This window comes from Aotus nancymaae, unplaced genomic scaffold (assembly GCF_030222135.1).
Source record: "Aotus nancymaae isolate 86718 unplaced genomic scaffold, 86718_ANA_hifiasm-v0.15.2.pri h1tg000059l, whole genome shotgun sequence".
NCBI classification, from domain to species: Eukaryota; Metazoa; Chordata; class Mammalia; order Primates; family Aotidae; genus Aotus; species Aotus nancymaae.
Window position 1 is genome coordinate 51,675,753 of NW_026988473.1, and position 288,358 is coordinate 51,964,110.

Here is a 288,358-nt window from a genome sequence, read left to right on the forward strand (position 1 = left end):
GAGCTACAGCCAAAGCATGAACGTCTTCCTCACTCACAGAGACACCCTTTGTAGTGGACATTTAGGGGACTTTGAAGCTCCATTCCACAGATGATTAGTCTAAAACAGAGGGTGTACCTGGAACCTCTGAATGGTCTAAGGTGTGTAGGTATCCAAATTGTTCTGACCAGGCTAAGGACTAATATCCCATAACAGGATGAGAGGTTTCCTGTCTTTCTATATGTGAATGAGGAGACAGCTGATTCTGTTTGTCACTGCTAGCCATTTATGATCACGAAGGAAACTTTGTCCCAATGATCGGTCTTAGGATGAAGATGGCATCAAGGAAGGCAGAATAGAGGAATGGAAAAATCCATGTCCTCAATTGCCTCATTAAGCTGCTAGTGGTTTACACATGGGGCCCACCCTACCTCCAGAAGACTCTGTTGTTTAAGTCCCTTTGAATCAGGGGTTTCTGTTACTTGCAGCTCAGATCATTACGAATACACCCTACGAAGGACTCCAAAGGTAAAGTCGTGTATGCCTCGTTGCAGTTCGAGGGAACTCTGGCTGTATAAACTCACACCCAGGTCTTTCCAACTTTCTGTGTTGATTTTACGGGTGCCAGTTGAAGCCTTCATTAGAACTTCTCATGCCTTCACCCACTGGAGTTGAGTGTATATTAGACCTGGGGAAAATAGGTTTGGTGACACTCAGAGAAAGGGGCAGGACCTTTTCCTTCAGCTTCTTATGGGGCCCCTGTCCTGCCTTTGAGAGTTTAATAGCCAATGTTCTGATTTTCCTCTCAAGAGAATATTAGCAGATCACGCATTCATCTCACCTGAGGGCCACAAGGGAGGGCCTTGCATTGCAGATTAGTAGTGCTGTCCTCTCCATACCCAGCACTGTGTTCCTCCCCATCCACCCTTGTATTCTCACCCTATTGCTTGAGGAGAGGGGCTGTGAATGTGGAAGTGGTAAATGGAACCAGAATCCAGCTGAGACCCCAGGGGAGTGCTCTAACTGGCAGGCAGGCAGGCAGGCAGGCAGGCATGCAGGCAAAAACTAAAAGCCCTCTTTCTCTAGGGCGGAGGCACCAACTAGGAGAGGCTCTCAGAAGCAGGCCCTGAAGGTAGCATGTGCAGGGCAGCCTGCTCTGGCTCCAAGGTGTGGCCTACTTGGGACTGCAAGAACCATCAAAGCTGTCCTCCCTTCCCTCCCCTGCCTTGGATGACACATGAAAGGGACTCTGATGCCCTATGCTGGTGGCTTTGATGTCCAGCCTTGCCCATTGCAAAGCCTTTTCCCTGGCAATATTCTCTGTCTCTCCTATGTGACTCTTTCCCTGTGTCCTCTCTCTTTCTTTCTCTCTCTCTTTCCCCCTCCTTTTTTGCCCCATCTCCCTCTGACAATCCACATCTCTATCCATCTTTCCCTGCTCCTTGGGCTCTGTGTAGCTAAGTCATTTTTCCTGAAGTAAAATGAGTCATCCTACATAAGACAGCTGTGTTAATTGGAGAGCCTGTCACAGGGCCTTTGCTAGACCGAGCCTGAAGCTACTCACCCGACTCTCTTTTCTTAGAAAAGACATGAGTCCCCCGGTACTTGGATGCTGGTCCTACCTCAGAAGAAATGGAAGCCTTTCTGTGATCTGGCAGGGCTCCCCTAGACCCCAGAATATCCCCTAACCCATCTGCCTGGAGCCCAAAATTCTACTAATATTAATTCAACTATTATTAGTTATGCCATTGAGAGTCCCCTGCCATTGCGCACCAGCTATTTCATATGTGAGTCTCCAATTTTTCTCTGAAGGGTCCCAGTGATCAGAGGTATCAGGGAGGCTTGGAATGTGGTCTTCCATATAACAAGATTATTTTTAAGATTCAGGTTTTGTCTAAAAAGTTCACTTGCATCTGTTCTCACTCCTAAGTGGGAGTTGAACAATGAGAACACATGGCCACAGAGATGGGGACAACACACACCAGGGCCTGCTGGGGATGGGGGTGAGGGGAGGGAACTTAGAGGATGGAGCAATAGGTCCAGCAAACCATCATGGCACATGTGCATCTAGGTAACAAACCTGCACGTTTCGCACATGTAGCCTGTTTTTCTTTCTAGAAGAAATAAAAAAAAAAGTTCATATGCATTAATGTATTCCAATTTATAATATATCCCTCAAGTCCCCAGTGCCCCCTCTCAGGTTAGCAAACGTAGCCTCTATCCTGCCGGTTCATAATATATCTTTTCAGGCTAGGTGTGGTGGCCCATACCTGGAATCCCAACACTTTGGGAGGCTGAAGCAGGAGGATTGGTTGAGCTCAGGAGTTCGAGATCAGCCTGGGCAACATAGCGAGAATTTGTCTCTACTAAAAATCAAAAAAAGTAACCAGGTGTGTTGTGGTGTCTCCTGTAGTCCCAGCTACTCTGGAGGCTGAGGCAGAAGGATCGCTTGAGCCTGGGAGTTTGAAGCTGCAGTGAGTTATGACTGTGCCACTGCCCTCCAGCCTGGGCAACAGAGCCTCATATATATATGCCATATAACAAGATTCCTTTTAAGATTCAGGTTTTGATCTCTCTCTATATAGAGATCTATACAGAGAGGTATCTTGACAGATAGATAGATAGATAGATGGATAGATAGATAATGTATACACACACACACACACACACACACATATATATACTTAATGGAAGGAGGACTAGCATTATTATTACCACTTTACAGTTAAGGGATTGATGGTCAGAAAGATGTGAATTGTCCAAGGTTGCTGAGCCTGTGAGTGGAGTGGTGGCCCATGGATTGCAGACTCCTACCCTGGTCCCATAAGCCCTGTCAGTGGTGGCATTCCCAGAGGGACAGAAATTTGCTTGCTGGAGCCTGGGTTGTCTTGTCTGATGAAAAGATTCCTGTTGAGAGCCTTGAGAATATTGAGTTAGGAAGATCCAAGAGGCAGGGGGATGGGGTTTAAGCAATACTGACTCCCAGAACTTGGCCATGGAATGACTGCAGGACTTCAGGCAGCCTGACTGGGGTGGCCAGTGGGCCAGCAGGTGTCCCCTCCAGAGAATCAGGCTCTGAGAGGGATGACATTAGATTCTCTGAGCCAAGTATGACTGTTGGCTTCCTGGATCCCTGATCAGACACTCACCTGGCCCTTTCCTGGGGACAAAGGAGAACAGAGCATGATCTGGCCCCCCTTAGTGTGACTGGGTGAACTTGGGCAGTTCTCTTCCTGTCTCTGAGCCCCAGTCCTCTTTGCAAAATAAGAAACGGGAAGGACATCCCCCAAATACCCAAGGGGTGGCTTGCAGCCCCCACGGTAGCCAGCAGGAGGCACTGGTGTCCTGATGGGTCATGTTCATCGAAGGGAAGAGCCAGGTCTGTGCAGCCTCAAGGTGGTGGGGTTGGAGAGGGCGTTGCTCTCACTTGAGGCCTCCCTCTCTTACTAACCCCAGAGGAGGGCTCCAGCTGTCAGCTCACTGGGATCAGAGAAGGAGTCCTTGGTAGATTCTGGAGGTGTAGAAAACCCTGTTTTGGGGAGGATCTAGCCAAATTCCTCCAAAAGTCTGAGGACTGGAAAAAATGATTTGGGGGGCTCCTTTTCAAAACAATAAGTTTGAACCTCGGCAGGTTAGGGGGGCTGTGGAGGGGTGCAACCCCTCACTAAGAACTTTATCACCAACCCAGGCTGCATTAACAGAGTATGGTGTCTAGAACATGGAAAGGGACGGGCTCCCTCCGCTCTCTCCCAGCCAGACTGCCTCTGGACTTTGGGCTTCTGGAGGAAGGGCCAAGGCAGCAAAGAGAAGGGAGACCTTGTCAGATGAGGAGCACCTACAGCACCTGAGCTTGTCTTCCCTGCAGCAGAGTAGTCTTGGAGCCATGGCTTTCCAGACTGCGGAGCAGAGGGTCAAACGTAGAGACACTGGTATCCGGCAATGTCGAGTTGGTGTCTGGCGCTCTTACTTTCATCAGTGACCTTGCATAGGTTACTTCACATCTCTCTGCCTCAGAATCCCACCTACCTCCCAGGGACATGAGGAAGACTAAATGAGATAATGCATGAAAGTACCTAGAACAGCCAGGCGTGGTGGTTCACGCTTGTAATCCCAGCACTTTGGGAGGCTGAGGTGGGCAGATCACAAGGTCAGGAGTTCAAGACCAGCTTGGCCAACACAGTGAAACCCCGTCCCTACTAAAAATACAAAAATTAGCTGGGCATGGTGATGGGTGCCTGTAATCCCAGCTACCCGGGAGGCTGAGGCAGAAGAATCCTTTGAACCTGAGAGACAGAGTTTGCAGTGACCCGAGATCGTGCCACTGCCCTCCAGCCTGGGCGACAGAGCTAGATGCTGTCTCAGAAAAAAAAGTACTTAAAGCAGTGTCTGGCACATAGTAGCTCCTCACTTCATGTTAGACATTGTTATGGTTGTTACTCTTATGAGCTGAATAGGTGTCACGAGCAGAGGGAGACTATACGGGTGGGGCATAGGGAGGAGCATAAGGACTCTGTGTAAGGACTTCTCCATATTAAAGCTGCTTTGATGGTAGTGAGCTCCCCACCCCTGGAGGCGTTCAGAGACTGAGTGACTCCTCTCCCCAACTCTAAAATATACCTTCAGTTCTTAGACTTTTGGGGTCCCTTCTACAACCTTTCTTTAGTTGACAGAAAATAAAAGTATGTATATACCGTGGACAGCATGATGTTTTGAAGTAATATACGCTGCAGAGTGACTAAATCTGGCTAGTTAACATACACATTATCTCATATAGTTCCTTCCACAACTTTTGTACCTGGAGGAGATTCCCGGGACAGTCTGTCTGTCTGCTGGACTCTATTCCAGAGGAAAGGAAATGGGTGGTCTCAGCCAGTGCCTGCAAAGGAAAATTCAAGAACCCCTTCCTAACTCATCTCCCTGCTCACAAACACCTTTAGAATTTCTCTTTTTGAGCACAAACAGCAGGATAAGAACAGGGATGAGGGCAGGAAAAGGCAGCTTAATAAAAAAATCCCAATAAAGTTCTGCAGCCCCTGGCGGCCAGGGGCAGGTCCTGGGCACAAGCCTTCCTTAGACGCGCCCACAGCGGGGCCCTGACTAATATTCCTGGAGCCTCTGCCTGCCCCTGGCTTCATTAATGATGCCGAAGGGGCTCCGAGGTCCGCTGGGGATCCCCGATGCTGCCTGACAATATTGTTGTGCCGCCCACACCAGCCCCATCCCAGTACACATACCCTCCCTCTTCTAGACACTCTGCAGAGGAATGGGTTTGATTCAGCCATTTGCCTGTGGGACCGTCTGGTTCAACTTATCATGGCAGATGCCAGCTCCAGGGAGTCAGGCAACCCTGGCATGGAATTTGGAGCAAAGACTTACTAAAGAGCAGCAGAGAGGCTCTGGGATGGGGGTTCTGTTACCCAAGAGAAGCCAGACCCAGGGTAGGCTCCAGTAAGCAGAGGCCAGGGTGGGATGTGTAGGGGCAGGAACCGAGGCAGAGCCCACCAGGAGTGCTCCCCAGCGGGCCAGAACTCCTCCCCTGGCAGTTCAGGGCTGGCCTCCCTCCACTGGGAGCTCAGGTTGGGACAAGCTTGGGCCTTGTTCCCTCTGTGTACTCCCTAATAGAAAGCACAATGCTTTAAGAAGTTTGGACTGAGAAATGCTAAGTCTGAGTACTTTGAAGACAGCCAGACAAAGGGCTGGTGAGGACAGCACGGAGAGCCTCAGCCCTCAGCTGCCCACAAAAGGAAGGAAAAAGGAGTGCAGACATTGCAGTTCGGCTTAAAAAACAAACCTGTGAAACAGAGACAGCCCCCCTACTTCCCCCTCACTCTAGCATTAGCAGGAGGGGCTGAAAACATTTGTTCAGAGGGAGGGTGGGGGGAAAAAGCCCTAAGTGCTTCTGCTTCCTTTTTTTTGCCAAATCATGCAGAAGATGCTGGCAGCTGCAAAGATTCAATTATGCACAATGCGAAAAATCATTTACAAAAATAATGGCACTCGAAAAAAATGGCCTCTCCAGAAATGGCGTGGAACAATAAATCCGTTAATTAGCTAATTAATATTCAATTGGGGTCAGTGGGCTTAATAGAACCTTTCTTGGAGACCCAAGAAATTCTAAACTGCCGCGAGGCGCCTGCCCACTGCCATTATCTCGGGCGAGCAGGCCCTTATCGGGCTGCCAGCTGTCCCTGAACAATGCGGGCCCTTATCAGCTGGGGCACCAGCCCTGGCCGCTAGCTCAGGCTCCCTCTGGCTCCCTCCACCCAGAGGAGCACACAGCCTCTTGGTAATTGATATATGGCGCAGCTTTGTCTGAGGCTGTTTGCTCTGCTGGTATTTAAGGCAGCGCGGGCCCCCTGATTGATTGCCATTGGCCAAGTTTCTGCTGTCAGTGACAGCCTGTCAGTGAGGGACCAGCCAATGGCAGCGGCTGACACTCTTGATGGCCCAGCCATCTGGGCCAGGCCAGAGGCCCAACATGCAGCAACCAGGCCCGCTTGGGTTTGGCCTGAGTTTTGTTGTCCTCCTAAAGTGGGAACCTGAACCCTCAAAGGCTTGGGCGTTTGGGTGGGCGGCTGGCATCCCCTGCCCTGCTTCGCTCTCAGTTTGGTCTTTCTCTCAGGAAAATGAGAGGTTGGATCAGACCCTTGTTACTCTAAGTGTGGTCCATGGACTTGCAGTGTCCAGCACCTGGGAGCTTGTTAGAAACATAAATGCTCAGGCCCACTTCAGACCTCCTGAATCTGAATCTCTGGAGGTGGGGTTTAGGAGTCTATGTCTTATTAAGTACCCTAGATGACTCTGACAAGGGCACACTGGAGTTTGAGGTGCAGGTATGAAGATCAGGGTTCCCACCCTTGGCTGTCTTAGAATCACCTGGGTGAGGGAGAATTAAATATACAAATTCCTGGGTCCTGCCGTGTAGGGTCACTTTTACCTCAGCTGCTAGTATCTGCCCTGAGCACAACGTACTCTGGGAACACTAGAGCTGGCCAGAAAAGAGACAGGGATATTGGCGGCCATGGTCACGCCCATGGGGCTCCTGCCCAGCGTGGAGCATGGTTGGACATGTCCAACAGTGTAGACAGGCTCTGGCTATACAGGGCTTGGGCTCCAGAAATCCACAGGGCGGTAGAGTGCATTTTCTATTTTTTTTGAATCAGTGTCTTGCTTTGTCACCTAGGCTGGAGTGCAGTGGTGTGATCGTAGCTCCCTGCAGCCCTGAACTCCTGGGCTCAAGTGATCCTCCTGCCTTGGCCTCCCAAGTAGCTGAGACTACAGGTACATGCCACCATGTCTGGCCAATGTTTTTAAATTTTTTTTTTGTAGAGATGGGGTCTCACTATGTTACCCAGGCTTGTCCCAAACCCTAGTCTCAAGTGATCCTCCTGCCTTGGCTTCCCAAAGTGTTGGGATTCCAGTCATGAGCGTTCCAGATGCGTATCTGCTAGACACCATGTTCCGTCTGGGAGGTGGACTCCCAGGCCAGCCCCTGGATACCGTGCGACATAGCAAAGCTGAGTGTCAGCACATCCCCTTAGCAAGAGGAAACGTGGATGTGGAAGGGAGAAGAGGAAAGGAGAGAGAGTTAGGGAAAAAGAAGGTGGTGGGGACTTTATCGTCTTACTAGGGCTCAAAGCACAGGGTCAGGTTTTCTGAGTGGACAGTTTCTTCGGTCTCCTATAGTCTCGTCCTGGCCTGTCTTCTCTTCACTTCACTCCACAGGCCCACTCTCTACCACTGCACCCTCCCAGGGCTGCCCTCTCAGGTAGAGCTGAGAATCCCATGGCTCTGCCTTCTCCCAACCAAGCCCCACATGTTCCAGCTGCAAGCCCTTGGGGACCAGCTGATCGTGTCTCCGCATATGAATGAGCAGGACTAATTCACTGAGGCAGGAGAGCTTTGGTGGGATCTGGACTTGGAGTTAGATTAGATGAGGTGGGTAGGGAGAGTCCCCCACCCTGACTGCACCCCACCTTCTCTCAGGTGTTGCATAAAAGCCAGCCAAGCAATAGGAACAAGCAGGCCGTAAGGTAAGGGGCAAACAACAGGCATAACGCTCCCGGCCTCAACGCCCCTCATCCAACACAGTGGAGCTTGGTAAGAGGAATTCAAGGGCCATGCTCTTCCTGAAACAGGGCCAGGTGCAAGGAACTCTGGGTATCGGCAGGTGACAGGACCTCAGCCACAGGGGCCATGGGGGTTAGTGGGGCAAAATTGGTCTAAACAAAGGATGGCTCTAAGCTTAGGATGATGTTGTCCTGGCCAGGTGACTGGGCAGGGCCTTGAACCCCAAAGCAAGTTAGAATGAAGTTATCAGCCCTGGGGTTCCAGGCAAGGACCAGATGTGATTCTGAGAGAGACCAGAGTGAGGGGCTAGAGGAGCTGAAGCTCTTCCTATCTCCTGGGCCACAAAGGAACTAATCTGATCAGTTCCTTTGTCTCCACTATGAGTAAGCAGCAAGGGCTCCATGTGATGCTCCTTCTGGGTCATTTACTTCTTTAGCAACAAGAGGTCTTCAGTACACCCACATCTGCATGGGAGGATTACCAGGCACTTCTAGAACTGCCCGGGCCTCAGAGGAAACTCAGCCAAGTGGATTGATTGGTGTAGATTGTCGAAGTCACCAGCAATCAGCATGGGAAGGAGCAGAGCTGATGCTGTGGTCCCAACCAAATGACCCTTTCATCTGTGCCCCCGCCGGGGCTCTCGGTATATTAAAAGGCGAAGAATATTAAAGGCAAGCAACCATTATCCATCACTCTTCTAGGTTAAATGACTTCCATATTGATGTGTTCACAGGACTCTAATGAGGAAAACAGACTTCTGTTAAGTAAGCAAACCACTGACCTAAGAACCCATGGGTGAGCCCAGGCCTTCGCCTACCACACAAGCAGTTAGCTTCTAAAGCTGCCCAGACACCAAAAATACGCCCTTCCTCCCCCACCACTTCTGTTCACACATGTGATTTTGGCTCTCATGGGACTCCTTGATCCCTCCCTGAGCAAGTCTCTTCCTTTGGACAAGTTGGGTTTAGCCCATCTCACGGAATCCTGGAATTGGAGGCCAAAGGTGCTCCCATCCAGGCTGAAGTCCTGACCCCAGCTCTCTGAGGAGTGCATGTGTGATCCCAGATCATGGCTATTGCCCCACATAAGCTGGTACAAGAGCAAGATACCCTAGTCTTCCTTTCGTAGATCAAATCTGCTCTGGTCATCTTTCAGGAGGCCACTGGGTGCTGGCCCCCGTTGGAGTGGCTTCCACGGCCAGCTCTTGGTGGGAGGGAGTGAGAGGCAACAACAGGACATGGACATGGAGAGAGAGACTTTGAGAGACTCAGAGACACACTTAAGAGAGAGGCAGAAAGAGAGTTTAGGAGAGCCAGCTGGTTTGTGGGAGAGTGAGGGAGAGCTCAAATCATTGGCTCCATTATCTGAGACTCTCCTTTGACTACCCTAGAAGCTTCCTGTGCCTATGACAACAGTTGCCAGGATGGGAATGGTGGCAGGCTGGGACTGACTCCAAATTCCTATTCTGACCTTGAGTCTCTGGTTTCCTATCAGCTCAAAGTGGGTTCTTCCTTGAGCTCCTTCCTTGAGAGGACTAAGCTTGCTCCCAACTCCCTTTGTCACCTGCTCTCCAAACACCAGACCACTGGGACTCTCAGACCAGTGTCCACACCAGTTTTAAAGATGAGCAAACTGGCCGGGCACGGTGGCTCACGCCTGTAATCCCACCACTTTGGGAGGCTGAGGCGGGTGGATCACGAGGTCAAGAGATCGAGACCATCCTGGTCAACATGGTGAAACCCCGTCTCTACTAAAAATATAAAAAAATTAGCTGGGCATGGTGGCACATGCCTGTAATCCCAACTACTCAGGAGGCTGAGGCAGGAGAATTGCCTGAACCCAGGAGGCAGAGGTTGTGGTAAGCCGAGATCGCGCCATTGCACTCCAGCCTGGGTAATAAGAGCGAAACTCCGTCTCCAAAAAAAAAAAAAAAAAAACATGAGCAAACTGCAGCTCAGGGCGTAACAGTTGCCAAGCGCACATTATACACATGAGTTAGGTGCTGGGCCACAGTGGTCCAGGAATGGCCTCCTGGCTTTACCTTTAGTTATCTACCTGCTGCCCACTCCCTCACTCCCCTTACCCACCTGTCTCTGTGCCAGGGCAACTGGGCCCTACCACCAGAGGAAAGAAAGTTTCCGCTAACCTGAAAACAAGCCATAGGAGCAGGAGGCCCTGAGTGTGCCTGCGGAGTTTGGAGCTCCTTCAACTTCACGACTAATTGCAGAGAGGCAGTGGGCGGGCTCTTGGCAAGCGATTAGCTGTCCCACTGCATGAATAATTTGCATAGAAAATGCTTTATTTTGGCAATCTATTAAAGGGCCCACAGTGCTGTGGCTTATCTCAGTCTCACAGCAAGGAGAAGGCTTGGCTATCTCGTTAAGTTCTGTTGATGCATAACAATTTGAAATGGGCACAAGCTAGTATGACATTTAAAGATGCCTTCACTTAATTATATTACACAAACATAGGGTTGTTTATCCTTGGGAATAAAGTCTTTTTGAAGTCAAAGTTGGCATGTGCATAAAGGAGGGCATTTTAACTGATTTTTCAAGAGGAAGCCTCCTCACTTCAAACTCAGGGGGTTGCATTTCCCTAGGGCCTCGTAACACAGAGGGTTCTGTGGCTGAGATGCAGACTTTGAGATTGGCTCTCTAGTTCTTCTTCTTTGGGGGTGGTCTACAGTTTGGCACTTAATACAATATTGTGGAAAGAAAAGCTTATTCGAGCAAGGAAAAGAGACTTGCTGTGTGACCTTGGGCGAGCCCCTCCTCCTCTCTGAGCTTTCATGGCCTCCTGTGCAACACGTGGGGTGGGACTTGCCTGCTCTAAAGCAATGACTGGCAAACCACACGTTCTCCTTTCACCTTGCCACTCCTCACATTGACTCTGTAAATTAAAATACAGCCGCTTTGTTAAAAGCCAAAGGGAATTCAGGGCCCCCATCGCACGCTTTCTGAGGACTAGAAATACTCTGGAGGAGGAGGGAGATGAGGAAAAATAGGAAGGGGCCTGCAGCTGCAGCAGGTGTTGGTACGGTTTGCTCTGCCAAGTCAGAAGGCCCCAGGAGACTGCAGAGCTTGCAGCCTTGCTTCATTTCCTTGAAAACTAGGAATTGGGTCCTGATTGGAGGAAATGCAGGAAGAGCCCTAGGGGCTTTGAGAAAACCCATGAAGCCTGGAGAGGCCTGCCTTGCTCACAAGTTGCCCATGGAAAGCTGAAAGATGCCAGATAGCTCTTCACCTCTAGGTACTGGAGCAGAGACCAGTGCTGCCCTGGGAGGAGCTCTGGACACAGGGTTGGGTGGGCTGGTTTCTGGTAGGGCAGAGCCTTTGATGATTCCAGTGAAAGTGCTGCCTGAGTGGGTCATTTAACTGAAGATATAGTGAAAGGAGGGCTTTGTTTAGGGCCCTGGCTTCCAGACACTGTGTTCCTCCTGGACTCAAGCTTCCTGGAAAACAGACTCTTATCCTACTTCCCACTCCCTTCCTGCACCTCTAGGACTGAGAAATGCACTCAGAGATGACAGGTTCATGCTTCTTCCTGTTTTGGGTTTTTAAAAAAATATATGTATATGTAATATATTATATATATTTTTTTTTAAATATATATTTATATATATTATATATGTGTGATTAATGGACACGTTATCCCTTATTAAGAACAGAGACAATTCCCATTTCATGATGATTTCCTATAAATAAAACTCTGTTAAAACAATGGAGAAAACATGAGATAGCATTAACAGTCAGCTCTATATTTAAATAATGTGGATAACACTGCTTTGGACAAGACCTAAAGAAGTGCCAACTCCTAAACACAATTAGGTAGTTCCTTGGCTCATGTTTAACTCTTGTCAATCACTGCCTGCTCTGACATGATTGTCCCCATGGGTAGTGTTGAGTAAAACCTGTCCAGTGAGTATGTTAACCTTGAGTCAAAATGTTCCTGGTGGTGCTAGAAAGAGCTTCCTATCCAAATGTTAGCATTACACAGTCAAGTTGAAAGAACTGTTAGGCTTGTAGCATCTAAATAAAACAAAGCGAAGGTATCACTGACTGAGCTATTTGTTCTGTACCAAGCACAGTGCTAAGTACTTTGGCAAGTTAAACCATATGACATTAATGCTTCTGTGGTTGAAAAATAGCCAAATGATGGCAATTTCATATGGTTCAACCCAGTATTACCTCATTAATCCTTACCATACCCTTACTATTGTTTTTATGCTTTCCATATAACAAAATAGGAAAATGAGGCACAGAGAAATGAAATAACTTAACCACATACAGAGCAAGGGAGTGGAGCCAGGTGCCATCTTTTGAAGACCAAGAACTCTGACTTCAGAGGCATCCAGCCCTGATAGTTTATCTTTTACAGAAAGTTCCCATAAGCACGTTACATGTTTCAGTGAGCATGGTTAACTGAACCTGGTACATTTTGTGTGCTTGATTAGTGTTTATTAAATAAATAGATGAGGCCAGGTGCAGTGACTCGCATCTGTAATCCCAGTACTTTGGGAGGCCGAGGTGGGCAGATCACAAGGTCAAGAGATCAAGACCATCCTGGCCAACAAGGTGAAACGCTGTCTCTACTAAAAAATATAAAAATTAGCTGGCTGTGGTGGTGTGCTCCTGTAGTCCCAGCTACTCAGGAGGCTGAAGCAAGAGAATCACTTGACCCTGGGAGTCAGAGGTTGCAGTGAGCCGAGATCGCACTACTGAACTCCAGCCTGGTGACAGAGAGAGACTCTGTCTCAAAAAAAACCAAATAAAAATAAATAAATAGATGAATAAAGGATAGAGGCTCCAATATCAGAATGGTGTACAGGAACAGGCTGACTAGACACTGCTGAGTACAGACATTCCTGGCCTGTGCTCCTCACATTCTCTTTTATTCTGGACCCCTCATACCAGGCTCATTCTCTGAGACAAATATTGGAGGCGAGGGGTGGGCATGGCCAGAGGAGTGTAGGGGGAAAGGGGAGATTGATCCAGGATGGGAGGTCATTTGGAGGAGCAGAACAAGGGAGAAGATGGAGAGCAGAACCATCACCCCATGAGCCACTGTTGTCAGGTGGGGGAGGTAGAACCCTCCTGAGTCTGAATTCCCACTCCCACCCAGTCCAGCTGCAAACAGGCTGTAAAATGCCCACTAGCATCAGGGTCTCTGTGACACATCCATCACTTCCTGAGCACTTGGAGTCCTTTCTCTTTGAGCCCAGGTCTACTCTTGGGCTCAGGTCTAACCTGCCTTCTCATAGCTACCTAAATCCAGCTTCTTCTCTTTCTTTAATGTCACCCTGTAATAGTGCCCAGGGGACTGAGGTTAAGCAACCTTAATGGCCAGCGGTGGAGGGAGGAAAATGTATGTGGACACTGGTGGGCACTCCAGAGGGCACCCCGTGATCCCACTCATGGTGTGAATCGGTGGGCTGGATGGAATATAATTTAATGTATTCATGAAACTTTGGTCAAAAGCAATTAAGAAATTGAAACCTATAAAATGAAACTTAGATGCACAATAATTATAGCTGCCCTCATGAATAACTCCCAATAACAAGAAATCGATGTGGTTAGCCTAATGGTTGCTTTCAGTTTTGCATCAAGTAGAGTTTCCAAAAGGGAGTGATTAATTAACAGATGCTGACGCTGTGCATCTGCCTCCCTTTAGGTAGTCACACTGCACACGGTAATGATAATAGCAGTCCATGGTGATAGGAATATGGAGGAGACATTGGTGAGGTTGGAGACTGCACATTCCAGGCTTTCTCCTTGAGGATCAGAGACATAGGTGAATAGGTGCAAAAGGAGGAACAGCTGGTTCCTGGAGAATGGCAAGTGATGGAGAGCTTTACCTTCATTGGACCTAAAACCTCCAGGTCTGGGTCACTACTAAGGACCTCCAAAGAAGGAAATTTAGTTTTGTTCAATGACTTACTCAGTATCCATGCCTTACTAAGCCCTGTGACGCTACGGAGAAGAATTGCCCACATGTTCTGCCCTCAAAGAGCCTCGATAAGACTTTATCTTACCTTGGATGCTACATTTGGTATCATTATCATCACAGTCCTACTTCTATGCACCATGTTTTATGATTTGCAAAGTTCTTCCAATTTATTAGCTCGTTTAATCTTTCCATAACTCTATAGAGGCAGAGATTGTCATCTCTGGGGGACACTGAAGTCTCAACAGTAGATCCTTTCCAAATTTATTCAACAAGTCCATGATGATGAAGGAACCAGAACATCAGTCCTCATTAATTCATAGTCCTGAATTCCTTCCATAACAGCATACCACGCTCTGGGATGGGGTGGAGAACTCTGGATCTGCCATCATTGATCTGGTGTTGTATTAACAAGGTGGAACTCATCTGGCCATTGTGTTCTGCTCAGACAGCGTTGTCTTCATACAGTCTGGGTGCCAACAGCCTCATCTGGATGGAAGAAAGCAACAAATGGAAAAATTATCTTCCAGACATGCCCAGAGTCATTTATCATTCATTCAACAAATATTAACTGAGATCCTACTGTGTGCCAAGAACAGTGCTGCAGGACACCCTGGATGGGGAAGCATCACATCAGTCTCTGGCTCTTTTCCCTCTCACCCTCAGTCTGGCTGTCACACCAAAAAGGGAAGGCAGAACTTCCACAACAAGGAGAGCTCAGTGCAGGTGCCAAGGAGAGAGACAGGCCAGGAAGGAACGTACAGGGTCTTAGCTACCTCCTCTCTTCTCAGGAACATCCTCATTTCCTCTGGGAAAACCTGGACTCACCCTACCTATGAAGGGAGCTGGTGGCCTCCATTTCCCACGCACTAAGTCAGTATTTCCCCTTATTCCTTTGGCAAATGACACTCAAAAGCCAAGAAAGACTATCTGAATGTTCCAAGACTGCTCAGAGAGAAATCTCCTAGAGCCATTCTTCTTTGTTCTTTCTTCATCTGCTTTTTCCTGTTATACCATCTCACGTGGCTCAACTTTTGCCCCGCAACTCAAACTCTGATTCTACCGCTATCCTTTGGACTTTGTTCTGGGTGTTTCAAATGCATGAACTTCAAATTTTTTCCTAAAATGGGGTAGGAGTTAGCCTGCCCCATCTTATCTTGGATGGGAGCCCCTACATAGCACCCAGTCCCCTATATCAGCCATGTGGCTGTGTCCTCTTCTAAACTAAACCTAGACAGACAATTGGTATGGGCATAACTTTGAAGTGGCTCACTTAGGAGAAGAAGGGGAAGCTGCAGTTTGAGGACTATTTAGAGTCAGAGCCAGCAGTCAGGAAGAGGTTGCAAGTTGTTATTGATAGAGAAGGGCATCAAAGGAGTTTCCATATGAAGGTCTCTATTCCTTAGGGTTTTTTGATCATGACTGAAGTGGCAGGTGGTACAGCAGGAGGTTAGGGGAGAGGAAATAAATTCTGAAATAGCTTCTGTGGAAAGCAGGAGACAGAGACGCTGGGTATTGACAGAGGGATAGGTGGGAACTGTGGAGGGCCAGGCAGAAAGGAGAGCATAATTTGTAGGATTCTGGTTCTTGTGTTTGGGTAATTGCTCCCGGACCACTCAGCTCCCTGTGTGCAGGGACAGGAAAGATGGTAATTAGATTGATCCAGGATTAGGAAATCACTGACAATGGCAGTGGAGAAACAGACGTCAATGGAACTGAGTGTGTTGACAAGACGAAGGTGAACGTAATGGAACAGTGGAAGGACAGAAAGGAACTAAAGCCAGGAGAAGTCTGAGAGAGTTCTACAAACAGGAGGACTTGAGGAGCTGCCACAACAAGAACAGTACATGCAGGGGTCAGGAGGTGTGAGTATCTCAAAAATAGGAGACTTTGGTCATATGAAATACTAGAGAATAAGGCTTCACAGGCAAAGCAGTCTAGGTAAGAACAAGGTCAAGTTTGTGCCTATAGGCAAGGCCAGCTGAGAGATCTATTGGGATATCTCTGGCCCACCCAATGCCTGGATTTCTCAACGCCGGTTTCTCAACCTCATTCTTCCATCTGCATATCCCTCCTACCCCTATCCCTATACCCATGATGCCTAAGAAAGTTTCAGGAAAGCATTGGCAACTATGACGATTTCAAGGTATATAGATTGTGAGAGCAAAGATAGGAGCTCTTAGTGAAAAAGAAGCTCCAGGTTTTCTTTCCCCCAACCCACAACCAGCTGAATCCACATCTAGGACAACTGAATATGAATACAAGGCTTAGGAGCAGCCCCATGCACTTCTGTTCTCATGAGCTCCCTTGGGCTATGCTTAGGTCCCCTCTCTGGTCACCTCTTTCCCGGCAGATGAAGCATCATAGCAGAGTTGATGGTATGTGATAGACTGCAAAAATGACTGCAAATTACTCTTCCTCCACTTTCCCTTTTGTGATGTGACTTGAAACATAACCCATCAAAAGTCTTTTTCCTATCCCTTGACTTAGGGTCCTGTCTGGGTTTCTGAAAGACTCAGATTCTTGGCTTATTTGCCTCCCTTACTTGGTTTGACCCCAGCGAAGCTCTGTTCCTTGTATACTAATGACCCCCAAGTTAACCAGAAGCTTATCTCCCAAGAGCCACAACTGGGGTGTATTTTGTGAGTGGCCAAAAGAATATGGCAGAAGAGACACTTCAAATTCTGAGCCTAGACCAAAAGAGGCCTTACCTGTTTCCATTTGTTTTCCTTGAACCTTGAACTATCCTGTGACCAAGTCCAGGCTAGCTTGCTAATTGGTGACAGACACGTAGCCCTGTTGCCCTGTACCTCCAAGTGACATCCAGTCAGCTGTCAGCTGTGTGAGCGATGCCAGCCTAGGTCATCCAGCCCCTAGCTGAGCCTCCAGCTGAAGGCACACACATGAAGAGGCTTAGCCTGGAGCAATGAAACCAGACTCAAATTAGCAGAACCACCCAGCCAGCCCATGGACTCATAAGCAGTAATAGATGGTTATTACTTTAAGCCACTGATTTAAGGGAGGGTTGGTTTGACAGGCAGCAAAAGCTACCAGACATGGGGTGAAATGAAGAGATAAGAAACGCATTGTCCTAAGTAAGAGAAAGATCATATGCTAATGATAGTATCTGACACATCACAGGGCCACTTCTCTTCTGACTAAGGCACCCCTTTCTCCTTTCTTCTGAGTTGAAGCAGCCCCACATAAAGACGCATGACTTGCCATGTAGTGAGACAGGACATAGCTCCTACTTTCCCCCTCAGTCAGTTACCCTTGCTCAACTGCGAGCAGCCTCCTTGCATGCCACCAAAGAGTCTTCTTTTGCCCTCTCTAGGCAGCAATGCTGTACTATGCTATATTCCAACACAGCTCATTGGACAAGAACTTGGTACCTGACCCAGTGATGGCAAATCATATTCTTGCTTTTGGAAATCAGATTATAAAATGTGGAGAAAGTCAGTTAGTAGCAGGAGTAGAAGGTAAACAAAGATGCATCTAGAAAGGTCTTATAGTAGAGTATGGAGGTGTGAGTCCTGAAGGGCCATGGAAGGTTATGGCAAGCTGAAATTGGGAAATCATAAGTTAACAAAGAGCTGGAAACACAGACAGATAGAGAGGGTTGTGAGAAGAACAGTGATATCTGGCAGAGGAGTGGACACACTGGGCATGGCTTACTTGGGTTAATGATACAGCACCGTGGTGAGGCATATGAGCACTTGTCACTGAAGTCCTTCAGCCGCCAGGGATCTGGAACCAGCTTCCACCCAGACTCTTGAGACCCTGTACCATTAGGGTCCTGTCTGGGTTTCTGAAAGACTCAGATTCTTGGCTTATTTGCCTCGCTTACTTGGGTTAACCCCAGTGATGCTCTGTTCCTTGTATACTGATGGAGTTAGCCAGAAGCCTACCTCCCAAGACCCACGACCTCACAGATCCAAAGGCAGGCAAACCCCATAACTACCCATCTATTAACCTTCTACTCAACAGTCCCCACCTCTGCCCCAGGTCTTGGTAAGACAGACCTAGGGGAAAAGACTGCCAGGGTCAGCAGGGTGTGGGGTACAGAACAAAGGAAAATGTGCCATCAGGAAGCAGCAATGGCACAAACACCCAGGCCTACTGTCACTGTCACTGCTGATCTGGCCCACAATGCCTTTCTTTTTTTTTTTTTTTTTTGAGACGGAGTTTCGCTCTTGTTACCCAGGCTGGAGTGCAATGGCGCGATCTCGGCTCACCGCAACCTCCGCCTCCTGGGTTCAGGCAATTCTCCTGCCTCAGCCTCCTGAATAGCTGGGATTACAGGCACGCACCACCATGCCCAGCTAATTTTTGTATTTTTAGTAGAGACGGGGTTTCACCATGTTGACCAGGATGGTCTCGATCTCTTGACCTCGTGATCCACCCGCCTCGGCCTCCCAAAGTGCTGGGATTACAGGCGTGAGCCACCGCGCCCGGCCCCCACAATGCCTTTCTCCCTGGACAACATTCTTCCAACACACAGTGTCTACTCATATCTGGGGAGTCACCACCACCCATGAAGGCCTCTCTCCTGCCTTGGGAAGGAATCTCTCTGCTCTCAGTCCTGCTAATCCTCTCCCTTTAGGATCCAGTCATCCCAGAGCTGGAAGACCCTGTAGAGGTTACCTTGTCCCATTTGTAAATGAGGACCCAAAGTCACAGAGGCTGACCAAGGCGGGAAGCAGAAAGTGTAAGAATTGGAAACCTCATCTCCTGCCTCCTTCCTATTGGAAAAGTGTCCCAACCAGCAGAGAGGGCCAGTTAGGAAAACTTCAGTCAGTGAAAAATAGTGTGCATTCATTCACTCGTTTGGATCACTCATCGTGTGCCACACCCTGTACTTAACGAGCTGAACTCCACTGTGATTCCCTTAAATAATATAATCTTTAACATTCTCTTTGGATCAACCCAGCCCAAGCCCAGAGCCTGGAGCCCAGAGCTCAGCTCAGAGCCGATGACAGGGCCCAAACCCAGACACCAGAGGATGCCAGTGACTCCAGAGGCCCCCAGATAATTACCCATATGGGACCATGATCGGCCTTCTGCTTCCCATCTCAGGAGTGCAGGTAGAAAGCTTTCTTTTTCCTCAGCTGTAGTCCCAGAGGCTTGGCTGCAGCCAGCCAGAGACCTGCTCTAGAATAAGGAGTCCGAGCTCAGCCAAGCCTCAAACGCATTCCCCTCGTGTGCTATCCTTTCCTTTTCCCTCTTCTGAGAATATTTCTCGGGCAGTGTTCACCAGAACCAGACCAGCTTCCATCCACTGGGGTTCGGCCAACACTCCCACCACATTATGAGGAAGATACCATGAAAACTTTCATTTTGCCGAAGAGGAAACTGATGCTCGCAGAATAAATTGTTAGCTCCAAGCCATGGAGGTGGTAACTAGTGGAGTGGAGACGAGAAGCCATGTCTGACTCCGCAGCCCATGCTCTTTCTATTAGGCTGCTGAAGAAGAAAGGGCAGCTGCAGGCCTCCTGAGGAGCAGTGCCTGGGGACTGTGCTGAAGGCAGCAGATGCTACAGCATCTCTTCTCAGGCTGGGCTGGCCATAGTGTCTGGAGTCCTGTATGCTGCAATAGTGCTGGTGAGTCAGTCCAAACCAGGCATCCTGAACCCCAGACAGGGAGGGGCTCGTTGGCATCTGTGGGACCTCTCATTTCAGGCTAGAGGGCCAGCCCAAGACCGCAAATGGTGGAACCAGGCTGTCTGTTGCTCTGGATCCCCTATTCAGGACACTGTGGTGGACACATGGGGTTTTGCCTTGAGAAGAGGACTAAGTCAGTGAGACTGAGCTGTAGGGGCCACTGGGAACAGGCTCGGGGCCCACATGACCCAACCCTTGCTGTAGGACCCTGGACACAGACTACAATGGACTTGGGAGAGCTGCCCAGAAGCTGCTTCAGCCTGAGAGTGGGGGCAACGCTGCAGCCAGAAGCTGGCTACACAGGGGCAGCTTCTCCAATGGGAGAGTGCCCTAGGGCCTGTGGCCACTCCCGACCCCCACCTAGGCCCACATGGCGCCTACGCACTGGGCAGAGTGGGGTAGACCAGACCCTAGAAGGAGAAGGGACGCCATTGCCCCAGAACTCCTGGATAAGCCTCTTAGCAGTTCATGAGGGTAGTGGATGATTCTCCAGGTGGATAGATGACCCTTTATCTGATCATCCAGCTCTTTGGCAAGGACAGCGATTCCCCTCCCGTGCTCTAGCCTGCAGAATTGTCTGCTGGTGATCCCAGGACCTGTCACCTTGGTTCCCATACGCACACTGCCATCTGCTGGGAGGATGGAGGAGCGATCCAGAGGCTGCACTAAGTTCAGGCTTAAGCCAGAAGTCTTGTCCCTAGAAAAACCATCTCCTGCTAGTTCCAGAAAATGCCCCAGCCTCCCTCCTGGCCTGCCTGCCTTCCTGCTTCGTCTGGCCCCCCATGCCCTCTCTCATATCCCCTCAGGGTACCAATTTTTCTCTCTCTTGGGTTCCTCTTCCCCAACTCTCCATTTTAGACAGTTGCTTCCCAAGGGCAGATTTGGTTCCAAGCACAGAGGTGCAGGTACAGAACAGGGGCTTACCACACAGTTGCTGAGGGCTGCGGCAGGAGGGCTTTGGGGCATGTGGGCCCTCAGGGCAGGAGATGACCCCTATGCCTTCTGTCATGCATGGACCAGGAGAGACAGGGCACAGGGTCCCACCTGTTGGAAGTCTGAGGGAAGGTTACATGGAAGTGTTGCCGCCAATCTGCCCAAGGGCTGCGGGCCCAGAAACCAAGCCCATTCCAGAGCTGCCCTGAAGCCTGGAGGTGTGTGTGTGTGTGTGTGTGTGTGTGTGTGTGTGTGTGCCTCTACTGCAAACTCTGGTTGCAAGTTGGGGAATCAGAGCCACCTAGTAGAGTACCAGATGTGGAAGAGCCCTGTATTAGTCCATTCTCTCTCACGCTGCTAATAAGGACATACCTGAGACTGGGTAATTTATAAAGGAAAGGGGTTTAATGGACTCACAGTTCCACATGGCTGGGGAGGCCTCACAATCATGGTAGAAAGCAAATGAGGAGCAAAGTCACTTCTTACATGGCAGCAGGCAAGGAGAGTTTGTGCAGGGGAACTCCCATGTATAAAACCATCAGATCTCGAGAGACTTATTCACTACCACGAGAACAGTGTGGGGGAAACCACACCCATGATTCAATTATTTCCAACTGGCCCTGCCCTTAACACATGGGGATTATTACAATTTAAGGTAAGATTTGGGTGGGAACACAGTCAAACCATGTCAAGCCCTTTGAGACCTCCCATCAGAACCCCCACTTTATGGATGAGAGGCTCAGAAATAGGGTGTATCACACTGACCGTCCCGATAAAGACTATGCAAGGACCTTCCTAAGGGACTTAGAGGACATCTAGTCTAATCCCTTCACTTAAAGATGGAAACCAAGGCCTGGAGAATAGCAGGAGGGACAGGAGGGAGGGATACTGCTCTGCATGAGGTTACCATGCTAGTTAGTATCTGCCTTGTGCTTTTTCTGTGCACCAAGCTGCCCCAGTGTGAAGAGGTCAGCTCCTAATGTAGGCTCTGCTGAAGTCACGGGGCTTCAAGGTTAGGGCACAGGGTCTGGGCAGGGTGACTGCCCAGGCTTCCAGTGAGGAGGAAGGCTGAGGCAGCAGCCGCTGGCTGCCCGGTCCTGCTGTGATGCTTCCACCATGTCCCTTGCTGTTCAGAGCAAGGCCAAGGTAGGATGCTTATTTATTCTTGTGCTTTTATTTACTCATCGTTTATTCATTCACATCCTGTCAGTGTATATTGTTTACATTATAAATCATATGTATTCCCACACTCCCTCTTATGGAAAAGGCCCAAGAATACAGATTGTTCTGAGGCTCTGAAAACAGCAGTGGTGGGAGCACTATGTCTCCATCCTCCCTGGGGCCTCCCACAGACTGCAAAATTTCCTATGTCAAGCTGAAAGCTGAGGCCACCTAGGCCCCAGAGCACCCACTCTGTGCAGTGTGTGCATCTGACCTTTGACAGAGAAAGCATGAGACAGGAGGAATGAGAGAGGGTGGAGCTCTGCAGGGAAACCCAAGAATGGCATTTTCCCCATAGCCCCTTCCTGAGCTGGCAAGGAGGGCTGGGTTGGGGCACCAGCTGCCTGAAACCATCTGAAGGGAATAAGCAGATCTAAGATAGTCTACAGGAAAGCCTCAAGCCAAAAACCAGAGAGGCAGATTGACCAAAGGAGAAGCAGCAGATTTGTAAAGAAGAGATGGAGCCAGGAATTGGTAACCTAATGGGGCATGGCATTTGAGAAGAAGCAAGTCAGGAATAAATGCAGCAGGCCTAGGAGGGGCCTGGCAGATAGTTGTAGTTTGCATTTATAGACTGACTTAAGTGGGGTGGGAAGGCCTGGAGGTCTGGCCAGACTGAGATTTCAAAAGCTGGGCTAAGCAGATGTATCTTGAAGCTGTGAGAATGAACAAAAGGAATATATATATGTATATATGTGTGTATATATATATACACACACACACACACATACACACACATACATATCCTTCACAAATCTTCTCCTTTGGTCTGGCATTTGCAATCTATCTCTCTGGTTCTTGGTTTGAGGCTTTCCTGTAGATTAGCTTGGATTCCGCTTCCTATCAGTGGCTTGGAAAGTGATTATAATGTTAATGTATAATTTGTACATATAAGCCGTAAAATTCTAGATAAAAAGAGGAATGATAATGAATTAGCTCCATCTGATAACAAAACATATTATTAAACTATGGTAAATAAAACAGTACACTACTGACACAGTAGACTGATAATTGGCACAGAATGGATAGTCCAGAGAGAAATCAAAACAGATGTGAATTTACTATAAGGGTAGCATTTTGAATCAACAATTGAAACACCAGTTATTCAATAAGTGGTGCTGACTCATCAACTAGTCTTTTTCAGGGCGCAGGGGAGGGAGAAGCAACAGCATTACCATTATCACTATTATCCCAGACTCCTACCCAGAGGGGAAGTGGTTATGGAGAAGGAGATTAAATGAGGGATATAAGATCATAATACAGAGAAGCTGTGACTTTAGGATCCCTTCTGTGAGTCTTATAAATCTCTTGAAAGCTAAAGAAGAATGGAAGACAGCCACCATGGGCAGGTGAAATAACAGAGAGACTATTTGCCGAGAGGCTATTTGCTACTACTGGCTTCAGTTGAAGCTGTGAACTATCTTAGCTCACTCTTCTATCTCCTCTTTCCACATTATTCTTCAACAAATAACACACTCCATTTAAAGATGAGAAACAATCCCCCGGAAATAACACAGGACCTTAGCAAAGGGTTGGGGTTGGAGAACATAAGAAAAGGAACATAAACAAAAAGCAGATGAAGAACAAATTTCAACAGGAATTACCCACACAAACAATGGAAGGATTCAGACAAATAATTTCCCACAGCTTTTATTAAATTACAGAGGACATGATCTCTCTTTCTGAAGAAAAATTTCAAGAACAGACACAGGGTGTAGAGAAGAGCTTATAAAAATAAAATAATACTCTGGCAAAAGTCAAGAAAATAAACAAAAGCAAAATAGAGAGAACATTACAGAGATCCCCTTCACATCAGAAACAGCAAATAACATTTAAAAATGAGTGAAAATACAGCCAGAATCCTTAGGGTCAAAATGAAGGAAATCACATAAGACAAAATAGAATAAAAAAATTTTAAAAATAGACATAATTATGAGGAAGTTGATAGATAAGGAAACCCAATATATATAAAAGGTGTTTCTTAAGAATACAATATTCCCAATAAAATAAAAGCTACCTACCTGTCTTTCCTATACTTACCTTTTTTTAGCTCTCTCTGTATGCATGTATAAGTGTATATATCAGAGAGATTTCTGAAATGACGTTCATCAATAGTTAGAGACAGTTGTTTCTGAGTGCTGGTGTTTGAGAGTGAATATTAGCTTTCTTCTTATATCTTGTAAAACAAACACATATTAGTTTTATAAAATCATTTTCATTCAAAGAGAAAGTCAAAGAATTAAAAGAACCAATGGTTTTGAAAAGTCAAGAATTAAAAGCAATTTATATAAAAATTAACTTTAAATGGGTAATAGACCTACAGATAAAAATGTAAAACTATAAAACTCATAGAAGCAGACATAGGGAAAATATCTTGACCTTGGGTTAGTCAAAGAGTTCCAGGTATGACACTAGAAGTACCATCCATAAAATAAAGTATTGATAAATTAAACTCCATCAAAATTTAAAAATTTTCTCTGTGAAGAATATGGTTAAGGAAATAAAAACATTGGCTGGGCATGATGGCTCAAGCCTGTATGGGCAGCTGAGGTGGGCAGATTGAACTCACGAGTTGAAGACCAGCCTGGGCAACATGGTGAAACCCCATCTCTACAAAAAATACAAATGCACCTGTAGTCCCAGCTACTTGGGAGGCTGAGGGAGGAGGATGGCTTGAACCCAGGAGGCAGAGTTTGCAGTGAGCTGAGGTCGCATCACTGCCCTCCAGCCTGGGCAACAGACCCAGACCCTGTCTCTATAATGATAACAAAATATAACATCAGCCACAGACTGGGAGAAAATATTTGCAAATCACATGTCTAACCCTCAGAACTCAACAATAAGAAAATAACTCAATTTTTTAAATGGCGAAGGGCTTAAATAGACACTTCACCAAAGGTATACTGATAACCATATGAAAAGATGCTCAACATCATTAGTCATTAGGTAAGTAAAAAATAAAACCACAATGACATGCCAGCATACACACTAATGTGGCTAAAATTAATACAACAAAACTGACAATATTAAGTGCTGCTGAGAATGTGGAGCAACTGGAACTCTCAGTCCTGGTAGAAATGCAAAAGGATACAGCCACTCTGGAAAACATAAGCACTTCCCTGAAAAGCAAAACATAATGTGCACCTATGTCCCAGCCATTTCATTTTTTTTTTAATATTTAGAGAAACAGTAACTTATGTTTCCACAAAAATAAGTACTCAATATTTATAGCAATATCTTGTGATCACCAAAAACTGGAAACAACCCAAATGTCCTTCAGTAAGTGAATAAACTGTGCTGTATACACACAATAGAATATCACTCAGCAATAAAAAGCTATGCACTGTTGATACACATAACAACTTGGATGAATCTCAAATGCATCATGCTAAGTGAAAGAACCCAGTCTCAAAAGATTATATACCATATAATTGCATTTATAAGATATTCTGGAAAAGGCAAAAATATAGGAACAGAAAACAGATCAGTGGTTGCCAGGGGTATGTGATGGGGATAGGTCTTAATAAAGGGGCAGTAGGTGGGATTCTTTGGGACATTGGAATTGTTCTGTTTCATGTGTGTGGCAGTGGTTACAAGAATCTATGTAAGTGTAAAAACTCATAGAAAAAAGTGAATTTGACAGCTTGTCAATTTAAAAAGTCACTGCCTCCCCACATCCTGTATACATTTAGCTTTCCACATTCAAAACCTTCTTGATATAAATGAAGTTATATTAATTCAGAAAGTAGATCAGGGGAGCGGGTATAGAACAACACTTGGATCTACAGGTGCCATGATTTTATAAAGACATGAGATTATATCCTTATGGTGACACTAGCTCATTTACATAGCTGCATCAGTTTCATAGGAAAACAAAAAAAATAAATAAAGCAAGACCACCCAAAGTACAACAAACACACAAGTATAACAAATTACCACTTCAAAGGAATATTGAAAACAAGGCTATTGAGAGTTTCTGCTACGTATTAGTTTGGCACCCATTTTATCTTTGCCTTTTGTTTTGGCCACGTATTATTGGGAAAATCCTACATAGACCAATGGAACAGAATACCGAGCCTAGAAATAATGCCGCACACCTAAAACTGTCTGATCTTCGACAAAGTCAACGTAAACAAGCAATGGGGAAAGAACTTTCTAGTCAATAAATGGTGCTAGGCAAACCATCTGGATAACTGTGGAAGATTGAAACTGGACCCCTTCCTTATACTGTATGCAAAAATTAACTCAAGATGGATTAAAGGCTTAAATGTAAACCTAAAACTATAAAAATCCTGGAAGGTAACCCAGGAAATGCCATTTTGGACATAGGACCTGGCAATGATTTTATGACAAAGATGCCAAAAGCAATAGCAACAAAAACAAAAATTGATAAATGGGACCTAATTAAAGAGCTTCTGCACAGTGAAAGAAATTATCAACAGAGTAAACAGCCAATCTATAGAATGGGAGAAAATAATTGCAAGGTATGCATCAAAAAAAGGTCTAATATTCAGAATCTATATGGAACTTAAACAAATTTACAAACAAAAACGAAACTACCCCCATTAAAAAGTGGGCAGAAAACATGAACAGCTATTTTTCAAAAGAATACATATATGCAGCCCACAGCACATTAAAAAAGCTCAACATCACTAATCTCAACATCACTAATCAACATCACTAATGCAAATCAAAACCACAATGAGGTACCATCTCACATCAGTCAGAATGGCTATTACTAAAAAGTCAAAAAATAACAGATGCTGGTGAGGTTGTGGAGAAAAGGGAACACTTTTACACTGCTGGTGGAGTGTAAATTAGTTCAGCCATTGTGGAAAGCAGTGTGGCAATTCCTCAAAGAACTTAAACAGAATTAGGATTTGACTTAGCAATCCCATTACTGGTATATACCCAAAGGAATATAAATCATTCTACCATAAAGACACATGCATGCATGTGTTCATGGCAGCACTATTTACAATAGCAAAGACACGGAATCAACCTAAATGCCCATCAGTGGTAGACTGGATAAAGAAAATGTGGTACATATTCACCATGGAATACTACACAGCCATAAAACAGAATGAGATCACATCCTTTGCAGCAACATGAATGGAGCTGGAGGCCACTACCCTAAGCAATTAACACAGGACACCCTAAGCGAATTAATGCAGGAACAGAAAAACAAATACCACGTGCTCTCACTTATAGATGGGAGCTGAACAATGAGAACACATGAACACAAAGAGGAAAACAACAGACATCAAGGCCTACTTGTGGGTGAAGGGTGGGAGGAGGGAGAGGATCAGAAAAAATACCTATCAGGTACTATGCTTATTACCTGGGTGACAAAATAACGTGTACTCTAAACTCCTGTGACAGTTTACCTATATAACAAACCTGCACACATATCCCTGAATCTAAAGTAAGTTAAAAAATTATAATAAAAAAAATCCTGACACCCACAGAAACGTAGTGAAAATAACAATGTATTTTCAGTTCACCTTGCATCCTCAAGATAATCTTCAATTAACTTGTTTCAGAAGCTTGAAAGAGAACAGTAGAAAATCATCATTTGTTCAACAGAAAATCACAAAATTATCTAACTGCTACATACCTTGTGAGAAATAGTGTTACAAGTGAAACTTAAAATAATCTTTTATGGACATACTTAGAAGAACTCCAAATACATTCATAGAAATGGCAGAGTGATCTTTATTCCCAAGCTCTATTTTTTTTATTTTTTTCTTGAGATGGAGTCTTGCTCTGTCACCAGGCTAGAGTGCAGTGGCACAATCTCGGCTCACGGAAACCTCCGACTCCTGGGTTCAAGGGATTCTCCTGCCTCAGCCTCCCGAGTACCTGGGACTACAGGTACGCACCACCATGTCCAGCTAATTTTTGTATTTTTAGTAGAGACAGGGTTTCATCATGTTGGCCAGGATGGTCTCGATCTTCTGACTTCATGATCCACCCGGCTTGGCCTCCCAAAGTGCTGGGATTACAGGTGTGAGCCACCACGCTTGACCTTTTTTTTTTTTTTAAGTAAGTTAACCTGACAGTAATAGTGCATCAAGAATTGCCAATATATTCAAATGTAATATACAATACATTCAAGCATGCATTTTACTCTCAAAAATATTTAAAAATATATTTGAAAACAAAATTAAGAACAAGCATTGAAAGAAGCCCTACAGCATCTAGGCTTCTATAAAACACTATTTTAAAACCACCCGGCTACATCTTGATGAAATAAGCCAAACTTGAGACTGTGAATGATCAATCACTCAATGCAAACCTGTTCCCACTTTATTTACCCAGTTATGGTTTTCAGTTGCTATATAACATACTTAAAAGTTTACACTCAGTTAGGTTACTCAAAGCACTTAGTATAATCCAGACACTGTTATCTTTATTCATGCACCCAATAAATATTTACTTAAGTCTACCACGTCACGGGCACTGCTCTGGGCACTGGGGATGCAGAAGTGAGCAAGTCGACAAAACTCCCTCCCCTAATGTAGCTTCTACTCCAGAGGGGAGGGACAGGCAATCGAGGAAGGTAAGAAGCTTTAGAAGGTGGTAAGTGCTAGGAAGAAGATAAAGCAGGGGAGGGAGATCAGGAGTGTTGTGTTCTAAATAGGTTGGTCATGGAAGGTCTCATTGAGAAAGGCGATACTTGAGCACAGACTTGAAGGAGGTGAGAGACTGAGCCGTGTACATACTTGGTGTAAGAACATCCCAGGTGGAGGGCACAAGTGCAGAGGCTCTGGGTAGGTGCTTCCCAGGCATGTTTGAGTGAAAACAGGGGCCCAGTGTGACTGGAGCTGGGAGCAGAGAGACTGTAATAAGAGATGGGCTCAGAGAGGTGAGGATATTTGGATATTTATAAACTTCACCTGCCTGGGGACCTTTAACCATGTAAAATCAGGATCTAATTCCTCTCCCTTCCTCCGTGCATTCAAGGATCAATATCTTCCAGTGTACTAGGCAGGAACAAGCTTCGTCTCAAGCGCATTTTTGACCTGGACACACTGCAGCCTGCTCTCTGCTTGCCCCTGGTGGCACCACAGCCCCCCACTCACACCGTTTCTAGTTACTGGGCAGTTGGAATTACATTATCATTCTTCACTGCTGCTGCCTCTGCCCTAGTCTTATAAGGGGGGAAGTCCATTGCTCCAAACAGGGAAGAGTGCCCTTCCTTATTCCCTGGGGCCACTGACACAGCCCATGTTGTGTCCCAGACTTTTCTAAAAGCTTGAGAAAACCAGAAGAGGATTACAGCGGAGGGGGAAAATCTGAATAGCATCTTAATGAAACCATGGCCCACCTGCCATCTCCCCCCACAGGAAGTTCTTTCCTGGCTGACTCTCCATTAGGCCCAGCTTCTCCAAAAATTCCAGGTCTTCAAACCCTGTCCTCTCTTCTTCAATCCCCAGGCTATCAAAATCCTGTCTCTGGGCTACCAGAGGAAGTCCCAAATTTTACCGCACAACAACTTTTCATCAGGAAAACACCACTTTTTCTGAAAAGCCCCTTGATCCTTGTTTCAACCCCTACTCTGTCCAGACATGACACTGGGCCTTGCCTTTGCATAATCAGAAGAGTCACAGAAGCCTTTTCCCTCTGCCAAGATAAAGTGTTCCACAGGCTCTATAATGTAGAAACAGCTGCCAGTAGCTTTTCTAAAAATGTCAACATTTTACTTCTATGATACTTGATACAGTTTAAAACTATTATGTGTTATGAAAAATATAAACCAGGAGCCACATTACTTGTTTATTGCACACTCAGCTTCCTGGGGTGTGAGTTGCTGACGAAGCAGCAGGTGTGAACTCAGCCAGGTAGGGCCTCTTTAACCATCAGGCACAGTGAGCACTAACATGTTTTAATCTCCCAGTGGCAAAAAAGGCATCAATATAATTAAGTTATGAAAAACACAAAAGAGAAGATTAGGTAGAATTAAACTGACTTCTTTTGTCATTCTTTTCTAGGCTCTAGGTTCTTGATGCATAGTCTCCACTGGAAGCAAGTCAGACATTAAATAATAATAACATGCACCAGTAGTAGTATTTGATCTGTGACAGTGGTAGTAGTATTCAATCTGTGACAGGCTCTATTCAAAATGCTTTGCATGTAAGCTCACTTATTCTTAGTAAGAGTCATTAATACTTTCAGTTGCAAGAGACAGAAATCCAATTCAAGCAAGCTTAACACATACAGGAAGAAATGTATTGGTTCACATGCCTGGGAATAGTTCAGGGCAGCTTCGAAATCAAAGAATGAGAGAGAGCAAAAAGAGTTTGGGGGTGAAACCATTCAGCACCACCAAGCTCACTCCCCACCCCACTTATTTCTGCTAGCTTCTCTCTCACCTTCTTCAAACAGGCCTACTCCACGTGGTAGAGAAAATAGTTGCTGGAAACCCCAACTTTTCCTCTTAGTTTGGGCTCCCCTACAAACAGACTCCAAGGCAAAAGTTTGGGTGTGCCACTTTATTTGGAGGGTGACACCAAGAAGTAAAATGAGGGAGAAGGGAAGTGAGACAAAGGGAAGGAAACCCCAAACGGGTGTTTCAGTGAGTGGGTTACAACTGGAGCAAGTAGATCTCAATCCTACTGGGATGCCTAAAAAACAATGTGCGGAGCACCGCTCAGAATTGAGCCCCTGAAGAGCAAGGAAGCTGAGGTGTTTATCTGCCAATTCTCCTCCTTCACATTTTGAGAGTTGCTCTGGGAGTGGTAACTCTCCAGCAGGGCTAGCTTGCTCCTCAGGCCAGAGAACAGCTTTATGCAGAGAGACACAGGGGATGAGTTTGTGTGCAGGGACTGTCTGCAGGCAACCTCAAGGGTAAACCAGTAGATATGGGTGGAGCACCTATACCATCCGTTACAACTTCTTCTAGCCCCATGGCCCCCAAAGCAGCATGGAGCTGCTTCTCCTCCAGCTACAGCAAGCCCAGCAAGGGACCTGATCTATCAGGCTTAGATCACATGCCTGCTGTGGATCAATCACAGGTCCAGGGGAACAAAAGACTGCTTCCTAGAAAGAGTGGCAGTTTCATCTATTGGAATACGAAAAGTTCCCCTAGTCCTTTTCCAGTAACCACAACCCATATTCGCTACTTAAGTAGTGGATCATAAGAAGAAGAGAGACTGGACTTGCTCTGCCCAGCAACCAGGGAACTGGCAGACACAGACCTGACTGGTTCTCCAGTTTTCACCAACTTAATCCCCTGCAGAAAGAAAACAGTCATTATCAAAAAGCCAATTGTCATTCTGCCTCTTTAGACAAATTCCCATTAAAGATAAAGCAAATTTTAATTAGATTAAGTATCCAATTATTGTAATTACATTTTTAAAAAATTCACATCATGAAGATGACCCTTTTTAAAAGGGTTACAGGAATAATTAGTGTATTCATATTAACCAAAATGTATTGGATAATATTTATACCCAGAAGACAAAGTACATTACACACATTTCACCTTTGGGGAAAGCTTGCAAATGTTTTGGCAGTGGCATGAATATTTATAGGCAAGAGTGTGCTTTAGGAAGATTATGTGAGGAAGCATTTAAATGCTCACCAATTTTTACCCAGGGGTAAAGTATACAGAAAATGTAGTGCAGAGATTATGGATATGCAAAGTGTGACTTAAGCGGGGAATTTCTATCAGTTTGCTTAATTAATTGGCACCAAAGACTATTTCTCCTTATTCAAGGCAGAAAGGCCCAAGGTATCCAACTGTGACTTCTCTCTGCTCTGCGTCCTCCAGGGGCAGAGGCCAGTGAGGAGAGCTGGTAGGAAAACAGTAAGGACATTCTCACCTTGACCACTCACCAAGAAACCTCTATCTTCACAACCCTAAACTTCACCCATCTGTCCCTAGTTGGGTAGAGCTTTAGGATAAGAAATATGGGCCTTCTAGAGGCTTCCTCCCAAAGGTTTTCCTCAAGAACTCTTTCCTTTTCTGATTGCAATTTTCCTTCTTCAGACCTGCCTGTGAGCGGCAGCAGCTGCTGCTGTTTTGTCTCACACACGATTGCCTTCCAGGCTCTATCACATTTGCTAGCTCAGTGGGAGGGAGGCAGCACAGTTTCCATTTCACAGATGAGAAAACTGGGGCCCCAGAGCTTGGAATAACTCCCAGAACCACACCACAGAACTGGCCTCATAAGGAAGCTCCAGTGCCACAGATCCCAGACCAGCATGGCCTCTGCTCTGCCTGTCAGGAAACTGCTGTGGCTGCTCCAGCCATAGGAGCATCCCACCTACGCTGCTGCCTCACCCACCAAAAAAGGCAAGGCCAAGCAAGCACTGCTGTTTCCTCTCACAGATAACTTTCAAATCAAAGTTGGACACAGGTACGTCTGATTGGGGAAACAGTTAACTATTTGCCTAGTAGCAAGAGAGGCCGGGAAATGTAGGTTGTTGGATTCTACACAGAGAACCTGAGACTCTCAATGTGGGTAACATCAAACAAAGAAAAGGTATTCAAAGATTGTGGACATCCACAATTGGCAGGTGTTCACCACATTTCCCAAAGTCCAGGTCCCATATACCCTCCTCCGTGCATCCTGTCGCATCTCCTGCCTTCCTTCTCTAACCTCTTCATTCTAAACTTTGGAGTTATAGGCCTTGCTCCCTTCTGCTCAGTGTTCTGGGCATCTGGGTCTCATCTTCCTGCTAACCACCTTGATCTCCTGGCTGTAGTAAGGTGTATGACTCTCCACAATGAGGACACCACAGTGGACTCTTTTTTTTTTGAGACGGAGTCTAGCTCTGTCACCCAGGCTGGAGTGCAATGGGATCTTGGCTCACTGCAACCTCCGCCTCCCCAGTTCAAGCGATTCTCCTGCCTCAGCCTCCTGAGTAGCTGGGATTACAGGTACGTACCACCGTGCCCAGCTAATTTTTGTGTTTTTAGTAGAGACAGGGTTTCACCGTGTTGGCCAGACTGGTCTTGACTCCTGACCTCGTGATCTGCCTGGCTCGGCCTCTCAAAGTGCTGGGATTACAGGCATAAGCCACCACACCCGGCCTAGACTCTTCTTTAAAATTACTTTCAGAGCCTCAGGTATATCCTTGGAATCTCCTCTGAGGTGGCAAAGCCAGAGAGAGAGATTTATTTTAGGGAATTGGCTTATGTTATTTTAGAAACTGGCAAGTCCAAACCCTGCGAGATGGGCCAACAGGCTGGAGACCCAGGAAGGGCAGATGCTGCAATTCAAATCCAGAGTTCAGTTGGCTGAAGAATTCCTTCTTGCTGGGAGGAAGTGGGTCTTTTGTTCTATTCAGGCCTTCAAATGATTGGATAAGGTCCACTCACATTATGGAGGGCAATCTGCTTTACTCAATGTTACTGATTCAAATGTTCATGTCATCCAAAACACCCTCACAGAAACATCCAGAATTAAGTATGACCACATATCTAGGCACCATCACCCAGCCAAACTGACACAATTAATCATTACAGTCACTTCAGGGACAAATTTGGTGACAAATTCAGTGAGTTTTTGAAATGAGACTCTCTGGGGTGACTCTTGAAGGAAATGGATTGCTGATTCCTGGAGAGAGGTCTAGTTGCTTGGAGCAGTGGCAGAATCAATGTGTGTTTGAGAAACTAGCAGCCTCATATTTGAATAAATACCTGCTGTGAACGAGTTCTATGCTCAGCCATGCCATGGGAGAAGCACCCTATCCTCCAGTGACTCCCAACTAGGTGAAAAGGCCCAATAACCCCATGAGAAACAGTGTCCACAGGAATCTAGTGAAAGATAGAGTCAGCATGGGGTGGAATCTGGGAGAGTCTCCTGGAAGAAATCCATAGTGTTTGGGCCTTATATTTTAGGGAAGATTGGCTATGAAAGGGGAGGAGGGAAGAAAATTGGGTAAAGGAGCATCTTAAGAGAGGAATACACAGAGTTCATGCTGGCCCAGAGAGGAGGGGATGATTTTGGGCAAGAGGATGAATTATACTTCAAGGATGAAGGTCCTTGAAAGGGTAGCCAATGAGCTGAGACTAAATATGGCAGCCAAAGGGAGTCATGGAAGTCTTTTGAGCAGGAGAGGATCCCAAGCTCAGATTCCAGCCTGGCTGGAAGGTAAAGCACCCTGGATAAGACTTAGGAGACCATGGGCAGGGAGTTTATAAGAAAGCAACTACTTCATGTCCGTTTTCTTCTTTCTTGGTCTTCTTCCTCTTTCTTCTATTTTCTTCCCACCCCTCCCCAGCTTCTCTCCCACGTTATTTTTATTTTCCAATCTGAATTCTTCCTCCTCCAAATACCCTGTGTGAGTTCTCCTCTGTCCTCCCACTTCTTTCTTTAGTTCCTCATGGGCCTGTCTTCCAGGGAGACCTCATATTTAGGAAATAAAGAAATAGCTGTCAACTTAATCCCAGGAGAAGTTTTTCCATAATGACTTTAAAGTAAATGCCCTAGAAATATAGTTTCCTGGCTTGGCACAGTGGCTCACACCTGTATTCCCAGCACTTCTTTGGGAGTCTGAAGTGGGCAGATCATGAGGTCAGGAGATTGAGACCATCCTGGCCAACATTATGAAACCCTGTCTCTACTAAAAAGACAAAAATTAGTTGGGTGTGGTGGCGCGTGCCTGTAATCCCAGCTACTTGGGAGGCTGAGGCAGGAAAACTACTTGAACCAGGGAGTCGGAGGTTGTAGTGAGCTGATTATGCCACTGCACTCCAACCTGGCAACAGAGCGAGACTCCTTCACAAAAAAAAAAAAAAAAAAAAAAGGGAATATAGTTTCCTCAACTTCCCTTCCCCCATGTTATAATTCAGTAAGTGCCCTGATGTTAAAGACATTTTGACTTTATGGGTGATTTCATGAACAAAGCCTTCCAACTCATAATGATCAACATTCTGGGGCACTTTCCCACAGGCTGTCAGATAGGAAAAGGACACAAGGAATAAACAGATTTCTTAAGTTCAGCAAATGAAGGGTTTAGCTATTGTTTTTGAAGCCTATTTCCTCTTTGCTGTCCAAAAGAACCGGCAGACACAGCGGAGGTGGTGTAGAGAATCCTCCTCTGGGAGTTGGGAGAACTGGGTTTCAATCCTGGTGCAACCATGAATGATCAGGGTGATTGACAGCAAATCTTTGCCCCTTGTAGACCCCAGTTTTCCCTTTAGTCTAATAAAAAGAAAATTGACACAACTGACAACTGATCCCTAAGGGCCTCTCAGTCTCCCCTCCCCTGACCACCTTCAGTCTTCTGGAATGGGTCCCTTGAAGGCTACCAGTCTCAAAGGATGCTTTGGGAATGCCAAGCCCAGCCCAGAATATACTGTTTAGAAGATACTGTTAAGTGCCCAGGGAGAGAACAGAAAATCCCTGGTTGCATTTAAGTACCAAAGGGAGCCCATGTGCAAAGCTGGAGTGATTCCTGAATACCTCTTTGCCCATTTCCAAACCTTCACCACACTCAAAAAGTCCTTTCCCACCCCACCCTGAGTCCTTTCTCAGATAATGGCCCAAACACATCCTTTACCAAGAAAATGGAGGCAATGGGAAATGAAACCCCTTGACTTTCTGTCCCTACACCACTCCTTTTATTAATATAGGCACCTGAATCCACTCCATCTCCTTTCCTTTAAGCTGTCCCTACTGCCACGAGGCTCACTGTTGGCCCCCATGTCTGCTCCACAATCTGGGCTTTGCTCCAGCATTGGTCTCCTTCGCTTCTACATTTTCCATCTCCTCTTTTCTGACATTTTTCTTCTAAATGTATAAACATGCTTTTCTCTTCCCTTAGAAAAGGCACCCTCAGGTTATCGCTGTAACTTTTATCCCTTCTTTTCATGACAGTTCCTTATAGAGTGGGCTGTATTTGGTATCTCTACTTCCTTGTCATTTGCTCCTTCTTCAGCCTGTAGCCATTAGACTTCTGATCTGAATTCCCTACCATTACTTCTTTTTTTTTTTTATCTTTTTGAGACAGAGTCTTGTTCTGTTGCCAAGGTTGGAGTGTAGTGGTGCCATTTCAGCTCACTGCAACCTCTGCCTCCTGGGTTCAAGCCATTCTCCTGCGTCAGTCTCCTGGGTAGCTGGGATTACAGGCCTGCGCCATCATGCCTGGCTCATTTTTGTATTTTTAGTAGAGACAGGGTTTCACCATGTTGGCCAGCAGGTCTTGAACTCCTGACCTCAGATGATCCGCCCACCCAGGCCTCCCAAAGTGCTAGAATTACAGGCACAAGCCACTGTGCTCGGCTCCCTACCAGTACTTTATTGGAAAACCTAAACCCTTAAGATCTTCAATTTTAGTGCACTTCTGGCTCTGATGTTATACCACCAGCCACCAAAGAAAGCAGCCATCCCAGGTCCCACTCCAAGCTGTCCCAGCTCCATAAGCTGCCTAACAGCTCTGTTGCCTTGAGGAGGCTCCCATGTCTTCTGGGCCCACACCTCATCTGACTGCAACAATGAATATGTTCCAAGCCAAATACTCTGGACTATAACTTTGTGTTTTCACCTTTCTCTAGGCCACCTCCAGGACTAATGCGATCATGACCTCTGCACATTTATCTTGGCCACTATCTAAAGTCCAAGCCCTCCAGGTCATCCATTTGCACATGGCCACTCATCTCCATCCTGCTCACTTCATATTTTACTCTGACTCCATCTCTTACCCATCTCTAACTTCCAACCCTTCCACTTAAACTGTGCCGTATAGAATCAAGATCTATCATCAGAAAAAAATCCTATATCTTTGATTTCTTTGAAGTTTCTCTTAACTTTCTTCTAATGGAAACTAGGATGTTGCCTCTGGGCTCTGTTTCCCTTGCAGTTCTCCCTAAGAGCTATTTTTCATCCCACAGCTCAAAGCCTGGGAATAGAATAGATTCCCAACTTGTTCCCCCTTGCTGCTTCCAAATTGCTTCTTCTCTTTCTTCCTTTAAAAACCACAGCTCCTTAGAAGAGCATGTCGTCTGGCTGCTCATTACTTCCTCTGTTCCTGTCACCTTCCAACCTTGTAGTAACTCCACATTCATTAAAGATTTTAGCACTTGGAACACTATTTCCCACGTCATTTCTGTCCTCATACATGGGAACTTCAACATAATGTTGTCACCTAGGTTTCCATTGTGGCTTCTTATAACTTTACATGAAAACTCTCACTAATGTAATCTTCTCCCTGGCTTCATTTATTTTAGATGGGCTGATGACTTCCACCAAACATCTCTTCTAAGCTCCAGATCCATATATCCAACTGGATATTTCTACTTGGATATTTCATAGAACTCCAACTGGTCAAAATCTGAACTCCATCTGTCTCACAAACCTGATTCTTCTGTTCTTAAAATCATGTTATATAGAATCAATGTCTACCCAGTCACTCAAGCTAGAATTTGTGGGGTGGGGGGTCATTCCAGACTCCTCTGTACCTCTTAGAGACCACATCCCATTAGTCACCTGCTCCTTAAGCTGCACCTATTGTCCAGGAGTCCAGAGCTTTTCTGACTAAACCTCCCCAGAGAGTAAACCTGGTAGCTAAGAGGGCAAGTTCTTGAGTAAGCATGACTGTGTTCAAATCATAGCTTCCAATATTACTGTGTAATTGTTGGCAAGTAAATTATGTTTTCTGGGCATCCATTTTCTTACCTGTAAAACAGGTATATAATAATATTGCTTACCTCTTAAAGTTATTGGGAGGATTAATTATGATATGTAAGATGCCTAAAACATAGTCAGTACTCTAACTTTTAGTGATTTTAATAACATCAATGATAATAATGCCTGAGTGAAGCCAGTAGGGGCACCCATCTGGCTGCATAAATTGAGGAAAGAGATTTAGAAGATACCCATTGCTTCAAAAAAAATTAAACAATTTTTTTTTTAGAGACAGGGTCTCATTCTGTCACCCAGGCTGGAGTGGGTGCCTCTCCTGACTTCCCTCAGGTATTATTGTCTTATATATCATAATTAATTGTGGTTTCACACAATCATAGCTCATGCAACCTCAAACTCTTGGGCTGAAGTGATCTTCTCACCTCAGCTTCCTGAGTAGTTGGGACTACGGGTGCACATCACCATGTCTGGCTAATTTTTTACATTTTTAAAAAAAGTTTTTACATTTTTTAGCAGAGATTAGGGCTCTCACTATGTTGTCCAGGCTGGTCTTGAACTCCTGGTCTGAAGCCATCCTCCAGCCTTGGCCTCCCAAAGTCCTGGGATTATAGGTGTGAGCCACCGCATCCAGTCTCAACTGCTTTTTAATCAGATTTCCAGCCAATCCTTCATTCAGCCCCACTCTGCACCCTTGGCTTTAAAGAAGCCCAGTACCTCCAATTCTTAAGAGTGCAGGTTCTGAGGGGCAAATTAGTTTATTTCCTACAGGCTTTCCCTCCAAGGCATCTAACTTTTTATACTCTATACCTGCGCTATCCAATGTAGCAGCTAACATGCCACACTATCGTGTTGACAAAATTTGAAATATGTTTTTGATATCTTGGTTTAAATAAAATATTATTAAAATAAATTTTACTTATTTTTACTTTTCAAATGTGGCTACTGAAAAATTTTAAATTACATATGTGGCTGGCATTATGTTTCTATTGGACAGTGTTGTGTGCATCCTACAAAATTGACATTTCTCATGTGCTGTCACGTTTTCTATCATTCTATTTAGTCTTGTAGTTTATACACTTTATTTATTTTCATTTTTGGGCACTGTCTCGGGAAAGCAAAGATAAATGCATATGTTACATATGCCATGTTTAACTGGAAGTTCTACCTAAGGTTTTCACAATGTATCTCCTGTGCACTGTATTTGTGCACTTCGTGTCCTGTCACCACTCTATGCCCCCGCCAAAATGAATTACCAATACCTTTCTGAACACACCAGGAAGCTTCCAGCTTTGCCTTTTTTTGGCCTCCTTTTTCCTGGAATACCTTTCTAACCCGCTCCACCTGTCTGCCTAGTAAATTACTCATTCTTCAACAGCTAACTCAAATTTCACCTTCTCAAAGAAGCTTTTCTTGACTTCCTCCTACCAGTTGAGCAGACTGCTCCAGGGGCCAGAATATTTCCTGATTTTTTTTTTTTTAGATAATTATCTGCCCTACAAAGAGAATCCATTTTATTCATCAGATCCTGCAGTGCCAAGCTGAGGGTCTAATACGTAGTAAAAACTCAAAAATGTTAAACGAACGAATGCAGACAGTAACAAAGACCGCTGGGATTGTAGAGGAAGGAGAGGCTGACTGAAAAAGTTTCGCGACAGCAGTGTTTTGTTTATATATATGTATATATATTTTATTGCGTTTTAGGTTTCGGGGTACAGTGTTTTTAAGCTGTTCTTCAGAGAAGTTTTTGATAAGTGGAGATGGTGTCAAGAACTTTCCAGGCAGTAGGAACAGGATGAGCAAAGTTTCCCTTTAGACAAGCAATATGCTAGAGAAAGAGCACATCACCCAGTTTGGAAGGAGCACTGCTAAGACCAGATTATGCAGGGTGTTGAGGTCCCAGGAGTTTGACTATTGTTCTGAAGATAATGGAGAGTTAAAAGGTTTTAAGCTGTAGAGAGAGAAAATTAGTCTTGTGTTTTAGCATTATCACCTCTGGTTGCAGATGGAGAATGAATGCGAGGGGCATGAGTGGAAGCTGGAAGACAGTGAGTTCATGGAAATGAGGAGGAACTCGATGTTGTGGTCTACGGGTGGGTGGCGCGCAGTTGTGGTAAGTGGGGATGGAGATCCGGGTATGTCGGCAGGATGTACAGGCGGTGGAATGCACAGGACTCAATAACAGATGAACGTGGGGAGTGAGGGAGAAGGAGGAGTTTTTAGTTAGTATGAATGGGAACGCGAGGGTACCATTTACAGCTACGAGTAACCACGCGGGAGGAGCAGGCCAGTTGCGGGCAGTGGAGGTGGAGGCGCGGGCACCTTGTGCAGCTTGTCCCTCGCGCGCCGCCGTCTGCGCCGCCCGCGGTTAAGTCTGGAGAGGCTGCCAGTGCTGGGGTTCCGGTTCCGGTTCCGGTTCCAGCTGGCGTCTGTACCTGCGGCCACTGTGAGCAGTCATGGCGTACTCCACAGTGCAGAGAGTCGCTCTGGCTTCTGGGCTCGTCCTGGCTCTGTCGCTACTGCTGCCCAAGGCCTTCCTGTCCCGCGGGAAGCGGCAGGAGCCGCCACCGACACCTGAAGGTAAGAGCAGGCCAGCTCCCTCTGAGCTGCCTGGCGCCGACGAGTACGGAGAACGCTGCTCGAGGGAGGGGTGACTCTGGGAGTCTGCAGCCTTCACCGAAATATCCACCAAACTGGCTGGAGAGGGCGACGAGACGGCTTTGAAGGGCCAGTCCCCACGGTTCCGTGGTTGTCTGCGGGCGGCGGCCTAGCTGGTTCTGCTGCAGGAAGGGCCAGGAATGTATGCATGTCTGGGCATCCTTTAGGTGGCCTTGCATACTCCCGTTTACGCGCAGTCCCTTCTCTCTTCCCCCACTGGCTTAACTCATCTTGTCACCATCTGTTCAAGGGTTCCCAGCTGGGTTTCCCTCTTTAGGGTTACCGTGTACTTTCTGACGCGCTTTGTGCGAAATCAAGGCAAATGGAATTGGTACAGCAAACCTTAATTCATTATGTTCTTTCAACTTGGTGCTGGGCGCTCACTGCTTCAGGCTCTTCTTGTGCCTTTAAAAATATATCTTGAAGATTTTAATAACCCCAGTTTTAGTTACTGAAACAAATTATTACGTTCCCCTTATTGAAGCAGTATTTATCTGTTAATTCTTTGTTGTTGGCATGATGTATGTGGTGTTTAAAAATTCATCCTCTTAGCTGAACTGGGGGGCTTTTACAGAATAAATGTAAAGGCATGGTGCTGAAGGGTGGGAGGAGGAACCAGAACAATTCTCTACAGGTCGTGAAGTTCTACTGATAACTTTCTCCTGTAAATTATCCTTGTAACGTCTTTAAGACATGGTTTTACGGTGTCTGAACACTTCCAGTAGTGTTCAAACTGTTGATTGCTGGACAGCTTTTGAACTCTAATCCACTTTCCTCTGCTTTATGCACATTGGCTGTAGTTCCATTCTTTTAGCATCATACACACTATAAATGTAAAGCACCAAGCTTTAGGGTTGCAAGGCTGATTGAACACAGATAATTCTATTTACAGAATTTGCCTGATAATCTTTATGCTTGTAAGATTGTAAGATTATCCAGCTGGAAGAGACTTCTAAAACATCTTTCCATATTTGTTCTTTTTTTCTTTCTGCCTTATTGAAAATCCCAAAGATTTTTACCTACTTTGTTAATTTGTCTGCCTTGAAGAAGACTAAATTCATGATGATCCTGAATAGTGAAGATTCTTCTAAAACAGTTTTTTTTTTAACTTGTCTTTCCATTATGGTGAATTATCTTGAACAAGTACTATTGAATGTGAGTGAGAGACACTCTTCTGAACGTTGTAGAAAGTGTGGAGGGGAGATGACACATGGGTTGTTCCCGTGAGAACTCAAGTATTGGTATTCAGCGTTCTCATCTTAGGATCTTTGTACTTTCAGTTCTCTTTATTCCTGAAGTGCTGTTCTCTTCCCTCCGTGCCCTTCTCATCATTCAGATTTCTGCTCAAATGAAAGCTCATCAGAGACACTTCCCCTAATGACCCTAATTAAAATAATTCTTTCTTTTCCCAACATTCCCTATTTTATCATGTTTTATTTTCTCCATGGTAGGCATCGCTATATGATATGGAATATTCTTAAGTGTTTAATTGTTTATTTGTCTCCACCTTCTAGAATGTAGGTTTTCAAGGGCAGGGACTTTGTCTTGCTTACCACTATTTCTTTTTTTTTTTTTTCTACTTTTATTTATTTATTTTTATAATGTAAGTAGGAAACTTATATCTGCATAAATGGTGCCAACTTACAGCTATTTCTTCAACTCCATTTTTACGGATCTGCAAAAGATTACCAGTTACTGCGACCAGTCTCTTTCAACTGCACAACAGTTGCTGCCTTTATTTGCATAATTAACTTGCCTGTTGGTGGAGGGAGATGATGTGAGCAGAGGCAAACAGGTGCTTATTGTTTGTTGCCACTGACATAGTGAAGCTGCAAGGTGTAAGCAGGGTTGTGATTCATCCCCTATCTCCTGCAGCTTGGCTTGAGTAACTGACAGCCTTAACACCTCTTTAAGCATTGTTCTTTGTTCTTTTTATTTTTACTTTTATTTATTTATTTTTTTATTCTTTTTTTTATTGCATTTTAGGTTTTGGGGTACATGTGAAGAATAGGCAAGATTGTTGCATAGGTACACACATGGCAGTGTGATTTGCTGCCTTCCTCCCCATCACCTATATCTGGCATTTCTCCCCATGCTATCTCTCCCCAACTCCCCACCCCTACTGTTCCTCCCCTATTTCCCCTACAACAGACCCCAGTGTGTGATGCTCCCCTCCCTGTGTCCATGTGTTCTCATTGTTCAACACCCACCTCTGAGTGAGAACATGTGGTGTTTGATTTTCTGTTCTTGTGTCAGTTTGCTGAGAATGATGGTTTCCAGGTTCATCCCTGTCCCTACAAAGGACACGAACTTATCGTTTTTGATGGCTGCATAATATTCCATGGTGTATATGTGCCACATTTTCCCTGTCCAGTCTATTATCGATGGGCATTTGGGTTGGTTCCAGGTCTTTGCTATTGTAAACAGTGCTGCAATGAACATTCGTGTGCATGTGTCCTTATAATAGAACGATTTATAATCCTTTGGATATATACCCAGTAATGGGATTGCTGGGTCAAATGGAATTTCTATTTCTAGGTCCTTGAGGAATCGCCCCACTGTCTTCCACAATGTTTGAACTAATTTACACTCCCACCAACAATGTAAAAGTGTTCCTATTTCTCCACATCCTCTCCAGCATCTGTTGTCTCCAGATTTTTTAATGATCACCATTCTAACTGGTGTGAGATGGTATCTCAGTGTAGTTTTGATTTGCATTTCTCTAATGACCAGTGATGATGAGCATTTTTTCATATGTTTGTTGACCTCATGTATGTCTTCTTTTGTAAAATGTCTGTTCATATCCTTCACCCACTTTTGAATGGGCTTGTTTTTTTCTTGTAAATCTGTTTTAGTTCTTTGTAGATTCTGGCTATCAGCCCTTTGTCAGATGGGTAGATTGCAAAAAATTTTTCCCATTCTGTTGGTTGCCAATTCACTCTAATGACTGTTTCTTTTGCTGTGCAGAAGCTGTGGAGTTTGATTAGGTCCCATTTGTCTATTTTGGCTTTTGTTGCCAATGCTTTTGGTGTTTTGGTCATCAAGTCTTTGCCTATGCCTATGTCCTGAATGGTTTTCCTAGGTTTTCTTCTAGGGTTTTTATGGTGTTATTGTTTAGGTCTTTAATCCATCTGGAGTTAATTTTAGTGTAAAGTGTCAGGAAGGGGTCCAGTTCCTGCTTTCCGTACATGGCTAGCCAGTTTTCCCAACACCATTTATTAAACAGGGAATCCTTTCCCCATTGCTTGTTTTTGTCAGGGTTGTCAAAGATCAGATGGTTGTAGATGTGTGGTGTTGCCTCTGAGGCCTCTGTTCTGTTCTATTGGTCTATGTCTCTGTTTTGGTACCAGTACCATGCTGTTTTGATTACCGTAGCCTTGTAGTATAGTTTGAAGTCCAGTAGTGTGACGCCACCCACTTTGTTCTTTTTGCTTAGAATTGACTTGGCTATGAGGGCTCTCTTTTGGTTCCAATGAAGTTTAAGGTGTTTTTTTCCAGTTCTGTGAAGAAGGTCATTGGTAGCTTGATGGGGATGGTGTTGAATCTGTAAATTACTTTGGGCAGTATGGCCATTTTCACAATATTGATTCTTCCTAACCATGAGCATGGAATATGTCTCCATTTGTTTGTGTCCTCTCTTATTTCATTGAGCAGTGGTTTGTCATTCTACTTGAAGAGGTCCTTTATGTTCCTTATTAGTTGTATTCCTAGGTATTTTATTCTCTTTGTAGCAATTGTGAATGGCAGTTTGTTCTTGATTTGGCTCTCTTTAAGTCTGTTATTGGTGTATAGGAATGCTTCTGGTTTTTGCACATTGATTTTGTATCCTGAGACTTTGCTGAAGTTGCTTATCAGTTTCAAGAGATTTTGGGCTGAGACGATGGGGTCTTCTAAATATACAATCATGTCATCTGCAAATAGAGACAATTTGACTTCCTCCTTTCCTATTTGAATACCGTTTATTTCTTTTTCTTGCCTGGTTGTTCTGGCTAGAACTTCCAATACTATATTGAAGTTTCTTATTACCCACCTTCTGAAGCCTGTTTCTGTCAATTCATCACACTCATTCTCCATCCAGCCTTGTTCCCTTGCTGGTGAGGAGTTGTGATCCCTTGTAGGAGGAGAGGCATTCTGGTTTCAGGTGTTTTCATCCTTTTTGCGCTGGTTTCTTCCCATCTTTGTGGATTTATCCACCTGTCGTCTTTGTAGTTGTTGACTTAGATTGGGTCTCTGAGTGGACATTCAGTTTGTTGATGATGAAGTTATTTCTTTCTGTTTCTTAGTTTTCCTTCTAACAGTCAGGCCCGTCTGCTGTAGGACTGCTGAGGTTCACTGTAGGCCCTGCTTGCCTGGGGATCACCTGCAGCAGCTGCAGAACAGTAAGGGTTGCTGCCAGTTTCTTCTTCTGCTATCTTTGTCCCAGAAGGATACCTGCTAGATTGGTCAGTCTGAGCTCTCCTTTATGAGATGACTCTTTGGATATATGGGGGTCAGGGAGCTGCTTGAGGAGGCAGTCTGTCCTTTATAGGAGCTCAAGTGCTGAGCTGTGAGCTCCGTTGTTCATTCAGAGCTGCTGGGCAGGTACGTTTAAGTCTGCTGCAGCAGAACTCATAAACACCTTTTTTTTCCCCCAGGTGCTCTGTCCCGGGAAGTTAAGCCTTTATTTATAAGTTTCTGTCATGCTGCTGCCTTTTTTCAGGGCTTCCCTGCCCAGCAAGGAGGCAACCTAGTCACAGTCTGCCTGCAGAGGCTTTGCTGAGCTGCTGTGGGCTCTGCCCAGCTGCCATGTGAACTTCCCTGCAGTCCTATTTATACGGGTATAGTTAGAACTGCCTCGGCAATGGCGGCCCACCTCTGTAATGGCGGACTCTCTCTGTAATGGCAGGCTGCCTCAGCAATGGCAAATTACCTCCATAGTGGTGGACTGCCTCGGTAATGGCAGATGCCCCTCCCCCACAGAGCTGGACTGTCCTGGGTTCAGCTGTGCTTGCTGTGAAACTCTCAATCCAGAGCATTTTCAATTGATGTTTTTTTGTGGGGGTGGGACCAGCCGAGCCTGGTCACCTGGCTCCCTGCCTCAGACTCCTTTTATTTTTTTTTCAGTTGAACGGGCAACTCTGTCTCCCAGGTGTTCCAGTCACCTGTTGAAAAGGCGCCAGGATCGTGTGATTTCCTGAGCGGCGACCCACTGCGCCAGCTGAAATAGCTGCACTGAGATTTGTGGTGCCTTTTTGCCCGGGAATCTCCTGGCCTGGCTCCCTGTTTCAGTCCCCTTTTTTATCAGTTGAATGGGCAACTCTGTCTCCTAGGAGCTGCAGTCGCCAGCTAAAACAGCGCCGGGACCCATGTATTTTGTGCAGAGACCCGCTGTGCCAGCCAAAACAGCCATGCTGGTGACCCGTGGGGCTCCTCTGCCTGGGAATCTCCTGGTCTCTGGGCAATAAAAATCCATCTGGAAATGGCGGGGTCCACTCACCCTCCGCACTTTCGCTGGGAGCTGCAATCCTGAGCTGCTCCTAATCGGCCGTCTTGGATCTGTCCTACCACTATTTCTTTAGTACTTGGCATATAATGGGCAGTCAATAAATACTTTAAATTTAAGATTATTAAGCTACTAATATTGTAAATTCTGTTTTGGAGAAAGAGAAGGTACTGAAGTAGTATAACCTAGGAAAAAAACCTTACCTTGAATGATATATTCCAGTAACTGAAATTTGCAGCAATGAATCCTATTTTGGGGTTACATACCCCTTTGAGAATCTGATAAAAGCTATTTTCTTTCTTTCTTTCAAAAGCTATATTCTTTTTTTCTTTCTTTCTCTTCTCTTTCTTCTCTCTTTCTTTTCTTCCTTTTCTTTCTTTCCTTCTCACTGTCTCTCTTTCTTTCCTTCTTTCCCCTCCCTCCCTCTCTTCCTCCCTCCTTTCATATCGTCCTCTCTTTCTTGCCCCCTTTCCCTTTCCCTGGGTCTCGCTCTGTCACCCAGGCTGGAGTATAGAGTCATGATCACGCTCATTGCAGCCTCTACTGCCAGGGTTCAGCTGATCTCCTCAGCCTCCCAAGTGACTGGAACTACAGGTACATGCCACTACATTTGGCTAATTTAAAAAATTTATTTTGTAGAGATGTGGGTCTCATTATATTGCTCAGGCTGGTGTCGAACTCATGGGCTCAAGTGATGCTTCTGCCTTGCCTTCCAAAGTGCTAAGATTACAGGTGTGAGCCACTGCACTCAGCCTAAAACTGTATTTTCTCTCTAGAAAAATGTACATATCCTTTGTAAATATACTCAGAATTTCAGCATCAATTCAGAGAATTCTCAGAACCCAGAAATCCCTGCTTTGAAGAAAGGAATAACTCTATTTGAAAATTCTTAAAAGTACATGTCATTATGTCTTCCATTTTTGCTCATTGATGTGCATGAAACAAGCACAGTTCCCTTTCCACATGAGAGCCTTTAAAATAGTCTTTAAACAAATATTTATGATGTACTGTATCTTGTACTATGCACACAGTGTACAGACACTGTGTATTCCAAGAAAAAATGAGCCAAATCCATAGTAAACGAAAACAGATAAATGCAAGAGTGTTAACTCAGGTCTGCACAGGGAACAATGGAGACATGTATGCAATGGTCAGTGTTAAGACTTAAGAAGGGTTTCAGGCCGGGCGCAGTGGCTAACGCCTGTAATCCCAGCACTTTGGGAGGCCAAGGCAGGTGGATCACGAGGTCAGGAGATCAAGACCATCCTCCTAACACGGTGAAACCCCATCTCTACTATTAATACAAAAAATTAGCCGGGCGTGTTGACACACACCTATAGTCCCAGCTACTTAGGAAGCTGAAGCAGAAGAATTGCTTGAACCCAGGAGGTGGAGGTGATAGTGAGCCGAGATTGTGCCACTGCATTTCAGCCTGGGTGACAGAGCGAGAGTCAGTGTCAAAAAAAAAAAAAAAAAAGGGTTTCATAACCAGCTGTGACAGCTCATGCCTGTAATTCCAGCACTTTGAGAGGCTGAGGTGGGAGGATTGCTTGAGCCTAGGACTTTGAGACCAGCCTGGGCAGCATAATGAGACCCCAATCTCAACAAAAAATGTTTTTTTTTAATTAGCTGGGCATGGTGGTGTGCACCTGTAGCCCCAGTTATGCTGTAGGCTGAGGTGGGAGGATTGCTTGAGGTCTGGAGGTCAAGGCTACAGTGAGGTGTGATTGTGTTGCAGCCTGGGCAACAGGGTGAGACCCTGCCTTAAAAAAAAAAAAGAAGAGTTTCGTAGAGCATAGAGGAGGGAAGTTTTTTTTATTTTTATTTTTTTTTGGGGAAAACAGCTTTCTTGTGATCTAATTTACATATCATACAATTCCCCACTTAAAGTGTATAATTTATTGGGTTTTAGTATATTCAGAGTTGTGCAGTCATCACCACATCAATTTTAGAATATTTCATCATCCTCTCAAGAAACCCCATACTTTTTAGCTATCACCCCACAAATGCCCCACCCCACTTCCAGCCTTAGGCAACCACTGATCTACTTTATGTCTCTATAAGTTTGCCTGTTCTGGACATTTCATGTAAATGGAATCATACAGTAATCTTTTTTGACTGACGTCTTTTAACTAGCATAATGTTTTCAAGTTTCATCCATGTTGTAGCACGTAGCAGTATTTCTTTTTATGGCTGAATGATTTTTTTTTTTTTTTGAGACAGATTCTCATTCTGTCACCAGGCTGGAGTGCAGTGGTGCGATCTTGGCTTACTGCAACCTCTGCCTCCCAGGTACAAGTGATTCTTCTGCCTCAGCCTCCCAAGGAGTTGGGACTACAGGTACACGCCACCATGCCCAGCTAATTTTTGTATTTTTAGTAGAGACAGGGTTTCACCATATTGGCCAGACTGATATCAAACTCCTGACCTTGTGATCCATCTACCTGGGCTTCCCAAAGTGCTGGGATTATAGGCATGAGCCACCACTCCTGGACTATGGCTGAATAATATTTCATTGTATGGATATACCATATTCCATTTATTCATTCATCAGTTGATGGACATTGAATTTTTGCCTTTTAGCTGTTATGAATAATGTTGCTACTGATGTCTGTGTACAAATGTTTGTGTAGACTTATGTTTTCATTTCATTTCTCTTCAGTGCATACATTTGGAAAATGTGAGCATTCTAGTGTGGCTGAAACTAAGTGTGGAATTTCTAGGTTGTGTGCTTATTATATGTTTAACCTTTGAGGAACTGCCAGACTGTTTTCCAAAGCAGCTGTACCATTTTACATGACCACCAGCAGTGCAAGAGGATTTCTGATTTCTTATCAATACATGTTTGTTACCTGTCTTCTTGATTATAGCCATCCTAGTGGGAATGAAATGGTATCTCATTGTGATTTTATTTGCATTTCCCTGATGATTAATGGCATTGAGCATTTTTTTGTGTGTTTATTCACTCTTTGTCTATTTATATGTCTTGTTTTGGAAAAATGTCTATTCAGGTCCTTTTAACCCTCTTTAAAAGTTGGATTACTTGTCCTTGTTTTTGGAGAGACAGGATCTCACTCTGGTGCACAGGCTGGAATGCAGTGGTGCCATCATTGCTCACTACAGCCCCAAACTCCTGGGCTCAAGTGATTCTCCCTCCTCAGCCTCCCAGATAACTAGGACTACAGGTGTGTGCCACCATGCCTGGCTAATTTTTAAAAGTTTTTTGCAGAGACGAGGTTCTCACTAAGTTACCCAGGCTGGTCTTGAACTCCTGGCCTCAAGTGACCCTCCCACCTTGGCCTCCTGAAGCAGTGGGATTACAGGTGTGAGCCACCACAGTTGGCCTCTTGTCTTTTTATTGTTGAGTTTAAGAGTTATTTGTATATTCTTGGTTCAGGTCTGTTTTCAGATACATGATTTGCAAATGTTTTCTTCCATTCAGTTGTTACCTTCACTTTCTTGATGGTGCCCTTTAAATAAGAAAACTTTTAAATATTGATGAAGTCCAGTTTATCTACCTTTTTCTTTTGTTTCTTCTGCTTTTGGTGTCATATCTGAGACAAATTACCATATCCAAGGTTACGAAGATTTTTGCCTATGTTTTCAAGTGTTGTAGTTTTTGCTCCTGCAGTTAAGTCTTTGATCCCTTTGAATTAATTTGTGTATATGGGTAAGGTAGGAGTCCAACTTCATGCGGATATATATAGTTGCCCTAGCATCATTTGTTGAAAAGACAAAATTCTCATTGAATTGTTTTGGCACCCATGTCAAATCAATTGACTCTAAATGTAAGAGTTTATTTGTGGGCCCCCAATTAAATTACATTAATCTATACGGTTATCCTTATGCCAGTACCATGCTGTCTTAATTATTGTAGCTTTGTAAGTTTTGAAATCATGAAATGTGTCCCCCAACTTTGTTCTTTTTCAAGATTGTTTTGGCTATTCTGGGTCCTGTGACCTAGCGTTTCCATATGAATTTTAGGATTATCACATTAGTTTCTGCCAAAAAAAAAAAAAAAAAAGCCAGCTGGGATTTTGATAGAGTGAAAGTGAAGTGAAGCAATTTGGGGAGTACTGCCATCTTACCAATATTAAAGCTTTCAGTCTATGAACACATGATTTCTTTTTATTTATCTAGGTCTTTAATTTCTTTTAAAGGAGGTTGTAGTTTTTAGTGTGAAAGTCTTATTTTGTTAAATATATTCATAAGTATTTTATTCTTTGATGCTATTATAAATTTTGTTTTCAGATTGTTCTAGTGTATAGACAATTAGTTTTTGCATATTGATACTGTATTTTGTCACCTTGCCGAACTTGTTATCTGCATATAGATATAGAGATAGTTTTACTTTTTTTATTTTCATCTGAATGTCTTTTATTTTTATTTTTACTTTTTTTGCTTAACTGCCCTAGCTGAAACCTTTACTACAATGTTGAATAGAAGTGGTAAGAACAAATATCCTTTCTTGTCCTTGATCTTAAGAAGAAAGCTTTCATACCAGTATATATAATGTTATCTGGGGGCATTTTGTAGATGCCTTTTATCAGGTTGAGGAAGTTCCCTTTTATTCATATTTGTTGAGTGTTTTTCATTATGAAGGGGTGTTGAATTTTATCAAATACTTTTTTTCTATGTATGTTGAGATGATCATGTGTGTTTTGTCCTTTATTTATATAGATGTGGCATATTACATTAATTGAAATTTAGATGTTAATCCGGCTTTGCCTTTCTTGGCTAAATTGAGGAGGAAACTCTTAAAATGTTTTGTTTTGTTTTGTTTTTTAAATCTTCCAGATGAAGAGGGCATTCTAGACAGAAGAAACACAGAGCCAAGAAACACAGAGCGTTAGGGCCAGGTGCAGTGGCTCATGTCTGTACAATCCCAGCACTTGGGAAGGCCAAGGCAGGCAGATTCCTTGAGACCAGGAGTTTCAGACCAGCCTGGCCAACATGGAAAAACCCTGTCTCTACTAAAAATATAAAGATTAGCCAGGTTTGGTGGTGCACCCCTGTAATTCCAGCTACTTGGGTGGCTGAAGCAGGAGAATCGCTTAAACCCGTGAGATGGAGATTGCAGTGAGCTGAGATCACGCCACTGTACTCTAGCCTGGGTGACAGAGCAAGACTCTGTCTCAAAAAAAGAAAAAAAAAAAAAAGAAACGTAGAGCCTTGAAGTATCCGTAGAGTGTGAGAGAAGACTACAGAGAAGTTGGCATGGGCCAAATCGTGAAGATTTTTTTCTATTATACTTAAGGAGTTTGGGTTTTATTCTAAAGGAAGATGAGGCATATTAAGTATGTAAGTAGAAGAGAAACATTTAATGTGGTTTTAGAAAGGACAGCCTGGCAGCAGTGTAGACACTGCATTGTGAGGATTTCTTCAGGGAGAAGATTGTTGTAATCATCCAGTTGAGACACCGTGAGCATCACCAAGTCGATGTCATTGAGCTCATCTGTTAGGATGCTTGTGACAAGTGACAGAAAAGTCAGCTTGACTTGTCTTAAGACAGAAAGAGAACGTATTGACTTGTGTAAATGAAAAGACCCTGTGTTAGAACTGTCTTCCAGTGTGGTATGATCCAGTGACTCTCACTTGTCACATCGGGGCTCCAGCTCTTATTTTCTGTTCTTTATACTCTGGGTTCATTCTGAAGTTGGTTCTGTACTCTGGCTGCTCCCTCAGGGTAGTAACGGTGGTTGCAACAGTTTTAGACATTACCTCCTCTCATGTCATTCATTGCCCAGAGAAAGTGAGAGTGCCTCATTTGTATATGTATGTATATATGTATGTATGTAGAGCTGGCCTGGAACTCCTGGCCTCAAGTCATTGTCCCACATCAGCCTCTTAAGTACTAGGATTACAGCACTTTGCTGGGCACAGCTCCAGGCTTCTTCTCTTTTGAGTCCTCCTTCACTCTCACCTTCCAACCCCACTCCCCGGATTCTTTCCCAGAAGTTCCAGCAAACATATCCACTCACATTAATGGCTTGAATTAAGTTAACTTGTGGTGCCGTGGGTAGAAAGAATAGGCTGATGAACCCACTCTGGAGTTGAGAGGAGTTCCCAAAGGGAAATAGGGATATTGGAGCAAGAAAGGTTGTCAATGGATAGATTGGAAGGAAGAGAACAATTTTAAGAGACATTTTAAAATAGAATTGGAAGGTGAGGGAGAGGGAGACATCTGTGTTGTTCTCAGGTTTAGGTGAAAGGATAGATGATGATATCCTTTGCCAAAATAGGAATGGAGGAAAAGTAGATTAAAGGTGTGTGAAAGGAAAATAAAACCTTGGGACCCCAGTTCACTATGCCTAAAGGAAAAAATAAAGCTGAAAGCTGAGTCATGCAAGAAACTGCCTTTCCTTTTGTTCCTAAGCAGGTAGCTACAGATAAAAGATTAAATATCTCCACAGGTAGCTACTATAGGTTCACCTTATCTTATGCAAAGAACCTATTTACTGAGCACCAGATGAATACACAATTGACTATTCCCCTACCTGCTCCTTTTCTCTTGGAACATATGGATTACCATACCTTTCTTTCCCCTCCAGCTCACTTTTCCCCTTGAAATATTGAAGCCCTCAAAATCATCTTTGGAGAAAGACACAGAACTCTCTCCTGGGTGTTTTCTTAATGTCGGCAAAATGAACTTCTAAATTGATTGAGGCCTGTCCCAGATACTTTTTGGTTTACAGGTATAAGATGATTAATTCAGCAATTGGAAAAGTAGTATTATGTCCCTTTCTTCAGTCTTCTTTCCTGTGTTAATATCCCTAGCTCCCTCATTCATTCCTGGTATGACCTAGTTGCAAGTATTTGAACACAGCCCTCTTAGAAGAGGCTCTTAGAACTGCAAATAACTGCACATCTAAGACAGTTCATGAAAGAACAATCTATTGTTTCCCTGTACCCTTCTCTTTTTTTTTAAATTCTATACTTAATGCTTTCTGGAGATTGCTTTAGTTTTTAGCATTTTACTTGCTGACTTTGCTGTATATTATAATTCTAAGCCTTTTTTAATTTTTAATAGGAGCTGTTCATCTAGGTTTTGTTCATTTTTCTCCTGTTCACTTGATGCTTTGGAACCAAATATAGGACTTTGTAGTTTTCCCTATTGCATTTTATCTGTTTAATATGGCCAAGAATTCTAGCTCTTGAAATTTTTTCAGAGTATTCATTGTTTCATTCCGTGTATTTGTTTACCATTTCTTAGGTGTGTGCCATTCTTGATTTAAAAAAAACTTTTTGTTAAAGACATTTTCTTTTTTTTTTAAAGATGGGGTTTCACCATGTTGGCCAGGCTGGTCTTGAACTCCTGATGTCAGGTGATCCACCCACCTCGGCCTCCCAAAGCGCCAGGATTACAGGCATGAGCCACTGTGCCCGGCCAAAGACATTTTCAAACATAAGTTGAGAGAGTAGTAAAATGAATCCACATCACCCTACTTCAGCAACCATCAATACATGGTCTTATATCCTAGGTATCCCCACCCACTTTCCCCTCCATTCACTGGATGATTTTGAAGCAAATCCTAAACATTGGATCATTTCATCCTTAAATGCTTCAGTCTTGCATCTCTAAAAATGGATTCTTATTGAAATGTAGCCACAATACCATTATCACACCTAAAAAATCAATACTTGTTTAATGTCATTAAATAGCTAGTTGGTGTTCAAATTTTTCCCACCATGTTTTAACTTTACTTTTTTTTTTTTTTACAATTTTATGTTTGATTATGATCAGCATGTTTCCTCTTTTTGTTTGTTTTTGTTTTGTTTTGTGTTTTTGAGTTGGAGTCTTGGGCTGGAGTGCAGTGGCATGATCTTGGAGTCTCTGAGTCTCTGTCACTCAGGCTGGAGTGCAGTGGCACGATCTCAGCTCAGTGCAACCTCTGCCTCCCAAGTTCAAGTGATTCTCCTGCTTCAGCCTCCTGAGTAGCTGGCATTGCAGGCACCCACCACCATGACTGGCTAATTTTTTTGTCTTTTTAATAGAGGCAGGGTTTCACCATGTTGGCCAGACTGGTCTCGAACTCCTGACCTTAGAGGATCCTCCTGCCTTGGCCTCCCGAAGTACTGAAATTACAGGCGTGAGCCACCATGCCCGGCCTCAGCATGTTTTCTTGATAGGTCAAATTATTTTTTTAAATGTGTTAGTCATTTAAAACTGCTTTTAGCATCATACCAGTCTATTCATGGAAACCTTTTGTTTAGGGTCATTCAACCAGATGGTTATTTGTTTGCTCTATTCCATCTTACTCTGTCACCCTGGTTTGCCTGCTTCTTCCTTCCTCACTTCAGTCTATTCTCAATACAGCAGCCATAGTATCATGTTAAAGCTTAAGTCAACTCATGTCTCTCCCCTCCTCAAAACTCTCCAGTGGCTTCCTGGCTCAGATGAAAAGATAGTCTATACATGATCCCAAAGGCCCTATATAATCCTCTTCCCCATTTGCTTCTATTTTTCCATCTTTTTCACTTTGTTGTGGCCACACTGGCTGCCTCCTTACTGTTCCTTGAATATGCAAGCATACTCCCACCTCAGTGCCTTTGCAGTTGCTGTTTCCATTGCTTGAAATGCTCTTCTTTTGGATATCCATGTGCCTTTTCCTTCGTCTTCATGTTTTCTCTCAAATGACATTTCCTGATGCCTTCTCTGGCCATTTCAGCTGAAATCTTAACTTCCAACACAGTCTTACCCTTTCTCCCTGCCTTATTTTTTCTCCTTAGTATTTATCACTTTCTTGTTTACTGTCTCGTTTCCGACTTAGAAAGGAGGCTCCGTGAGGATAAGGATTTATATTTATTGTGTTCATGGCTGTGTGTCCAGCTTTAGAAGAGGCCTGCATGTAAGTAGACAACATTTATTGAACGAGTGAAAGAATGAGTTAATTAATGAGTGCTGGCTCCTAGGGATCATGACTTCCTCTATTAGCATTTGTAAGCCATTACCTTATTATTACATTCATTATGATTACATAAATGATCATGCATCCATGTGATAGACTATTATGAATTCAGTAATTTATATTCATGAAGTTTTAAATGACATGGAACATTGTATGATACAAGTGAAAAGTAAAGATATATATTCACTAGAAAGATGTCAACATTTTAACAGTGGTTATTTCTAGATCATGTAATTATGAGGGGTTGTTATTCTTTAAATTTTTCTGTACTTTCTTAATTTTCCATAGATACGCATTTCTTTTATAATCAGAAAAAAAGTACTTTCTCTTCTCTTCCACATCCATTAAAAAAAATGGAAGAATCCTTTTTAGAATCTAGCCCAAGAGTTACATGTTCACTTATCTATAGTTTGTTGAGTTTGTCATCCACTTTCTACTTTCCGCAGACTGGAACAGTAGTTCTCTATCTTAATTCTTTTAAGATTTCACTTTTTACCAACATAATTTCTTAAATTTTTCTTTAGTTCAGTGACCTTATTTGCAAGTTTACCTAGTTCTCTTGATAGAAATTATTTAGTGAATAGGCCTGAATTTATCCTCCTCTGGGACTTTACTTTTGTCCTTAGGATTGTTAATTCTCGACTGAACCAAAAATTTATCCCCTTAGATGTAGAAGCAAAATGGAGGTTGGCAAGTTCTGTTTTCTCAGCATTACATTTTATCCTAAGGCAAATTGCCTTTTTTCTCTAAACATTACTAAAAATACCCCTTTGGGTTTTGCTAGTCTTTTTGTAAATCTGCATTTATTTTGGGCCTTGGCCTCCTCGTGTCACTCTTCTGAGTCTTGCCACTCTCTCATGCTGATTGCCCAGTGCCTATCTTTTCATCTTTTCTGTCCTGCACATCTACTTTTTTTCCTGCACATCTACTTTTTTTTTCCTTGTTGTTCCTACCTGCTTGAGAATTTTTGAAGTGCCCATACAGAAATGCATTTTAAGGGCTATCCTCTCAGAGAGGGTCTCATCCTACGGCTTTATGTCTGTTTTCAAAAATTCTTAACTCTGGGCCAGGCATGGTGGTTCACACCCGTAATCCTAGCACTTTGGGAGGCTGAGGCAGACAGATCACCTGAGGTCAGGAGTTCAAGACCAGCCTGGCCAACATGGCAAATCCCTGTCTCTACTAAAAATCCAAAAATTAGCCAGGCGAGTTGTTGCATGTCTGTGGTCCCAGCTACTCGAGAGGCTGAGGCAGGAGAATCTTTTGAACCTGGGAGGCAGTGAGCTGAGATCACACCACCGCCCTCCAGCCTGGGTGACAGAGTGAGACTCCATCTCAAAACAAAAAACCAAAAACTTCTTAACGCTGCCTTCCTAGAGCTTGTGCTATGCGATTCCAACTTTATGTCAAAAACACTAAGATGTCTTTCTCCTGAGGTTACCCTTTCATTTCATCAACCCGTTTCTTCTTTGGTCAGAGTAGCAGTTCCTCTGCTCTCCCTGTGTATCTATGGAACATAAAAATGTCAGCACACTTGGTCAAGAACTTGTCAGTTGTTTCATTGTTAGCCTAATGAGAGTTTGAATAGGTTCCAGAGTAGTTGAAGTCCACCAAGATGACAGTGTGCCACTCTGTGCTAGAGTTGGCCTCAAGAGAGTCCTATCTACTATTTCTACTTGGCTAGGAACCTTTGGTGATCGTTTAGTGTTCCCACAGTAACATTGTATCTGGGCATCTCTCCTGCTGACCCTGCCTGAATGCTTATATATAGGGTTCCTGACCGGGCATGGTGGCTCATGCCTGTAATTCCAACACTTTGGGAGGCTGAGGCAGGCAGATCACAAGGTTAGTAGTTCAAAACCAGCCTGGCCAATATGGTAAAACCCCGTCTCTACTAAAAATACAAAAATTAGCTGGGCATAGTGGCTTGCACCTGTAGTCCCAGCTACTCGGGAGGCTGAGGCAGAAATTGAACCCAGGAGGCGAAGGTTGCAGTGAGCCGAGATTGTGCCACTGCACTCCAGCCTGGGTGACAAAGCGAGAGTCCGTCTCAAATAAATAAATAGATAGATAGATAGATAGATAGATAGATAGATAGATAGATAGATAGATAAAATTCCTTACTAGCCCCTCTCCAGTGCCCCTGGTCCTGTGGAATAGCACAGACCCTTTGTCACGATGTTCTCCTCAAGTAAGTCGTGTCCCACTGAGTCTTAATCTCTCTGAGATGTGAAAATACACAGATACGTGTATATGTGCATGTAAACATATACACATATACATGTATGACACACATGCACATACATAATTCTTTGTTATCTTAAACTAGCTTCTTATGTGTTGGTATGTAAGTGCCAGAAGACAAAGATACTTTTTGGTTGCTTACTGTTTATTTTCTCTAATGGAGCATCAGAAATCTACTCTGAAGAAATGTTCAAGGACAGAGAGATTAGGAAGTCATTTTGATTTCCAAGAGTCATTTTCCTGTTCATGTATTATGGAAATGAACAGAAAACAATAGACAATTTGAGAGCCCATGAATGCATGTAAAATTAGGCATTTTTTCAAGTTTAGAAACTTATAGGTAAGTGGGTATGGAACACCTTGCTTGATCAGTCATCCTAATTGCCAGTTTCTATTCTTGAAACTGTGAAATTGAAAACTGGCAGGATAATGAAGTAAAAAACTATTTTTAGCTCTAAAAGTGACTGGGCAGGATTTTGAGATTCTATTGATGGCTAACACTTGCAGTATAATTCATCTAGATCAGTTCAGCAAAGATTATAACATGCAAGATCCAGAGCCTGCCCTGTGGGGGACCCAAACATAAATAAAACACTGGACCTTTATTCAAGAAGTTCTTAGTTTGTCTTCCAGCCAGAGGCCACCGGGAACATACCTGTAGTTGAGCAAGTTGAGTGTATTACTTGTTGCAGCAAGGGAGAATGCATACCATGGGAAATCGTGGGGTGTCTCAATAAGGCACTGTTAGAAAAGGTCATTATAGGTTTTGGGTTTGTGTTAGGTGATCTGGAAGATGGTTTAAGGATGTGGTGCTTTACTCTGAATTAAATGCTTTCAGGAAGTAAGGCAAAGTCTATGACTGGTATCTTAACAGTTTATCTAAGGGGAGGGCCAACTAGAGAAAGGCTAAAGCTGTAACTGATAAAGAAGCCCCATCATTCATATTACCCAGCACTAGGGGATATTAGGTATTTTGTGTGGCTTGGGCAGTGTTCATGTTTTGTTTGTGTTCAGACAGATTACAGAGTGGTCTTGCTTTTTTCTTGATCCATCATGATCACAGAATGACCTTGTCTAATGCTGGTGTTCTGAAATTGCTTGTGTGTAACAGGAGAACACCACACCTTATCTTTGAGTACCAAGCAAGCTCATTGCAGTATCAATGCCTAGCTGATAATATCAGGCCAACTTTTGGATGTTAGAGGCTGCTTTTCTTGTTCTCAGATATGATATATAGGTTTCAGTCAGCACCAGATAAAATTGGGTAGAGATGGTGCTTAGTAGAAGATGTTACCTGCTTTTGTTTCCCAATTCATTTAAATACAGGCTATAAGACACATTAATACAACTCTTGAATAAGGCCAAGTGTGGTAAGTGCAATTAAAGAGGCTCAAGCAGTGTGTTTTACAGGCATGGGGAGTGGCATGAGAAGATGCTCTGGGGGTGTGGGGGCAGTATTTGGCCTGGGCCTTGAAGAATTGGCTGGGTTTAGATATGTGGTTAGAGAGGAAAGCAAAGCCACTGTAGGATAAACATAGGCTTAGAAGCAAGAAGGTAAAAGTCAGATTCAAAGCATGGCGGAAACCCTAGTTTGGCTGGATGAGTGGTATGTAATGGGAAAGTAGTGTGAAGAGGTACTTTTGGGTTAGATTATGGAATTCAGTTGTTTAGGACTTCAATTTGAGGGTGTTGTAACCAAGCGAGTCAGAAGGAATGTGCCAGGCTCTGATTTCCAAATTAAGAGTCCTTTATTTGCTGGCGACTGAGAGACAGCTAACACTCAAAATTCTCTCCGCCCCAAGGAAGAGGCTTGGTTATCTTTTATACCTTGATTTAGGTAGGGGAGGGGATACGTAGCTGAAGCAGAATTTTACAGAAGCAGAACAAGCAAGTTAGATAAGGAAGCTGGTAACGGGGGCAGGAGGTTTCCAGGATTGTTGGTTGCTAAGGCTATTTCCATATGGTCATCAAGGAGAGTAGCAGGGGGAACTTTCCATACAATCAATCACCAAGGAGGGTATTCACAACAGCAGGTAGACTTGCCAAGCAGGATGCGATTACAATTGTTACAGGTGTGAAGAACAGTGTGCTTCAAACTTTAACGCTTCAAGGCTTTTAAGTGCAGCATGACCCAGCTATGCACCTGCGGGGGCTGTGGCAGGGAGGGAGAAGCTAGGCTGGAGCTTACCACTGAGATGGAGTCAGTTAGGCTAATACCTACTATATATGCTAGCTGCTTTGTATATATGATATCATTTAATCTGTTGTAATTCTTGTAAACTCTGAAAAGTATGTATCATACCCGTTTTACAGATGATGAAAATGAGCTCTAGAAAGATTAATTTAACCTCCACTGAAATAGTTGGAGGCACAGCCATAGTCTTAACCAATAGCTGACTGAAAAGGTGGTACTTGTTCTAGTTCACTCTGCTACCTCCATTCTGCTCTAATACAGCCCCTTGTCATCAGTGGAGACCATTAGAAGCTTTCGATCAGAGAAATGGCAAGACCAGTTAGAATTGTGCTTTAGGAAGATTATTCTGGTAACAAAACAGTGGTAACTGATGTGTATTGAGTGTATGGATCAAGCCCTGTGCTAAGAAACTTAGACATGTAGTGCTCTCTTTTAGTAATACATAGGATGGATTGAGATTGGAGAGGTTGATAAAAGATGAAAAAAATCTGATTAAATTAGCGGAAAATGTCAAAGCAGTAGAGAACAAAGCAGAATCCGGTAGAAGGGAAATGTAACAAGATAGGGCCCTTCTGGTCCGAATGTGGTGGTGCTCACGCCTGTAATCCCAGCATTTTGGGAGGCTGAGGCAGGCAGATCACAAGGTCAGGAGATTGAGACCATCCTGGCTAACACAGTGAAACCCTGTCTCTACTAAAAATACAAAAAATTAGCTGGGTGTGGTAGCACGTGCCTGTAGTCCCGGCTACTCTGGAGGCTGAGTCAGGAGAATTGCTTAAACCCAGGAAGCAGAGGTTGCAGTGAGCCGAGATTGCACCATTGCACTCCAGCCTGGGCTTCAGGGCGAGACTCCATCTCAAAAAAACAAAAAAAAAGATAGGGCCCTTGGAGGAGACCTATGAGGAAAAACTGCTATTGTCTTGGCTTCTACTTTAAGTAATGCTGAATGAAATATGGCTTCTACAGCCTCCTCAATGTTTAGGGAAAAGCTTGGCTATCTTAAGGAACTGGCCCCATTAAGACCTTTCTTGAACCACTGTTTCTTTTCTTTCTTTTTTTTTTTTTTGAGACAGAGTCTTGCTCTGTCACCCAGGCTGGAGTGCAATGGCCCAGTCTCGACTTACTGCCACCTCCGCCTCCCAGGTTCAAACGACTTTCCTGCCTCAGCCTTCTGAGTAGCTGGGATTATAAGCATGTGCCACCACACCTGGCTAAGTTTTTTGTATTTTTAGTAGAGACAAGATTTCACCGTGCTGGCCAGGCTGGTCTTGAACTCCTGACTTCGTGATCTGCCCACCTCGACCTCCCAAAGTGTTGGGATTATCGGCATGAGCCACCCTGCCTGGCCTCTATTTTTTTTTTTTTATTAAAATAGACACATGTCCAGTTCTTTATAGATTTATTTGTCCCCAAAATGAAATGCTGCAGATGAGTTAATATTGCTTTCAGAAAACCCTTTTGTTAACAGTGCTAAAGTTTTTGTTTTGTTTTTAACAATAGGTATGGTTATTAACAAAGGAAGGTAGAGCTTCACTTTGTAAAATCCATTAATTTTTTTTTTTTTTTTTTTTTTTTTTGATACAGAGTCTTACGCTGTCACCCAGGCTGGAGTCAAGTGGTGCCATTTCGGCTCACTGCAACCACAACTTCTGCCTCCTGGGTTCAAATGATTCTCCTGCCTTAGCCTCCTGTAGCTGGGATTACAGGCATGCGCCACCATGCCCAGCTAATTTTTGTATTTTTCGTGGAGACGGGGTTTTGCCATGTTGGCCAGGCTGCTCTCAAACCCCTGATCTCAGGTGATCCACCTGCCTCGGCCTCCCAAAGTGCTGGGATTACAGACTTGAGCCACCATGCCTGGCCAGAATCCATTAACGTTAAGTTTTTAGTTAAGTTTAAATGATAAGCTAAGAGATTTTTTTTTTTTTTTGAGATGGGGTCTCCTGTTGCACAGGCTGATCACACAGAGGCGTGATGATAGCTCACTGCAGCCTCAAACTCCTAGGCTTGAGCGGTCCTTCTGCCTCAGCCTCCTGAGTAGGTAGGACTACAGGCACATGCCTCCACAGCCAGCTGATTTATAAAAGTTTTTTGCAGAGAGGAGGTCTTGCCATCTTGCCCAGACTGATCTTAAACTCCTGGGCTCAAGCAGTCTTCCCACCTCGGCCTCCAAATTTTGGGATCAAATTTTAATAATAAAGGAAACCTAAATATGGGGAAAGCTTTCAATAAACAATTAGGATTTAGTCACATTTCCTTTTAGAGTATTCTTAAGTATCTGTAGAGATAGCCACACTGCTGTTTTGTTTTCTAGATTAGAAAACCTACAGTTTTTTAACAATGAGAACTCATGGACTCAGGGAGGGGAACATCACATACCGGGATCTGTCAGTGGGGTGGTGGGCTAGGGGAGGTATAGCTGGGGAGATAGCATTAGGAGAAATACCTAATATAGATGATGGGGTGATGGATGCAGCAAACCACCATGGCAGATGTATACCTATGTAACAAACCTGCACGTTCTTCACATGTACCCCAGAACTTAAAGTATGATAATAAGAAAAAAGAAATGCAATAAACAGATAACTTAAAAAAAAGAAAACCTACAGTTTTATGTTCTGCTATCTTTATTCTGATCTTTTTAGCTGTTTTTAATAAAGCAAACTTAAAAAACACTCATCTTATTTGTAGTGTAACTCTGAAATAGATCATTTGTAATAGAGAAGAATTGAAAATAATCTACATGTTTATCAGCCAAAAAAGGAGTAAAAAATTATTATATGGTCATACAATGTGATACTATATTGCAGTTTAAATGAATCAACTAGAGCCATACATATCAACATGGATACATTTCTTGGCCAAAATGTTGATTCCCCACCTGGAAAAAAGGCAGAAAAGGAAAGTTGAAGAAGCATGTGTCTAATACAATCCCATAGGACTTTTTAAAATTGTGGTAAAATATATGTAACATTTACTATTTTAACCATTTTTAGGTAAACAGTTCAGTACATTCACATTATTGTACAACCATCACCACTGTCTATTCATATGAAGTTTTAAAACATTCAAGACAAAATTATATGTTGTTTATAGATGCATAGTTATGCAGTAAAATCTAAAAGCACACATTCTAAGCATAAGCGCCAAAATCAGAGTTGTATTTATCTCAGAGAGGGTGTGGGAGAAAAGAACACAAGGGGCTTCAGTTATATTTGGGTGGTAGATATATGAGTGTTCATAAATTATCTATATTTATATGTCTATATATCTATATATATATTTTTTTGAGATGGAGTCTCACTCTGTTGCCCAGGCTGGAGGGCAGTGGTGCGATCTTGGCTCACTGCAACCTTCGCCTCCCAGGTTCAAGTGATTCTCCTGCCTCAGTCTCCTGAGTAGCTGGGATTACAGGCACGCACCACCTCACCTGGCTAATTTTTGTATTTTAAGTAGAGACGGGGTTTTATCATATTGACCAGGCTGGTCTTGAACTTCTGACCTCCTGATCTGCTTGCCTCGGCCTCCCAAAGTGCTGGGATTACAGGCGTGAGCCACTGTGCCCGGCCAGTATACTTTTATGTACCTGGCATATTTCATAGTTTCAGATTTTTCTTTTGTAAAAAAAAAAAATTCAACTAGAAATTTTCAAATATTTTATAATCATTGACTTTTTATAGATTCTGGGCTATTCAGTTTTAAGAAACATGGTGGTAGCAATATCCAAGAAGTGAGGTTGCTACCTGCTGAGTCTTCTTTGTGAGAAGAGAAATCTTTGCCAAATGCAGCATTGTCATTGTTACCTATCATCTTAAGTGTCACAGGTAGCAGAGGTTGTAGATCTCAAGCCTAAAGGTGTGAGAAAATGAGTCTACAGAGAAAGGAAATACAAGAGGAGAGCAGGTTTTAGGAAGTGAAAATGAGTTCATTCTTAGGCTTGAGATGGTAGACATACAGGAAGACACGTATACTAACTGAATTTAGAGATAAGAGACAAGAGCTTGGGGGAAAAGTCAGATTTATAAGTACACATTTTGGAAATTATAATGTATTCATTGAGAATAAATGAGTTTGCTGAAGGAAGGTATAAAGAAAGAACAGGTTGAGACAAAGTATTGGTGAAAGGGATTAAAGAAGAACCAGTAAAAGAGATTGAGAAGGAATAGGTTGAAGGACCAGTGGGGAAAGAGAAGAGTAATGTGCCATAGAGATTAAGGCACGAAAATTTGACAAGGATTTATTCAGATTAATTCAACATTTATTGAATGACCACTATGTTATAATCACTTTTTTGTATTGCAGAAAATTAAGAGTGAGAACTGAGAAAAAGCCATGGGATTTGATGGTTAAGGTAGAGTTACCATGTCATTGTAACTATACTCCTTGTCTGTAAGCTTTTTAAAGACAGAGATTCTGTTCTATTTGTCATTCTAATCTCAGTGCCTGACACAGTATCTGCCACATTGTTAAGTGCTCAGCAGTAAATATGTGAAAAATGATACCAAATATAAAGTACTCAGATTTCTTCTAGGATATAAAACATATTTTTGCTATCTAGTCTATATGTTCCATTGCTCTCCAAATCCCTCTTCTGGCTTTGAAAATAGTATTTTTTTACTTTTTCAACATCTCTTTGATGTTATCAAGAACTTTAATTTGAATACGTTTCTTTATCAATAATCTCTTTAATCAGTTCTAACATAGATTTCTTCCTACCTCATCATGTTTCATTCAGTGTTGCTTTTTGAAACGCTATTTTTTGTTTCCTTTCTTACTCCTGTTACCCACTCAACTCTATGTAAAGACAGTTCTATTAGAGCTGTATAGAGGTAGCATGAGCTTCCTGGGGAAAGCATGTTTTCTCTCTGTGGTATTCAGCAGAATCAGGACCACAATTGGAAGCATGTGAGAGTATTAAACACAGGTGGTTAGAGAAGATGACTTTAAAAAAAGCTTCATTGAGACATAATTCACATATCATGCAATTCACCTATTTAAAATGTACAGTCACTATAGCTTTTAATATATTCATAGAGTTGTGCAACTATCACTACAGTCAATTTTAGAATATTTTAAATCACACACCTCCCCACCAAAAACCCCATACCCATTAGGTAGGCACTTTCCCCCTCCTCTGTACCCCCTAAACCCCAGCTCTAGGTAATCACTAGTCTACTTTCTGTCTCCATAGACTTGCCTATTCTGAATATTTCTTATTAATGGAATCATATAATATGTGGTTTTCCATGACTGACTGTATTCACTTAGCATAATATTTTCACAGTTCATCCGTGTCGTAGTATGGATCAATACTTTATTCCTTTTTCTGGCTGGATAATACTGTGTTGTGTGAATATACCACATTTTGTTTATCCACTCTTCAGTTAATGGACATTAAGGTACTGTAAATAATGCTGCTGTGAACATTTGTGTACACGTTTTTGTGTAAGCATATTCTTGGCTATATACCTAAGAGTGGAATTTCTGGGTCATATGGTTCCACTATGTTTAACCTTTTGAGAAACTGCCAGACTGTTTTCCAAAGCAGCTATACCATTTTACGTGACCACCAGCAGTGTGTAAGAGAGTTCCTTTTTCTTTACATCCCTCAAACATCTTTTTCATTAGAGCCATCCTATTAGTGTGAAGTGGTATCTCCTTGTGAGTTTGATTTGCATTTCCTTGATGGTGAACAGGGTTTAGCATCCTTTCCTGTGCTTATTGGACATTTGTTTGTTGTCTTTGGAGAAATGTCTATTCAGATCCCTTGCTCTTTTTTTTTTTTTTTTTTTTTTGAGACCGAGTCTCACTTCTGTCGCCCAGGCTGGAGTGCAGTGCTGTGATCTTGGCTCACTGCAACCTCCATCTCCTGGAGATTTCTTCATTCAGTTGTTCCCTAACAGTAAGCCTTCCAAGTAGCTGCAATTCTCCTGAGGCAATTCTTCTGCCTCAGCCTCCCAAGTAGCTATGATTACAGGCATGCACCACCGCGCCCAGCTAATTTTTTTTGTATTTTTAGTAGAGACAAGGTTTCACAATGTTGGCCAGGCTGGTCTTGAACTCTTGACCTCAAATGATCTGCCCACCTCAGCCTCCCACAGTGCTGGGATTACAGGCATGAGCCACCGCACCTGGCCACAACTGCCCATTTTTAATTGAGTTATTTGTCTTTTTAATGTTGCATGGTAAAAATTCTTTGTATATTTTGGATACTAAGCCTTTTCAGATGCATGATTCACAAATATTTTCTTCCACTCAGTGGATTGTCTTCACTTACTTAATGATGTCATTCACAGCACCAGAGTTTTAAAGTTTGATGAAGTTGGCCGGGCGTGGTGGCTCACACCTGTAATCCCAGCACTTTGGGAGGCTGAGGCGGGCGGATCACAAGGTCAAGAGATTGAGACCATCCTGGCCAACATGGTGAAACCCCCTCTACTAAAATATAAAAGTTAGCTGGGTGTGATGGCCCACGCCTGTAGGTCCCAGCTACTTGGGAGGCTGAGGCAGGAGAATTGCTTGAACCCAGGAGGTGGAGGTTACAGTGAGCTGAGATCATGCCACTGCACTCCAGCCTGGCACCTGGTGACAGAGCGAGACTCTGTCTCAAAAAAAAAAAGCTTGATGAAGTCAACTTTGCCTACTTTTCGTTTTGTTGTTTGTGCTTTTGGTGACCATTCTAAGAAACTGTCACCTAATCTAGTCACAAAGATTTATGTCTTATGTTTTCCTCTAAGATTTTTAAAGTTTTAGCTCTTATAATTAGGTCTTTAATCCATTTTGAGTTAATTTTTGTATGTGGTATGAGATAGGGATCTAATTTTATTCTTATACATGTAAATATCTAGCTGTCCCCACACAATTTGTTAAGACTGGATGACTTTTAAGGTCCCCTTTGATGCTTTGTAGTACTTTGGTTTCTGTTATTGTCTAAACAGGTGGACAGTCAGGATTTCATGTTATGGCCGTCTATTTCTTTAAGAATATATTGTGTCTGAAAACAAGGATTGCCATTAGTTTATCTGTTTCCAGGCCTCTCAATTGCTTTCAGTTTTGTCTTCCTCCGACTATTACGATACTGGTTTGTTTCTAGTCATCTTTGGCTAGCTCCTTTTTCTTTTCTTTCTCTTTTTGCACATAAATACAGTATTCTTCCAGCCTTTTGGTATTGGGAACCATTCATTCAATTTTAATTAGCTTTGCCATTTAGGTAGCTTAGAGTTTCCTCTTAACCCTAACTGCAGTCTAATAAAAAAATTTTCTCTGTATTCCATCAACACCTGGAATATAAAGTGTGAAAAATGTATATTCAGTTGTTCCCTAACAGTAAGCCTTCCAAGTTTCTTCATTATCTTCTCTATCTTAAACTAAACTCTTGATTGTGGAGTTTTCTGACTCCTCCTCCATGAGTTCTATATTTTGTTCAGTGTTAAATGCCATTGATTACATGGTAATAGCCCTTGGACATGTTAACTTTAAAAAATATGATTTATAAATTTAGAAGAGAAGAGGAGACTTTATTTCTTATAAAGAGTTACAACCTTCAGTGTGGCCATTCTGACAGGCTGGGAAGCATAGCCTCCAGCCAAAAGCAGAAACACACACTTGGAGGGATGGGCAAAAGGAACAGGAATTCATGCTTAGCAGGTGGCCATATCTACATATTCAGTAAGCTATAGGGGGAGTCATGAAAGTCATGAATATTTATGAAAGGAGAAACATGTCCTTCATGGGTCTCATGCACACAAAATAGTGATAGTGTGGTCAGAGAATGGAGTTTTCACCCCTCTGACATCAAAAGGTGAAGCAGAGGACATGAAAATCCTTACTGTGCATTCTCTGTAGACTAACTAGAACCATTCTGTGGTTGGTAGTCTCTTATCAGGCAATAAAAGGAGGGACAGTATCGTGTGGTTGGTTGACAGCCATAGTGGAGTTTTTCAAAATGGCTGGTTTCTGTTTAGTTGTTAGGGAAGAAAGACTAATAGTGGTTTGTTAGGGAGAGGGTATAACGAGGTATATCTGAACCCCCCATCCCAGCATAGTCAAGAATTTAGTTTTCAAGGTTACTCTAGGGTCCCCTTGGCCAGGAGATGATCCATCAGTCAGTTGGTGGGCTTATAATTTTATTTTTAGTTTGCAGACCTATCCTTTCCTTTTTATGGCTCTAGCCACCACCTCAGGGATTTGCATCTCAGTGCTAAATTACTATAATAGCCTTTTTTACGTTTTCCCCAGACCCTAGTTTCTCTCTGTATTAGGCCCTATACTCAGCTGCTAGATTAATCCTCATCAAGTACCCTTCTCATCAAAGTCTACTGTATCAAATTTATAAACCACACAAGTTAGCATTTTAGCTCCTCCCCATCTTAACTTCTTTCTCCTTATCTCTTGTTACTTCCCTAAATGGAGACAAATTAATTTGGTAGTAAGTCCTACTTCATGGTTTCTTTTTCCCTATCTCATGTACACACTCTTGTTTCCTTTTGGTATGCTTTTGCTTCTCTGCTATTCTTTCATTCCCTATAGTGATTGACTCCATTTGACTCCTCTTTTTTTAAAAGAAAGATTTTGCATCTTTCAATACTTGAATATTTAGCTTATCTAGTAATAGGTCCTTGACACCCTGCTGCTGCTGCTGTTATTTGTGTCTTTGTTTTAGATATTCTGCTTTTGAAGGCATTGTTCCGTGTGGGAACTATTGTTTCTATTACCTTTATCACTGTCTTCTTTTCTTGCATATGGCAGAATCTTGAACATAATTGGTATCTTATAAATCTTCCTGGATGACAAATCTATGGAAGTTTTTGGGGAGAATGTGTAATGTCATTCTTAAATTTTAGAGATGCAAAATAATGCTTTTTATGTAAGACCTATTTTTAATTTTTTTTGTTTTATGCCACTTTTGAAGATAGTATTCTCAACACAGTAAGGTGAAGTTCCGCAACATATTACTACAAATATTAGATCTAGTTTATTGAACATTAGCCACCTGATATATCAGATTCTCTCAAGAGAAAGGTTAGTTTCCTGAATGGTGGCTAGGCATATTATTATTATTATTATTTTTTTTTTTTGAGATGGAGTTTCGCTCGTTACCCAGGCTGGAGTGCAATGGCGCGATCTCGGCTCACCGCAACCTCTGCCTCCCGGGTTCAGGCAATTCTCCTGCCTCAGCCTCCTGAGTAGCTGGGATTACAGGCACGCGCCACCATGCCCAGCTAATTTTTTGTATTAGTAGAGACGGGGTTTCACCATGTTGACCAGGATGGTTTCGATCTCTTGACCTCGTGATCCACCTGCCTCGGCCTCCCAAAGTGCTGGGATTACAGGCTTGAGCCACCGGGCTAGGCATATTTTTGAAGGTGCATAATGGCCAAAGCCAGTACACGTCATTTAATATACTAAGATCCTTGAAAATTTTAAAGGGACATAGTCACCAACATCCAGAATAAAGGATGGTAACATGGTGATTTATTTCTTTTACCATCTAAAGCTGTGCTTCTGTTGCTGACTCACTCTTAAAAAGATGCATTTCTTTTCATAATTTTCCATGTCATCCAAAGTCAACATTGAGAGGAAAAGGAGTATCACTGGAGTGGAGCTCGGCTGAGAAAGGATACAAGGTGGAAGACAACTTCCAAGCCTGCCTGCCCACCCACCTTCTTTCTTACCTCAGGAGCAGAGTTGACTTTGAGAACTAAATTCTAATTTTTTAAATCTTACCCAAATTCCTGCCTAACAAGCCTGAAGAGTCATACCCTACAAACTATGAAATCTCATCAGAGGGGTTTTATTTAGCCCCATATAATCTAGCCTGCTTTCCCACCTGACTCTGGCATAACTTCACATAACAAATAAGGAAAGAAATAAAAACATTTTAACTCCAAATATGTTCCCTTGCCCTGTCTTGAAATTGCCCTGCAAGGTTGTCTCTTGTTGGAAAGTTCCACATTCTACAGAGAATCTCCTTTCCACCCGCTTTTTTTTTCTTTCTTTCCAGACCCAGGAGAAAAATCAACTAAGGCACCCTTTTAAGTCTGATAAGTATAACCCCCCCAAATTTGAGACAGATCTCAGTTAATTTAGAAAGTTTATTTTGCTGAGGTTCAGGATGCATGCCCGTGGCATAGCCTCAGGAAGTCCTGACGGCATGTGCCGAAGGTGGTCAGGGCACAGCTTGGTTTTGTGCATTTTAGGGAGACATGAGACATCAATCAATATGTATAAGAAGTACATTGGTTTGGTCTGGAAATGCGAGACAACTTGGAGCAAAGAAAGACTCAAAGTGGTGAAGGGACTTCCAGGTCACAGATAGGTGAGAGAGGAATGGTTGCCTTCTTTTGAATTTCTGATTAGCCTTTCCAAAGGAGGCAGTCAGTTACGCATCTGTCTCAGTGAGCAGAAGGATGACTTTGAATAGAAATGGGAGGCAGATTTGCTGTGAGCAGTTGCCCACCTTGAAGGGGCCCATAATATTTTCCTTTCACATAAGAAACATTTTACAACCTACTCCCTCAGAAGTCTGCCATCTGAGAGTTTCCTCTGCACAATAAAACTAGGAAAACCTGGTCTCCACAACCCTATATCTTAACCTAAACATTTCCTTTCTATTGATCACAAGTCTTTAGATAAATTCAACCAATTGTCAACCAGAAAATTTTAAAATCTACCTATAGGCTGGAAGCACACCCACCCCTCTTGAAATTGTCCTGCCATTCTGAACCAAACCAATGTATTTGATTGAGGTCTCATGTCTCTCTAAAATGTGGGAAACCAAGCTGCACCCTGACCGCCTTGGGCAGATGTTCTCAGGACATTCTGAGGGCTGTGTCATGGGCATGGTCATTCATTTAGCTCAGAAGAAATCTCTTGAAATGCTTTAGAGTTTGACTCTTCATCAACAACTTAAAGACAGTTCTCAGTTCATAGCATTTTATTAATTTTGTCAGTGAAAGTTTACTTTCTTGTTTTATTCTTTTACTTTTAGTCCTTTATGCTTAACCCACATTCCAGTTCCTTTCCTGCTCATATGCACCTACTCTAATGTGTTTATGTCTGTATACCTACATAGTTGCTTGAAAAATACATCATTATGTGTGTGTTTTCAACCTACATAATGGTATTTGCTTATACTCTAATGTGTTTATGTCTGTATACCTACATAGTTGCTTGAAAAATACATCATTATGTGTGCGTTTTCAACCTACATAATGATATTTGCTTATTCTTAACCTAATACTATGCTTTTAAAGATGTATTCACGTTGCTGTAGGTATATCTAAAGTGTGATTTCCAAAGCTATGTAGAATTCCATATTTATATTCACTCCATTTTGATTTTTCATTCTTTCAAAGGAAATCAGTTACTTCAAACTCCCTGCTACAATGTTTTCACAGCAAACATTCTCATGTAGGTCTATAAAGTCTGTAATTCACATGTATATAACCTTATTTGAGATTTTCAGTGGGATTTATTCACCAGAGTGGGATCATTGGATCATAGGGTGTGTACCTATGTAATATCACTAAGTACAGCCAGATCACTATGCAGAATATCTGTGTCAGTTACACTGTTACCCACAGTACATGAGCATTCATGCCTCTCCACATCTTTGTCAATTTTGTTCAAATCAAATCCAGCAATTTTTTATTCATATTTTTAGAGTGTTATTTACGCTCTCTAGTGTTTTCTGTTCTATCATGTTATTTCTCAGTGGTTTTTCATGCAAGCCTGTTTATGTGGCCGTTTGAAGATTCCTTTCTGGCAGTTGGTGTTAAATTTTGACTGCTCTTGATGGAAGAAAAAAAAAATGCAAGAAAATAATTGCAACACCTCCCCCTGCTTCTGCCCCTCCCCACCACTGCCCACTGGCCCAAGCCCTGCTCTTCCACTCACAAGGTTGAGCCCCTTTTTCACCCTGCTTGTGCTACATGAATCTTGTCTGCTCAGGTATAGCTGATTAGAAAGAGATGTATACCTACCCAAGCTGAGTACTTAGTCGTCCTCCAAGGAATTTGAAATTTGGATGTTTCAGCTAGCCTCTTGAAGAACATGCAAATCGGAGGGTGGGGGTGACCATCTTCCCCTATGTGCACAAAGAAGCTAGAGAAATGGCCTGCAAAGAAAGGAGAATAAAGAAGATGTGCACAGAAAAACAAAACACCTTATGGCCCCATAGAGAGGGAGAGAGATTGAGTTAGAATGTGAAAGTACCTGTCCTGGATCCAAATGGCTTTCCTGTTTCTAGTTCTCTTTTCTCCTGAGACCACATTGCATTTTCTTATCTATGTTAGTTAGGGGTGGCTAACCGCTATAACAAATAGACAAAGTGTATAAGACCCTAACACAATAGAAGTTGATTTCTTACTCAGGCAAACAGGTCCAGATGACTCTTAAGTTAGTGAGGCGGCAGCAGTGGAGGGCTCTGCACTACATAGTTATTTAGGAGTTCAGGTTGATGGAGGCTTTTCTGTTTTCTACCCATGACTTCCAAGGTCCCCCTGGGTGTCAGCATCCATACTGCAATAGAGAAATGATCATGGAGTTGAATAACAAGGGAGGTTTTATAGACCAGGTCTTGAGCTAGCACAATTACTCACATTCCTTTGCTGGAACACAGTTACATGGCCACATTTAACTGTATGGGAGTCTGAAAAATATGGTCTAGCTCAGGACACAGAAGGAAGAGAAAATGGGTTTGGTGAAGAGCTAGAGATGATCACATCATATTTAGTATCTGTGTGATACCTCTGTATCTTTTTAATTAAGTTCCCCTTTTTTTTTTCTTAAACTTATTTGAGTTGGCCTCTGTTATTTATACCTTAATGCTTTGGTGTTTTCATGATAGCCATCTTGAAAATAGTAGAAGAGATAAAAACTGATTATTATCTTCTCAGGAAAGTTGGGCCGATTTCCACCTATGATGCATCATCACCAGGCACCCTCAGATGGCCAGACTCCTGGGGCTCGTTTCCAGAGGTCTCACCTTGCAGAGGCATTTGCAAAGGCCAAAGGATCAGGTGGAGGCTCTGGAGGAGGAGGTAGTGGAAGAGGCCTGATGGGGCAGATTATTCCAATCTATGGCTTTGGGATTTTTTTATATATACTGTACATTCTATTTAAGGTAAGTAGAGTCATCTTAATCATATTACATCAATGAAAATCTTAATATTATGGCAATGAAAATCATTGTCTACATTAAAACTTTTTATAGTTCATAAAATTATTTCAAATCCATCATTTCTTTAAATCCTGCCTCCTCTTTGTGAGGTACTTAGAATAGCCATTATTTCAGTTTCACATAAGAAATCTTTACTCAGTGTTTAAGTGTTTTGCCCCAAAATTCACAACTAAAAAGTCAGAACTAGGACTTGAACCTGGATCTTCTGGTTCTTAATCCAGTAAGTGATGTAATTCAAAGCCCTCCCCACTCCACCCCCTAAAAATTTGAACATCTTTACAAGCTGAAAAGGAATATAAAGATTTTCTAAGTGACTCAAGCCTGTAATCCAAGCACTTTGGGAAGCCGAGGCAGGCGAATCACAATGTCAGGAGTTTGAGACCAGCCTAGCCAATATGGTGAAACCCTGTCTGTACTAAAAAAATACAAAAATTAGCCAGGTGTGGTGGCATGCACCTGTAGTCCCAATTAATCGGGAGGCTGAGGCAGAAGAAATGCTTGAACCCAGGAGGCAGAGGTTGCAGTGAGCCGAGATTACGCCACTGCACTCCAGCCTGGTGACAGAGCAGGACTCTATCTCAAGAAAAAAAAAGATTTTCTAAGAAGAATTTTATTATTGGGATTGGCACAGTGATATCCAGATAGCCACTGTAAGACCAAATAATGACACCACTTTGTCCTCCTTTTTTCTCCACAGGAATATGAGATGCTGTTTTTGATATTATCTCCAATAATTCTCCTGAGACAGAACTGTCCATCCTGAAATTAAGCCTGATATTTCCTAGCTCTGGGGAGACATGGGTGTGGGTTCTTTAAAGCAGACCCTCAGTTAAGTTCCACCTCCTGGCAGGCTTTTGCAGGCCACAGGGCCATGCACTGTGAAGTAGAAGCAGAAGCTTCACTTTGCCCTCCTGTCTGGAGTAATCTTTTTTCTTTTTTCTTTTCTTTTCTTTCTTTTTTTGAGACAGAGTCTCGAGTGCAGTGGCATAATCTTGGCTCACTGCAACCTCTGCCTCCCAGGTTTAAGCAATTCTCCTGTCTCAGCCTCCCGAGTAGCCAGGATTGTAGGTGTACACCACCATGCCTAGCTAATTTTCTTTTGTATTTTTAGTAGAGACAGGATTTCACCATGTTGGCTAGGATGCTCTCAATCTCCTGACCTCATGATCCACCCGCCTTGGCCTTCCAAAGTACTGGGATTACAGGCATGAGCCACCGCACCCAGCCTAGAGCAATCTTAAGTAAGATGAATACTTTCTTGCCCAGGAATTCTGCAGGCAGTCTGAGTTGAGTCTGTAAGAATGCCCCTAGGATACCACACATCCCTTTTGGATGAGCATGAGCAAGGAAGATGACCTGTAGGGAGATTTTTTTCCTTGTGCCTTGATAATTTTTTACTTGGAACGTTCTCATCTTCTGGTGTGTGTGTTTTTTTTTTTTTTTTTTGAGGTATTTCTCTAATGTTGCTATGTGATTTCATTTCTGACTTCATTTTTGTCTCCCAACCTCTTTTTTTTTATTTGATATGAGGGATTCCGTGACTTTGAGGTTCTGAGCTGCTGTTGATGTGCTATACCTCCTTCAATTCTCAGCTCTCAAAGGGGAAAACAACTGCAGAGGATGGGAAATGTTCCACTGCCACACCTGGAAACACCCACAGGAAAATTAGTAAGTGCCCCTTCTCAGCATATTCACAGGTATCATTGAGTCAGTTACAGCCACAGGGACAGTATGTGGGTATGTCTTAAGAGCATTTCTCAAAAGTTGCTCCAAATTAATCTGATGCCATTTTTGCCTTAGTTCTGGGAATTCTCAGAAGTTTTTATATTGATGTTGGGGTTTTAAGGAAAGGATAGCTACAAAAAGTACAAAACTACCAGTTCATGTTTTTATATATTAGCAAATTAATATTTCATGTTTGGAATGAATTCTCATTTCCAGACTTCAAAATATTGGTAGCAGAGAGGAAAACTGAGGCAGAGAAATTGTGTCATTGCCAAAATCAGTTTTTAGATCTAGGGAAAGAATTTAACACTTCTGACTCTTGAAATATGGCCATCCGTTACTTATTACACAACTAGAATATTCTATGTTCTCTGGGGAAATTAAATTTATACAACATGGCTCTTTCCTCAAAGAATGTATAGACTAGAATAGAATGTCAGGAAAAATAGAATGTATGTCAGGAAAAATAACCTATGAAAAATTTATCACCCACAATGAAGAGACTTGATAAGCATTGTGGGAAGTCATGTCTATCTGGATTGTAACTGCTTTTTGACTGCTTTTTGGATTTCCTTCTGGATTTTCTTTTCTTTTCTTTCTTTCTTTCTTTTTTTTTTTTTTGAGACAGAGTCTTACTCTGTTGCCAGGCTAGAGTGCAGTGGCATGATCTTGGCTCACTGCAATGTCCACCTCCCGGGTTCAACTGATTCCCCTGCCTCAGCCCCCTGAGTAGCTGGGACTACAGGTGTGCGCCACCATGCCCGGCTAATTTTTTGTATTTTAGTAGACACAGGGTTTCACCATGTTGGATAGGATGGTCTCGATCTTCTGACCTCATGATCCACCCATCTTGGCCTCCCAAAGTGCTGGGATGACAGGCATGAGCCACCGTGCCTGGCCTTACTTCTGGATTTTCTATGGAGCTAAATATCCCAGTCACACTTTGCATACTTTTTGAAAATCTTAAATATTCACAGAATCTTTTAATAAAACTGCTGTATTCTTAAATGAGAATGGGAAGTACAACAGTACGATAGTTTTTTTAAAAATGTGTGGTCTCTCTAACAGGCTTAGGGAGTTGTCTGTGATGGTTCTTAGACTGTTGCTTATTTTTCAGCCAGTTTTGAGCTTGCTCACCTGCAAGAAAAACTGAAGGAGACAGAAGCAGCCATGGAAAAATTAATCAACAGAGTGGGACCTAATGGTGAGAGGTAGGTTTTCATGTAACAGGATCAGACTAGTTCTCATTTAGAAAATCAGTTCAAAATTAGGCTCTTTTTTTGATAAATAGACCACTTATTTTGATTTTATGTACTGTCAGTTTTTAAATTGTGAATATGTCATTTACATATTCTTTCTCATTTAACACTTTTCATTCCCATACTCTCAAGCAGCCTGAGTTTTCAGAAGTTTAATGTTATGCAAATTATTGTGAAAATGAATAAATTTGTGAGTAACTCCTACAGGGTGAAATAACTAGGACTTAAGAAAGAAAATTTCCTAACTGTCTAAAATAGTATACTTTTAAGTAAAACCAGATTATTGAACATGTGACTTTCTACTTGAGACAAAATGAGAGAAGAGAGCAAGTGTGATCAGATGAGGCATTCATGTTTGTGTTGACTATGCCAGCACAGAATTAGACATGTAAATTACATGTTAAGAACCGAACTAGCCATTTAGAATGCCCCAAAGGGAAGACACTCCTCTTGCTACCAGGCTGACTGAGAATCTGAAAAGGTAGCTTCAGGAGGTCGATGGAAGTGGACAACAACCAAGACAATGTGGATATAGGAAGGCAGGAGGGAAAAACCAGTATGTGAGATTGAGGTTCAGTTTCAGCTAGTTCTTCTGGCAAGGATGGAGGAAGAATGTCAGGGCGAGTGGCAGAATCCCTTGCAGAAGAAAATGTCAAAATGTCCCTCCTGCAGGTTTATGGGCACATTGTGTAGTTTTTGCCCCAGGAAATCATTGCTCTACCTTAGCCTCTTCTATTTGCCATCCCTTATAGTACTAGTACCTTGTGCCTCTTTCTCTGTTTACTGGCTCCAGCCTTGCCTATCTTTGGTTGGATAGGAGAGAGTGGGTATTCTCAGATTGCAGCCCCCTGACCTGGCATTTCTCTGCAATATCTGCAGTGCTGTTGAAATGACATTTATGAGGATGAACCTTGCCTGTGTGGGCCCAGGAGTCTTGATCTTCTTTCTGTCTGGAAAGCAGAGTTACTATCTGGAGTGTTCCCCAAAGTTGTATAGATACGTGAATATATCTGTGTGAATGTATAGTAATAGTTGATATTTATTGAACACTTACTAAGGACCACACTCTGAACTAAATGCTTTATATACATTATCTAACATACGACTATTTGTATGAGTGTGACTAAACCAATTTGTGCAATTATACTTTTCTGGCCTTGTCTGCCCTAACTCTGTAGCTGCCACCTACAGTCTGGGTAGAGAACTACCCAGGCTTTTATAGACAGTTGTGCCTGAAAAAATATCTGTACACTCGCCTGGGCCATTGGAAACCCCAGGCCACACCTAAGGGTCGTGGAAACCATAGATGAATACCTATGGGCAGGGCTTGTCACTTGGGAGACCCAACTCCTGGAGCTTGGGGTAAGAGACTGCATGAAGATATTTTCTCATTATTATTTACTGTTGAGTAGCAGACTCCCATAACTCAAATTACTCCACCATTCAACCCATGTACACCATGTATCTATAACCCAAGCCAGGGATGCAATACTGTAATCCCTAACTACTGTCTGTCCTCTTTGTGCCAGGTTTATTTCTCCTTGTTTTATGTGCCAAGGCAGAGAAGCTGTCCCTATACCACATCTGGAGTTGTACTGTCTTGTTTCAGGGGCTACAGGTCCTAGCCTAGGATGTTTACTTTTTATAAGTCGCTGAGGTGTGGACTCCTTGGGAACACATTGATTGAAGCCTGCAGCATGGCAAAGATTGTGTAAAACATTTTCTACCCTACCTCTCAGGAACTGGGGAGCAGCTGTCTTCTCACTGAAGAGAGAGCATGGCTCCTGGCTGTTTACCAAATCTCTTATTGTTTAGTTCATAAGATGTGATTTTTCTCTTTGACACTTAATCCAACATCTTTTATCCTTACAGGTAGACCCTATGGGACTTATACCCTAAAAATTGTAAGGGCTAGGCAGCCCATATGTCTTTGTATGTTTTCTGTTGGTGTAACTGAATACCACAGACTGGGTAATATATAAAGAATGGAGGTTTACTTAGCTCACAGTTCTGGAGGCTGCGAAGTCTAGGGTTTACAGGCAGGTGAGGGTCTTCTTGCTGCATCAAAGTTGTATAAATACATGAATATATCTGTGTGAGTGTATAATATTGTGAGTGTGATATTTATTGAACACTTACTAAGGATCATACTTTGAACTAATGCTTTAGATATATTATACGTAAGGGCTCTGCTCTCATGTCCTAGTTACTTCATAAAGGTCCTACCTCTTAATACTTTTCCAATGGCAATTAAGTTTCAAGATGAGTATAGGAGACAAATATTGAAACAAAGCACCATGTTTCTACATTGTTTTCCCTTTTGCACCTGCATTTGTGTCCTTTAACCTCAGTTTCTGTGACGTGTTCTTTTACAAGTCTATGCTTCTGTAATTATTGGAAAAGCCCAAAATATTCCAGTATTTGTTTTGTCAGATCAAAATTGTATCATATCTCTGGGTTTCTGGGGGTAAAGCAGGAGACACGTTCATTTACAGCCTCTTAAGTCCTTTTATATAATATTCCATAACTGCAGGATGTTGGCTTAAAATTCGAGAACTCTGCAGTTTCTGAAACTTTCTGAAACTTTACCTGAATGCTTAAGAACAGAAATATGGGGAAAATTTTTTATATTATCTAATAAAACTTCTCAGAAAGCTTTTACTTGTGAGGGATGTAGGTCTGTACACATATTTAAATAATGACTCCTAGAATGTCAGTCTTGTGCCATGCTCTGTCTGATATTAAGCACAGTGTTCAGCTCAAGGACACAAAGACTAAGGAAAAGATCTAGGAATCAGAAGTGAAGTGTCCTAATTTCTGTCCTTATGATTAACAAAATTTCCTTTCTGGAGTAGCAAGCCCAGTTGTAACAGTTTACCTGCTAGAAGCATGATATGGTCAAGCAGTGAGGGTGCAACCTCTGGCAGCAAAGAGCCCTGGAAAGCATGTTGAGTACGTATGTGGAACTGCAGATTTCTGCCATGAATTCCTGGAATGTAAACTCTTTGAGGCTAGACTTAGCCTATTTTGTTCACTGTGTTTGTGTAGTTGGTACTAAGCAAATACTTATTGAATGAGAATATACCTATTCACTTTTTTTTTTTTTTTTGAGATGGAGTCTCTCTCTCTCTCCCAGGCTGCTGTGCTGGCTCACTGCAACCTCCACCTCCCGGGTTCAAGTGATTCTCCTGCCTCAGCTTCCCAAGTAGCTGGGACTATAGGCACACATGACCACGGCTAGCTAATTTTTGTATTTTTAGTAGAGACAAGGTTTTATCATGTTGGCCAGGCTTGGCTTGAACTCCTGACCTCAGGTGATCTGCCCACCTCGGCCTCCCAAAGTTCTGGGATTACAGGTGTGAGCCATCATGCCCAGTCCCTATTCACTTTTGATATAAGCATTTGTACATTTTTGTGGTGGAAGAGGAAATCATGACCATTCCCTGTTGAGGTCCTTTACTTCAGTTCCTGATCTCTATATACAGAGCCCATTGAACATATCTCATAAATACCTACCTTTAGCCTCACCATATGAGAAATATCAATTGAATGAACGAATGTCCAAGATTCATTCAATATATATCCCTCAACTGAACCTACTCTACCTTTAATTTCCATCTCAGCAAATGGCTCTGTCATCCACTTAGGTGCCCAAAGCAGAAATTAGATGTTATCCTTGATTCACCTTTTCTTTCACTTCCCATATCTCATCAATCACCATGTCTTGTCATTTCTATTTAATTAATAAGTCTGTCTCCCTGCAAAAGACTGTAGACTCCCTGAGGTCAGGGATTATCCTTCCTAGCTCTGGAGCTTAGCACAGGCACATAAAAGCCTCAAAAAAAAGTATTAGATGAAGAAAGAGTGAGTGAGTGAATGAATTAATGAATGAATACCTGTTTTTGACATAGGCCATAACTATCTCGTGTGGTTTCTCTAATTTTGCCTCCTTTCAGTTTTCTTTCTGTTTTCCAAACAGATGGATTATCTTTTTTGTTTTAATCCTTCAACAGGTCCCTTTTGATTTTGAAAAACTGCAGGATCTTTCACATAGCTTACATGGGCCCAAGTGACCTGGCCTTGTGTACCTCTCTCTATCTTTCTTCATCACTCTCTCTGTGGTCCAGCCACACTGACCACTTGCTGTTCCTCTAAAATATCTGTACATTTTTGCCTCTAGGACTTTGCATATGCTTTTTTGTTTGCCTAGGTCCTTTCCATCCACAATATACACTTATTTTGACTCCGAAGGCTTTTGAGGAGAAATGTCACAATTTGCTGTGCTTTAGAAAAATAGCTCTTACAGTAATAGAGTGACTACAGGCTAGAAGGTTATTGAAAAGGTTTCAGCAAATAGTAATAAATCAGCCAGTGAGAGTGGAAAAGAGGGGACAAATTAAGGGGACCTAATGGAAGAAAAAAAATCACAGGCTGTATCGGTGTTCCTTTGTTGTAAGCAGCCAACTCTGGCTAGCAAAAAATTTGGAGTATGAGGAGGCAGAATTTATTGGAAGAATATGGGGTAACTTATAATATCAAAGGAATAGCTGAACATCCAGGTTTCAGGAAAGGTGGTAATCAGAGCAGCTTTGGGCATTTAGGGAGCAGGAACAAAGGGACAGTCTCCTCATGGACTGTTGCCAGGATGAATTTAATGTCACAAGTATTCAGTTCAGGCTTCACAGTGTTGAAGGTCCAGAAGTACAGTTGGCCCAACTTGGGTCCTATATCTATCCCTGAATCAATCCCTGCAGCCAAGGAATGGAAGATGATAATTAGCTGTGGGTCACATGGCCAGCCTTGAAGGAGAGGGTAGGGGATGGATGGCTCACCCTAACCTTTGCACTATGAATGGAGGAGGAGCTGGTTCCCCAAAAGAAAACTAACCAGATTAAGAGCAATGAAGAAGAGTAAGTAAATAAAGATGCATTGGAAATTTACGGCCAAACCGGAAGGAAGATTATGGCATTAACCAAGATAAAATACAAAAGAAGGGAAAATACATAAGGCTTTGGAGTTGAGATCATGAGTTTAGCATTGAGTATGTCTGAGATGCCATTAGAACATCCATGTATAATATGAAACAGCAATAGGAAATTTGGTTCTTGCGGTCAGAGCAGAGGGCTCAGGTTTGGAAGTCATTTGGCTGGGAGTCAGAGATGGAGAAAATCTCCATGGAGAAAGGTGAGATAATCTTTGAGGCATATCAGAGTCTTTTGCCATAGCCTGAAGTCTTCTTTTACTGGTCTGAGTTCTGTTCTAGCCATGAATGGTGTTATTAAAATCTGTTTAATTCTCTGTACTTAATTTTTGGATTTGGAACTTGATGGCTCTGCTAGGCTTATAGAATTCAAAATTCTGGTGAGGCTATATCCCAACTGTGACCTTTTATTTTTCTATCATCTTAGAATCTTCCATACTCAGCCTCTTCTGGGCTACGTGTTCATGCAGTTGCTCACGATCCTGAGCTAACTGGGACTTGGTTTCAAGAGGTGACTTTAAGGTTAACTTTAACATAGTTGAAAGGCCTTCAAATGGAAATGCCCAGAAGCCCAGGAAATAACTGGAGTTGTGAGACGGGGGTTTGCATGAAAAGTCAAGATTGAAGGTAGCCTTAGGACATCTTTTCTGTAGAGGCGATGGTCTAATCCATGATACTGGGTCAACTTCCTGAGGGTATGATTATAAGAATGGAGAAATGAGAGTCTTAGGATTGAGCCTTGGGAAAATTGTTTTGGGAGGTAGGAGGATGAAAGTGAGCCAGAATCATAGATAAAAGGAATGGTTAAAGAAGTGGGAGGAATACAAATGTCTCAATAGCTAGATTTCGAGGAGAGAGAATGGTCTATGATATAGAGAAGTCAAGAAGAATGAAATATGAGAAAAAGATCCTTGGACTAGTAAAGTGAAAATCACTTAGGAGTAAAAGTTTTTGCAAGTTTTGGTAAAATGATAGAATGGAATTCAGAATTCAGAGAGGTGGAAGGAAATAATGGATGGTGAGGAGGTGGGAACAAGTCAAACTAATACATAATTATTGAACTCTTAACAGTGATCATGGCATTATGCCTATACTATTGTGAACTTAATTATTACTGTCCTGTAGGAGTATCAAACCAAGCTGAGACTATAAGGAATCCATAAAAATATTCATTGCAGTAAATTCAGATGTCATAAGGTAGACCATGATTAATGTTTAATGCATGATATGGACAATAAAAGTATACTTGTTTAGAGTGAAATGAGGATGCTTTGGTTTGGAGTTCTCTGGGAAAGCTCTTGTCTGTTCCTGCTTCCTCTTGTCTACCCATCCTCTTTTTTTTCTTTAGACGGAGTTTTGCTCTTGTTGCCCAGGCTGGAGTGCAGTGGCGCTATCTCGGCTCATTGCAACCTCCACGTCCTGGTTTCAGGCGATTCTCCTGCGTCAGCCTCCCGAGTAGCTGGGATTACAGGCATGTGCCACCACGCTTGGCTAATTTTGTATTTTTAGTAGAGATGAGGTTTCTCCATGTTGGTCAGACTGGTCTCGAACTCCCGACCTCAGGTAATCCACCCGCCTCTGTCTCCCGAAGTGCTGGGATTACAGGCGTGAGCCACTATGCCTGGCCTATCCATCTTTTAGGATAAGGGCTTCTGATTTCCCGTGACTTAGGAAACAGAATTAAGAGTCATTCATTGAAGATCAGAAAGGCCTGTGTACAGTCTGGAAAAGTAACATGTGCCACTTAAAGGGACAAGCGTTTGTGATAGGCAGTTAAGCTCTTCTAGTCTGCTCCAGAAGCCTCACACAAAGTGGGTTGTTTTAACAGTAAGAATTAGGGGTTATGTGGGGCACATGAGCAGTTGTGGAGAGTCAGGACTCCTGTACTGATGGGAAGAATTGAGCTATCAGAGGCCCTACTTAAGGATAGGATTTTAGCTGAATGTGGAACAGACAGGCATCTTTAGTAGTTCATGGCTTTGAAGCTACTTAGTATGGAAGAAGTAGAGCTCATGGTGTTTTTGTTTTTACTTTCACTGAGGTCTGTGGTAATGTTGGCTTTTCATATCCTCAGTTACTATCTTCATGTTGAAAGGAGAACTACTCTTCTTTTTTTTTCCCTATTAGTCATTAAGGCTAAAGTTAGTTAGGCTGAGCATAAAAAGAAGTAAGTGCAGGCTCAGAACTGGGTGTTAGAAAAATACATGACCATCTCCACAAGGCTAGTACAGAGTGCATCATTTTTCCTTTGTAAGTGTTGTATTAACTTGTGTTTGGGTTTTAAGAGGAGAATAAGTGGCCTCCATTAAATCCTGCTGCTAGATAAAACTGGTCTCAAAGCAGATAGTTCTGTCTTCTAAGTAGGACCGTGTTTGCCTAGCAGTGTGATGCAGTGCTTTCCTCTCAAAGAAAATAATCATACTATTGTCCTTGAGTCTCATGTTATTTTTGGACATATTTGCCAGAGCCACACAGCTAAGCTGCGATTCAAACCAGGTTTTCCAAAATGTGGAACTTGAGCACTGTGCTTCAGGAAGTGCACAGAATGCGATCAGAAGTGTGGATGGTTTTAGTTATGGTGCTTCCATTAACTGGCAGTATGAATATATAAACAATATTTCTCCTCTGTGGACCCCAGTTTCTCTAGTCTAGATGATTGAATTTTCAAAATTACTCACCTCTGAAATTTTAGAATATATCCTTATACCTGCACAGGTAAATTTAGCCTGGTGTTTCTAGTAGCATAAATTTTCCCTGGTTGAGGCTAATGGCCCAGAACATTTTCCTTTGATGACTTGCTTCAGAGAAAAGTGGCTTGTAGTAAATGGAGTAATGTGAGTAACAGTGAAATTGTTAGGTGATTAGAGAATCAGGGCATTGAGATACACTGAAAAAACACTGAACTGAAAGCTGAGACCTCTGGGATCTGGTCCTAGTATTGACATTAACTAATTTCGGGACCTTGGGCAATCACTTAATCTATTCTGGGCTTTAGTTTTCCCATTTATAAAATCAAAGCATTGAACTAACATCTCTGGTTCCCAGCTATGCAGTTTGAGGATCAATCCTAGAATAATTATCTGCTGCAATTGCACTTTCTATTCTAGTATCCAGACAGACCATAGTGATGTTTATGTCCATTGCCTAGGAGTATTTACCACTAAATGGTTGGACTGTCTGATATTTCTAAGCAGAGCACAGACTGTGACTTCTGACCAAGAGAAACGGTTGCTGCATCAGCTCCGAGAAATCACCAGGGTCATGAAAGAAGGAAAATTCATTGACAGATTTTCTCCAGAGAAAGAAGCTGAGGAGGCTCCTTACATGGAGGACTGGGAAGGTAAACAGTGTCTTCTCATTTCTTTCTTAGCTGTCAGCCCAGAAAAGAGATCTTACAGATATTTTAAAAATCAGCTTCATTAGATATAGGTGATAGGGAGGAAGGCAGCAAATCACACTGCCTGTGTGTACCTATGCAACAATCTTGCATGTTCTTCACATGTACCCCAAAACCTAAAATGCAATGAAAAAAAAATCAGCTTCATTATTGAGGCATAATATGTAAACAGTAATATTCACTGATTTTAAATGTACAGTTGGATGAGTTTTGACAAATAACGAGTTTGTGTAATCACACCATAATTTTGATAAAGAACATTTCCGTCACCCCAGAAAGCTCCCCACTCTTTGCAGCTATGCCCTTCTCCTGCCCCTGGTGACAACTGAAGTGCCTTCTGTGCCTTTAGTTTTGCCTTTTCTACGTAAGTGGATCATACTGCATATGCTCATTGGCTACTTTGATTTAGCATAATACTTTTGACATTCATGTTTGTAATTGAGTGTATCTGTACTTTTTTTCTTTCTGAGTAGTAGTCAGTTATATGCTTGTACCATAATTTGTTTGTTCATTCACCAGTTGAGGAACATTTGGGTTGTTCCTAGCTTTGCACTCTTATGACTCAGGCAGCTATGAACTTTTGCATATGAGTCTTTGTTTGAACATATATTTGTGTTCTTTTGGGTCTATACCTAGGAGTGACATTTCTGGGTTTAAGGTAATTATATCTTTAACTTTTTTTTTTTTTTTTTTGCCACAGTCTCACTTTGTCACGCAGGCTGGAGTGCAGCAGCACAATCTCAGCTCACTGCAACCTCTGCCTCCTGGGTTCAAGGGATTCTCCTGCTTCAGCCTCCCATGTAGCTGTGATTACAGGCCCCTGCCACTACACCCAGCTAATTTTTGTATTTTTAGTAGTGATGGGGTTTCACCATGTTGACCAGGCTGGTCTCAAACCCCTGACCTCAAGTGATCTGCTGGGATTACAGGTGTGAGCTACCATGCCTGGCCACATGTTTAACTTTATTAGAAACTGTCAACCTGCTTTCCTAAGCTGTACTTTTTCTCTTCACACCAGCAGTGTATGGCAGTTGAAGTTACTCCACATCCTTGTTAACACTTGGTATTGTCAGTCTTTTTAATTTTAGCCATTCTAGTGAGTGTAAAATGATATCTTAATTGTGACTTTAATTTACCTTTCTCCAATGACTAATAATGAACATTTTTTCATGTCCTTATTTGCCATCTGTGTATCTTTGAAGTGTCTGTTCAGATCATTTGCCAATTTTTAAATTGGGTTGATTAGGTTCTTGTTGGGTTATAAGAGTTCTTTATATATTCTGGGTACAAGTTCTTTGTCAGTTTTGCATTTTGCAAATGTTTTTTCCTAGTCTGTAGCTTGCTTTATATTTTCTTAACAGCATCTTTCAAAGAGCAGAAGTTTTAAATTTTGATGAAGTTCAATTTATTATTTTTTAGTTCAAATTATTATGATTTACATTGTTTATGTTCTGTTTAAGAAATCTTTGGCTAACCCAAGGTTTGCCTAACTCCTGTGTTTTCTAGAAATTTTATGGTTTTAGCTTTTACATTTAGGCCTGTGATCTAATTTGAGTTAACCTTTATAGATACTATCAGGACTGAGGTTTATTTTTTTCCATATTAAATACTCAATTGTTCAGCTTCTTTTGTTACATTTAATTAGCTTGTCATGTGCTTGAAAACCAGTTGACCATGCATGTGCTAGTCTGTTCTGGGCTGTTCTGTTCCATTGATCTGTATGTCTCTACTTGTACCAATATCACACGGTCTTTATTACTGTGTCTTTATAGTAAGTCACGATTTTGGGTAGTTCAAGTTGTTCAGATTTTTTTCTCCAGAATTATTTTGGCTATTCTTATGTCCTTCTCATTTTCATATAAATTTATAATCAGTGTGTCAGTTTTTATAAAGAAGCCTGATGGGATTTTGATTGGCACTGCTTTGAATCTTTGGATCAGTTTGGAAGAATTGATACCGTAACAATATTGAATCTTCTAATTCATGAACGTGTTATATCTCACCATTTATTTAGCTCTTTTAGAAGTTCTCTCAGCAGTGTGTTGTAGTTTCCAGTGTATAGGTCTTACATATGTGAGGGATATTGGTCTGTGATTTTCTTTTCCTGTAATGTCTTTTGTTGTGATTTCAGGGTAATCCTGACCTTATAAAATGCATTGGGATGTGTTCCTTCTTCTGTTTTCTGGAAAAGTTTCTGTAGGGTTGCTGTTATTTATTCCATAAAAGTTATGTGGAATTCTCCAAAGATACTATCTTGGTCTGGATCCCTCCCTACTTCCCTCCCTTCCTCCCTCCCTCCCTTCCTCCCTTTTTCTTTTTTCTTTCTTTTTTTTTTTTTTTGACAGAGTCTTGCTTTGTTGCTCGGGCTGGAGTACAGTGGCACATGATCATGGCTTACTGTAGCCTTGATCTCCTGGGCTCAAGCAACCCTGCCACCTCATCCTCCTTAGTAGCTGAGCCTACAGGCATGCACCATGCCTGGCTAATTTTTAAATTTTTAATTTTTTTAATTTTAAAAAATTAGCCAGGCATGGTGGTGCATCTCTGTAGGCCCAGCTACTCATGCCTGGTCTTGAATTGTTCTTAAGCAGTCTTCTCGTCTTGGCCTCCCAAATGCTGGGATTATAGGCATGAGCCACTGCACCCAGTTGGCCTGGAGTTTTCTTTGTGGGAAGACGTCTGAATTTAATGTGTTTTATGGATATAGTACCATTCAGGTCATTCACTTCTTGAATGAACTTCGATAGTTTGTTCCTTTCAAGGAATTTACATAGTTCATCCATATTGTCAACTTTATTATTAGTATAAAGTTGTTCATTATATAGTCTAATTATCCATTTAATGTATGTAAGATCTGTAGGAGTGTACTCTCTTCTATTCTTTTTTTTTTTTTTTTTTTTAGAGAGAGAATAGGAAGGAGGAAAAAGAAAGCGAAAGAGAGAGAGAGAATGGGGAGGAGGGAGAAGGAAAAGAAAGAGGGAGAGAGAATGGGAGTATTGCTTTCTTGCCCAGGCTAGAATGCAATTTAGTAATGGGTATTGAAAAGCTCTTTTATACTGATAATTATACTTAATGATGTGGTCAGGAAGGAATAAGGGAAGAAGATAACAAACAGCCAACCAATATTTAATTTAAACCTATGAAATGCTATGCGATTACTGAGGAGTGATTTACTTCCAATTATATAGTCACCTTTGGAATAGGTGTGAGGTGGTAATGTATGTTTTGTGTATTTGAAGTGGAGAGTTCTATAAATGTTTATTAAGTTTACTTGTTCCGGGTCTGAGTTCAAGTTCTGAATATCCTTGTTAATTTTCTATCTCGTTCATCTATAGAATCGTTAGCTCTTCTTGTTACATTGATCCTTTTGCCATTATGTAATGTCATTCCTTGCCTCTTTTGATCTTTGTTGCTTTAAAGTCTACTTTATCAGAGGCGAGAATTGCATCTCCTGCTTTTTGTTTATTAGTTTATTTTTACTCTCTGTTTGATTGGTAAATCTTCCTCCTTCTCTCTGAGTCTTTGTGTATTGTTGCATGTAAGATGGGCCCGGATGCAGCATACCGATGGGTTTTGGCTTTTTATCCAATTAAAATATATATAGGTTTAATACCGGCGTTTGATGCTAGCTGGCTGTTTTGCCCATTAGTTGATGTAAATTTTTTATTGTGTTAAAGTTCTTTGCTTTTTGATATATTTTTGGAAAAGCTGATATTGGTTGTTCCTTTATATGTATAGTGCTTCTTTCAGAAGCTCTTGTAAAGCAGGCCTGGTGGTGGTGAACTCTCTAAGTACTTGTTTGTTCGCAAAAGATATAATTTTTCCTTCACTCATAAAGTTTAGTTTGGCTGGATAGGAAATTCTGGGTTGAAAGTTCTTTTCTTTAAGGATGTTAAATATTGGTCCCCACTCTTTTCTGGCTTGTAGGGTTTCTGCTGAGAGATCTGCTGTAAGTCTGATAGGTTTCCCTTTATGGGTAACCTGACCTTTCTCTCTGGCTGCCCTTAGTATTTTCTCCTTCATTTCAACCCTAATAAATCTGGCAATTATGTGCCTTGGGGTTGGTCTTCTTGAAGAATATCTTTGTGGTGTTCTCTGTATTACCTGGAGTTGAATATTACCCTGCCTTGCCAGGTTGGGAAAATTTTCCTGAATGATATCCTGAAGAGTATTTTCCAACTTGGATTCATTCTCTTCATCACATTCAGGTACACCTATCAAACGTAAATTAGGTCTTTTCACATAGTCCCATATTTCCTGGAGACTTTGCTCATTCCTTTTCATCCTTTTTTCTGCATTCTTGTCTTCTCGTTTCATTTCACTGAGCTGGTCCTCGACTTCTGATATCCTTCCTTCTGCTTGATCAATTCGATTGTTTAAACTTGTGCATGCTTCGCGAAGTTCTCGTGTTGTGTTTTTCAGCTCCATCAGTTCACTTATATTCTTCTCTAAATTGTCCATTCTCGTTAACAGTTCGTCAAACCTTTTTTCAAGGTTCTTAGTTTCTTTGCATTGGGTTAGAACAAGTTCTTTTAATTCACAGAAGTTTCTTATCACCCACGTTTTGAAACCTGCTTCTGTTATTGGAACACACGTGTAATCTATTAAGCCTTGTTCCGTTACTGATGAGGAATTGCAATCCCCTGTAGAGGGAGAGGCATTCTGATTTTGAGTATTCTCTACCTTTTTACGCTGGTTTCTTCCCTTCATTATATATTTGTCCGTCTGTCGTCTTTATAATTACCGGCTTTCTAACTGGGTCTCTGACGTCCAACTTGTTGATTCCCTGCGCCGAGATCTGAGCAATCCACTGAGCCGGCCAAAACAGTGGTGTTAAGATTGATGGTGCTTTTCTGCCCGGGAATCTCCGGACTCTGCACCAAGAACTGGCGTGCTAAGGCACCAGCAAAACCACCACGCCGGCCACAAAAGTCGCCCTGGCGACCCGTGGGGCTCCTCCACTGGGAATCTCCTGGTCCGTGAGCAACAAATATTCGTCTGAAAGTGTGGCGTCCTCTCGTTCTTTGCGCTTTCACTGGGAGGTACGTGCCTGAGCTGCTAATCATCAGCCATCTTCTGCCAATCTTATCTTCTATTCTTGATATTGGTAATTTGTTTCTTTTCCTGATCAAGCTGGCCAGAGGTTTATCAACCTTGTTGATCTTTTCAAAGAACTCTATTTTTTTTGTTGTTGTTTCTTATTTCATTGACTTGTGTTTCTTTCTTTCTTGTACTTTTGGTTTAATTTGCCTTTTTCTTGTTTTTCAAGGCCATTGTTTTATTAATGATCTTTGTCTTTGTGTCTCTCGCTTACCTCCTTCTGGCTCTCCAGTTGCATATATGTTTGATATTGTCTCACAGGTTATGTAAGGTCTGTTCAATTTTTTTCAGGTTTTTTTTTTCTTACCATGCTTAGTTTTGAGTAGTTTTTTTTGCTATGTCTTCATGTTTATTGATGTCTTCTATAGCATCTAACCCACTATTAATCTTATTCAGTGTTTTTTAATTTCAAATATTATCTCTAGAAGTTTCTTTTAGGTCTTTTTTATACCTCTCATTTATTCACATTTTACTCTCTTAAACATATGAGGCATATCTGTAGTAGCTTTCTTGACCATTTTAATTGCTAATTTCATCATCCATGCCATTTCTGGGAATGTTTCTGTTGACTAATTTTTTTGCTGGTAATGGGTCCTAATTTCCTTTTTTTTTTTTTTTGCATACCTGGTAAGTTTTGATTGGATGATGGATATGACAAATTTTACATTACTAGGTGCTGGATTTCATTTTAGTACTTTAAATAATGTTGGATTTCATTAGGTAAGCAGTTAGGTTAGCAGAAATTAGTTGAATCCTTTAAGGCTGTAACATTTTTTAGGTTGGGTCCAGAACAGCCTTTTTTAGTTATATGCTTATACCATAATTTGTTTGTCCATTCACCAGTTGAGGAACATTTGGGCTGTTCCTAGCTTTGTACTCTTATGACTCAAGCAGCTGTGAACTTTTGCATATGAGTGTTTGTGAATATTTATAGCAGCTTAATTTTAATAGTCAAGAACTGGAAACAACCTGAATGTCTTTTAGTAGATGAATAAACTGTGGTACATATATACTCTGGTATACACTGAGCAATAAAAATAAATGAACTATATATACAACAACCTGGATGCATTTCCAGAGAATTATGCTGAGTCGGAAAAACCTAATTCCCAAAGGTTACATACTATATGATTCCATTTATAATTGACATGGCAATATTATAGAAATAGAGAACTGATTAGTTGTTGCTAGGAGTCAAGAGGGGAAAAGGGGTAGGAAAGAGTAGATGTGCCATAAAAGGGGCACATAAGGGATCCTTGTGGTGATGGAAAATGTTCTGTATACTGACTATATTAATATTAATATCCTGGTTGTATACTGTAATACAGTTTTGCTGGATGTTGCCTTTGGGAGAAACTGGATAAAGGGTCCGTGGGATTTCTGTATTACGATAAGTATTATTTTTTAAAGGGATGGGGTCTTAACCATGTTGCCCAGGCTGGGGCTCAAGTGATCCTCCCACCTCAGCCTCTGAGTAGCTGGGACTCCAGGTGCATGCCACTGTGCCTGGGTTGTATTATTTCTTACAACTGCCTGTGAATCTATAATTATCTCAAAATAACAAGGTTATTTTTTTTTTAAAGCAACACAAGAAATTCTAAGGGAAAAGATTGTGTAGCTTGAATACACAAAACTTTTACCTTCTGCAGATCAGAGAATATCACACAGTTTAAAAGACAAGAATAAACTGGAAAAATATTTGTAACAAATATAATTGAAAAAAGTTGTCTTTTTATTTTTAGTAGAGAGGGCGTTTTGCCATGTTGGCCAGGCTGGTCTCAAACTTCTGGCCTCAAGTGATCTGCCCGCCTCAGCCTCCCAAAGTGCTGGGATTACAGATGTGAGCCACTGTGCCTGGTTGATATCTTTAATATGTTAAAAAGTTCTAGAAGTAATTTAGAAAACACTGATATTTTTATAGATAAGCAGTTCACAAAAGAAAAAAATGCAATCAGCTGTGAAACATGTAAAAAAAATTTTAATCTCACTAGTAATTAATGAAACGAAATTCAGTTTTTCCTCCAAATTGCAATTTTCATTACATAACCTTGTTCCCAAATAGGTAAATTGTTATTGTGTTTATTATCTACCTTTTAGGTTTTGTTGAAATTATATGGAATTTTAGCTACAAGTGATACTATTTTTTAAAGCTATTAACCTTTTCTGTTTTAAGTATCATTTCTTAACAACAACATTAAATTCCTAGGCTACATTATCAATACTTATTTTATATTGATAATTCTTACAGATTTCATTGTTTACCACTGTCTCATCATCTTTCTTGAATTTAAATTTTGACTAATTTTGTATTTGTCAAGAATACCGTCATATTTTTTCCCATATAGTGTTGTGTACTGAGTACTTGGATATCTGTACATATTTTTTACCTGTTCGCAAACAGATTGTTTGGCTGGGTATAAAATTGTTGATTATGCCATATTCCCTAAAAAGTTTGAAAATATTGCTTCAATCTCTACTTTAATTTGATGTTGAAAATGAGAAATCTTATCCTGGTCTGCTTCTTTTTCTCAATAGGTTACCTGTTTTTAGTTAGCTAGCTTGTTTTTTTTTGTCTGGCCATTTGTTTTATTTTCTTTTTATACTTAAAAATCTGAATTTGGTCGGATAATCTGCATATGTCTGAGTGTATGTGAATGTGTGGATTTTTCATAGTATTTTTGCCAAGCATTTAGTGAGTCCTTCCCATCTGAAGACTCAAGGCTTTCTTCAGCTAAAGGATATATTCTTTTATAATCTCTTTGATTATTGCTCCCATTTACCCTATTTTGTTCTGTCATTCTAGAATTCCAGTAATTCTGAAATTGGATATTGTTGATCAGTTTGCCATGCAGCTTAAATTTCCATTTCTTTTCCTTTTTTTTTTTTTAAAGGGCTGGAGAGCACCCACGGGTCTCAAACAACCCAGAGAGGTGGTTAGAATGTACTTGAAGTAACCGCTGAGCTAAAGCCAGCCTTTAAATTTCCATTTCTTTATCACTCTATCTTTGTGCTGGGAGAATTCCTCAACTTAGACTTCTAATATACTAATTTGGTTTTCAACCATGTCTATTTCAATCTGCTGTTTTCTTTCTTTCTTTTTTATTTTTATTTTTTGAGACGGAGTCTCACTCTGTCTTCCAGGCTGGAATGCAATGGCGTGATCTCACCTCATTTCAACCTCTGCCACCTGGGTTCAAGCGATTCTCGTACCTCAGCTTCCTAAGTGGCTGGGACTACAGGCACCCACCACCACTCCTGGCTAACTTTTTTTTATTTTTAGTAGAGTTGGGGTTTCACCATGTTAGTCAGGCTGGTCTTGAACTCTTGACCTCAGGTTATCTGCCTGCCTTGCCCTCCCAGAGTGTTAGGATTACAGGCGTGAGCCACTGCCCCTGGCCCAATCTGCTATTTTCTTGCTGAGCCTTAATTTTTTTTTTTTTTTTTAACTATTATGGCTTTCTATTCAATAGCTCATTTTTATTTCTTGTTTGCTCCTTTTTAAAATTGAAGACTGGCTAGGTTTTATAAATGCAGTGCCTTCTTGAATATTATTGGGAATATCAATCATAAATTGGTTGATGTTAACTACTGTTTCCTGCATTAACTATTTTATTAGAGACTATTGGTATAGTTTTGGTTTGCTGGTTTCCTCATAGGAGCAGTGAATTTTTGTTGCTTGCTTATATTTTTAATGATGGTCTTTAGTAACCAGTAATGTTGGCTTACATAGGTTACCTTAGCAGTTTTATGAGTTATTATTTTGTTTTCCTCAGTGGGCCTCCTCCTCTTTTAAAAAGAAAATTATTTATTTTAATTAATACATAAAATTATATGATTTATGGTATACATCATGATGTTTTGATATATGTATACACTGTGAAATGGCTAAATCAAGCTATTTAACATAGCACTACCTCACGTATTTAAGTTTTTTTTTTGTGGTGAGAACACTTAAAATGTACTCTGTTAGCAATTTTCAAATATACAACATACTGTTATTAACTGTAGTCTGTATAATATACAATAGATCTCTTGAACTTATTCATTCCTCTTATCCAACTAAAGTTTTATGTCCTTTGACTAGCATTTCCCCAGTCCCCCAGCTTCTGATAACCACCATTTTATTTTCTTTATGATCTGGACTTCTTTACACTCCCCATATAAGTGAAATTACTCTGTATCTGTCTTTCTGTGCCTGGCTTATTTCACTTAACATAATGTCCTCCAAGTTCATCCATGTTGTCATAAATAACAGGATTTCCTTTTTGAAAGCTGAGTAGGCCAGGTGTGGTGGCTCACACATGTAATCCCAACACTTAGAGGGGCCTAGGCAGGTGGATCACTTGAGCCCAGGAGTTTAAGACCAGCCTGGGCAACACAGTGAAACCTTGTCTCCACAAAAAATACAAAAATTAGCTAGGCATGGTGGCATGTGCCTAGTCACAGCTAGTTGGGAGGCTGAGGTGAGCCCAAGAGGTAGAGATTGCAGTGAACTAAGATTGCACCACTGCACTCCAGCCTGGGTAACAGCGTGAGACCCCCATCTCAAAAAAAAAAAAAAAAAAAAAAAAAAAAAACTGAGTAGTATTCTGTTGTGTCTATGTGTCACATTGTCTTTATTCATTCATTTATGGATGTTCACATTGATGCTGCACTTGGCTATTGTGACTAATTCTGCAGTGAACATGGGAGTGCAGATATTTTTTTGATGTACTGATTTCTTATCTTTTGAATATATATCCAGTAGTGGGATTGCTGGATCATATGATAGTTCTGTTTTTAATTTGTTGAGGAACCACTATATTGTTTTCCATAATGACTGTACTAATTCACATTCCCAACAATAGTATATAAGGGTTCCCTTTTCTCTGCATCCTTGCCAACACTTATTATTGCCTTTTGTCTTTTTGATAATAGCCATTCTAACAGATATGGTGATACTGTGGTTTAAATTTGCGTTTCCTGGATGTTTAGTGATGTTGAGTACTTTTTCATATGCCTGTTGACTATTTTTATGTCTTCTCTTGAGAAATGTCTATTCCTATCCTTTGCCCATTTTTAAATTAGATTTTCTTTTGCTACAGAGTTGAGTTCCTTATATATTTTGGATATTAACCTGTTATCAAATGTTTGTTTTACAAATATTTTCTCCCATTATGTAGATTGTCTGTTTACTCTGTTGTTTCCTTTGCTGTACAGAAGCTTTTTATGGTAATCCCATTTGTCTGTTTTCACTTTTGGTGTCATATCCAAAAATATCATTGTCCAAACCAATGCCATGGAGCTTTTTCCCTAGGTTTTCTTCTAGTAGTTTTAGTTTCAGATCTTACGTTTAAGTCTTCAGTGCATTTCGAGTTGATTTTTGTAGATGTGAGGTGTGAGAAGAGGGTCTAATTTCACTGTTTTGTATGTGGATATCCAGTTTCCCCAATACCATTTGTTGAAGAGATTGTCCTTTGACCTTTTCGTGTTTGTCCTTTGATGTGTGTATGTGTGTGTGTGTGTGTGTGTGTGTGTGCGCGCGCGTGTGTGTGTGTGTTTGGCATCTTTGTTGAAAATCAATTGACCAAAAATAATGTGTGGATTTATTTTTGGGCTTTCTATTCTGTTCCATCAGTCTGTGTGTCTGTTTTTATGCCAGTAACATACTATTTTGATTACTGTAGCTTTGTAGTAGATTTGGGAATTGGCTACTGTGATACCTCTGGCTTTGTTCTTTTTTTGTTCCTGATTGCCTTGGCCATTTGGGGTCTTTTGTGGTTCCATATGAATTTTAGGATTGTTTCTTCTATTTCTGTGAAAACTGTCACTGAAATTTTGATAGGGATTGCATTGAATCTGTAGGTTGCTTTGTATAGTATGGACATTTTAGCAATATCAATCCTTCCAATCCATGAACAGGATATCTTTCCATTTTATTTGTGTCTTCTTCAATTTCTTTCATCAATGTTTCACAGTTTTCAGTTCAGTGTGTAGATCTTTCACTTCCTTGGTTAACTTTATTTTCAAGTATATTTTATTTTTGGGGCAAGAAATACGATTGTTTTCTTGATTTTATTTTTGAATTGGTCGTTAATGTATAAAAATGCTACTGAATTTTGTATGCTTATTTTGTATCCTGCAACTTTACTGAATTAGTTTATTAGTTCTAGGAGTTTTTTTGGTGGAGTTTCTAAGGTTTTTAAAAATTGTATATTATATAATACATAATTTTTTTATTTCCTTTATTATATAGTATATAATAAAAATGGCCATGTTTTTTATTATTAATATATATAATATAATATGTCATTAGCAAAAAGAGACAGTTTCACTTCTTCTTTTCCTGTTAGGATGACTTTTGTTCCTTTCTCCTGCCTAATTGCTGGCTAGGACATTAAGTTTTCTATTGAATAGGAGTGGTGAGAGTGAGCACCTGATCTTGTTCTTGATCTTAGAGGAAAAGTTTTCAGCTTTTCACTGTTGACTAGAATATTAGCTAAGAACTTGTTATATATGGTCTTTATTCTGTTGCAGTACATTCCTTTTATACGTAATTTGTTGAAAGTTTTAATCATGAAAAGATGTTAAATTTTTTCAAATGCCTTTTTTGCGTCTATTGAGATGATCATATGGTTTTTGTCTTTCATTCTGTTAAAGTGGTGTATTACATTTATTGATTGGTATATGTTGACCCATCCTTGTAACCCAGGGATAAATCCCATTTGATATGATGAATGATCCTTTTAATGTACTGTTTACTATGGTTTGCTAGTATCTTGTTGAGGATTTTTCCATCTATGTTCATCGAGCATATTAACCTGTGACTTCCTTTTTCTTTCATATCCTTGTCTGGCTTTGCTATCAGGGATGCTGGCCTTATAAAATGAGTTTGGAAGTTTTCCTTCCTCTCAGTTTTTTGAAAGTTTGAGAAGGATTGGTATTAGTTCTTTAAATGTTTGGTAGAATTTAGCTGTGAAGCCTTGGGCTTTTCTTTACTGATTCAATCTTCTTGTTATTGATCTGCTCAGATTTCCTGTTTTTTCATGATTCAGTCTTGATAAGTTGTATATGTCTAGAAATTTGTCCATTTCTTCAGGGTTATCTAATTTGTTGGCATATAATTATTCATAGTAATCTCATATTATGATCCTTTGTATTTCTGTGGTATCAGTTGTGATGTCTCCTTTTTCATTTTATTTTCACTTCTGATTATATTTATTTGAATCTTCTTTCGTATTTCTTCATTTAGCTAAACTGGATTTTGTTTTCCTTTTCAAAAAACCAGCTTAGTTTCACTGATATTTTCTATTGCTTTTCTAGTCTCTAATTTCTGCTTCGATCTTTATTTCCTTCCTTCTACTAATTTTGGCCTTAGTTTGTTCTTTTTTTGTGTTTCTTTGAAGTGTAACATTAGGTTATTTGGGATCTTTCTTCTTTTTTGATGTAGGTATTTATTTCCTTAAACTTCCCTCTTAGAACTGCTTTTGCTTCATTCTGTAAGTTTTGGTGTATTGTATGTTCATTTTCATTTGTCTCAAGATATAGTCTAATTTCCCTTTTAATTTTCTTTGACCTATTTATTATTTAGGAGAATATTGTTTAATTTCCACATATTTGTCAGTTTCCCAAAATTCCTCCTATAATTGATTTCTCATTTTCTGCCATTGTGGCTCAAAGATACTTGATATGATTTCAGTCTTTTAAAATTTGTTAAGACTTGTTTTATGGCTTAACATATGATCTCTCCTGGAGAATGCTCTATGTGTGCCTAAGAAGAAAGTGTATTCTGCTGCTGTCAGATGAAATAGTCTGTATATGTCTGTTAGGTCCATTTGATCTAAAGTGCAGTTCAAGTCTAATGTTTTTTTTTTGTTTCATCTTATTTTTTTTAGATGATGTCTCCCTGTGTCACCCAAGTTAGAATGTAGTGGCATGATCTTGGCTCACTGTAGCCTCAACCTCCTAGGCTCAAGCAGTGCTTCTCCCTCGGCCTCCTGAATAGCTAGGACTAAAGGTACATGCCACCACACCCAGCTAATTAAAAAAAATTTTTTTTTTTTTTTTTGTAGAAACAGGGTCTCTCTATGTTGTCCCAGCTGGTCTCAAACTCCTGGCCTCAGGCATTCCTCCCTTCTCATCCTCCCACAGTGTTAGGATTACACGTGTGAGCCACTGTGCCCAGCCCCAATATTTATTGCTATTAAGTTGGAGAAACTGTCCATTGTTTAAAAGTAGGGTACTGAAGTCCCCTACTATGATTGTATTGCAGTCTCTCTCTTTTCAGATCTATTCATATTTGCTTTATATATTTAGGTGCTTTAATGTTAGGTACATATATGTTTATAATTGTCATATCCTTTTGATAAATTGATCCTTCATCATTATAAAAGGACCTTCTTTGTCTCATTTTAAAGTGTTTGACTTTTTAATATCTATTTTACCTAAATATAGCTATCTTTGTTTTCTTTTAGTTTTTATTGTCATACAATATCTTTTTCCATCCTTTCACTTTCAATCTATATATGTTCTTAAAAGTGAAATGAGTGTCTCTTAGGCAGCATATAGTTGGGCCTTTTAAAGAAATTATTCAGCCATTCTGTCTTTTAATTGGATAATTTAATCCATTTACATTCAGGGTAATTATTGATAGGTAAGGACCCATTTATCATTTCATTAATTGATTCTGATTGTTTTATAGATCATTTGTTCTTTCTTCTCTCTTGGTGTCTTTTTTTTTTTTTATTTGAGACAGGGTCTATCTCTTGTCATCCAGGCTGGAGTGCAGTGGTGCGATCATGGCTCATTGCATAATGAACCAGGTTCAAGCCATTCTACTACCTCAGCCTCCCAAGTTGCTGGGATTACAGGCATGTGCCACCACACCCAGCTACTTTTGTATTTTTAGTAGAGACGGGGTTTCACCATCAAGTGATCGGCCCACCTCATCCTCCCAAAGTGTTGGGATTATAGACTTGAGCTACCATACCAGCTACTTGCTGTCTTCTTTTAGGAGTAGATGATTTTCTCTAGTGGTATAATTTGATTTCTTACTTTTTCCCATTTGTATATCTACTATACATTTTTGCTCTTGGTTACTATGAGGCTTACATAAAACATCTTATGATAGACTATTTTAAGCTGATAACGTAACTTTGGCCACATAAAATAATATGCTTTTACTCCACCTCCCTCCCTACATCTTATGTTTTTGATATCATAATTTACATTTTTAAAAATATTGTATATCCCTTAAAATTATAGTAACTATTATTTGTAATAGTTTTGTATTTTAATCTTCATACTAAAGATATGCGATTTACGGCCAGGCGCAGTGGCTCACACCTGTAATCCCAGCACTTTGGGAGGCCGAGGCGGGTGGATCACGAGGTCAAGAGATTGAGACCATCCTGGTCAACATGGTGAAACCCCGTCTCTACTAAAAATACAAAAAATTAGCTGGGCATGGTGGCGCGTGCCCATAATCCCAGCTACTCAGGAGGCTGAGACAGGAGAATTGCCTGAACCCAGGAGGTGGAGGTTGCAGTGAGCCGAGATCGCGCCATTGCACTCCAGCCTGGGTAACAAGAGCGAAACTCTGTCTCAAAAAAAAAAAAAAAAAAAAAAAGATATGTGATTTACAAGCCATCATTATAGTATTAGAGTATTCTGAATTTGATTGTGTGCTTGTACTACTTTTACCAGTGAGTTTTATATTTTCTTTTTTTTTGAGACATTATTTCGCTCTTGTTGCCCGGGCTGGAGTGCAATGGCACCATCTCGGCTCACTGCAACCTTTGTCTCCCGGGTTCAAGTGATTCTCCTGCCTCACCCTCCCAAGTAGCTGGGATTACAAGCATGCACCATCACGCCCAGATAATTTCGTATTTTTAGTAGAGGCAGGGTTTCACCATGTTGGTCAGGCTGGTCTCGAACTCCTGACCTCAGGTGATGCACCCACCTTGGCCTCCCAAAGTGCTGGGGCTAGAGGCATGAGCCACCACACCCAGCCTATACTTTCATATATATTTGTGTTACCAAATAGTGTCTCTTGCTCTTTACTTGAAGAACACCCTTGAGCATTTCTTATAAGACAGATCTTGTGGGGATAAACTCCTCTTTAGCTTTCATTTGTCTGGCAGAGTCTTTGTTTTTTCCTCATTTCTGAAGGAGAGCTTTGCCAACTACAATATTCTTGGTTGACCTTTTTTTTTTTTTTTTTCCATAAGCACTTTGAATATATTATCCCACTCTCTTCTGGCATTTAAGGTTTCTGCTGATAAATCTGTTAGAACTCCCTTATATGTGATGTGCTTATCTTCTTTTGCTGTTTTCAGCATCCTCTCTGTCTTTGATTTTTGATAGTTTGATTAAAATACATCTTGATGTAGTCTTATTTGAGTTCAGTTTGTTTGGAGACTTGACTTCCTATACCCAGATATTTATAACTTTCCCCAGATTTGTATAGTTTCCTGCTGTTATTTCTTTAACCTTTCTATCCTTTTGTCTCTCTCTCCTCCTTCTTGAACTTCAGTTCCCATAAATTCCATAAGCTGCCCCATAAACCCCATAAGCTTTATTTCTTTTCATTCTTTTTTCTCTTTTCTCACCCAACTGTATATTGTCAAATAATCTGTCTTCAAATTCACAGATTCATTCTTCTGCTCAATCAGTTCTGCTGTTGATACTCTCTGTTGCATTTTTCATTTCATTTCTTGTATTTTTCAGCTGTAGAATTTCTGTTTGATTTTTTAAATATAATTTCAATCTCTTGTAAATTTTTAAATTATTTATTGTTTTCCTTTAATTGTTTCTCTGTATTTTCTTGAAGTTTACTGAGTTTCCTTAAAACAGTTATCATGAATTCTTCATCAGGCAGTTCATGTGTCTTCATTTTTCTTTTTCTTTTTTTTTTTTTGAGACAGAGTTTCGCTCTTTTTGCCCAGGCTGGAGTGCAATGGCATGATCTTGGCTCAATGCAACCTCCACCTCCCGGATTCAAACAGTTCTCCTGCCTCAGCCTTCTAAGTAGCTGGGATTACAGGCACCTCTCACCACTACTGGCTAATTTTTTGTATTTTTAGTAGAGACAGGGTTTCACTATGTTGGCCAAGCTGGTTTTGAACTCCTGACCTCAGGTAATCCAGCCACCTCAGCCTCTTAAAGTGCTAGGATTACAGGCGTGAGCTACCTTGCCTGGCTGTGTCTTCATTTCTTTAAGGTCTGTTCCTGGTGCTTTATTTTGTTCATTGGTAACAACATGTTTCCTTGATTGTTCTTGATCTTCATGGCTATGCATTGGTGTCTGTGCATTTAAAGAAGCAAGGACTTATGCTGGTCAATGGTTTTTGCATACTGGCTTTGTCTGGAAAAGCCATTCACCAGTCAGGCTGTCCAGAGATTCTGGGTAGGCCATTTGGTGTGATCTGCAGATGGCCTTGCTGCTAGAGTCCTTAGGCATGGTGGCCTGGCACTTAGTCCGTGGGTTGGGGTTGAAGCCCAGATCCACTGGGGTATACCTGTTGGATCCTCAGACATAGACCTGGAGCTCATATCTTGTGCAGAGAGGCTGTCCTGAAGCCTAGGTCCACAAAGGCTGACCTGGGGCTGGATTGGGCCTTGAGCCTGTATCTTCAGAGATTGGCCAGGTGCTAGAATTAACCTGGTGCCTGGGTCCACTGAGATGAGCCTGGAGGCTAGGTCCATTAGGGCTGGCCTGGGTCCTAGGGCCACAGGCCCCAGCCTAGAACCTAGTTCCATAGAGACAGTCCTGGGGTTCTGAGGGCCAGCCCATTGCTGGGGTCTACTGGGTTGGCCTAGACCCAGGGTTCTGCTGGACTGTGGAAATGCAGGGGCCAGCCTTAAGCAGGTCATCATAGAGACTAGCCTGGCACTGGGCAGGCCTGGAGCCTGTGTCTGCAGGTGCTGGCCTGGAACTTGAATTTGGGGTGTCAGTTTGGCACTAGGGCTATGTGGGCAGACCTGGCCCTGGTTTTATCTGGAACCTGGGGTGGGACTGGATTCTGGGGCCATAGTTGTTGGCCTGATGCTGGGTGGGCCCAGAGTCTGTATCTGTAGGGGCCAGCATGGAGCCTGGGTCTGGATGCAGAGCTGGCCTGAGGCCTGGTGTTGGGGTGGGCTGAGGGCCTGAGTCTGGGTGGCCTTCCCTCGTAAAGCAGATAGTCATGAAAATTCAAAGGTAAGCTTTGTTCTAGGTGTGGGAAGGCAGGGACATGCCAGCAAATTGACTTCTTTTAAGCATTCAGTGGCTGGGAGCTGATTAGCAAGCAGCTTCTCCAGCCCCTATCCCTGACCATGGAGGCTGAGAGTCCTGGGTGGCCAAGCTCCACTTTACCTAGCATTCCATCCACAGTAAGTTAAGCCTTGGAAATAAAGATTGCATTGGCCAGGTTCTTAACATACTACTGTGAGTGTGGTGAGGGTGTGATAAGATGGGCAGTCTTTACATCACTGGTAGGATTGAAAATTTATACTACTTTTCTGGAAAGTAATTTGGCAGAGTATAAAAAAGGCTTTTAAAATGTCCATTCCTTTTGGTCTAGTTTTCATATTTATAGAAGTCTATCTTAAAGAATTAGGGAAGTGGACATAGATTTATATTCAGAGATCTTCTATACTACTTATAATAGGGGAAAATTGGAAAGAATCTAAATGTCTTAGAAAAGAGGAATAGTAAATCATGTCAGTTATGTAGCTATATGATCAGATATTTTGCAGCCAACTTTCAAATGCCTAATGATATTGAGAGATGCTCATGATATAAAGTTTAATGAAAAACATCAGGATGTAACCTTTTATACACAAATATGATCCTTCTTTTAAATAAGGGGGAATAAGAAAATAGATGTTGGCCGGGCACAGTGGCTCATGCTTGTAATCCCAACACTTTGGGAGACTGAGGTGGCAAATCATCTGAGATCAAGAGTTTGAGACCAGCCTGGCCAACATGGGAAAACCCTATCTTTACTAAAAATACAAAAATTAGCCGGGCATGGTGGCATGCACCTGTAATCCCAGCTGCTCGGGAGGCTGAAGCAGGAGAATTGCTTGAACCCAGGAGGCGAAGGTTGCAGTGAGCTGAGATTGCACCATGGCACTCCAGCCTGGGCGCCAGAGCAAGACTCCATCTAAAAGAAAAGAAAAGAAAAGAAAATACATGTTTATATATGGTAAAAAGGGCAGGAAAAGCATATTATTATGAGTGATGGTATTCTAGGTGATTTGTGTTTTCTTTTTTAAAAAAAGAATTTCGTTTTTCAAATTTTCTACAAGTGAGTCTATATAGTCAGAAAAACCAGTAAATGTAGAAATGTCTCCACACACCCTACATTGCACCAAAAAAGACTGCTATTTGTCACAATTTGTAGGCAAAAAGTGGTTTATGTTAGGGTTGAATTTGCCAATTATCATAATGGACAAATGGGTTCTGAATCCTCCAGCTTTCTGCATTGTATCGTATTCACGGCAGCGGGTGCCAGTACTGACTGGTGTGTGAGCTCCAGCATGGCCCATCTGCTGCTCAGGCTTGCTTGGCTGACACAGATTTATTTCATTTCATTCCTTAATTTGGCAGCATTTTCTCTTTTCTCATTATCCTAGCTGGAATTCAGTACCAGTGCTACTCATTTTGTTTACCAGTTTGTTGTTTTCTTTTGTTGCGTTTTGTGAAGACGAGGAAGCCAACAACAGGAATTCTGTCTTCTGAAAATGCAGTGCTTGTCCTTCGGGATCTTGGGCATGTCTTGCTAAAGTGCTCTCTATTTCTGACACTTGCAAGCCATTTCAATTGTTTTGATAAATAGAAAGCTTCATGGTGCATTTTTTGAAGAGCTTAGCATTCCTTTCCTCTCCCCTCTCCCCCAAGGAAGATTTGGAAATGGTTCCAAATAGAAATTATAAACATTAGCCTGGAGCTGTGCTCTCTCCATCTGGTATTTGATGCTTTTTTTTTTTTTTAAAACTAAAGGCTCATGTTGTTTGTTTAATCTTCATCAGTACTGCAAAAACACATGGTATGAGACTTAACTGTGCCCCAAGCACCCTATACATAAGAAGGGATTTTCATCTGAATTGGTTTGTATTTCAAAGAGCATTAGGATAGTCAGCCAGATTGCTAAGAATTTGCTCAAGTGAAACTTGAACTATTGGAATCGTCTTAGAGGTTTCTTGAATGGATTTGTTAGGATAGGATGGCTGCTGCCTGAGAATCCTCTTTGAACCTGACACGTTTTTTTTTTTGAGGAGACATTCTTTTTAAGACTTTGTGCTACTTTTCTCTCTAGGTTACCCTGAAGAGACTTACCCAATTTATGACTTTTCAGACTGTATCAAGCGTAGGCAAAAAACAATCTTGGTGGATTACCCTGACCCTAAAGAGCTTTCTGCTGAAGAAATAGCTGAAAGAATGGGAGCGATAGAAGAGGAAGAATCAGACCATTTGGGTTGGGAAGGTCTGCCCACTGACCCCAGAGCCCAGAAAGATAATTCTGTTACCTCGTGTGATCCAAAGCCAGAAACATGTTCCTGCTGTTTTCATGAAGACGAGGATCCTGCTGTCTTGGCAGAGAATGCTGGATTCAATGCAGATAGCTACTCTGAGCAAGAGGAAACCACCAAAGAAGAGTGGCCCCAAGACTTTAGAGATGAAGGGCTGGGCATCAGCACCGATCAAGCATATACAGGCAGCATGCTGAGGAGGCGTAACCCCCAGGGTTTAGAGTGAAAACAGCCAGTTTGAAGTATCCATTACTCAAGTCCCAAGGTGACCTTCACTCTCCTCAGATTTCCTTCTTGGCCCTGTGCCCTGTACTGTCTTCACTGTGTTCAAGTGTCATAGCTATCAGGCCACTATCATGGATATCATGTATCCTTCCTGGTGCTCACACACCTGTCACCTTGTAAAACATGGATATTAGTGTGAACACAGGACAGCTTCGCTGTTTCTCTTCCTGCCTTTCCCCTATCAGAGAAGTTGATCCATTAAGTAATTATGTTTGGTCTGTCGTAATTACAGATGGGACCACTCAGGGGCAAAGGTCTGACTCTTCCTGGTAGGTGTAACAGATAGCTTGCCTGTGAATGAACATCAGCTTACAGATGATGAGGACTTAAGGTTGCAAGAATGAAGATTTCAGACTCCAGGATGCCTTATCTTTGGGCCTTGAGCAGGTTAGTAGTCCCATGGGGAGAAGAGAACATTTTATTTGTGGGGCTGATGGGCCCAGAGCAGGGTAGAACTCTGCTGTCTGAGCTGAAGCCTCTTCCTTGCAGTGAGGGTCTTCCTAGGAGGACTGATGCTGCCTCAGACATCCTCTTTTCTTCAGAGTAGGAAAGACTCCCACTGATCTGAGAATGAGTCCAGAGGCTTGTTTGGGGCCTGTTTTACTCTGATATTACCTGGATCTCTAGCTTCCTCTACCCTTGCTCTGCATAACAGAACTGCCAAGCCCAGAAATACCTTTGTACTCCGGGTTTTCAGTGGACATAGAAAGTTTTAGAGACTTTAGACCCTGCCCTTGCAAAGTCAAGACTAGAGGCCACTGAAGCTGCAGGAAGCCCTGCCCAGGGATGGTTCTGCCATGAGAAGCTCAGAAGGCCAGGAAGCCAGCAATAGGAGAGAGAATCTGTGCACTTATGGACAGTCCTTACCTAAAGCTGTTTCTGAATGTTGCACCCTTTGAGAAATTTGTTCTCAGAACCCATAAATTGAAACAGAAATGAGGACTGATCTTGTATACAAAATGCCAACTCAACAGGGAAGTTGGAATGTGTCTGTTGCAGAGAACCAATATAGCAGTGCCTAGGGGAAGAGACCATATGTTCCATATTCGGATATTTGGTTGGGTCTTTTGAGAGAGCTAGGGAAAGTAGCAACTAGATTAGGACTGGGAGGATTTTGACCAAACTAAAGGCCTTTTCTCCTTATTGCATCTGATGTATGTCTTCTTGAGACAAGCTAGCACTCATGATTTATAACATGAAGTATGTGTGAATTCAGTTTATGTGTAAGACCTAAGAGTTTGAAGAGGGCGCATTCCCAAAGACATTCCCAGTCATGAAATGTAGAAGACTGAAAAATTTAGAAATTATGTGAAGGTAGATATGACTTTTAGAGTTCCATTATGCTTGGCATGAATAAGATGCCAGGAAAATAGTTTAAAATCACACATATAAGCATACAGACTCCTGTTAGAAGGTATGGAATCATATTAAGATAACCTGTCAGCTACTACTAGGTATTTATTGTTTAAATAGAGTTACAGAGAAAAGTCATTGAAGATTGAATTTATAGAAAATATATTGCATCTATCTCTGTGTAGAACATTTGATTCACGTTGTAAAGAATGCAGTTTAAAATGTGCTGAATGCAATCTAGATGTATTGTACACTAAAGGTAAAAAATAACAGGTGCTCTTTACTGTTTCGATAGATTGTTTTCTGTATTGTTTCTCTTCATTCGCTCTGAGGGGTTGGTTTAAGAGAGCCTTGGATTCCTGGCTCAGATTTCTTTTTTGCCTTAGGATATGATTCCCTTATTAGAGATAAATACTTCTATTTTCTTCTAATTCGTTCATCCATTTAGCAGTCAGCTGCTCAGTGCTAGGTACTGGGAACAGAGGCTTAATTTCTACCCTCAAAAAAACTGAATATATCGAGAGAGCCTGACAGATAAAATGAACTATAACCCTGTAAGAGGGCTCAAGATTGTGAATTCTGCAGGCAGAGAAACGTGAGCCATGATCTGTCCCTGTATCTTCTAGCTGTGGAATCTTGGGTCAGTTCCTTAACCGGTCTGAGCTTTGGCTTCTGGGTGGTAAAGGGAGGGGTAGTAAAATGAACTCATCAGTGCATGTCAAGCAGCACTGGTTTCTAGCTCATACATGATAACCACTTGTTTAGTGGTAGTTATGTTTTTATTATAAGGGCTATGCTATAATTCAGACATGGGCCCAAAACTACAGGAAAGAGAATTGTTTTTGCCATTTCCAAGACACTTCACAGTTTCTTGGGATGTGAGCCTTCAGACAGGTTAAGAACTTCTCCAGGTGGGCAAAGAAGAGAGGACATTCTTGGCAGAAAGAGTTGTTGAAAAAAGCAGTTGAGTGTGAACATACATGGATGTTCAAGTATTTTGATGAGGCTGTTATGTAAAGTGTTGTTAGTCTTTGGGGAAAATTGGCTTATGGAAATCCTGCCAGAAGTACTAAGCCCTTATGATGGTTCTTGCTGCCCTGGCTCTTGGTTGGTTTATATATAAGGAATATGTTTGTGTATTTATATATCAGACATTTTGGTGTACCTTTCAGTCATTCAGGATTTAGACAGTTCTTTTTGGATTTTCCAGAATTATTTTATCTTTTAGGGATGAGTTATATGTGTGTATACAACCCAGGATGACAAAATCATGGGACTGTTTTTTGTTGCCAAGGCTGCCATCTCTTTCCCGCGGTCTTCATTTCTGACAATGAGGGGGTGGGGAACTCGTCCTTTGGCCACTATGGCAGAGTACACAAGTCATACCTCTATGGACAGTTAGCTCACAAAACAACTGCGTAATCTGGGATCATTCTTGGTAAATCAGGTGGGTGGTACAGCCAGGAGATCCCCTTTCCTGGTCACAGCAGGAGCACAAAGAAACCATTTCATTATCTCCATGACTAGCTCCAGAAGCTGAGCCCAGGGAGGTGTGCTGAGGAGAGGAGGTGTATTTGGTCTGTAGAAGCAATGGCTTTTGAGAACCATACTCTGCACCTTATATGGTTTGGATAATGAAATAACTTACGGTCCAAATTCAAACACTTTGGAAAAAGGGAGCTTTAATAAAAATTAAGCCAAGGTAACAGGCATAAACTAAGACTATCCTGCAGGGCCGGGCGCGGTGGCTCACGCCTGTAATCCCAGCACTTTGGGAGGCCGAGGCGGGTGGATCATGAGGTCAAGAGATCGAGACCATCCTGGTCAACATGGTGAAACCCCGTCTCTACTAAAAATACAAAAAATTAGCTGGGCACGGTGGCGCGTGCCTGTAATCCCAGCTACTCAGGAGGCTGAGACAGGAGAATTGCCTGAACCCAGGAGGCGGAGGTTGCGGTGAGCCGAGATCGCGCCATTGCACTCCAGTCTGGGTAACAAGAGCGAAACTCCGTCTCAAAAAAAAAAAAAAAAAAAAAAAAGACTATCCTGCACATATGGTCACCGCTGTCTATGGCCATTTAAGATTTTTCAACCTGACTAAACAAAACCCTCTTTCCTTTGTAGACTATCCTGTATACGCTATTTCCCGCCAGAGGCAGAGGCCACAGGAGATAGGCCATGGTTCAGGTAGGAAACACTCTTGGTCACATCAGAACTCTAGATCTGGGAGGTAAACAAACTCTATTTATTACCATACTCTCAAAGTTCCCTTCAATCAGGACTATTTGTATTCCAAAGACAAATTCCATACTTCAGCTATTCAGCAATACTGAGAAAAAACATGAACACATCTATGACTGCCTTGACCACTGACTTTTCTAAAATGTGCTTCCTTTTCTTTCCCTTTTTTTTTACACAAAGAAAACAAGTCAAATTTCTCCTCTTAGGTCATTCCTTAACTTCTCAGAGAACTAGTTTCTCCATGAATTGGGAATGATGCTCTCTTTACAGGGCTGTATGGATTAAATAAGATGCTTTTTATAAAGTGTCTGCCAGGGTGAAGCATGTGGTAGGTGCTTGGTGACAGCAAGTCCTGTGTTGCTGAGATGTCACACTTGACATGCTCTAAGGCTACCTGGACTGCCAGAATGGCCCAAGGCCTTTCTGTAGTCTCTGGGTGCCTTTAGTGGTAACTTCCTCTCTGGGTCAGACCATGAGCTTTCATGTCTGCTTCTACCTACCACTGTAGCCTCCCTTCCTTTTGGCTTCAAATCTGCCACAGCTGCCCTGCAACAAAAAAGATTCCTAAGCATGTCGACGTCCTGTTTAAATGGGTTACGCTCCAAGCAGGCCCACAGAGTACTTAAGTTAGAGCAGTTCTCTTCAGGGTCTCCTGTGCCACCTGAAGGAGTGGGCCTGGTTGGATCTTTTATATTTTTTATCTCTGCAGACAGCCCTGTTCTGTTCCTAAGGCCAGGCCTACTCCTTCAGGTGGCACAGCAGACCCTGAAGAGAACTGCTCTAACCTAAGTACTTTGTGCCTTCACCATTTTTCTACCCTCTGGGTGCGGTTCTCACGAACCTTAAACTTGAAAGCCACAGCCAGAGGGAGGTCAGTGTTGACCCACATGTCATTGGTGAGGTTATGACCTCTTTGCTATTACCACCCACCTACCCGCCTGAGGCTCCTAGGAAAGAGTGAATGAAGGGTAGAGAAAAAAACTTTTAGGAACAGAAGTGTTGAAACAGTTCAAGTTTAATGTGTTGATATATGTCTGTACGTAGACAAACACTGAATTCTACAACATACATAATGTCAACATGGGAAGATACCAAGTTTGTCATTGCACATACCAATAAATAAATACATTTGCTCCAGAATACCAAAGAAGTTTATTCAAAAATTCACTTAATAAAAGCACAGTTTTGCAAATTTGTCTAAAACTCCAGATAATTTTGAACAAAAATAAAATGTCTGACCACTCCAAAATAGGAAAAGACAATCTTGTGCAAATAGACATACACATTCTAGGCATTGTGAAAACTGGCTATGTGTTCCCAGCAAGAAGCTTCACCCCTCCTGACCGGCAGTCAGGCTTCCCTTTCCTAGTCATTCTAAGTTGCCTTCTAGGAAACTCTGGATCTCAGCCTCTTCTCCAGCTTTGCCTGGACCTTGCTAGGGGGAGGGAGGGACAGGAGCACAGAGAAGGAGAGGGATGTGATGTCTTTCTTAGGAAAGAAAAAAGGCACAGTGATGAGCTATAAAGGTAGTGATGAAAGCAAAGAGTAACTTTCATTCACCCCAAATCCTACGGCAAGCTTTGACAATGTAACATCTTCATCTTACAGTTAAGAAAATGGACCTAGAAAGATTATGTGGTTTGCTCAAAATCACATAGCTACTAAGTGCAGTAATGCTTTCTGTAAGACCAACTTGCCTCTTCACTTGGTTGGAAAATTTAAAAACCAAACCTGTCATAATATGTCTGTTCTGCCCCTCCCCTCTGTGTCCTGAGATGACAGAAAATTCCAGGTGGCCATAAACTCAACCAAGAGCCCAGCTCTTGGCTTATTACTGGTGGCTACTACAAGCCTACAGACGAGAGCCCCAGGTACTATAGTGTCCCAACCCTGGGCCCTAACTACAGGTCATTCAGGTCCCAGTCTCAGTGAAAGCAGACTCATTCAGCTATGTATAAAAGTGTATTCAGGACCACTTGGCAACCTGAATTGACACAGGGATGCCGCAGCCGGCATAAGGAATTAGAAAAGGGAAGGTCAGTGTTACTGCAGTAGGAGAAAACCAGGAAGTCCATCTAGGAGATGGAATTTGTGCTTGCATAACAGAGCCATGGAACTGGCTATCCCAGCATCTCCCCTCACTGCAGACTCCATTGTAAGCAAAGCATGGACCTTTTTCTTTGAAATCAACCCTGCCACTTGTTAAATTTAGAACTACCTCTAAATGCTAAGTTTATTTAAGAGGTAAATGTCCTGCTATTTTCAGAATGAGGGGAAAAAAAAAAACCAAGTTCTTCTATAATTTTGTGCCCTACTTGTTACTGAAGGAGGCAGGCTCCAAAAGTTCTCTTACAGCTTCTGATTATCACAGTCCTGGCTTCCAACACCTATCTTCACCATAGGTCTGACCTTATGTGCTTCCTCTGAACTAGTGTCGTGATTTTTAAGGCACATTCACTAGAATATGTTCAGTTTCAACCATATGTGCAACATACCAATTTCTTCAGGAAATGGAGAGTGGGAACTGAAAAGCTAACACCTTTCTTGGATGGTGACCTCTCACTCAGAACCCTGAGAGAAAAAGCTGCTATTTTCCCAGGTGTACCTGCTGTTCAAAGAGCATGAAATGAATGGACAAAATCCACAGGCGATCATAACAACATCCTTATTCCTTTCCTACTCATTTCTTAGCAAAATAATCACAATTAAGAAACCTCAGTTGATTACTGATTGCCCTTTTCCCCAGTATACACAGAGACACGCAGACACACACATACACAGATGGACACAGAGCACCTTGGAGCCAGAAGGGAAGGAAAAGCTAGACTTGAAGAGTTGGGGAAGTGAACTTCACCACTCTGCAGAATTGTTTGGGGGCAGAGGGTGTAGAGTTTGGGGTGTGGTCCCAGGAGCAGTTAGAGAGAAGCTGCCTAAGGTCCCAACTGCCCAATACTGTTTGTTAGGGACTGCTCATTCTGCCATTGATTCCCTGCCCAATCAAGGACCATCCATCCAGGTAGAGGGTATGAAGGGCAAGAACTCTTACTATGGGAGAGGCTGAACCCAGGTGGTTTCCAGGGGTCCTACAGCAGCTTTAGGAGTCCTTGTGCCCATGGCCCCAGGGCCAGTGGTCAAGGAAAACCAGCATTTCCAGGAGTGCACTCAGCTGCGGATGCTTGTCACTCAATGCCTGACAAGAGTTTTGTGGCTGAGGCTACCCTTCTCCACACCCAGGCTAGAAAGCTCAGCCCATGTTTCCTGACCCCACCAAAAGATCCAGCCAGCTCCCTCTTCTGTATGCTACAGGAGAAAGCAGAGGCCAAAGTTTTCCTTTGTGCTTCTGATTTTTCCACTGCCACCAAGGTCTCTGTCTTACCAGAACTCAGAACCAGCCTGTTCTATCTTAAAATCACAAATCCAGAGAAATAGCTTGACCAAACATTAGAGATGACCTAGTGTCCATCATCTCAAATGTCACAATGCAGATCTCTTCTCCTTAAAGGTAGGGAAGGAAGGGCTAAACTGGAACTGTAGAAAGGAAGATGGCACCATGATGTTTCACCAGCTGGCACAGAAGATTCTAGTGCACTCTAGAAACTGGACCATGTTGCAAAAGTGAATCATTGGAGGTGCCTCTCACAGAGATGTATGGCTGAGGTGTGGGCAGATCCTGCTAGAACAGGTATGCCTCGCTTTAAGCATTCAACATAGGAAACTCTAGATTACAAAGAAATGAGAGCATACTACTTCTATTTAAGTCAAAACAAGTCCTTCACCTATAAAGCCTACCATGTTTAAAATACAACTTTTATTTTTAAAAATTAATTTCTGCTTAGCTCTTCCAAACATATCTACTCTAAAGCAAGGTTCAATCCCTGCTTGCTTCCCACTGATTTCTGATCTCTATCTGGGCAAGAAGCCTCCACCAGGGTAAATGACAAATGAGCAAGAGCTTGAGCTTCGAGTTTCCAAGCCTGCACGGTGGACAGCGCCATCCAAGGAGAAATAGCAGTGGCAGTGGAGGGAGTAATCAGGCCCAGCCCCACCACCTTTATGCACTCTCTCTCACCTAAACTGAGAAGTGTGCCGCAGCCTTACTAAAGCCTGCTCACTGCTGAGCAGTCCTCATGGAGGGGCCAGACACAGACCAATCCTGGATCATATTCGTGCAAAAAAACCAACTTTCAACAGGGAACTGCCTGAATTCCTACTGGAATGGTTTCAATCTTATGTATCAACTCCGATGTTTCTAAGTCTCTGGAATCAGGGGAAGTGGGGAGGGCATGCAGAATGGGCCCCAGGAGGCTAGAGACCCAGAGATACTAGTGTTTTGGGGGACAGTGGGAACAAAGAAATCAAGAGAACTTGAGGTTCTGAACGCTGCCATTAACCAGCTAGGTGACCCAGGGCAAGCCCTGTTTTCTGAGAGTGATTCACCTAAAGCAGTAAGGTTGTACTAGTTAATCCTTAAGGGTCCTGCCACTACTGATCTCTTGTGTGTCTAAAATAGTCCCTGCTTTAATTCACCCTGTCCCATTTCCTCCCAAGAACCATACACAGAAGGCTTTACCAACCATGACTTGGTTGACAGCAGTGAGAGTTGGGTCTTTCCAGAGACAGAGGAGAGACTCTTCCAGGAGCATGTCATGGCTTGGGAATAGTTCTCTGATAGCAGGATCCCCAGGCATGCATAGCTGTGTGCAGTCAGGCTGGTGACCTGGACCCCATCTGTGTTTCCTGGGGGTTGTGCTGGGCTGCTAAGCAGAGAGGTCCTGGGGCAGCTGACAGGACTCTCAGAACAACCCTGATCCAGGGACCCTGTTCATGCACTTCTGCATGCTGACCCTGTGTCCTGCAAGGCCCACCTACTAAGACAGTCAACCTTGACAGCTGGGTTCCTGCTGCCTCTGTGAGACAGAGGAAACCTGGAGAAACAAAATGCGCTAGAACCCTAGCCACCAGCTGATTCCCACAGCCACAGTGAGCCAGGACCCTCCAGTCCTGACAGGGCCTGCCACTTACCTGTCCCCACCACCCTCCCAACTTCTCTCAGGCTTGGGTGAGCCTTTCTGCAGTTGCTTAAGGACCAGGCTCGGCCACCAAGCCCTTTGCTACATAAAGTTGATGTGGCCTTCATACATACACACACTCACTGTACCCCTACCTGCTGGGGTACCCGTTGCCATCTGACTCCTTGGCTGAGCGGATGACTGGGCCACAGCAGCCCTGCATTGTGCTTCCTCTCCCTCTATGCCTCTTCTGGCCTTCCCAGCTGAAAAGGTTGCTCAGCTTGGTAAGCACGACTACCAAGTGACACACTACCCCAAGGGCTGGAGTGTGTGTTGATATCGGGGCACAGAAAGAATTACTCTCGTCCCTTCACACCCACCCACCCGCTCTCCACTACTCCCCTGCCTCAGCAGCAGAGGCAAAGGAGCCAGTTCCTGGCTGGCTGGGCCAGGGAGCCCACTGAGGGCCAAAGCTTCCTCTGGCAGAAGGCCTATATACAGAGGGTAGGCAGGGCTGTCTCCATAGCAGGCAGGCAGGCAAGCTCCGCTCCAGGCTGGGCAACCCCAAAGGGCACGAAGAGGCCTCTACTCGCACGCCAGCTTGCTGTCGAAGCTGGACAGGGCAATGGCAAAGGCCTGCAGCGCACACAGCGGGTAGTTGTAATCCATGGTGAATACATCCTCTGCTACCCGGCCAAACTGCATCACGATGTAGTCCGCTGGGGCCAAGCACAGGCACAGACAGAGAAAAGGACAGGGCAGGAATGGAAGAGCCAGGAAAGGACAGACACACACCCAAACCACATGAGGGAAGAGAAAGTGAGAAGTGGAGATGCCAAGGGAATCACAAAGGAAGTAAAACAAACGCCAGTTGGGAGAAGTGGCAGGAAAGAGGAAGCAGATAGCAAAGGAGAAAGTGATGTGAACACCAGGGGACAGAGAAGAGGAGGAAAAGTCCTTTTAAAGGGTGTTCCCATGCCTGAGACTCTGCTGAATACACAGAATCTAGGACCAGGGCTCCAAAGAAGGCTCTTCCAGGACCTCCCAGTCATTAAGATTAGAAAGTTCCATACATCTAACCTAAGCTGTATAGCTCACATTTTTCAACTCTAGCCAGCGTGGGCAGGGCTAGGTGGGGTGCACCCTACACTAAGGGCCTTGGGCATCATACGGACCATAATGAGTAGGGACAGAAACACTCACGGTCATTGCCATGGATGATCTGGAAGTTCTTCACGGAGGCCTGTGTGACACGCCCATGGAAGTTGAGTACGTAGGACTGTGTGTCATCATTCCAGACAGGTGTCTTATTTTGCAGCTCGATGATACTCTCGGTGTTCTTATTCTGCCAGCGTGCTAGCAGTGTCTCATGCTCCTGGGAGGGCAGCCTCACCTGAGCCAGGCCCAGGCCTTTGGCACCATGACCACCCCAAAGAGGGATCCGTCCCAGGAATGTGGGTCCTAGACTTCCCTAGACCCCCAGGGCTTTCTCACATGGTATCCCCTCCACATATCCACATCTGCTGGAGTTCTGCCCTTAGAAGCTCATGCAGAGACCAGGATGATGGGGAAAGAAGGGAGGGAGGAATAGAGACTCACGTTGCGGGGGCGGATAGAGACTCTCTCATGAACCATGTTCATGCCTGGGACAATCACGCTCATCTTCCGAGGCCCCTTGAAGCCTAAGACGTTTGTCTCCTGGGAAAGAGAACGCAACACTGGCCACCTGAGGCGTCTACTGACCTACTGGAGAAGGTGAGGGGATGGGAATAAAGATGAAGAACTAGTTCCCACCATCTCCACTCCAAAGTCTAACAGGCACCTCTAAACCTAACATGGGCAGAACCAAGCTCCTGGGTCTCTACTCTGGCAGAACTAGCTTCTTTTATACGTCATCCTTGCTTCCATTTATGGCAATGCAGTTCTTCCGCTTGCTCTGGCAAATTACTTGGTCACACTTGAGTCCTCTCTTCTACATCTTACTTCTAATCCATCAGCAGTTTCTATCAGCTCTACCTTCAAATTATACCCAGAATTCCACCACTTTTCACTGCTAGGTTCTCTCACCGAGATCACTGTAACAGCCTTTACCTGGACTCCTTGTTCTGTTCTTGGCCCTCCTACTCCTCCTCCCCATCATCTGTTCTCAACACAGCAGCCAGTGCTCAGGCACGTTAAGTCAGATTATCTTTCTCCTCTGCTCAAAACCCTTCAGTGGCTCCCCAGCTCACTCCAAGTAAAGCTAAAGATGTGACTTTACCTGCACATGGCCCCATGGTACTCTCCTCACCATTTACTCCCTGGCATTCACTCCATTCCTTCTTCATGCCAGGCACTCAGGACTTTTGCCCCTTGTCCCCTAGACATGTACACTGCTGGTTTTCACTTCCTTCTGGTCTTTACTCAAGAGCTACCTCAGTGAAGCCCTCCCTGCCATTCTTCTGAAAATCTCACACCCTGGCATTTCCTTTCCCCACTGCCTACCTTTTCTTCTTAGCATTTATAAAGAACATACTTACTTCACTTATCTGTTTCATAGCTTGTCTTTCCTACTAGGGCCTTAAGTCCCATAAAGGTATACATTTATGTCTGTTCATTACCACATCCTTAAAGTTGGAGCTCAGTAAGTACTTGAAGACTCGGGCTGCCTCACCAAAACTGGTCAGCAGGTGGCACCACAGGAACATACAAAGTAGCTGTGGATTACTGATGGCCTCCAAGAAGTGCCCATGCCCAGATTGATAAGATACCCACCCCTCATTTTAAAAATGAAGAAACAGCTTCAAAGAGGTAGAGTAATCCCCTATATTTAGATTCCAGTTTGGTCATTTTTGAGCTGTGTGATATCTGCAGCTGAGCTTCAGTTTCCTCATCTATGAAGAAAATAGGATCTAACTCTTAGGTTGAACATTCAGTGAGAGGACAAAGTGCCCTGTAATCCATGTAGAACCTGGCATACCAGACGGATGATCTGGGAATGCACAGAAAAGAACCCAGGCCTACTGTCTCTCTCTGCCTAAGAGACTCCTGGCCAGGACTACAGAGAGCCAGGCCTGGTTTTCTGAGCTTCCCAAGCAGATGGCTGGCTGTAGTGTGAGCTCTGAAGACAGGAGGGAGAGCCAGAGCCCCTGTCCTAGGCCAGGATCCCTCCACAGAGGACAGCCCCTCTCCACACAGCCTTGTCTACCCACTAAGATGGATGGGATAGCCCCTAGATCAGGCATCAAGTCCTGGGTTTCATATCTACCTTGGAAATCAGAGACCCCAGAACCTAGGACTCACGTAGCACACAGCTGCCAGCTCCTGACGCAAGGTTCCACTTTCCAAAGTAGAGGATGAGGCCTTCTGAGGGTTGACTCCATTGTCATAGACAGTGAACTTGGTGCCCATCAAGTTGGACCTGAAATAAAGGCACAAGCAGTATAGAGTCACACCCTGTACCCCAGAGCAGGGAACAGCTCGTCTGTCCTATGAGGAGCCTGCAAAGCATTCTGGGCTGGTCCAACAGCAGGCCCAGGGAGGCATACTGCTCACTGAATACGCATCTTTGAAGACACTTTTGTGGGCAGAAGGCCTGGACTTGCTCTGAGTTGACTCAAAGTGCATTTCAGTTCAGTGGCAGCAATTCAGGAAGGAAAATCAGGATTCTTCACAACATTTATCTGGGGGAACATGGGAGGTGGGCAAACAGAATGGCATCTGATAAGACAGTAGAAGGGGCTCAGCACCCATGGAGAGAGAATGAGATCTCCCCTGTGGCATCCAGCCTAAGTCTCAGTCCAGCCCCATCTCCAGCTTTAGCTCCTGACCTCCCAGCTTTATGCTCCCCACATCTGGTACTCTGCTCCTCAGCAAACCCCCCTTCCCCAGCACCCCCACCCCCAAGATTGCTGTGTGTTTCCTCAAGAGCTCATTCTCAGCCCTGTCCCTTGGCACTGACCATGGGGCCAAGGCAGCTCTTCCATGGTGGCACTGACTGCTCAACTTTGCCCTGCATTATCAATGACACCCTGGGGCTGGATCTGTCACTCTTGGTGGACCTGCACCCACCTGCTGGGAGCAGCTTGGGGTCAGGTGTGTGAGGCCCATCTGTAAGACAGGTTCTAGGCTGGCATAGACATAGGCCTCCAGTTGGATGTGATGATCAGGGAGGATCTAGGGTAAGTATCCATCCCTGGCCTACGTCTCCTTCAGGGAGATTGAGGCCCTCTACAGAGAGCCTGCCCCTGCCCCCCTCCCACTCCCGCCTGCTTCCTGGGGGATTGCTAGTACCGCAGTTTCCCGATATAGCTGTCCCCTCCTCGAGATAAGTCTGTTGGGTCCACAGAGATGAGGTAATTGGAAGTTTTACTCTTCTTTCTCTTCCTTCCCGCCAGGAGGAACACCTTGGGGAGTGGAACGAGATCATATTCCAGACCCAGCCTCTGGTCTGCACACAATCCTGAGTGCCACTCACACAGATTGTCTCTCCCTTAGGTCAGCACCCCAACGCACATATGTGCACACACACAAATGCACTGGCAAACATAAAATATGCACTGACCAGACACAAAGGCTGTTTCTTTGAGAAACAGAGGTCAGTGGTGGATGTGAGGCTTCCAGTCACATTTGAGCCCCTAGAACTTAAAGGGGCTGAAATGCCTAGAGGATAATATAGACCCAGAACCTTACCTTCTTCCCATCCTCGCGGTCCAGGTGCAGAAAGTAGGTAGGGTACATGCCCCGGTCCATCCCTTTCTTGTCCCGGGTGATGCGGCATTTGATGGTGATACCCTGGGGGGCTGGCCTCAGTGCAAACTCCTCCAGATCCTGGACCTCAACGTCCCCTGGTTGCTCTGGAGTTGTTGGGCTGGGGGCTGAGGCTGCCTCCTATGGGGACAAAGAATAGGCGCCTGAGCCCCAGGGACCCTAAGCAGCCCAAATTGGTGGTCTGGGTTCCAAATCTGCCTCCTGATGTGGTGGTGGGAGGGAAGGATCCTGGGATGTGGGCCTGGTCAGCCTGGGCCTGGGGTCAGGAGCTATTTTCCCGGCCCTGCCCTCTTCTCAACAATTCCTAGAGGTGGAAATGGGGATATGGGAAGGTCCTCAGAGGTCACCCTGTCCAACTGCAGCTCCCCCGACACTTCAGCCCGCTGGCCTAGCTGAAGAGGTTCGGAGGCTAGGTAGACAGGCATAAGGGGCCAGCAGAGACGCTCCTAAAAGGCATGAGAGTCCAGCCTCAGCCCCAGAAAAGCCAGCTCCCCATCATCTCTTCACACATGCTCTACCTCTAATTTGGATGAGCAGTCCTCCAAAAACTGCTATGGACGCAGGCTCACTCACTCACCCTGACAGACTTCCTGCTAGTAGCAGAGCTGGGGCGGGTGTTACTATTTAGCTGGGAGGAGCTGGAGCTGTTGTCGTCCTCATCCTCTTCTTCCTCTTCAAAGCTCATGCTGCTGGAGATGCCTGAGCCAACGAGCGAAGAAGTAGGGATGAATGAGAAGTCTGCCCCACCCCTGAAATACACATGGTCACATACACACGTTCAGACAGAGTCACCTGTACCCACACACACGCACACTTTTGCGCAGCCATATGTATACGTAAAGACTCACGTTCACACATGTATTCCCACACATGTCCACATATACAAGGACATTCTCTCAGGTGCACACATGAACCAGGGCTGACCACAATCTTCAGGATATGCCCCCACCACCCAGTTTCAGCTCAGTCCCTACATTACTCCCTTCCTAGCAGCCACCCTGCCACTGTCTCTTGTGCATGAAGGCCTACACTGAGCTCACCTTGAACTGGGAACCTCCATGTCTGACCTCAGGCCTATTAGAGGTCTTGGCTGGCATAGGCCATGGAATCCACTAGGGCAGGGGCCTCAGCTCCTTTCTCAGCCCGATGTGGGGGGCGGGGGGAGGCGGCACTGACTGCTCAACTTTGCCCTGAGCTTTTATCTCAGGTGTCCTCCTGCATGCCATTCCCCAGGAATGCCACCCCCACCCCCAGTTTGTCTCAACAGCCCCTTGTACAGGAAGCCATCCTTGATTATATTTCTCACAATGACTGCCAGGCTTCTTCCCTCTGCCGCCCTGCACCAGGGGCTCCTTAGGGTAGGGCTTGTGGTGGGAAAACTGAGCAGCAGGTTTCTAGGGAGGATCTGCCCTGCCTCTTGGCATCCTGGCCCTGTTCCCACTAGCTCAGCAGACATATGGGAAACTTCTCGCAAAAGGAGCTTTTTCTAAGGAGCAAAAGGAGCTTTTTTTAAGGAGGAAAAGGAAATCTGCCTCCAAATCTGGACCTCCCTGGAGCCTTATCAGAGGCCCTGCCTAAAAGTTTCTCATTTGTCCTTAAGTGTACCCCACCCCCACCCAACATGGCCAGGGAAGGGCTGGGACAAAGGAAGGCCATGCTCCTGAAGAAAGGTGCATCTGAGAACCTGGGACTGGGTTTTGGGGGTATCACTGGGCCCCCATGGGGCTCACCCTTCCTCTGCATCGTGGCACGGAGATCCTGCCCGCTGGGCCGTTCGCACCCACCAGCTGCCGTCTCCCCTGCGTCCTGGGCGTGGTCTGACTCGCCCACAGTCAGGATCTGCACTGGGCCTTGGGCCTCAGACTTGTCTTCTGCCAGTGCTGCTGGCCCGCTGGTGCCTGCAGGCCATGGACACTCCTGAGTTACAACCAGGAGGAGGAGTGGAGGGCCTGGATTCTCAGACATCCATCAAGGGAATGAGGGAAGAGTGGGGAAACCCTCTGCAAAACTGATTTTTATAAAACTCATGATTGCATCAGCCTGTTAACAGCTGGTAAGCTACTAAGGGTTGTGGGCTTCATTTCTTCTGCTTTTCCCTCAAATTAATTGCCATGGGTTGGTTTACAATACCTCACATCATTAAAGCAGATGGCAGCCATCTACAAAACCATCTGCACAGTGGAAAAAACAAGATGGAGAACAGGATTGATCCAGACCATAGCCAAGGCCAACAATCATTCCTGGACATGGCCAGCTACAAGTGACCAATACTGGTGTTTTCTTTTACGAATATACACATACATACACGCGGTAACTCACATCATTAGAAATGCGGGGCCCCTTGAAAATGATTAGCGTTGGTATACACTCGCCTTCCCAAGTGAAGCGTGTCCCATCCCATATCAGCCTTCCTGCCAGTTACCACAGAACTTCAGTAACAGAAGCAAGGCCTGACCCACACAGGTGGGAGCCACCCTGCCTGCCTGCTGAGCTATGCCCAGAATGCTCGCCAGCTCCAGAAGCCCATGGCCCCTGACACATCACTGTCCAACCATGATGCAGTGGCCTGGAAACCACTGCTCATGAACAAAGGCTGAGGAAACGGGATGTGTAGCCAAGAGATAGGACTTGGGGCAGGTGCCACCATCACTGTCCTTGAGGATCTTTAGGGGTCTTTTCTGGAGAAAGGAGCAGACGGAACAGGCTGGTCTGTGGTCCAGAGGGTAGAACCTGGACTAGAGTACGGAGTCAAGGGAAGCCCACTTAAGGAAGAGCTGATAGTGAGGACTGCACAAGGATGGGGCAAACTGCCTCGGAGGCAGTCACCCCCATTGCAGGGCGTGTCCTACTCCAGGCTGGGTGAGATCATCCTTGAGAGGTCATGATACAGGGTGCTCAGACCAAGGTAGCTGAGGTGGGGGACAGTGTCCTGGGCCACAGCTGAGTAAGACTTAACTTCCTGGCAGTGTGATGGGCCTGCCCACACCCAGAGGCGGCCCAGGCACCTCCCAAGCTAGATGAGGCCTGTGAGCCATCTAACGGGGGACCCAGGGGCTCACAGTGGAAGTCTGTATCTTTCCTGAGTCTGTTCATCCTGTCCCTCCTCTCCAAGTCAGGAGGACAAACCCTCCCAGCCCTACAGTGAGGCCAGGCCTGCTAGGGAGGGCTGTAGAGAATGCAAGCTGACCTTTGTGCTTTCCCTTCTTCTCCTTCCTGGCGGCGCCACCCTGGCCCCCTGCTGTGGCTGCTGCCTTGGTTCTCTTGGCTGAAGCTGGTGCTGTTGGGCGTGTGGCTCCCAGCTGTACACTGACGAGTGAGTCGGCCTCTTGAACTGCTCAGAAGACAACCCCAGACAGACAGAAACAGGTGCTGGGTGAGACCAAAGCTCCCATCTGAACACAGTCCCCAGCACAGCATTTTCAGCCGTACCCCGAGTCCCACCAGGGCCCCTGTACCACTTCCACAGCCCACAGAATCAGGCCCACTTATCTATACTAGGCAAAGATCCCAGGGCAGGCCCAGCTGGAAGGAGGCGGCGCCCCCAGCCCAGTGTGATCAAGTCAACAGCCAGATCAAGACCTATGATCAGCCAAGAAGCTGAGTAATCAAAATTCTGGGCCATCAAACTGTACTGAGCCTGGACAGGGGCAGGGAGAATGTCCGAGGATATGGCCATTGAAGATGGTGAAGAAGCCTTTGTTCAAAGGCTGTGTCTTCTGGAAGAGACCACAACCAGGGCAAGCACTCCAGGGAGTCCACGGTGGGGCTCTGTGGAGATGAGCCCATGGGAGGCTGGGGTGTGGGAGTGCCCAGAACAGCAACTCTGGGAGACAAGGAGCTACACGCACCAGTAGTGAGGTCTCAGAAGGGTCCCAGCTGGTGGCCTCCAAATTCTCCATACTGCAGAACCCCAATCTGCTCAAAATCCTTTAATGGTTTCCAATTGCTCTTAAGATGAAGACCAATATTCTCTCCCTTCCCCTAGGTTTAAACGCACATTCCCTGCCTCGGGGGCACCAAGACTTCCAGCCACATTAGGCTGGTCTGGTGCCTCTCACAGGCACTGCACTCGCTCTTGCCTCAGGGCTCTTGTTCCCCTGCTGCCTGCACAGCCCCCCACCCCACACCCAGTGATAAATAAGCTCCCACTCATCCTGCAGATTTCAGCTTGGGTGTCACCTCCCGAGGGAAGCTGTGCCTGCCTCCCTAGTCGGAGCAGGTGTTGTCATGGTTTCCTTCCACAAAACACACCTGAGACGGGCTGTTTAGCATTCTCTCCCCACCTAGACTGTGAGTCCCATGAAAACAGGGGCCACACCCATTTGTGCTCACTCGGGACCTACGGCTTCTAATCCAAAGCCTGACACAAAGCTCAATAAATATTTAAGAAATGAAAGAATATGCAACGTGAATGAGTATAGCCAGCAGGTCAAAAACCAGGATAAACTGACCTCTGATGTATATCAAACGCCCTCCTTTTCCTCTTGGAATGATCCCCTGTATTTAATGCCTGTAGCCAGCAGAGGGCAGAGAGGGAGGCAGCTAATGCTGTAGGCCGGGTGGGAGTGGCCTTAGAAACACCATTTCCTGGGTCTGCCACGGGTATGTGCAGCAGCCTCCTCAGCGCTTCGTCTAACACTTGGAGCCAGACAGAGACCCCCAGAGACGCAGTATGTACTTCGAACAAGTCAAATGTCACATGTGCAAATGTCCTCTGAAAAAGGCTCTGGAGGCCTGGCCCCATCTGGAATGTCAGCAGGGAATAGCAAGCAGCTGATTTTGAACCTTGGAGCACACCATGGCCCCTTCAAGTTCCAAAGCCCTAAGACAGAGAACTTTCCCCATTTTATAATGGAGGAAGCATATCCAGAGAGGGTAAATGACTTGCCTCCAGTCACAAGCGAGCAGGTAACTGGTAGCGGCATGACCAGAAACTTTTTCTTTTCTTTTTTACTTGCTGGAGTGCAGTGGCACTGTCACAGCTGACTGCAGTCTCAAACTCCTGGGCTCAAGTGACCGTACTACGTAACTGGGACTACAGGTGTGTGCCATCACACTCAGCTAATTTTTTTTAAAGATGGGGTCTTGCTATGTTACCCAGGCTGGTCCTGAACTTCTGGCCTCAAGCGATCCTCCTGCCTTGGCCTCCTAAAGTGTTGGGACTACAGGTGTGAGCCACCTGGCAAAGAAACTCTTGACTTCAGTCCTGCACTAACGCCAGAGGCGCTACTTGTACCGCAGTCTTTCTGACAGCCTGGTGCCATCTGGAACACAGCTGCCAAGAAATACCTGCCAAAATGACTGCACATCAATGACCTCTCAAGATGTAAATTGGCAGGGCCCACAATCCTGGGTGCAGGCTCCCACTCGGTATGCAGCCTCGCTCGCCCATATGTGGTGCCAGGCTTGGCAGAGCTGAGGCTGTGATGCCACATAGCCATAGGCCACACGCAAGAGGACCCAGAAGAGTAGCCTGCCTTCTCAGCAGGGTACCACTGCCACCCTTGAGACGGTGCTCACAAAAGAAGTGGAGGAGGCGGCTGCCAGCAAAGGGTGGGGCCAGGCCCGCTCTGTCAGGAGCAGCTGGGGCTGCCTCTGTGAGGCAGCTGGGCTGAAGTCCCTGTCCCCTGTTTTCTGAGGGCCTCTCAAGTGGAGTACAGACATACTAGATATGGCCAGGGTGCTGAACTGAGACACACACAAGGGAATTAGCATGAAGGAGCTTTTCAACAATATGGAGGAGAGCCCATTTGGCATCTGCTAGGTCTGGGTTCACCAGCAGAGTACTGCGAGCATGGCACTGGGCCCCTCGGAGCCCATGTGCTTACGGATCACGTGGGGATAATGAGTTCCTGTGAGGATGAAACAAGATAATGCAGGTAAAGCCGCTAGCACTGTGCTTAGCCACTGGCAGATGCACAGACACCCTTTATTAGAACCACCGGAGTGGGCTTCCTTGGAGGGTACCCATGCACACAGAGGGGATCGAGCCTGAATGGTGTGCCCAGCCACAAATGGCACCAGGCAAATGGGACTCAACTGCTGCTCTCCAAAGCGCAGACAAAGGGCTCAGTGAGCGACGGGTCAGTGGAACCCAGAGAAGAACCTGAAATACTGTGAGGCAGGGTATGGGACCAGCAGTTAGATGAAAAAGCTTAGCCCTGAGGTGAGGCAACTACCAGTAGTTCGATGTATCTGGAGGCTCCAGGTCAGAAAGAAGCCACAGGAGGAGGGGAATCCCATGGCTGCCAAGGTTCTTCCTAACCGCAAGAGCCAGATGCCCGAAACCTTCTTAGAATTATTATTTGATGAAGTAGCAGCCTGGATTACTAGCACCAGCAGGGGGCAGTGGTGACTGAGTCTGAGTCCTTTCAAGCTCAAGAGAGCCCAACCCTCAGTCTGGCCTGGCCTACTCTTAACCTAACCCACGAAGGAAGGAGAGTCCTGAGAGCAGGGATGTGCTGAAGCCATTCTCTCTCCAGGATTTGCCACAGAGAATTTCTCCCTAGTGGGCTCTGCTGAGACCCGGAAATACAAGAATGAGAGCTGGAGGCTCCAGATCACTACAGTAATTAAGGAGTTGTAAGCCAGAGACGGGGATCTCCAAGTCGGAAGCCAGGCAGATGCCGTGCAGAGAGGGAACGAAACAGGTGTTTGTCCTGAGACACTGGTTGGTATGGGGCAGGACAGAGATGGATTCCTCTCAGGATGTAGAATACTGGTGGGGAGCAGGCTGTTTACTCTTAGAAGCTGCCACCTACACTCAGTGAAATGCTCCAGATCAAAACTTCTGAACTCTTGGCTTCATAAAAGTTTTAGCCTTCTAACCTCAGCACCTGATTCAGGAGGTGACAGCTGGAGCATACGCAGGTGCCCAAGGCTACAGGTCCACCTTCCCTACTCAGTTGTCTGCCTGGGCTGAAAGCCATACACAGCCTGGGCATACCCTCACCTGGACCAGCGCTCGCCTGCCTAGGTTGGCAGGAAGTGAAGGGCTCCCCAAAGCAGTGACAGGATGTGGGGTGGCAGGCAGGGGGTACCTTGGTAGCTGGTGCTGCCGCTGCTGCTGAGGTAGGACTCCACCAGGGGCGCTTGCTCCTCTGACTGCCGGGTCCGCCGGCTCCGGGGCCGCCCATCTGCGTTGGCCTGCACCATCAGGGGCTCCTGGCGCTTCTTCTTCTGCTTCTGCTCCAGCAGGGCCCGCTGTGGAGGCACAGAGGTTGGCTGATCCACTGCCTCCACCGGGAAGGAAGGGCTCCCAGTTCTCGGGACACCACAGCCCACCTTGGGCCAAGGCCCCATGTTCTTGGCACCCCAACACTTGGGGTCCAGGAAAAGGAGGCAAGATGGGGCTCAGGTGGCTGCCTTGGCAGGATCCCAGCACAGCCAGCCAGCCAGCCCTCCAACTGCAGTCACTCAGCTGCCTGAGGGGCAGAAGCCCACGTGCCATGGCAGGGTTAGTGCTGAGCCGGAAGAGAGGGTACCTCTCTTCTTCCACATGGGAATCCCATCCCATCAGATGGGATCATCCAGGAAAGATGCACAGCCCTGCCCCTCTGCCCTCGGAGATCCCAGCCCAGACTCTTCCCTTCCACCCAGCCCCAGGCTCACTCACCTGCCGATCAAGCTTCTGCTGCCTCAGGTTTCTGCCCTCATCATCTAAAACACTGCAGAATGAAAGAGGGGTTTTCAGGGCTTGCCCACAAGTGCCAGGATATATCCCAGAGCCCACCCCCAGCGCATCATGGCTTCTGGGACTAAGTGAGCCCACATGGTAGATGGAGGAAGGGTGGAGGCTGCCATCTTGAAACCAGCTTGAACCAAAAGGGTTTGAGCTGCCACTTTGGAAGCCTGATAGGACTCCTGTTTCCCCAAGGACTCCCCAGTAAGTACGGGATGAGACCCTCCCCTCAGACCCCTGAGCAGGGCCGGGCTTGACTGAGATCCAGGAGAACTATCCAGAGTCATCGGCAACAAGCCAGGCCCAAGGCCAGGCTTTAAACAAACCCACTCCCTCCAGCTCCCTACTGGGATCTCACCAGCCTTTTCCCTCCTTTCCACCATTCTAGAGGAGGCTGCATCCTCTGGGGCAGACCCTTTCCCCATCCGTTCAAAGCAAACCCCTGGCTTTCCTGATGGGCAGAGTAGAGTGCGGACTTTGTCCACTCCCCTTCCCCACTTAAAGAGGGCAGAGGGTCCTCCTTCTCATTTGGGAGAATGAAGCCAAGAGACCAACCAGTCCCTCAGGATACAGGGCTTGGGACACATGGGGGTGTCTGCAGGGTGGACACAACACATCAATGTACAGCCCAGCAACCAGCCACCAGGTCCTTCCCGGGCTACAGACATGGCACAGGCAGTCCTGGGGACATTGAATCCTTGAGCTCCACAAGTCTTGGGACAGGGAGCCTCATCTCACCCAGACTGCCCTAACTCTGAGGAAGGCAGAGTACAAGTAGGGAGCTGGTAACTCAAACCACTTAGCTTTTTGCTAGCCCAAGACACATGCATGAGACCTAGGCCCAAATGCTTTAAAAGCCAAGGTGTGGACAGCTGCATGGGGTGAAGTTGGAGCCTGAGGATCTGAGCTCTGGGAAGCCCCAGGCAGCCCTGGCCCAGTTATTCTGATGCTGTCCCTGAACCAGACTGTGTGCAGCCACCTGCACAGGCATGCCCAAGTGCATCAGGTTTGACGGAGGCTATAAGGAAGTGTGTGAGTATCTGGTGTGTGTGCACATGCATGCAGACACCTGTGGAAGAAGTGGGTGTGCTTGTGTGAGGTGAGTTCAGTGTGCGTGTAAGGGGGAAAGATGAGGTCACATGACCCTGAGGACAAAGTGAAGCCACTTTGACCCCCTCCTGATGGCTAGCCCTTTCTAGCTGGAACAATCATTGACCTACATGTGCCTTAAACTACTTGCATTTCCAAAGGAGCCAGAGGATAGAAGGAAGCCCCATATCACAGAGCGCCCACCACCCACCTCCTTGGCCACGATCTATGAGGACTATGCATGTTTTTAACTAGCAGCTGTCCTGCCCACTTGACTCTGGGAAGGTTTTTCCTTGTACTCATGGGCTGCTCTGCACGTCAGAGGAGCCCCAACTGTGATCTGGGGCCATGTGCAGAACAGCCTCATTCACCAAACCCTCAGCCACCACAGCACAGGAGGTTAACGCTGCTCAAGAGCTGGACTTCTAGGCCTCAGTCTTCCTGAAACAGCCCATCTGCCCAAGAGGGCACAGCTGCATTTGGGGCTCCCTGAGGGCATCACCAAGACCACCAGGTCCCTAAATATTCCAGCTGGCTGAGATGGTAAGCAGCCCGTTGTGGAAGGCACACACCGAGGCTGGAGGGACTACAGCGAAGACTTCTGAAGAAAGCGTTTAGGACCAGAGAGCAAAATGCCTGAGGACCCTGCCAAGCTCGAGAGGCTACAACCCTCCTGTCTCTACAGCTCAAGCCAACAGCCTAACTGAATAAGCAAAGTCAAAGCATTTGCCTACAGATGGACTTGAAAGGGTCATAGCCGAACACCACTGTCCACCGCGGTCAGTTGCATGCGCAGTGCATACGCATCACAACTTCCAGGACACGCATGAAAAATGCAGTCTTGGCTCTGTACAATGGCCCCTGGCCAACAGGAGCAACAGGGTCTGGAATCCAACTGTGCTCCGCTTGCCAAGCTCTGTGCCTGGGCACAGGGCAGCTATAAACCCCACTGTCATGAGCCAGTGGCCTGGCCCCTGTGCGACCTCCACAAGACAGTGCTGGCTTCACTTCGTACCAGCAGGAGGGGCCATTCCACAGCTTTCTAGGTTGTCACAAGCCACTCACACTTTCAGAGGGCAGTGCCAGGGGCAGGGGCAGTCACCTGGGTCATCCCCAGCCCTGGGCTTGGCTTGAGCAAGACAAAAAAGATGCCTTCCATTGTGCTGATGCTCACATCTAGAGTCATTCAGAAAAGGCGACATCCAGCTGAGAGGGAAGATTCAATCAGCAATGCCACCTCCGGAAATGCTAGGTCACAGCAGCTGCTCAACTGACAAAAGGTATTTCCAGTCACAGTGGCCTCACTGCCCAATGCCTTTAATGCCCTCATCCGTGCAGGGGGGGACGTTTTCCTACCATAGGCCACATCCCACTGCTATGGACTTCGCACGGTATGCGGGAGGCAGGAGGCTGCTTTCCACAAAAATGTTACTTTCTCCTTCTCTGCCTCCACTTCCATTTCCTGACGGGGGAGGATGATAAAGAGCCACAGGCTTCGGTAGCACTGATTACCAGGTAAGATTACAGGTAGAAAGGACTTAACCACTGGCCTTCAGAGAAAGATGGATGAGCACAAGGGCTAGGCTTCTGAAAAGAGGTTCCAGAAACCTCAGATATCCCCAGAGTACCTGGAGAGCCACCTACCACCTCACTCACCAGCAGGCATGTGCAAGTACCCAGAAGGAAAGGAGTGTGCACGGCTGGGGGGCGGCCACTGGGGAGAGGCCACCTGGGCCTGGCTGAGCAAGACCCAGCTAGGAGGGTCTACAAGAAATCCACCAAAACGGGGAGGCTCTGAGAGTGAGCACAATTCCCAGCAAAGCAGTGTTATTACGAAAGCTGCAAGGGGACGAGGTGGACCACAAGTACCTAGCAGTGACAAGCTTGTACCAGGTGGGTGTTCTAGCTTGCGACAAGTGCGCAGCATCTCTCCCTGGTGAATAACAAAGAATCCCCAGCCAACAGCAGCTGTTGCGGAGACGAGGGCAACAGTGATAGCTGTTTCCAGGGGGAGCAGAACCAAAAGCTCCCCTGGCTTCCTCAGCAGGCCCAGCTCCCTTCTCCGCCCCCACCCAGAAGGCCCTGCCTCCTCATCCCCACCAGCACCATTCCTAAGGCGTCTTCCTTCCTCACCGCCGCTTCCCCAGCCCGCCTCTTTCTGATGGGCACTGTTCTAGGCTGCACTAAACGATAACCACGCAAGGAGACAGTAATGGCTTTTTAATGACTTCAGCTCCAATTATGGAATAACTGCCAAGCCCAGGCTGCCAGCTGCGGCCCCGCCAGGAGACTCAGACGGGAGACAGGGCGCTGATGGATAGGTCTTTCAACTGACCCTGGAGGCTCCTCCATCACGGGCGCCTCCTGCTGGGGGCCTGAACAGGGAGGCTCAGGAAAGCCACTGGCTCATGAGGGTCGGGGAAACCCAGACTTCAGTGCCCACCAATCCATCCGCTCTGTCCGGCACCAACAAGGGGGCAGCTTCATCTCCCAGGGAGCCCACCATTCCACATCCCCTCACTTCCCCCAAGGCGCCCCACAGATGTCGAAGCGATGAACCACGATTGACAACAGGAGGCAGGGACGGAAGGGCAACGCTGTGCCCTGGAAAAGCATCCTTAAGCCTGCTTCCTGCCCTCTGTTCAAAGACTCTACCTTACATGCTCCAGCTACTCCACCAGCACTAACCAGAGGCCCAGGGTTCAGGGAATCCAGGGGCAGACCCAGCCCTCTGGACATACTTTCCATGTCACTTTACCCTCCCCTCTTCCCATCCTCATTCTTTCCCCTCAGTCACAGTGGAAGCTACCCCTGCTGGACCCAGGAAATCAGAGACATGGGCTGTCAGGAGAGGAAAGGCCACTAGGGCATCTGGCTGCAACCCTGTGCCCAATGCCAGACCCATGGCAAGTCCAGATCTGTGGCCCAGCAGCTTAATGGGACACAGTGAGAAGCAATGCGGCTACAGAAGGGAGATGACCACACTGCTCACAGGAGTTCCAGCCGTCCAGGATGGGCCATCTCCATTCTAGCCAGCAGTTCCCAAATTTACTAGGTGCATTAAAACTGCTGGGGGTACTAAGCCCTGACTTGGCCATTTGGAACTGCTGGGGAACATGCCCCAGAATCAACCCACGCCTCCCTCTCTTTGTAAAACAAGCGCCATGGGCGATTCTAATGCTCACCCATGCAAATGTGACCATGAGCTGCAGCTGGTGATCTCTAAAACCCAAAAAAACAATCAGGGAGTTGTTACGAGGCTGTTGCCAGAAGGGAAGTGGTCGGCGCAACTGCCCAGGCAGGGCACCTCTGAGGCCAAACCCAGCAACAGAACTGAAGGAGTCAGGAGTCACATTACTCCCTAGAAAACGAAGTGAGGAAGTGGTGGGAGGATCCGAACAAGGGTCAGGAGGAGGGGGAGCATGGAGACATGCTTAGGTTCAACTTAGGGAAGAACTTAGAAGAAGTCACAGCCATCTGATGGGAGGCCGTGTGACAGGGATGCCACAGGGAGCATCCGCTTGGAGAACTAGATGACCTGTAAGGGTCTTCCAGCTTGAAACTCTCCAGTGCTCCAGGAGGCCCCATGGTGATGGAGAGTACTGTATCCCTCACATGTGCTTCGAACCCAGGTGTGGGGCTGGGAAAGCCAAGGAAGCCCGAGAGGCTATGCGGGGATGCCCCTTCGATTCAAAGAAGTGGCCATCTTGTCTGTGCTGGGGACATGACCAGGAACCAGATAAATTCCCTGTTCTCAATTAGTTCATGACCAAGTGAGAGAAACACCAGGCAATGGCCTCAGGGCCATGAAGACAAGGGCACTGAGGACAGGGCCACCTCAATCCCACCCAGCATGGTCCTCCAACACCCTGTGGGCCTCAGTCCTTCCTGACTCTCACTGCTCCATCTACAACTTAAAAAAGGTTGTAAATGGACGAAGGGCATTTAATATTCCTCAAGAACACAGGTCAAGAGAGTCAAGAGAGACTGGCAGAAATAGAAATTATTAGTACTAATAGAAACAAAAGGCAAAAAAATGATTCCAATTGCTAAGCTGTATAAATTCAATAGCTCCCTTTGAAGTCAGAATGCGAGATTAATCCATGATCATTATACACTGAGCCAAAATTACCCATAAGAAGATTATCACCAACTATCATTTCTCTAAAGAAAATAAGCTGGACCCAGGGAGTGCAAGACGTTACCGTTAGAGAGGGAGTAAAACCCTCACCAGGAGAACCAGCAAGAAGCCAGCCAACCCCTCTCCCTCAAACCAAATGCCACATTCCAGTTCTGACACGCCGTGACATGAGGGAAGCCTCACACCAGTCAAAGCACGTGCGTGCCACCCCTGCCCCCACTCCCATCTGCAACTAAAATGCTTTGTCTGTCTTCTGCCCCAGTTTTCTCTGTGATCAGACAGCATGTGGCTTTGACTGCAATCAGCAGCCCAGTTAATGCAAGAGGCAATTTGAATCTCCTCCTCTCAGCCCAGGTCCCCCGTTTTGGAAGTCTGCACCCCAAGTCCAGTGCTTTCGCACGCTCAGTGCGTGCCCTGAAAGACCCCAGCAGGGCAGGGGGGATCCTGGTAACTGCTGACATGGCCTGCCTCCAGCTAGACACCTCCCTTCTCTACAACAGAATGAGGAGGTGGGGTGACAGGCATGGGGAAGGCAAGCAGCGTAAGGCTATGAGGGTGACAAGCTGCTCCTCAGGGCCAGGCATCCAGGGAGGCAGGACTCTACGCTTCAGGGCTGAGTCTGCAGCCCAGGAAAGGAACTGGAGGTGTGGGGGTGGAGGGGAGACAGTAGTTGGACCTGGGCTGGGGCAAGTGCCAAATCACTCCTTGCAGGATGCCAGGGCCCTGGGCACTTGCTAGAACAGAGTCATTTCCTAGAGACAATTCTACCTTCCCGGGCCACCTTTCCCAGGAACAGGCTTCAGCCATTCCGTTTGAGGCAGATTTTCTCTAAGACCCCTGCACTGTCTCTACAAGTTGCTTTAGTCCCTGGCTCCCTGGGAGAAGCTTCCTAGAACCAAGTCTTGGCCTGGCCCAACCTTCAGTTTGCCAGATCCTAAACATGCCGTCATCTCCACAGCCATAAGTGCTGCCCCTCCCACCCTCCTCAGTCCACACCCACCACCCTGCCATCTGGACCCCCACACACAGGTACTTCCACGGCACCAAGTCTACTCAGCCCACAGGCACTGCCCAGGCACCTCTGCTGTGTGGCTAGAAAAGGTTGATGATACTCTGTGGGGCTGCACTGTCTTCTAGAAGGTCCTCAGCCTACATGTGCCAAGAAAGGCCAGCATCCTCCAGAAACTACCTGTGCCCCAGCCTGGACGTCTGTCTAGGGCAGCAGCTCTTCTGAGTCAGCAGAGCCCCAGTTCCTGGTTCCATGATGGAAACAGCTCCCTGATCCATGTGAGACTTAAGTGTGACTACAGGTTTCTGCAGGAGACCCTGTAGGTGACTTGTGTGTGTGTGTGCACATGTGTGAGTGTGTTGCTGCTGGTGGTGGGGAGAGACACAAAATAACCTGGGAACCCCTGAATCCCCCACAGGAGCTGAGATTAGAGGTAACAACAATGCTCAAGAGAAACCCTGAGTTCACAGGCCTCGTGCCTGTTTTCAGAAGAATCTGCTTTTAACAAGCCTTGGGCGGTTTCAGCTGGTTTCCATTTGGGACGCTGTCTGGACAGACTCAGAGAAGAGCCCTGTCAGAACTATTTTCTGTCAGTGACTGGTATGAGGCTCTAACAGAGAGTAGGCTGTGTTACAAGGCAGGTCCTGAGGATCTGATCCTGCCGTCAGCTAGCACGTGCACCTGGGTCACCAATAACACAGGGGGTCTTAGCAGTCCAGCACCCTTTTTACACACAAGTCTCTCTAGGAGGCCTAGAGACAGCCCCGTAGCTCATGGCAACCAAGGAGCCAATGGGTGGCCAAGAATCTGGCGCTGCCATGGTGATGAGCTCCTTTCCTTGGTAATAAAGAGACTGGAGTAGAGTGGATGGGGAAAGACCTGCACCTGTGAGAGGCCCGAGCCCACCTCCCCGCCCCCTTCCCACGCAAGTGGGAAAACCCTGCCATCGTTGAGATAGACCACAGTGCCTGGCAGCAGAGGGTGGTGGGCTTCCCTGAGTGTGCCTGGATTGAGTGCTTTTGTGCATGTGAGGGCAGTTCTATGTACTGTGAGCTGGTGTGTGTCCAGGTATAGACCTGCTAGCAAGTAGATTACTCGATCTCTGAAAGAGACTGAGTAGCACTTGTGAGTGAGTAGCAGGTGTCAGTTATTCTCCAGATACACGATGTGGACGTGCACCGATACGCAGGTATATGCCTGTGTGAGCCAAGAATTCTTGTGTGTAGAATATATGGGTGCATGTGCACATGACCACTAGTGTGCTCTTGGTTCAGAATAACTGTCTTCACGGATCCATGCTTTGAGAGTGAACCAACCAGCAGGAGCGTCTTTGGCCCAAGACACGGACGTCCTGTGGGTGCATGCGTGCAGATGTATGAGTGTGTGCGCGGACCCTGCACAGCGTGTGACTGGGGTGCTGGGCCTAGGAGGGGGCTTGGAGCAGTGTGAGCTCCCTCCCCAGGCGGCCACATGGTGCTCCCTGACCCAACAAGGCCCCTTCCAGAAACCCTGGCGGATAAGCGGGTGGAGCGGGGCAGGCGGGATCAGTCCGCAGGGGCCCTCAAAGTTGAGGGAGGAAAGACCAGCGACTCCAACCCGCGCCCCAGTGCTGGGACAGGTGGGGAAGGCAGCAGTGCCCTGCATCCCGGCCGCGTATCCCCCGCCAGCCTACGTCCCGAGTCAGGGGTGGTGGGCGCCCCGGCCCGGCGCCCGCATACCTGTAGGGAATCCAGTCGGAATGCGGTTTGGAAGTCATTTCTCTCGGGGGCGGGGAGGCGGCTGCGGCTCTGGAGGCCGGGGCCCGGTAGGGCCGGCGCGGGGGCCCTGCTCAGCTCCCGGGCCGCCCCGGGCCGCATCCTCCCAGGCCGGGGCGCTGGGCCCCGCCGAGGCCCGCGCTGCACGCCAGGGCCCCGGCTGCTGGCTCTGCGAGCGGCTGCCTGCGCGGCGCGGCGCTGCGCGATGGGCGAAGCAGCGGGAGTGCGCGGGGCGTGCGCGCGCGTGGAGGCGGGGAGGCCCTCCGCACCGTCCCGCGCCCCTCTGGCGCCGAGGCGGGAGCACTGCGTGGCAGCGGCCGCCCGCCCCTTCTCCCTCTCCCCGCCCCGCCCCGCGGAGACCCCACCCCCGGCCGGCTCTGGGCCTGCGGAGCGCCTTTGCCTCCTCCCCCGAAATCGCCGCGATCCCTGCTCCAATCGCGCGCCCGCGCCGGCGCCCACCTTCGGCTAACAGCGGCGCTGCCGCCGGGCCAGTCCCCAGACTTCCCAGCCTCGGTCTTGTCCTCAGTGAAATGAGGATCACTCGAACACCTCCCTACATACCTGACCTACCTGTCTCCGCTATGGGATGGGAAACCGCTGCGCGGATTTGGCGGGGACAGGGACCGCGCCGGGGGCGCGGATGGAGGAGGAATCTAGTCGTGCAGGAAGAGGTGGGGGAACCTCCGGGCCGAAGCGTGGAGGCTGGCCTTCCCTCACCCCCGAGTTCCCACACCCCCGCCTGGGGAACCCTCTTTGTCTTTGGGTTAAGTAAAGGAGGTATTTCCTCAGCTGGGGCTCCCTCCCATCTAAGCTATAGCGTCAAGGGAAGGGGAGCATTTACTGTCTATTGCATTCCCCGACCTTGCAAATTTCTAATATTTAATATCCACAATATCCTTGAGAGACAAACATCTTATCCGCATAACCCAAAGAACAGGAATGCTGAGATGCCCAAGGCCATAAAGCTGGGGAGTGGTGGAGCCGAAATTGTTCGGTGATCTGTGTCCTCCAAAGCCCTTCCTAGGGGGCGCAGTTAACAGGAGGCAAAAACCTCTACAAAGATCAGCTGGAAGTCTCTGCACTAAGTCCTGGCTATGACCAGCTTGAATGCAAGGCATGGCACACTGAGAAGGCAGAGGACCCACAGTAGGGCGGGTGGAAGCAAGGAGCAGCAGGCTGAGGAGTCACCAGGGCCTGCATGTGGAGCAGGTGATCAGGGAGAGATCTGCCGGGGGGCATGGTCCTCACACGCCCGTGGGCGTCCTCATGTGCATCCTGGATTCTGCCGCACCAACTGCTCCAGGAGAGTGTTGTGCGGGGATCTTCTGATGATAGGCCATCAGGACTGCCCCGCAGAGAGTGCGAGAACAGCCAATTGGGCTGAGGGAGGGGGCTCATCCTGCTGCCCTGGGGCCACAGCCAGACCCCCACCCCAGGACTCTCCGAGCCCTTCAGCCTTGCCTTCTCTTGTCCATTAATTATAAAACACAATAAGCACAATATGTGGAATATTCGGTGAGTGTCAGGAGCTGTGTCAGGTGCTATGTATATAATTCGTTTAATCCTCACAGCCACCCTAGAAGGTAGGCACCATTATCATACCCGTTTTACAGCAGAGGAAACTGAGTCACAGAGAGGGCAAGGATCTTGCCCAAAGTCACACAGCTGATCAATGATGAAGCTAGCACTCACACACAAATGGTCTGGGTCTACAGTCCTTACCCTCAGCCTCCTTTCTGCCTATCACAGTTCATGAAGTGTACACACACACACCCCTACACACATGCTCACACACACACTTAAACACATGCACACACACACACACTGCCTCTCTCTCCAGGTTTCTGGAGCTCAGGACAGGTCAGATCCATCTGTCTGGCACTGCATTGATACTGTCTGAACACTCTGACCTCTGGTTATTTATCAGCCTCCAAGAGCTATCACTGTCACTGGGGACAGAGAGCAGACAAAATGAAACACCTGGGAGTGGGGTACAGGAGGCAGAAAACAGGGCTGTTTTGTTGCCAGCTAGGATGCTTGGCTTGGACTCTGTTGGCCTCCCAGGAAAAGCAGCAGAGATTGGTCCCTACCCTGGAGGCCACAGCTGAGCAACAATGCATTGCCCCAGAGGCCTCTGTCCTTCAGGACAGAACCTTGCCTAGAGGCTAGAAGCTTTGACCCCTGGAGGCCCCACCCTCCCGGCCACCCCTTCCTGAGTTGAAGTTAGTAGCTTCTGTGTCAGACACAACGAGGGTCTAAAAGATTTTTCCCTTCAAGAATCTGAAGCTGTTTTCCTCCCTTTATTTCCAAATTACCTGACATCTTAAAGCAATCAGAATTAAGTTGGAAGGTCTCAGGAGCCTGAAGTAATTGAATCTATTAAATAGACACTTTAGGCTCTGTCCTAAGGGAGCGAAATCTGGAGGCAGAGTGAGGTACAGAAATAAGATGGCTTTCCAAGTCTCTTTCTGCAGAAGTTACGTATACACATGGGATGTGGGACAACTGTAGGATTGAGTGCCAGTGTATGCATAAGTGTGAGTGTGTGTACATGTGAGGGTGTTTGCATGGCATGTGAGGGGGCCAGTGGGACTGAGTGCCAGTGTATACAGTATGTGTGAGTATGTGTGTGCGTGTGCATATGTGTGTGTGTGCATGGGATATGGGGGAGCCAGTGGGACTGAGTGCTGGTGTACACATGAATATGTGTATGTGTGTTCATGTGGGTATGCACATGGGACATATAAGAGTCAGTGGGACTCTGTGCCAGTGTATGCATGAGTGTGTGTGTGCGCACAGGATGCGGGGGGGGCAGTAGGACTGTGTCAGTGTACGCAGAAGTGTGTGTATGTGTATGAGATGGCCCTGCAGTCTGAACAAGACTGCACAAGAACATGTGTTGGATGGTGTGCGTGCAAGAGAATAATCTGTGTGCTTCCTTGAGATCTATGGAGTGCATGAGCGTTCACATTCAACTCAGAATGCATCATGGGTTTTTCCACTCAAATGGCTTCCATGGTTGACATTTTAAGTTTATGCCCTTGGCTTCCATCAAAAAGCTACTCCGGAAAGTCATATTATGAATATTATACTAGGCCATGGTAAAAGTTAGATTTTTACATCTGAACTGTAACAGTGACCCTTGAAGAAGGGCATAAGCTTTTCAAATGTAGCCCCAGGAACAAGGTTATCTCGACTGAAACACCACCACACAGCAATCCCAACATGCCTCTCTCACCACCTGCCCAAATCCTGCAAGGGTAAGATACCTGCTATGAATTTAAATCATTCTGTTTGCATTTTAGGCATTTTCAAACATGGTGATGGTTTGTGAGGGGGAGTGAAGGAATGCATGGAGACTGAAGTGGCAACAGAGGCCCTCGTATCTGCCACCTGAGCCTGAGGACTCCAGGGCCACCCCCCCTTCCCAGCAGGATCAGTTCACCCAGGGAAGAAGGTTAGCATTTTGGCACTTAGCCACCTACGTGGGGTCTTATATGTGCTATAGTTAATGTGATGGTTTTATTGTGTGTGGGCCTCCTCTAGTCAATTCTGGAAGCCAAAGGATATGAATGATAAATGATATCCATTCAGATTGGGCCCTGCCCAGTGGCCTGGCATTGTGACCTTGCAGTCTGAGGAAGGCAATTCAAATCAATCAAACATCAACTAGTCCCTCAAAGGCTGATGCAGGGCTGCAGTGCCCTTGGTGGGGGTCAGGTGCATGGCTGCTCTCAGGGAGCTTTCAGTTCAGCAGGGGAGATAGGAAAAAATAATGACTGTACCCTGCATTAAGGCGTTGGTGTTACAACATGGGTGTACAATGTGCTGGGGGTGAGGGGGGCACAGAAAAGAGGCAGTCAATGGAAGTCCCTGGAAGCGGGGAGGTCAGGTTAGGACAAGCCTTTCCAAGAGTAGAAAAGGATGATGGTTGTATTGAGCCCTGAAAGATGAATAGGATTTTGATAGGTTGATAACAAAGAAATGGGGAAATGTAACAGTTACTGTGATTCTACAATTGACCAGGCACTGTGCTAGGGTCTTTTACCAAAGGGCATTACAGACAGAGACGATGACATGAGCACAGTTGTGGAGACATGAGAGTACACGCCCAATGCACTTGAAAGCCAAGGTGCAAACCAGCATGGCACCATGTAGGTGAAGGGTTCGGCGTGGCAGGAAATGGGCCTAGAAAGTTAAGGCAGGGCCAGATCATATGTCGTCCTGAACATCAAGCTAGGGAGTCTGCAATTATCCTATAGTTTGGAAATTTCCTATAGACTGTTCTCAGGATGTGGTTCCCAATGGGGGACCCCTAGAGGGTTTTAAGCCAAGAATAATCTGCCCAGATGTAACCTTTAGAAAGAAATAATTGGGAGCAGAATGAGGATTAAGGAAGGGAGACAAGGCTAGCGGCATGGAATACTGCTAGACAGCTATGAGTAAAGTCCAGGACAAGGATAAGCCAGTCCCAAACAGAGTCAAGTGCCATTTTGAAGCTGTGGGTAGACATCATGGCAAGACGGTAGCGTAAGTATGGGTGGCCAGATAAAGCCCTCTGTAATTCCTATTTAAATAACTGCAGCATATACAAAGACCCTTGCACACTGTTGATGACTGAGATAAATAGGCTTACAATGTCTTTGAGAAAAATGTAGGTCAACCACTAGTAAAATTAAAAACAATATGTCTATTTTCCAAATCACTGCTGAAAATAATAGCAAATAATTTCCACACAGACACACAAGCATAATCTACAGGAAACATAAAATGCATAGGGCATAAAACAAAGTAATAGGAATAAAACCAGGTAGAATGGTTATGAGGTGAATGTAACTAGAGAGCCTGTAAGCCTGGGTCACACACAGCTATCATTTGTTTAGTGCATGTTCTATGTCAGGCACTCCTCTGTGTGTTTCATAAAGACAAATATGGCAATGGGGGGATGAGATGGGATGCTTCTGGTCCAGGCTCCACTTGGGGCGTCAAATGAACAGATACCACATTCCAAAGTGAAGTGGGATACACCTCTTGGAAAAGAGGTGTTGAAAACTGTAAGGCCGGTTGCCTCGCCAGGAGCTTGGACACACCCACCCATCTCTGCACCCGATACCTACGTCACATCTCTGTGCCCAGAACCTACCTCACATCTCTGCACCCGGAACCTACCTCAGGAGCACATGCTCTCCTGGGAGGATCCGGATGATGTAAAAATCCCGCCCAACGATCTACCTACCAATAGCAGCTTGCTCCGTCTACGTCCTGCTCCCCCATAACCAATCAAAGCACCCTGCTCCCCCTCACTCACTTTAGCTATAAAAACCCTACGCCTCAGGAAGTCAGCACGACTTCTGTGGCCCCCTTTCCCCAGACCATAGAACCTCGCCCAGGAGCTGATTAAATCTCTTTATTTCAATAACTGGCCTCAGTTGCCTCATTTAACCTTTACAAAAACCTAAGTCTGTGCCGTTAGCTGACACCCATCTCTAATACATACAAAATAAGAGAGAGGCTGAAAAAAGGGTTATTGAAGGTTTAGAATGAATTTCAGAGAGAGCCTCTGTGGGCCCTGTGATCCCTAATAAGTAGGAGGGTTGCAAGGTGCTATCACCTTCACCTCAAAGCCAGAGGAGACCTCTAAGTTGGTTGATATGTGACCACAATGGTCTTGGTGCCACAGTGGACAAATCCAAAGAGCAGCAAGAGTGCTGCTGCTTCGGCATCAACCCTTGCTCCCTGGTTTGCAGGGCAAAGCACATGTGAGTGTCTCTTGTGGACAGAGGTGGGACCCAGCAAGACAGCCAGATGTGATTGTCTTAGAGCCAGGCCAAGAGGGCTTCTTTGTGGGAGGGGGTGACACCAAGGGAGTCCAGGTTTCCCAGAGCCTGAGAAAGAAGCCATGGGATCGGCTATGGGAAGAGAGTATCACCCTCATCAAGGGAGGTGCAGGATGAGACTCCAGCAATGGCGTGGTCTCCATCAACCCACAGAAACACCCCCATGAGAGAGAGGGTCCAGAGATCAACGTGACACCAACTCATCAGAGTATAGTCACTGAAGACCTTTCCCGCCCCTCTCCTCTCCCACCTCCCTCCCCCTCCACCTTGGACCCTGGAAAGGGTCGGGACTGTCACGTGCAAGCTCCCCACAGGCAGCTGGCCTGCAGCAGACTGTGCTGGGAAAAAGATGGTGTAACTCTGACGTTTTAAGATTTTTTTTTTTTTTTAACAACAGACAGAATGCATTAATTACTGACAAGACAACCTCTGGTTACCTGAAAATGGCCAGAAAAGTCATGGGACTTACCCTAAATTTAATAGAATTTTAGAGGGGAACACAGCCCTATAGAATAAATTTAAAGAGACTGTGGGAGGCAAAAACAAAGTTTGCTTTATGATTACATCTCATGAGTCATGACTATGCCTATTCAACTTAACAATTACACATGACTTCTCCCATTTAATCTCTCAGAGCAACACAACAAGGTAGGTACTATTATTATCCCCATTTTACAGATGAAGCAACAAAAAGGTTATACATAATCTGCTGAAAGTCACGCAGATAAGAAGATTTAAGTTCAGATTCAAATTCAGATTTAGGCAGATGAGCGTTGTAGAGCCCAGAGATCGACCTTTCTCCAGAGAAAACCAAATGATGAGCGCCTTTTCCCTTTGACTCATTAATTCCTGTCCTAGAAAACTAGCCAAAGGAAATGGAAAATGAAGTCAAAAGTTTATATACAAAGATACTGATGGAAACTTTAAGGCTAATAGGGGAAATTGGCTGGGGGAGGATAAACAAAATGTCTACTAATTAGGACTCCATTAAGTAAGCAGTCAAACGTTCACAGGATGGATCATTAAGCAACCTTTATGGGGAATTTTTGTTTTTAAGAGAGAGAGTTGGCTGGGCACGGTGGCTCATGCCTGTAATCCCAGCACTTTGGGAGGCCAAGGTAGGCAGATCACGAGGCCAGGAGTTCAAAAGCAGCCTGGACGACATGGTGAAACCCCGTCTCTACTAAAAATACAAAAATTAGCCGGGCATCTGTAATCCCAGCTACTTGGGAGGCTGAGGCAGGAGAATCGCTTGAACCTGGGAGGTGGAGGTTGTAATGAGTCAAGATTGTGCCACTGCACTCGAGTCAGGGTGACAGAGCAAGACTCCATCTCAAAAAAAAAAAAAAAAAAAAAAAAGAGAGAGAAAAGGTCTCGCTCTTGTCACCCAGGCTGGAGTATAAGTGGTGCTAGTGTAGCTCACTGCAGCCTTGAACTCCTGGTCTCAAGTGATCCTCCTGCTTCAGCCTCTGGAGTAGCTGAGACTACAGGTGTAAACTACCACACCTGGCTAATTTTTAAGTCTTTTGTACAGACGAAGTGTTGCTGTGTCACCCAGGCTGGTCTTGGACTCCTCGGTCAAACAACCCTCCTGCCTCAGCCTCCCACAGCACTAGGATTATAGGTGTGAGCCATCGCACCCAGCCTTATAGAGAATTTTTAATGACAGAGTGACAGACTTATAAGATGGGATACAATATTTTAGGCAAGTATAATGCTCTATAAAAAAGCCCCACCAGCTGACACATATGTGGTCTCAAGTTGCCTAGGCTGAGAGACAGAGTCCAAGCACTTCAGCTTTGCCACCCCAGGGACCACATCCTCCATTCCAGGCGGCCCCTTCTTCCAGGTGCTCAGACCTCCTGTTAGCTCCAGCTTTGGCCTCTAAGACCTCCTAGTGACCCCTGAACAGCACAGACAACATCCCCACCCGCAAGGTTGGAGAAGACAGACAATAAACACACACTATTAGTACAAATATAGTTTTGGTAAAAAAAAAAAAAAAAAATTTTGTAATGCCTTACAGGTTGCCATTATCCTCAATCACCTAGTGTAATATAGTGTGTCACTAAGACAAGAGCCAAGTGGCTGCACTTTACTGCCCGTGGATGCAAGAAACACACGCAATTCTTAGCCTGGTTATTTATCTCGGAAGGGAGCAGAGGAAGAGCAGGAAGGATGCTGAACCGTGATACCTGCTCTGTATTCATTCTGAGGCGTCTGCTGCATGCTTCCTAGGCAGGGAGACCCAGGGCTGAAGGGAAGTGTCCCTGACCGGGGAAGCTTCTGTTCCCAGGAAGTCCTCTTGCCCACATGCCCACAGGGCAGCTAAGCTCAGCTCTCTGGGGAGCAGAGGCTGATAGTATAAATAGAAAGAGTGGCTCTTAGGCTGAGCATTCAGGCCCCTGTGCTCAGCCTCCAGGAGGGGTTTGTTTCACCAGCATTATTGGATTTGCAGATAGGCAACAAGGAATTAAGCTGATCAGGAAGAGAGGGAGAGAGCTCTCATTTATTCATAAACGCAGGATTTATCTAGCAGAGCCCTCTCCTTTGTCAAACAGAGAGCCATTTCCTTTATATCCTCCAGCAAAGAACATTTTATTTTGTAACCTTTCAGAAAAGCCTATGAGTTGGTGTTTTTTACCTGTTTTTCTCCCTGCTTTAAGAAAACCATGATTATTTAAAATGTGAACTGCATATTAAATAATCCTATTCTGAATTCACAAACCAATCTCCCCAGCAAGAGGAATCAGTCCCTGAAATGCAATTTAAACTATTTGAAAAGTTTATCACTCCCAACACAGCAACCTTTTGCTCCATGAGCCTTCCCTTTTGCTGCTGCTGATTCTTAGATACCAGACTCTAGAGCCACTGAGGAAGCGGAGTCCCAAAGGTTATTTATGGGATTGAAATCAAGCTGTGGGCTCAGTTTTCCAGACTCTGAAGTGGAGATAAAGGTTCCAAGACCTATAGAGGCAGCAGCTGTAGAGGAAAGAGCGCCAGTGCCAGGTTCCAATCCTGGCTAGGTTGCTAATGTCCTGTGTGACCTTAAATAAGGATGTCCCCCTCTCTGTGCTTCATGAAAGTCAGAGAGTAGGACTGCTGACCGGCACTAGCCAGCAAGTCCACATGACTCTAAGACTCCTCTCAGCCCTAAACTTTCTCTGATATTTTGACTCTTTACTGCAGGGCTGTTAGGGGACAAAAGAAGATGATTATAGTTTGCTCCACTCTGAAATAAGGTGAGAATTCTTGCTTTATTGTTTTTTGTGTTAGCATTCTTGTATTTTGTATAAGAAACACAGCAGTGAAAGCACACGAGACTCAGGGGAGCTGAATTCTTATCTTCTCTGTGCTGCTAACTCACTGGGTGACCAGAGCCCACGCTGCACAGGCTCGCCTCAGTTTCCTCATCTGTTTAGTGGAGACAATGTACGCCTTGCCTACTGCACAGAGTGTGTGAGGCTGAACTGAGAAGGAGCCGAGCCTGTGAATGCCGTGCCGGAAGTCCAATGCACCATGGAGATCAGACAACATTTAGTATTTTGAGCTCCCACTCATTGAGCCCTCACACAGGGCCAGCACGGTGCTAAGCGCTCACTTGTATTATCTCATTGATTGCTGGCAGCTCCCCGAGGAGCTATTATGCAGAAGGAAGCAGAAGCACTGTGGGTGGTCACAGCAGCAAGGGTTTACTCAGCCTCGCCAAGCCTGCGCCATGGGGCCTCCGCCGCCCGCCCACCGCAGATGAGGGTGAGAACAGGTGGTCCCACCACTGCTGCCCTGCCTGGGCTCTAGGAGGGAGGAAGCGGGGAAGGGAGAGGGCCCCTTTCCCCTCTGCCATCTCCAAGCTGAGCTCTGGCCCGGAGGAGGCAATGTGCAAAGACTCCTTCTAGGCCTCATCAAGTGAGATCATGCCCAGGGGTGGTGGGGCTGCCGGGCAGTGCCCGCCTCTGCCTCCTTCCACCTCTGCGTCCTTTGCATCGCTGTGTCTCTCTCCTGACCCCTGGTCTGATCACAGCCCACTTGCTCTTCATGTCTCTGTGTCTGCTTAGCTGTCACCACCCTCCCCACTGCTGCAGAGTGGCCCCTTCCTGTACCTCCCCCCCTGCAAAGGAAAGCATGAGAGGAGCCCTGAGGACAGGGGCTCAGCAGAGCAGGACAAGGCCCTGGGATTCTGAGCTGGACACCTCATGCCAGGTGGCCCTGTCCCAGCCCTTGCACTTGTGAGGATTTCTGGGGTCTCCCCGGAGACAGGCAAGTTGGGCTGGCCCTCAGATGGATTTCAGAAGTCTCCCTTCCCCAGTGGGAGGGGCCACGGGCCGCTGTGTGTTCCTCTAGCTCAGGTCATCCTCTGCTCTGCCCCAGCCTCCCAACCTCTGCCCCGAACACACCCCAGCTCTCTATGTGGTGCTGCGGCTCCCCACATCCGAGCTCAGCCTGCCTGTTCTGAACTGTGTCCCACTCCATCCTCTTGGCTCTGACAGACAACCAAGCAGTTTGGTGAAGGACAGGAATCTCATACGAAACTCCCCTTGCCCCTTACAGGTGACCAGACATTTGCTGATGTTATAGGCCCATGTTCTCATTTGATCTAAAAACACCATTCGTGTCTTGGATGTCAGGAATCCTGAGTTGAGAGCTAGGTCCCCAGCCTCTTATATGACCACAGACAAGTGCCTTCCCAATTTTCTTGGCTTCAGTGTATCAGTGTATAAGATTAGATAAGCTCTGAGGCACCCAACATCACTAGAGTTCCATTATCAAGGGCCAGCTGAAAATTTACATTAAAGGATATACATTTCTCACCTCCCACTCCTACTGCCCTGGGAGAGCCGGGTAGAGAACACTCAGGCTAGGCTTACCCCTACGAAAAAGGCATGATGAGCACAGACCCAGCCCTCACCCAGCCACACACCCAGAAGACAGATGGCAGCGCAGGATGCACTCCGTAAGTGGGTCTGAAGTCCCGCCCACCCTCTCCGTGAAAAAGAATCGAGCCGATGAGTGCTTAGGAACAATTCAAACACACTCTACCATAAACCACCTGTATGCCTTGGGCTGTCCTGGGGACTTAACAGTTAATATATGTAAACCACTTAAAACATGCAGTATGAGTTAGCTGTGGTTACATAATAATTTGCACCCCACTCTCCCTTCGGCCCCCCTGCAGCAGTCTGTTCTCACATGGCAGTGAGAGTGATTTTTCCATAATTCAAAACTATCCTTGCACCTGCTGCTTCAAATCCTTCACTGACTTTCCTTGCTCACAGACCGAAATTTTATTTTATTTTATTTTTTGAGATGGAGTTTCACTGTTGTTACCCAGGCTGGAGTGCAATGGTGCGATCTTGGCTCACCGCAACCTCCGCCTCCCGGATTCAAGCAATTCTCTTGCCTCAGTCTCCCGAGTAGCTGGGACTACAGGTGCGCGCCACCATGCCCAGCTAATTTTTTTTTGTATTTTTAGTAGAGACGGGGTTCCACCATGTTGACCAGGATGGTCTCGATCTCTTGACCTCGTGATCCACCCGCCTCCGCCTCCCAAAGTGCTGGGATTATAGGCGTGAGCCGCCGTGCCCAGCCCCAAAATTTTAAAAAGTTCCTACAAAGCAATCAAGGTTCTGGTCTGTAGCTATACTGGTGTGCTTTTAGAGAAGCCAGGCCTTCCTCACCTTTGCAGACTTTTGAGTCTGGAATCCACCTCCCATCCCTGCCCCGAAGGCCGAAGCCCGAAGGCTGAGACTGAAGTTCCGGTTCAATGGGGACAGAGGAGGGCCCAACTACTTGTATTTCTTTCAAGTTCCTGAGGGGGGCATTGATGAGCAGTTATTAGTCTATGGTAGAAAGGAGGACTCATGGTTTATATTATTGCAAATGATCTACTGTACTGGACCTGAGAAAATGTAAGGGAATCAATAAGAAAACCCCAGAAACAGAAAGTTCAATAAAGTTGCCAGATAAAAAAATGGAAAAATAGCCAAGAACATTTCTATATAAGACAATAATCATTTGCAAAATGAAAATGAAAAAGATCTCATTTACACTGGCACAAGAATACATCTAAAAAGTTTTAAAATAACATCGATGAGACTGTTTTGTGATTCATATAAAGAAAATTATAAAATGTGATTGATACTTATAAAAAGAATCTGAAGAAATGGAGATTCCTAATGTATTTCTATATAATAGGAAGACTATTTTAAAGACAGTAATTCTTCCTAAATGAGACTTCATTTAGTTCAAAGCAAAATTCCAAGGGGATTCTGAAACTTGATAATGTACAGAGATTTTTTTATGCTTCCCTGTGGTGATGGTTTAAGGAAAGGAGGGCGAGCCCCAAGATGGTTTGTGAACGTAGGTTCTGTGATAAGAAAGTCAGCGTGGCCATGTGGACTTCCTGGCTAGTGCCGATCAGCAACACCACCTCCATCGTCCCCTGAGAGCGTGCCCACATGGTGTGGGCATCCTGCCCCACATCCCAGGATGGCAGATGAGTCGGCAGCAGTGAGAGTCTGGGGTAGTCAGGGCACTGGTGCTACCACTACTCTCTCTCTCTTTTTTTTTTTTTTTCCTATTTCTCTCAATCAATGGCCATTTTTGAGAGAGCAATTTTTTTTTTTTTTTTTTTTTTTTTTTTGAGACGGAGTTTCGCTCTCGTTACCCAGGTTGGAGTGCAATGGCGCGATCTCGGCTCACCGCAACCTCCGCCTCCTGGGTTCAGGCAATTCTCCTGCCTCAGCCTCCTGAGTAGCTGGGATTACAGGCACGCGCCACCGTGCCCAGCTAATTTTTTGTATTAGTAGAGACGGGGTTTCACCATGGTGACCAGGATGGTCTCGATCTCTTGACCTCGGGATCCACCCGCCTCGGCCTCCCAAAGTGCTGGGATTACAGGCTTGAGCCACCGCGCCCGGCCAGCAATTTTTGAGAGAGCCATTTTTAGAGTCATAAGTTAAGAGTGCGCAGTTTGGCCAGGTGCGGTGGCTCACACCTATAATCCCAGCACTTTGGGAGGCCGAGGCGGGCAGATCACAAGGGCAAGAGATCAAGACCATCGTGGCTTACATGGTGAAACCTGTCTCTACTAAAAATACAAAAAATTAGCTGGGCATGGTGGCACGCACCTGTAGTCCTCGTTACTCGGGAGGCTGAGGCAGGAGAATCGCTTGAACCCGGGAGGCGGAAGTTGCAGTGAGCTGAGATCGCACCACTGCACTCCAGCCTGGGCGACAGAGTGAGACTCTGCCTCAAAAAAAATAAAAAAGAGTGCCCAATTCAACTGACCTGTGTGGATGCCCAGGTTTAGAGCAGACTGGGATAAGCTACTCGTGTGCCCCTAATTCCTCTAGATAACCCAGGTATAGATCATCTGGAAGGAAAAAAACAAAAAACAAGAACAAACAAAACAAGTAAGAAAAGCAAAGACAATTCTGATAATGGCTAATGAGAGAAGCACCAATCCCATTGATACAAAAATACACAGCTACAACAACTGAAGCAGTTTGGTGATGGACAGGCATCTCATGTGAAACTTCAATGGAAGAAAAGAAGGAACCCAGAAATATACTCTAAGTACTTAATTTCTCTACAGGAATGTAAATGTTAATTACCCTCCCCCCCAAATAATACAAAGAATACTGAATTTAAAAATCAGAGTGCAAAATCATCATGACAAACGTTTAACATAAAGTGTCCTGTGGTTATCTGGAAGGGGACAAAGAGGTTCTGGAGCTATGAGACTGGGCTGAGTTTCAGTATAAGCAATTGTTGTTATTGTAGTAGGTGGTTTGTGTAGAGAAAAAGCAAAGAAAAGATGGAATGGTTCAGCAAAGCAGAAAGTACACTGGGCTGGAAGCCAGGGGTCTGAATTCTAACCACAACTCCTCCCTGCGGAATGGTCGTGAGCTAGGTCTTTCTCATTTCTGGGCCTCACTCCAACATTTCAAAGATAAAGAATTAACACAGATGACCTGCAGCGGCCCTTCCTGCTCAGCCTTCTGGGATTCAACGATCATTCCCAGTGTGTGGTTTCTACAGCAGGACTCGATGGGAGTGCAGAAAGAAACTCAGATCTTTCCTGCCCCAAATGGTGGAGCGACCTCATAGGCCGGCTCTGTTCATTTCAGTACTGAGGCTCGCACTGCACCCAGCCCTGTCAGTCACGGGGACCCAGAGATGACTAACACAGGGCACTGGCCTGTGAAGATCATGGGTTACTGGAGGACACAGATGGACACAGACAACAAACAATAATCCCAGGCGGTATGAAGTCAGCCCAGCCAGAGGTGAAGACCCGTGGGGCACAGCAGAGAGCGCAGAGGAGTCTGGCAGGGGACCAGGCAGGGCTTTGCAGCAGAGGCGGCCTTTGAGGCTAGGTATTAAAGGATACAGAGCTCACTAAAAGTAGATGGGGCGAGGGAGCCACGGGAGGAAGGAAAAGCATTTGGGTGGATGGCCTGCCTGGCTGTAACAAGGTCTAAGATAAGGTCTGAGGCACCCAACATCACTAGAGTTCCATTATCAAGGGCCCCATCTGAAAATTTACATGAAAAGGATATACGTTTCTCACCTCCCACTCCCACTGCCCTGAGAGAGCCACGTAGAGAACACTCAGGCTAGGCTTACCCCTACGAAAGCGGGGAATGAGTAGCGGAGAAGGGTCTTGGAGAGGTTACATGGGACTGGGGAAGCTGGTCTGGAACAGGGCCAGGCTGTTTGTAACAGTGGGAAATTGCAGGGCTGCAGGTGGCATTGGGGAAGTGGTCCTGCCTGTGAGGGAGGGGATCCTAGGCAGCCCTGGCAGTAGGATCTGTGGTGAAGCCAGAGGGAGGCAGAGATACCAGTGAGCAGCTATTCAATAGCCCAGGGCAGAGCGGCCGGCGCGGAGGAGGAGCCTGGGGTGTATGGTACAGTTGAGGCAAGCCCCCGGGACCTGAGGCAGGACAGCACATCGGCAGGAAAAGCAGAACTGAGACCAGACTGCCTGGGCTCTACCCCTGACTAGCTTTGTGACCTGGACTGTTTAACCATTTCCACCTCAGTTTTCTCATCTGCAAACAATTGGAATGCTTTTTAGGGACATCAAAGAGTCCATGATTTAATAAATAAAAGCTTTTAGCATGGTGCCTGCACTAAGTGCTGGTGGTGATGAAGATAGAAGAGCGTGTTGGAGGGAAAGGGGTCTGGACAGTGACTCCTCAGGGGACCCAGTGGGGACAGCAGGCTTGAGAGGCAGGTGGGCATGTGGGTTACTATTCAGATGTGCCAGGTTTGAGTGTCCGCAGGCCACCCCATTCCAAGTGACTGGAAAGGTGCATCTGGAGCTTAGGGAGAGGACACGTGAGGAGAGGGAAATTCAGGAGTCCTGAGCTTGGAAGGAGGCTGAGGCAGAAGCATTTGCCTATTTCTCTCAATCAATGGCTGTTTTTCCCATTTTCAGAGTCAGGAGTGCCCAATTCAGCCGGGCACAGTGGCTCACGCCTGTAATCCCAGCACCTCTACCATACGAAGGGGGAGGTGCGGACTCAGGGAGAGGAGGGCTGACAGCAAAGACTTGAGTGTGTGGCTGTGGAATCCAGAGCAGAAGCTCCTTGAGGACAAGGGTTTTCACTTTTACTCCCTGCTGTATCCCCAGTGCCTAGGACAGTGCCTGGAACAAAATAGGAGTTCAGTAAACATTTGTTGAGTGAATACATGAGGAGACTTTTTCCTGTCATTCACTCTAAGCATTTTCTTAGGCACAAAATAATAACAATAGCTAACATTTATTAAATGCTTACCCTGTGCCAGGTACCATGCTAAAAGTCTGTAGGGTCCCATTTAATCTTTATGGCAGCCTACAGAGAAGGTACTATTATTATTTCCAGTTTGTAGATCAGGAAGCAGGTCTCAAAAGGTAAAACAGCTGGCTGAGTCACACAGCTGGTGAGGAGCAGAGCCAGGGGCCAAACCCAGGGCTGCAGGACTCCTCATGGGTGCTCCCCTTGACCCTGACTCAGCAAGAAAGGAAACTGGGAACAACTCCTTAGCAACAATGCCATGTGCCAGCTCCCACATGCTCAGCCAAGAGGGACTGTTTTTAAATCTTGCTGGAGGATGGGGGAATCTAGAAGAATGAGCTGGAGAAGCTGGACCTAGTTGGTGTCAGATTCATGGAGTGAGGCCATTTACAAACCGGTATTTGGTGAGGCCAGATGCTGGAGGAATGGGAGCAGATCAGGAACCAGGAGGGGAGCTGCCTGGAGTGGGAGAAGGCAGGTTGGAGGTCAGAAACCTACCGAGAGGGAGGAGCTCCATCTGTGCGCAGCGATGGCTGTGTGTGTGAATGTGTGTGCATTTGGGGGAGGTAGTGTGCTACAAAGGTTGTCCAGAGGATTAAGTCAGGTCCAGAAAGATCCAGGGTTGTCCCAGGGTGACAAGGACTAGAGGTCATTTGCAAAGTGCAGGGGCTGCACACCTGGCAGGCTGAGCATGTGCAGGTCACGTCACACCTCTTCAACCTGCTTTCATAACCACTGCCGAAGTCCTCAAACACCAGCAGTTACTCCACCTCTCCTAGATGCAAGCTCCGAAGTGGGCACGAGGAGTCAGATGGGCTAGGCTCGCCCCAGGTCTCCAGCTTGCAAGTGACAGATTGGGATACAGAACCCTGGACTCCTCTAGCTCCTGCGTGGTGATGCCCCAAGCAAGGTGGCTGCCCGGGGAAGTCTGGGGCAGCTTCAGCCTGTCTCTCTCCAGGCTGTGTGGACCCTCTGAGGCCCTGCTGCCTTCAGAGAACGAGGCTCATCACTCAGTCCCCTGTGCACAGAAACTGGCTGGGACTGGGATCAGAGTCAGGGCACAGGCCGTGGAGCTGTACAGAGGCTGAACCCAGGGCCAGCTCCCTCTGTGCTGCACGGAATTCCTTTCACCCCCAACCTCACTCATTCATGACTCATGCCAGCCCCTTCCAGTTCTCTTCACCTCCATGTTGCCTGCCTCTGGTAATGCTCCTGCAGGGGAAAAGCTGTCGTGCTGTGTGCCAAGCAGAACCTCACATCCAGTGTCTGAGCAGACCTACTGGTTCTGGACACTCTGAGAACACCCTGGGTTAGAGGAGAGGACTGCAGGGTGCCCATTCTTCCCCTGGCAGTGCCCTTGGGGCCCCCACAGCCTCAGTGGCCCTCAGAGCAGCCTCCCCCGGAGCCACTTCCTCCTCAGCCAATTCTGGGGTAACATGATTAGCCACCGCCCTAGCACTGACCACCATGCACAACCCGTATCATGTCTGACCAACCCCAGGCTGGACTCTGAGCTCACAGAGAGAAACCCTTCACTGTGGTATGACTCTGAGGGCAAGAGAAGTGTCTTCAGCCACAGAATCCACGCTGTCATGTATGTGTGGATCTCCTACTACGTGCAGGAATGGTGCTAGGGGCTTCCCATGCATATCACAAGGCCACACACAACTTATTTTTCAGATAAGGAAATTAAAGGTCAGACACTTGCCTGGCTTTAACCCCTCCACTTCACCAAATTCATCACTACTCTTGGGTCAGATAAACCCAGAAGCAGAACCACTCTTCCAGCTCTTCCAGCTCTGCTCCTGGGCTTACCAGAGGGCATGCTGCCCCTTCCTTCACCCGCCGCCCCCTTCTAGAGTGGAGGCCTATTTGGGCCCACTGATAAACTCAGCTCTGCTCTAGGAACTAAAAGAAGCTAATGGAAGGACACTGACATTTGTCAACAACTATTCTTGCTGAGCACTGTCATGTATTATTTTCTCATTCAATCTTCTCAACCGCCCTGTAAAGCAGGTATGACCATCCCCATTTTAGAGAAAAGAAAGCTGAGGCTCAGAGAGAACTGAGGTCACCCAGTAAGGTATATGTCTACTTGAATCTAAGATTCACACTTCTGCCACACGAAACCACTTCTTATCACACTGCCACTGTGGAGCCTGGGGCACACACCGTGTCTCTTCTGTCCATTACCACCTGCCCCAGCACCATCAAAGCCCTGGTTCCATGGGCAGCAGGCCAGGAATGAGAGGGAAAGGGAGTGTGCTTCCTTCCCAAAGCCTAAAGGACCTTAGTGGGCCCGAGACAGCTGCTATCCCAGCAACATGCACGCTTCCCCCTTAGCCTGCTGGTCATGATCCTGGCTTGGCCTCTGCAGAGAGGGGCCCTGCCCAAGTCCAGGTGTGGTCTGGAATGATGACCCCTGGCCAGCTTGCACCAGTTCTCCTCCAAGAGGCTGGGCCTTGTTATCTATATTACACACTGGCTCCGTGTCCTCTCATCCCCTAGCATCCTGCTTCAACATGGAGAGGCTCTTGGGACTCCAAGACCTCCTTTGGTTGCATAAATCACTCTTCTGCTCCATCCTACCAAGAATATCCTTGAGTATCCATAACTATCCATTTATTTCCAAGGTTGTGGAGTCCTTTGACACCACAATTTAAATTGCTGACTTTAAACCCTATGCTAGCTCCTCCTGCCCCACCAGCCATGTCTGCCCTGACTTACTCTCCTCTGTCATCTGGTGTGTCTGCTCTGAGATCGCAGGATGCCCTGTGGTCCCGCCTGCAACAGCCATGGCACCTGGTTTCCATCACTGGGTTTCATGCCCCTGAACCTCACTGTCTCTGCTTTGAGTTTCTGGTATCACTGATAAGCCCCCTGTCATTATCTGCAGGCTACAGTCTTTGACCCCACTGAGGTCAATGTTCCCTAACACCCCTTTTTTCCACAACTCCCCAAGCTTAGACCTCAGCCAAGACATGAGGGCCCAGACCTCAGCAAATGTTACTGATCTTACCCAGGCAGGCCTCTCTAGGCACCAGCAGAGCCCTGGTTTTAAAGGCACTGGGTAAACTCTCGGTGCAGCTCCCAGTTGGTCATTAGGATCAGCGCACAGGTACACCACAAGCCCCAAATCTGGTTTATCCCCATGGCCACAGCCACAAGCATAACATGGTAATCCATGTGCCCAGAAGGCCACTTCTGGGGTAAGAGGCAGTGCAGCTCGTCCAGTGGAGCTCAGGCATAGTCCACCAAGGTGGGGACAAGCGTGAGGCCATGGGTTCTCCTTCTCCCCTTCATCTCAGTCTTCTCCCTGGGGCAAGTGGTGCTGTTTTAAAACCATATTCATCATTCAGCCTCAGGGCACTGGCAACTATGGCCCTGGGGTGCGTGCTGGCCTATTGCTGGGAGACTGAGAACTGAGTAAGTCTGAAAACTCCCAGCTATCCATTTTCCAGTCCTGAGCCAGCTCTGATTCAGGACCAATCCTGCCATATCCCTGCAGGACAAATGATGCCCATCAAGTTCTCAAAGTCCCTCAGAGAATGTCCAATGTCACCAATCATTGCAACAACAGCATTAAAACAACTTGCCGCGCCACTCCTGACCAAAATCACAAAATGAGGAAAAGGAAGTAAATGAAACAGCTACACATAAATAAAAATGATGAACCTTTATACTGGAGGGCTGTGGGGACACCAATACATAATTGGTGTCACGGTAGATGGGCTCCATAGTTCTGGAGAACCATCTAGTAATATGTGACAAGAACTATAAATTTGTTCATGCCCTTTAACCTACTAGTTCCACTTGGGGAATGCTTCCCAGTAAAATACTAAGAAAGTAATTTGTACAGAGATATTCATAGCCATGATATTTATAATAGCAAGAAATTGGAAGGAGCCCAAAGGTTCAGCACTTGGGGATTGACTAAGCAAATTGGGTCGAGTGAACACTCCGGGATGCTTTACAGCCAGGAGGTGTGGACATGTGCAGTCTGGGCGAAATGAATGTGCATCCTTGGGCCGGCAAGATGGGAAACAGACCGAATCAGATGGCCTCTGACTCCAGCTTCAGCCATGGAAGCAAACGTGCAGTCAGCTACTCATGCTGCCTTCATGTTAATTCAGTTACGTCAGTAAGCTTCATGCCAATTATGAGGGTTTTAAAGGTCATTTATTTTACTTTCTTTTTCTAAAGGTCATTTTGAATTAACTGAATTCTTGTTTAAGAAGACACTTAAAATGCTAACAAGGAACTCCGAGGAGGAGATTTCGTAACTGTCCTTGGGTGCGCTCATCTCCCGGGAGTCCTTTCCTCGTGTCTACGCAGGAGGACCTGGGCTCACCCACGTGGCTGGATGGGGGCTGGTGTGGACTGGAGGCCCTGGGCACCCTGGGTCCTGAGACAGCTGTGAGGGTCCCTGGCCTCAGCAGCCTCAGACACTGTGATGGGGCAGTCCCTGGCCCTGATGCTCCATCCCACCCCTTCCTGAGCCTTCCTCACTCCGGGGCCCACCCTGTGCTCCATGCTTTCTCTCCTGTGCCTCAGGAAGAGGTTACTGAAGAGCATGTCAGCCTCTCCTTCCCCTGAGAGTGTGGATGACCTGAACACCTTCCGGAGACAATGTCTGAGTGTCTAAGGTGGCCCTGCAGGCAGGGCCTGGGCTTCCTGGCCCGGGGTAGGTGTCCCCCGGGAGCAGTGGCTTCTTCTCCCACCTGCAGCCTGTGAGAATCACCTGGGGAGCTTTTTAAAATAAAGATTCCTGGGCCCTTCCCATAGACTCCCTGTGGGCAGAGCCTGGGAATGTACATTTTTTTTTACATATTCCTGGAGGTTCTCATGATGCAAACCACTGTTCTAGAGCCTTTGATGCCTAAGAAAGAAGGTGTGAGCCTGGCTTCTTGGGCTCCTGGGTTCAAAAGGCTCTTATCTTGAGCCAGCAGCCATGGTAGAAACTGCAACCCCTATGTACACACACATACACCCTTTCAGAGGAAGGCCCTGCCCAGTAGCCTAGAGCATCGGGGAGGGCCCTCCACAGGCCCCTAAGAGCGCCTGGCTCCCTAGCTCCCTAGAGGCCAAGAGCGAGCCTCCACCTCAGCCCAGGCATGGTGTCTCCCTGGGACTGCAGCCTCCCAAGCTGTCTGGGTTCCCCACGTCCTGTGGTAGGGTCTCCTGCTGCAGGAGCTCTTGGTCCCTGCCCACGGTCCCTGGTGGGGCAGTGGGGGCCTGTGGCCCGCCTGCCCAGGCCATACTTACGGAGTCATTTTATAAAGCTGCGATCTCCTCTCAAACAGCGACCCTCCCCAGGCCCAGGGCCACACCCCGGCCACTGGCGTGGCCTGGGCAGACTCCGTCTCACCGCCCCCCGTCTCCAGGACACTCTTCAGCTTCACATTGGCGCTTGAGTCCCCCAGCCTGTTGTCAGGAAACACCAAGAGTCGTCACCCTGCCCCACCAACCACCCTGCCGAGTGAGAACCAGTGAGAACGGGCTGAAGCCTCTGTGGTCCTGGGGAACCGAGAACAGAGGGAGGAGGACCGGGAGGAACTCCAGGGGTGGGGTCTCTTCCTACGGGTTTTGCAGCAGCTTTCTGAGCCCTCATCTGGGATGTCAAGGAGGTGACAGGGAGAGGGCCACTTCTCCTGAGCCCCCGTCCAAACTGTTCCTGAAGTAGCAAGAATGCTGGGGGACCCTGGAGTTCCCCAAAATCACTGTCTCCAAGCCTGGGATTCTGGGGCCCAGTGTGGCCTTATTTGGGGATCTGGGTCTCTCTGGGGGAAGGGACAGCAGCAGGGGTCAGCAGCAGGGGTCAGATAACTTCCAGGCAATGCGAGGGTCCAGTGTGTGCAGGGACATGAGTTGGGGCTAAAGGGGCAGAGGGAACTAGCACAATCTCTGTCCCCTGAGCTGACTGTCCTCATTCTCTTGCACCCCAGGATCCCAGGACAGGGGGTGCACAAAGTTGCCCCTCTCCAACTCCTGGGCCCTGCTCTGAGGGAGGGGAGCCAGGCATCTACTTCTCTGGGATATAGAGTCACACAGACTTGAAGGGCCCTTTTTTTCCCTGCAGAGGCACCAGCAGGGCGTTTCCGCCCCATCCTGAGGCCAGCTCTCTCACCCCCCTCCCCACAGCACATGCCCCCACACCCTGGTCTAGGCCCAGGCTTGCCTCAGTTTACTCAGAGTGCCCAGCTGTCAGCAAGGTTTGAGGGAAGCTCTGTGGGGCTGGAGGGAAGCCAGGACACTACCCGCTGAGTCCTCCCCCACACAGGTGGTATTGTCGCTGATGCCAGGCCCAAGCAAAGAAGAAATGTTCTGTGTCCTGTTCAGACTCTGCATTTGCAGACACAATGGACAGACAGCATCAGGGAGCCAGGAGGCCAACCTGTGGCTTCACCGCCAGCCTCACACCGCCCTTGCCCTCGGGCAGCAGAGAGGGGCCAGGGCCACACAGGCCCCACCCTGGGGTACCCTGATGGCTGGGGCTGGGGCTAGGGCTGGGGAGGTGCCGGCCAGGAGGTGGGGGCACACTGAGCTGCATCCACTGCTGAAATTACCCGCAGCTGGGCAGAGCCGAGGCCTACGTAAGCGTGGACATGACCGTGACTGCACTGTGTGGGAGGCAGGCACGGAGTTCACACAGTGCCTGTCATGATGATGCTTGGTTTTCTCAGCGTGTGTTATTCCTCAGACTCCATCAGCTTCTATGTTGGCAAGGATGCACAGACCCCAATTACGTACAAGAGTATAAGGGATCCTCTGGCCCAGTAGTTTTCGGTTGGAACACAGCCTTTCATGAAGAGGCTAACAGAAAACATAAAAGCAAGTGGCTCTGGATGAAGCTGGGGACAGGGTAGGGCTAGAGTTCCACACTCTCAGCCTCTCCCTCCCCGTCACCCCGACTCCTGCTTCCTGGAGATGCTTCTGGGTGGCGCTGGGGCTCTAAATGTCATTTGAAAATCACTGCTGTGGTCCAGCCTTATTTTCAGATGACGAAGCTGAGGCCCAGAGTGGGTAGAGATCTGCCAAAGGTCACACAGCAAGTTGGTAGCAGAGCCAGGGCTGGAGCTAGAACTGAGGCCCCAAGACTCCTAACCAGTGTGGCCTCCAGCTCCTAAGCCAGAGGTGGCCAGCAATCCCACCCATGGTTCTGACCTCCTCCAACCTTCTCCCACCCACTCTGGCTTTCCTGCATGGAGAGACCTGGCATCTGGAACCACCCCTTCTAGAAACAAGGTCCAGACAGGCCTGAGTTCTTGGCCCTTCAGGACTGGATCTGGACACTGTGACCACATTCTCCACAGGTGACCTCTTCACTCCCTTGGCTTTCCCACCTAGCCACGGGGGCTCCCAAATCTACTTCCTGATGGCACCCTTGAGCCCCAAATGCCTCCGGCCCCCTCTACGGGCACCCCTAACTCTCCAGGTTCAAAGCAGCTCACCTTACTCCAGACCTGCTCTTCCTCCTGTTTTCTGGCAATGGGCATAGTCCCACCATTCACTCAGTCATCACCCCAGAAACCCAGACGCCACTCTGACCTCTTCATCTAGCCTGCGGCTCCACCTGTGAAGCCCTCCTATCTGTCCCCTCCCCTGTCCCCAGTGCCTCTGCCTGGACTGAGGCCTCACATGTCCCCAGCCTCCTTCCCGTCTCCTTGCCTGCAGCTCTGCCTGCTCCAGGAACATCACACTTTGAAAAGTTAATCTGAACGTGTCACTTGTCTGCTGGCAAGGCTCTTTCCACTGCCCCTCGTTCCAAAGGATACAAACCGAGCTCTTCCATGAAGCGTGTGAGGCTGCAGGACCTGTCCCTGCCCCCTCTCCGGCCTTGCTCTGCTGTCTCCCTTCCAGGCTGCCATTGCTCCAGCCACTCCTAAACTCCTGGCAGATCTCCCCACAGAACTTCTCATCTCCTGCCTTGGCACACATTGTCTCCTCAGATCCAGGCTTTTCCAAGTGTGCCCTGGGGCACCTGCTTCGCCATCCCCCAGCACACTGTAGACTCCTGGGCACCACCTGCCCAAACCCGACAAAAGAGAATCTCTGAATTTTCAACAGGAATCTGTGGATGCCGCACACTAAATGTTGAGAGGCACCATTCCACTGGGCAGCTCCTCTTGTCCCAGCCTCCCTCCTGCCTTAGCTGGGCAATTCCTTCCTTTTTGTCCCTGCCCTCTCCAGGGTGTGACTGACTGTGACTGGGTGTCTCCTCTGCTGTTTATGAGCTCCATACTGGCAGTGACCATGTCTTCTTCCTCTGACCCTGAGCCTGGTATAGAGAAGGGATCAATGAATGGTACCCCCAGGAGAGCCCCGGTGCCCCTGGCCAGGAGGTCAAGCTGATCTGGTGAGAAGCCACAGCTTGTCCAGAAACCTGAGACACTGCTCCCAGGGTCTCTGCAAGTTACACCTGTCCCTCCACCCCACGCCACCTCACCCCCGCACAGGAAGAAGACATGCTAGGACTATGCGTGATGGAGGTCCACGGGGTGTTAACAGTGACATTTAGCAACAAGCTCTCCAGGAAATATTTGCATGCACAGACTCAACAAATTTATTATAAACTTTACTGACACAAAGAATGTATAGCAAATAATTTACAAATACTAAGGAAATATCCAATATTCTTTACTGTAAATGCCATATAGCCAAATGATTGTCCCAGAAGTCAACCCATTCACTGAGTTTCACCTAACTCTTTATCAGTACCCAGCCTATGGCTGCAATTACAAATGAGTGTAGTTCCAACTTAATGTTGCTTGATATTTTCATTTATGTTAACAAGCAAGTTGAAAGTGAAACCACAAAGACTTCACTCCTTCACTGGTGGTCTGAGTGACTTCTTTGCAGAATAGGTTAATAGTTCGGGAATACTGGAAAAATATTTGTTTTCTGCTAGCCACGATGTAGCAGCTATAAACATATCACACTTAAAATTTAATTTGTATTAGTAATTTTTATCCCATCACTTTCTTAGGTCTGGACTATCAACAAAATAAATCAGTTCTTAATGTGCAGCACCTGTTGACTTTCCTGCTCTAACCGCCATCTCCATGGCCCATCTGTGATGTGACTGAGCACGGAGGTGGGAGGAGATGCTTGGCAGTGCACGGTCACGTGGCAGTTCAGCTACAACAGACAGGTGCAGGGAAAGGCAGTAAATTGAATAGGAAGTGGTGAGTTTTCAGTATATTACCTTTGTAAACATAATTTATTTAATATTAAATTTATACACCTTTTTTTTTGAGGGAGAGAGAAAGGGTCTTGCTCTGTAGCCCAGGCTGGAGTGCAGTGGTGTGATCTTGGCTCACTGCAGCCTCGATCTCCTAGGCTCAGGCGATCCTCCCACCTCAGCCTTCCAGTAGCTGGGACTACAGGTGTGCGCCACCGTGCCTGGCTAATTTTTGTATTATTTTTGTAGAGATGGGGGTCTCACCATGTTGCCCAGGCTGGCCTCGAACTCCTGGCCTCAAGCGATCCTCCTGCCTCGGCCTCCCAAAGTGCTGGTGTAGCAGGCCAGGTCTCACTAACACAGGCCTCCATAACAACTGTTTCAGTACTGACTAAGTGGTTAAGTTAAATATTAAAAGCTGATAGAACCATTGTCCTTATACAAAGCCTGGAATGTAACAGAAGCCCACCGAGTTTTGCCTAGGCCTTTCCTAGGCCTTAAAATGTGACAAAATAATGAAGGAATTCTTAACAGGATCTGTTTAAGATTAAACAAGTTTTATGGGGGGTCTGAAGGAACTCCCCAAGCCTCCATGGCTTAGCAGGAGACAAGATAAGGGTAATCACCTGGATCTATTTAGATTAAGTGAATTTACTGAGGCTCCAGAGGAAGGTATGGAGGACTCAGACCTTAGTTATAGTTTGAAAGAAGTTACGTGAAGCAAACACAAGTTTTAATAGCTGAATCGATCAAGCAAAAAAAAAAAAAGAAGTTAATCACTTATGTCTTTAGATGAATGCATACTTACATATAGCCTAGAAGGTATATAAGCTCTGGAAGACTGTAATTTTGAGTTGGTCTGGCGATAATTTTCAGGCCTTCTCCCTGTAACCAGTCACAGAAATAAAAACTCCCTTCTCTCCCAGTTCATCTGCATCTCGTTATTGGGCCTTGAGAATAAGCAGCCTGACCCTTGGTTTGGTCCAGGAACACTGGGATTACAGGCATGAGTCATGTGCCCGGCCAGTGTTTGATCCTTAATAATAGCTATGTTTAACAATGGGCTTAGAAACATTTCCCTTTATTGCACAATTGATTCTCACGGGCCATTTGTGGGCCTGTTCCAGGACAGTCACCCTAAATAACTGAATGGGACCCCCCCATTACTGCTGTTAGCCAGAGGACCAGTCCCCTCCTTAGCCCTCAGTCCAGCTTGTGAGCTGCCAGAGGCGGGATCCTGAGAGTCTAACAGACGCTGCTATGCGACCCAGCCAGCTTGTGTCCTCTCTGTGGGCTCCAGGTTCCTCAACTTTGAGGGGGAAAATGGTGCCTCCCAACATTTGTGAGGTGTGGGGAGAATGAAGGGCCCACTTGCCCTTCCCCCACACACCGTAGTTCACTCCCATCACTGCCCCACACACCTTACCTGACACATACCATGCACTGATTTTGGGGACATGCCTGCATACCCCTCACCCTCCCAAACCACACCACGCACAATAACATGTCACCCCATACACCACCCAGAGACAAGCTGACCTGTACATCCATCACCTCAGACACGCCACAGACAGATTTATCTCCAGCTCTACCTCACACACAGCCCCACCTACATACCCAACCACACCCCACAAAGGCTCACATGCACATATGTACCTGAAACTCCTTTGTATACTTTGTATTCACATGTACTGCACCAAATACCTTCCCCCAACCCCCAGGCATTTCACACAGAAATGGAGGCCTCACCCTGCCCAGTACACCCCACTGACACTCCAGACACCCCCCGCCTCCTCCTGCCAGCACATGTGGAGCATGCACACCACACACATGTGTCCATCATTTATCTATACTTATTGGGGGTCTGAAGGAACTCCCCAAAGCTCCATGGCTTAGCAGGAGACAAGATAAGGGTAATCACTCCTGTCACCTAGACCCACTCATGCCACCCCCACGCAGAGCTCACACACTTGAGGCATTCCCATAGGGCCCTACATTCCAGGACAGGAGACCCCAGCCAGCCCTCTGAGCCCATGCCCTGGATTAAGGAGCAATGAGAGGTATCCTGGTAGCAAGAGGTGGGAAAGCTGGGGTGTACTTCCTTGGGGTGACAGCTTGCTTCCCTGGAGATCAGACCCTGGCTTGACACACATACAGGTGTACACACAGATATGCCAGAACAGACATCCAGGCTGGAAGATGACATGGCTTGCAGGTGAGGACATTTCTACCGGCTCTCACATGTGCATTCCAATTTATGGAAATAAGTATGGGCCCACAACTATTCCCTACTCCCATGCATACACACAAACACACACACACTCCAGCCCTTGCCCCTGCCAGGCCCAAGGAGGGGCATGTGGAAAGTCAGAGGATCATAAAAGAGTCAAATCCTTAAGAAGGGGCTGTAATCAAAGACACAGAAGAGACTGTACATATCTGAATCTTCCTATATTTCTAGACTAATAAATTAAAAATCTCAACACAATGGACTTTCTAGAAAATATAAATCTCTAAACTTAAAGGAAGTAGAAAATTTGATTAGATTAATAACCACGGAAGAAACTGGAAATATTCCTGAACAGCTCCAGACAAGAAAGGTGCCAGACCGAGATGAATTTTGGGACAAGTATTTCAAATTGTTGAAAACAGACAATTATGGAGGTAGAGGAATCACTCAGCAATACACAAAAAAAGATGAGATGCAACCAACTAATTTTGCAAGGTAATCAAACCCTGATGTAAAAATCTGACTCTCCAAAAACCTAAAACTCGACTACTTAATAGCCTTACTTATTAAAAATATATTTAGCATTCTAAATAAAATATTAACAAATAAAACCTAGGAGTAAGTTGAATGAAAAATGCAACATGCGCCATATAGAGCTCATTCCATTTCCAGAACTGGAAAGATGGTTTATATATGAGTAACACTATATAATATACCACATTAATAAGCCTAATGAGAAATGTCATGTTTTTTTAACATACTAAAAAGGTCTTGAATAAAAGTCAGCACTCATTTCTTGTTAAAAGAAATTTATCAGTAAACTAAGAACAGAAGTGTAATTGACAGGATAAAGAATATAACTAAACTTTTTTTTTTTAAGATGGAGTTTTGCTCTGTCACCCATCCTGGAGTACAATGGCATGATCTCAGCTCACTGCAACCTCCGCCTCCCAGATTCAAGCAATCTTCCTGCCTCAGCCTCCTAAGTAGCTGGGATTACAGGCCCACACCACCACGCCCGGCTAATTATTGTATTTTTAGTGGAGATGGGGTTTCACCATGTTGGTCAGGTTGGTCTCTAACTCCTGACCTAGTGATCTGCCCGCCTCAGCCTCCCATAGTGCTGGGATTACAGGCATGAGCCACTGCACCCAGCCTAAACATTGTTCTATAAGTTCTAGCCAATGCAATAATTAATTTTTTTACATAATTATTAGGAAAGAAGATAAAGATAAACTGATCATTATTTGCTTATACAACTGTCTACCTAGCAAAATATAAGAAAAATAACTGAAAAACTATTAGAACTAATGAATAGGTCAGTGGCATTGATTAATACACAACTATTTATAAATAAATGGTTTTTCTAAATATCAGAAACATCCAATTTAAAAATATAATTTAAAAGGTCCTATTCACACAAGCAATAGAAAAAAAACCTATCTAGGGAAACTTCATAAGAAATGTCTTGGACATATGTGAAAACAAACTACAATTCTATTCATAATAAACTATAAATTTTTACTTATATTAACATCCTTGATAAAAGGAGATGCATCCCCTGTTCCTGTAGGAAATTGCGATTTTGTCAAATAAATTGACAGGTGTGATCCCATTCTAATCACAAATGCAGAATAGTTTTTCAACTGGACAAATTTATTCCAAAATTCATCTGGAAAAAAAAGCCAATTTTCCAAGTTAGCCAAGACAATTTTGTAACAGTAAAGGAATGAGGAGGCATTTGCCATGCCAGTTATCAAACTGTGCTATGAATCTGCAATAATTCATCTGTACTAGGAATCTGTACCAAAAACAGTTGTGTTGATGTGAGAATGACCAATGGACCAATGTGGTACAGAAATAATTCCATGTCTATAGAGGAAATTGGTTTACGATAAAGATGCCCTTTCAAAACATGAAGAAACACTGAATTATTTAGCAAGTGGCTCAGAGATCAACTTGCTATCCATTTGGGGCAAAGTAAATAAAGTTATATCTCTATTGGGGCAAATAAAGTTATATCCCTATTTTATATCACATACAAAAATAAATAACAGAGGAGTAAAGATTTATCATAAAAAAGAAAACTAGGCCAGGTGCAGTGGCTCACGTCTGTAATCCCAACACTTTGGGAGGCTGAGGCAGGTGGATCACAAGGTCAAGAGTTCAAGACCAGCCTGGCCAACATGGTGAAACCCCGTCTCTACTAAAAATACAAAAATTAGCTGGGTGTGATGGTGGGCACCTGTAATCCCAGTTACTCAGGAGGCTGAGGCAGGAGAATCACTTGAACCTGGGAGGAGGAGGTTGCAGTGAGCTGAGATTGCATCACTACACTCCAGCCTGGCAACAAGAGCAGGACTCCATCACAGAAAGAAAAGAAAAGAAAAGAAAACTATAAGTAGAAAATGTTAGAGAGTATTCTTCTAGTCATGTGCAGGGAGTGGGGAGCTTTTCTAAGCATGTTCCTAAATCCAGAAACCATAAAAGTTTATTAGGTAAAAATCACCATCTTCTATATGGCAAGAGACACTAATTGAAGTGAGTGCCAAGCTGGCGAATATGCAGTGAGTGTGGCCCTTCAGATGCTGCTGGGGACAGAGTGGACTGACAGCCTTTCTGGAAAGAAATGTGATAATATGAACATATCAAAGAACTTTAAAGAGATTCATTCTTTTTGAGCCATTAATTTCATTGCTCTGAAGCTATTCTAAGAAAACAATCATAAGAGTATAGACGTTTATGTACAAATACATTCATCATTGAGAATTTAGAAATTATGGAAATAGCCAAAATAAAGGACTGATTAAATTTCAACGAATCCAAAAGAGAGCTATTATATAGTCATTAAAAACAATATTTGTTCAATAATATTTAACAATATGGGAAAGTATGTTACATGAAAAATTTAGATGACAAAACAGTTTACACAACTTCGTTTGGATACAGGCACACACAAACATCCATAATTGCCACTTGTGAACTAACTCATACTGCACATTTTTTTCATATAACACCCGAGATTCTTTTCAAAGTAGCACCTAAGAATTTAAGCCCATTTTTTTTTTTTTTTTAGTAACAAAGAGCAAAACACAAAACAAATTAAAAAAACTTCATTTTCAGCATCCACTCTGAGACGCTCCCAACTCCACTCCCTGGGCTCCCCTCCTGACGGGTCCCAGTGGAACAACTAGTCCTGGGCATTAGATACTTGAAAGTTTCCTGTCTCACCTTGAGTTTAAGCTTTCCCTCTGTCCTAATGGTCCCACTGGTCTCTGTCTGGAGAATACTTGTGCAACTGTCTCATGAGATCACATCCCCCAAAAGGATGCAATTTTATTGTGGAACCAGTAAAAGTTAAGAGGTTGTCAAAAGCATTGGAAGAAAGAGCTAAGAGACAGGACAGCAGAAACACATTTTCTTTAAGGTCTTCTAGTTAGATGCTACTTATTATTACTATTATTATTATTATTTGAGATGGAGTCTCGCTCTGTTGCCCAGGCTGGAGTGCAGCAGTGCGATATCAGCTTACTGCAACCTCTGCCTTCCAGGTTCAAGTGATTCTCCTGCCTCAGCCTCTCAAGTAGCTGGGATTACAGGCATGCGCCACCATGCCCAGCTAATTTTTTTTGTATTTTTAGTAGAGACGGGGTTTCACCATGTTAGCCAGGATGGTCTGGATCTCTAGATCTAGTGATCCACCCACCTCGGCCTTCCAAAGTGCCAGGATTACAAGCGTGAGCCACTACTCCCAGCCTGATGCTATTTATTTTTAAAATGATAGACTTCATTGAAGGGAAAAATAAAATAGTACTTTAACCAGGACATTTTATTTATGGAAAGTTTTTTGGCCTTATTCACTTTTTAAAAAATGAATTAAGGGTTACCAAGAATGGGTGTGTAAGTAAAAGATTAAAAAGAAGTACATGAATGAAAAGATGCTCAATGTCATTATTCACCAGGAAAATGTAAAGTGAAACCACAAGACCATACACAATACACTCTCTAGAACAGCTAAAATGAAAAGACAGAGGAGACCAAGTGTTGGTGAGGATATGGGACAACTGGATTCATATCTTGCTGGTGAAAGTTACTGGTACAACCATTTTGGAAAACTTTGGCAGCATCCACTAGAATGGAACATATATTCAGCAATTCCATTCCTAGGGACATACCCCAGGGAAACACATACACACATGCACCAAAAGATATGTACAAGAATGTTCATAGCAGCACTATTCGTAACTGCCAAATACTTTAAATTTCCCAAATGCCCAACAACAGTAGAATGCATATACAAACTGCAGCAGTCACACAATGGAATAGTATACAGCAATAAATAAACTACTGTATAACTACATGCCTGACATACATGTACCTTACAAGTTAATACTGAACAAAATAAACCAGACTCGGAGAGTAGATCGTAAATTATCCCACTTATATAAATATCAAACACAGTCAAAATTAATCTATGATATTAAGAGTCGGGATCACTGCTTTGGGAGAGTGCATTTATCAGAAGAGGGCTCAACATGGGCTTCTAGGGTGCAAGCAATGTGTTTCTTGGTCTGGGTAATGTTAACATGACTGTGTTCAGCTGTGCAAATTCATCATAAGCTGTCCACTTATAATTTGTGTATTTCCATGTATACTATACATACTTCAATCAAAAGTTTAAAGATGAAAATCAAAATGTCAACAGGAATTACCTCTGGGTGTTGGGACCATAGGTCATACTATTTTTTTTCCTTACATTGTTTTATATATTCCAAATTTACTACAATGAATATGCAGTTTTTAAAAAATTAATGTGATACACACACACACACACACACACACACACCACACAATGCACCATGGTTCTAAAAGGTGCTGTGAAGGTGGCCTGGGCAAGAAGCCACTACTTCTTTTCCCGAGGAGTATCCATTGTCTCTTTCCTGGGCCTCAGCCAGTGGTCAAATCTGCTGGACATCAGAATCACCTGGAGAGCTATTTAAAATTCAGATTCTTGGGCCCTACTCCCAGTGACTCTGATTTAGTTGGTCTAGGATGACCTCCAATATGCCATTGAGTTCTAAAATACCAGGACTACACACCACAGGGTCTGAGCTGTGGAAGCCTCAGCTCTCCCTGCTGAATAGGGGTTGGGAAAACCTGCCTGGGGCACTGACAGTCCCCCTTGGGTTGGGCTGTGAAATGAAGCCTATGCCATAGGGATTGGTAGCTTCCTAGAAGGGCAAGGATTTGGAAAGCCCAAGGTAGCCTATGCTTTGGGCAGACTAGAGAAGAGAGAGGATGACAAAGTGGGTAAGAGCACAAATATGGAGTCAAATAGACTTGGGTTCAAATCCTGCTCTGCAGGAAGCTCTTTGTCTTTGAGGTTAACCACTCTGAGCCTTAGCTATACCATGGGAATCCACAGGGATTCTCTTATCTCTTTGATAGAATTATGAATATTAAATATGACAATGTATGTAAAACACTTAATACAGAGCCTGGCATGCAGTAATGTCATAATGATATGTGCTATATATAATATTATCATACTTAATTGCATATATTTAATCTTACATATAATTATACAACATTACATATTATATAGAGAAATATATTAATTGATATTGAGTATGAATAGTCCAAATTATGGAAAATCTAATGCTCTGATGATTGTCTTAAAAAATACAGCTTTCAGCCAGTCATGGTGGCTCATGCCTGTGATCCCAGCACTTTAGGAGGCCAAGTTGAGGGGACTGCTTGAGACCAGGAGTTCCAGACTGGCCTGGGCAACATAATGAGGCCCTGTCTCCACAAAAAAGAAAACAAAAAAAATTAGCTGGGTCTGGTGGCATCTTCCCACAGTCCCAGGTACTCAGTAGACAGAGGTGGGAGGATCACTTGAGCCCAGTTCTAGGCTGCAGTGAGCCATGATTGCATCAGCACATTCCAACCTGAGTGACAGAACAAGACTTCATCTCTTAAAAAAAATCTAAAATACACCTTCAACTATTGTAGTCCCTTTTACTCTTTAAATTAAAATATTCACTTTTATTCATTCACTCATGAAGTCTTTGAAAGCTTGCCTCACCAGGTGTTAACTATGTGACCTCAGGCAATTTATTTAACCACTATGTGTCTATTTTTTCACCTACAAAATGAGAATGATAATAGTACTCACTTCACAGGGTTACTGTGACTATTAAATGAGTTAACATGTGTATATGGCTTAGAACCCTGTGTGGTATAAGTCCTCAACAAATGCTGGCTATTACTATTCATTTGAAAATTATTTATTGAGTGCTCACTGTGTACATGCACTGTAGGCTGAGAACACAACAATGAAAAAAAAAAAGACACGGCCCTGCCTTCATGGTGCTTTTAATCAAATGACAGTAAAGGATATAAGTAGTTATTGAAATGGATGAGCAAATGGGACCCTTCCTAGCAGAGTTATATATTGCATGATGGCATGTCACAGTCATCAAAGACCTTCATCACATCCTATTCTAAAATCTCTTTTCAAGAAAAATGTCCTGTGATGCATCAGGCTCTTTGTGGCACAATTTCTAACCCACATGCAGGAGATGGCATGGCTGAGAAACCTAAAGCCCAGTCACCCCAAGGACCCTCCCTGGGGCTCAGGCTCCATGCAGGTTTGGATGATTCATCAGGGTTCCTTTGAAACAAGAGGTATAAAAAACAGCGAGGTCCTTAAGTCTAGCCCCTGTGCAGTAGTGCAGGCAGGCAGCACAAACTCTCAAGCCCAACACTGCCTGAATCTAGGAGGAAGGCCCTGCTGCATGCAGCCCCTCTGCTACTGGGACTCCAGGCCACTTGAGGGCAGTCGGCCTTGGATCGCATTTCCACCAGCCATGGCTCCACACCTCCATTCCTTCATCCAGTGCTCTTACAATGAGGACCTACTTTGCGCATGGCTCTCTGCTGAGGGTACTGAGACAAGCAAGATGTGTTCTTACCTCAGGGAAACCACAGCCCAGTAGTAAATTCAGATAGAATCATGATTGATATAAATTTACTAAGATTTGTGATAGAGTTTAGCACTGCATGTGATTGAGGACATCTGAGTAGGCTTCCTGGAGGAGGTGGTACCAAGTCTTGAAGGCTGATTAGAAGTTTACCAGGTGAAGACAGGAAAGAGCACTACATGTGGAAGGAGCCACAGGTGAAGCCCAGAAATGGAAAAGAGTCCGTGAGTTTGGGAGGTTGGTGCAGCTGGCAGTGGGGACAGGCAGGAGAGGAGACGATGCTGGAGAATGCAACAGGAACCAGACAGTAAAGAGCCTTTTGTCTCCACTAAGAATGCGGGGCTCTGTGCTAAAGCTTTAGAGCAAGCTTGTCCACCGCGCGGCCTGCAGGCTACATGCGGCCCAAGATGGCTTTGGGTGTGGCCCAACACAAATTTGTAAACTTTCTTAAAATATTATGAAATTTTTTGCGATTTTTAAATAAGTGAATCTGCTGTTGTTAGTGCTAGTATTTTTTATGTGTGGCCCACAACAATTCTGCATCTTCAGATGTGGTCCAGGGAAGTAAAAAAAAAATTGGATACCCCTGCTTTAGGGAATCCACTGAAAAATATTAAGTGGGGATGATATGATCCCAGCTGTGCTTTGGAAAAATGACTGGCTACAGTGTGGCCCATGGCTTGGAGTAAGATAGGCTGGAGGCAAAGAGGCAGTTTGCAGGCTGCTATATAGTCACTTAGACTGAACATCTGAGGACCTAGGTGATCTGGTGGCCAGAGAGAAAGAAAGAGATGTGCAGATTTGGGACTAACAAAGAATATGAAACGGAAATGATTTTATTTAAATATCAGGGAATGGTGAAGAAAAAGTCATGGTGGCCTTTAAGATTTGGGACTGGGTTTCCTCCAGGACATAGGAAATAGAAGGCGAGGGACAGATTGGTGAGAGAAGATGTTAGTTTGGATGCATTGAGTTTGAGGGGTCTGTGTGATATCCAGTTGGGAATATAGGGTAAGCACTTAAAATGGTGAGCCTAAAATTAAGGAGAGACTTCTGCCTTCAGTCACAATGGAGTAGCAGGGCCTAGATTTATGTTTCTGCTTTAACAATTAAAAACCAGGTGAAATAGATGAAACAGCAGTTCAGCCATTGGACAAGGGGCAGTGCAAGGCAACGATCCTGAGGAAAGAAAGCAAACAAGGTGAGCCCTGCGAATGCCCTGATTACTCCCTGGAAAGAGTTTCCAGGAGAAAGAGCTAGAGAGTGAGCAAACAAGAGATTGAGAAAGAGAAGGAGGAATGGAGGGAGGGAGGGAGGGAGAATGCACAAATGTGCTTCGGAGGCCTGCAGAGGGCTTCCCTGATCTCTGCCTGAGTACTGATCCGCACAAGTGCGTGAGAAAACGACCCAAGGCTGGGGAATGAACCACTAGAGAGAAGTAAGCAGAGCAATCTCAGAAACTCACAGAAGGCTGAGAACACTGTGAGTTCCAACAAGTCTGAGTAGAAAGACTTCCTAATACACAGAACATCAAATCAGGGAGGGTCCTCAGAGGAGCACTCTTCAGTAGTGAGGCCAACTCAGCCCTCGGCTAAGGGCTGCTCTGGACCTCCCTAACAAAGCCTAAAAGAAAACCCAGAAGGATCCAACTGATTCCTGGTTTAGGTTGAATATCCTTTATCCAAAATGCCTGGGAACAGAAGTGTTTCAGATTTTAAATTTTTTTCAAATTCTGGACTTTGTATTATACTTACTGGTTTAGTATCCCTAATCTGAAATGCTCCAATGAGCCCTTCCTTTGAGCATCATATTGGCTCTCAAAAAGTTTCAGATTTTGGAGCATTTCGGGTTTTGAATATTTGGGATACTCACTCTGCAACTTAATTGTTTGTCAGAACAAAGCCCAACATTAACTATTTAAAGGATAAAACAAAGCCCGACATTGTAAAATCCAAAACATCTATCATCTAATCAGAAATCACCCAGGCATTCAAAAAAGGAAGAGAAGAGGATGCATAACCAGAAGAAAAATCAATCACTAGTGCACACAATAAGAAACAGATATTTGGTCTTTGTCCTCAGTTCTTGACACAGAGCTTCTAAAACCCTTGGAAATTCTTGCATGATGATAGGAGCATCTTTTTTATTCTCAGTAAGACACTTTCAACCATACCTGAGTTTATTCTAATGAGGTGACTCTTAGTGGTCTCCTAGATAGCTTAATGATGGAGGCTGGCTGCCAGAGGAACCAACCGTGTGATTAGAGGATTAGAACTTGCAGTCCACCCCTAAGCCACCAGGGAAAGGAGAAGGGCTAGAGATTGAGTTCACTCACCAACGGTCAATGATTTCATCAATTGTGCCAGTGTAACAGGACCTCCATAAAACCCTAAATGACGGTTTGGAGAGTTCCCAGCAGGTAAACATATCAGGGTGCTGGGGAGGTGGCACACCTAGAGAAGTCACGGAAGCTCCATGCCATTGCAAACCTTGCCCTAGATGTCTCTTCCATTTGGCTGTTCCTGAGTTGTGTCCTTTATAATAAACCAGTAAATAGTAAATAAAGTGTCTTCCCGAGTTCTGTGAGCCATTCTAGCAAATGTTCATACCTGAGAAGGGGTCCTAGGAACCCCCAATTTATAGCTGGTTGGCCAGAAGGACAGGTGGCAACCTGGGACTTATGAAATGGGGAATTCTTGCGAGACTGAGCCCTTAACCTGTGGGGTCTGCATTAACTCCAGTTATAACAGTACCAGAATTAAACTAAATTGCAGGACTCTCAGTTGGCATCCAGAGAGTTGCCAAATTTGTTGTTGGTGTGGAAAGAAATCACACATTTAGTGTTAGAAGCATTGTGGGTAAAAACAGTACAAGTAGGAAGATACCTAGAAATGACACAGATGACAGAATTAGCAGACAAAAATGTTAAAAGAGCTATTATAAACTTACTCCATGTAAAGAAGGTAGAGGAAAATATGACTATGATGAGAAGAGAAATGAAATATGTAATTAAGATGCAAGTCAAGCTTCTAGAGATTAGAAATACAGTATCTAAAGTAAAAAATATGCTTTATGGAATTAGACACTGCAAAAAAATATCTGTGAATTCAAATACATAGGTAGAAATACTTCAAAATAAAACACAGAGAGAAAAAATGCTGAAAAATGAAAACCAGAGTATCAGTGAACTCTGGAAAAATATTAAGTAAGCTAACATACACATACTTGGAGTTTCAGGGGAAAAGGCAGAAAAAATATTAGAAGAAATAATGCCCAATGTTTTTTCAAATTTAATGAACACAACATAGCCAAGAAACTCAAAAGACATTCAGTGGAAGAAACATGAAGAAAACCATAACAAGACATCGTATAATCGATTGTTGAAAGCCAATGATAACACGAAAATCTTAAGAGCAGCCAGAAAAAGGGGGCAGATGCTCCTTCTAGACAAATGTATTCAACCTTGTATTGGAGGCTTTAGCCAAGATGATGAGGCAATAAAATGAAACAAAGGGCATCCAGATTATAAAGGAACAAGTAAAACTATCTCTACTCATACAAGACATAATCTTGTGTAATGAAAATCTAAGTTATCCACTAAAAAATTGTAACTAATAAACAAGTTCAGCAAGTTTGTAGGATACAAGATCATCATGCAAAATCAGTTATAGTTCTATACACTTGCATTAAGAAAACAATTCAATTTACAAAAGAATCAAGAATAATAATACATTGAGAAAAAGACTTTTAAAAAGATGTGCAATATTATACACTAAAAACTACAAACTTCTTTGAAAGAAATTAAAGACCTAAATAATAAATAAGACATCCTGTGTTCATGGATCAGAAGACTATGTATTATTAAGATGGCAATACACTTCAAACTGATCTACAGATTCAATCTAATCTCCATTAGAATACTGGCTGGTTTGTTTGTGCAAATTGACAAACTGATCCTAAAATTTGTAAGAAAAAATTAAGGGATACAGAATAGCCAAACAATCTTGAAAAAGAACAAAGGTGGAGAGCTCATCCTGATCTCAAAACTTACCACAAAGCTCTGTAGTCAAGGCAATGTGGTAATGGTATAAAGATAGACATATAGGTCAATGCAGTGGAATTGAGAGCCCAGAAATAAATTTACATTTATGATCAACTGATTTTCAACAGGATACCAAGACTATTCAATGGAGGTTAAATGGTTTTTTTCACCAAATGGTGCTGGGACAACTGAATATCCATATTCAAATGAATGAGCTGGGACCCCTACCTCACACCAATAACAAAATTAACTAAAAATGAATCAAAGACCTAAATGGAAGAGCCAAAACTATGAAGCTCTTAGAAGAAAACACAGGAAAAACCTTTGTAAGAAATCTTATGGTTTCTTACATATGACACCAAAAGTACAAGCAACCCAAGGAAACTAGATAAATTAGACTTCATAAAAATGTAAAATATTTTGTGTTGCAAAGGACACCATAAAGAAAGTAAAGACAAGCACAGAATAGAACAAAATATCTGCAAACCATATATCTGATAAGCATCTGCTTATATCTAGAATATATGAAGAATGCTTACAACTCAATAATAAAAAGGCAACCCAATTTAAAAAATGGACAAGAGATATAAACAGACATTTTTCCAAGGAAGATATACAAATGGTCCATAAGCACAGTGTTAGTCATCATTAGTCACCAGGGAAATGTAAGCCAAAACCACAATGAGATACTACTTCACACTCACTAGGATGACTATACTTACAATTACAGATAATAACATGTATTGGTAAGAATGTGAAAAAAACTAAGACCCTCATACACTGCTAGTGGGAATGTAAAAAGCAGCAACCACTTAGGAAAACAGTCTGACAGTTCCTCAAAAGGTTGAACATAGATCCTAGGCATATACCCAAGGAGGGAAAATATATGCTCATATAAAAATGTGGACACAAGAGTTTATATCAGCATTATTTATAATAGCTAAAATGTGGAAACACCCAAATGTTCATCAATTGATGAATGGATAAAGAAAATGTGGTTAACCCATACAATTGAATGTTATTCAGCAATAAAAAGAAATGAAGTATTGATAAATGCTATGACATAGATGAAACTAGAAAATACTATACTAAGGAAAGAAGTCAGTTACAAAAGACCAATATTACATTGTTACATTTACATGAAATGTCCAGAATAGGCGAATCTATAGAGACAGAAAATAGATGAGTGGTTGCCTAAGGCTGGGGGGTGTAGGAAGAAGGGGAGCCTGCAAATGGGCATGGGTTTTCATTGCAGGGAGTAATGAAAATGTTCTAAAATAGATGGCAGTGATGGTCATGCAACTTAAAACCTTTGAATTGTATACTAAAAATAGGCAAATTGTACGGCATATGAATTATGTCCCAAAAACTAGGTTTTTTTTTTTACCTTTCTGTAGAGGGTAATGTGAGAGCTTTGAAATAGTTGTGGAGGAACTGGAGCAGGCCCAGGTCACAGGACCGCTGGGGGCTTGCTGGAGGCTGTTGACCCTGAATTTGGACTAATGTCAGTTCATGAAGGAATTCCCCCCACCGCCTTAAACCAGGACTAAAGAAAGCAGGCAGTTACCATGTTCTAAGGTCGAGGTAGTAGACCAAGCGGCCAGATGGTGAATGGAGGGCAGCCGAAGTGACAGGCAATAGAGCTCAGATAGGACAGGAACAAGAGTTGATTCAGAGTGAGGGGAAAAACTAGGGCTCGGGGGCCTGAGGTCTCTATGAACAGACATAGTGGAGGTTCGGGAGACAGAATGCATAGGAGGTACACGAACATGAAGATTTCACACGTGGAAAGGTTTCAAACAATCCCAAGATGCCAAGTAACAGGTGGATGACAGGGAGATGACATTCTTCAAGTTGAAGACAATAAGCCAAGGTTCTCTTGCTTTGCTATAGCCCTCAGTGGCTAGGCCATTAACTTTCCCACTAATTATGACTATTCCAAACCTACAGAGATAGGCTCCTATTAGTCAGCCCTCAACCCCAAAGATGCCTGGCTCCTTGTCTCCCTGCTTACAGCCCTGTGTCACCATGGGGGAAATATCATGCTTTTTGGCACCATCTTGAATTGTGCAGTTTTACCTGATATTAAGGGATACTGGCAGAGCCTTTCAACATGAAGTAGAGAGGTACCAAATCCCAGAAACGAGCTTGCCCAGAAACCCAGTGTGGCCAAGAGTCCCTGCCAGGCAGCCATCAGCTGTAGATATACAGTCCACACTATGCCATGCTCAGAGCCTCCATTCACATAAGGCAAGGTCATAGCCAAAGGACTACTCACTCCCGAGAAGCACCCTGACTCCCACGCAGTGACGCTGGCTCCCTCACCTGCAGTGCAGAGAAAGAGCCCTGAGCAGGGGGCCTGCGTTCTAGTTCTGAGTCTACCACGAACTTGCCATGTGACCTTGGTTCAGAACCTGAGGCCTGTTTTGCCTGTTACATGAGCGGTTGGCTGTGGGATCTCAAAAACTTCTTGCAGCCTTGACAGTGGGTTCAGGAAAGAGGCTGTCATCAACTTACATCACTCAGAACACACCAGCTGCACACGCCAAAGGAGCTGAAGTCATCACAGCAGAGTCATCCCTTTGGGGTTCGCTACTCGTACCCCTCCTCCTCCTCCTGCTCCTTCCCAAGAGCCTGTGAAGTAGGCTCAAGTGATACACCCTCCCCTACACCACCATCTTTCTCTTCATGAGATTTTCTTTTTTTTTTGAGACGGAGTTTCGCTCTTGTTACCCAGGCTGAAGTGCAATGGCGCAATCTCGGCTCACTGAGATTTTCTTTAGGCTAAAAAGTCAACCTGGCTTGAGGCCGTGTGTAGGAAAGGAGAGCAACAGGGCCCCTGCCACGAAGGCCACACCCGAGACCCCTGGCTCTCCACAGAACTTTCCTTTTAGGGCACCATCGTCACAAACCCCATCAGAAACCTGGGACTGACATCCATGAGGAGGCAAAGCAGAGCCCCAGGTGCCCCCGGTTTCTCTGGCCTGGTCCCGTGGAAGGACAGGCAAACTTCCCAGGCATTGGAGACACTCAGCGGCTATTCTGCAGCTGGGGACAGGATCCTGTCATCTTGCCTCATCTGTACACAAGGCAGCACCCCTTCCTTCAAGGGGCAGTTGTTTGTGACCATCCCGTGGGCCAAGAAACATATCCTTGGGACCCCAACATGCATAAATGATAAATGAGGTCCTGGTCAGGAGCCTTAGGCAAGACCCACCTCGTGATGGTGGAACGCAGCCTGGGGCAGGGCATCTCCACCTCTGAGTGTTTGGGCAATGGGAAGGCAGGGGGGCTGGAGGCTCTACCACCATGATTCCCTGTGTAGTCCTAGGCTGTGGTGTGACCATATGTAGAGGACACCTCTTTTGTGAGAAGGCCTGGCCAAGAGTCCCAGGACAGGCTGGTAAACAGAGCCCAGGCCTCTGGGGCTGCTCATCAGCACCGCCCAGCTAGAGTCAGGGCAAAAAGACCACAGGAGAATCCAGGAGGACAAACCAAGGCCACAGCAGTCACACACAGTAAGAGCAGGCTTGCCCAGTGGTCACGCCCTCCCCAAAATCCCATTCCACACACACACCCCGGGCGCATATGGGGTCCGTGGCCCCCGAGCCACCCTCGTCCTCCTCCCACCCCCCTCGCAGTCCCCTGTGGTTTGCCCTTTCCCAGGGCTGGCGCCCTCCTCCCCTCCAGCTCACCGAGCGATCTCCCTTCCTTCCTTCCAGTACTTCCTCCTGGTTGTTCTCCTGAAGAGGAAAAGAAGGGGTGACTCTCCACACCCTTGCAGCCTCACCTCATCATCCCTGCCCGCTGCCTGACCTGGTCACTCAGGCCTCCTTCAGGGCCCTGGTCTCAGCTGCCTCAGTAGGTGAGTTACGTGACGGATCAGGGTGGAGGGACTTCACAGAGTGCTCACTCTGTGGGCCCCGGATGGCAGGCAGGCAGGCAGTCCAGACGAGGGCAGTGGCGACCCGAGCCATGGGAATGAAGCACTGGGGGGTGGGGGGGACAGGCAGAAGCTGGGAGGAGGAGCCCACCAGAAGAGGCAGAGGGCAGGAGTGTAGAGCTGCCAGAGCCCTGCAGGCTAGAGGAGAGGCCCTTACTCCCATGGAGGAACCCCCTGAGGTCCTGGGCAGCTCCTGAGTAATGAAGCCTCCCTGATCACCTGTCTGGAGCATGAGGGGTTTGGAGGGGTGACCTGTGTGGCCCCACGTGGTGATGGGGGAGCGGCCCCAATGGGACAGGGAGGACTTGGAATGGAAAAGGGGTGAGGTCAGTGAGGGTGGAAGGGTAGAGCTGAGGCAGGGGTGGGGCCCATGGGCTAAAGGCAGGATGTTGAAAGCTTACCGATCTCTTCGGTGGCCCCGTTTCAGGGGCCCAGGTTTCCTGTGCTGCTTTGAATGCTGAGATCCCATGGGCCAGGGAGTGCCTCCTGGGAACAAAATCCCTGTCTCGGCAAAGAAAGAAACCCAGAGAGCAGGTAAAGGTGTCCGGGCCCCCATTGTGGCGAGAGGATGGAGTGGGTTTGGGGGATGGTCCCACTTCGGGCTGCACAGTAAGACCTGGAGCCTGTTGAAATTCCCTGTATTCGCCTCAGGACTGAAACCAGCACAAGCCTACTTGGGTGTCTCCCTTCATCACCGTGGCAACAGTCAGACTAACAACCACCATCACCGATTCATCAGGACATGGACTCTTCTGCTGGTCGCAGTCCCCCTCCCAAACCCTTCAGGACCAGACTGAATCCTCAAGGTCTCAATGGCCATGCCACACAGGGATACTCAATTGCTGGTTTCCATGGCAATGCAGAGGCCAAGTCTCCCTGCATCTGTGGGTTACTATAGCAACCCAGGCAGAGCCAAGTGCACTGAGGACAAAGGCCCCATCTGGGGGAACCACAGAGGGCACATTCTCCGCTGCTCTCTCTGTGGTCAGCCCTGTGCTAGGGCTCAGGCTGTATGCTGGGAGGTGCACACATAGTGCCTGCTAGGGACTGATGGAAGCTTGAGGATTTGCTTGTCTGTGTCCTCAGCCTCTTGTCCCCTTGCTTCACCTGAAGTTCACCTGGTTGATCCCATCCACTCACAAGGCTTTACCTCCCACAACTCTTACCTTGAGAATACCCAAGCCCGCATCGTGGGCCCAGCCCTCTTATAAACTCTACCTACCTGCTCTCTGGACACCCCGGGTGTCCCACAGCACCACACATTGGGGTGTGCAGATTAGACTTTCTGTGAGTCTGACTGTTTACTTTATACATTCTGTCTCTGTGAGTGACATTACTCAGCCCCTTGAGGCACCACTGTAGCTTTCTGCTTTTCCCTGTCCACCTTCCTCCGCCAATCCGGACAATCATGAAGCACTTCTGATGCCATCCTCTTAGAATCTCTCAGTTCTATGCACCTCGCCTTCCCTGGGCCACTTCTGAGCTGAGACCTCCCTGTCTGTTGCCCAGATCTTGGCATCATGATGGGTGTCTACATCTAACTTGCTCTTCTCAAATCCATCCTGCAACTGGCACCAGAGTGAGCTTCCTAAGACCATGTCCTCCCAGCCCACCCAAACCCTTCGAAAGCCCCCCACTGCCTTAGGACAGAATCTAAGCTGCTTTAGTCTGCCTGATGATCCTGCCAAGTGTCCAGCCTTCTCTACTACCAGACCCTGGCTTTAACTCTGATGACATCGCCTTCTGTCTCTCCCCCGCTCCCTCCAGCCCCACTTCCCCTCTGAGACTCAGGCCGGCACTTTCTCAAGCATAGCATCCTCCCTGCAGGTCTCCTTCCTACCAAAGCTCTCAGGTTGGTCACAGGGTTAAACCAAGGAAAGTGGACCAGGAAAAAAGGTGAACTTATCAGCTGTAGATGAAGCCAGCTTCCTCCAGGGAGGTCCATTCTTATCTTAAGGTTGGACCACGGGGCCCATGCTGAGGCTTCTGCCATGACACCCTGGAGGACAACCAGGGAAAGATGATCAAACAGAACCTCAGGGCCGGATAAACCACATCTCTCAAGGGTCATAGCTCCCCGGGTCAGGCAGCCCTTTTGAAGCTAAGCTGCTGGATGGTGACTATGAAACCTCTTCATACACACTAAGCATCAGGGTGCTTGCTCTTCCCAGAGCGGTCCCTCCATCTCTGCAGCTGGCCATTGCTGCTTCACTGAAAGCTCAAACACACATCCCTTCAGTCCTAGTTCTGTCCTTCAGGGCCTCGCAGAACATGACTCTTCAGTCTGTCACAGTGCTTTGCATTAGTGCATTTATTTATTTATTTTTCAGACAGAGTCTTGCTCTGTCACCAGGCTGGAGTGTAGTGGTGTGATCTCACCTCACTGCAAACTCACCTCCTCGGTTCGAGTGATTCCCCTGCCTTAGCCTCCCAAGTAGCTGTGCCTACAGGCACACGCCACCACACTCAGCTAATTTTTTTGTATTTTAGTAGAGACAGGGTTTCACCATGTTGGCCAGGATGGTCTTGATCTGACCTCATGATACGCCTGCCTCGGTCTCCCAAAGTGCTGGGATTACAGGTGTGAGCCACTGTGCCCAGCCACATTAGTGCATTTAATGGTGAGCATACCCTTCTAAGAAGGATGCTATTGTTAATATTTCACAAAAGGGAAACCTAGGGCTCAGAGAGGGGAATTCACTTGCCCAGTAAGTGGCAGAGTGCATAGGAGGAAAAGGAATCACATATTCCTATCTGTGAGAAAGTAGAATGACTTACTCCTGCCAGGCTGGGTGACCAGCTGGCTCTGTGCTGCACTGGGGGCTCAGAAGGGAGATCACAGAGTAGAACAGGTAGGGCAGAGGTGCTTCCGACGCATGTCCCCTGAGACTCTCAGGCCTCCCATGTGACAGGCATCTGGACGCTGAGTGGCCAGCTGGCCAAGGCCTGGACCTCGACATAACAGTGTCTCAAGTCCCAGCTATAATTTGGCATCTTAGGAACTCCTTCGACATTGCTCTTTCTGAAATGTCTGTTTACCTTTTGGACTACTGGAGCACAGCCAGGGGAGCACAGCCAGGGGAGGACAGGGAGACAGTGTTCTCTGGCGACAGGTGTGCCCCCCACTGGCGACCCTGCTCAGCAGAACAGAAGCCCTTCAGCTAATGAGACCTACCCTCTGCAGAAGGCAGGATAGCAAGCATGCATGTCTACTTCAGCGTCTCACCTCCCTGTCACAGATCACCACAGTTTTCCTCCAGCCTCATGCTGTCCTCTCCCTGGAGGAACACAGGTACATGGAATGTCCTCCACCTCCACGCATGTCCAGCGACGTTTTAGATCAGCGTGTCAGGGACGCTGTCAGGCGTGCCTGCACTCATCCAGCTCTGGCTGGACGTGATTCTAGGAGCAGAGCAAGACCAGCATATTCTGTCCTCCAATACCACAGCAGTTACCCTGGCAACCTGCAGGCCCTCTCTGAGGTGTCTGACGACTGAAGCAGGGTCTAGTGGGATGGAATGGAGGAGGCAAAGCGCCCTGGAAGGACAGCCCATGGAGGGGCCCTTTGGGTCCCCTGCTGCCCTGGGCACCTGCTAAGAGAGAAGCTGAGCCACCCTGCCTGAGGCAGCAGGCAGTGAGAGCTGAAGGGAGCAGGAGGTAGGGCCCAGCAGGAAGCTAGAGCAGTGGGGCCAGTGCCAGGGTGAGCTCAATGAAGTTCTTGCCTGGGGCACAGAATTTACAGATAGGCCAAAAAATTCAGCAACTGAGAGGTTTAATACTTACATCAAATCAAAGCAAAACTGTCCATGATAAACAAGACTGGAGTTAGGGTAATGCAAGCGAGGCTGAGTCCTGCAGGTCCAGTGTTGTATCCTGTCTTTATTAAAATTTTGATTTTATTGTGCGTGTTTTGCATTCATTTTGATTTTTAAAAGATACTGCATTGAAATATCACTTATCCTGATTACTGAGCTTGCTCAAGGTCACCTGAATGTTGTACTTGAGGTATTGCCTCTGTAGCCTCACCCTAGTCTCAGCCCTGGAGGGAAGACAGACTGAGTCGGGAGCAGGAAGGAGCACAGTGCCACTGAAAATGCATCACGTGACAAGGAGCCGGGAGACATGGGTTCCCATGTGTCCCCTCCAGGGATTTTTCTCAATTCTGATAGAATCAGATTCAGATTTCACAAGACTGCAACATGAAGATTGCTGCTGGGGAGCACAGGTGCCAAGCATGCACATGGACCCTTCCATACGGGTGACAGTGAGTCATAAGGTGGCACCCACCTCCTGCCCTCCGTCAGGTTGTCTGCTGAGGGGAGGAGATGGGAGAAAAAGAGGAGAGGGGAATAGAGAAGGTGGGCAGGGAAGAGGCTGGCAGTTTTGCACAACTGGGAGCAGGAATGGCAGATGAGCTGTAATTGCTGAAGCTGAGAGAGGCTGTTGATAAATGTTACTAATAATCAACCTTCAGATCTGACACCCAGCTCAGGCTGGGATTACTGTTTTGAATGGAAATTGAACCCAAACCAATAATTACCCTGGTGAGCGATGCCAGTCTTACTCTGGAGCCTGTTTTAGGCAGGGAAGTGGCATCTGCATGTCAGCACCAGCCCATCAGGGAGATGATCCAGCAAAGGACTCCCTCCTGGGGTCACACCAAGAGTGCAAACTGGCCTGGACTCTGCCAACACAATGGGTCACAGTCAGTGGGAATGCCCACCCTCTTCCTAGAACTCGCAGTGGGTGAGGGACCCCCACCCATCGTCGTCAGTCTTCAAGCAGAGTCCAGAACTCAGACCTCACTCCCACTGCCCTTTCCCCTTGGGCTTCATGGAAGTCCCTTGTTGACATCCTCCCACGCTGTCAGAAGCAGGTGCTTAGGGGGAGGGGTGGCTGTCCCCCAAACACAGGTGCAGCCCTTCAATAGCCACACACTGCTGTTAGACTGGGAGGCTCTTGGAATGGCCTGAGCTGTGGCCATGTGAGAGGGTTGAGGCCACAGTAGGCCCCAGAGCTCATCCCAGCCCTTGCCTCTGGTCCCTGATTGCTTCCAGACAAGGGCCAGGTATGCCCCGAACTCTACCTAGAAACAAATGCCATTCTCCGGCCCTCCCTGTATCCCTGCAGTGCCTCTCATCCTGTCTAGAGAACTCCTAGAGTACTGGCACCAGCCAGAGCCAGGCCAGAGGGGGAACGGCTGCAAGGCTGCTCCTCTATCTGAACGGACCTCTCTCCCCAGGATACATTCTGAGCTTGGGTCTTTATCCCTGGCTTCTCCTTCGGCAGCTTGATGCTAAAAAAGCATTCACCAGACAAACTACGGCAGGATGAACGGTGACGGCAGCACTCGCTAGTGTTTACACAGCATGCCCCACCAAACACCTCTGCCATTTCTGCTGTGCCCGGCCCTGGGCTGGGGCAGGTGGCCCCGAGGAAAATAAGACGGTCCCTGATCTCAGGAATGCCTGTCGAGAAGGAGTATAAGCAGGTGGGTAATTACACTGCAGGCAGTTTCTGAGGACCCCTGAACTATAGAGTCTGAAGAAGCCCGTGAGCTGCCTCAGGGGCAGGCAGAGCTGATCAGGCCTGGTGGGATTCAGAGTGTGTGTGACCACCGCCTTTAGGCTGAAACGACCTGTGAAAGGCAAGCATCAGAAAGTCCTGGAGTGCTCAAACGGGAGCAGACACCTCGAGAGTGCCATCTTGTGGCGGCACAGCAGGAATGCAGCTCTGTCTTCAGGCACTGGAGTTTTCCTCTGCTCCAGTCCAGGCCCTGAAATGGACCCCTGAACTCAGGTGTGCAAAAGCGAACCAAGGAAATGGCTTTGGTTTTGTTTGCAAAGGCTTGGGGCTTGGAGGAAATGCGGCACGACGGGCCCCAGGGTGTGGAAGCGGCAGGGAAGCGGGCAGGGAAGCGGGCAGGGAAGGGCGGTGCCTCCGGAGCCCCCTGTCTTCCAGGTTCCCCTCCAGAGCACACTGGCACCCTCTAATTATCAGCTCACTTGGCAGTGTCTCCCCACTACTCTACCGGGACCTTAGCTCTGTCACCAGCCCACAGAGGGAGTGACAGGAAGTCCGTGCTCAGAACTGGCCTGCTTAGCCTCTCGGGTGACAAAACAGATTTGGGGGCCCAGAGCAGCTGTGCTCGTCAGCAGTGAACTCGCCTTGCTCCTGTGGCCTAGGGAGGGGCTCACTGACAACTGGAGTCAGTCAAAGATCCTCCTTCAGCCCTCTTGTTGCCCTCGTCATTTCCTCTCTTGCCAGAGAGAGGAGTAGTGACCAGATGTGAGGTGAACGGTCCCCAAAGAAAGGTTTCCAGGTGTGGAGGGCCTGGTGTGAGCCAGATGTGTGGGAGATGCAGAGGAAGGGAAGGAGGAAAGCTGCCCAGTTCCAGGGGAGAGGGAGGGAACGGACACATGTAGGTTAAAGGGAAGTACTCCCTGGGGACTATCTTAAGCGACAACTTTTCCTTGAAGGGCCAGTTCTGAGGTTGTAGCGTGAAAGCAGCCACAGACAACATTTAAACCAATAGATGTGTCTGTTTTCCAACCAGCAGATTTTTTAAAACAGGCCGCTGGTCCACTCGCCATGGTTCACCGATCCAATCCACACTTACTGCCCACGGGAGAGTCTGTCCATGCTGACCACGGAGGCCACAGAGCAGTAATAACCTCATCCCATCCACTGCCAACAAGTACCAGGCGCTCACCGGACCACCAGCCTACTTCACTGCTGCCTTGCGGGGCAATCCTTGCTGATGGTTGGGGGTGGGAGCGGCACTTGTGGTGTCACAAGGCTACAAGGGTCAGGACTGGAGTAGGAAAGGCCAGGGTGGAGAGAAGTTTGGCCATTCTGGACCCCCAATCTCACTTGTGTGCTCCTGGCTTTTCCCCAGGCACGCAGGGGCGGGACACTCACCTGCTATGGGAGGCTCTGCACCGTCGCGGCTGCTCCCCTTCCTTAGCCCAGGGGGTCTCTCTCTGTCCAGCTGCTGTCCCTCCAGCCCCTTCCCGAGCAGGAAACCCCCAGAGCTAGGTGGGGGGATGGGACCAAACTGGCCCAAGGACACGCCGCCAGACAGATGACACCCCGAGGAAGGCCAGGTGTCCCAAGGAGGGAGGGGGAGTAACCTGGCACCAGGACCCAGGGCCCGGGCAGAGGCCAGACTGGAACCAACCCCCGCCCTGCGAGGCTGGGCCCTGTGGCCCCCACGCCGTCCCAGGACACACCGCGGGCCTGCGCCAGCCTCCCCACCCCAGCTCCTGTCCCCTTGCAGGTGCAGCAGCCGCCACCAGCAGATCGCACGTCGCCGGCTCGGGCTGGTCCCTGGGCTCTCCAGTTACACTAAAAGTGAGACCGAGGAAGATGGTATCAAGGCCGCGCGGGCTCATCCAACATTGATGCGGCCCCGGATTGCCCCACAGCCCCTCCAAGCAGACCTAGGTCCCTGCTCTCAACTCCCTTGGGTTGGGCCTGGCAGGGAGTGAAGGGACCTCCAACCCAACACAGCTCACTGCCAAGGTCACACAGGGTCTATTTGGTTCAGCGACCTAAATGGAGCTCTAGGTGCAGGAGCTCCTGCTTAAACCTTGAGGGCTTTTAGAGCCCACCGGCCTCCCAGAAACTGCCAGGCAAGGTGCCTGTGGAAGCAGGCCTGTGGCCCCCAGTACATATAATCTTGGGCCCCAGGGAAGGGCCCAATCCCACCTCTTAGCCCCACCAAATGCAGGGCAAAAGAGAGGATCCCCCCAAGTAGCCACCCCGTTCACATAGTCAATTCTACTGCACACACCTGCTTCCATCGATGCACACACAACTGGGACACATCTACATGGCTACCCTTGATGGCACGCACACCCCTGTGCACACACCCCACCCAGATACATTCTTACTGATGCAACACTCAGAGGCACACACAGAAGCCTTCTCTCAGAGGAGCCCAACCCATCGTGGCCTCTGTTCTCTAAACACTTGGTGATGGAGAGGACGGAATACCACCCAGAATGTCAGACTGTGGAGAGAGGGGCCATACCAGGAGACAGTATGGTGTTTAGTTGGTCTGCAGTGCCTGAGGAGGCCTGGAGGCAGAGCCAGGTTGGGATTGAACCTTTATAGAGGAATGTGACCTTGCAGAGGTAAACCTAGGCTGCAGGTTTATCCTGGTGCCAGCCCTCCCTGACTCCAAAGCCTCCTAGATCCGGGGACCTCTTCCCCCTGACCTCAGCTCTGTGCTCCTAGTTCTGACACTAGGGTCCCGTCTGCTGGCACAGTTCTCTAACATTGTTCACCTGCAGAAATCTCCCTTTCCCCAAGGATGGACAGGCTGTTCCCTAAAGCCTGCTGACTTCTGCACCCTACTCCCCAACACACAAACATATCTAGAGTTGTCTTTGTTCATATTCAGATCCGAAGACCAGGACACCTGCCCCAGGCTACAGAGGAACACACACCTGAGCCCGGAGATCCAACTGCTGCACCTTCAGGACAACCTACACAGCTTTGGATGGAGAGCAAAGGTGTGCGTCTCCCCCAGGCACATGCTGGGCCAGAATCTCCCAGCTGAGACTCAGGCTCAGGATTTTCCAGAGTGAAGGCATTAAGCATCAACAGATACCCATGAGTCCCTACTTGGCAACTGCTCTCCAGACTGTGGGCACAGCTAGAGCTTCCTTCCATCTTTGGTCACAGATATAATGTCCCTGCCCAGGGTCTTCCTGCTTTTGTTGGAATTCATCCAGTGACCCTATCTGGAAAACCACAGTGCCTGATGACGTCAAACTTCAGTGCGGACAAGTCCCAAGGGATCTGAGAAGTCCATGCCTCCCCTTCACATCTGACTCCCCTCTCCACTGCCAATCACCCTGAGCCACAATTACACCAGCTGCCCGGGAAACAGATCACCCCCCACTCACTGCCCTCTGACGACATTCTGCACCGACCCTCTGGACCACTGCCCTCATTTGCCCCATCCCGTCCAGTCGTCTTGGTCCTGTCCTGCTGTAAATCCAACAAAAGAGAAGTAGCTGCACTAAAAAGTTCTGGAACAAAGCAGAGCCTCCAGTCCCCTGCCTCTGGTAGCCACCCGGCTCCTCTGGCCAGCAAGACCTAAGCTGGCACTGCCATGGCCAGGACCTCCAATCCCAGCTGTCCTGTTCTCATCCCTCCACCCTGGCCTTTCCAATCACGGAACACATTCCAAGGCCATAGGTCATATACTCACAGAATGTCAGAACTAGAGTGTTCAGTCCCTTTAGCATCAGGGAACACAGGCCCAGGGAGCCAAGTGACTTGCCCGCAGGCAGATAACTAAGGAGGGAGCCAGAAGTGAATCCTGAACTCCTGACTCTCTTCACAGTGCTCTAAGGCATCTTCCTGTTTCATAAAACCACTTGTATAACCGGTGACAGCATCACCTCCTTATCTCACAATAAGCTACTTGTGAGCTTTAATGCCACAGTGCTCAGCCTGACTGCTCCAGGCCTGGTCTGCTCTGCCACTCCCTGTCTCTGCCAGTTTCCCTGCTGATTCTCAGCACTAGGGACTGGAGTTAGCTGGGCTCATGTCCCTATGGGTCCCTTTGTGGTGATCTCTCAACCCTGTCTCTAAAACAAAAAACAGAAACAAAACAAAAAAAAGAAAAAAGAAAAAAAGAAGTAGCCCTCTTCAAAAAAAAAAAAGAAAGAAAAAAGAAAAAAAAAAAAAAGGCTGGCGTGGTAGCTCACGCCTGCAATCCCAGAACTTTGGGAGATTGAGGCGAGAGGATTACCTGAGGTCAAGAGTTTGAGACCAGCCTGGCCAACATAGTGAAACCCCCTCTCCACTAAAAATACAAAAAATAGCTAGGCATTGTGGTGGCTGCCTATAATCCCAGCTACTCGGGAGGCTGAGACAGGAGAACTGCTTGAACCCGAGAGGAGGAGGTTGCAGTGAGCCAAGATCATGCCACTGCACTCCAGCCTGGGAGACAGAGTGAGACTTCGTCTCAAAAAATAATAATAATAAAAAAGAACCTGAGAGCCCCATCTTTAAAAGTGGAAGCAGCACATATTTTGTTAAATTCTCCTAGAATGGGAAAGTAAGCCTTAGTACAAAAGGCTACTTTTACATTAAGAATTTGGCTACTTCTTCAACTCAACAGAAACCTAACTGTGCAGAGAGTATCACCAGCAACTGCGTGGCTTGTTTGGGAACGAGGGGCCAGAAGAAAGCCACAAGAAGGTAGGCTGCAGAGGAGACCAGTCTGGACCAGAATCCACCTGTGGTCACAGATACAGTGTAAAACAAGGGTCAAGAGTCCAGAAATAAATCCATACACTTATGGCCAGTTGATTTGGGGGTTTTGTTTTTGCTTTTTTTCTTGAGACAAGGTCTTGGTCTGTTGCTCAGGCTGGCATGCAGAGGTGTAATCATGGCTTACTGCAACTTCAACCTCCTGGATTCAAGTGATCTCACCTCAGCCTCCCAAGTAGCTGGTACTACAGGCATCTGTCACCATGCCCTGCTAATTAAAAATTTTTTTTTGTAGAGATAGGGTATCACTATGTTGCCCAGGCTGGTCTCAAACTTCTAGACTCAGGCAATCCTCCTACCTGAGCCTCCTAAAGTGCTGGGATTACAGGCATGAGCCACAGTGCCCAACTCACCAATTGATTTTTGACCAGGGTGCCAAGTCCGAGAGAAAAAGTAGAAACAAATAGTGCTGAGACAACTGGATTTTCTTTCATGCAAAAGAATGAAATTGGACCACAACTCATACCATATACAGAAAGTTACTCAAAATGGAAATTAACTCAAAATTGACATAAACATAAGCTCTGAAACTACAAAAGACAGAAGAAAACAGGTAAATCTTCATGGCCTTGGATTTGGCAATGGATTCTTAGATATGGCACTAAAAGCATAACCAAGAAAAGAAAAAAGACAAACTGGACTCCATCAAAATTGAAACTTGTGCTTCAGAGGACCTTACTAAGAAAGTGAGAAGACAACAATGGAAAAAATATTTGCAAATCATACATCTGAAAAGAATTAATATTGAGAATGTATAAAGAACTCCCACATCTCAACAACAAAAAGACAATCAAATTAAAAATGGCAGGAACTTGAATGGACATTTCTCTAAGATATAAATGGCCAAATAAGCACCAGAAATAATACTCATCATTTGTCACCAAGGAAATGCAAATCAAAACCATGATAAGATGCCACTTCCTAGACTATACTAGGATGACTATAATAATAATTATAATAACAACCCAGAAATTAACAAGCATTGGTGAGGAAGTGGAGAAATGGGTACCCTTGTACATTGCTGATGGAAATGTAAAATAATGCAGTCTTTGTAGAAAATGGTTTCAGTTTTTCAAAAAGCTAAAGATAGAATTACCATTACCAAACAGTAATTCTATTCTTAGGTCTACACTACCCAGAAGAATTGAAGACAGGGACTCAAATGGATATGTGCACACCAATGTTCATTGGAGCATTTTCACAACAGTCAAAAAGAGAAACAATCCGGGGTCCATCAGCAGATGAATGTATAAACAAAATGCTGGCCGTGTACGGTGGCTCACGCTTGTAATCCCAGCACTTTGGGAGGCTGAGGCGGGTGGATCACTTGAGGTCAGGAGTTAGAGACCAGCCTGGCCAACATGGTAAAACCCCATCTCTACTAAAAATACAAAAATTAGTTGGGCATGGTAGTAGGTGCTGTAATCCCAGATACTCAGGAGGCTGAGGCAGGAGAACCACCTTAACCTAGGAGGCAGAGGCTGTGATGAGCCGAGATCGCGCCACTGCACTCCACCCTGGGTGACAAAGCGAGAGTCCATCTCAAAAAATAAAATAAAAATAAAAATAAAAATTTTAATTAAAAAAAAAACAACAAAATGTGGCATATGCATACAATGGAATTATTCAGCCAAAAAATATATGCTACAACATGAATGAATCTTGAAAACATTATACTAAGCAAAATAAGCCAGACACAAAAGGAAAAATACTGTATGATTTCATTTATATGAAATATCTAAAATAGGCAATTTATAGAGACAGAAAATAGACTAGAGGTTATCAGGGGCTAGGATGGGGATGAATGAGAAGTTATTTCTTAATGGGTAGAGAGTTTTTGTTTAGGGTAATAAAACGATTCTGAAAATAGATCATGGTGATGGTTGCACAATACTATGAATGTAATTGATGCCATGGTATTGTATGCTTAGAAATCATTGAAATAACTCATTTTATGTTATATGCATTTTACCACGATTAAAATTCCAAGTACATGCTATACACTAAGAATGAAAAATCAGAAACTGAATTAAAAAAATATTTATAATATTATTGAAAAGTATGCAGAATTTAGGGACACATCTTAAAAAAGAGGTGAAAGACATATGCTGAAAACTACAAATATGACTGAGAGAAATTAAGATAATCTAAATAATCAGAGATACATACCATGTTCATGAATAGGAAGGCCCAATGTTACTAAGATGTCAACTCTCCCCAACTATAAAGTTTACAAAATCCCAATCAAAATTCCAGGAGGTTTTTTGGGGAGTGGGGGTAGAACTTGAAAAACTTATTGTTAAATTATTGTGAAATTGAAAAGGACCTAGAATAGTCAAAACAATTTTGTAAAAGAAAGACAAAGTTAAAGGCCTAAACTGCCAGATTTCAGTATTTATTATATAAGTATTTTTTAGTACTGGCATCAATAAAGACACATGGATCAAGATAACAGAAAAGAGGGTATAAACTTACAAACAATAATCAACTGATTTTCCATAAAGGTACAAAGGCAATTTAGCAGAAAAAAGGTCTTTTTCAACGAATGCTGTGGGAACAATTGGATACGCATTTTTTAAAATGAATCTCATACCATATGCAAAAGTTAACTCAAAATGTAGAAAAGATCTAAATTTAAAATGCAAAGTTAGAAAATTCCTAGGAAAACCTTTGTCACCTCATAGTAGTCAATGATTTCTTAGATACAACATCAGAAGATCAGAAGAACAATCTATTGAAAAAACTGATAAACTGGATTTCATCGAAAGCAAAAACTTCTGCTCTTGAAAATACATAAGAAAATGAAAAGAAAGCCACAGACTTGGAGAAAATATTGCAAGTCATATATCTGATAAAGGACGTGTATCCAGAATATACAAAGAACCCTCAAAACTCAAAAAGGAAACAACCCAACTTTAAGATGGGTTGTTAAACATTTTAACAGAGACTTCTCCAGAGAAGAGATATAAATAGCAGATAAGTACATGAAAAGATGCTCAACATCATTAGTCATCAAGGAAATACAAAATGAAACCACAATGACATACCACTGCATACCTGTTAGAATGCCTAAAATTAAAAAGACTGGTTGTGCCAACTGTCACAGAAATGTAGAGGAATTGGAAGTCTCATGCAGTGTTATTGAGACTGTAAAACAGCCCAACCACTTTGGAAAAGTTGGGCAGTTTCTTAAAAAGTTAAATGTAGACCTATCATATGATTCGGCCATTCCACTGCTTTGCTAGGTATTTGCCTAAGAGAAACAAAAACATACGTCCATACAGACTTGTACATGAATATTCGCAAAAGCTTTATTTGTAATAGCCAAAGAGTGGAAATAACCCAACAACAGGTGATAGGATAAACAAACTGTGATATATCCATGAATACTACTCAGCAATAAAAGGAAATGCTCTATTAATTCATGCAACAATATTGAAGAATATCACAATAATTACACTGTCTGAAAGAGGCCAAACAAAAAAAGGGTTCATACTGATTATTCCACTTAAACAAAATTCTAGGAAACGAAGCAGATCAGTGGTTCCCTGAGGATGGGTGGAGTGGGTGTGGGGAGTTGGAAGAGGAGCAAGAAGGAAGTTTTATAAAGAGGTAGGAAGACACACAGGTTTCCATGCTGTTCCCAAACACACTAGGCACACTCCTACCTCAGGACCTTGTCACTTGCTCCTCCTTTCCATGGAGCATTCTTCCATTAACCACATGACTCATTCCCTTGCCTCTTTCAGATCTCTGATGAAATACCCCCTCATCAGAGTTTCCCTGACCACACTATATGACATAGCACACTCGCCACCCCCAGCACCCCTATGCAGTCAGACTCTCTCCTCCGTACTCTGCTTTTTCTTCTTAAGAGGTAGGTACCATTATTATTGTCTATTTGTTGATGGAGGTTAAGCCACTTGACTAAAGTCATATAAGCAATAATTGAAGGACCTGGGCTTCAAAGCCAGGTCACTTTGATCCCAAAATCCAAGTTCTGAGCACTGATGCTATTTTGTCGCAGAGTCTGAGAGGCCTGTCTCTCTCTCTGTCTCTCACACACACACGCAAACACACACACACACACCTCTCTCACACACACACATACACACACACTCCTAATTGTAAAACAATGCAGTCAAAGTGGCTGCCTGTGGGAAAAGAAATCAATTCACTCCTTCTGGAGGACAATCGACAGTAGCCAAAATTGGAAACTAACAATCCTTCTTCAGGAGTTTAATTGAATAAACAGACATGAGGGGGAAATGTCACAAAAACAAGGATGTTTAACACAAAATTATTTATAATAGCAAAGAATTGGAAAGAACAATAAAGTCCCCACAAGGGTATGACTGAAGTAGAGCGGAAATGAGGTGGAGTCAGGAAACGACAGAAGATGATGCCTGATGTGATCAATTTTTCTCAAAGGAGGAGGAGGCAGGGCCATTTAAGTAACACATGGGGCTGCGGATAAGGGTCAAGCAGAGAGAGGTCTTGAGAGTGAGGAAGGTTTGGAAGGGCTGTTGTGGGCAATGGGAGTGAAGCTCATCAGGGAGAAGCAGAAAGACTGAGCGATTGTGTTGGTGGCCTGACTGAAGATGAAGACCATGAAAGTGGTGACATGCTGCACAGGCATGTCATTTTTGTTGTAGGATTCTAGTGTCATAAGAAGAAAGGGGATAGAGATTCTAACACATTGATCGATGCCAGGCTGGAATTGTGCTGAGCATATGTGAGGGAATTAAAAAGTGCTGGACTGAGCGATTGAAAATAATCTATCATGTGATACAAGCTGGGAAGGAGAAGACAGGCCAGGAAAAGTGTGGTAGGCCAGGAGAAAATGCAGAGACGAAGGCAGACACCTTTGTGGTGTGGCAGGAGCAATGTATAAGGAACATGCCTGAGGTCAGAGAGTCAGCAATTCGTGTGTATGAGATTAGAAGTGAAGCAATTCCAGCTGTCATCATCCTGGAATTTATCCTGTGAATAACTGAAGAAAAGTGTCTAAAATGGGAAGGTCCAGAAATTCTGAGTGAAGTGTGGTAGTTTGGTCACTGATATGGGCACTGAAGCCTTTGAGGATAATGACTGAAGCTTGAGTGGAGACAAAATGGTTAATGGGTGCCAAGCTGTGGAAAACAATGGACTTGATGATACCTACTTTGTGCCAGTCATTTTACATAGATCCTTTCCTTTTATCTTCATAACAATCAGTGGTATAGATAAAAAGATTTGGAGAGTTCAAGGTCAATGTCCAAGTTTTGAGGAGTCCATTTGGCTGTGGATGCTGACCAGAGAATACAATGAGGCCGGGCGCGGTGGCTCACGCCTATAATCCCAGCACTTTGGGAGGCCAAGGTGGGTCGATCACTAGGTCAAGAGATCAAGACCATCCTGGTCAACATGGTGAAACCCTGTCTCTACTAAAAATACAAAAATTAGCTGGGCATGGTGGCGCAGCCTGTAGTCCCAGCTACTCGGGAGGCTGAGGTAGGAGAATTGCTTGAACCCAGGAGGTGGAGGTTGCGGTGAGCCGAGATTGCACCATTGCACTCCAGCCTGGGTAATAAGAGCGAAACTCCGTCTCAAAAAAAAAAAAAAAAAAAGAGAGAATACGATGATCAGTGAAGGGTTTTATTTTGAACCTGTCGAGTTAAAGCTGTTGGCTGAATATCTAGATGGAGATATCTACAGGCATTTAGACATGTAGGGCTAAGTCTTGGCAAAAAGGCTGGAGTTCAAAGTATAGATTTCTGTGTTAAAAGTACTGCACTGATAACTGAGACCAGGGAGTAGCCTGAGAATAGAATGGAATGGGACGGAACAGAATGGAACGGAATGGAAAAGAGGAGCACTTTGGAATGTGCTCCAATGTGGACAGTGGGGACCCAAGAAAAGCCAGAAATTTTTTAAATGTAGGCAATCATATTTTGGTAGATTGGAAAAGTGGCCATAGATTTTCAGCTCCTGTCTTCAAGAGTTAAGGACTATTTCCCACTCCTGAAATGTGGGCTGGCATTTTGACTTACTTTGACCAACACAATGTGGCAGAACGATGTGCAAGTCCTTAATCTAGGCCTCAAGAAACCCTGCAGCTTCTGCTCCCTCACTGGAATCCCTTCCACCACCATGTGTGCAAACTTGAGTGAGCCTGCTGCAAGATGAGAGAGCATGTGGAGAGAGGACCCAGCTGCTCTAGCCTTCCCAGCAGGGGCACCAGATACATAAGCAAGCCCAACCCAGAAAAGCTGAGCCTGGCCCAGACCACAAAACCACCCAGCTGAGCCCAGCCCAAACTGCTGATCCACACAATCTTGTGCTAACTCAAACAGTTGTTATTTTAAGCCACTAAGTTTAGGAGTGACTTGTTACATGGCAATAGATAACTGATACACACATGGCCCAGAATCAAGGGGGACAACAGCTTAGATAAACACATGGAAGAGAGGTCAACTTATAGGAGTACTTGAAGGAGAGGTGTTTCCCAGGTTCAAAGATGTGAAAGGGGGCAGAAATCAGAGATCAGTGCTGGAAAGTGAAAGTTAACTATTAACAGTGGTTATAGTTACAACTTACAGAGTTGGGATGGGATGAGGTCCTGTGTACCCAATGTATGAGTTGCTTGAATAATGGTTTTAACAGCTTTATTGAGGATTGTGTAAATTTTTTAATAATTCAATATTTATGTCTTAAAAAACAAGTAATGATTATAAACATAGAGGAGGTGATATGGACTAATGGTTCGGGAGAGTAGGTAAACCAGCTGCATCACAATCAGCCAGAAAGTTTTATACATTGAGCCCAGGGTCCCACCCCGGATAGTATGATTCAGTTAGTGTGGACAAGGGCCACGTGAGTTGTGTTCTTCATATAGTTCCCCAGGTATTGAGGTTGTCGGGGTGAGAAGAAAAGAGTTCTGAAGACAGAACCCCAGAAAATGTCTTTACTTAGGGGTCTGACAGGAGAAAAATGATTTCAAACTAAGCTTCTGTGGAAGACTAGAGTTCCAGAAACATTTACAATATGCATTTATAAAACAGCAATTTATACCACTTATTGCATGATTACTAAGTCCCAGGCAATATGATAAGCCCTTTATATTTATTACCTCATTTATTTATGTATTTATTTATTTATTTTTTGAGACAGAGTCTAGCTCTGTCATCTAGGCTGGAGTACAGTGGCACAATCTTGGCTCACTGCAACCTCCACCTCCCGGGCTCAAGTGATCCTCCTGCCTCAGCCTCCCAAGTAGCTGGGATTACAGGTGTGCACCTCCATGCCCAGGTAATTTTTTTTTTGTATTTTTAGTACAGATGGGGTTTTACCATGTTGGCCAGGCTGGTCTCAAACTCCTGATCTCAAGTGATCTGCCCGCCTCAGCTTCCCAAAATACTGGGATTACAAATAATAGTCGCCAGGACTATTACCTCATTTAATACTCATAACACTCCCTCAAGAAACTGTAGCCCAGGGAGGAGAAGTAGTTTGTCCAAAGTTAGCAAGGCGGAGTCAGAATTTGAATGCAGGTCATCTAATTCTAAAGTCTTTCTGCTTGTGTATGTTTGCTTTTACAGGGGAAAATTATTTACTATATGGAATTAGCTCAACTTTAAGTTTTTCTCCCGTATATGTATTAGACCTTTGGAATATAACACTGTTTATTTCTAATAGAATCTAGACTGTGAGCTCATCTCTGGGAGGAAATTGTCTTTTCATCGCCTTATCTCCAGGGCCCAGGATGTAGTTGGCACTCAATACAAGTTTGTTGAATAAGCAAATGAATGTGTGGATTTGGGATCTTAATCAAAGTTAGTAGGTTTTGTTATTTTAAGTTTAAAATTCCAATAATGTTAGCATTCTTCTCCACGGAGAGTACTACTTTTAAAAAGGCAAGTGCGCTGGAATCGTGAGGTGGACAGCAGATTTGCTGGGGCTGTGCAAGGCAGGGTTGATGGAGAAACAGAATTAACCAATTCAGACCATATATTTCCCCAAAGAAGGCAATGAAAGGAAAAAAAGAGGTGGATCAGTTGCACCCATCTCCAGGAGGGAGACAAGACAAACTTGAATGGGTTTTACAGGCTGAAAAGAGATCACCAGCAGAGGCGAAGGTGCAGATGGAGGAGACAGGTGGGATTAATAGAGGGCGAGACCCAGGGAAGGTGAGGAGGGGGTCCTAGGGGAACTGGTCTTGGGTAGGAGGGACACCTGTTCCTCTGAATCTAGGCAAACAAGGGCTGTCAAAGATGCAGAGAGGTTTTTGGCAGAGTGAAGGGAAGGAGAGCGCAGGAAGCAGGACTTCACGGAGATGAGAGCAGCCCAGTAAATGAAGTTTCTCTTCCAGCTCTCACCATCTAGGGCCATGGGTCAGGAAATTTAACTCCAGAATTCTGCAGATCGATATGGGGTTACGAAACTTAAAAAATAATAATAATAAACTACTATGTATGATCATTATAGTTTCATTTCAAATAGAAGGGTGGCATTTAACACACCAACAAAAGGTACAAAGGGTATAACCTAGGAATAAATCTACTCAGCTTTATGACCAACTCACTCTGTTCTTATTTTTTTCATTACGCCAGGGAGGATGACTCCTTCCTCCAGGACGAGTGCGTGGGGAGCGTGGCTCCAAACTGCCCACGCCGGCAGCCGCTCGCCATCCCTGCGGGGCGGGCGCGGAGCCTGGCAACACGAGGGCGCCGCTCCTGCGCCCAGACAGCCGGCCCGGGCTGCCGTCCCGCTCCGCGGAGCAGGCAGCGACTCGCGGGATCCGGGGCAGCCAGAGGGGCACTCCGCCCGGGGCCAGCTTCGGTCCCCGCTGAGGGCCAGCGGAGAGCAGACCCCGGCGGGCGCATCCCAGAGCCAAGGGCGCCCCTCCTCGCCCCGCCCGCCCGGGGCCCACCCCGGCCCCTGCCCCGCCCCTCCCGGCGCCTCCTCCGCGCCCTTTGTCGGAGTACCCCCGCGGAGCGACCCTGGCGGGGCAGCCGGGTTGGGGGCGGGGTGGGGCAGAGGTGACAGCTCGCTGGCCCCAGTGCCCGGGTGCCCTCCTCCGACAGCTCTGCCCGGTGGATGTGGGGACATCACCCTCGCTCGAGCTCCGCTGCGCGTACCCGAGGCTCTGGGTCCCAGATGCCCGAGGGTCCCCGGGTGCCCGAACCCACCCTGGGGGTCGGGACGCTCGCGCCGGTCCTCGCCCCCGGAGGCCCGCTTCTCCCGCGGGAGAGCGAGGGTCAGCAGGCGCTCACGCAGGGCCACCCTTCGGGCGCCGTACCTGTCGTAGCTCCAGCGGCTGTAGGACAGGGTCCGGTGGCTGCTGACTCCCTCCATCGCCGCCTCCGGCTCCGCTCGGGGCTCAGCGGGCGGCGGCGGCGGCGGCGGCGCTGGGCTCGGGGCTGGCTCGCTAGCTGCGGGCCCGGCCGGGGCGCGGGCGGAGGACTGTACCATTCGCCCCCCGGGGGGTGACCCCCCCCCACCCTCCGGCTCTGCCAATGGCGGGGACGCGCGACTGCGGGGACCCGGGCCCGTGAGGCCCCCTCCCCCGCGCTCGGGTCCCGCGGGGGCGCGGCTGCGGCAGCCTGGGCGGCTTATTTATTTATTTCCGAGGTGTGCTCCGCGTCGCCATGACAACCGCTCCATCTTTTCCGGCGTCACTAGGGCGCCGCTGCTTTCAAACCTTCCCGGGACAGGGGTTGCTAAGAGGCTGCTCCGGCTTCTGCTCGTCTGGGAGTACCGGATCCGCTCTCGCCACTCAGGGCCCTTCTGCAGAGGCGACCTCCTTTCCGGCGTGGGAGTCTTCAGCCAATTTCCCACAATCAAGTCCCCCCCTTCTCGGGAATGGGAATAGCCACCCCCAATTTCCTAGATTCCCGCCGTCTCCCCGCCCCTTCTTCCCCAGGGTGGAAGTCTTGAAACCACCGTCCCCTCCTCTCTTCAAACTGCCTCCCTTCTTACCGAGAATGGAAATCCACTCCTCCCTCCCTCTCTCCCGGGTGGATTCCCTCGGCTCTGCTATCTGGTCTATTATGGCCCTCTTGGGTTCCGAAGACCAAGCTCTGTAAACACTCCCATTTCTAGGCCACCTCGTTCTGTTTATGTCCCTTTGTGCTTTCTCTCCATTACTACTGAAAATCCTTTGGAAAAAGTCCAGGTGTCTTGGCTCAGCCAGGGGAGAGTTTGTCTGACAGTGACCCAGGGAAGACTATGGCAAGAAGGCCCGCCTGGGTGGGGCAGGGAGAGCTGCCTGGCGCCTTCTTGTCTGCCTGGCCTCCATTCCCTTCCCTCCCCCGACCTTAGGCTTATGGCTTTAGGGATTTACAGGTATAATCTTCTTGCAGAGGTCACAAGAGCCTAAGAAGGACCTTTCCAGCGGTTGCTGTGGGGTGGCTGGCTAACTTCACGCCGGGGTCAGGGTCGGGGTGGAGGTGCTGACGTTCCCAGGAGGAGTGGAGAAGGAGGTAGGATTTGCGCTACACTAATCCAAGGATCCTGACAACTCCTGTGAACTAGAGTTAACCCTGTGGGTTACAGAGGTTGCAACTGGCAGTGCACCTGTTGCATCCAGCCCACAATCACAGGGGAAAACTGCTTTTCATTGAATAAATTGACAACACTTAAAAATTGGGAGATTTAATTAATACATCTAACTTTCTTGAAAACTAAGACTGTTTGGCAGTGCTGAGCCGGTCTTCAGCATGGCAGGCATAAAGCACGGAAGCGGCTGTCTTCTGCCCCGGGAGCAGGGAATCTGTTGTTCTATACGCCTCTGGCCCTAGCCGGCCAGCTTTTCTCACTTACATAACTTGCTTGGTCCTTATAGCTTTTAAGTTTGCCACTTGTGTGCAATACAGCCATCTCTATAACCCTTGACGTGTGAACTTGCTCATAGAGCTACTCAAATGCATCATTAACCAATATTTACCAAGGGCCAGGTACTGAGCAAAATGCTTTACGTACCAGGCAGACACTGTTATTGCCCTTGTGGAGTTTACAGACTGATGTGCAAGGACTGACTCCCCCAAAAAGCCAGTGTTCCTGAATCACATCTGGACGGTGAGGCTCTTGGCACACCCATGACCTCAGCAGTAGTGGATTGGAACTCCAGAATCAACTTGTTGCAACTGTGTGAAGCCTTATTTCATTGTTTAGGGGTAGGGGTCAGAGGTGAGCTTCCCCCTCTGGAGAAGGTGTAGGAGTTTGTGGGGTCTCTCACAGAAACTGCAGGACCAGAGGCTACTGCTCCTGACTTGTCATAAGACACGTCCTAAGGATGTCCCTTCTCCAGAGGACAGGCTCCATCCAGCCGCATTACCCCAGCCCAATCCATGCTGGCTCAGAACCAGCAGTCACAGAGGCCTCCTGAGACTGACATTTGGGCACTGGCTGCCAGGTGCCTGCAGCCTGCCTTGGTGAGGCCACTGTAGCTACAAAAGCCGGTAAACCTGCTACTGGCTCTTAGAGCCTCCACCTCCAAATCCTGAAACCCTCTAGAAGTGCAAACAAGAAGCCCAAGGCCAGGTGTCCAGAACCAAGGCTGAAAGCTGTAGAGAAGCTATACCCCAGACATCCCTAGGAGAACTCTGGGCTAGGCAGTTGGAGGAGCCCAAACAAAGCTCCTATGTGTCATAGCTCCAGCAGCTGTAGGACAGGGTCCAGTGGCTGCTGACTCCTTTCATCACCGCCTCTGGCTCCACTCATGACGGGGGAAGGCTATGGCAAGATCTTTTGAGGTAGGACCTGTTGACCCTTGTCAATGCCAGGAGCTGTGCATCAGCAATCTGTAGGAGGAGGACGTGTGGCAATGTTAAAGCATGGCCACAACATCTTTGCCATTCCTCTCGTTGAGAAGCATGGTCTATGTTACCTCCCCTTTAATCTGGATGCTATGTAACTTCTGAGGTTAAGCAATGAAAGGCCCTTCGACATCCCCTGTTCACTGGACCCCTGATCTGACATGTTAGAAGTCTGACTACTGTGAAGCTGCCATGCTGTGAGAAAGCCCAAGCTACAAGGAAAGGTCATATGTGGGTGCTTCAATTGACAGTCCCGGCTGAGCCCAGCCTTCAAGTCCCCACAGCCATTCACCAGACATAGGACTGAAGAAGCCTTCAGATGATTACAGCCCCTAGCCCTTTAAGTCATCCCCAGCTGCTTGAGCCTTCCAGCTGAGCCCCAGACATCACAAAGGAGAGACAAGTCATCCTTGCTCTGCCCTGACCTGACCCAGAGAATCTGTTAACACTATGAAACGGTTGTTGTTTTATGCCATAGATAACCAGGCAGGCAGAATTCTTCTCAGAGGAACTGGTTCTTTTTCCTTGAAAACTGATTCATGGGCCTTTGGTTATCACAGGAGGGGTCCCAGTTCGTCTGCAGAGAAGAGCTATAACAAGGAAACTGTGGATCGTTCTGCACAGAAGAGCAATAGGAATTCAGGAGTTGTCCTTTGGTAGCTAGATGACGAGAGGTAGGGGTAAGACTGAACTGGGAGAAGAGAGGATACAGGAGAAAAGCCTGAGTAGAAAGAAGGTGAAATGGCAGAAAACTAGACTCTAAGAAGGAAAGTAACTGGTGAGAAATTCTGAGGGTAGGGATGGCCAGAGAACTTGAGGAATGGAGATGTCTGATGTTCTATTTTACGTTGGTTCCTGCTCCTTGGTGCTGCTCTATTACCTCCAAACTTTCAGAAAAAGTCTGATATGTATATGCCATCACCTCCTATGAATGATGCTGAGGGAATGCAGAAGGTGGGGCACTGTCTGCAGTGGGACACTTTGTGGGACAAAGTGGAGTAGGAGGACAGCAACCCTGGCAGCTTATTGGAGACTGAGAAGTTAGGAGCAGGAATGCACATGCAGAGGAGACTAGGAGGGCATGCCCCTTCCTAAGAATCTCTGGGAAGGGATCTTGGGAAGAATCAGTGAGAGTACTAGACTTGCCCAGATGAAAGGAGACAGGCTAGAGATCATCTAGGATTTTAAAGGAAAGCATAAACTTAGAAGGCTGGAAGCTTCAGACCATGAAGATGTGTGGCCAGCGGTCCTCGAACTAGGGGTCTGGCTACTCTGCAGTAGCAAACAAGCAATGAAGAAACCCAAAACCAGGGCCCAGGACCAAGGGCCTATCATGGCAAAACGAGGAACAGGGATCTGGGAGTCTATATCCTCAAAGAATAAAAACTGGAAGGAAAAATCCCTTGTTGCAGCAGAGATGGAGAGTTATAAAGAAAAACTGCTTCCCAGGCTGAAACATGGTCTATATTCTTCAGAGTAAAGCTCTGGGGAAAAAAATCTGCTAGTTAGAGCCAATGTGCTCCTAAGACCCACCCTTTCCCCTTAGTTTCCATTCCCACTGCTGCCACCATGTTTTACCCCAAGGAGCAATGGTTTCCCTTTAACATTCTGTGTTTAACATCCCTTTAGCACAATCCCTACGTTCCTCTAGAGCAGCTAGGAAGGGCTAGCTTCATTAACTTTAGAGGAAAGATGCAGGAAAATACAGAGTTATCATATGAAATGCATAAATACATGGTCCAGGACCCTGCACCATGCCTGATCCCAAAAGGTAGACTTGCCTACGGGGTTTCCTTCCTAGACCTCCTGACAATACCCAAGGTCAAGAGGTGAAGATGCTCGTTTCTGTTCTGAGAGACAGGCTGCATGTCCAGATGACTAGCACCTTGAATGACCTCACCAACTGATGGTTTCTCCCTACTCTCCCACTCACAGAGGGTGGCTTCATCTTCACCAGCCCAGCTGAATAACCACGTTGCAATCTAATCACTCCTGCTATGGACTGAATATTTGTGTCTCCTCCAGATTCGTATGCTGAAACCTAACTCCCAAAGTGATGGTATTAGGAGGTGAGGCCTGTGGGAGGTGATTAGGTAATGAGGGTGGAAATGGGATTAGTGCCCTTTATAAAAGAGGCCTGAGAAAGCCCCTTCCACCATGTGAGGATACAGTGAGAAGACCAACATCTATGAACCGGGAAGCAGGCCCTCACCAGACGCTGAATGCTGCTGGCACCTTCATCTTGAACTTCGCCGCCTCCACGCTGTGAGAAGTAAATTGCTGGTGTTTTTGTTGTTGTTGTTGTTTTGTTTTTTATGCACAGTTTCGCTCTTGTCACCCAGGCTGGAGTGCAGTGGTGCTATCTCAGCTCACTGCAACCGCTGCCTCCTGGGTTCAAGCAATTCTCCTGCCTCAGCCTCCCTAGCAGCTGGGATTACAGGCACCCACCACCACGCCTGGCTAATTTTTATATTATAAGTAGAGATGGGGTTTCACCATGTTGGCCAGGCTGGTCTCGAACTCCTGAGTCAGATCAGGTGATCTACCCACCTCGGCCTCCCAAAGTGCTGAGATTACAGGCGTTTCTGTTGTTTTTAAGCCAACCAGGTTATGGTATTTTTGTTTAACAGCCCACCTAGACTGAGATAACCCCACTTCTTACCTCTCCCGCTTCTGCAAGTGAAGAAAGGAGAGATCTCCTCTCCTTTCTGAGGAGATCTGAGAAGTTCACATAAAGTGACAGGTGACTTTTCTTAACACTCCTCACTCTGCTGCCTGAGGAAGGAGCAGGCCTTCATATCTCCGTAGGTACACAGCGCCACACTTGATCACTCCAGCTCTCAGTGAGTGGTGGAGATGTCTGCTGTGGGCTATGTGGAAGCCTGAGCAAGGGACAGGTGGGGCTGGCAGCTGCATGGGCAGTGATAGACATCAATGTGAGTGTTAAGCCATTTGTTCTCAAGGTGGGATGGGATGGAGGGAGCTCTTAAAATTCATGGTAGAGTCAATCGTTTTGAAAGCCGTAGATTTTAAGGACAATTGCAAGACTGGGACTGTTTATGCAGTGAAAAGGTTTGTTGAGTGTCCGGAGTGAAGGTTCTGGCATTAAAAACAATTTGGAAATGATTTACTTATATGCTTTTTGTTGTTGTTCTGTTATCTTTTTTCTACTATTGACAGAAGAGACAGAAACTATAAACTATAATTTGGTTTCAATTCAGGTCACTAAATGCCATTTCTGGCATCCTTGAATTTGTAAATGACCAATGATCACATGATCATGTGGGTTACTATTATCTCTAACCTGTGTACAATTGCCACAGCGTGAATTAGGTATGTCATTTAGATCTATTATTAATATTGGAATATTTGCTCTCAAATGTAGGCAAGCATATTTTAGGTAGAATTTGGAGGAAAAAATTTGCCTCATGTGTTTTGTAAGTTTGAATTCTACCATATCTATTTATAATTGCATGACTGTATGCTGCAATCTATATAATCGTGAGAGCTTTTAATTATGTATCAATTGTTAAACATTTCCAAACAGTTAAATCTGAAAACAGATGGGCAGTTAATTCAAGTAAGTATTAAGAAAGAGTTACCCAGGTAACTTTAGAAAGAACATCACGTTCTTTACGAAGCCACAAATATTTATAATGATGTAAATAATAAAAGGCAGCATATAGGAAGAGCTGGGAGCAGAGAAGCCCCAGTGGAGGTTGTGGGAACCCTGTGGGTGCTCTGCTTCCAGCATGGAGCCCGAGGTGGGCTCATCAACGAAGGCTAATGGTCCTAAAGGCAGGGCCCTCACAGCATTTCATTTCCTTAGCTTGGTGTCGAAAATGCCATAGAAAGTTCTGGGCTCCCCATGAGGCAGATAAAGGCTAAAAGGACAGGTGGACCCAAATGCTTCAATGTTTGGGTGAGGAAGATGCAAAGCACACGAGCCAGGTGAGTAGACAGATGATGCTGGGATGGCAAACATGAGTAGAGGTAACAGGTTGCAAATCAGGACCAGGTGAGACAAGGTAGATAGTTCTTTTTTTTTTTTTGAGATGAAGTCTCACTCTGTCGCCCAGGCTCTAGTGCAGTGATGCAATCTCAGCTCACTGCAACATTCTGCCTCCTGGGTTCAAGCAGTTCTCCTGCCCCAGCCTCCTGAGTAGCTGGGATTACAGGAGTGCACCACTACACCCAACTAATTTTTGTATTTTTGGTAGAGACGGCGTTTCACCATGTTGGTCAGGCTGGTCTCAAACTCCTGACTTCGTGGTCCACCCGCCTCGGCCTCCCAAGGTGTTGGGATTACAGGCATGAGCCGCCACGCCCAGCTGAGACAAGGTAGTTCTTATGGAGAAGATGATCATGGATCAGATACTTTCCTTTCTCTAGGTAGCAGGATGACACAGAAATCCCTCTTTCTCAGGAGTTTAGGAAAGAAAGTGTCAGGAGTCCCCCAAACCATCTTTAGGTTTGATGATTCACTAGGAGGACTCACAGGGCTCAGCACACAGTCGTATTCATGACTGTGAGTTATTATGGCGAAAGGATTCTGTGTCAGTGTCTCTAAGACCCAGCTCAGCCTCTATGATTCACCAGAATAACTCACAGGTCTCAGAAGCAGCTGTTAGACTCACCATTATCTCTTATTACAGTGAAAGAATACAGAGTAAAGTCAGCAAAGATAAAAGGCTTTGGGGTAAAGCCAGGAGAAACCACATGCATTCATCCAGGTGACCCCACCTGGTGGGGCTGCACGAGGACTCGCTTCATTCTTCCAGCAACAGCGTGTGACCACACGTGGTGGTGTTGCCAATTGGGGAAACTCACCCAAGCTGTGGCGTCCAAAGCTCTTAATGAGGAGTCAGTCATCGAGACGTGAAAAGCCCGTGTAACTGGCCTCAGCTGCCCCAACAACTCCTTCTTCCCCCACCCCCAGAGCAAAACTAAGAGTTTATCATAAGTCATTTAATTAGGATAAACTTATCTGGTCAAACTGACACAGCTTCTCCCAAGGCCCCTGGCACACAAAAACACTCATCAGGCAGAATATTCAAAGGCCCCCAAAACCCAAGCACCTGCACCTCTTCTCTAAGGACCGCCTTCGCACAGACGGAACCACTTTGCTCATCTTTAAAAAGAGCCATGATAGGTACCTAGGATCTGCCTCCACCCTGGGATGGCCCTTGCCTAAGCCTGACAGATGCAGGAGCAAGAGAGTACGGAATCCTTGCCTTGCGTGTAGACAACGCTGAGGTGTAGCTTGTATTCCAGAGTCTCCCTGTAGGATAGTGTTGACTGTAACCTCTATGAGACTGTGCCTGAAATCACTCTCTTGCTTGGCTTCTTTTTTTTCTTGTCCTCCGACACCTAGTCCTTTTCTTATCTCCCTAGCTGCATTTCAGTGGTGTGCTGACACTGGCTAGTCCCAAGAGCTGACTGTTATCAACTCTTCCCAACTCCGTGTTCAGAGATAGCCTGTTGGTAGCTTCAAATTGGTCATGGTGGAAGTGCTCGCTATAGGGTATTTGATGAAATTGTTGAATGCTTGATGTATAAATCAAGCTTATTTATTTTCTTTCCAGAGAGCCAGTTGTTACTCATTTACCATCACACCAACTGAGCAGTCCCTTAATAAATCACTTGAATATGAATATTTGTCTCAGTGTCTGCTTCTGCAAACCCAACCTAAGAAAGTAACTACCTTGGCAGTTTTTTGAGAGTCAGGAGGCTCAGAGATGTAGGTTAAAATATATTTATTATATGAGGCCAGATGACCCACTATTTAAGTTCTAAGTGGACTAAGGCAAGAAAGGAATCTTCAGTGGGTTAAAACGAGGTGCCGGCTGCTCCAACTCTTGGGTTTGCTGACCTGAAAGTCCAATAGTGCCAGAGGTATCTGTGTTAGATAAGAGCCCTGTGTTGAGTCTCAGGAAAGTCGTGTGGAGCTTTTAGGTTCAGGGCTGGGCCCTGCTTTCTGCAGCAAAGAACTACTCATATTTGCAAAGAGAGAGCTCATAGTGTGCACCTGGACCCTAATAGAGCTTGATTACCTGATGTGGGACATCAGGACACTATATGACTAGATCTGCCCGTAGTGATCTGGGACACCAGTCATAAATGCACGCAGGCATGGACTGGGTGTTTTATGTTTACCAGTTCACCAGTTAGAAACTAGCAATTCATTGTATGATGACAATGATTTCATGTTGGATCACTCAATATGCATGTGTGAATGCTGAATCACAGGAATGGTGTTGAGGCTACCAAGAAGAAATCCATGCAGCCACTTTGGGTTTTGTTTATATAGGCATCAGTCTAACAAGTCATTAGGTCACTTGGGAAGGGGGAAGAAGTTTAATATGGGGGGAAAAAGCCATCTTTTTAAACAAAAATTATTTTGCCTACAGAGAGGTTGTAGTTTTGAGTACATGCTAATTGTTTCCCCTCTTTCCCCACTTTTATTTTTTTAAATAAGGGATAACATATTCTTTATAGAATAGTGATTGCTCTGGAAGAGATTCAGGTAAAAAGTTGGCATGGCATATTTGAGGACTCTGCAGATCAGTGCTACAGGAGTACATCTGCTGTGCCACATGACTCCAGAAGTCTCTGACTCCATTTGTTTTTAATGGCATCAGCCAATGAGTTGTCACCCTTTTCCTCCTCTTTTCTCTTTAATCTTCTGTTGATTTACACCCAGACCAGCTTTAGTGTTGAACAGGCATGAGAGAAATCTGGAATTGGTGGGTTGGGGAGGGCGCAGGGAGATGATGAATATTAATTGTGGCTGAGGACCAGCCGCCACAGGGGACCATGGTTGATTCCACTAATCCTACTCTTGAAAGTCCCTTTTCTTTTTTTAAGAGCTTTCATACTCCTAAAGAGTCCACACTCTATAAGAGTCGGCGATAGCGTGGACTTGCTGTGTGGCAGGAGCAGATCTGAGCAGAGTAAGGGGGGTACCCTCTCTAACACTGGGGTGCCTCCTTCTTTTCAGCATTGTGGTGGCGGACAGTCCCAAACGTAGGGTTCGCATCTCACCTCAAGCTCTCTTAACTGGCTAGGGAGGGAAGCAGCTCTGTTGTGGTTGTAGCCTCTAAGTATGAGGAAGTTAGCCAGCCTTCTAGGAGAATTCTTCAGCCAATGGGGAAACTGGCTTAATGCCCCAGCCTTCCAGTTCCTCAGTGGGAGAATTCTGAGGGCTAGGTCACACAGCTCCTTAGAGGTTCCTCAGTGGGACCCAGTCCCTGTTGCTGCAGAAATAACCAGCTTAATACCTTAGGTTGCGCTAACTTCTTCCCATCCTTGTCTCCATTTGCTTTCACTTCCAAGATCATGTTATGGATTAATTTTGTCCCCCTCAAAAGATATGTTGAAGTCCTGGCCGGGCGCGGTGGCTCACGCCTGTAATCCTAGCACTTTGGGAGGCCAAGGTGGGAGGATCATGAGGTCAGGAGATTGAGACCATCCTGGCCAACATGTTGAAACTCCATCTCTACTAAAAATACAAAAATTAGTTGGGTGTGATGGTGCATGCCTATAATACCAGCTACTTGGGAGGCTGAGGCACAAGAATCACTTGGACCCGGGAGACGGAGGTGGCAGTGAGCTGATATCGCGCCACTGTACTCCAGCTTGGCAACAGAACGATACTCTGTCTCAAAAGAAAAAAAAAATCCTAACCCTTGGTACCTGTGAAACCTTATTTGGAAACAGGGTCTTTGCAGATGTAATCAAGGTAAAATGGGTTCGTTAGGGTGGGCCATAACCTAAAATAACAAGTGATCTTGTAAGAAGAGGGACATTTGGACATGTATGCAAAAGAATACCATGTGACCACAGAGACCTAAATGCTGTAACTGAAAGCCAAGGAGTGCCCGGGGCTACCAGAAGCTGGGAGAGGCAAGGTAGAATCCTCTTCTAAAGGCTTAGGGGGCCCGGTGGCGGGTCACACCTGTAATCCCAGCACTTTGACAGGCCAAGGTGGGTGAATTACTTGAGGTCAGGAGTTCAAGACCAGCCTGGCCAACATGGTGAAACCCCATATCTACTAAAAATACAAAATTAGCCGGGCAGGTAGCTCATGGCTGTAATCCCAGCTACTCAGGAGGCTGAGGCAGGAGAGTCACTTGAACCCAGGAGGCAGAGGTTGCAGTGAGCTGAGATCCTGCCACTGCACTCCAGCCTGGGCGACCGAGTCAGTCTCTGTCTTAAAAACATTAAAATAAAATAAAATAAAGTCTTTGGGGATAAATCAAAGATCTTTCCTTGATCTCAGACTTCGAGCCTCCAAGACCGTGAAAAAATAGGTTTCTGTTGTCTTAAGCCACCAAGTTTATGCAACGGCAGCACCCTCTTCTTCGTGGTTTATCCATGGTTTTGCTTTCTGCAGTTGCAGTTACATGCAGTACAGTACAGTAAGGTATTTTGAGAGGGAGAGAGGTAGAGAGACACCACATTCATATAACTTTTATTACAGTATATTGTTGTAATTGTTCTGTTTTATATTAGTTATTATTGCTTATCTCTTACTGTGCCTAATTTATAAATTAAACTTTATCATAGGCATATATGTTTAGGAAAAAGCACAGTATATATAGAGTTTGGTACCAACCATGGCTTCAGGTATCCACTGGGGGTCTTGGAGTGGATCCCGCATGGATAAGGGTGGAATGTTGTACTTATTATGGTAACCATAGGAGTCACATGCAGATCACCTCACACATAAACTACTTTCCCCCGAGTCTTTGTCACACATTCTGTTGCAAGGGGACCCAAACATGTTCTGCCTCCAGCTGAATTTTTAGATCTAAATCTGGGGCTCTATCTATCCCTTGCACTTCTAATCAATAAAATGATTTTAGTGGGACAGTTGGACAGGACCCTATCTTATATCTCTCACTTCTCTAACCTCCAGAATTTGGCAAGAGTCCCTCACTTCCCTTTCCAGAACTCTAGTACCATGTGGAAAGGCCAGGTTCACTTATAAGCATCACCCTCTCCCTGGAAAGAAAGCTCCAGAAACCTCATTTTGGTTGTCAGGTCCTGGGCTAGGGCTTCTCCTGGGCAACGGAAGCTCCAGAATTTCTGTATAGAGGAGTCTGTAGATTAGAATCGGATTGGAAGGGGAGTGGGCCCTAGTAGATTTTACTTGAAACTGTGTTATCAAACCACATTTAGAAATATTATGTGTTTATTTGGAGTGATTTTGGGGGGTGGGGATAGAGGAAGATGCATTGATTTCATCACTCTATGGCTCAAAGGTGGCCAAGGGAGGCAGTTCTGAAAGCTCTGGTCACTTTTTTTTTTTTTTTTTTTGCATCATCCTGGCATCTCCAAAGCGGAAGGTGCTTTTTCTGGGCAGGCCCTCAGAAAACAGCTCAGGAACTATGGGAATGCCACGGGCAACCTTTGGCCTTTAAGTGGTGTAAGGGTGTCCTCTAGTGGCCATGACTCAGAAAGCCTCTGGCATAGAGCAATGCTCCTGAGACTGGTGGCCTGTTACCATGGTTGGTATCAACACTGTGGGACAGAGACCATTACAAAACTGATGACCATCAGCATGGGACAGAAACATAAGCAAAGGGCTGGAAGACCCTAACGAGACAGAAAATACCTTCACAGGAGTGACAGACAAGATAGATCAAACTATCGTGGGACAAACATCTAATTCACAGCTGAGATCATTGTCACAGGCAACTGCTTGCCTTCTGGGAGACTTCGCTGGTGATAAGGGGGACAACTGGAATTTTGTCAGTTTGCAAGGACTTGCATTACTGAGTATGCATGAGTTCCTAGACTTTGCAATGAGAAGCAAGTCAGTGCTGGCAATTAGATTCCTATCTTAAACAACTTGGGTTCTCTTTGAACACCCCTGGAAATGCTGACTATCTAGTATGTGGGGAAAATGCCAGTTTCTTCATCAGATTTGCTCAGAACCTGGAGTCATAGTTACAGTCTGCACCAAGTAAATTCTCAGTAAGAACTGATTCCTCGATGTTCTAAGGAGAGTGGAGTGAAGCTTGGTGGGGTTGAGTCTGGCAGTTGTTGGGAGCTCTGTGGGTGTTGGGAGGGAAAGTGGTTTCTCTATCTGGGGTGGGTGGGATGGAACAAGGCAAGATGCCAATGCCCTGCTGAAGCCCTTGTCTCGTTACACTGTCCTGTCTCTGGGAGGAGAAGACTCAGTTACCTGTTCAATCCTTCTTGTCAGAGCAAGAATCCAGTAAAATCCCCGCACGTGCTTCCCTTCACAGGTCTCTGTGGACCACACTCTTCCCAGCTTTACAGCTTTCTGGTCCTTGCTAGAGACCCTCTGTACTGGCTTCCCAGGACCCTCCTGGCCCACGAGGGACAAAACCCTAAGATAATTCTCTCTCTTAGGATTCCAGCAGAGGTCAAGGCCTCACTTGCCTTCAAGCAGCCCAGAGGCTCAGGACGGGCCATAGACTGTGGGTGGGAAAAGGGAGCAGCAATCAGATTCCCATGTCCCTAGAATCTCATTTGCTCTTCAAAAGTTAATTTGATTGAGTTCATTTTCATGAGGGCTCTGGCTCTGGCAATGGAGGAGTGGGGAGGTTTAGGGTATGGACTTTGGAGGCCAAAAAAGTGGGGTAACATTGTCTCTGGTCCCCTGTCATCTTGCCATGCCCTGCCTCCGTAGTGTCTGAATCCTGTGGAAAGGGGGCATGCAAAGCCAAAGGGGGATTTTCATGATGGTCTCCTTCAAACCCGGAGGTTGAGCAGCACGATGTGGGCTTCCCAGGTCACAAAGTATGACACAGAGAAGGGGAGAGAGATTGACCTAAAGAAGCAGAAACTCGGACATTCATGTCTGCACACAGTTGTTGACCATGGAAGATACCTATTAGCACAAAATCAGAAAGAACCCATATGCCCAACACTAGAAAATCACTTAAGTAAATCATAGTTTACCCGTATCGTAGGAACCCATAAAACGATTTAAAATAAGGTTTTTGAAGATTTAATGACCTGGATAATGATCATTCTAAAATGTTTAGCTTAAAAAAAGACAAAATGCAAAATTCAAAACATTGTTTTAAAAAAAGTTATTTGCAGAGAAAAGGGATTGGCAGGACAAGTTAACAATAATGATCGTTGAGGGCAAATTCGAATTATTTCGATTTTCTTCTTTTTTTCTATATTTTTCCAATCCTTGAAAATAAATGTTACTCATAACAATAAAAATATCATTGTTCAAAAAAGGAGATTGAGATTTTGTGAGCTGATTTGCCCTCCCTGTCTGGCCTTACACACCAAGGTCATTGTAAGGTCACAAATGTCCCTTGTCTCTTGTTGAGGTGGTGAAAATGCAGTGCAGTCCTCCAGCAGACCAACTTGGCGACAGGAGCAGGGGGTCCTGTCCCCATCCTCTGCAGAGAGCAAAGAGACGGGCTCACTGTGTGTGCTTCACCTGATCCAGATGGAACCACAGACCCTGGGATCCCTCCTGAGCTCCACCAAGAGGAAAGGGGCCTCAATCCCTCCCTCCTCCCATCAGCTCGAGATAGACACAGTCTCCAAAACTGCCTGTTTCCCCTTTTCCTCTACCACCCAGTTATCATAAAGTGTAATTTATTCATTCAATGCTAACATAATATTTGGCAAATAATGAAGCCCAGTGAAAGCTAAATGAATAAATGATGCTTATAGAGCAAATGCTGTTAGTGTACCTGGGGTCAGTGGGCCAGTGAGATGTAGTGACTCATGGCCACCTGAGATTAATCTGCTTGCTGGTCAGGGGCCCACAGAGGCAGAGTTCTTACAGAGCCAGTATGCACAGAGAGTCAGTGTTTCTGGGAATGATGTGTTCCCTTGGAGCTGACGTGTTCCCTTCTGAGTCAAGTGATCAAGATGGCCCTGAGGTTGGGGTTCCATGGGATCAATGCATCCATGGGCTTAGTGTCAGGTTGTCCATTGGATAAGGATTCCCCTAAGGTAAAAATGCTCATGATCTCAGTGTAAATTGAAGCCCGTCAGGAAGGTACAGGAATGTACCATTTAAGCCTATAAAGCTAATGTTCTCTGTCAAAGCAACCATCAGAACAAAGTTCATTGCCACTGGTGCTGAGCAGATTCTCTGGGGAATAGAGAGTAAGTGAGAAATTCTCAGGTGGTGGGCCCATGGCTTAGTAGGGCAGGGTGGTTGGCATGGTATGTGGGACTGGTTGAAAGGATCAATTAATTTAAGTGACTCAGGTCAGTGGAAAGATGTGATATAATTTTGGGAATAAAATAGATTAATAATTTGAGGGTTCTAGTCAGGAAAATGATTGGCTAGGGAGTTCTTGGGAAGCTCTCTGAAGAGCTGGATAGGAAGAGATTTGGGTAAAATTGTCGACAGCCTTGAAAAGGGAAATGACTGTGGTAGGGTGGACAGGCAGCTGGGGGCGGGGAGTCTAACAGCTTTGGAATAATACCTTAGTTATAGGTACTGTGGGCTTGTCCTAATTTTCTGTATACTGTGGAAATTCCATCTGAGCCATAACTTGCTAACTGCTCTCAATGGTCACTGCTTCCACTTCCTGCTCAGCGTGTACTCCAGGTGGGGCAGGTGTTGGGAGAGCCTGTCTCAGGAGTGCTGGGCCACTGTTTCTCTTGTGTGTTTCTGTCTCTCCATTTCCTGGGCCTCATCCCGCTCTAGGACACCTTTATTGCTCATTTGGACAACTCCAATCCATCTTTCAGACTGCCAGTGGTGTGATCACCCTGAAAGGCACCCCTGCCCTCTCTTCCGAAGCTTCTGGGTGCTCCTTCAGCTATCCTGGCACCAACATGCCTTCACAGACCATTCTCTTCGTCTCTTCACTGTGTCTGGACCACAGCTTACCTCTGCCTTGTTCAGCCTAGTCTCACTTCCAGGTATACCTCCTGGCCATCCTGTAAGCTCTATTCTAGGGCTCTGGTTCCATCTCCTCAGTGAAAATCTTCCTCCATGCCTTCTCTAGGCTCCTGTAGCAGTCTACAATCTCAGTTCCAGGAAAGAGGTCCTGCTTGTGGCTGTCTTTGGCTTGAACAAGTTCAGCTTCCTGAGAGGTGGTCAGGGTCTCAGTTCTTCTGTCCTCCACTTCTCAGAAGAGGGTCAAAGCCTCCAGGCCCTGAGCAGCCTCTAAGGAAAGAAGGCAGGGGTGGATTTTGCACTTAGACCCTGAAGCGTTACTCAGGAGGTTGAACAGGGAGTGGAGGAGGCAGGGTAAAGAGCTGTGAAGTGAAGGGGTTGAGGCATGGGGGCAGCCCCGCGATGGAGCACGGGGCACTCTGGAAACAGAGATGAGTTGGGTGACTTCCAGTTCGTGTTCATTTCTGAGCCATTTCACATACAAATGAAAACCCATGTGGAGGCCTAATTTTCTGGGCACATGGTAAGTTAGTATGTACATCTTCCCAAGGTAAAGGTCAATTCTCTAATTTTTGATGAAATATTATATATGTTTCCAGAAAATTATAAATAACATAACAAGTACTTATGTACTTAACATTGTATCATATTTACTTCATATCTTATTTTTTATAGACAGGGTCTTGCTGTGTGGCCTAGGCTGGAGTACAGTGGCCATTCATATGCGTCATCATCGTGCACCACAGCCTCAAACTCCTGGGCTCAAAGGATCCTCCGTCCTCAGCCTCCCGTGTCTCTGGGACTACAGGTGTGCACCACTGCTCCTGGCTGTATCTTATTTTTTAAAGGAAAGCCATTACAGATATAGTTGAAACCATGTCTGTATCTATTGCCAATATTGTTCCCTCTCTTCCTTTTCTACTCTCCAAAAGTAGTCAGTAGCTTAAATTTGATTTTATCCTTTTTTGCATGTTTCCTACTTTTTATATATAGTATATGTAAAAATATAAAGTATTGTTTCATGTTTTTCATGTTTTCATATATTTTTTGAAAAAGTATCACATAAACATGGCATACAGTTCAAAAGTTATACAGAAGAAACAATAAAGAGTAAATCTTTTCCCCTGTCCTGTGCCCCACCTAGTACCTTCTCCCAAGACACTCAGTGATAGTGGTTTCCTGGCTGTACCTTCACAAATATTCTAGGCATTTACTACCATTTATTTTCCCGTACACAACAACATATTATAGACAGCATTTTCTCCTGCCTTTTTCCCCTGCTCTATCTTGAGGACTATCCACATTAACATACAGAGGACTGTCCCATCCTGCTTAACAACTGCACAGCATCGTGTTTTATGGATATATCATACTTTGTCTTCTGGTACTAGTCATTTGGGTTGATTACCATCTTTATGCTATGATAACCAAATATTTCAACTTATCTATGTACTCATTACATTGTGTCATAATGAGACCAGTTTATTTGTAGGATGTGTAATGAAGAGTGGAATTCCTGGGTTAAGGGTATGTATATTTGTAATTTTGACAAATGCAAATTCAAAATGCCTCCATAGAGAAGGCTGTACCAACTTACACGTCTACCAGCATGTGCGCCTCTGTCACGTTTCTTCCTACTCTGGCCACTTGTGTCAGCAACTTTTAAAATTTGTGAATCTGATTTTTTAAAATGACATCTTATCATAGTTTTAATTCATACTTTATCAGTGAGATCAAGCATCTTTTCATGTTTGTGTGTCTGTGTCTGTCTGGCCTTATCCTTTACACACTTATGTATCAAATCATTGGCCTTTAAAAATTGTAGGAATTCTGGGACAAGAATATTAGCCCTTTGATAGGAACTGCAAATATGTTCCCAGTTTTATATCTGTATTGACTATTTGCGTGTGTATTTTGCCACTCAGATTCTTAAAATGTAGCTGAATTTGTCAGTCTTTCAAAATAACTCATGGATTCTCAGTACTTAGTCCTTCCTTGCTCATAAATCATTAAAAACACTTTGCTGTGTTTTTTCCTCGTATGTATGTTTTTTTCAGACTAATTTTTATTCCATGAGCAACTTATTTCGGTGCAGGTAATGAAGTAGGAATCCAACATTGTTTCCAAATTACCACTCATTCGCTCTTCACGTAAGTAATCCATCTTTACTTGCTTGAAAACACAACTTTATCATAATTAGAATTCTTATATCCATCTTTCAGTTGACAAAAACTATATATTTTGTACAATGTGTTTATATATATGTATACATCGTGAAATGATTACCACAACTAAGCTAGTTACATATTTCTCATAGTGAGAATATTTTAAGATGTACTCCTAGCAATTTTCAAGTATACATGAACTACAGTCACCCTACTGCACAGTGGATCTCCAGAACTTACTCCTTCTAACTGAAACTTTGTACCCTTTGACCAATAGCTCCCCATTTACCTCCTCCCTCCAGCCCATGAAACCACCTTTCTTAGCTGTGAGTTTAACTTTTAAATTCCATATCCAAGTGAGATCATGGCCTGTTTTACTAGCATTATGTCCTCCAGGTCCATCCACGTTGTTGTAAATGAGTTATTTCCTTCTTTTAAGGTTAATAGTATTCTGGCCAAGTGAGGTGTGTGGGCGGATCACGAGCTCGAGACCAGCCTGGCCTAACATGGTAAAACCCCATCTCCGGCCGGGCGCAGTGGCTCACGCCTGTAATCCCAGCACTTTGGGAGGCCGAGGCGGGTGGATCACGAGGTCAAGAGATCGAGACCATCCTGGTCAACATGGTGAAACCCTGACTCTACTAAAAGAAATACAAAAAATTAACTGGGCATGGTGGCGCGTGCCTGTAATCCCAGCTACTCAGGAGGCTGAGGCAGAATTGCCTGAACCCAGGAGGCGGAGGTTGCGTTGAGCCGAGATCACGCCATTGCACTCCAGCCTAGGTAACAAGAGCAAAACTCCGTCTCAAAAAAAAAAAAAAAAAAAGCATGGTGGCACACTCCTGTAATCCCAGCTACTCAGGAGGCTGAGGCAGGAGAATCGCTTGAACCCTGGAAGTGGAGGTTGCAGTGAGCCAAGATCGTGCCACTGCACTCCAGCCTTGGCAACAGAGGAGACTCCGTCTCAAAAAAAAAAAAAAAAAGATTAATAGTACTCCATTGTGTATATGTACCGTATTTTATCATTTCTTTTTTTTTTTTTTTTTGAGATGAAGTCTCACTCTGTTGCTCAGGCTGGAGTCCAGTGGTGGAATCTCAGCTCACTGAAATCTCCACCTCCTGGGTTCAAGCCATTCTCGCTTCAGCCCCCAAATAGGTGGGATTACAGGCGCCTGCCATGATGCCTGGCTAATTTTTGTATTTTTTGTAGAGATGGGTTTGCATCATGTTGGCAGGCTGGTCAAGAACTTCTGACCTCAAGTGATCCACCTAACTTGGCCTCCCAAAGTGCTGGGATTACAGGCCTGGGCCACCACGCCAAGCCCTATTTATCTTCTGTTGATGGACACTGAGGTTGACGTCTTGGCTATTGTGAATGATGCTGCAGTGAATGTGGAAGTATCTCTTCAACATAATGATTTCATTTCCTTTGGATATATGCCCAGAAGTGGGATTGCTGGATCATGATGGTTTATTGTTATTGAGGAAACTCTATACTGTTTTCTACAATGTCTGTACTAACTTACATTCATTCCTCATCAACACTTGCATTTTGAAACTACTGAACTGTTTGGTTTTATGTTCTTTTATGAACCATATTGCTTTAATTACATAGTTTTATATTTTACTATCTGGCAGGGCTAGTTTCTCTCTGCAGGGACTCTTTGGAGACATTTTTATTTTTCCCTATACATTTAGAAACGGCTTGCCCAGTTCCAAAATAGCTCTTTGTATTTTATTGTAATTATGACAGATACATAGTTTAACTGGGAAAACTGACCCTTTAAAATGAATCTTCTTACTCACAACATGATATACCTTCAGGTGATTACATCTCATTTCTCATTAGCATTTTAAAGTTTTCTTCAACCAAATTAATGCAGTAGTACTAATTTAAAACAAAAAACCTCCTCCTTTCCACTTTCTTTTTTCTTGAGACACGGTCTTGCTCTGTTGCCCAGGCTGAAGTGCAGTAGTGTGATCTTGGCTCACGACATCCTCCACATCCTGGGTTTAAGCAATTCTCCAGCCTCAGGCTCCCAAGTAGCTGGGACTACAGGTGTGTGCCACCACGCTGGCTAATTTTTGTATTTTTGATTTTTTTCAGTAGAGATGGGGTTTCACCATGTTGGCTAGGCTGGTCCTGAACTCCTGGCCTCAAGTGATTCACCCATCTCAGCCTCCCAAAGTGTGAGCCACCATCATGCCCAGACCCACTTTATTTTCAACATCTGTATCTATTTTCTCTTGTTTAAATGCAATAGCTATTAGGTCTAGAACAAAGCTAAGTAATGATAACACCGCACTATGGTCATTAGTTCAGGTCGGGCTATTGATAATATAATCAATACCCATCATGAAGCCACTGCCCAACCTCAAACTAGATCATTGCCAATAACAATATTTATTTTACTTGCCTGCCTCTTCTAACCACCAAAGTAAACATTACTGAGAATTCTTAGTTACTTTTGCTTTTTGGTTTTCTCATACACACACACACACACACACACACACACACACACACACACACACACAAATCAATTCTCATTTCTTTGCAGATTTCCTATTTGTGAATTTACCTCTTGCTAAAATTTATTCCTAACTCCAGTATCAGTACTTGCTGGGCTTTTGCAGTCACTTGTGGACATGGAGCATGTGGAAAAATTTGAATTCCCTGCTGTCCATGTTCCCAGCTGAGGTGGAACAAGGCCTTCTTGTTTCAGCTCTCATAAACAAGTATCTTTTCAGTCTATTTAGTGCGTCTTTTGCATTTTTGTGGATTTTGCTGCTTAAAGTGGCCCCCAAGCACAGCACCAAGTGTTCCTAACTGCAAGAAGACTGTGAGGTGCCTCCTGGAGAAACTGAGGTAAGCTTCATTCAGGAGTAAGTTGCCTAAGTTCAATGTTCATGGGTCAACCATATATACTAAGTTGTCTTCAAACAAAAACATGTAACAAGTTTACGTACTGATTGATTGATGAAAATGTGACCAGAGGCTCACAGGAACCCCACCCTGTATTTCCCTTGGGAATAATGGTTCAGTACTCTCGAATTCAGTGTTCATAGTAAATTTATAGAACTACTACAGATAATGAGAACAGACTGTACGTATATATACACAGTCACCTCTTAGTATCCATGGAGGATTTGGTTCCAGAGCCTCCCACAGATACCAAAATCCTCTGACACCCAAGTCCCTAATATACAGCATTTGCATATAACCTGTGCAGGCCTTCTCATATACTTCTAAGTCATCTCTAGATTACTTACAATACCTAATACAATGTAAACACTAATACTTGTTGTATTGTTCAGGGAAAAATCGTCTCTGCAGGCTTGGTCCAGAGAAAATTTTCCCCTCAATATTTTCTTTTTTAAAATTTTTTTATTTTTTATTTTTAAAGACGGGGTTTCACCATGTTGGTGAGGCTGGTGGTGAACTCCCGACCTCAGATGATCCACCCGCCTTGGCCTCCAAAGTGCTTGGATTACAGGTGTGAGCCACCACGCCTGGCCTCCCCTCAATATCTTCAACCTGCAGTTGGTTGAGTCCATAGATGTGGAACCCACATATGCAGACGGCCAACTGTATGTCTAAACAAGTTTCACTTGTTTTTGAACTTTAGGAGTATCATGTCTTCCAAGACCAGCTTTTTGCATTCAACCCTTTTATTCACACCTATATTGTTACTCACAGCTGCAGGGTAACTTTATGTCCTTGTTTTAATGTCTCCTATAAACAGCATGATTGGGATTTAATATTCAATGTTCCCCCCTTGGGCTAGTTTAATACTTTTACATTTATTGTAATTACTGATGTATTTGGACTTGTTTTAGCATCTTATTTTGTTTTATCCACCTTTTCTATGCTTATTTCTCAAATTTAAAATTTTGTTTCTTCCCTATTATTCCATGATCTCTCATCACTATTCATTTAGAGATTATATATACTTCTAGTAACTAACCTTGGAATTTTATCATGTATACTTATTAAGTTGATATTAACTGGCTACTCCCAAAAATATAAGAATACTGAAATACTTTGATTAACCTTCTTCCCACCATGCTTTCTACTTTTAACCTCGCAATTTGGCCTGTCATTAATTATCATTTTGTAGATAACCTCTGTTTACATTTCCCTACCTATAAGAAAGTATCATTACTATCCACACTTTATGATTCCCATAACTTGTATTTCCTAAGGTTACGTATCTCAGAACTGAGTTCCAGGCTGGGGCTCATGTTGCTTATTACTTTCAAACTATTCAGCTTCAGACATCATAATATCTACCACCTATCTGTGCTTACTACATACCAGGAACTATTCTCTGCAAGTGTTGATTAACCTGACATTAATTAACTGAATCCTCCTAATACTCTAATGGGCTATGTTAATGATGCACATTTTTTTAACTCTTATAATTTATCTTTCCTAAGGCTACACATAACTCAGAACTAGGATCCAGGCCTTTTGGATTCCCCATTGCCTTCATTCACCTTTCCACTCCAGTATGTAATTTCCTCAGTCCTTGAATAATGATTTCTTTCTAAGACATAGAGTGGCAAGGTGGAACTTCAGGATACCAGATGAAAGGGATGTCTGAAGTTACACAGGCAAGTACTCTAGCCTACAAGGTCCCTGGGAAATGCCATCTAGTCTTTGCTTAAATTGAGCCACTAGCAGACCTCAATATAACCCAACACTGTATTCTCAAGTTATAGACAGCACCTAAGAATTTTCTGAAGTTTTGGGGAAATCTCTTTCATCTTTAACCCATAGATCTTAATTCTGCCTCCCTGGACCAAAGGGCAAACAGCTCCATCTAACTATTAACATATTTTAAGATAGTGATTACACACTCTACTCTTTTAGTTCAGATTAAGCATCCAATTTTCTCAGGTATTTTTTCTCCATGGATTATTTTCATTTCCTGTAGAAATCACATGAATCCTCAAGAAAAGTTTCAGTTTTGCCAAAGGACACCTTTCCATATTGAAAACCAAAAGAACAGTTTGGTAAAGCACTAACATGCCAAACACATAACCAACTTCTCTACCTATAATAGTCACTTCCTGGTTTCTGTGTGATCTAAAACATTTTCCTCCCTTCCACCCGGCAATAAACTCACGTAAGATAAAACTAATTTACAAAAGGTAGGCTATGTTTATTACAGTCACAGGCAGTTGACTGTCTCAGTGTGACTCAAGACCACAAAAAACCCATTTCTCCTTCACTTCTGAGCCCTGGGGTTGAGACCTAGACTGGCCCGGGGCCCATTCACAGGTTTACAAGTTTCTCATTGAGGGCAATCTGTGACTGTGTGAGGTTGGCCAGGTAGGTCACCATCAGCAGGTCCTGGAAGACAAAGAATACAAAATGAGCGAGGGGTTGGATGGAAAGGGAGCACAAGGGCTGGCTTTGGCCAGCTCCATGGTGGACACTGCGAGGAGTCATGAATAAATGACAGCTAGAAAGACTGAGTAAGAGTCAAAAAGGTAGAAGACAGAAAGGAAATGCTTGAGAAGACGATACACTTATAGACTAGGGGTGCCTTAGCTGAGACCCATGGATGGAATATAGCGGGTCTGTGAACTCAAATGAGGAAAATAAGTAATTGCATTTTCATTAACTCTGAATTTTAGTTTTTCTTTCCATCACAAATTTAGACAGTAAGTCACAGTAGTATCAGCAGTAACTGAGACAATGGAATCAAGGGAGGAGAAGGAAGGAAATCTTCAACCATGCGTACCACAGCTCTTCCTTCCTCCCAACCTGGACTTCATGGGGGTTATATAAGTGAAGCCGTCTCTATCGTACTCCAGGACGCCTCACCCAACTCTCTTCATATTTGAGTGTATGTGCTGAGGTGGGGGAACAAACCAGGCAAGCAAGGGCTCGGGAAGGGCACTCACATTGATGTTGCTGTTGAGCATGGTCTCAAAGTCATCAGGAACTATTTTGGGTACTTGGTTAACCAGGCTCATCAGGAATCGGCCCACAGTATTGTCAGCTGACACCTTTCCAGACTGATCATCAAAACAAAGACTCAATGAGGCAGTTAATTATAACCACTGGGCACTACCATTTCATCAGCATGTGCCTCAATGATTCCGGGATGGAGACCTATGTCCTCCCCTTTGTTTCTTCTTTCCCCTCTCACCAGTACATCCTCTGCGTATTGCAACACCGTGCTCAGGGCATCCTGGATGCGAGCTGATGCCCCTCCTACTTGCTGCAAGTCACTTGAGAGTCCAATCACTCGGTTGGGGCTAAAGCAGGTCTTCATGATCAGGTCAACTGTGGAAGTTGGTTGGCAGGATGGCAATGGCAGTGGTGGGCAGTTAGAGACAGAGAGAATCCAGTCATCCCACTAGGAAAGAGATGGTCCTAACATCCTGCTAACTCTGCTTCCTACCTCCCCTTAGACTCAGTCGGCTCAGTCACACTCCCTGCAGTGCCCTTGTCAACTTTTGTTCCTCCTAACAAAGCTCAACTCCTTTCACCTGGTATGCTCATCAATGGTTTTGGTCTCATGTGAATGGTCATGTGGCCTCTGGTACTGGTAATTTCCCACCTTTAATAGTTTCTCAAATAATTCCTTAAATCCCATTTATACAAGAGATGACTGTGACTTCTAGTCTTCACAAAGCTTAGATCAATAGTCCCTTTTCAAACCACCCAAGGCCTCCATCCTTGTTACAGAATAGCAGCCCCCTTCCCTGAAAATTCCTAAGATGTCTAAAGAGTGTATGGAAAGCTTACTCACCTCCAATTCGTTCAGTGTCATAGTATGCGTATTTCACCGTCAGAGGTGTGAACATCACTCCCATGGTCCTCCCGGGGACACCCATTAAAGTGCTGAGGAAGGAGAAGCCGAGGTAAAGAGATGGCCTTGGGAGAGGGTTTCCATGTCTATTCTGGGCTGAGAAAACAGACACAGCAGGAATATGGCTCCCAAGGTTCTGAGATAGGAAGGGTGGGACCAAGTGACCCCAGAGGTCTCATAGGAGCAAAAGTTACTTTCTCCCTTTAGCTTGTCCCACATACCAAACACTTGGCCTGTAAGAGGGGACTCAACCTTTGGACTTGGCCTGGTCCCTTCAGAGGACTACTTCACACACTGTGCATTATCAGTGATCAGAGGACAGAACTCAATTACTCCGTGGAGCTGGCTGTCTAGATACCTGCTCACCATGGAAAGAAGACAGACAAGTCTTTTCTGGGACTAAGCCCTTCATCAGCATTGAAAAAGGAAAACAACTCCTGTCCACCAAATTAGATTGGGTGCTGTAAGTAATCTCACTAAAGGTATTGTCTTTACTATGTCAATCACATACCTGGATCTACACTTTAGTATGTCAACTATATATATCTGCATCTATCTACATATAGATATATATAGTTGGATCTTTTTTTTTTTTTTGAGACGGGGTCTCGCTACATTGCCCAGGCTGGAATGCAGCGGCTATTCATAGGTGCGATCTCACTACTCATCAGCATAGGAATTTTGACCTGCTCCATTTCCGACCTAGGCCGGTTCACCCCTCCTTAGGCAACCTGGTAGTCCTCCGCTCCCGGGATATAGTTGGAATGAATATGAATACACACACACACACACACACACACACACACACACACAGTATATACTGGATTCATATATATACACACACACACACACACACAATCTTGAGGAGTCTGAAATACTTGGAAAGGCTAAGAAGTCAGGCAATGGCTAGTGCTCAGTGGTATGCAAACTGGCTCATAAAGACTTGGCATCCACCATCTTTGTCTTACTGCCTACGAGTAAACTGGCTATACTAGCGTCAGACACAGAACCAGCACAATGTCAACAGCCTAACAGATGCACTAACAGATGCCTTCCCTCTGACCACGGTCTTTCTAACTCCCACAGCTGCTTCTTCAGCATGCCACCAGAGCCTTTCCCAGCATCCCCTATAACTGGCATTTTAACCACCTGCAAGCTCAATGTGTTAACTGTAATGTTATTGTCATTAAAACTGCACTCAATCCTGGGTTAATAAATGTGTTCAATATAAAGACAGTCATCCTTTAATTGGTATTACCTGGAGTACTGTGCTGAGTTCTAGAGATAATGATAAACTAATGGGTAACTCAGAAAAGTAATGAATGCGGTGAAGGATTATGACAAGAATACCATGTGATGACTGGCTGTAAGAACTATGGATAGTTGAGTTCTATAGAAGATGACTTGATCGCCTGCTCAAATACTTAAAAGGGCTGTCATTTGAAACTGGTTAAGAGCAATGAGTAGAAACTGGAGTATAAGTAGGATCAGCAGATACAAATTATAGGAACAGATTTTGTTTCTGAGTAAAACTTTTTGAATAACTGTTGAGAGAGAGGAATAGGCTTCTTAAGGACACAGCAAGTTCCACACAGAAGGAATTAACCTTGCTTGGGGTGGGGGAGGGATGGCATCCAGGCATGGTTTTATGCCCTTGTGGCCCAAGACTGTGGTCACCTGACATAGGCTTTGATGCTCATGCGGCCGTTCTGGAGACTTGTGTCCACAGTGAGGTGGATGGGGTTGGGGGCCTCCCGGCTGTAGTACTCATGGATCAGCACAGAGTGCTCTGTGATGTCATGGCCTGTAGCGTACCTGCAAAATGGAACACAGTTGTGGACTCACGTCTATATGTGACATCGATATCAAACACAACAGTGGCAAGGGTGTCTTTAGGGTACCTGATATCGCTATGGTAGGGATACCTAGTGATACCAAATGCCAAGAACAATATACACATAGAAAACTATGTCAAATCAAATCAAAGGCTGAGTGCTTTTGAAAAATTTCAAGTCTCTTACAAGGTGATTCAAAATAAATATAACTGCCAGCAAAACCCACTCAATTCACAGCTCCTACAAGTAACACTTTTCTTTTCTTTTTTTTTTGAGACAGGGTCTCAATCTGTCACTCAGGCTGGAGTGCAGCAGCATAATCACAGGTCACTGCAGCTTCAAATTCCTGACCTCAAGTGATCCTCTAGCATCAGCCTCCTAAGTAGCTAGGACGAGAGGTGTGTGTCACCATGCCTGGCTAAGTTTTTAAAAAATGTTTTTGTAGAGACAGGTCTCACTACTTTGCTCAGGCTCATCTTTAACTACTGGGCTCAAGTGATCCTCCTGCCTCAGCTTCCCAGCTGGGATTACAGGCACCGAGCCACTGCTTGCAGCCAGTAATACACTTGCAATACTCTGTCTCCAAATGGAAGAGGATAAGATCCAGTCTGATGGCAAAAGACATTGGCAATCACAGAGAGACCTTCCATTTGCCCCAGCCCCCACCTCCCCAACTTACCAGCCCAGGATGAGCTCATTTGGAGAAACTTTTTTATGCAGTTCATACATGTTCTTAGCAAATTCCATGTCAACAGCCACCTAAGAGGCAGGAAAGTAAGCTAAGAAGCTGGAAGTCCAAAGAAAAACTGATTAAAAGGGACAAGAAGCCACCCCCAATAACCAGAAGAGGCCCAGGAAGTAACGTACAAATAGGAAGCTCCTTGGCTATAAGAGCTCTAGTTATGAGTCAATATATAGTGTAGGAGGGGCCATGAGGGGAACCTAGCACATGAACAGCTAAAAACAGCAGAGGGACAGCTTGGATTCCCACTCACTTCATCTTCTGACTCATTGTGCGGCACTGAAAAGCAATTGGTGACCTCCACTGAGTGTTTGTCGACCGTTCCTGTGAAAGAGAGAATTGTCCACGTGTTATATAATGCTAGGGCTCCCAACAACCTCCAACTACTTTTGAAATGCTTTTGATGCTTTCTTCAATGTCAATAAACACCTAACTGAACTCATTAGCTCCAAGTTTAGTTCAGTGCATCAATGGGACCAGAATTCTCCAGGGAACTGAAACTCTGACATGCTCGCTAACTTCTCCCTCTAAACATCACCAAATAGGGTTTATTCTTCCTTTACAAGGTCTCCTTTTGCCTGTTATTTTCCACCACTAGCCTATTTCAGATCTTCACTCTATGACCTTTGTTTTTCGGCCTCTAGACTTTCACCCTGTAATTTAATATGCAGAGCTACCTGGAAGATTTTAATGGCTACACAGACTGCTGATACAGTGGCCAAGTTTCAGACATTGAGATGCTGTGAGCTTCATCTGTACCTTCCTTTAGCCATCTGGTCCCACGGTCATAGCCTTAACCTTACCATCATCCAGAAACCTATCTGCGAACCTTAGAGGTGAGTATGTCAGTCTTTTACTATATACTTTTCTAGTTCTGATACCTTTATTCCCACTACATTTCTTTTCTTTCTGAGACGGAGTCTTGCTCTGTCACCCAGGCTGCAGTGCAGTGGTACGATCTTGGCTCACTGCAACCTCTGCCTCCTGGATTCAAGCGGTTTTCCTGCCTTAGCTTCCCAAGTAGCTGGAACTACAGGCACATGCCACCATGCCTGGCTAATTTTTGTACTTTTAGAAGAGATGGTGTTTCACCATGTTGGCCAGGCTGGTCTTGAACTCCTGACGTCAAGTGATCTGCCTGCCTCAGCCTCCCACAGTGCTGGGATTACAGGTGTGAGCCACTGCGCCTGGCCTATATTTCTTTTTTGGTTTGTTTTTACTTTTATTCCCACTACATTTGTTTCTTGACCTCACTAAGACCACTAAGTTGGCTTTTCCATTCTCTTTTAATCTATTGGAACCTCCCACCCCAGGATTCAAGGGTTTCCCTCTCCACCAAAAACCACAATGTTGTTGGTATCTACCAGTGTTTGTCTAATTCCAATTCACTATGGTTTCTGCTCCCTTTGCTGAAACTATGTTCCTAAACCAAATGCACATATATCCTTTATCTTATTTGACCTCTTATCAGCATTGAACAGACTTGACCACTTACTTCCTCCATCTTAAAACTTTCCTTCCAGTTTTCTTCCCACCTTTCCAATCTTCTTTGTTGACTACTCCTTCCGCTGACTTTTCAAGTTTTTGGGGTTTTGTCTTTGTTCTTCTATCTTTGTACTCAATGTTCCTCTTCTAGGCCAGGCCTAAAGTTTACATGCCAATCTTTTTTTAAGGCTGTTTTCGTGCTACAAAGGCAGAATTAAGTAGTTGCGACCGCGACTGCACACAAAGCCTAAAATATTTACTGTCTGGCCCTTTACAGAAAGTTTGCCAATCCCTGCTTTAGGTGATCTCATTCAATTTTATGGGTTCAATAACCTTCTATATTCCAATGACATAATTCCTAAACTGACATACTTGCCTACATCTCTTTTGTACTCCAGATCTTTATATTCAATTTTCTACTTGACAACTCCACCAGAACGCTCATTGGGCATCTAAAAACAAATATATCCCAGACTGAAGTCAACTTCTACCTTCCCTTTCTTCCTCCACATTTAACCAAAGATACAGAAGTCATGCTTGATACTTTCTACTAATTGCTCATTTTTGATCACACCAAGTCCTATCAACTGTATTTCCTATCTCTCAACTCACCCATTTCCTATCTATCCCTATTTCTCAAGTGATTCCCTATTACTAGAATAGCTGCTATCTGGTGCCCATGCCCAGCTCACGCCTGTCTCTTATCCACGCTCTACAAAGCAGCCAGAGTGACTTTTTTTTTTTTTTGAGACGGAGTCTAGCTCTGTTGCCCAGGCTGGAGGGCAGTGGTGCAATCTCAGCTCACTGCAACCTCCCTCCCAAGTTCTTGCAATTCTCCTGCTTCAGCCTCCCCAGTAGCTGGGACTACCGGCGCACACCGCCACGCCTGGCTTTTTCTTTTTTGTATTTTAGTAGAGACAGGGTTTCACCATGTTGCCTAGGCTGGTCTCGAACTCCTGAGCTCAGGCAATCTGCCTGCCTCAGCCTCCCAAAGTCAGAGTGATTTCTAATTTCTATTCAGTGTTAGCTGAAATGCTCAGGATCCTCCCCAAAGAGCTTCAAATGAGGTTACACTTCCATTTTGTCTTCTCAGAGACCCAGGTAATTCTCCTTCACAACACTTTACACTTGTAATTATTCAATACTTCTTAGGGCTCTGCCCTCTGCTAGCTTCATTTCCTGCTCTACCTCCTGTCACCTACATTCCTGTAATACTGAATGTTTCAGATAGTAGACTTACCAGGCCCTTTTTAACTTCCTGTAATTACTTTAATGCCCAGCTCAAACACCATCTTTTTTGTGAACTTTTCCCTAACCTTCTGAAATAGTTAAGTCTTCCGTAGTTCCATGCCACCATGACACCCTTCTATTAGAACATTTATTATATTACATTCTAGTTATTTGCATTTAAGAGTATATTTCTATCTTGAGTTTAAGGTTACAGGAGAGCTCACCTTATTACACTTTGAATTCTAAATATCTAACAGTTTTATGGTACAAAAAAAGCACCAATGACTTTATTTAGACAAATGAAATGTTTTGTGAATTAATATCTAAGGAAACTATAAGTTCATAGCAAGCAGAATCTATTCTTTATTCTTCTGGAAGCACTGCCTCTGTAACACCTATAGCACTGTACCATGATTCCAGTCTCAAAGAAGATCTGAAGCTCTAGATTAGATTATAGCTGGTCTGATTGGATCACTGGAACATTTGGGGTGCTAAAGCATAAACTGTGGGTAGCGAACTGTCTCTTTAAATAGCTCTAGTGAGCCTGGAAAATTAGACAGTGCAGCCAAAAGAGTAAGTGCCAGGTCAGTGAGGCAAAAATAATTTATTACAGAAGCTCAAAGCAGGGCGCAGTTACAGAACACCATCATGCTGTGGAAGGTTAAGAATGGAGTGAGGGTCCAGGTATGGGATGGAGGACTGGCACTTAATGCTGTTCCTGGGAACCCGGGAGATAGGCAGAAGTTAAACAAATGAGGGACAGCAAGGAAGGCACCTGTGGCAAAGAGAACACAAAGGCTTGGTTTGAGAAAAGACAGGCAATGTTCAGAAGATAGGAATTTAAGTTTCTGTAAAATGCTATACTGTCAAAGATAGATAAAGGAGAGAAAATGTGTTTTGGTATATATTGGGTCGGTCCAGGCATGATGTGGTGAATGGCAACTAATAGCTGTACCTAATGTGTACCAGTATAGTCAGAAGTTTTTAATTTAGCTCTCACGAAGACTAAGTCTAAAGTAGCTCCTGACAGAACAGATTTTAGGTAATTTGCCCCAAGGCACATGGCTAAAGTTGTGTGGAGTCTGCTTACAAATCTTGTCTGCTTTGCAATATACCAACTGTCTTTTATGGTGTAAGAACCAGTACATGTTCAAGAGTATGAAAGAGAAAGGATGCTTTAAGTAAAGTGGATTCACAAAGTTAGTTAAAAGCTGGAACTGGCCAGGTGCAGTGGCTCACATCTGTAATCCCAGCACTCTGGGAGGCCGAGGTAGGCAGACCACCTGAGGTTGGGAGTTCGAGACCAGCCTGACCAACATGGAGAAACCCTGTCTCTACTAAAATAAATAAAAAAATAAATAAATAAATAAAAAATCTGGGACTAAGATGGAATGGAAATGAATTTCATAGGACCAGTATAGTCTCCAGAAAGGAATTATCAACAATCCCTCTTTCGTGCTTTTCCATTTTACAAACTACTTTAACATAGAGTATCTATTCCCCAAATTTAGAACACAAGCAGAGAATGGGTTTTTCTTTGACCTGAAGGTTAAGGGCAGAGATATAAAAAGATGATACAATTGCTTGTGTCCAAATGGAAAATGGGAGAACAGGGTTTCTCACATTAGGTACTAATATTAAGGGACACTGAGAGTCAGAGAATCAGGCTCAAAAGTTTAGGGCAGTAGAATACCATAAAATCCCAAATGGGTTCCAGCCAAACCGGTTTAGTTGTTGGGAGGAATGCCTTTTTACAAATGTCCTCACTTCTTTGCCAATTGGTTAGAAAACTCTTTGTCAATACCTGGAAAACAATGACATTTAGTCGGTGGATAAGACAGAAATATGTGGTCACTGGACTTAGGGAGTCAAAGGTTCCTGACTTCCCACTCGGCATGTGCACTCATTTTTGGCAGATGGGGCTCATCATACTTGCCATAAACTGCTGTGGGGAACATTAAAAATGTAAACCACTGGCATAAAATATTCAGTAAATGACACAACTACTCCTTGTGCATTTTATGTCGCTCAAAGTGACAGCAATCCGGCAGAAGAAGAGAGGTGCAAATTACTTGAGAAGTCACAGCAGAAGGTGGGACGGAAAAATAAATTAAGAGGTCATTGGGGATGGGAGGAAAGAACGACAAGAATGAAAGAATTAATGAGATAGGGAAGTGAGATAAATGAGAAGTGGGAGGAAGTAAAGAATGTTAACTTTCTATGACCACTCACCCAGCAGGGTCCCGATAACTCGGGCAGCACCCTCGTTGCGTCGCTCGTAGCTGTCCACAATGGAGGCCAAAATGACCGGGTGCAGCCTGACGACGCGGCCGCCGGGGAAGGGCCCTGGGAGAGCGGGACCAGGCAGAGCGAGCGCTGGGGTCTGCGCCGGAGCTTGCGCTGAGGCCGAGGTCTGGCCAGGAGCCGCAGTCGTAGCCGCTGCTGCTGCAGGATCTGAGGATAAGGCTGGAGTCCCACCGGAAGGCGGAGCCGCAGCTGGTGCTGGCGTTGGCGCTGGGGCTGGGACTGAGGTTGGGACCGAGACTGGGGCCGCCGCCGGGGCCGGAGCTGGCGTGCCGGGAGGAGCACTTGCTGATACCGCCGGCGTGGCCATCTTGTCGAGAAAGAAGGCTACAAGAGCGGAAACGAGGGCATTCAGGAATATCAGGCGCTTGATAGGCTGAATATACACCACGTGAACTAGAGCTTTTTGTTTATTGGTTACTGTTGTTATTGCCGGAGCACTAAAATGGTCCCGCTGTTGGTAATTTCTTCCGGAATTTGTGCTCTTTGCTTTTGGCCCGAGGAGCACTCAGGGAGACCTGGCCTAAGTAGTTCCGGGTAAACTTTGGACAGCGTTCGAAGAGAAACACTTTGTGCAGCTGCCGCCAGGTGGAACCAGAAAGCAGCGCGGAGGTGGAAATTCGTGTTTTAGACTTAAATGAGATAATAGAAATCAAAGTGCCTTTAAAAAAGGCATTTTAAAGCCTGGCATTGTGGCTCACCCCTGTAATCCCAGCACTTTGGGAGACCGAGGCAGAAGGATTGTTTGAGCCCAGGAGCTTGAGGCTGCAATGAGCGAGAAGGCGAACTCAGCTGGATTTCTCCGGCTGCTTTGAGAATAGTCTGGGGAGTGGGAGGAGTTGGGGAGAGGAAGGTGAGAAAGGGAAAAACAGGGAGACCTGCTAGGAGGCCACTAGGTAATCCAAGTGAGAGATGATGGTGGCTGGGACCAGACTGGTAGCAACAGAAGTTCTGAGAAGTAGGAAGATTATGGATCTGTTTTGAAGGTAATGACAATAGGGTTTCCTGAGAAATTGTATGTGAGGTGTCAAAGAGAGGAGTCAAGGAGGACTGCAACTTTTTTTTTTGTACTGAGCGATTAGTAGGATGACGTCACCATCAATTGAGATAGCAAAAGCTGTAGGTGGAACAGGTTTTGGGGAAAAGATTCTGATTTAATTTCTGGATATGTCACCTTTGAGATATCCATTAGACATTCAAGTGGAGTTGTAAGTTGTATACACTAGTTTGTACTTTGGGAGATTATATGAGGTACTGCCTTGTAAAGCTCTTAGCACATGCCTGATGTACAGTAGTTATTAGGTCATAGCGATTATCATCACTATGTGAAGGAGAGAGCTCTGACCCTAACCCACTGTGTAACTAGCGGCAATCTACAAGTTTTTTTCCTAGCCTCAATTTCCTTCTTGGTATAATGGGGCTGATAACATCTGCCTGTAAAAACGAAACAAAACAAAACAAAACAAAAAAACCGTCAACTCCCTTAATTGGGTCAAGTCCTAGCATCCAGCTAGCAAGTGGATAGGTGAGGTTGAACTTCTTAGCCATGATTCTGTTGAACTTCTTAGCCATGATTCTATGCCCAAGAGTTGATTTCTCCTTGGAGAAATCCTCCATTATTAGAATTCACATGATCCTGCTCCCCTGAAAATGCTCTACATAGACATGCATTCTCCTATAACATATACCATGCGGAAAGCAGGTCTGAAGCTTGAGATCTGTGATACTGTTGCTTTCAAGCTGTGTGGCAGCCATTCCTTACCACCCCAGTCTGTGATAAATTCCACGTAGAAAAGGAGTAAGACTCACAAAGCCTAAGTAAGGGGCTCAGGTTCCTGAAAACAGCTGACATTGGCAGAGAAAAATTGTGGGAGGCAGCCCACCAGCCTGCCCATGCCAGTCCATCTGCAGAAGGATGGGGTGGTAGCATCATAGGGCATGGGGCAGCTCTGCCCCATGAGGGAACCCTTAGTAAGTCCCAAGTCACACCAGCTGCCCCTGGTGGTCCCCCCACAGTTTAAGCTGTAGGAGTAGATTAAGGTTGTTAAGAGTGGGGCCCAATCCAATAAGCCTGTGGCCTTGTACAAAGAGTCTTTCTCTGAGTCTCATGTGAGGATATGATGAGAAGGTGACCATGTGCAAGGCAGGAACAGAGTCCTCATTGAACCTGACCATGCTGTCACCTGCTGTCAGACTTCCAACTTCCAAAACTGTGGGAAAATAAATTTCTGTTGTTTAAACATCCCAGTCAGTGATATTTTGTGTCTCATTTCAGTGTGTCAGTCTGAGCAGACTAAGACAGCTGGGTTGTAAGATATATGAATATTCATACTTACAAGATAATGCAAACTTGTTTTCCAAAGAGGCTGTTCCAATTTACATGCCAACAGCATATAAAAATTCCCATTATTGAATAAACTCTTTCATGTTTTAGTTTTTCCAAGTTGAATGGATAGTTAATAGTATCTATTTGTGTATTTAATTTGCATTTTCCTGATTACTAATTAGGTTGAAATCTCTTCATATGTTTAGTGGCTATATATATTTGAATCCTGTTTAAAAAAAATCTCTGTTCCTTTAGCACTTCTTGGAAATATATAGGAATTTAAAAAAATATATCTCTGTATGCTTTACTATTAGGTTGTTTTCTGCTAGGTTCTATACGTTGTTTTCTATTATTTATTTTTGAGAGGGACTTCTTTATTTTTTTAAAAGGACTTCAATACGGCTGGGCTCAGTGGCTCATGCCTGTAATCCCAGAACTTTCGGAGGCCAAGGTGGGCGGATTACGAGGTCAAGAGATCAAGACCATCCTGGCCAACATGGTGAAACCCCGTCTCTACTAAAAATACAAAAATTAGCTGGACGTGGTGGTGCATGCCTGTAATCCCACCTCCTCAGGAAGCTGAGGCAGGAGAATCACTTGAACCAGGGAGTCGGAGATTGCAGTGAGCCGAGAATGTGCCGCTGTACTCCAGCCTGGACAACAGAGCGAGATTCTGTCTCAAAAAAAAAAAAAAAAAAATCCCTTATCAATCATAAATGTTACAAATATATGCTCTAACTTTTCAGCTTTTCCTTTCACTTTCCTTAAGGTATCTTTTGAAGAACAGATCTTAATTTTAATGCAGTTAAATTTTTCAATACTTTATCTTATGGCTAGGACTTTTTTGGGTCTTGTGTTAAGAAATTCTTCCTATTTGAATATCAGACATTTTATCTACACATTTTTGATGTTTTTTAAAGTATTATTTTGATCCTTCAATCTATGTGGAATTTTTAAACTCAATTTTTTGAATTGTCCTTCCTTTCCCTATTCATCTACCATGCCATTAAAAGAAAAATACAATTGTTTACCACATAGTGATGTTTAGGTCAATGATGGACCATATATAGACAGTGGTGCCATAAGATTGTACTGGAGCTGAAAACTTCCTATTGCCTAGTGGTGTTGTAGTCATGGTAACATCGTGATGCAATGCATTACTCACATGTTCGTGGTGACGCTGGTGTAAACAAACGTATTGTGCTGTGAGTTGTATAAAAGCATAGCACATCCAGTTAGGTATGGTACATAACACTTGATGATAATAATAAACAACAATGTTTCTAGTTTATGTATTTACTCTACTATACTTTTCATCATTATTTTTTAAATAAAATATGCCTTTTACTTATATAAAATAAATTTAACTGTAAAACAGCTACAGGCAGGTCCTTCAGGAGGTATTCCAGCAGATGGGATTGTTATTCCACGGAGATGACAGCTCCATGAACATTACTGCTCCTGAAGACCTTCCAGAGGGACAGGATGTAGAGGTGGAAGGCAGTGATATTGAGGCTTCTAACCCTGAGTAGGTTTAGGTTAACGTGTTTGTGTCTTAAACAAAAAAGTTTAAAAAGTAAAAAAAAATTAAAAATTTAAAAATAGAAAAGAGCTTATCAAATAAGGATATAAATAAGTATTTTTGTACAGTTGTATAGTGTGTGTTTTAAGGTAAGTATTTTTATAAAAGAGTCAAAAAGTTAAAAAATTATTAAAAAGTTTATAAAGTAAAAACATTATAGTAAGCTAAGGTTAATTTATTATTGAAGAAAGAAAATAAAACAAAAATAAATATAGCCTGGCCTAAGTATACTCTATTTATAAAGTCTACAGTAGTATACCGTAACGTCCCAGCTCTTTACGTTCATTCACCACTCACTTACTGACTCACTCAGAGCAACTTCCAGTCCTGCAAGCTTCACTCATGGTAAGTGTCCTGTACAAGTGCACCATTTTTAGTAGTAGTCAGGTATAGTAGTGTATATCTGTAGACTCACCTCCTCAGAGGCTGAGGTAGAAGGAGGGCTTGAGTCCCAGTGTTTGAGGCTGCAGTGAGCTATGATTGCATCATTGCACTCCAGCCTGGGCAACAGGGCTACTCTGTCTTGAAAACTGGCTAGCCATATGCAGAAAACTGAAACTGGACCCCTTCTTTACACTTTATGCAAAAATTAACTCAAGAAGTATTAAAGACTTAAACTTAAGGCATAAAACCATAGAAACCCTAGAAGAAAACCTAGGCAGTATCATTCAGGATATAGGTATGGGCAGAGTCTTCATGACTAAAACACCAAAAGTAATAGCAACAAAAGCTAAAATTGACAAATGAGATCTAATTAAAATAAAGAGCTTCTGCACAGCAAAAGAAACTATCATCAGAGTGAACAGGCAACCTACAGAATGGGAGAAAATTTTTGCAATTTATCCATCTGACAAAGGGCTAATATCCAGTATCTACAAAGAACTTAAACAAATTTACAAGAGAAAAACAACCCCATCAAAAAGTGGGAGAAAGATATGAACAGACACTTCTCAAAAGAAGACATTCATGCAGCCAATAAACATATTAAAGAAAGCTAATCATCACTGGTCATTAGAGAAATGCAAATCAAAACCACAATGAGATACTATCTCATACCAGTTAGAATGGCAATCATTAAAAAGTCAGGAAACAATAGATGCTGGAGAGGATGTGGAGAAATAGGAATGCTTTTTCACTGTTGGTGGGAGTGTAAATTAGTTCAACCACTGTGGAAGACAGTGTGGAGATTCCTCAAGGATCTAGAACCAGAAATACCATTTGACCCAGCAATCCCATTGCTGGGTATATAGCCAAAAGATTATAAATCATTCTACTATAAAGACTCATGCACACATATATTTATTGCAGCACTGTTCACAATAGCAAAGACTTGGAACCAATCCAAATGCCCACCAATGACAGACTGGATAAAGAAAATGTAGCACATATAACCATGGAATACTATGCGGCCATAAAAAAGGAGGAGTTAATGTCCTTTGCAAGGACATGGATGAGGCTGGAAACCATCATTCTCAGCAAACTAACAAGAACAGAAAACCAAACACCGAATGTTCTCACTCATAAGTGGGAGCTGAACAATGAGAACACATGGACACAGGGAGGGGAACATCACACACTGGGGTCTGTTGGGGGGTGGAGGGCTAGGGGAGGAATAGTATTAGGAGAAATACCTATTGTAGATGATGGGTTGATGGGTACAGCAAACCATCATAGCACATGTATACCTATGTCATAAACCTGCACGTTCTGCACATATATCACAGAACTTAAAGTATAATAAGAAAAAAAAGAAAAATAAATAAATATAGACTGGTTATGCTTCAGGACTATACTTTCTTCCTAAAATGTGAATGTCCTCTTTTGTCTGCTTCTGAAGTGGAAAAAATGATCCGTTTCTTTGTTTGTTATCCTTACTAAACTCTACATATTTTCAGGCATGGATCTCATTGTTTTCATATTTGACCTTCTAGTACCTACTTCATAGTTATTTACTTAAAAACACATTAATAAAAATATTTATAGCTATACTAGATTTCCCTTGATTAGCATTTTCTCACATATATTTTCCTCATTTTTTTGCTTTCAACACTTTCAACCAGACTCCATTTAAAAAAAAAAAAAGAGTTTATAGTTTAGTGAGTTTTGAGAAAGTCTTGGCCTATATGTCCACCACCATAGTCAAGACATGGAATATTTCCTCACTCTAAAAGTGCCATGGGCCCCTTTGTAATCCCCCATTCATTTCACACCTGGCCATGGACAACAGTGCTCTGCATTATTACAGACTAGTTTTCCCATTGTAGAATTTCATATAAGTGGAATAATAAAATTTGAATTCTTCTTCTTTTTTTTATAACTAGCAGCTAAGAAATAACTTGAATTCTTTGTGTCTGCTGCTTTCACACAGTACAATTGTAAACTTTATCAATGCATTGTGTATATTGATGTTTCGTTGCTGAGTACTATTTTATTGTATGGATGTACTATAACTTGTTTGTTCACTCAGTTGTTGATGGATACTTGATTTGTTTCAGATTTCTGACTGTTGTGAATAATGCTCTTTGGAACATTTGTATAGAAGTCTTTGTGTAGACATATGTTTTCTTCCTTCTTGGGTAAATACCTAGGAGTGGAATGGCTAAGTCTTGGGTAGAGAGTGCTTAACATTACAAGAAAATGTCTAACCATTTAGCTGGATGTGATGGTGCATGCCTGTAGTTTCAGCTACTTGGGAAGCTGAAGCAGGAATATGACTTGAGCCAAGGAGTCGGAAGCTACAATGTGCTATGACTGCACCACTGCACTCCACCTTGAGCAACATGACAACACTCTGTCTCTAAAATAATAATAATAAAAAACTGTTCAGCTGGTTGTAATATTTTACATTCTCACCAAAAGTGAATGAGAGTTCTGTACAGAACTCATTCTTGAGGTTGAAAGGCATCTGAACATGCCACACCAAAATATGCCACTTAAGCATGTTGATTATTTTGATCTGAAGGCAACTGAAAAACAGCAGATTCAGAAAGAGCTGTCTGTTCTTCCCATTTCTACCTAAAAGCAGGGCATAAATTTTCCACGAGAAAGGCTTTCCCAGGAAGGAGAGAACATTCTTATCACTGGAGATGGGAAGTCAATACTGAGATAAGTTTGCCAAGCAAACCTTCCTAAAGTAACCCTGATTTTTCATTAGTTTTCCCCATATACTCCCTAGTCACTTTCCCACAACTTGTTAGCCCGAGAATTCCATACCCTTTTCCTTTGCCTTGTCACTTCTCCAAAAATTTACAGCCCTTTGTTAAAATGGTATATAAGCCTTTGGGTCTAACCACTTCTTTGGGGTTTTCACTTCTTGTCTGTGAAGTCCCTGATGCCATATAAAATTGTTAACACCAAATAAAATTTGTATGATTTCTCCTGTTAATTTGTTTTTTGTCAATATAATTTGCAGGTCTCAGTTAAAGAATCTAAGAGGGTAGAGGAGAAATTTTCCTTTCCCTACAAGGTAAAAAAATTAAAAAAAAAATGGTTAGAGAATGGTAGCTTTTGCCATGATTGCCACAAGGAGAATACTGGGCTGGAAAGGTGATACAGTGTCTGGAATCACGGTGCTGTATAGTATTCCTTTATCTCTCCTGTTTGGCCAGCCCCCAAGATTTAATTACCATGGGGCTTCTTGCTCATGTGTACTGTGCACTTGGACACAATTAACCATTCACTTACAGCCTTACATCACAATGTGGCTCTGATGGATCCTAGCCAACACTTCCTAATCTCTGCTTTCTATCCCTGGGGAAACTGACTTATTTTCCTCCAACTTCAATTCCATTTCTCATTTATAGATGTTGCCTTTCACGTCAGAATCTTGCTCTAACCAGCAGCTTCTCTGACCAGATTTCATGCTCTACTTCCTATATTTGGCCTCTTTGGGTAATCCCTCCCTGGTTTCATCCCACTATAGTCCCTTTTATCTCAGTGCAGGCTGCACCCTCATCAAATTTCTCTCAGTCCTGTGAGCAAGCTTGTGATTTCATCTCCACCCCAACCAATCAGCATCAAGCACCTGTTACTTGGCCACCCCCACTCCTTCCCCAAAACTGCCTTTGAAAAACCTCTAACCTTACAAGGTTTGAATGAGATGATTTGAGTGCAAACTTCATCTCTCACGTGGCATGGCTGGCCATGTGTCTATTAAACTCTTTTTCTACTACAGAGCTGTGGTCTTTCTTTATGCAGTGGGCAGGAAGAACACCTCAGGAATTTGCTAAATAAAGAATGTCTCTGGGACTTTCTGATAGTCCCAGAGCCCCAAGGAACTCAAGATGAGGAATTCACCCAATTAATACAGGTATTTGCAGGCAGAGGCTAGGCTTAAGGCTTTAAAATCAAATCTGAGATTCCTTATGGAATAAAGTTCCAGCAATGCCAATTAAAGAAAAAAAAGGAGCCTATATGGCAAATAATTATTCTTGCTGAAAATACCCAGCCAAGTATAATAAGACTAAATTTTATTTTGCAAATGAATTTGTCTTATGACTTGTCTTTAGTGAAAACAGGACTGAAGAGAGAAAACTTATGTTTCAAAATAAACTATAGTACACTTGTTAGAGTCTAGTCTTGCCAAATGTTCTTCATTTTTTATTATTTTCTACAGTTTGAACTATGTAAGGTCTTTTAGGCTGACTGATGGTGCCATGGATGCCATGTTAACCTTGGTGACCTGCATGGAAACTCCAGATGATTTCCTGGAAAGTCTAAAGTAACTGGAAGACTGTGAAAAGGGGAAGAAATGATCAAGCCCTGCAGCACCTACTTTGAGACATTCTGAATTGTTTCTTATTCCCACCTCAATTGACAAGGCTATTGGACTTTGTAACTGCCTTGGCCAACCTCGTGATGTCACACCCTACAATCCCCTCCCAGCTTGCAAACCAACGACCCTCTCCCAGCTTGCAAAAAACTGCCCTAAACTGTAACTTTCCACTGCCCACCCCAAACCTATAAGACCAACTCATATCCCACTGCCCTTCGCTGACGCCCTTTTTGGCCTCAGCCCACCCGCACCCGGGTGAATAAACAGCCATGTTGTTCACACAAAGCCTGTTTGGGGGTCTCTTCATTCAGAGCACACATTCTAACAGACTGAATTCTAAAATTCCTGACTACAAGTCTCCAAAATAATGTTTTCAATATTTTTTCTTCTTTTTTTCCTTTCCCCTCATTTTTCCTAATTTGAAATTACTGAAAATTAAGCCACGCTTTCTTAAAGCTCTGTGAACAACTTAAACTTCAGGAGAAAATAATGGCAGCCTATTTACATACCTAAACCACTTTCATACCTGCCTACTGATGTATGGACTTCAGAGTAATATGGCCTCTATCAATTTTCCAGGATTGTTCTTCATTGTTTGTTGTTTTTCTACCTTCCTCCCTCATTTCCCCTTCATAGGAGGTGTGACCTTACAACCTGCTAAAAATGAGCTTTCCTAATACCGTGGGACCTACCCTAAACCATCCTAGCCATGAGAGATCAGACAAAACCTGAGACCAAACACTTATTTTCCTTTAAAATGCTTTCCGTGAAAGATTTTTAAAAAGAAAAGTGAGGAAATGTGAAAGAAAAATAAATCTCAGTTCCCCCAAATCACTGAGCCAAAGGGAAAAGTCAAACTGGGTACTGTGGGCAAAACTCCTCCCAGTCTATTCCTAAATAAGATAGCTACGAAGGTAAAAAAGCTGCATATTTCCATCACAGTTTTCCCACAGGAAAATTCCTTGTGGACAAAAAACAGAACTCAAAGTCATCCCTCTGTTCACATGATATAAATGCATATCTGATTGCTTCCCTTGCCCCATTATTTCACTAAGCTAGACTAAGGCATAAATGACTATTCCTGTAAATTGTGTATTCAGTGAAAGGCTGATCAGAAACTAAAAATAATGCAACCGTTTGCGTCTTATCTACCTGCGACCTGGTAACTCTCCCCTGCTTTGAGCTGTCCCACTTTTCTGGACTGAACCAACGTACTTCTTACATATATTGATTGATGTCTCATGTCTCCCTAAAATGTTTAAAACCAAGCTGTGCCCTGACCACTTCAGGCATATGTCATCAGGACCCCCTATGGCTGTGTCATGGGCACGTCCTTAACCTTGGCAAAATACACTTTCTAAATTGATTGAGATCTGTCTCAGATACTTTCTGATTTACAAAGGCCTTGTGACAATACTCTTGAGAAAAGACAGCCTCTAACAGCAGAGATAGATACCTCCAAAATGGCCACAGGAGTCCCAGTCTCAAGAGGACCTTTAAGCTTTCCAACTCCCTGTACTAACTCCATCAAAACTGACGAAAGTGTCAAGGAGAAGATGGTGACCCTTGTGGGAGCCTGGGGATCATCTCAAAGGGCCCTTACAGGATGGACTGCGGTTGGAGCTCCTGTCTTTGTCAAAAAGAAGGCCTGGAAGCAGGAGGATGAAGCGGTGTGCTCAATTTTGCCTTGGGATTTGCCTCCACGGGTAGGGAAAGAGTGTAGTGAACATGGGGAACACTGCAGCTTGATTGAGAAACTCCAGTTGCTTCATATGTTTTTCTCATTGCCCTTGTTTCTTAAGAGTTTGCTGTGAAGAAACACTGTGTTTAGAGTGAGTGTGTAAGTATATGTTTGTGTGAATGAGAGAGAGACTTACACCTACCAGCTGGCTTCATCTCTCTCTCACTCTAACTGACTTTCCATTTTGTCTGCTCATTTTTCTGATATCTCTCTATATCTCTTCTCTGACTCTTTATTCTTTTGATCTCTTGCTGTTCCCACTCTTGGTTTCTATTTCTTTTGTCTCCACCCCTTCCTTTTTGGGACTCAGTTCCTTGGTTGCAATTGTCCCGTAGCCGGGCCAGGGTCGACAGGCAGGAAGGACTCATTTCATCTCTTGCCTCCACCTTCCAATTAGTTGGTTCCATGCATCTCATTCCTCCTTCCTTCAGGCGTGATTCTGAATCTCTGACACAGTGATCTCCAGACCTGGTGCCTTTGCAGTAAGTGGCCTTTCTGCTCTCTGTCATGCTCGCTGCGGAACTGTGTCTCACTCTTTTATTTTCCCATCTTGGTCTCTGGGTCCTGGCTCTTGGAAGTCTTGTTTTTGTCTCTAGCCTCAGCTTGGTCAAGGCACTGAGAAAGGCCAGTCCCATGACTGCCTGTTCCCCTGGACTCTGGGATACTCCCTGATTATTGGGCACAAGAGGCCTTGGTGGAGGAGGAGCGGTGCACAGGAGGAAAGGCTTGCAGCAGCCTCCTCTAGGTGTCTCCCCTCCTCAGACACCCGGCCCTTTCACTCCTCAGAGATATTCTTGCACGTACTTCACATAGCATATTGAGACTCAGACATGACCATGCTTATCTTCTGACCACAAAACCCACACACCTGCCTTTCTCTGCCAAGCAACCTCTCTCACTTTCTTCAGGAATGAATGGATGCTGTTCCTTCCAGCCTCCTGTCAAAGGCCAATCTTTTGCCTTGGCTTCGAATCCCACCCCAATCCCCATTCTCTATTCCCTGCTCTGGTGCTTGCCTCTCTCTTCTGCATTTCTAACCTGAGCGCTCTATGGGAGGTTTTGTGTCAGCATCAGGTACTTCCACCCTTTCCCATGTTAAAGCAAACAGAGAAGGTTCTGTTTTAAAGCGAACAGAACCTTTTCTGTTTGGTTTAACATGGGAAAAGTTGCAAGTACCTGGATGCACATTTCCCACATTACCTCAGGACCTTTCTCATAACTTTTGTTGCCAAGCTTCCAGAGAGATTTGTCTACATATGTTTCCTCCATTTCTTTACCTCTTACTGATTCTTTGCTAAGTTAATTTTTATCTTGTCATGGTAATACATGATATGTTTCTAAAGTCAATTGGCATTAAAAGGCTTATGCCCTGGAGCAGTAGTCCATTCTTCTCCTGATGTCCAGTCTCTCTTCTCTGAAACAACTATTAATACATTAGCTTTTAACTATTTCTTCTTACATCTTGCATTTTGAAATAATATGCGTACTGCATATCACTACCTTTTGATTCAACATTTTAGGCATTATCTATTGACTTCCTCTTCCAGGATACTCCACCATTCTCCTTTCAATATCATTATATTATAAATTTTAGTTAGAGCAATGTTTAGTGGTTACATTATGATTTCTATGTGAACATTATTCACACCCGAGTGTTGTAGTTTACTATTATATTTCCTATTTTATTTTTTGTTTCTCTTCTTGCTAATCATTTTATTTTACTTTCATTTATCTGGTTTTCTTGGAAGTTACTGCTAGCTTTTTCCACCTTCTAATAGCCTCCCAGTAGACTCTTTTAGAGGACCAATAGCATCAGCGAATCAATCAAGTCTTTATTCTTTTTGGAGAAACCTATTCTCTTTCTGTCAGGGCTTTTGGGGATCCTCAGCTCTCTAGGCCAGAGGACCAGCTCCCTTCTGGGAATTTGTTTTCTTCTTCTTTTTTTTTTTTTTTTGAGATGAAGTCTTGCTTGGTTGTCCAGGTTGGAATGCAGTGATGCAATCACAGCTCACTACAACCTCTGCCTCCCGGGTTCAAGCGATTTTCCTGCCTCAGCTCCCCAAGTAGCTGAGATTATAGGCATGAACCACCACTCCGGGCTAATTCGTGTATTTTTAGTAGAGATGAGGTTTCACCATGTTGATCAGGCTGGTCTCAAACTGCTGACATCAAATGATCCACCCGCCTCGGCCTCTTGAAGTGCTGGGATTACAGGCATGAGCCACCATGCCTGGCCTGATTTTCTCCTTATTTGAATTCCTATTTCATGGATCTCCTATCTTCTTTCTTTTTCATTCTCCAGTGGTTTCAACAACTTAGAGAAATGGTGCACTGGTGGAGGAAATGGTGGTGACAGTGCTTCGATTCTGTTGTCTCTCTCGTCAAACTGCCCCAGCCTAGGCTGGGGTTAAGTGGTAGTGGAGGCGTATGGGTTTCAGGGAGGGACGTGGGAAGTCTCCTGGGCTCTTTTTCTCTCGGTGATAGAATAGTTCATGCCTTCTGCCCCTCCCTTGTTTCTCAACTTCAATATTTAAAAGAATGAGGTCAAGTTCCCACTAGTGAGCAATCCTTCATCCCATTTACAGTCAGAGGCAATGTGTGGGTAGTTCTGCTTCACAGAAGCTTGGGGCCAGGTGGGGAGGGACCCTTTCGTTCCAGGCCTAAATATACTAGGAATTATTAGGTATCAAGCAGTAGCTGGCAGGTACCACCGCCACCAAACAGAAGTGAACTAGTGAGTATGGGCTAAGAGGGCCCAGACTTGGACCTGTAGAGCTGTCTGACTAGGACAGGGAATCTATTTCATTTCAGGCCCAGGCCTTGCTTACTGGGATCCCAAGTCTGAACTGTGGTAAGCAGCCTAGACTGGACATCTTCTTGGCAGGTTCTAGTGTTGTCTTTTCTTTCCTAAATTATTAAATAGCTTTGCTAACATCAGAAATTTGCAGGGAAGCCATGAGTCTTCCTATGTAGCCTGAAGCTTTGCAGTAAATTGCTCCTGTTTTCACAGGCCTGCTTTTCCAAACTGGCCTATGACTCACAACCAAAGTCCCGTGTATCCTAACACGTTCCAAACACTTTCTTTCTCTGTCAGTATGTAGTCAAGATGTTGGTATTTGAATCACAACAACTCTCTGTGTTCCCAAATTCTCTTTTGAACACTCTCAATGATGAGTGTGACATTGCACTACTGAGATGGATTCCCTATGGGCCTTAGGTCACAGGTATATTTCTGGATTCTGAAAGCTTTCTATTCGTTGTTGCTTTTTTTTTTTCCAATGACTGCCACCTGGCCTACATTTTAGTTCTGTATTAGAAACACAACTCAAAATCCTGCTCTCCATTCCCGGCTACTTTAGTATTTATAAATGTCTCCAGTTTCTGGTAACATTTAGCCTAATTTCCTGGTTCCTGACTCTGTCTTCTATGTCTTTATCTTTTGAGGTTTTTTTCTGCCTCTCTCCTCCGCCCAGGACATAGACCACAGTTAAAATCCTGCCTCTTTGCCCAGTGGCCTAGCTCTGGAAAACTCTAAAAAAACATTTTTCTCTAACTGCCAAATTTCTCATGTGGAGTGGTACCCGAGATGATTTCTGAGATGATCTAAAAGGATATGTAGATCACCTGGCACAAAGTCAGCACTTACAGTTGGCGTTTCCTCTTCGTATCATTATCTGGACTTGTCGCCTTATCTGAATTAGGAGATTTCTAGCTTTGCAATCCATGTGTGACTGAGGCCAGGAGGCTGACATATGAAGCCAATGGGTTGAGTGTAGAAAGTGTAGACTTTTTTTACCGTCTTGCCATACCACAGCAGTTCCAGCAAATGTGCTCCAGCTCTCTATAGGTTCATGCAGCCAGGGACAGGCTCACTTTTTTTTTTCTTGAGATGGAATCTCGCTCTGTTGCCAAGCTGGAGTGCAGTGGCAAGATCTTGGCTCACTACAACCTCCATCACCCAGGTTCAAATTATTCTCCTGCCTCAGCCTCCTGAGTAGCTGGAAATACAGGCATACACCGCCACACTCAGCTATTTTTTTTTTAAATTTTTAGTAAAGATGGGGTTTCACCATGTTGGCCAGGATGATCTCGATTTCTTGACCTTGTGATCCGTCCGCCTCGGACTCCCAAAGTGCTGGGATTACAGGTGTGAGCCACCGTGCCTGGCCAACAGATTCACTTTTAAAACTTAAAACTTGGCCAGGCATGGTAGCTCAAATCCCAGCACTTTGGGAGGCCAAGGTGGGTGGATCATCTGGGGTCAGGAGTTTGAGACTACCTTGGCCAAAATAGTGAAACCCCATCTCTATTAAAAATACAAAAATGAACTGGGTATGGTGGTAGGCACCTGTAATTCCAGCTGCTTGTGAGGCTGAGGCAGAATTGTTTGAACGCAGGAGATGGATTCTGCATTGAGCTGAGATTGTGCCACTGTACCCCAGCCCGGGCAACAGAATGAGACTCTGTCTCCAAAAAATAAATAAACAAATGACTTAAAGTTTTATTTCTTCATCCATCTGTCTAAGGAGGCATACAGAGCCTAATAAAGAATGTATGTGAGAGGGAAAGAGGGAGGGAGGAGTGAGAGAGAGAGAGAGAGAGAGAGGCAGAGACAGAGGTTGGGGGAGAGAGAGAGAGAGAGATTGAGAGATTAACACACCCACATACCTCCCTACCCATTTGCAAACACAGTCACATGTCACCTGATAAAGAGGCAGAGGGGAATGACTAGGAAAATTCCTCTGCTGTCTCATCTGCTCACCTTTCTTGGAGCTTTGCCGGAATATCTCGTCTCCCTGGCCTCTACTCTGCAGCTTGCCAAGACCCAGAAAGCAGGGAGGGCCTCTCAGCAGTGGACCTCTCCTTTTGCCTCCTTCTCCACGTCACTGGTCTGCTGGTGTGGACTCGATCCTTCCTCCAGATCACCATGGCCATGGCCAGAAAACCCCGGCAGGCATTGCTTTGGGCCTTGAGTGACCTTGAGGAGAAGGATTTCAAGAAGTTAAAGTTCTACTTACGAGATATGACCCTGTCTGAGGGCCAGGCCCCACTGGCCAGAGGGGAGTTGGAGGGCCTGATTGCAGTGGACCTGGCAGAATTACTGATTTCAAAGTATGGAGAAAAGGAGGCTGTGAAAGTTGTGTTTGAGGGCTTGAAGGCCATGAATCTGTTGGAACTTGTGGACCAGCTCAGCCACATTTGTCTGCATGGTGAGTGTGGAAGGGGGAAGGGGGAAGGGGAGGGCAGGATGGCACTGGGACTCCCCCTACCCCATGGCATTTCCAGAGCTGTAGCCTGTAACTTATGCTTTCTGTCACCTTGCCCTCTAGTCCCCAATGCCCCAGAGTCCTTGGTGGTCTCCACCTGAGGGCTCCAACAACTGTCAGGAGGGGGCTTGAGCCAAAGCTGGGGATTTATTAAAGAAAAACACTAGTCTTTCTTCCCCACCTCCTACCTCCAGTTGCAGTGGCAGAGAAGGGGAGAGTTTGAAGAAAGGGGCTCAGAGACTGGGAGGGTGTTGGTGAAAGGATTTCCACTAACCAGAAGAAATGGCATCAGGATGTAGGGTCAGACCTGTCCCTAGCTGTTTCCTGACAGGCAGTTTAGGCCGCTTCCAAGTCTTCTGTGCCCTGATCTCTCAAGGAACCACACTACAGAATGGGTAGGCGTGGAGCCCAGTGGCCTCCTGCTCCTTCTGTGGGTGCCTGTGGGGAGGGAGGGACCTTTCAGTGCCTGTGCTCCCTCCCATAGGCTGCTTTCATGCCTGAAATCTCCTCTGCTACCTAAAAATGGGAGGGTTTCATGGACTCAGAGTCATGGCTCTTGCTGAGAAGCGGGTTTATCTTTAGCAGTTGGCTTGTCCTTTCCCAAGAACAGGCTTGTCTTAGTCCCTTTTGTGTTGCTATAAAGGAATACCTGAGAACTGGGTAATTTATAAAGAAAAGAGGTTTATTTGGCTCATGGTTTGGCAGGTGGTACAAGAGTCATAGTGTCAACATCTGCTTCTGGTGAGGCTTCAGGAAGCTTTCAGTTACAGAAGGAAGTGAGGGCAGAGCTGGTGTGTCTCATGGCAAGAGAGGGAGGAAGAAAGAGGGGAGGATGTGCCAGCTGTTCAACAGCCAGCTCTTGTGTAGCTAATAGAGCAAGAACTCACTCATTACTGTGGGAAGGGCTCCAAGACATTCATGAGGGATTTGCCTCCATGACCAAAACATCTCCCACTAAGGCCCCACCTCCAACACTGGGGATTACTTTCAACCTGAAATTTGAAGGGGACAAACATTCAACCTGTATGAAGCCTGTTATCACTTCCTCGTTTTCAGGCTTCCCTTTCCTTTCTCCTCTCTCTGTCCTCACCTCTTCACATGGAGACATTTCATAGGAACATTCATTCATGCATTCTCAGACAGGCATTTTGAATTTACATGTATTCTTACAGACACACATTTGCAGATGCACCCTGACATGGCTTTCCTGCACAACAGTACATGAATGTCCATGAGCACATTCCATGGGCGCATGTGGATACCAGCACTCGTGCACAATTATCCACACACACAGAACACACCCTTGCGTACTCACACAGATGTGCATGCGCGTCTTGCGCCTGCAAACACAAGCTCATGCACACATACAGTGGCCCCTCCCCATGAAGCCAGTACTGTAATCTCAGGGAGATCCAAGTTGGAGAGCATAGAAGAAGACTAAAGAGCAGAGTCAGTTTGGAGGAGCCATTTTGCCTTTTAACATTCCCATTTTACCATGTAACATCCCATTTGTTTGGCTCAGATTACAGAGAAATATACCGAAAACAAGCGCGCTGCCTAGAGGAGGGGCAGGAAGTGGGAGTCAACGGCAGATACAACCAGGTGCTCCTGGTGGCCAAGCCCAGCTCAGAGAGCCCAGAGTCACCTGCCTGTCCCATCACCCCGGAGCAGGAGCTGGACTATGTCATGGTGGAGGCTCTATTTGACTCGGGGGAAAAGTCCTCCCTGGCCCCATCCTTAGTTGTGCTAGAGGGGTCTGCTGGCACTGGAAAGACAACTCTCTCCAGAAAAATGGTGTTGGACTGGGCCGCCGGTACTCTGTACCCAGGCCAGTTTGATTATGTCTTTTATGTAAGCTGCAAAGAAGTGGTCCTGCTGCTGGAGAGCAAACTGGAGGAACTCCTTTTCTGGTGTTGCAAGGACAATCAAGCCCCTGTCACAGAGATTCTGAGGCAGCCAGAGCGGCTCCTGTTCATCCTGGATGGCTTTGATGAGCTGCAGAGGCCCTTTGAAGAAAAGTTGAAGAAGAGGGGTTTGAGTCCCAAGGAGGGCCTCCTGCACCGTCTAATTAAGAGACGTATACTCCCCACATGCTCCCTTCTCATCACCACCCGGCCCCTGGCTTTGAGGAATCTGGGACCCTTGCTGAAACAAGCACGCCATGTCCATATCCTAGGCTTCTCTGAGGAGGAGAGGGGGAGGTACTTCAGCTCCTATTTCACGGATGAGAAGCAAGCTGACCGTGCCTTCGACATTGTACAAAAAAATGACATTCTCTACAAAGCGTGTCAGGTTCCAGGGATTTGCTGGATGGTCTGCTCCTGGCTGAAGGGGCAGATGGAGAGAGGTGAAGCTGTCTTAGAGACACCCAGAAACAACACTGACATCTTCATGGCCTACGTCTCCACCTTCCTGCTGCCCGATGATGATGGGGGCTGCTCTGAGTCTTCCCGGCACAGGGTCCTGATGAGTCTGTGCTCCCTGGCTGCTGAAGGAATGCAGCACCAGAGGTTCCTATTTGAAGAAGCTGAGCTCAGGAAACATAATTTAGATGGCCCCAGGCTTGCCGCTTTCCTGAGTAGCAATAACTACGAGTTTGGACTTGCCATCAAGAAGTTCTATAGCTTCCGCCACATCAGCTTCCAGGAGTTTTTTTATGCCATGTCCTTCCTGGTGAAAGAGGACCAAAGCCGGCTAGGGAAAGAGTCCCACAGAGAAGTGCAAAGGCTGTTGGAGGTAAAAAAGCAGAAAGAAGATGATGAGATGACCCTCACTATGCAGTTTTTATTGGACATATCGAAAAAAGACAGCATCTCCAAATTGGAGCTCAAGTTCTGCTTCAGAATTTCTCCCTGTGTAGCACAGGATCTGAAGCATTTTAAAGAACAGTTGGCATCTATAAAGCAGAAGAGGACCTGGGATTTGGAATTCTCCCTGTATGAAGCTAAAATGAAGAATCTGGTAAAAGGTATTCGGATGAACGATGCATCCTTCAAGATAGCACATTCAAATAAAAAGAAATCCCAGAGTCAGAATTCATTTTCTGTTAAAACCAGCTTGAGTCATGGACAGAAAGAGAAGCAAAAATGTCCTCTTGTGGGCAAAGATAATATAGCAGGAACACAAAAGGAGGCTTCTACTGGAAAAGGCAGAGGGACTGAGGAACCAGACGAGGAAGTTAGGTGCAGTGGGATGGGAAGCAGAGAAATGGGGACAATTGTGCTGAAAGGTTGGAGGAATGAAGGGGTGAAGGGACAGGAAGATGGGGAAAGACAGAGAGAGTTAAAAAGGATGGAGAGAGGAGAATCAGACAAATGGATACTAGAAGGAGTGAAGGACAAAGGAATGAATAGCAAAGAGAGTTAGATTAGAGAGGATCAGATGACATTAACATAGGACCAGGGTAAATGTGCAATGAGTTCTTAGGAACAGCCCCATGTACTACCAAGGTCTCAAGTGCCCTCCCCAGAGGCTGTTTATAACTTCCTACAGTATAGAGTACAGTTTCCATAGCTCCTCATTATCATTAACACGTTAATGTTAATGACAAACCATTTGGTTCTGACATTTGACACTTTCCTATTAAATAAACTATTTCCTGCTTATTTCAGAGAGGGCTTCTGGAAACATTCCACAAATTGTTTTTACAGCCTAAAGCTACAGGGATACAGACATGTAAGAAAGACAAGGATTATGCATTTTGAATTCATCTTGATATGTCCAGACCTGTGCAAAATCCTGGCATACAATAGTGTGTAGTAAAGGTTTATTGAATGTATAAATGTTTAGGGACCTCTTTGTCCTCAATCTGAAATGAAGATAACTTTATATGATTAAAGATTTTGATACATGGATGTTGGTAATTGGGAGAGGGAAAGGATAAATTAGGAGTTACATACCAAGGCTCCACCAGATGAAAATAGTGCCTGGCTGTGGATTTCACGGGCAACAAAAGCAGAGGTAGCACAGTAACTTATATTAGTGTTATAAGCATATCGAAATTATGCAAGAAATAACGTAACCCTTTTATGGGCTAGAATAATAAATATAAATTACTTATAGTCATTATTGCTAGTTGAATATGAATGAAATACCATTGATGTGAGAATCACGGTGGTTTACCAGAAAGATTAGGAACACTGGTTCTAATAAACCTGGTTCTAAATATTGGATCTAAATACTGGATCTGCCATTTTCTAGCTATATACCTTTGCCCAACTTATCTTTTCCAAGCATTAGTTTTAAAAAATTTATAAAATGAAATTTGTAATATTTATAATTTAGGGAAATTATAAGGATTAGACCTACTACTGCTACTGCTACTAGAGTAGCAGAAACAATGACAATAATAAAAGCTAACACATTTTAGAGCTCTTGTTGTGTGCCAGGTTTTGGGCAAGCATTTACATACATAAACAGTTTAGTTTTGTCTCATTTAAAAAATGTACATAAATGTTCTATTGTGTCTTGGCCTCTTTCCCTCAAAATCTAGTTTTTATATGTTAAACATAATGTTGCTATAATCATTTCAAATATCTTTTTCTGCACATATATACTCATTCATGTTGATATACCTAGAACTAGAATTTCTTGGTCAAAGTGTATATATATTTTCAGCTACAGAAGATAAAAGTAAACAATTTTTCAAAGTGGTTGTATTAATCTTCTCTAATAAAGAGTAAGAGTTCACATTATTCCAAATCCTTGCTGACACTTACTACTGTCAATCTTTTCACTTTAGTTGTTCTTGTGGGTATGTAATGGCCTCTAATCATAGTTTTAATTTGCATTTTTCCTATGAGTAATGAGGTTGTCTATAAATACCTTAATTAGCTATTTAGATACACCTTTCGGTGAATTGACTATTTATGTTTTTTATTCATTTAAAAATGTTGTTGACAATATCTCTCATGAACATATATGCAAAAATCCTCAACCAAATATGAACAAATTGAATCCAACAGTGTATAAAAAGAATTATATATTATGACCAAATGGGATTTATTTCAGGTATGTAAGGCTAGATCAACATTTAAAAGTTAATGTAATTTATCACATCAACAGACTAAAGAAGTAAAATCATATGATCATATCAATAGATGCAGAAAAACATTTTCAACATCTATTTATGATAAAAACCCTCAATAAATTAGGAATAGAGGGGAACTTCCTCAGTTTGATAAACAACATCCACAAAAGCCCTATGGCTAAAATTATACTTAATTGTGAGAAAGTGGATGTTTTCTCCATAATATCAGGAACAAGGCAAGGATGCCTTTTCTGACCACTCCTATTCAAATTTGTGCTGGACGTCCTAGCAATGCAATAAAGGAAGAAAAGGATGCAGTCATAAAAAAGAATGAGATCATGTCCTTTGCAGGGACATAAATAGAGCTGGAGGCCATTATCCTTAGCAAATTAATGCAGGAACAGGCAACCAAATACCACATGTTCTCACTTATAAGTGGGAGTTAAATGATGAGAACACATGGACACATAGAGGGGAACAACACACACTGGGGCCTGTCAAAGGCTGAAGGGTGGGAGCATCAGGAAAAATAACTAATGGGTAGTAGCTTCAATACCTGGCTGATGAAATAATCTGTACAACAAACCCCTTGACATAAGTTTACTTATGTAACAAATCTGCACATATGCCCCGAACTTAAACTTAAAAAAAGAAGAAAAGGAAATAGATATAGGGATTGGGAGGGAAGAAATAACCTGTCTTTGTTCACAGATGACAAAATTGTCTATGTAGAAAATGTCAAAGAATTGATTTTAAAAACCCTCTGGAACTAGTAATTATAGTAAGGTTGAAGGATACAAGGCTAATATGCAAACTTCTATTGCTTTCTTATATACCAGCAATGAACACAATGCCATTTACCTTAGCACCAAAAAATACTTACATATAAACCTAATTAAATATGTACAAGATCTCTATGAGGAAAATGACGACACTCTGAGGAAAGAAATCAAAGAAGCTGTAAATGAATGGGAAGATTTTCCATGTTCATGCATAGGAAGACTCAATATTGTTGAAGATGTCAGTTTTCCCCAACTTGATCTATAGATTCAGTGCAATCCCAATCAAGAGCCCAGCAAATAACTTTGTAGACATTGATAAACTGACTCTGCTTATGTGGAAAGGCAAAAGACTCAGAATCGCTAATAAAATTTTGAAGAAGAATGAAGTTGGAGGACTGCTGCTATCCAGCTTCTTCCTACTATAAAGCTACAGTAAGACAATGGTATTGCTAAAATAATAGAGAATCACTGGAAGAGAACAGAGAACCAGAAATAAACTTACACAAATACAGTCAATTGATCTTAGACAAAGGAGCAAAAGCAATTTAATATGGAAAAAGTATACTCTTTTCAACAAATGATACTGAAACAACCGGACATTCACATGCAAAACATGAATCTAGATGTAAAATACAAAAGTACTAATATAAACTACTAGAAGATAATATAGGAGAAAATTTAGGTGATCTTGAGTTTGGTGATGACTTTTTAGATAACACCAAAAGCATGATTCATGAAAAAAAATTAACTAGTTGGCTTCATTAAAATAAAAAACTTCTGCTCTGTGAAAGACACTGTAAAAAGAATGAAAAGATAAGCCAAAGACTGGGAGAAAATATTTGCAAACACATATCTGATAAAAGACTTGTGTAAAAAAATATACAAATAGCTCTTAAAACCCAATAATAGGTAAACAGTCTACTTAAAAAGTGAGTAAAAAGATCTGAACAGACAGCTTATTAAAGAAGATACACAGATGGCAAATAAACATTTGAAAAGACATTCAACTTCATATATCATTAGGGAATTGCAAATTAAAACCACAATAAGATACCATGACACTACTGTTACAATGGCTAACATCCCAAATCCTGGCAACACTAAATACTCATTAGGATGTGGAGTAATGGGAGTTTTATTCATTGCTAGTCAGGATGCAAAATGGTACAGCCACTTTGAAAGACAATTTGGCAGTTTCTTACAAAACTATATATAGTTTTACCATGTGTAAGATTTAACAATCATGCTCCTAGATATTTGCCCAAGTGAGTTGGAAACTTATGTCCACATAAAAATCTACACATGAATATTTCTAACAGCTTTATTCATAATTGTCCAAATTTTGAAGCAACCAAGATGTCCTTCAATAGATGATGGATAAGCAAACTGTGATACATTCACATAATGGAATATTACTCAGTGATAAAAAGAAATGAGCAATTAAGACATGAAAAGATATAGAGGAGCCTTAAATGCAACTACTAAGTGAAAGAAGCCAGTCTGAAAAGACTACATGCTGTATAAATCCAAATATGTGATATTATAAAAAAGGTAAAACCGTGGAGACAGTAAAATAATCAGTGGTTACCAGGGGTTCAAGGAGAGTCGGAGAGGGATAACTAGGTGGAGGCACAGGCACTTTAGGATAGTAAAACTATTCTGTTTGATATTATAATGATGGAGTCATAAGTTTTCAAAACCCATGGAGCTGTACAATGCAAAGAGTGAATCCTAATGTAAACTATGGCTTGTAGTTAATAATAGTGTATCAAAATTGGTTCATCAATTATCACAAATGTATCACACTAACGCAAGATGTTAATAAGGGAAAGTGTGAGGGGGTGGTGGTGGTGGAGAGGGTATATAGCAACTTTCTGTACTTTTTAAAAAAAACAGCTTATTGAAGTATAATTAGTTGAATTAATACAATAAATTGTGCAAATTTAATGTATAAAATTTGATGAATTTGTACATATGCAAACATCTGTGAAACCATCAACACAATCAAGGTAATAGACATCACAATCACCTCCAAAAGTTTTCCTGTGTCCTTTTTTCTTTTTTTGTGATAAGAACACAAGATGAAATTTAACTTCTTATAATTTTTTAAGCACGTAATACAGTATTGTTGATTATATGTGGAATTCTGTATTTTCTGTTTGATTTTTCTTTAAACCTAAAATTGCTCTTAAAAAACTAAGGAAATCGGAATAAAGTATGAACTTAGTTAATAAAAATATGATTAACTTTATCAGTTATATGTGTCAGACATATCTCTTTTAATTTTTTTTGGCTTTTTTTTTCCAGTCTTTTGATGCCTTTTGATATAAAGGAGTTCTTAATTTATTAATTTTTTTCTTTTATGATCAATAATTTTATTTTCTGTTTAAGACATTTTTCTATCCTAAGAATATAAAAGAATCTTCTACATAAGCTTCCAGAAACCTTATTGCATTACTTAATATATTTAGTCTTGTAAACCACTAGAAGTTAATTTTTGTGTATGGTATGAGATGGATAAAGTTTTATTTTTTTCCCAGTAATGCTAATCAGGTGATCTAATACTATTTATTCAAGAGATCAACCTTTCTCCACAGTTCTGCAGTATCATCTTCATCATAAATCAAGTGTACATAAGTCTGTTCTGAACTCTCTATTCTTTTCCATTGATCTATTTGTATATTCTCATGGCAAGTACCATGCAGTTTTTATTACAGTAGTTTTGTAATAAGTATTGTCACCTGGTAGTGGAAGAACAACTACTTTTCTTCTGGATTTTTGTGGCTATTTTAGGTCCTTTGCATCTACACTTAAATTTTAGAAGCAATTTGTCAATTTCTAAGAAAAACATTAGAATTTTAGAATTTTGATTAAAATTGCATGCAATCTATAGGTCAAATTTAGGGGGCTCGACAATTTTATAATATTGATCCTTCTAATCCATGCACATTGATTGTGTGTAGCTCTACTTTTTATATACATTTGATGTCTCACAGCAATATTTTATAGTTCATATCTTTTTATGGTATTTAATACAATTCTAAGTGCTATTCATAACTTTTTATTTTCTTTCTTATTGTTTTTACAATTAGCTTTTTATCAATTTAATATAATTTTTTGTACATTGATCTTGTATACTGTGACTTTCCCAAATTTACTTATTTTTTAAGAGTTTAAGAGCAGACTTTTTGGATCTTATATTGACATATTATGCTGTCTGCAAATAATGACAGCTTAATTTCTTCTTTTCTAATCACTGTACCTTTAATTTATTTTTTGGTACAAATTTTGTTTATCTGTAGATTCTAGACTTATAATCTCATCTCACTGCAATCTCTGCCTCCGGGGTTCAAACAATTCTCCTGCTTCAGCCTCCTGAGTAGCTGGAATTACAGGCGCCTGCCACCACGTCCAGCTAATTTTTGTATTTCTTAGTAGAGACAGGGTTTCACCATGTTGTTCAGGCTGGTCTTGAACTCCCGAGCTCAGGTAATTCACTTGCCTCAGCCTCCCAAAGTGCTGGGATTACAAGCATGAGCCACCGCGTCTGGCCTTCTTGAATTTTAAAAAATAATTTTGCTGGGTGTGGTGGCATTACATGCCTGTGATTTCAGCACTCTGGAGGCTGAAGTGGGAGGATTACCTGAGTTTAGGAGTCGGAGGACAGCCTGGATAACATAGCAAGAGCCTATTTTTAAAACCTAAATGTATGCATACATATATAATTTTGTATTTCTTCTTCAAAGAGATCAGTTATATACATTGGATTTTCTTGGTGTGCTTTCCAAGTCTATAATTTTTCTGTAGTCATTTAAACCTTTTATTTTCTGTTTTATTTTTCTTGATTTTATTTTCTATTTGTCGCTATGTTTTGGCAAACAGGAGTCATTACTAAAATAGTGTCCCTATTAAAACCATGAAAGAGAGGAGTGTGCAGGAAATATAGGTAAGACATCTGTGTCAAACTGTGCATTGTGACCAGTCTATGAGCTTTGCATTTGTATCTCCCCTGTATTTGTGTACTTTAACAATTGTGTAAATAATAACTTTATAATTACTTCTAAAAAAAGAACTATGTTCTCCTCTTTAATGATTCTGATAGGGACACCATTGTAGTAATGATTTCATTTATTATTCTATATCTTTTCTGAACTCTGGTAGCTAGTATTTTATAACTTTCATTTTTTAAACTATATATTTCCTCAGTGCTTATATTTATGTTTTGTACACTTGTTTTAGAGGAGCAGTTTTTTCAAAAGCATTTAAAATTATTGGCTTTTCTTTTTTGGCCACAGTTGTTATTGGCTTCATAGCAACATTTTTATAGTCACTATTCTTAATATGCTATTTCCTCCCTGAAACTTTTTTCTTATAGTCTCTGCTTCAGTATCATGCTGATTCTCTTTTGATTATTTCTCACATTTGAACAAGTTACGTTCTTTCTGTATCTTTCTTTGCAAAAAGTTTTTTTGGAGGAAGGGCTAGGGGTCATTCAAGCCAGCAGGGATTCTCTTGGTCAACAGTAAAGTTCTTTAGAACTTTGCTACTCAGTATGTGGTTTGTGGACCAGCCACTCTGGCGTCATCTGTGGGCTTGCTAAAAATGCAGACTCTTAAGGCCCACTCCAGACCTACTGAATTTGATTCTTCATTTTCAAAAGATCCTCTGGTGATTCATAGGCTCATTGAAGTGTGAGGAGGAAAAGGGGTTTTCTTTTTGTCTTTAACAATTTTTAATCTTAGGGGAGTGCTATGACTTTAGTGTCAGGAGTAAAGCCTTTTCAGTGATTTTACTTCTCTCCTAGCAATGGATTTCTTTTGCTTATTACTTGGTGTTTCCTAGACTGATTAGGGGTGGGGAAAGGTGCTTTTTTGGTCATTCTTATGCATTATTAGTCTTAGGCAGGTGCTATGACCCTGAGTCTCAGGAGTAGGGGTCACCTTGACCCTGCCCTAAGAATAGGAGACATCTAATGGTATTGGTACGTGATCCTGGGCCCAGAAATCTTTCCTGCCCCTATTCCAGGGGAGAGAAGATAGTTTTTCTTTTACCCTTCCTCAGACTGCAATGTATCTTTACTTGTGCCTTGGGGTGACAGTTATATATATATTAATATATAATACATAGTAAACTACATATATTTTGATAATGTAAACAATTTAAATTATGGTATAAACACAAAATTTACAATCTTAATCACTTAAGTGTACAGTTCAGTAGTGTTAAGTATATTTGTATTATAATTATTTTTAATTTAAAATTATTGTAGACTCACAGAAAAGTTTCAAAAATACCACAGACAGATCCTGGTACAATATCACATGCCCGTAGTCCTAGCTACCAGGAGGCTGAGGTGAGAGGATCTCTTGAGCCCAAGTATTTGAGTCCAACCTGGACAACATAGTGAGGTCCCATCTTTAAAAAACAAAAATGAAAAACTATAAAGAAGTTCCTGTTCCTGTATATGCTTCACCCAGATTCTACTTATGCTAACATCATACATAAACATAGTACAGTCATTAAAACTAAGCAGTTGGCACCGGTTTACTGCTATTAGCTTAACTACAGACATTATTTGGATTTCACCAGTTTTACATGAATGTTCCTTTTATGTTCCAGAATCGAATCCAGGCTCCCACTGTACATTTAACTGTCATGTCTTCTTAGTCTCCAATCTGTGACAGACATTCCCTTTATCTTTCCTTGTCTTCCTACCTGACCTTGACTCCTTTGAAAAGTACTGGTCAGGTAAACTGCAAAATGCTCCTCAATTTTGATTTGTCTGATGTTTTGAAGTTATGCATTTTTGAGAAAAATGCTACAGGGGTGACGTGTCCTTCTCAGTGCATCATATTAGGAGGTACATGATGTTGATATGTGCTCTTATTGGAAACATTAACTTTGGTCACTTTGTTAAAGTGGGGTCTGCCAGGCTTCTCCACTGTGAAGTTACTATTTTCCTTTTGTAATTAATACATATTTTTGGGGAAATACTCTGAGACTATGCAAATGCCCTGATTTTCCTTAAAATTTCTCCCATTAACTTTGGCATCTATTGGTGGGTCTTGTTTACAGCAATTATTATTTATCTAGAATGGTGATTTTTCTATTTTCCTCATTCCTTCTACATTTAGAAGAAATTAATTATAATTTTCTTTGTAAGGAATTCCACCCACATAAATTTTTTTCAAGTGTGATATTCATTGGCAAAGTGTAGAAATCATGAGTGAGCAGTGCGATGACTTTCACAAAGTGTGTATTGCTGGTGCCACCATCCCTGAGATCAAGAAACAGAACACGTTGGAATTCCGGAACCCTTCTCATGCCCTCTACCAGTCACTACTTTTTCTCCTCCCAAAGGTCCTCCCATTAGAATCCACTATCTGGATTCTAATCTCATAAATGACTTTTGTCTGTTTTTAAACTTTATATAAGTGGGAATATATAATACACATTCTTTCGAGTTTGCTTTCTCTACTCTCCTTTATGTTTTTGAGATTTGCTCCTATTATTGCAGTGATTCATTAATTTTCTTTGTAGTATAATGTTCTGTCATTTCACTAAACCACAATTTGTCCATTTTACTGTTGGTGAACATTTGAATTATTTCCAGTTTTTGGCTCTTAATTATGATGCTATGAACTTTCTTGTGTGTGTCTGTTGGTATATATATGTATGAATTTCTGTTGGATATATGCAGGAATGAAACTGCTGAATTGTAGGGCATGTGACATTCATCTTTAGATGACACTGCCAAATATATGTCCAAAGTGAATGTAACGATTTGCACTGCCATCAGAAATGTATGAGACAAGTGGCCGACCAACATGAAAAAAAATGCTCAATATCACTAATCATCAGAGAAATGCAAATCAAAACCACAATGAGATATCCTCTCATACCAGTCAGAATGGCTATTACTAAAAAGTTCGAACACAACAGATGCTGGCGAGGCTGTGGTGAAAAGGGATCGCTTATATACATTGGTGGGAATGTAAATTGGTTTAGCCCCAGTGGAAAGCAGTTTATAGATTTTTCAAAGAAATAAAAATGAACTACCATTCCACGCAACAATCTCATTTCTGGGTATGTACCCAAAGGAAAATAAATTGTTCTACTGAAAAGATACCTGCACTCATGTGTTTATTGAAGCATTATTCCAACAGCAAAGGTATGGAAACAAACTAGGTACCCATCAATGGTGCATTGATAAAGAAAATGTGGCACATATACACCATGGAATACTACACAGCCATGAAAAGAATAAAATCATGTCTTTGGCAGTAGAATGAATGCAGCCACAGGCCATTATCCTAAGCAAATTAATGCAGAAACAGAAAACCAAACATTGCATGTTCTCACTTATAAGTGGGAGCTAAACCCTGGGTGCACGCAGACAAAAAGATGGGAACAATAGACACTGGGATTTCAAAAAGAGGAAAGGAGAGATGAGGGCAAGGGCTGAAAAACCTCCTATTAGGTACTATGCTCACTATCTAGGTGACAGGATCAATAGAAGCCGAAACTTCAGCATCACACAATATACTCTTATAACCAACTTGCACACATTTCCCCTGAATCTAAAATTAAAATTAAAAAAGAAATGTATGAGAGCTCCCATTGTTCCACATCTTTGCTAAAGGATGGCAAGATAAGTATCTAGGGGGCACACTCTGCTTCCACTGCCCCAACTTGCATCTGCTGTCACTTTAGTATATATTTGAGGTGGGGAAGAAGAAGAATTTGAATAAGGTATAAGGTTGGATTTTTAAAGAGATTAAATTCTTAATAGTAAAATAAAACTAGTCTAACAACTAACTAGCTGAAAACATACATAAGTCTGCCCAAGATGTCATCAAGAGAGATACTACGTAATGGGAAAAGATTTTTTTCATGATCTAATTGGTAATAGTTATTGGAAGAAACAAAAACCCCTCATGTTCCAGTAAGTTAGAATTTCTTGGTAAAAATTGCATGTAGTTGTTGAGTCTTCTAAGATCTAATCTTTAAGTCTTGCATTTTTTTCTCATAATTTCTCTTTGTCTTTCTGTGTTGCATTTTGGGGTCACAACTTAATCTTCGCTTTTGTGGCTATTATGAAATTAATGGTGCCTATTGTGAAGTCTCACCAACACTGGAGCTTTTATACCTGAATTCTGCATCATTCTAAGTCTTACGGCTTTTTTCTTGTTGAAATTCTTGTCATATATTTGTCTTCTATGGGTACAACCAATATCACTTATTACAAGTGAAATCTGGCTACCCTCTTTTTTTGTTTTTTAATTTTTATTTTTTTTGGTTATTTCTTTTTCTTTAAATCTTATCTTAAATCTGGCTACTCTTTAGAAAATAAGAAACTTAAATCTCTGGGCTATTTTCTGCTCATATCTCTGCTGAATCTGTTGAACCACAGCTTGAGATCTAAAGGGTACTTGAGAAACTGGAGAAGAAAGTGGTTTTGCACACACTGTGGTGTTACTTGGTTGTAGGCCATTGCACACAGTTTGAATTTGTCTGGATAGGAAGGACTGTGTATTTTGGCAATGCCGTATATCATAGACATTTCTCCAGGTTAGTTCATTTGGTCTGATTCATCCTTTTAAGTCACTGCTTAATATTGGATGTTGCACTATTTATACAATACCACAGTATTTGTTGGATACCAGTTTCAATTTTTTGCCACAACAAACTACACTGCAATAAACAGCTGTATGTGTATATATCCCAAGGGGGAGGGCTGGATCAAGGGGTAAATGTATTGTTAATTTTAACAGATAGAATATTGTTACATTACTTTCTGAAAAGTTTCCACTTTAGATAAGCCTGAAGATATACTCAATGCCACCATCTTGGGAAAGCACCCAGACGCCACTAAATAAAGACATAGGATTTTCATTTCTGTAGCTAAAAACTTATCTGTGAATGACTTGGGAAAGTTGGTTCAAGCTTGGGAGGATCAAACTGGAAATCATCAGATTTGAAATTCCAAATGGGAATACACTTAGCCATTTAAGGGAATAATTCAATTTGCTTCTTATAACCTGAGAATGTGTTAAAAAAGAAAATTTTATGGGACATCTTTTTGTTGTCCTTACACTGGATGCTCACTGGAGATCCATTTCACATGAAGCAAAGTCACATAGATACAAATTAATTCAAATCAGTTAATTATACTTATTGATGTTGTTCATTTATATCTCCATTCAATTATTAAATCTACTAACTGCCTAATTAACCTTCTACCAACACATGATAGGCACAGGGGCTTCAAAACTGAATAACCCCTGCCCTTGAGGGACACACAGTCTGTTGTAATCACAGGGTCTGAATGGCCACTGAATCCAAACTTTTACATGTATTTACTTTTACATGTACCTAAGATCAGGCTGATGAAAATAAGATTGAGCTGTCAACATATGTTTGACTACGGGATAATTTAGCAGGTGTATTGATCTGGTCTTGCAGCCAGTCCAGATGGAATGAATTTATGACTTTGCCAGATTGCATGGGCAGGTGGATAGTGTTCTTGACCAGATTGGTTCTAATCACACCTTTTCTCATTAGACCCACTGTTCGTTGAAGCAGCTTGAAGTCAATCTTCCTTCATTTTGAAGATCACATTATCATTTCCATAGGAGTAAGGATAATTATGAGACATTTATTTCAATCCAAATCTATTCATTTTTACACCTAGCACAGTAAAAAAACTAGTAATTTTGAAATAAAACTCTGACATTTGTATCTGTGGAAAATATTTAAAAACCCATTATACTTAGGAAACAAATTCTGATGAACCTACCAGGCTTGCATGCGCACCTCTCCCAGTCATCTCCGCCGCTCTCTCCTTCACTCTTTGCTCTTCGGTTTTTGTAATCCATGAAGCCCTTTCTTCTTCATGTCATTTTATCTCCCTTGTTCTCTTTCTTTTGTTGTCACTTTAATGAACAGAAAACTGAAACAGAACAGCATTCTAGAAGTGGGTGTGAGCTGGCTGGATGCGGTGGCTCACGCCTGTAATCCCAGTACTTTGGGAAGCCGAGGCGGGTGGATCACAAGGTCAAGAGATCGAGACCATCTAGGCTAACATGGTGAAACCCCGTCTCTACTAAAATATACAAAAAACTAGCTGGGCGTGGTGGCACACGCCTGCAGTTCCAGCTACTCAGGAGGCTGAGGCAGAAGAATTGCTTGAACACAGGAGGCGGAGGTTGCAGTGAGCTGAGATCACACCATTGCACTCCAGCCTGGTGCCTGTTGACAGAGTGAGGCTCTGTCTCAAAAAAAAAAAAAAAAAAAAAAAAAAGTGGTATGAGCCTAAAGAGTCTTAAGCTAATTCCTCTGCTTCTGTAGACAAGGGAACTGAGGCACAGGAACTTCAGCTGTGCTTCAAGGTGCTATCTTTGGTGAGAGAGATGCTTCTGGGGTTTCAGTGATTATGTTTAAAGCAAAGGTGCAGAGTCCCACACCCTCTCTCTGCAGGCTCTTCAGTGCCTGCTGGTGTTGCCAGGACCCAAGAATTCCTATTTTCTAACTAGCATAGATTAGGTTCTGCAGGAATCAAATGCTGTGATAGAGATTAGTGTGCAATGGGATCAACATCTGTGGAAGGGAAGAAAAATAGGGTAGGATTTAGCAAAGAAAGAAGTCGAGTTGTGAGGCAGACTTCCTGAAGGCTTCAATGGACTGAAGGTAGGGATGGCCCTTCAGAGATGTCCTGACCTTCAGAGTGGGGGCCAAGCCCCTTATCCTCTGCCATTGATCAGTTAGTAGATACAGCTGCCCCAGGTGAAGCAGTACCTTTAGGGGCTGATGGCTCAGGGCTTTCTGCCAACAGCACTCCCCAAATCTTCATTCCTGAAAATTCTTCATTCTTGAAGGTAGATCTAGGCAGCTTATCACATAGGTCACCACACTGAGGCTTTCTTAGAAACTCTATGTCCCCAGGGATGCTAGAGAGATGACCTCTCCTTCACGAATTGGTTTTCCTGCTCTTTGATGGCAGCCCACTCTCTTAAGACTCTGCCGTTAAGCCTCCTTAAAATGAGGACACAGATTGTGCTCAGAATCTCAGTATTAGTGCCCTGGTCCTGTTCCCATCTTCCCACATCTTCTGGCTCCTCACTATTAGCAATTTTCAAAGCTTTAGCCTTCTGTTTTCTTCTTTCAGGGCTACTGTGTCCCCTGAAATCTCCTCTGTCATTCAAATAAGTTGTTTCTGAATGTACCAGCTCTGGCAGCTGTCAGTCATGCCCAGACTGGTCTGAATACAAAAGTGAACCAAGCTTAGAACCATCAAAATGTACCCCTTTACTCTGCCTTCCCTTCTGTCACCACAGATAAGTTCTTTGCACTTCTGTTTAAGGCAGAAGAGCTCCAGATCTTATCCCTTTATACCAACTCAAGCTATTTCTTCCTTTCTTTTTGTTATTTTCCAGCTTTATTGTGGTATGATTTATGAAGAAAAATTGTGAGAGTAGTATATCCTGCTGCCTAATGGACTTTTCTACTTTGTTGACTTCAAACTCACATGTTTCAGATTGAACTCATCATCCAATCCTCTCTTTGTCTTTTAAGTTTTGCTCAGTTGCTTATGCTAAAACTTAGGTATCAGCTATGACTCTTGCCTTGTTCTCATATCCCAGATTTCCATCAATCACCAATCCAGTTGCCTATACCACTGAATTTTTCCAAAGCTTACCCACTGTTCACCTGGTTAACTGTAACAGCCTCCTCAAATCCGCTCTTCCTACTGCTTCCACAGTCAAGTTTCTAAAAGGCAAATCTGAGGAAGGAATGAAATAAACTCTGCCCTAAGCATGAAGTTTTGCAAGACCAGGCTGATGCTTAGAGATTACTGGGGATTGGTTCTTTGAGGACAGGCCCCTGAGGCTCCTTATGATTTTACGGCTGCTACCTTAGGGACCCTCAATCATGATGTTTCTGGAGGATTTTGTAACAGAAATTTACATTCTTCTTGGCAGGGATATATATTTTTATATTTCTATGCAAAAGGAAAGAGGAACTCTTTCAGAGAATATAAAGTAAAAGCTTCTTTTTTTACCCTGGGGAACAGGAAATATTTAAAGGACATATATAACTATTGGGACTTTCATGTCTGCGATGTGAACTGTTTATGTTTTATACCACTCCTGTGCTTACCCTTACCATCCTGCTCCCCAAAATATAAATCATATTACAGTGTCCAAAGGGAATCCCTAGAGGCAAGAGCATCGGGTATACCTCTTCCTGGTAGACTACTTCTTCCTCAGTTGCTGATTTTAAAAAAATGGTATAAACTTGGATTTTGATGACAGTAAGATAGCCCATTAGAAGTCCATAGTGTTTGTCCTCCCCATCCCCCACAAAGACAGCCCAAGCAACAAGTAAACCACTATAAACCACTATATTTTGACAAAAATAACTAAAGAAGAGCACCAAAGCTCATTAAAGAAGCCACAGAAACCCTGGGTGGGCACAGAAACTTAGGACAGCCACATAGAGAACAGAAGGAAACACCTGACCCCCATCACCCATTCAACAGCAGGGATCATCTTGAAACCAGTGAGGACTTCTCCTTGCAGGGAAAAGGTAAGCGAGGTCACCTCAGCGGCCCCCATCAACACCTTGGACACCTGCAGTCCTAATTGCTGTGGACCCCTGCAGTCCTTACAGGCACTAAGCCCAGCTAAGAGAGCTGCCTGGAGTCCATAACTGTACCTGTGCTCCCCTCTGTCCCCAGTAGAGTTAACACTGTGCCCTGTGTCCCAGCCTCTGCCTCAACCCCTGACTGTGGCCTATGCAGCTACTGCATTACAATGCTGTCTGGAGTGTGGGAACCTGGGAATACTGCTGGAGTGTGTTTTGCTTTGGGGGTGAGCAACCACAGGACCCATTCATCCCTGAGGCTCCAGACTACCCCTACCCAGTGGCCCAACATCCCTAATCAGCAAGCAACTGTACAACTTCCCATCTGCTGCTGCACCTCACCCCTTCAGGCTGGAGCTGAAGCTGCATACTCCCTCCCGCTGAAAGAGTGCTTTGGCAGACCTGCTGCATCTATCCTTCCCAGTCACTGCTGCACCTTGCCCCTAGGAGCCTGAGCCAAAGCAGTTCACTCACTCCCAAGGAAATGCTGCCTCCATAGAGCTGCTCCAAAATCCTCTCCAGTTGCTGTCATGCTCTGCCCTGCAGGACTTGAGCTGAAGCTATGTACTACCTTCCAGAGAAATAGTACTTTGTGGGAGTCATTGCATATACCCTTCCCAGTTGCTGCTGTGCTTTGCCTCTCTGTGGGTGAGCTGAAGCAGTATCCTGCTTCCTGGAAAACAGTACCTTAGTTGCTCAGAGCAGTCATGTGTCCCTGGAGTGCAAGTTGAAGCACACCCTGCATCCCAGGGAAGTGGTGCCTGGGCCATCCAAAGTAGTCATGCCCCCAGTCCTTAGTTGAAGTGACACATTGCCCCTGGGGAATTGGTGCCTAGGTTGAGCAACTGTACATATCAGGGCTTAGCTATATGAGTACCCTGCAACCCAGGGAAACAGGGCAGTGCCTGAGCTCAGACACTATGCTCTAGAGGCCAAACAACTCGAGTACTCTGCTTCCCTGGAGCTGGACTAGCCCCCTAGGGCATGAGGTACTGAGGCACCCCCCATTTCCAGGAAGTAGAGTCATCACTGTGCTGCTCCTTGTCCCCCAGGGCCCAAACACAGCTGTGCTCCATCATTCTGGACTCTGTGCTGTCACTACACCTGACTCACAAAGTCTGGGATACTCCCACCTTCCCCAGGTCTAGAGTCACCACAACACGATTTCTCATCCCCTAGGACCTTAGTTGCCACTGAACCTTATTGATTCTGGTTCACAAATTGCAGCTATACCTTGCTCCCTGGGCTCAAACCTCTGAAGTACCCCTTATTCCCCAGAGCTGAGCCAGTGTTATGTCCTAATCTCCAGGGTCAGAGTCATAGATATAACCTGGCACTCTAGGCCTGAGCTGCTAGGGGGTGCCTCAGAGTCACAGATACTGTTGACAGTCTATATCCAACCCCACCACAGAGGGTGAACCTGCACACCAAGACCCAAGTTGGTCATGTAATAGGATCTTGAGACCCTGAGCTTAGTACTGCAGTTCCACAGATGCTCTGAGCACATGCACCTGGAACCTAGCACAGTTGCAGCTGCTTGTAGACCATGTCAGACCTGACATCAGGAGGAGACACCTCAGTGACATCTCCCCATTATGGGAAAAATGAGAAAAGGAGGACCTCCAAAGCTCTTGACACTGACCACCTTAACAACCCATGCCACCATTGCCACTGCCACAAGCTTCTACAGGCCACATCACTGAGGCACCCATAGTTATTGCTGATGTTGACTGTAGTTGAAGACATTGCAGAGACTACACCACTACATCTACTCAGAACTAGAGTCACCACACCTTTCTCAATAGCCACACAAAGATACAACTGCAGTGAAAGTCCTTTTCTTTCTTTTTTTTTTTTTGAGACGGAGTTTTGCTCTTGTTACCCAGGCCGGAGTGCAATGGCGCAATCTCGGCTCACTGCAACCTCCACTTCCTGGGTTCCAACAATTCTCCTGCCTCAGCCTCCCAAGTAGCTGGGATTACAAGCACACACCACCATGCCCAGCTAATTTTTTGTATTTTTAGTAGAGATGGGGTTTCACCATGTTGACCAGGATGGTCTCGATCTCTTCACCTTGTGATCCACCTGCTTCGGCCTCCCAAAGTGCTGGGATTACAGGCGTGAGCCACCGCACCCGGCCCCTGAAAGTCCTTTTCTATGAAAGCTTCTCTATAAAGTCTGGAAGATGCAATTTTTCCACCAGATGCAGAGACATCAATGCAAGAACACAAAAGACATGAAAAAATAAGGAAATATGACACCACCAAAGGAACACGATAACTCTTCAATAACAGATCCCACAGGAAAAAAAGAAAAAGACCTATAAGTTACCAGAAAAGGAATTCAGAATAATAATCTTAAGGAAACTCAGTGAAATACAAGAGAGTACATATAGAAGATTCAACAAAATCAGGAAAACAATTTATGATATGAAGGAGAAATTTAACAAAGCGACAGATATCATGAAAAAGAACCAAACAGAAATCCTGCAGCTAAAGAATTCAATGAATGAAATAAAAAATACAACAGAGAGCTTCAACAGCCAGACTAGATCAAGCAGAAGAAAGAATATCTGAACTTGAAGATAGGTTGTTTGAAATTAGGTGAGTGAAAATAAAAAGAAAAAAATAAAAAAGAATGAAAAAGACCTATAGAACTTATGGGACACCATTAAGCAAACACATATTTGTATTATGAGAGATCTGGAAGGAGAAGAGATGGGAAAAGTCGTAGAAAATCTATTTAACAAAATAATAGTTAAAAACTTTCAAAGTCTTGGGAGAGTTATGAAGACCCAGATCCAGTAAGCTCAAAGTCCCCAAATATATTCAACCCCAGAAGATCCTTCCTTAGGCAAATTATAGTTAAATTGTTGAAAGTCAAAGATAAAAAGAGAATTTTAAAAACATCAGGAGAAAAGCATCAAGTCACATATAAAGGAATCCTCATTAGACTTACAGCAGGTTTCTCTGCAGAAACTCTACAAGCAAGGAGATGGCGGGGCCATATTTTTAAAGTGCTGAAAGAAAATAATTGGTGCCCAAGAATACTATACCAAGAAAATCTATCCTTCAGAACTGAAGGAGAAATAAAGTTTTTCCAGACAAGCAAAAACTGAGGGAATTCATCACCACTAGACTGACCATTCAAGAAATGCTCAAGGGAGTCCTACATACAATGATAGGTCCAACAATATCACCATCATAACACCCTCCTCCCCCACCGACCCCTACATACAAATTGTTGCTGATCTCATTGCCTGCTGATGGCACTTACTCTGTTGCTTTGTTCTTAGGTAACAGACTCGTAGGAAAGAAGACAATTTCTGTACATTACACTTCCCATTTCCCACTTCAATGGATTTTTTTCTCTTTAGCATGACTCAGGGGACTGAGACATCTGTATAGGCTAATAACAATGCATTTACAGTCAGGTTCTCAGATTGTTCAATGAAGGGATTGTCAATTCTTAGAAGATTTATTCATTAGTAGAGTGTGTGACTATTTACTCCTTGACTTATTTTAAGACGGTAGGTATATCCCTTTTCCCCCTCACTCTTGGACTTAGGAACAAGTTGCAAAGGTATGTAAAGCCCTTGAAGTTATTTATCTATGGACTTCCCTGTCCGTGTTTCTATTTATTCATCTTCTCTTTCACCAACATTTGAAATCCTGTCTTCTTTACCTAACACATTCATATCCAGGACTATATGTTACTATTTATTCTCTGCAATATATATGACTTTGCTCCATCCATTACATCCTCATTCTACTTTTGTCCACTTCATCTTGCAACAATAAATAATGCAACTTTATTGTTTCTCAGCTTTCATCTCACCTCCTTGTATTCATACAATAATTTAAAGTATACCATGCTTTATGTATAGAGCATTTGTGTGTTGAATCACCATCATTTGTTGACATCTTTCTCCTATAAACAGTACCTAAATTTACCGTTGGGGAATTTTTTTTTAGTAAACATTTTCAGGTATGCACAGTTAGAATTGATGCTATACCTGGTTATAGGATAGAATGCCATGAATACTACATATTAGGTAGCATTTCTCATCTCATTCACAATCACAGCATCTGGTTTATAGGTAGATTGTCATGTAATACCACCATAGCAAATCATGTAGGAGGGGTTCTTGGATTAGTTTATGCAGATGAAAATGCTTTATCCTCAGGATAACTGGTACATTGCCCACTGGATACAGAGAGGATCTATCCCTAAGTGTTAGCAGCCTTACTGCCACTAAAGGGAAAATATTTGTTGAGAATAGAACCTACTCTAGAAAAGCAGAGATGAGAAATAGAGAAAAAAAGAAATCCGGGTCCTGGTCACATTATCTGAGTTCTGGATAAAGCCTAGCTTGCAGATTCATTCATCCCTATACTTTGCTGGGACTGAGCTAATAGTCTTATTGATGGCTCAAATCAATGTGAACTTAACTCTTATTGTTACACATACCTTGTGAAGTTAATACCATTATCTTGATTTTATCAAAAAAGTAATAGAGCCAGAGAAGAGACATGAGGCTCAAAATCATATTAGTTCAGATGTTTTGACTTCAAGTTAAAAAGTTTCAACTATAAAATTATCTAAAAGACTTTCCCCCCAAATTTAGTATTTCCATATTACTACTAGAAAATATAAAGGTTTTGGTATCTCCAGGCCTTCCACAAAGAAACTTCAATTTACTTGTCGTAATACATTTCCTTACCATTGCTCAAGCTGTCTATCTTGTCCAATCAGATTCTGTGTCCAAATCACTCTGCCTTTAGTCATGCTCACATTCTTTTCTCTCTTCTCCATTTGTGCCTATTTACTAACATTCATTTAGTCTCTGCTTTCATTTCTTAATAAGGAAGATCTTGGTGGAATTGGGTCTCTTGTGTGAAGAGGTGTTAATTCCCTATGGAAACCTGGAAGAGTGGTATTTTAGGTTTGTGCAGCGGAGCTTTCTTATCCGCATACAGTAAAGTCTGTATGAATTGTGTGTAAGTTCTCCAGAGAAGATTTCTCTCAGGGCATAAAATTTAATGCAGTGTAATATAAAATCAATGCATTGAATCAGGAAGTCATATTTATTGGAGTGTTTTTTAATCGAAGAGGTAAAACATAAATGGGATGAAAATCAGGGACAGTCAAGGAACTAAAGATTCTTCTTCAGTACCTGTTGGTGGGTTTGCCATCTCTAGTTATACCCACTGATAACTGGAGGTACTTACCAAGTGATAACTCAATGCTCAGGTAAGAAAGTTGCTGTGCCTTTCATAGTCACATAAAATTTTGGACAGTAATGCGATCTATAAATGGTTTGCTTGTGCAAGTCATCAATTTTTAGAGGTATGTAGTTGAGGGAGTGGGGTGAAGGTGGTCAGAAATAAGTTCAATTGGGTAGAAGGATGAAACCCTGATGAGTGAGTTATTTGCCCGAGATCATATGGTTAGTTAATGCCAGAGCCAGTAGAACATGTCAGTGAATTAGCTGAATCAGCATTATGTTATTTCAAGTTAAAGGGAAAAAAGATGGAGCATTTAAGTTCAGCTTAAAAAAAATTACTCATGAAGGCAGTAATTTAGATTTCTTCCATAACTTTTCTTTATCAGCTCCTGAATAGTTGTCTGTTTTTAGTAGGACACTCTAAATTTTCTCATTTTACAAACTTACTTGGTTTTATAGGCCTGGAGCTGAATATGTAGTTTTGTCTATTAGAAATGATACTCAAATTTTTTTTTCCTGCCAAGTCTGTTTTATTAATTTTAGGAGATATTTTACATCCCAAATATTTTGTTATAGTTAATACATATGTTTGCTTTTTAATATCACTATGGTCAGACTCAGTGAATCAATTGCCTTTTCCTCTCTGCTAATGTCCTAATGATATGAAATCAAGACATGTCTTCAGCTTGCTGTATCCTTCTGTCCTTCTGGCTCCCTCTTGTCCCACAGTAAAGTTCTGCTGGTTTTTGAAGCATCACACAAAGGCCAGTTTACAGCTCCATTCTAGTACTAAGCTGTCATTGAATGCCTTCTATTTGAGCGAGGCAGCTTTCCTCCTTATGCTTTTTCTCCTCTGCCTAATGGACCTTCCACCCATGCCATGCCATCTAGTGATTAGGTTTCCCACCCTCACTGTCCATTCAGAAATAATCTTTCCCTCATTTATATTCCTAAAGCAGTCGTTATCACTCTAGTTCCCCTTAAATGCCAGCCTGAGAAGTGAGTATTGTATTCTGCTAATAAGGGGAGACCCTGAAGGTTCTGAGAGGGAGGATGACATTGTTTTGTCAGAGATTTGAGGTACAGATTGGAGGAAGAGGCATAAAACATGGAATAGCCAGTTAGGTTTCCGTTTAATGGTAGAGAAGGTGAAGGGAGAGGAAAACAGGCAGTGAGGTGGAGCAGTGTCAGCGGGGATGGACTCGTGAGGCCAGGGGGACTCCAGATTTTAAAGACTTGTGGGCGCTGACAGTGAGGGAATATTGGGGGACAGGGATTGTTGATCTGGTTGAGAGCAGGGAGAATAAAGTTGCTTAACCTGAGAGGGGCTCTGGAAGGGCAGTTGGATTGGGAAGAAAATGGTCATTTGTGCATGGGACTGGCAGGCCCAGAGTTACTCAGGCGGCATGTATGCTGCCTATGTGCCCACTCACCACTATTCCATGCTCCCTTCAGCCCAGCTCCTATCTGATTGAAGTTGAAGCCTTGAAGTCTGCAGTTTTCTATCAAACAATTAGAGAAAACACCCATGTCAGAGCCAGAAAGGATCATTCTGCTGCTTCCAACGCATACAGATGGGGAACCCAAGTGCAGGGAGAGGCAGAGACCCATCTCGGAGACACTGGCAGAGTTAGGACAGCATCCAAGCTCCAGATGAGCTCCTAATCCAGGTGTAACCACAACGCAGGTTCAGTTGCTCACTGCTTGCAGAATCCAATTAAGGGAAGAGGTACAGGTTCCTGCCTTTAAGGACACTGCTTCACTTTTTGGGCAGAAAGCAGGGGGTTTTAAAAGGGAACTTGGTATTAAGAGTGGAGAGAGAGAGAGCAACCTACATAACAAAGATGTTGCCAGATAACATTGACTGTTATTTTGTACTTTAAAAACAAGATTTCTGAACCAAAAATACTTCGCTTCTTTATTTATGTCTTAAAGATTCACTATTACAAGTCATTGGCCATTCTTCAAAAGTGTCAACCTGAAGTTCTGTCAAAATGAGCTTGTCATTACATCTGCTGTCAAGAATTCCAGACTCGAACTCATACTATGGGATTGTGAGTGACTTCATACTCGATATGCCAGGTCCATGAAAACAACAGAAGATTCAACTACTGAAATGAAAAGACAAAATCAAAGCTCTGTGGTTGAATTCATCCTCCTGGGCTTTGCTAACTTTCCTGAACTCCACGAGCAGCTCTTTGGGGTTTTCCTGGTTATTTATGTGGTGACCCTGATGGGAAACGCCATCATTATAGTCGTCATCTCTTTAAACCAGAGTCTCCACGTTCCCATGTACCTGTTTCTGCTGAACTTATCTGTGGTGGAGGTGAGTTTCAGTGCAGTCATTATGCCTGAAATGCTGGTGGTATTCTCCACTGAGAAAACCATGATTTCTTTAGTGGGCTGTTTTGCACAGATGTATTTCATCCTTCTTTTTGGCGGGACTGAATGTTTTCTCCTGGGAGCAATGGCATATGACCGATTTGCTGCAATTTGCCATCCTCTGAACTACCCAGTGATTATGAACAGACGGGTTTTTATGAAATTAGTAATGTTCTCATGGATCTCAGGGATCATGGTGGCTACTGTGCAGACCACTTGGGTATTTAGTTTTCCGTTTTGTGGCCCCAGTGAAATTAATCATCTCTTCTGTGAGACTCCTCCAGTACTAGAACTTGTATGTGCAGACACCTTCTTATTTGAAATCTATGCCTTTACAGGCACCATTTTGATTGTTATGGTTCCTTTCTTGTTGATCCTCTCGTCTTATATTCGAGTCCTGTTTGCCATCCTGAAGATGCCCTCAACTACTGGGAGACAAAAGACCTTTTCCACCTGTGCCTCTCACCTCACATCTGTGACCCTGTTCTATGGCACAGCCAGTATGACTTATTTACAACCCAAATCTGGCTACTCACCAGAAACCAAGAAACTGATGTCACTGGCTTACACATTGCTTACTCCTCTGCTCAATCCGCTCATCTACAGCTTAAGAAACAGTGAGATGAAAAGGGCTTTGATAAAACTATGGCAAAGAAAAGTGGTTTTACACACAGTCTGATTGGGAAGCTGTGTAAGATTTGACTACTGCCTGAGTAAACTCCATTTAAATTTAAAGGGTGAAAACAGATTGCATTATTTTATAAATATGTTAAATTTGTTGAGTTTTTAATATTTGAAAATGTATCTCTTTCAACGAAGAACTGCTGTCACTTGTTTATAGTAGATATGCATGTTCTCATAACATGTGATACAACAGTTTATTCATCCATTTCTCTATTATGAACATCCAGGTAGCTACTGGTTTGTTGTCATTAAGACAATGCTTCAATAAACGCCTTGTTTCATATGTTCATATGTACCAATGTCTTTAGATCTGTGTGATAGATTTGCTACAGTGTGGCTGATAGAATGAGGAATATCTGTGTTTATAAATTTTATTAGCTGCTGCAGAATTACTTTTCAAAATGATTATAGTTCTTCAGACTGATCTGAAGGCTCACTGTGCTTTGGTAACAGAGTAGAGCTTCAAGAGACAAACAAATAGAGTGATGAGGTTTTTATTGTTGGATTGAAAATTTGTTCCACAGATGAGTAAAAAAAAAGTGCTTCTATTTTTTGGGGGCCCAAAATGGTTCCACTTCATGAAATCACACAAATTATAATACCAAACTGGATTTCTCTTGGTGTCTTTCCAAATAGTTATCCAGTGTTGGTGACCAGAGAGCTACATGTGAAGTTTCCTGAATTCTCATTTGATAACATTAGTATATTTTTCGTTTACAGACCACTGATTTAGAAACTTTTATGAAGTTTCCATTTGTAGTCTGTGACAGGAAAGTAAAATCTTGGGACCCCAAACTCACTATGCCAAAAGGAAAAGTTAAGCTTGGAAACTGACTCAGACAAAAAAACTACCTTTCCTTTTGTTCCTAAATAGATAGCTACAGGATAGCAGGTCAGCTGTCTTCCCAGGTTACCTCCCTCGCCCTGACAATGTAAATTCACAGCTTATCTTCGTGGGTACCAGACAGGAGGAGATGAGAAATTGTCCCTCTGCCCACCCTGAGACAAATGTATATTTGAGTTCTTCCTCTACTCTGTTTACTTCATCTTATGTAAAATGCAGATTTACTGAGCACGAGACAAATGCGTGGCTGACTGTTCCTCTACGCCCTTCTTTTCACATGCAACATGTGGATTCAATGAGTGCTAATCAAAGCCTTCAAATATAACCACTTGCTTCACACGTCTGCCCTCCCCTGTTTTTTCACTTTCCTCCTTCCCCTCCCACTTGCTTTTCCCCTTTAATATTGAAGTCCGCAGGGTGTGGTGGCTCACATCACTAATTCCAGCAATTTGGGAGGCTGAAGTGGGCGGATCACAAGGTCAGGAGATCGAGACCATCCTGGCTAAGATGGTAAAATGCCATTTCTACTAAAAATACAAAAAGAAATTAGATGGGCATGGTGGCATGCACCTGTAGTCCCAGCGACTTGGGAGGCTGAAGCAGGAGAATCGCTTGAACCCAGGAGGCGGAGGTTGCAGTAAGCCGAGATTGTGCCACTGCACTCCAGTCTGGGTGACAGAGCGAGAATCCGTCTCAAAAATAAATATATAAATAAAAACAAAAAAGTTGAAGCCCTCAGAAGTCTCTTTGGAAAAAGTGCAGGCCACAAATTCTACTGTGGCTTGTGTCTCTTTTTCTCAGGTATATCCTCAGTCTTGGTAAAATAAACCTCTAAATTGATTGAGACCTGTCTCAGACACTTTTTTAGTTTACAAGGCCAAAATGTCCCTGGATACTTTGTTTATAAACAATGAAGGACTCCTTTTTTATTGTGGGAAACAAATGTAAATGATTGATTGTGCCTATTTTCTACTGTCCTTGAATGACATCACTAATTGTGTGGCTTTTGAGTGAATCATTTTACATGTTGCAAAATATGGATCATTTCATGCTTGCTTCCTATTTTAATGTTGCTATTAGAGAATCGTGAGAACCCCTTATTGAATCTACATCACATACAATTCTACTGCTCTTAATTTCTGCTTCAGGAATGGCAAGAAAGGGGTGAAATACTGATGTGATGTTAAGATAAGGTATACATATTCTGCTAAATGAAGGGGTGTCATTAAAATTTGTGTGTATTATTTGGGAATAGACAATACATATATATATCCATGTGATATTTAAACTGTTTTTAGGTTTATAATTGTTAAACACCTACTGATTTTTTTTGTGTTCTTTATTATATGTGAAATTTGACATAAGTATCTGAATTGTTTATTAGTATTATTTCAAATAATATAGAGTTGATTGAATTTGTGTTTAAGGAATTCCAATATGAAATCAGATCATGTTAATTCTAAATGTGTATGGGTATATTTGCATATGGTCTATGAACTGATTTGTAAGTTTTTTGAGGAGATACACACTATTACTAGTAAATCTGGTTGGTCTTGGTAAATGAGTTCCATGTTGCTTGGGCTTCTGCTCTGCTTCACCTGAACTGCCCCTGCAGCGTTCCCTCTGCAGGACACACACTTTCTTTTGACCTCACTGTATCTGGCAGTCCTTTCCCGTATTGTAACTTAGGTTAAGATATGTCCTTTTTTTTTTTTTTTTTTTAAATATAGTGGTTAGTCTAGGACGTGGTGGATCATACCTGTAATCCCAACACTTTGGGAAGCCAAGGTGGGCAAATTACTTGAGGCCAAAAGTTCAAGATCAGCCTGGCCAACTTGGCGAAACCCTATCTCTACTAAAAATACACACAAAAAAAATATTAGCCAGGTATGGTGACACGCCCCTGTAATCCCAACCACTCAGGAGGCTGAGGCAGGAGAATCACTTGAACCTGGGAGGTTCAATCCCAACCACTCAGGAGGCTGCAGCGAGCCGAGATTGTGCCACTGTACTCCAGCCTGGGTGACAGAGTGAGACTCTATGTAAAAAAACAAAAACCAAATATATATATATAGATGGGTTAGGTTTATTTTTCTTATTAATTTTTTAGGTTTATTTTTCTTATTAATATTTCAGTTTGGGGGTAATTTCTATAAGGACAGTGCCATCTTTACTTTGCTATTTAAAAATCTGAACTTTATTATCTATTTTTAAAAACCTTGCTTTTATTTATTATAAAATTAATTTATTTCGTTTAAATTCAAGCAGTAGTAGATGTATAAAGTAAAAATACAAAAGTCTCAAAAATACCTATTTTCATCCCCCAACTCCATCATTCCTAAAAGTAATCATCTAAATTATTTTATGTCAATATTTTTTCTGATTCTTCCTATATATGTAAAACACTGATGTGTATATATGTATATATTTTTTATAAAATGAGAGTAAGAGTTCTTACAAGTAGCTTTTTAAAGCATGTCTTTAGCTTGTTTTTAAGACTATTTTTTCTCTTCTATTTTGGACTTTTTTTGCAGTTTTGTTGCAAGGAATGCTGTATGTATATGACTGACAAGATTTTGGAATTTATTGAGATTTTTCTTTTTGATAAAACATACAGTCAATTTTTGTAAATATTCTATAGATATTTTGGGATAAAAATATAGAGGGAATGAGGTAAAAGTGTTCTTCTGTCTCACATTTATTCTCATTACCATTTGCTAAATCGACACTTTGTTATTCTAATCTTTCCATTTTGTATATTTTTGTTGTCTGTTTGTTCTCTCAAAGTTCGAGAAAGGTGTGTTAAAATCCCCACATTCTGATTATTGTTATATCAATGACATATTAGATTTAGAGATTAACATTAATATTATTCCCCACTTATACTTTTAAATATGTGTCTGAAATGCTTTTTCATACACTTTTTATTGAAATAAAAAATATGTGATGTGTACAATTCATGGCTCTACATCTTGATGACTTCTCACAAATTGTACATCCTATGGCCTCCTTTATTGCTCAAGCCAGTTTAGACTAAACCCTGAGTCTTCTGATTTCCATATATACCCTATGAGATTAATATTGTTATGTTTATTTTACAGAAAGTAATAGAACCAGAAAGTTGAGTGACATGCTCAAAGTTATACAAGCCAGTCAGGACATTTTCACTCCAAGTTAAAAAGTTCTTGTGTGTGTGTGTGTTGGCGGGGAGCAGGGGGCATCTAGGCTTTCTACAAAGCATCTTTAATCTGCTTGCCATGTCTTCCACCATGGCACAAACTGTGCATTGTATCCACACGATCCTCTAGCCCTAGGTCACCTGCCTTTGCTTACACCCTCACTCCACCCCTCCCTTCTTTCCCTATTGAAAACATTCATTCAGCCTTTGCTCCCGCCTCCTACTGGGAGGTGTCATGGTGGAATCGAGTCTCTTGTGGGAAGAGGTGCTCATTCCCCATAGACAAATGAAAGAGTGATGCTCCATGTTTGTGCTCTTGAGTTTTCTCACGTGAGAGGCCAAGTTTAAGCCTCTTTAGTTACCACAGAAAAATACAGGAAGGTCTCTATGAAGTGATTTCATGTTCTCCAGGGAGGGATTCTCCAGGGCATATAATTCTGTGCCACAAAATGTTATGGAATAAATATGCTGAATCACTTTGTTGTATTTACGAATAGGTGGCTTTTGACTACAGGAGAATCTTCTAATAAAGTAGTATGAAAATTGAAGAGACAGAGTCAACAGATAGGAAAGTGCAGATTCTGCTCCTGTGCCTTTTGGTGGGTCGTATGTTTATAGATATCCTCACTGACAGTTGGAGATGCTGTTGAAGTGATGGTTCAGTGCTCAGGAGTCACTAGGCTCAGCTGAAACATTTGGATCAGTAGACTTTTTTGGTCTGATGCTAGTCAATTTCTTTTCCTTTTCAGAGAAAAGTTCAGGCAATAAGTAGAAGTGTAAGAGCTTTGCATGCATGAATCATGATACTCTGGAAGTTTGCAACTAAAAGAGAGCTTGGTCACTAAGTCCAACAGTTACCTCTTTCCATTGACAGGCTGAAGCCTTGGGAAGGGAATGATCTGCGTAAATATTACTTGTCAGTGATTTATCCAAGACATCATGAGGGTCTTCTAAGGTATAAACATTTTCTATTTTTTATAGCATTCTCTAAATTTTCTAGTTTTTAAAAACAATCTACTTTAACATAGTTGGAACTGAATACATGTTGTTTTTTTTGCCATTAGAAATGTATTTTAAATATTTGGCCTTGCAGAATCTGTTTTAATAATTGTAGGAGGTTTTTTGACATCCACAATACAATACAATTATTGTTGTAATATACAGTCATTTGATTTTAATACATGATGATGGACGAATTCAGATATAAAGCAGTTTGTCTTCTGCTTTCTGCTAATGTCCTACAGATCTACACTCAAGACAACATTGTATGTCTTCTACTTGCTGTGTCCATCTGTCTTCCCGGCTTCCTCATCTCTTGCAGTGAATTTCCTCTGGTTTTCAAAACATCACACAAAGGGCAGTAGTCCTCCATCCTAGTTTTATGGTGTCATCAAGTGCCTTTTGATGAGTGAGTCAGTCTTCCTCCTCTTGCCATCTTCCTCCCGCCGAATGGGCTTCCATTCATGACATCCTGTGATTATGTTTGTTCATCCTCCCTCCCCTTTCAAATGTCATCATTCCCTCATTTAAATTTCTACAGCACATGTTATTAATTCCCAATTGTGTTGTGTGCTGACTTCTTTTAGGCACTCTATTCCTTAAACATAGAGTCTAGATTTTTCTAATTTTAAAATACATTTATTCTAGAAATGTTGGTTTAACGCCTTTTATGAACGAGGGAGTGTTGCAAGCACTGTGTATAGACCAAAGAAGCAAACAAAATTTTTGCCATCTTGGAGCTAAGCTCTAGTGAGGTATGTGTATATATATACATGCAAAATATATAAAATATTATATAAAATATATAAAATAGTAACCTATTTATATTTCTATAAATCTATAAAATATATTTTATACATATTCCTTTAAAAAGGATATATAGATAATATATTATATTCTATGCCATATAATGTTGTGAAATCAATGCGCTGAATCACTCACACATGTATATGTGTGTGTATATCTATATATACATCTATATCTATATGCAGTTTATGCAGCATACTAGTTAAGGGGTTAGAAGCTATTTTATGTGGTGTGCTTAGCTCTCTGTTGAGCTCTGGATTCACATGTATTCCTGAGGGTGCAGAGTCTAGAAAATGGTAGCTGGTTAATTAATGATCATTGAATAATTAATGATTAAATGAATTTTTTCATGACAGGCATAGTGGGAAGAGAGAAGAGAGAGAAGGAGAGAGAGTGAAGTCTTTTAAGTTACACAATTACTCCTCAGATGGTTTTTTTCCTAAGTCATCGTGGTCAGAAGGATGGACCTTGGAGATCTGGCCCCAAAAATTTCACATCCAGCTAAATCCCAAAATAATTGGCCAGAACCCGGATGGGCAGAAATCTGTAAGCATGAAGCCAATTCACATAGTCCCTAGGTCACCTAATATGGTTGCACTGAAAATGCAAACCCCCTCTGTGTTTCTACAGAACATTGTTATCTTTATCCAAGTCATATATAGGCACTTTGAATCTAATTAATATTTTAAATAAGTTTATATCAAATTTGCTGTAACACTGGATTATTAAGTTATTATCAAATTTGTTGGGATATCTTTTTTAATCTACTACTTTTTTACATTTTGTTATTGTGGTCTTAAGTTTTGAATTTATGTAAAATTCAGTAAAATGAAAAGCACCTGTAGCAATGTTATGGGACTGGGACCTAAGGTATTAAGTATTTACATTTCCTTTAAGGCTATGTTTAATTTTCAAATTACATGGTGTACAGTTGAAATAGAACTTTGATATTATTTTGTACTTTTCAGACAAGGTTTCTGAGCCAGAATTCTTCATTTCTATTTTTATATTTGGAGTATAATTCAAGTATTTGGTCATTGTCTAAAATTGCCAAAGAAAATTTCTGTCAGGATAGGCTCCTCTTTTCACCTTCTGCCAGAATTTCTGAGGTGAATGCAGACTGGAACTTTTAGCTAATGGACTGTGGCTTTATTCTTTGTATACTATGTTCATCAAATCAATGTATGACTTCACTACTGAAAATGAAAAGACAAAATCAAAGCTCTGTGGTTGAATTCATTCTCTTGGGCTTTTCTAACTTTCCTGAGCTGCAGGGGCAGCTCTTTGGGGTTTTCCTGATTATTTACTTGGTGACCCTGATGGGAAATGCCATCATTATAGTCATCATCTCCCTGGACCAGAGCCTCCACGTTCCCATGTACCTGTTTCTCCTGAACTTATCTGTGGTGGACCTGAGTTTCAGTGCAGTCATTATGCCTGAAATGCTGGTGGTGTTCTCTACTGATAAAACTATGATTTCTTTTGTGGGCTGTTTTGCACAGATGTATTTCATCCTTCTTTTTGGTGGGGCTGAATGTTTTCTCCTGGGAGCAATGGCTTATGACCGATTTGCTGCAATTTGCCATCCTCTCAACTACCCAATGATTATGAATAAAGGAGTTTTTATGAAATTAGTTGTATTTTCATGGGCCTTAGGTTTTATATTAGGTACTGTGCAAACATCATGGGTATCTAGTTTTCCCTTTTGTGGCCTTAATGAAATCAACCATATATCTTGTGAAACCCCAGCAGTGTTAGAACTTGCATGTGCAGACACGTTTTTGTTTGAAATCTATGCATTCACAGGCACCTTTTTGATTATTTTGGTTCCTTTCTTGTTGATCCTCTTGTCTTACATTCGAGTCCTGTTTGCCATCCTGAAGATGCCCTCAACTACTGGGAGACAAAAGGCCTTTTCCACCTGTGCCTCTCACCTCACATCTGTGACCCTGTTCTATGGCACAGCCAGTATGACTTATTTACAACCCAAATCTGGCTACTCACCAGAAACCAAGAAACTGATGTCACTGTCATACTCACTTCTGACGCCTCTGCTGAATCCGCTTATCTACAGCTTGCGAAATAGTGAGATGAAGAGGGCTTTGATGAAGTTATGGCGAAGGCGAGTGGTTTTACACACGGTCTGACTCTTGAGAAGTCATGCAAGATTTAGTCACTGCCTGACTGTACTCAATCTAAATTTAATAAATGGTGAAAATGTTTGCATTTTTTTGGCATGAGTATGACTAATTTGCTCAGTTCTCCAAGTTTGATTATACATCAGGAGCATCTTTATATGTTAATATTTTTAGTTTTTTTCACAGATGCATAATATTCCTTAATATTGAATATAATACAGTTTCAATAATTTGTTTAGCAATAGACCTACTGATGGTTATAGTTTTGTCACAATAGAGAATAGTAAAACAAATAATCTGTTTTTATATACTTATAAACTCTGGTGATTTAATTTCTACGGAATAGCTTTCACAAAGTAGGTTTGAAGGGTCAAAGCAAATGTGAGCTTGCAGTTTTCATAAATATTACTGAGTTACTTTTCTAAATGATTTTAATGACTTCAGACTGACCTGAGCACCCATCCTACACCAATGACTAGGTTGAATGCCAAGAAGCCTACAATGAAGAGATGAGATTTTTTTGCTTCTGTAGTGAAAATCCGTTCCACAAATAAGTAGAAAAGAGCAGTTATTTATTGAGAGGAACACAGTGTCTCTCGTCAGGGACCCAGAGAGATATAATTCAAAACTAGATTTCTTCCTGTTAATTTAGAATATATATTCAGTGTTTTTAGTACAGAACATCATGTGATCATTTTTAAAAGTCGTTTATTGTATGGCTATCCTTTCTGCTCATAAACTGTTTTTTTTTAGAAACTTGATCAAATTTCTTTTATAGGGCAAAAATGCACCTCATACAGGCCAAACAAGTATGATTGTGTTTTTTTCTTGTGGGACACAAATATGATGACCTCCTTGTGCCTATTTTCTATTATCCTTGAGTTATATCAATATTTGTGTGAACCTTTCCCACATAAAATAATCATAAAATAGTCTTTCTAGCTATTCATAAAGACAAATAATTAGACACATTGTAACATTGAAATATAACATTTCATTCTTGCTTCCTATTTTAATATTGCTACAATAAATAGAAAGGGTTCTACTCATTAAATCTATATCAAAGGAGTTGACAACACCCTTCATTTCTGCTCTAGGGGTGGTGGTAGGGATAATAAAGCAGTTAGAACACTTTCCATGAAGCAATCATTCATTTGATGAAAAATCCTTTTTTTCTTCATGTCTACTTCTGCCAAAAATGAAGGTGAAGGTGCAAATCTATTGGAGTTTCAAAAAGAGACATTTCAGGAGAAGGCTGAAACCTTGTGGGTAATGATGCAGGACTTCTCAGTTGATTTGGAAGCTGGCTGGGAATACCCCACCTGGGCCTCGCTCGGCCATGCTGGCATGCCCCAGCTCACCTGTGTTACAGCTTGCACCTGCATTCGGCAGTTTCTAAGCTTTTGTACCATGCCCAAGGAGAATGAGGAGACGCTGGACACTGAAGGGTAAGGATGGTGGAGAAGAATTTCATTGAGAGACAGAACAGTTGTCAACAGAGAGGGGATATGGGGGGTGGTTCCCCTACTCGAAGGCTGGAAAGTCTCCCATGGTGGCTGGGTCTAGGGCCTTTTATGGACTCGGAATGGGAAGTGCATGCTGGTTTGTGAATATGCAAAAAAAGGTTAAAGCAAAGACACCATTCAAAGGTGGGCACAACAGTGTAGAAAAACCAATTAGGAAAGGGTAGTTTTATGTAAAATAGATAAAGGGTGGGGACCAATCAGAGGAAAGCATGCCAAATGGGAAGACAAGTTCTCAATCTGGTCCAAGGGTTTAACTCATATCTTGGCTTTCAGGCTTTAAACTGTCTTCTGTTTAGAGGTGGGTTTCACCGGGGACCCGCCTCTATCTGCCTAGGCATTTCTCTGCCTCCTGTCACTATCAGTAATATCTGAATGCTGTATAATATTGTTTTTATTTGGGCATCAAACAGCCATCAGCAAAAGCCTTTGATTGGATCCCATCTCTTGATATCCTGAAATTTCCTTCTGATAGCTCTTAAAAGAACCAATTAAGTAAGGCTTATGTAAAATGAACAAATCAGCAAAGAAGCAAACCAAGGAAGCCAAATATGGAATGTCCTTTTAACCAGTCTTTAGTTCATTTTGTTCATTCATTGATTCTGTAAACCAATTTTTCTTAAAAAAATTCTTTATAAAAATGTCTTAAGAGAGCTAAATCTCAATGAAATAGTCTCTGCTCTTGAAGGATTTACAGTGTATTGGTCATTAGATGCTAGAAGGTCACTATATTCAACCCTACTCTTTCATTGCCTTTGTGATAAACAAAAGCCTGCATTGGCAAGATGTTTATGAAATTACAATAAGAAATTAGATCTCACTAATTCTAAATTTGTACTTGTGTGTGTGTGTGTGTGTGTGTGTGTGTGTGTACCCAAGTATATGTTGGGAATTTATATATTTGTGATGTTATGTGAGGAGATAGAAATAATCACTAGTAAATTTAATCAGTTTAAAATTTTTATGTCATTCTGAAGAATAGAAATTGTTAGTATGCTTCACACATAATAGCCCAATCATGTCATTTCTGCATAGTACTCTCCATGGTGATTTTTAGTTAGAGTCACCATGGCTACTACGGCTGCTATTTGCCTAGTTTATGCCCATTCTTCTTTTTTTTTAGTAGAAAAAAACCCCAATTTTCTTAAGGGCAGTAATGTATCCAGTTAAAAAGCCAATTTCCCAGTTTCTCTTTTGAACAAGGGTGGCCTGTGACACAGTTCTGACTAGTGATATGTAGGTAGACATCCTTGAGTAGGCTTTCTATGAAAACTCTTTAAAAATGTGACTTAGTTAATGCGAACTTTTTGCTCTTCGATGTCCTCCTTCCTTCTACCTAAAACCAGCCATGAGGCTAGAGAGGGAGCAGCTATCTTACAATTAAAGGTATAGCATGATTAGAAAAGCCAGGCCCTATGGAGGCCAAGCAGAAAGCTAGAGGGTGCCTGGGTCACTGATGGCAACGTATAGTGACCTTAACATTCCTCTGCTGCCTATTTCTTTTCTGACTGCTACTTCAGAGAAATAAACCTTGTCTTTGTTTAATCCAATATTTTTTAGGTTTTCTATTACAGCATAACCCAATCCATATCCATGTAGTGGATAATTTGGCATTTTTCTCCACAACATATTTAAGCTTAAGGTTAGAAAATTCTAAATTATATTTTTTGTTTAGATATGAAAAAGAAATTATGGAACTGTAATAATGGTGGTCATGAGTAAAGTTTGAAAAGAAAAATAATATCCTACAAGTAAAATAGAGTTATGATTTCCCTTCAGAAAATCCAGGCAAACAGCAACCAATAATATGAACAGATTTAAAGGTTTAATAACCCCCCTCACCAAAGAGGCTTAGAAGTGGCTGATGTTCCAAGTAAACTTGAAATGGAAAGCAAATCACATATACAGCTTGTTTCAAATATAAAAGTTAATACTTTTTTTTTCCCCAATATATGCTTCTCAAAGAAAATAAACAGGAAAAAAAGTGTCTATCATGAAAATCTGCACATAATTTTGTTGTTCCAAGTGTTCTTTTTCTTGAAGATGTATCTTGCTTTTTATATAACTTGGATCCTGGGTTTATTCAAATGTGTATTTTATTTGTTTCATTTAAGTTAGTGACTTACACATTGTTTATGTTATCACAAAATTTTCATAAACAATTTTTCATCAGAATATGAAAAATAATGTATTTGGACATTCCCTATTTTTGGATATTTAAGGTGTTTTGAATTTTATCAAGACATAAAAAGCACTGCTATTTATATGCACAGCATTCTTCTGCAGAAAATATTATTTTAAAATTTTACTGCAGTAAAATTACTTAACTGTTTACAATTATTTCCTTTAGACTAGACTTTAGTAAAAGCATTGGGTTGGAGGTTTTGAACATTGCTTAGACGCTTGACGCATGTTGTCAGATTGCTGATAAGGAAGTCCGTACTGGTTGACCTACTCCACTGCAGCATTCCAGAGTGTCTGTTTTGTGATCTGTGATCTAGTATTATTTACTTTTTCTTTTTTAAAATTTGCATTTTTTTTTGTTTTTCACTAAACAAAAGAAAGCTAAAAATATTATTATTATTTTTTAGAGACGTAGTCTTGCTCTGTCACCCAGGCTGGAGTGCAGTGGCGCAATTTTGGCTCACTGCAACCTCCACCTTCTGGGTTCTAGCAATTCTCCTGCGTCAACCTTTTGTATTTCTAGTAGAGACGGGTTTCACCATGTTGCCGAGGCTGATCTCAAACTCCTGAGCTCAGTTCATATAACAGCCTCTGCCTGCCAAAGTGCTAGGATTACAGGCGTGAGCCACTGCGCCCAGTCAATATTATTTTTAAAGAAAATATTGCTAATTATACATTTTAAAATGCTATTATGCTATATTACTTTACTATTTATTTTAATTTACTTTAAATATTTATGATAAGTTTTAATCACAAAAGTGATACATAATTATTTTAAAACTTTACATAAATACAAAAATAAGTAAAAGAGCTATTTTTCCAAACGCCAGCCTTCAATACAATCAAAAGCCTAACAATATTCAAAACTGTTCAGTATGTGGCACACAGAGATAAGTAAACAAGAAGGCATTTGGGGATATTTTTATGATAAAAAAGTATTTTATTTTATATGCCATAATTATAAGAAAGATTAACAAAGTATTAGATAAGACATGAAATATTACTTTTGTATATTTCTAATAAAGTGTTTTCAGAAATTAGGAGAAGGAATTTGAAGTTGTTTCTATAAGTAAGTGAAGTTTTCTAATATCGGTTTCTATCCTTGAAACTGCAACATGCAATTTCTGATCAAGACATCTTAGGGATGTTCCATTCACATTTTTGATAGTTGTCATTAATAGAAAACTGGCCAGGCATGGTGGCTCATGCCTATAATCCCAGCATTTTGGGAGGCTGTTATACATTGTTCTTTGTATCACAAACTCCAGGAACATGAAGATAATGGGCAAGGCAGCTAGTCAGGAACAAAATGTCTTTAAACAGTTGCCCCTGAGTATGGGTGTGAGAGGTGTGACGGCAGTCCCATAGCCATACTTACACCTTCCTCTGGGCCTGGCACATTTTGCATGCTTCACATAACTCAGACAGCTCTGAGCAATTTTTTTTTCTCATTTCCCACCTGTTGATCAAAAATCTTTCCATTGAAGCATTAATGATCAATTTCTGCTTAGATTAAAGTGATACATATCCTTCCTCCCTCAGTTTGAGAAGGCTCATGATGGGATTGTCCCACATGGGAAAGGGAAGTAAGGAAATATTTCAACGAAGAATTTTAAGAGTGCCAAAAGCCAAATTGAGATGGCATCACAGGTGGCAAAAATGACACCTGAGTCAAGTATGTAGTTGCTATTGCTTGTTAAATCATTGTTAGTCTTCAAAGTATCAAGAGTTTAGTCTTCTTGGAAGAAGTAAAACAGAGATATATGTAGCATACAGGAGTTATAATTTAAAAAAAGAATTTGTATATTAGAACAATAACAACAAAACCTATTCTACTGGGGAGTCAACCTAAAATATCATGAAGGAAATTAAATCCACTTTCTTCTTTACAGGATTGTTGGAGCTGGGAAATTATTCAGAATTCGGTCTAAATTGTAGGAAAATGATAAAAACTAAAAAACAGTGATCAGGGCTAGAATCTTATCAGATGTATGGTATAGTTTTCTTCTAAAACAATTTTCTCTGTCCCCAGTTCCCCATTTCTACCAAATATAAATCTTAGTAGGACCAATTTATTGACTAAAAGTGTCGGTATTATATTTGGCCTGATTATTTGCAAAATGTGCAACAAGAAGAATGATTGGCCATATAGTCTCTTTTACATTGACTTTGAAGAAATTTTTCATAAGGAATCTCAGATTACACTTTTAAAAACCTCTCAAGACTAGTAAGCCAAGCCAAAGATTCACCATGGGACTGCTTGTAACACACGTATAATCTGGGTGAATTCTTATCTTCTCAAGGTCCCAAAATACCTTGTGGTTTCTGGGTGCATGAGTAAATGACAGTCTACTTATTACAAGCTGAAGAACCTTGTAAGGGAACTGTGTGGGCAAGGTGTGAGGCCAGTCTTTTCTATGTCTATTGGCTTCATAAAGTCAGCCTCAATTTCCCAAAGCAGTTTGGTCAAATTAGAAAATGTAACATTCCAGTCAAAGCCTTGGTGAAATAACCTGTATATCCAAAGTGTTCTGTTACAAAAGAAAACAGATTCTTATTGATCTTACGCAAATAACTATATTGCCATAAAATACAAATACTCATAAATAGTTCCCAATTTTTAGAGAAATCAGATAGAGAGAAAGGCAGATGTTTTAATTTTGCTCACAAAAGGTTACCCAGTTGCTGTAAGCTATAATTCGCTGAAAAATTAGCTAAAACAGAAAGACATTTTCTTGACTCTAGAAAACAAAACATAAAAGAATTAGCAATGTTTTGAATAGAAAAGTTAAAGAAAGCATTTCCATCCTCTGTCAGCTTAGCCCCATATATTTAATTATTATTCAGCTGGATGTAAGGTCAGCAATCTTCATGAATGCATTCATTTTAAAAATTAGAGTTCTGAATGTTTTCACTTAGTCCAATGATATGATGGGTGGAATCTAGCCACTGGGAGCATTTCCTTTCTGTGTGTGCTGCCAGTAGTTGGAAGAGCAGCAGAAGCCTGGCTGGGCTTCTGAATGACAGTCAAGTCTCACTTTTAGTCATGTTCTGCATTATGGGCTGAACTGCGTCCCCTGACATTCATATGTCGAAGTCCTAGCTTTCAGAATGTGACTACATTTAGAGATTGCACCTTTAAAGTGGCAATTAAGATAAAATAAGGTCACTAGGGCTGGCCTTAATGCAAAAAATCTGGTGTCCTTAAAAGAAGAGGAGATTAGAACGCAGACAATGCACAGACTGAAGGATGGCCTGTAAGGACACAGTGAGAAGGTGACCATCTGCTAGCCAAGAAAGAAAAGTAGCTCATAGCAGTCTGAAGAATGGGATGTATGCCAAATTTATCAGGCCCAGATAGACATGAGTGACTCTTCAGATATGCCCCTTACACCCATGTCCAGAGTTAATCCTTTAAACACAAGGTTATCATAGATAGCAATGAATGTCTTTGCCACACTGCTCTTAATTGCAGATAAGGAAACAGGTTCAGCCACATTAAGTAAATTCTTCAAGGCTACATAATTTACTAATGGTATGTGAAACTTATTGTTTGTCATAATTATTTCCAAACAAGATGAAAACCTTTTCCCTCACTTCCCTGGCAACCTGTATGGCTCAGCAGAGGCAGCCATAATCTCCCTGGGAACATAACTTCATTGGCCTGGGAACCACACCCCCATACCCCTCAGCAGCCACAGCAGTCTCCCCACCCATGGAGAGACTGAGCTCAGACACACCTATCTCTGCCCCCACCTGTTGTTCTTTCTATACCCACTCTGGTTGCAGAAGACAGAGGACATAATCTCTTAGGAGCTTTATGGCTCTGCCCATAGCTTTAGAAACCTGAATACTTAACCACGAGATCCCAGGACATGTTTGCATCCTTCCTATAGTACTGCAGCTGATGCATTCTTGAAAGTGCCGCCTCCTGGCTGGAGGCCAACCAACACAAAACCAACATGCTAAACAAAAATACAACCAAGGACTCTCACAAAGTCCACTTCACTCCCTTGCTACCTCCACTGGAGCAGGTGCTGGTATCCATGGCTACAAGACCTGAAGACGGATCACATCAGAGGACTCTGCAGGCACTCCCCAGTACCAGCCTGCAGCCTAGTAACTCTGCTGGTGGCTAGACGCAGAAAAGCAAAAACAATCACCAGCCCACAGCCCAGTAACTCTGCTGGTGGCTAGACCCAGAAAAACAAAAACAATTACTGCAGTTTGACTTTTAGGAAGCCCATCACTAGGGGAAGGGGGAGAGCACCCCATGGGACAAAAGAATCTGAACAGGAGCCCTTGAGTCCCAGATCTTCCCTCTGACATAGTCTACCCAAATGAGAAGTAACCAGAAAAAACATTCTGGTAATATGAGTAATATGACAAAACAAGGTTCTTTAACACCCCCTCACACCAACTTGCCAGCAATGAATCAAAACAAGATGAGATATTCTTAATTGCCAGAAAAAGAATTCAGAAGGTTGATTATTAAGCTAATCAAGGAGGCACCAGAGAAAGGTGAAATCCAACTTAAAAAAGTAAAAAAAAAATGATAAAGGATATGAAAGGAAAAATCCTCCGTGAAGTAGCATAAATAAAACCAGTCACTACTTCTGGAAATGAAGGACACTTAGAGAAAGCAAAATGCGCTGGCAAGTCTCAGCAATAAAATTGAACAAGCAGATGAAAGAACTTCCGAGCTGAAACACAAGGTTTTAGAATTAATTCCATTTATCAAAGACAAAGAAAAGAGAATTTAAAAACATGAACAAAGCATCCAAGAAGTTTGGGACTATGTTCAGCATCCAAACCTGAGAGTAACTGGTGTTCTGAGAAAGAAGAGAAATCTAAAAGTTTGGCAAACATATTTGAGGGAATAATCAAGTCAAACTTCACCAGCCTTACTAAAGATCTAGACATCCAAATACAAGAAGCTCAAAGAACACCTGGGAAATCTGTTGCAAAAAGATCGTTGCCTAGGCACATAGTCATCAGGTCATCTAAAGTCAAGTTGAAGGGAAGAATCTTAAGCGCTGTGAGGCAAAAGCATCAGGTAACCTATAAAGGAAACCTTATTAGAGTAACAGCAGATTTCTCAGCAGAAACCCTACAAGCTAGATGAGATTGAGGTCCTAGTTTTAGCCTCCTTAAGCTAAACAATTATCAGCTAAGAATTTTATATCCAGTGAAATCAAATTTCATAAATGAAGGAAAGATACAGTCTTTTCCTGGCACACAAATGCTGAGAGAATTGACCACTACCAACCAAGAACTACAAGAACTGAGCTCTAAATCTTAAAACAAATCCTTGAAATAGATCCAAATAGAACTTCCTTAAAGCATAAATCTCATAGGACAATATATAACAATAATATAATTTAAAAAAACAAGGTATTCAGGCAACAAATAGCATGATAAATAGCTCACATCTCAATACTAACATTGAATGTAAATGACCTAAATCCTCCTCTTAAAAGATACGGAATGGCAGAATGAATAAGAATTCATTAACCAAGTTTCTGCTGTCTTCAGGAGATTCATCTACCGCATAAAAACTTACATAAACTTAAGGCAAAGGGATGGAAAAAGATACTCCATGCAAATGGACACCAAAAGGGAGCAGGAGTAGCTATTCTTATATCAGACAAAACAAACTTTACAGCAACAGCAATTAAAAAAGACAAACAGGTATATTATAAAATGACAAAAGGACTAGTCCAACAGGAAAATATCACAATCCTAAATATATATGCACCTAACATTGGAGCTCCCAAATTTATAAAACAATTACTACTAGACCTGAGAAATGAAATAGATGGCAATACAATAATAGTGGGGGACTTTAATACTCCACTGACAGAACTAGACAGGTCATCAAGACGAAAATTAACAAAGAAATGATGGACTTAAACTATACCCTAAAATAAATGGACTTAACAGATATTTATAGAACATTCTACCCAGCAACTGCAGAATATACATTCTATTCATCAGCACATGGAACATTCTCCAAGATAGACCATATAATAGGCCACAAAACAAGTCTCAGTACATTTAAGAAAACTGAAATTATGTCAAGTATTCTCTCATGCCACAGTGGAATAAAACTGGAAATCAACTCCAGAATAAACCCTCAAAACCATGCAAATACATGGAAACTAAATAACCTGCTCCTGAACGATCATTGGGTCAACAATGAAATCAAAGTGGAAATTAAAAAGTTCTTTGAACGGAAAAATAATAGTGAAAGAGCCTGTCAAAATCTCTGGGATACAGCAAAAACACTGCTAAAAGGAAAGTTCATAGCATTAAACGCCTCCATCAAAAAGTATGAAAGAGCACAAATAGAAAATCTAAGGTTATCTTTCATAGAACTGGAAAAACAGCAATCCAAACCCAAACCCAGCAGAAGAAAAGAAATAATTAAGATCAGAGCAGAACTAAATAAAATTGAAACCAAAAAAATACAAAAGATAAATAAAACAAAAAGTTCTTTGCAAAGGTAAATAAAACTAATAGACCATTAGTGAGATTAACCAAGAAAAGAAGAGAGAAGACCCAAATAAGCTCAATTAGAAATGAAAAGGTAGATATTACTACTGATACCACAGAAATACAAAAGAGTACACAAGGCAACTGCAAACACCTTTATGTGCATAAACTAGAAAACCTAGAGGAGATGGATAAATCCCTGGAAATACACAATCCTCCTAGATTAAACTGGAAGATATAGAAACTCTGAACAGGTCAATAACAAGCAGTGAGATTGAAATAGTAATTTAAAAATTGCCAACAAAAAGAAAAGTCCAGGACCAGACAGATTCACAGCTGAATTCTATCAGACATTCAAAGAAGAATTGGTACCAATCCTATTGATGTTATTCCACAGGACAGAGAAAGAGGGAATCCTCCCTAAATCATTCTATGAAGCCAGTATTATCCTGATACCAAAACCAGAGAAGGACATAACAAAAAAAAAAAAAAAAAGAAAAGAAAACAAGAGGGCCGGGCGCGGTGGCTCAAGCCTGTAATCCCAGCACTTTGGGAGGCCGAGGCGGGTGGATCACGAGGTTAAGAGATCAAGACCATCCTGGTCAACATGGTGAAACCCCGTCTCTACTAATACAAAAAATTAGCTGGGCATGGTGGCGCGTGCCTGTAATCCCAGCTACTCAGGAGGCTGAGGCAGGAGAATTGCCTGAACCCAGGAGTCGGAGGTTGCGGTGAGCCGAGATCGCGCCATTGCACTCCAGCCTGGGTAACGAGAACATATATTGCAAAAATCCTCAACATAATACCAGCTAACTGAATCCAACAGCATAGCAAAAAGAAAATCCACCATGATCAAGTGGTTTTCATACCAGGGATGTAGGGATGGTTTAACATCTACAAGTCAATAAATATGATGCACCACATAAACAGAATTAAAAACAAAAATCACATGATCACCTCAACAGATGCAGAAAAAGCATTTGACAATATCCAGTATCCTTTATGATGGATACCCTCAGCAAAATTGGCATAGAAGGGATATAACTTAAGGTAATAAAAGCCATCTATGACAAACCCATGGCCAATACTAATGAGTGGGGAAAAGTTGAAAGCATTCTTCCCAAGAACTGGAACAAGACAAGGATGTCCACGTTCACCACATCTATTCAACATGGTACTGGAACCTAACCAGAACAACCAGACAAGAGAAAGAAATAAAGGGCATCCAAATCAGTAAAGAGAAAGTCAAACTGTTGCTGTTTGCTGATAATATGATCATATATCCAGAAAACCCTACAGACTCAACCTAAAACCTCCTAGAACCGGTAAATGAATTCAGCAAAGTGTCAGGATACAAAATTAATATATGCAAATCAGTAGTTTTGCTATACACCAACAGTGACCAAGCCGATAATCAAATCAAGAACTTAACCCCTTTTACAAGAACTGTAAAAAATATACTTAGGAATATACCTAACCAATTACTGAAAGACTTCTACAGGGAGAACTATTAAACACTGCTGAAAGAAATTATAGATGACACAAACAAATGGAAAAACATCTCATGTTCATGGACAGAAAGAATCAATATTACAAAAATGACCATATTGCCAAAGCAATCTACAAATTCAATGCAATTCCTATCAAAATATCACCATCATTTTTCATCAAACTAGAAAAAACAATCCTCAAATTCATATGGAACTAAAAAGTAGCCTGCATAGCCAAAGCAAGACTAAGCAAAGAGAACAAATCTGGAGGCATCACATTACACGACTTTGAACTATACTATAAGACCATAGTTACCAAAACAGCATGGTACTGGTGTAAAGATATGCTCATAGACCAATGGAACAGAATAGAGAACCGAGAA

General features: G+C 43.8%; 6 protein-coding genes across 13 annotated transcripts; 4 read left to right on the forward strand and 2 right to left on the reverse strand.

Moving 5' to 3' along the window:
* The first annotated feature begins 39,809 nt into the window (after nucleotides 1-39,809).
* Nucleotides 39,810-119,195, forward strand: RIC3 (RIC3 acetylcholine receptor chaperone). 6 transcript variants are annotated; one of them, XR_010338359.1, is made up of 8 exons: nucleotides 39,813-39,980; nucleotides 71,787-72,013; nucleotides 73,663-73,738; nucleotides 74,913-75,006; nucleotides 83,227-83,375; nucleotides 102,815-103,700; nucleotides 106,791-106,853; nucleotides 116,293-119,195. XR_010338359.1 is itself a non-coding variant. In XM_064365212.1 (6 exons), exons 1-6 carry the CDS (start codon nucleotides 39,857-39,859, stop codon nucleotides 103,252-103,254), a joined length of 1,110 nt encoding a protein of 369 aa, XP_064221282.1. In that variant the 5' UTR covers nucleotides 39,813-39,856; the 3' UTR covers nucleotides 103,255-104,960. The 6 variants fall into 6 exon arrangements, 4 of the variants coding, with proteins under 4 accessions (XP_021530803.1, XP_064221282.1, XP_012312142.1 ...); XR_010338358.1 differs by lacking the exon at nucleotides 116,293-119,195 and having other exon boundaries at nucleotides 106,791-110,565; XM_064365212.1 differs by lacking the exons at nucleotides 106,791-106,853; nucleotides 116,293-119,195 and having other exon boundaries at nucleotides 102,815-104,960.
* On the reverse strand, nucleotides 107,905-193,969 carry TUB (TUB bipartite transcription factor). Of its 3 annotated transcripts, XM_012456717.2 has the most exons (13): nucleotides 174,742-175,147; nucleotides 174,093-174,140; nucleotides 124,281-124,332; nucleotides 123,706-123,868; nucleotides 119,853-119,996; nucleotides 118,396-118,563; nucleotides 117,243-117,364; nucleotides 116,588-116,785; nucleotides 116,189-116,301; nucleotides 115,199-115,316; nucleotides 113,516-113,614; nucleotides 113,120-113,291; nucleotides 107,905-112,635 (listed from the first exon to the last, which is right to left on the reverse strand). In XM_012456717.2, exons 1-13 carry the CDS (start codon nucleotides 174,894-174,896, stop codon nucleotides 112,502-112,504), a joined length of 1,686 nt encoding a protein of 561 aa, XP_012312140.2. In that variant the 5' UTR covers nucleotides 174,897-175,147; the 3' UTR covers nucleotides 107,905-112,501. The 3 variants fall into 3 exon arrangements, with proteins under 3 accessions (XP_012312140.2, XP_021530802.2, XP_012312141.2); XM_021675127.2 differs by lacking the exons at nucleotides 174,093-174,140; nucleotides 174,742-175,147 and adding an exon at nucleotides 193,914-193,969; XM_012456718.3 differs by lacking the exons at nucleotides 174,093-174,140; nucleotides 174,742-175,147 and adding an exon at nucleotides 132,304-132,640.
* Nucleotides 193,970-214,507: 20,538 nt separating this feature from the next.
* EIF3F (eukaryotic translation initiation factor 3 subunit F) lies at nucleotides 214,508-226,227 on the reverse strand. The gene is made up of 8 exons (XM_012456721.3): nucleotides 225,807-226,227; nucleotides 221,113-221,183; nucleotides 220,797-220,876; nucleotides 219,960-220,097; nucleotides 218,223-218,314; nucleotides 217,617-217,753; nucleotides 217,369-217,482; nucleotides 214,508-216,811 (listed from the first exon to the last, which is right to left on the reverse strand). Exons 1-8 carry the CDS (start codon nucleotides 226,186-226,188, stop codon nucleotides 216,734-216,736), a joined length of 1,092 nt encoding a protein of 363 aa, XP_012312144.2. The 5' UTR covers nucleotides 226,189-226,227; the 3' UTR covers nucleotides 214,508-216,733.
* An 11,123-nt stretch (nucleotides 226,228-237,350) lies between these two features.
* On the forward strand, nucleotides 237,351-244,934 carry NLRP10 (NLR family pyrin domain containing 10). Its single transcript, XM_012456394.2, has 3 exons — nucleotides 237,351-237,375; nucleotides 241,116-241,511; nucleotides 243,091-244,934. The coding sequence occupies exons 1-3, from the start codon at nucleotides 237,351-237,353 to the stop codon at nucleotides 244,932-244,934; spliced, it is 2,265 nt and encodes a 754-aa protein (XP_012311817.2).
* Nucleotides 244,935-267,367: 22,433 nt separating this feature from the next.
* On the forward strand, nucleotides 267,368-268,312 carry LOC105720093 (olfactory receptor 10A3). The gene has a single exon (XM_012456396.2). It carries the CDS (start codon nucleotides 267,368-267,370, stop codon nucleotides 268,310-268,312), a length of 945 nt encoding a protein of 314 aa, XP_012311819.2.
* Nucleotides 268,313-275,347: 7,035 nt separating this feature from the next.
* On the forward strand, nucleotides 275,348-276,292 carry LOC105720094 (olfactory receptor 10A6). The gene has a single exon (XM_012456397.2). The coding sequence runs from the start codon at nucleotides 275,348-275,350 to the stop codon at nucleotides 276,290-276,292; it is 945 nt and encodes a 314-aa protein (XP_012311820.2).
* The last annotated feature ends 12,066 nt before the right edge of the window (nucleotides 276,293-288,358 follow it).

What these genes read in the sequence shown, in the direction of transcription:
- RIC3 (XM_064365212.1), top strand. Translation starts at nt 39,857, where the DNA reads ATGGCGTACTCCACAGTGCAGAGAGTCGCTCTGGCTTCTGGGCTCGTC. An exon ending in TACTGTACATTCTATTTAAG is followed by an intron (nt 72,014 to 73,662) that starts GTAAGTAGAGTC and finishes TTCAATTCTCAG; the next exon opens with CTCTCAAAGGGGAAAACAAC. An exon ending in TTACATGGAGGACTGGGAAG is followed by an intron (nt 83,376 to 102,814) that starts GTAAACAGTGTC and finishes TTTTCTCTCTAG; the next exon opens with GTTACCCTGAAGAGACTTAC.
- TUB (XM_012456717.2), bottom strand. Translation starts at nt 174,896, where the DNA reads ATGGGGGCCCGGACACCTTTACCTGCTCTCTGGGTTTCTTTCTTTGCC. An exon ending in ACCGCGAGGATGGGAAGAAG is followed by an intron (nt 116,302 to 116,587) that starts GTAAGGTTCTGG and finishes CCACTCCCCAAG; the next exon opens with GTGTTCCTCCTGGCGGGAAG. An exon ending in GATCATCCATGGCAATGACC is followed by an intron (nt 112,636 to 113,119) that starts GTGAGTGTTTCT and finishes GCTTGGCCCCAG; the next exon opens with CGGACTACATCGTGATGCAG.
- EIF3F (XM_012456721.3), bottom strand. Translation starts at nt 226,188, where the DNA reads ATGGCCACGCCGGCGGTATCAGCAAGTGCTCCTCCCGGCACGCCAGCT. An exon ending in AATGAGCTCATCCTGGGCTG is followed by an intron (nt 220,098 to 220,796) that starts GTAAGTTGGGGA and finishes TCCATTTTGCAG; the next exon opens with GTACGCTACAGGCCATGACA. An exon ending in TGACACTGAACGAATTGGAG is followed by an intron (nt 217,754 to 218,222) that starts GTGAGTAAGCTT and finishes CAACTTCCACAG; the next exon opens with TTGACCTGATCATGAAGACC.
- NLRP10 (XM_012456394.2), top strand. Translation starts at nt 237,351, where the DNA reads ATGGGAGGTTTTGTGTCAGCATCAG. An exon ending in AGGTTTTGTGTCAGCATCAG is followed by an intron (nt 237,376 to 241,115) that starts GTACTTCCACCC and finishes TCTACTCTGCAG; the next exon opens with CTTGCCAAGACCCAGAAAGC. An exon ending in CAGCCACATTTGTCTGCATG is followed by an intron (nt 241,512 to 243,090) that starts GTGAGTGTGGAA and finishes TGTTTGGCTCAG; the next exon opens with ATTACAGAGAAATATACCGA.
- LOC105720093 (XM_012456396.2), top strand. Translation starts at nt 267,368, where the DNA reads ATGAAAAGACAAAATCAAAGCTCTGTGGTTGAATTCATCCTCCTGGGC.
- LOC105720094 (XM_012456397.2), top strand. Translation starts at nt 275,348, where the DNA reads ATGAAAAGACAAAATCAAAGCTCTGTGGTTGAATTCATTCTCTTGGGC.